Here is a 234,800-nt window from a genome sequence, read left to right as displayed (position 1 = left end):
ATGCAGGGCCCCTCACCTAGGAAAGTCTGATTCTCGGAACTTCAAGTGGTGGCTTTGGGCTACGAGCCAGGTTTTTCAGGGGTGTCCAGATCTTTTGGCTGTCTGCGCCACACTGGAGAAGAGTTGGGCCACATTAAATGCACTGCAACATGTAATCACAAAAAAATCTCAAATATTTCAAGCAAATTTAGTTTTCTGTTGGGCTGCATTCAGAGCCATCCCAGTCAGCCTGTGGAGGCCCATGTGAGATTAAGGTCTCAGCCAGACCCAGCCCGTGACTTGGCCCTGAGGAGGCCTAGGAAATGTAATTCCTTATTTAATAGTTACAGAATAGTTACATTTATACAGTCCAAAAATTTCATTTGGCCCTTTGAAGGCAACCCTGAGGCTGATGTGGCCCCTGGCCCAGGGAGAGGCGGACAGGGTCCAGCTGTGAACAGGAAGGAACAGAGCTTCAAGGAAACCTATTCCCAGTGATAAGCTGCCCAGGTGGGGACAGGTGAGGATAGGCCAAGGAAGGGGAAATCCAAGTGACCACACAGCAACTCCTCCCCTGCCCATTAATGGAGGGACATCAGTGAGTCAACCATCAATCCACAGCCCACCCTCCAAATCTCCACTCGTGGGACCCTGGTCGAGGAAGACTGCCCCATGCACCGAGACCTCACCTGTTACTACTGGGCTTTGGAGACACGTCACACAGTTGTCTATAAACAGTATTTTAATATTTGTATAAATAGACCACAGTATTACCAAAAGAAAACTGCAAGAACAGAGCATGGAAAAGAGCTTTTCAAACCCAAGCATACAGCCTCCCTACACATGACAACGGCCTCCCCGTCTCCCCCCTGGGCCAGGGTCAAATGCTCTGGGGAATGCTTGAAGAAAAGGAATAACCTGTGGGGCACTTGGAAGGTGAAGGGGTGAGCACAGCAGACTGTGGCTCCCCGTCCCTACTGCTGACCTGATGTGTTACAAAAATAACGCCAGTGTGGGGGTGGGTGGAGCTGTGGCTACTCGGGAGAAGGTGGTAGGAGGTGCTGGCTCCCAGAAGGGCCGGTCAGGCTGCTGTGCAAACTGGTGGACTGGCAGGCGGGCAGCACCACGCTGCCCTATCTCTGCACGTGCCGGACGAAGGCCTGCACTAGCTGGATCAAAGGCTCTTGACTCTCGGGGCTGGCCTTGGGGAGGGAGGTGGACTTGCCCTGAGGCGACAGGAGGATGCCAGCAGCAGGGGAGCTGGGGGCTCCCCTGCGGAAGTAGCGCGAGAGGCTGGAGAGCAGCGTGCTCTAGGAGAGAACAAGTAGCCTGGTGAGGCTCGGCGCCTGAGGCCCAGCACCTGTCCCCCGTGCCTGTCCCCCAGGCTGCCTCTTCTCCACTGGCCCCACCCGCTCTAGTCAGGGCCCTCTATCCCTTCATACCAACTCTGAGCTGAGTTCCTGCTTCATCCGCTGTTTATCCCGCGGGTGCACGGCTGGGTCCCTAAGGTAACGCATTGCCTGGGAGATGAGCAGGTAGAAGCAGTTCTCCATGGTAAACATCAGGAGGGACCTGGGACAGGTCAGGGTTGGCACTGTTGTAGAGCGTTAAGCTAATAGGGTGCCAGGTGGGCCACTGAGCTACGAGAACAGCCAGCCCGTGGCTGCCCCCACCCCAGACCGCACTCCAGGAAGGCTTTCTTACTTCAGTGTTTTGGTCCCTTCTGCCTGAGTGCTGAGCCCCACCGCCTGTGTAAGAGGCTCCTTTTTCTTATCCAGCTGGAGGAAGAGAAACAAGGAGTGAAAAAAACAACCCAGCGAACAATGACAGCTTCGACTCACTGAGAGCTTCCTACCTGGCAGGCCCCACACTAAGCAATTCAGTTACCTCACTTAATCCTCACCATAATTCTCAACAGAGGTAGGCTATCATACTCCTTTTATGATGAGAAACAAGCTCAGAAGGCTGGGTAAATGTGCCAAGGTCATGGTTAGGAACTGGTAGAATGGGAGGAAGATTTGAACACAGGGGTCAGACAGCACCCAACTCACCTCTCCAAGCATGTTTAGGGCCACATTCACTGTGGCCAGAAGGGTCCCAAAGGAAGGGGCCACTTCAGAGTCAAAGGTGGGAGTGGTGAAGCTCAGAGCAAACAGGAAGTTGTATTCAGCAAGGTCCAGGGACTGCAAGGCAAGACCAGAGCACTTCAGCGCCCAGCTAGGATCCTGGAGAGCTCTCAAGAGGCGAGCAGGACACAGCCAAGGCTTCAGGCCACTGTGGAAGGCTAGTGGCACAGCAAAGGTGGTGCTGTTACCTGGTCCAGCAGGATCTGGCAGACGTCTGGGGTGAAGTGGCGCAGGGCTGCCAAGGTCCTGCTGAGGATCTTGATGAGGCCGTACTGGACCACGTGTAAGGCTCGCTGCTCCGAAGCCTCTGTGTCAGCAGTGGGCTGCTTGGAGGAGGAGGAGGGGGCAGCAGAGGTAGCTGTGGATGGCCGCTGAACTCGGGGGGCAACAGCTGAGGGGACACCATCCCCATTTTTGTTCTGGAGGCGAGAGATGTGGAGGTGGCACACAGAGGAATGCCAGGGTGAAGCATTCCAGGCAGCAGTAAGGGGAAGGGGCTCGGGTACCTGCAGGTAGTGCTGCAGCATCTTCCGGCTGTGCAGGAGCGAGGTGCAGGCCTGGCACAGGTAACCCAGGTTGACCTTCAGCAAACACGGGAGGGTGAAGGGCTTTTTATGGCACAGCCCCAGCCAACCAACAAGCCCAACCACACAGGCCCCCACAGAGCGCCACCGCGCCCGACTCACCAAGCGCCTGCACGCGCTGGGCCAACAGATGCCTGGGTGGCTTCCCAGGGACCTAACTAAAGACCTATACAGTATCAGCCCGCAGTCAATAAATAAGGTAGGGAGTATTTTCCCATTTTACAGAAGAAAAAGGCTCAGAGTGGTGAAGTGACTTGGCCAAGGTCATGTATGAGCAAAGACAGAGGCCTGTCTGACTCCAGAGCCTGAGTCCTTTCCCTGCCCTGCTCTCTGGCTAGGGCCCAGCAGCAGACCTGTTCCTAAAGGAGTGAACCAAGGTCTGACCCATAAAGCCCAAGCTTCTAACTTGTGAGGCTGCCCGATGCTGGGGAGGGAAACATTTAGCTCCAGAGAAAGCAGTGTACAACCAAAACCTGTGCTCTCTGAGCAAAATTCACTGGAGGTGCCCCAGACAGCGTCCACCATGCCCTCCCCGAGCATTTCCCCAGAACCCTCTAAGAACCCGTGTCTGGGCCTCACCTGAACATCCCGCAGGAGCTGAGGCAAGTGGAAGTGCCACTCCTTCATGAAGCTGGAGAGCTGCAGAATGAAGCCCACGGTGTGGTCCGCCTCCTCCAGGCACGCCAGACTCTGCACCGTCCTCACTGCATTGAGGCACTGGGAAGGGAGAGGGATGGATGGGGTGACCCAGGGGCCTGACACACCTATCCCTGCCCTCCTGTGGGGAGGACAGGTCCTGGGCCCACAGATACTGAAGTGGCGGCACAACAGGTGGTCTGGTGTTCCAACCAAGGGGTTCTGCCTGAGCTGATCCCAGACTGTCTGCCTCACTCGGCAGAACAGCGACCCCTGCTTGGCCAGTCAGCCGGTAGTCCTCACAGTGCCTCAGAAATGGGGACACTGATAGCCCTCAACTACGAAGCCTCAAGCCCTAAATGACTCAGTCTCCCTATAACCCTCAAACCCCACCCCTGGCAGTTCCTTACCTGTAAGGTCCGCTCCTGGTGGACACCCACAAAGTCCAAGGCCTCAGTCAGGAAGTTGTAGCGCAGAGTTTTGAGGAGCCGCTCCATCAGAGATATGGACAGGCGGTAGACCCCTGGCCAAGAGGGGGCATCCAGGGACTTGCGAGAGGCGCTAGGTGTCTAAGACACAAATGGCAGACAAAATCAGGACACAGCGCCAAGGAACCTGACTGACAGATGAAGCAGGGCCTCTGTACAGTGTAGCAGCTAAGGCAGCTTGGCTGCTTAGCAGAGAAAGTCTCCTGGAATGGGCATGGTCACCACTGGACAACCAGGAAGACTAGAGAGGGTCCAAGGCCAGCAGTGACAAGGAACACGAGGCAGAGATAAAAGAATCCTGGGTTCTAGACACAGATCTGCCACTAACTAGCTGTGCAAGCTTCTCTTGCTAGAGGTCAGTGTTGGGCAGGGAAGATTCCATTCCATCAGTGTGGTATATAGACCACTAAGGAGAACAACTTCTGGAGCAAGTGAAGAGGCCTACAAGCACATTTCCCACTGGAAGTGCAGTCTGGGCAGTCCAGGCCACCTGGCAGGCCGCTGGCACTCACCTGCACTGTCCCATTAGTGCTGAGCTGGTACACACTCAGGAGGGGCAAACAAATGCTCTGGGTAATGCCGGCCCCAGCCACTGCTGTGGCTCCCTGGGAAGGAGGGACATGAAATGAGATGCAACCTGTCCCTGCAGCTGCCCACCCACCCACCCGGGGGCGAGGGGAGCTCCCAGGACAGATGAGAGCTTCTGAGAGAATCGGTGTCAGAACCCGCTCGGTACAAACAAGGAGTTTCCCTACTGCCCTCAAGCTTGCCTCCTACCTGCTGGGTGCGAGCCAGGGTGAGGAGCAGGTGAAACGCTGCCTCGGTGAAATGCAGGTTCTGCTTCATGCGCAGGCTCACCTCCAGGGTGGTGAACAGGGTCGGCAGGATGGGGAGCCTGCGGGTCACCTGCAGCCACGAGTCACCATCCTCATCCACCTCACACAGCTCCTTGGCCAGGTGCAGGCCCAGGACACACACCTGCTGGAACCCAGGGGCAAAGATCAGTAGAAGGGAAGAAGGCAAAGCAGGGGAAGAGGAGAAGGAAGAGTACAGCCTGCCCCGTACCCAGCTGCCCGAACCTTGGTCACACAGATCTCTAAGGGAGCCGAACTGGAACACAACTTGGAATCTCCCAACCCTGCTCTGCTCCCACACGCACCTCTCAGGGACCGGCAACTCCACCACGGTAACAAACCTACCCTACCCTGACAGGGCCACCGATGACTTCCCTCCCGCATCACGCACACAGCCATCAAGCTGCTCCCTGGCCCACATCTGCTCACTCCACCCAACTCTGCTATGGCCTGGAGACAAAGTGACCTCCCCTCTCTGCACCACTGCAGCCACCTCCTAAGTTGTCCTTCTTCATCTTCTCTGGACTCTAATCAATTCTTCTGCCAGTGGCTTTTCAAACCTTTCTGACCATGGCCCTCAGTAATAACTACCTTTACACTGTGCCCTGGTATTCACGTATTTGCATACTTTCATTGAATGGTACCTGTCCTTACACACTATAAAACATACTAATATTTTCTCTTACATTTAATTCTACATAATTTTTAAAAAGATTTTTATTTATTTATCTTTAGTGGGGAAGGGAAGGAGAGAGGGAGAGAAATATCAATGTATGGTTGTCTCTCCTGTGTCCCCTGCTGGGAACTGGCCCGCAACCCAGGCATGAGCCCTGACTGGGAATCGAACCGCGATCATGTGGTTCGCAGGCCCGCGCTCAACCCACTGAGCTACACCAGCCAGGGCAAATTCTATGTAATTTTTAAAACATGCTCATTTTTGCTGAATGAGCTCATTTCAAGAGCCAGCAATAGGCCATGACCGAGTATGAAAACCACAGTTTGCTACTCCACCCAAAGCAATCTTTGTAGAGCACAGTCTGATCACTGCTCACCATTGCTTAAATTGTTTCCCATTTCACTTACGAGCCAGATCAAAACCCTGACTCAGCCCCCACTCGTCTAGCCCGCAACTCTTCATCTTCACTCTCAACAGTCTGCTTTAGGGCACTGCTGACAGGGCGCCTTCTCACGGAGTCTCCAGATCAGGGAGAACTCCACCCTGTACATTCTCCCTGTACTGCTCTCCTGCAGGACTTGCCACAGTGGAATTCCAGCTCTTCCTTGCATAGCCTGAAATTTATTAACTCTCCCATCCAGTCTGTTGACTCTGTAAGCGCAGCGACTCTGTCTTGTTCACGAATCAACCATAGGTCCTGGCACAGAGCAGGCAGGCAGTCCATGTCTGTTGGGAGCATGTGGAAAGAACAGCTTCCCGGGTTTGCCCTCACCCCATCACGCTGGTCCTTGTGCCGGGGCCGCGAGCAGTCGTCAGTATCCATGCTGTCCTTGTCCTCCGTGGTGCTGCCTGAGGCCAGACTATGGCGGGTCTGGTCAAAGAGTGCAATCACCTCTTCTTGGAGGGTTTCACAGACATTAAGCACTAGTTGAGAGTACTGGGGGATGTCACACACTGTAGAGCAGACAGGGAGGAAACATGGTCACACTCATTGTCAGCTGTCACTGCACACCAAGGTTTCCTAAAGACCAGAGTTCCAAGACTGGAAACTCAACCACCACAAGAGGAACGTCTGGCTGTGCCAAAGGAAGCCCGGCCCGGCCCGGCCTGGCTGCCAGCAGGGACAGGAGGCCACTACTCCCGCCCCCTGGGCCCCTCACCTCTCATCTCCTTCAACTGCAACACAGTGATGAGTGCAGAGAACACTTTGGCCTTGGTCTTTTCCATGAGCTGCTGGTCGGCCTGCAGCACTCCCTCCAGGATCTCTGTCAAAGGCGCAAGGATCTCATCCACAGGACCTAACTCTCTAGAAATAATACGGGTTGAGAGAGGGGAGATCACAGCTCACAAAAAGGCCACAGGTGCCCTCATTCCAACTGAGGATGCCAACTGGGCCGTCGGCTCTTTCAGTCCCATTGCACAATGGAAAGCTAGTGCATTTCACACCCATTTTCTCCCCTTCAGGAAAGCAAAGGGTCAGTAGAGAGGATCGAGCAGGCCCCGCGGAGGCAGCCCTAGCTGCAGGCCGCCCCCCATGACAGCACGCACCTCTTCCACTGCCGCAGGAGGATGAGCAGCAGAGTGCACATCATGGAGCCGAGGCGGAGGCAGTTTACTGAGGCTGGGACCAGGAGCTGGGGTGAGACAGTAGACCAGTTAGTTGTCAGGCTTCCTGTGGGCTGGTCCGGCCGGAAGATCCCAGCTCCATCCACCGGGCACCTTTTGGCCTCGCCTTTGTTTCCTAGCAGTGAGCTAACAGGGGTGGGACTCAGGGAGAGGCCAAGGGCTGGCCAGCAGCAGCAGACCTCTGCCTCCCCGCTGCAACCTTAGGCCTCACAGGCCAGCGGAGCCCTCTGACCTGACCACTGGCACAACTGCAGACTTGTGAGCTGCTATTTGACTTCAGAGACCTTCTCCCGGGGAGAAATGTAAAATCTCCCAGACACACTTACTAACGCTTTGGTTCCATCAAGCACATCAAGAAAAAGCTGACGATGCACTGCAGAGTCGGTCAGATGCATTATCTCTGCCTGCAAAGGAACAGAAAAAATGGCAGTGGGAAAATTTCCCAGACTTTAGAGGGCAAAAAATGTGGGGTCCTCTGTCAGGCAATTAGTCATTGATAAGTCATTGCCCCCTTGATTAAAGTGGGGCTGGAGGGCACTACTGTTCCTTTGCCCTCAGATAAAGTCAGAATCCAGCCCAGGTTCACCTCCTCCTCCTGATAATATCCTTCCTTTGCTCAGACCCTCGGGCTTTTCTGTACTGGAAACACAAACTCCTCCACAAGGCTAGGGGCCCCCAGAGGACCTGCTCCAACTGATCATGGTATTGATCCACTGGTGTTCACGCTATCCCAGCCCTAAGGCCTCCTTCCTCTTCTCTGAACGTAACAAGCACTTTGCAACCCTTGTACTTGTGATTCTATCTGCCCAGACTACCCTTCCACAGGCTCTCCACCTGCAAGACGCCTTCACACATTCAGGTCTCAGTTTGGACATCTCCTCACAGAGGGCCTCCCTGCCTACTCCTATCCTACTTTAGGGTTTACTACTATAGCATCCCAATTAACGCCTCCACAGTGAATGATCACAATCTGAAACTGTATTCGTTGACAATTTTCTCCCTCTCAGCCCACTCACTCTCCACGCGTCTGCGATGACCTTATTTACCTGCCTGGTCCATTGCTGTTGCCCTGGTGCCTGGCATGTGGAAAGCATTCCATTAACACCCATTCAATGAATGAATGAATGATCAATATGCAAGACTTAACTGGATGGGTCTCCTAGCAGGGGGAAAGAGGGTGAGGGATTTTTCAATAACAACTCAAGAACTACTGCCTAACTAGGGCCTAAAAGGCAGTTGACACACACGTTATTTCTGAAGCAAAACGATGATCCCCTAAAGACGGCTAAGCCTTCGGTGTGTTTGCGACTGCTGTGCCGCAGCAAAGCCCCGAGGCTGTGGGCAGTCAGGCACCAGGGAAGCACGTCAGAGGGGATGCAAGAGCATGCCTGGAAAGGTGGTACCTATCAAGATGAGGTAATTAATGAAGTTAAGGAATTAACCTGGGTTCCTGGGAAGAACAGTTCTACACCAAGTCCTAACCATATAGCATGATAGTGTCAAGTCACTAAAAAATGCCAAGAGAAAATGCAAATGTTTCTCAACTGTTAACTCTCTGCTAAAAACCAACTCTCAGTAGACACAGAGTGAAGGGAGAATGCCCTCTAGTCTTTTTCTAAGACCAGAAAATGCAGTTTCTGGAACCAGTGAAAGCAAACAGCTCTGTAGAGAGGGTCCTGCGGCAGTTACAACTACCTGACTGGTCAACACTCACTCACCTCTAGACCACAGGGCACACAGCACAAGACAACACGTGTGCACGAGAAGCAGACAAGGAAGCCCCGAGACCTATCCAAGGCTTTTATGTACGTCTGAAGGGATTTCAAATTGCTTCTCTTAAATACCCCAGACTGGCCCCCATCCTTTGACACAGAACCTGTTACTCTTTAGCTCTCAGAGAAGCACACTGACTCATTCTTCATCCCAAAAGGCTGAAACTGCCAGGTACCCCGGCACATCATTGCTAGGAAACCAGAGTGGAAACTTGCCCCGGGAAGCTCTTACGTGACTGGTGGCAATGATGAGAAGCATCCTCCAGGCGGAGACCAGCATCTGATACTCGACCAAGCTGGTGCAGCTGCTGCCCTCCGTGTCGGCCATGTGAACCGCCAAAGACTTGATGTACCCTGACCAGTAGGCAAAGCGTTTCTCTCCAGAAAATTTCTTGAGTGTATCTTTTAGTGACTGGTCTAGTGAGCCCCTGGAGTGTTGAAAAAACACAGAATCTAATGTTAGGATATAAAAGCAGGTGGGCACGTGATGGGCGCAGACCCTTGCTGAGGCAGGGAAAGCAACCTCACGCGGGCTAAGGCAGATGGCTCCGGATCCCTCCAATGTGTGGGGTGCACAATTCTCGCTCAGCATAATAATTAGTCAGGCTGAGGCCTTTTCCAGGGTTCCTCCTCCATAAAATCCTGAGCACACGGAGTCTGCTTCACAGTAACGTTTGCTGATGATCATAAATGCCATCAGTGGACTGGCCAGGGACACAGCTCAGTGGCCCTCCACAGATGGCTCCAAACCAGCTCTCTCTGACCTGGCTCATATAGCCATACACCCAGTGGTAGGCCACCATGGTCCCCACTTCCAGACCTTTAATTAAAATTTTGCCCTGACTGGCGTGGCTCAGTGGGTTGGGCACAAACCAAAAAGTCACCAGTTCAATTCCTGGTCAGGGCACAGGCCTGGGTTGTACACCAGTGGATATTTTTCTTGCACTCTGATGTTTCTCTCATTCTCCTTCTCCCTCCTTTCCCCTCTCTCTAAAAATAAAATCTTTAAAATCTCAAAAGGGGAAAGGACTCACTTGACTACATAGTATATCTCCAAGCATATTATCTTCATGATTAGGGCGCAGGTCTCCAGGATGCTGGGCTGTGGAGGGAAGAGCAGAGCAGGCCCCAATCACAGGGAGAACCTCTCCCCAGGTGTACCCCTGCACGAGAACGCGTGCCCTATCGCGTGTGAGTGGATGCCTGGCTTGTAAGAGCGTAAGCGTCAGGTCCACAGTGTCTCCGAGCGAGGGGAGACAACCACGGAGCCATCAGCACAGAGCAGGGCATGCCATTGTCCTTCCCCGAGTAAGACATCGGAGGGAGGGGAAGCAAGGTCTCCTCTGAAGAAGAAGTCTGCAGAGAAGATAGCACCCTGGCTGCGCACTTTGGGGAGGTACCACTGGCCCCAGCTCCACCTCCCAGCCCAGCTGCGCCTCCCAGGGACTTTGGGTCACGGCCAGCCTGCTGTCACAGCTTACCTCAGAGGTCTCAGAGGGAGGGGAAAGGGTTCCAAACAGGGGACTGGTTAAATTCTCCCAGAACTTGGGTCTAAAAAGAAAACACATGTTGTAAATCACACTTCCTCTCACAGAGAGAGTCCTTTCTCCACCTCCTTCTGGCAGTCACCTCCTACTTTACCGTCCCACCCCTAACATGGTCTCAAAGGTCATTGGCTCCTATACTAAGGCAAAGGGTTCCACAGACTAAGTGTGTTTTTTGTGTTTCCTGTTAAGAAACACAACTGTATCTTACAGAGCTGCCCAATAAACGCCCTGGGAGCACCACCGCACATCTGAGACGGCCGCACACAGAGAGAGTGAGAAGAAACACAAGGCGCAGGCTCCACACTCTGCGGTTTCAAAGCCCCTTCCCGTTGTACAGCTAGAGTCCAGACAGTGAGATTCCAACACACTCGTGTGGCCTGCTGTTTCTCAAGAACGAGGGTTCTGGGGGCTGGCACAAGACAGACACTCAAAAGGTGGGAAGTCTAAGGTAAACACATCTTCACCTTAGAGTAAAGATGATGCCTGCCGGTCCAGCATTAAATAGAGATTCACTAAGAGTGACACTCCCGCTCGGCGAGCGACCCAGGCACTGGGCACTTTGTGTGCACATGCCCAGCAATGTGTCACAACAAACCGCTAGGACAGGAGCTGTTGCTACACCGTCTGACAGACGAGAACATGAGCTCTGGTGGAGCCAGACCTACTTGGTCCTGAGGACCAGCATGGCACTGTCCCGCCGGTCCTGCCACAGGGCGTGCAGAAAGGCGATGGCCGCACGGTGCAGCAGGGGTGGGCACCAGTAGCGATCCTGCTGCTGGGAGTCAATGAGATCCAGCACCACGTGGAGACAGCTCCACTCACCAAGGCTGAATTCCTGCAGGAGGGACAGGTGAGAGTTCAGGGCCACAGCCACTACCAGTAACTGCACCCGCAAAGCCTAGCACCCGCCTCCCAGGGAGCAGTTTCCCAGCTTCATCCCAGGGGCACGCTCACCTTGGAGCCATCACTGCCATCCTTCACCTCAAGATTCAGAAATAGTTCAATGAGGCCTGGCTGCGTCTCTACTGCAACGGTGAGGAATTCCAGGATCATGACTTTGATGCGCATGTCCTCAATCCTGCTCTGCAACCGGGTCAGGAAGGCATCGCGAATGGCAGCCGCGTCATTGCCCAAGCAGGCATACACTGACATTGGGGCCACCTGGTGAGACCGGGACACAGGCTCAGAGCTCTATTTCTAGAAAAACAGGCTTCTGCAGATGGGAGCCAGAAAACTGACAGACAGAAAATGGCCAGAAAGGGAAACATCGAGACATACAACTCTGGGTCAAAAGGGACATCACCGCAAACTACAGCACAAGATGACCAACAACTCACAGGAGAAGCAGTAATTAAGTGAAAAGATGCACAACCTCTCTCATGGTTAAATAATGCAAAGAAAAAATGAGGTAATACTGATTTACCTACTAGATTAGCAAAGATTAAGAAACCGATGAAGCCATGTAGCAAGGATACAAGACTCAGTGTTAGGAGTATGCACTGTTACACTCCTTTTTGGAGGGTAATTTAGAAATGTCTAATAAAAATTTAAATGTTCACAGACAACTAATTTTTAGGAACTGTCAACAAAAGTTCACAGAGTTCTTTAGATAATAATGCTTACTGCAGCACTGTTCATAACAATGAAAGATAGAAACTAGCCCAAATAAATTAGGATGCATCCACCCCATGGCATGCCAGGCGGGTATTAGGGAGAATGCAGTAGCTCCAAATGTGCCCACGTGGGAAAACTGCAAGACCGGTGTCAGGTGAAGGAAGACAGTCACGAAACAGTGTGTGCAGTGGAACTCCACTGCTGAAGGGAGAAAAGGCACACACCTACCCCCTTTACTACATAAGCACAGACAGAGACAAATCTGAGGCAGTGTGTACCAACCTGTCCATAGGCAATCTATAGCAAGGGGCCAGAGGTACCTTAATTTTCTATTACATTTATCTGTATCATTTACATAAATATTTCTAAATGAGTATGTAAGACTTGTAATCAGAATGAAAGTACCCTCATAAAACACAATTTGTGTGTGTGTGTGTGTGTGGCTATGCCACTTTAAAAGTCAGACAAGTCTAAGTTAGCCACTTCTCTCGGGAGAAGGCAAGAGTGGTGAAAGCACAAAGTCAGTTTTCTAGGCTTTGGTTGGTTGAGCAGGATCCTACCGTGGCCAGGCGTTTCAGCAGCTGGATGGCCAGACGTGGCAAGGCAGGGTCATGTTTGTGGTAAATGTATTTGGCAAGAACAGCAATGAGGTTGTTCCCATGGGCACCTGAAGAAGCACAGAAAACAGTTTAGACACCAAGTGTGCCTAATGCAAGCTCTTAAGAGAGGGTGCTGTTCAAAAAGGGTCATGTATGCCCTGACTGGTCTGGCCCAGTCGGCTGGGCTTCATCCCACAAAGCGAAAGGTTGCCAGTTCAATTCCTGGTCAGGGCACATGCCTGAGTCACTGGTTTGGTCCCAGGTTGGGGCATGTATGAGAGGCAACCGATCGATATTTCTCTCTCACATCGATGTTTCTCTCCCTTTTTCTCCATCCCTTCCCCTCTCTCTAAAAATAAATAACTAAAAATCTTTTTTAAAAAAAAAGTCTCATATACGAGGGAATTTACTCTCAAGCACTTGGAGGGCAGAGTGAATCCAAGTGGCCCTCTCATTCTCTGCTTTCAGGAGCGAAGTGGACTGGCAGGACTTGGGGAGAAGCAGCTCAATGCAATTTATTAATAGCAGAAAGAAATACATTTTCAAGAAAACAGGTAGTCATTTATCAAATAAGTTAGAAAAAGCTATCACACCAAAGCACTGCTCTGAAATGCAAAAAACTTAGTTCCGAACCGACAGAGCTAGAACGGGTCTGAGACATTATCCGAATAGGTCCTTGAGAATGAGGGGACTGGGTACCAAAGAGATCAAATGATTAGTTTAAGGTGGAAGAGCAGTAACAGTCGAAACTTAAATAGGAATTTCTCTCTGTGTTCTACAGATTGTAATTTAATCTTCATTATAATCTTACAAGGTAGATACCACTACTACCCCCTTTTTACAGATGAGAAACCTGAGGCAGAGATGTTTAGTAATGTGCCCAAGGTCACACAGCTGGCTGGAGCCACAATCGGAACCACAGTAGTCTGACTCTGAACATGTGTTCTAATTAGTCTGTCATCAGTAGGAGGCAGAAATGAAATAGGATCCAGTCCTCCTGTTTCTAAGTCCAGAATGGGAGTTGGTGATCATTCCCAAATTTCAAGGAGTTACGCAGAACTGTTGACCTCTAAAAACATGGACTGCCTAAGGAACGCACATATGGGCAGTTGCTAATTGGAAGAGAAATACATACCATGCTGTGTGAGAGCCTGTTCCAAGGGAGACACCACATTAGAAGGAGGTTTCAGCCGAATAACATTGTTGGTCACGGAGAATGCCAGTTTCACTGTCTTGATCAGCAGCTGGCCCTGCCCCTGGCCCTCTGCCCCATCACTAGGGTATCAAATAGAAACCAAAGTTGATTCAGACAACATGACTTCATTCACAACATAGGTGCTCTCATGAATTAGATTCCAACCATACCAACCATAATCCCAGAGTTCAACAGCTTCTGTTAGAGGCCCCAGTCCAAACTAGGAGAGAGGAGGGGCCACCTACTCCCTTTGCTATGTACCAGTCTACACAGCACCACCAGGTTCTATCAAGGCTGTGTCCAAGGAGGAACAAGGTTGTCTTTAAAGAGCTACTGCACGCTAATTTAAACTGCAATTCTTAGAACATGCAGGCACAGTAAGAATAAATGGGGAAAGCGGGGAGGAAGCCCTACCTGCGTGGCTGAGCAGCCATCACCATGTCGATGGTGTCCACGCCGATGCCCATGATATTGATAACAGTCTGTCCTGCTTCTGTATAGGCCAGGCTACAGATGCAGAGAGACTGCAGGCTGGGGGTGTTGCTGGAACACAGGCACATTCTGAGTTACTAGGGAACCGCCAAGCTTATTACTAGAAGGAAAAGCAATCGTCCAAATCTAACCAACTGGGCGTCAGTGATACAGATCAACTCTTGGCCAGATGAAGGCACTCTGGTCATTGCCTCTAAAGAGACTTCATCTTAAAGATCGCCCTGAGAAACAATCTAAACATCCAACAGTTAATAGATATGTTTGCTAAAATAAGTGATGATTAAGTCATACAATGGAATGCACAGAACCATTAAAACAAGACAGATCTACATGGAGTGTCATGGAAATAAAGTTACAGAGGAGTTAGCACAAGCAGAGAAAGAATACACACTAATAGTGATCGCTGGAAAACAGGTTTATGAAGGGCATTTTGCCCTACATACTTTCCAATAAATATGTGTAACTTTTGGAAAGATCATACAAGTGGGGTGTTAGTACACAAGTATCTCATTGGGAACCACCTCTCATTCCCACTTTGTTTGCTCTTCTCTCTATAGGGAACCTATCCGCATGGCATGGCGAATGTAGCCCAGCCTGATTCGGAAAACCAACGGGGAGCGAGTTGGCACACAGGACCGAGCCCACAGATTAGTTTTCCCATGAGGATTCAGTCCTGCATTGTACCTAGGCTGCTTTGAGGCTTGCTTTTCACTAAAACTCCCTCACTCTGAATTGAGGCAGCAAATGTTTACTGCACATCTTTGAAGTAACTTCCTAAATTCTGTGCTAAACCTCCCAAGTATGGTGTGTAACCAGTTCAACCACCTTTCCCCTTGCATTTGCAAATACCCTTTTCCTTTGAAGTAATTAGCAACATTCTTTCCTTTTTTATCTGTAAAAGGTAACCACCTAGCCTTGGCTGGTGTAGCTCAGTGAATTGAGCGCGGGCCTGCGAACCACACCATCGCAGTTCGATTCCCAGTCAGGGCACATGACTGGGTTGCAGGCCAGTTCCCAGCAGGGGACTCACGAGAGGCAACCATACGTTGATATTTCTCTCCTTCTCTCCTTCCCTTCCTCTCTAAAGATAAATAAATAAAATCTTAAAAAAAAAAAAAGGTAACCACCTAAAGCAAACCTGTGCCTAGTAAATGAGGACCATGTAACATACCCAGAAAAGCAATAAAAGCTTGTCCAGGCAGGCATCAGGGCCCTTTCTCGCTTAGAGAGTGGCCATGGAATCCCTTTTTCTCCACAGGACTTCTGTAGTCCATGCAAATTTGTTTGTCACAGCCACAACACACGGACCTGGCAGGCCAGAGTCTGCATCATCTCTCCCCACAGGAAGAAAAGGTAAAGTAGTCCAGTGAAGCAAATTAGAACCTCAAGAGATGGCTCTGGGCTCAACCTGGAAGGATGAGACGGCTCTGCTCAGCAGAAGCCTGTGCTCCCCTTGGTGAGCAGTGGCATTCAGGAGCACCAAGCTCTAGCAATCCCCCCTCATACCTGCTGTGCAGGTCTGTCTCATGGCACAGGTTCAGTATCGCGTGAATCAGCTCCAGGATCAGACAACCTGGACTCCGGAAAGACAGAGGAATGATGTGGCCTTGGATGATGGCTATTACCCCAAAAGGGAAGGAAAGATCTCCAGGGACCCAGAAACTCCCCAGACCTTCCCTGCCCATACCTTCCTTACCAATTTGTTCTCTTACACCGTGGGAGTTATAGCGCCACTTGTGGTAGCTGGGAAGCATCTCCTTTAGCACAAACATGATGCAGGGCACCAGCCCTTGGCTCTGTGTACTACCAAGCTGTCCCTACAAGAAACCATAGTGTGAGGGCTTATGCCACAGTTGAAAGTCACTTAGTTATTAGAGATTTAACTTCCAAACCACAGGTCCAAAGAAAATCTCAGCAAACCTCTTCAGTGAAAAACAGAAACAGAAACAGAAACATCAGAGCATTACAGTTCTATGAGTCCAAGTTGTAGGGTTCTATAAAGGACTAAAAGACAATGGGACACCATTGCAAAAGGCACCTACAAGAAGGAGAGAGATAAAGGCTAAAGCTGGTCAGAAAGGAGATACCTTAAACCTTAGGGTATGGGACCGTTGATAATGGAGAATACCCGGTTTAGTGTCACCACCCCGTGCCATGCCACCCCACTGCTGGAGTACCAGGAAGGAGATGTGATACTCAAAATTCTGTCCTAATGTTACTTGCTAACATCAGCTTCCTTACTTTAAAAATAGGAATTCTGCCCTTGCTGGTGTGGCTCAGTGGATTGAGCACTGATTGGCCTGTGAACCAAGGGATCACTGGTTCGATTCGCAGTCGGGGCACATGACTGGGGTGCAGGCCAGGTCCCCAGTAGGAGGTATATGAGATGCAATATGAATCAACCAATGAATGCATGAATGGATGGAAGAGCAAATCAATGTCTCTTTCTCTCTCCCTCTAAAATCAATAAACAAAAATTTTAAAAAATAAATAAAAATGGGGATCCTTTTTTTATAATAAACACCTATACCTACATCCCTATCTCTATAAAGGGCTGTTGCTCTCTTCTGGAGCATTCACTGACTACTTAATTCCTGCAGGCAGGACGCGTGCCAAGTGCTTTCCACGTATGGCCTCTCACAACTCCGAGTTGGAGATCACTGATCACTCCTGCTTCAGAGGCTGAGAAATTCTATACTTGCCCAAGGTCACGCAGCTAGTAAGCAGTCAACCTGAAATATAAACCTGACTCGTTCTGACTCTGAAATCCATGCTGTAGCAGTACTTTTTTAAAAAAATTTTAATTTATACTTAGAGAGAGAGGAAGGGAAGGAGAGAAACATCAAGGTGGGGTTGCCTCTCATGTGTCCCCTACTGGGAACTTGGCCTGCAACCCAGGCATGCATCCTGACTGGGAATTGAACCAGCGACACTTTGGTTCACAGCCTGCGCTCAATCCACTGAGCTACACCAGCCAGGGCTATAGCAGTATTTTTCAAACAGAGTTTTCATCCATTAGTACAGCAAGTTTCAGCCATTTTCATCTCGTGGCACCAATAAACTTATTACTAAAATTCTGCAACACACCAAAAAATGTATTTTATGCTGATATGACAGAAAATATGTATAATTTTTACTCATTCACACTGGACAACTATTGCTGTGTTGGCTGCTGTCATTTTTTAAAAATTTAAAAATCTAAGGCAAAACGCCCCTGACAAAATAGTCGGATATTGCACGTTTTAAAAATTTTTGTGGCACATGAGTTGAAAATCACCGCACTAGTGGATTTTAAGATCAGCTTCTTAGAAAATGCCAAAGTGAATCAATCTTGTGTATTAGAGTAGTGTCACATTGTGAAACTTTGCTTTAGGAATACACACACACACACACACACACACACACACACGGATATACTGGAACGTGACATAAAATGCATGTGTTGTCTTAGGCTAGAGTCAAACTCTCGTGACAGTCAGCATAGCGCAGACTGCCTCTGAGTTCTACATACATTAACAGAGAGAAAGCACCTACTACAGAGTCTGGCACACAGTAAATACGCAGTTCACACCAACTACAAAGGGCGGGGGACCAAAAACCCCTGCAATTTATATACGAAAAATTGTGTATTTATTCTTACATCTTTAAACTTTAGTCACCTTCAAAGTACTATATTTTGCTGTGTATAATGAGCATTTTTTGCCTAAATTATTGAGGGAAAAATAATGAGGCACATTATACACAGGCAGTAACAATTCCATATCTACATGAATGTTTTTAATTTATGCTTATGCATTAAAAGTGTAACTCTAGTACTGGCTGGTGTGTCTCAGTGGATTGAGCGCCAGCCTGCAAACCAAAGGGTCACTGGTTTGATTCCCAGTCAGGGCACATGCCTGGGTTGTGGGCCAGGTCCCCAGTAGGGGATGCACGAGAGGCAAGCACATGATGATGTTTTTCTCCCTCTTTCCTTCCCTTCCCCTCTAAAGATAAATAAATAAAATCTTTAAAAAAGTGTAACGTGGACTTCCGCCAAGATGGAGGCATAGGTGGAAACACTGTGCTGTGCCTTCTCCCACAACCAAGTTTGAACACAACAAAGATTTGGAAAAACAAAGACACAACCAAAGGACAGAAAATTGAATTATACAGAAGTCCGACTACGTCTAACCGTTCAACGGGGACGGTAAGAGGGGCGGAGCCAGCAGCAAGCAGGGTCGGGCAGGACAGGGCCCCCGACCCAGGCGCACAGGCAGACAGGAACCAGTTGGGGTGCGGGGCAGACCGCGGGCGCATATTCGCGCACAGTGAGACAGACCACGCAGGCCCCAGGGGGCGAGGGCTGACGGACTCGCGTGCAGTGGAACGAAACGCGTGGGCCCAGTGACGGCAGCAACTGTGGCACCGGTGAGGGCCGTGGCGGCAGGCGGCAGACAGGACGCCATAGTCCCTCTTTGACCCCGCCCCCACATACAGCGTCACAACCCAGCGACTTAGTTGCCCTGTTCTAGTGAACACTTTAGGGCTCTGATCCTGCTATGGAACAGGCACGAACAACCCGAAAGATGGCGTAAGAAGAACTCAAAGTCCCAGAGCCAATAACTCTAAGCGACCAAGAAATTGCCAGCCTCTCAGAAGCACAATTCAGGACACTATCAGGATGCTCACAGAACTGGTAGATTATAGTCACAAATTAGAGGAACAAAGTCACAAATTAGAGGAACATATGAAGGCTAAACTAATTGAAATGAAGGGAGATGCACAGGAAACCAATAGTGATGGAAAGGAAACTGGGACTCAAATCAATGGAATGGACCAGAAGGAAGAACAAAACATCCCACCAGAAAGGAATGAAGAAATGAGAATTCAAAAAAATGAGGAGAGGCTTAGGAACCTCCAGGACATCTTTAAACGTTCCAACATCCGGATTATAGGGGTACCAGAAGGGGGAAAGAAACAGCCACGAGTGGAAAACTTATTTGAACAAATAATAAAGGAGAACTTCCCCAGTCTGGCAAAGGAAATAGACTTCCAGGAAATCCAGGAAGCTCAGAGAGTCCCAAAGAAGTTGGACCCAAGAAGGAACACACCAAGGCACATCATAATTACATTAGCCAAGACCAAAATGAAGGAGAGAATCCTAGAAGCAGCAAGGGATAAGGGGACAGTCACCTACAAAGGAGTACCCATCAGACTGTCAGCGGATTTCTCAAAAGAGACCTTACAGGCAAGAAGGGGCTGGAAAGAAGTATTCCAAGTCATGAAATCCAAAGACCTACAGCCAAGATTGCTTTATCCAGCAAAACTTTCATTTAGAATGGAAGGACAGATAAAGTGCTTCTCAGATAAGGTCAAGTTCAAGGAGTTCATCATCACCAAGCCCTTATTATATGAAATGCTAACGGGACTTATATAAGAAAAAGAAGATGAAAAATATGAACAGTGAAAGGACAGCAAACACACAGTTATTAACAACCACACCTAAAACAAAAGCAAACCAAGAGGACAGCTAGATCAGGAGTGGAACCATAGAAATGAAGAACACATGGAGGGTTAGAAACAGGGGGGTGGGAGGGGGAGAAGGGGGGAGAAGGCACAGAAAATAGCATAGAGGGTAGGTAGAAAATAGATAGGGGAGAGGGCGAGAATAGTGGGGGAAATATAGAATCCAAAAAACTTGAGACACGTGGTTATAAACTAAGGGGGGGAGAAGGGTGGGGGAGGGAGGGTGCAGGTGGAGGGGAATGAAGGGGGGAATAAAACAACTGTAATGGTATAATCAATAAAATATATTTTTTAAAAAAAAGTGTAACGTTAGGCCCTGGCTGGTGTAGCTCGGTGGATTGAGCACAAGCCTGTAAACCAGAGGATCGCGGTTCGATTCCCAGTCAGGGCACGTGCCTGGGTTGCAGGCCAGTTCCCAGTAGGGGACACATGAGAAGCAACCATCCATTGATATTTCTCTCCCTCTCTCCTTTCCTTCCCCTCTAAAGATAAATAAATAAAATCTTTAAAAAAATTTTTAAAAGTGTAACTTTAGAAAATGTTGGTGGGCATTATACACAGCAAAATATGGTACTCTCCGTCTGATGTATTACACCTATCCAGCTGCTTTTTCCACTGCTAGAAATAGTTTTTGAACTTATCAATTTTGACGCCTTTTAGTACTTCTGCCATTTTTTGTTTCATCTCTTCCATACCAACAAAACATTTCCCTTTGAGTACTTTTTTCACCCAAGGAAACAAAAAAAGTCAATTAGGGCGAGATCGAATGAATAGGGAGGGTGTAGCATAGAGGTCATGCCGTTTTTCATCAAAAACTGCTGGAGAGTCAGTGTGGTGTGGGCAGGTGCACTCATATATAACCCATCATGAAATGGGCAAATGCATTGAAAGTCTTCAAAAAAAATTCACTGAAGCTCAACACAGCCTCTCACAACAACGCCAGTTGGTACACTACTACGGATGGGTTCCTATGAAAGTCACCTAGCAGGGGAAGCCTGTACTACAAGGGGTCCACCCTCCAGAAGATAATTCTGGTATTTTGGAGGTCCCCCCTTGTTCTATCACCATAATTCCAGGACAGTCATTCTGTCCGTTGACAAGATGACAACAGGAGTAGGCGCAGGCAATCTATTCCACATGTTTCCATCTGACCGGAATTTACCTTGACCAGAGTGGTGATCAACCGCAGAAAGGCAATAGTGACCCCGTACTCGCCCTGGGGCTGCTCACAATTCATCAAGAGGGTTCCATACCCTCCAGCATTCATTCCCTCCGCACTGGGGAAAGAGACGGGGAGAGACAGAGGCAGAGGGAAAAAGTGATGGGGTGATCTCATGGTTGCAAGAAACTAACCACTGAACATTCTTATTGTTAGATGGCTTAGGTACAAAGTGGGAAAAGTTTGCAAAGGAATTAATTAAATTTACACAATTTTATACCCAGGGTAAACATTAAGAACATGTTTTACTGGTACTGGGTTGGCCAAAAAACTCATTTGTTTTTTTTCTGTAAGATGGCTCTAGTAGCATTTACTTGTCTTTAACTTCATTTGAAACAATTTTGTTAGATTGTATAGTGACAGCTGTTATATCAGCATGCATTTAAAAAAGGTCAAAATTGGTGAATTTTTGTGTAGCCATTTTAACATCGAAGATGGAAGAAAATATGGAACATCTGCAGCACATTATGCTTTATTATTTTAAGAAAGACAAAAACACATAAAAAAGATTTGTGCAGTGCATGGAGAAGGTGCTATGACTGATCCAACAGGTCAAAGTGGTTTGCAAAGTTTTGTGCTAGAGATTTCTCAATGAATAATGCTCTAGTCAGGTAAACCAGTTGAACTTTAGATAGTGATCAAATCGAGATATTGAGAATAATCAACATTGTACCACACAGGAGATAGCTGACATTTTCAAAATATCCAAACCAATAAAGTTATTAGTGAAAATGAAAACTGTGTCTTTTATTTTAGAGAGAAAACCATACAAACTTTTTGGCCAACCCAATACATAACCTCAAGAGGTTTAAAGTGAAAAATCAAATAAACATCAAGGAAACATCATTGTCTTATGAGCAAGAGAGAGAGCAAGGAGAGAATGCTCCGGTAGCAAGATGGGTCGTGCGTTAATAACTGGTCTATCAGGAGCGCTGGAGTGGGCACACAACAAGGAAAAGAATAGAATGACTCCAGCTTAAGAAAAGGAAGCCAAGTCTCTGGATCCTGACACCTCTGGCTTCTCTAGGGGGAAAAGTTAATCTAATCAAGCACAGAGGCGGTTCTTTAAAACGAACAAAGCTGAAATGTCCACAGTGCTCCCAGGGCATAGAAATACTCTGCCCTGTCCAACACCTGGCTCACCTAATCATCTGACTCATGTTGGAGACCTGGTGGGCGACGAATGGTAAAAAGCCTGTGTGACGAAGATCAGTCCAGACCTGAGAAGGAAGAAGAGTCAAATGTCCCTGTGTCCTCAGGTATACACCAAGTGCAACATTTTGCGGCTGCTCTAAAGACTTGGTATCTCACCTTTGCTGGGTTCCGGGCAGCCAAAACAGTCAAGCAATTGACACAAGAAGCAATGACATCCACAGGGGGGGAGATCACTGTCGTTAACCTGGGTGGAGAACAGTGCACTATACTCAGTAAAATGAATAATGCAACTTGCTCCATTACAAATATTTTCCAGTTCTCTCTTCACAAGTCCCTCCTCTTATCAGGGAACAGTTATTACACCAGGGTTTCCCACAGATGAACGTATGTGGATTTGAATGCCATGGGTGTGTGACCAGACACTCACCGCTGCAGCAGCATGTAGATGCGAGACGTGATGGGCAGGAGACAGTCTGCTATCGACAGATCTGTACTGATGACCTTATGGACCAGATCAATGATGGGTTTGACCCGCTGGCAGTGCTGAATCACATCTAGGGGGAAAGGAAGCCTGTGACCTCATGGAAAACAATTCCTTTAAGATCACTGAATAGTCCCTGAGACCTGGATAAACAAATTACACTAATCATAACCTGGATGCTTCTGAATTTTATTTTGAAATTCTCTGTCTATTCTCCAAATCCTCTAAGAATGTCCATTTTTCTTCCCCACAGTGATGTCTCCCAAAGCTGCCCTCACCTGCAGTGGAAACGACATGAAGCAGCATTTCAATCTCACAGGTGAAGAGGGTCCAGCTGCTGTACGAGTATTCCCAGCGCACCAGGTAAGCCCTATCGTCCAGCATCACTTGGCCCACAGTGCCTTGAGGTATGCGAAGATTGGTCTGGCCCCCTAAGGAACGGAGGAAGAGAAATCAGTCTAATATCTGAGGACACAACAGGGAGGGTGACTCCTATACCAGACACCAATATTTAATCACACAGAGATGTGTGACACCTCTTCCTAGTATGTAACATTGCTACAACCTTTTCCATTAAAAAGCAAAAAACAAAAAACTCCAAGCCCTGACCAGTGTGACTCAGTTTGTTGGGCGTCACTCTGCAAAGTGAAAGGTTACCAGTCCAATTCCTGATCAGGGTTTGGAGTTGCAGGTTTGCAGGTTTAGTCCCCAGTTGTGGGGGGTGGGGGGTATGAGAGAGGGAACCCACTGATGTTTCTCTTCTTCTTTCTCCCTCCTTTTCCCCCCTCTCTAAAAATAAATAAAATCTTCTTTTAAAAATCCAGTAACAAAAACAAGCCTTTCTTTTCATTTGGGGAAGGGAGTCCATCCACGTGCCTGAAAACAGCCAAGTGCAGAGAATGATACCCTTCCCACTGACATGGTGACTATGGGTCACTGGGAAGTCGCTGGTGGTGCTGGGGTTAGAGAACAAGGCTGCTCCTTCTGTACTTTGTTCCATGAGCACCTGGACTACACGTAGGCTTACAGGTTTTAACTGGTCACTGTTACATACTGCCAGTATGAAAATAAATTGCTACAACTTTTTTCTACCAGTTGACACTATTCTAACTTTTAAATTATTTTCAAAATTGTAGCAAAACATACATCACACAAAATTTACCATTGTAACCATTTTAGGTGCACGGTCCGGTGGCATCAAGCACATTCCCATTGTGCCCAACCGTCACCACCATCTACCTCCAGAACTTCTCATTTTGCAAAGCCGAAATTGTCCCCATTACCTAGTAATGCCCCATTCCTCCACCCTCGGCCCCCGTCACCCACCACTCTACTCTGTCTCAATAAATGTGACTACTGTAAGTAGCTCATATGAATGGAATCATACCATATTTGTCCTTTTGTGACGTATTCACTTAGCATGTCTTCTAGACTCACCCATGTTATAGTGTGTGTCAGAATTCCCTTCCTTTCTAAGGCTGAATAATATTCCACTACACACTCACGCGTGCACACACATCTTTTGTTTACTCATTTCATATGTTGGTGGACATGTACTTAAGACTTTTATCACGTGTACCCTTTTACACAACAATTCACTCTGGGGATTCCATGTACCACAAATAAAAGCACCAGTGCATAAAGGTATGTGTACCAAACGTAGGACTGTTTGCAGGGGCAAGAAACAGACACAGCCTCTATGTCCTTTAGCCAGAAAAAGATAAAAAATAACCGAACATCAAGAATAATCATGTAGTTACTAAAAAGAACGAGTCAGACCCATCTGTCCTAAGAGCAGCTTCTGATGAGTTTGTGAAAGTAAGTAGAAACATGTAAATGGACACATAATAAACATTCAACACCGATTCTCTTAAGGAGACAGGTGTGGAGAAAGAGAAACTTTTTGTAATGTACCTCTGCACTGTTTCCCTTATTACACTGAAATGAATTATCTTTTTTCAATAAAGCAATCTAATGATGTAAAACAGTGAGAAACTGATTAATAATTTATCAACAAATCGACAAGAACAGCAGAGAGAAGAGAACTGCTTTAAAGGCTTGCATTAAAATAATTAAAACAGAAATGAGGTATAAAGAGATGAGGTCCAAATAGAAATCAGTGGAAAAGAGGCTACTGAACCAAGGTCTCCTTATTTATCTCACCAAGCGGGTAAAAGAGTTTGGGCGTCTGCCTCCGCCACAGAGTTCCATCTTCGTGGGAGATCACATCATGTGGCTTGTGCTTATAAAGCTCATTGTAGAAAGACATCTTATCCAAGAAGCTATACACCTGCCAACATGCAGAAAAAAACCCAGCCACACCTTTACCTTGGGGACGTGCTAAAGGTCCCCCCACCCGCCGCTCTGCTCTTCAGCCAGACTATGCATGTGCAGGCTCTCAAACTTCTCATGCGCCCACCTCTGTGACTCCTCTCAGAGCCACCTCTGTGCTCCTTGCCAAACCCTCACCGCTAACTCCCAACTCCAGCCCACCCCCCTCCACAGACAACTGCCTTTCCTGAACCGCATGGTCTTTACTATTCACATGGCATTGACTTACACTGCCTGGCCTCACTAGTTATTTATTTCTTATTTCTATTCTCCTCCAATTAGATATTAAGGAACTTTATATTTTGTCTTATTCTGACATTATCTACAGTAGATACTTAATGAAAACATTTGTATTTCATTTCATAGAACTGAGGCACTATCTTTAGCATTTTCATTAAACAAACTTCAGACTAACTCTTATCATGGCTGTGGGATTTCAATATGGAAAGCCAAAAGGAACGCTAAAACTATCTCCCACTCTCTTTAGACATCCGGCGGAACCACCTACCTTTTTGGCAGTAGACTTCCCTGACACGAGGGCTCGTAGCAGTTGCAGGAGCGGGGAGAGGAGATGGGGAAACATTCCACATACACTATCCAGAACGATCCCCAGACCAGAGGTTGGCTCCTATCGTGGAAGAGGAGAAATCACTGACACTCACTGTGTCTACAAATTAACATGTCTCCAAACTGTCTGGCCATCATGAGAAAATCTAAAATTAACCCTTTCCTTTAGGCAGACTACCTAATAATTTAAGACTACCTTTTTCCACTGAAAAAGGCTACTGATAAACCATTTGATTAGGACACATAAAAAGACTGCTTACTGCTCCCTGTGGGTTGGGACCTCTTCTGGCCTTCCTCTCTACAGGAAGACCGCCTTGTCCACCTTGCATGATGTGTTTTCACTGGAGTAAAGAGCACCCAACCGGTTAAAATGTACTCTGACATCTCATTGGGATTACAACCTCCAATAGTCATAACTGTCAAGAGTTATAGCAATGGGAGCATTTGAGATCTTGTTCCTCGGCATATGTCTTAATTTACCTCAAATAAACTCACAAAAGTTCTAAAAAAAAAAAAAAAGAGTTACAGCAATACTGCTGCCTGAAATGCCCAATGTGAAAAAAGACTTAGCAGGCAGAACAGATAACACACTGGTTATCACGGTGGGCTACGGAATCAGGTCAGACGGAACTGGACCCCAGGCCTGGCTATCTATGTGGGTAAATATAGTCACTTCACATTGCTCAGCATCACCTTTCCTTATATGCAAACTGGTGAAGATAAGACTATCTATTTTACAGATTTTCTGTAAAGATTAAATAAAAAATGGACATAAAATGCTTAGCACAAGACCTTTCACAAAGTAAGTGCTTGATAAATACTTTTGCTAGAGCCCTCCGGCATACTCACCGTTCCCCAGAATAACTCTGGGAGAGAAGGGTCTGCCAGGACTTCACATGCTGTGTCGATCACATCCTGTCGAGGGAGGGGGAAACAATGGCTTACTTCCCTTAGCTGAACCATCCTTTTTTTTTTTTTAACCTTATTCTGTTGAAATAAAAACACCGATAATACCTCATACAGTATGTCAGAAAGAATGCTGGGTTTAAAAAATAATAATACAGTCCATCTAGGATATGTGTTCTATATGTTGTATGATGTCAGGCAAATTAAACTCTCTGATTTCAAATTCTTTACCTGTAAAATTATGACAATATTATTTGCTTCACAGTATTATTGTAAGTATGAAATGCAAAAATGTGCAGGGAAGTGAACCATAAATTTTCAAATGCCATGTAAGTGGACCTATTACGAGGATCAGCTAAACTGTTATAGATGACAAGAATAATGCCTCTTAAACTTTTTAATCCTCAGTGTCTAGTCTAGAACTAAGCACACACTGGCAATCTAATAAAGTCCTACAAAATAATTTTTAAAAAAATCCAAATACTAGAACTTCTGAAACCCCAGCATGTTAATGCCAGTCCTCCAGGGGTACAGCGGGGTCCAGGTGTGGCAAAGGATGCAAAACGTGGTCTAAGCCTCTAGTCTTTCAATTAACACCAATCCTTTTCTCTACAATGACAAAAAATTTCCATCAGTTTCATCAATTCCTCAATTTCCAAAACAAGTTCCTAATTATTAAAAATGAATACAATGATTTACTTATAAGAAACTCCTTAAACACCATTTCTGACTGAAAGAAACCAGGGCTTCTTGGGGAGATGGCAGATTCCAGACATGGAGCAAGAGTCATATACGATAACCCTGGAATAGCGTCCTATCAGAAAGCAACAGAGCTACCAAAATATGCGAGGGCAGTGTTACACGGATTCCGAAACTCATCTAAATAAGCTCTTAAGGACCAAAGAGGGGGCAATCTGAGCATAAGAATAATTGATAAGTGCAATGGATTAAATTAAAACAAAGCTAATGGGTTTAAATCATGAGTTCACAATGATATGTCAAAAATTTTAAATCCTTACTAGCCACTTTGGAGAATAATAGGGAAAACTGAGAAATAGAGGATAAGAAACAGAGTATCGAATAGTTAATGAGAACAAATTTCCTTTTTTAAATTTGAGGTATAATTGCCATACATTATATTAGTTTCAGATGTACACAATGATTTGCCATTTGTGTACATTATGAAACAAATTTCTTTTTTTACAGCAGTGTTTTGACCACCGAACATAAGAGGAAAGACAGACCATCGCCACTCTGTAACTTCCAAGGAATTAATGTATCTAGACGACAATGTGACTTGTGGCCTCCATGGTGGACAGGATGGTAAAGACTAAAAGAAACTTGACAGACCTACTAACCAGTAATGTATAGACCTCACTTATTTAGTCCCTGATCCAAAGAAATAAACTTACAACAAATTTACAACATTCATAACTAAAAATCTGAATCTTGATTTGATGTATAAAGATACTGTTTTTAAGATATAACAATGATAGCCCTGGCTGGTTTAGCTCAGTGCATTGAGCACGGGCCTACAGACCAAATAACCGCAGTTCCATTCCCAGTCAGGGCACATGCCTGGGTTGCAGGCCAGGTCCCAGCAGGGGACCCACGAGAAGCAACCATACATTGATATTTCTCTCTCTCTCTCTCTCCTTCCCTTCCCCTCTAAAAATAAATAAATAAAATCTTTAAAAAATACATTAAAAAAAGATATAACAATGATTATGAAGTCTTACTAAAATATGCACACATGAGATGAAATAATAGCTGGAATTTGATTCAAAATAATCAAAGAGAGGGAGGCCCTGGCTGGTGTAGCTCAGTGGATTGAGCACGGGCCTGTGAACCACAAAATGATCAATGAGGGGATGGGGCAAAAATGTGTAAGATCAACTCTGACTGTAGTGATGAGATCATGAAGATTCATTACATAATTTTTAAAAAGATTTTATTTATTTATTTTTAGACAGAAGGGAAGAGATGGAGAGAGGGAAAGAAACATCACTGTGTAGTTGCCTCTTGTGTGGCCCCCACTGGGGACCTGGCCTGCAACCCAGGCATGTGCCCTGACTGGGAATCAAACTTGCAACCCTTTGGTTTGCAGGGTTGATTCACTGAGCTACACCAGCCAGGGCTTCATTATATAATTTTGTCTACTTTGATATAAGTTTGAAATATTTCATTTAAAAAAAATACTACAAAAAAATTTACTAGCACTCACAGATTTTAGGATAGATGCACTACAGAATAAAAAAATGAGGTTACAAAATAGTATCTACGTTGTGATTACATTTCTAGAGAACTTAAATAATAATTTTGTATATATATGCAGAAAATATTTGGAAGGGAACCCATGAAAACATTAACAGATTATCTTGTGTGGTGCGATTATACTTTTTCTTTTTATCAGCACTTTCTGATTTTTGTGCCTTTAGTCTGTATCGCCTGTATAATACAAAGAATGAAAACAAACAGCAATAAACAAATTACACCTGAGGGGCACGGTGTGCGTTTATCAGCCCCACAGCAGTACCTTGGGTCTGACTGCAAAGCTGGGCCGTGTAGCTACCAGCCTCACAAAAGCCAGGCACTGACCTGCTGATTGCCCAGTGTGTGCAGCTCCAGCGAGGTCAGAGCGAAAGACAGGAGCCCGTAGACACACATGCACGCGGTGCTGGTGGTGCACTGTAACGGCAAAGGGGTCAGTGAACTATGCTGAACAGCACAACTCTTCCCCAGGTTCGGCATAACCCTATCACATTAACACAGTCACTGCATACATGGGAAGGGAATCAAAGGCTTCATAATTTAGTCTCAAGATCAGGAAGACAAAGGGAGAAGAAAAAGCAGGAACCAAAAATATTGCAAGATAAGAATAAAATCAAAAGGGGATCATTTTCAAAATGGCCCAAGTTTTAATGAGAAAAAACCCACACCCAGCCTACAGAAAGAAAAGAATCTCTACGTGCTAATATGAACTGTTCAGCTGCCTGAACTGTCACTGAGATAAATCAACCAGTGCCAACAAGTGGGGCCTGCGGGCTGAGGTTTCATATTAGCACGTCAAAACAAGCTGACTAAACGGTGCCCTTCAAATTAAGTGCTGATCACAAAACTCAAGAGAATTTCTAGTTCATCCTGTTACAGCTGAATGAGTAGGCACCCCCAAAAGATTTCTCTAGTCAGTATCACCAGAGCTATCTTCTAGGAGATATATATTGGCAAAGAGAAGACACAGATAGTGGGTACAAACTGTAGCCACCACTAAATGGCAATTATTGTTCCTGTGAGCAAATTTCATCTCCCTGAATTTCAATTTCCTAATGCTTTTTGCATTAGGAAGCAGGAGGATAAAAAACAGGGTGATAATCCATAGTGCAAAGCAGTGGTACAAGAATGAAGATAATATACAGAAGGTGCTGAGCGCAGTGTCTATAAAGGTCAGTGATAACTACTATCATCACCCACATCAAGATGAAAAGCATTACTATTATCATCATCATTCATTAATGAGTTTCTTCCCTGCTCTTTGTCCATTCTCATGCTCAAACACCAACAGCCTGAGCCTCACATCATTTCCTCCAATGGCCAGTGAGCGGAGCAGTCGGGTCAAGTACTGAAATACATTCAGCTGGATGGCTGTGCCACCAATTTTCCGGACAACACTGCTGGTCTCTTCTGGACTCAGGGTATGGCGGAGCAGAGCCCAGGCCAAAAGCACTGGGGCATGATGTGGAATGTCCCCCAAGGTCAACATCAAATGGTCCATATCCTAATGAGAAAAAGAAAACATCTGTGTCACTAAACAGAGAGGATCAGGACCCCTCCACAAGAACCTGCATCATGCTGCAAGTCTTCCAACTCGTCTGCCGTGGCCCCTCTCTCCCACTGTGGTATTTTATTCTTCCCAAACCCCCATCCACTTCACTAATAAACCCCTCAGTACTCTCCCCTTTATCCACACATTTTTTCTTTTAAGTAGTCTTAATCTAAGATTATAAAGTACACATTCCAATGGAGACTCCTTGGAAAATTTCCCCTGATCCTTGCACTTTCTCTGCTTTCTCATTTTCTTTTTTTTTTTTTTTTGAGACTTTCCCAGTAAAACCAGCACTGTACGGCTATATGCTTATTAGCATCTTTTTTTTTTAGATTTTATTTATTTATTTATCTTTAGAGGGGAAGGAGAGAGGGAGAGAAACATCAATGTATGGTTGCCTTTTGTGCATCCCCTGCTGGGAACTGGCCTGCAACCCAGGCATGTGCCCTGACTGGGAATCAAACCAAGATCCTCTAGTTTGCAGGCCTGTGCTCTATCCACTGAGCTATACCAGCCAGGGCTTTCTCCTCATTTTCTTTCTAATCATCCCATCTCAAAGTTCCTCCCCTTTCCTCTTCCTTCACAGGCTCCATAAATACATCCCCCAAAGTTCTGTCCCTGGGCCTCTTTTTGTCATTATATCCTCCCCCTGAGTGACTCGACTCACTCTCACGGATTCCACTACCACTTCTGTGCAGACAACCGACAAATCTGAGATTTCTCCCCAGGTCCAATGAACTTCATAACAATGTAGAACCTCAAATTCCACAACAAGGGAAATTTTACGCAGCAGTATAGTTGAGTGGCTAAAAACACATGACTAACTATGAAAGGTCTGAAAAAAGAAAAGAGGCTGCTTCCTGTTCACCTGACAAATAAGCCCGTCCTGGGCAAACTGGTGCAGTTCTCTCCTGTCATCCAACGCGCACTTGTGCAAGGACTCGATGTCCATGCCTTCCACCAGGATAAGGGCACTGAAGTAGCTGGAAAGAAAAACACTGTGATGGAGTCATGGGTGCTACGCTGGCCTCACTGGAAATAGGTGAAATGTAAGACACAATATCTGAAAAATTATCATTGAGTTATTTTACGTTCTTTTTCACGCTGAGTATTCTAAATCCTGTCTGTATTTTAAACTTCCAGCACATCCCGATTTGACCAGCTGTTATGTATTTTTTTATCCTCACTTGAGGATATGTTTATTGATTCTAAGGAGCGAGAAAGGGGGGAGATAGGGGAGGTGAGGGAGGAGAGGGGGGAGAGGGGAGAGACAGAGAGACAGACAGACAGACACTCTCATACATACCCAAACCAGGCAGGGATCAAACTCGCAACCTAGGTATGTAGCCTGACTGGTAATCTAACCCACGACAACCTTTTGGTATATGGGAGGATGCTCCAACCTAGCCACTCGGCCAGGGCTTGACCAGGGCTTGACCAGGGCTTGACCAGAGACAGTCACGTGTGGCTTGTGCCTACCAAAGCACAGATCAAGTCCTGAAGGTTTCTACAGCCACCAATTACTTCTGACACTGATTAACTGTCTCACTGCTTAAGTGTGCATCTTTGTCTACAGAGAGAACAGGACTCAAATGCAAATATATCCATTGCCATAAAATTCAAAGTCTATAAAATGATTTCAAAGACAGCAGGGAACGAATCTGTCTTATTTATCATAGTCTTAGTGACTGGACAGTGCCTGGCCTGCAACAGGTGCTCAACAAGTACTTTGTTGAATGAATGGAGAAACCTCTCAGATAAGAGTCAAGAACAGAAGAGAATGCAATACTTCTTTTGAAAGATGTCCTCGCAATCCCAGTCTTTATTCCCTGTGTGACCTGGAACTTGGTAGCACACCCATCTATTTCCTCCTGCACTGAGTGAAAAGTACGCCTCCCCGCACCCATTCATAGGACTGTAATATCAACATAACATAACACTGTATAAGTTCTATGACCTCAATTCATTCCACTGACTTACCCAATCCGATCCACAAAAGGATCCATGGTCTCATCCACCAGGTGCCTGTTGGTCTGCCTGCTACCAAATCCTTGCTCTTTAAACATCTTGGTTAATACCAACAGATCACTTGGTGCCATTTCAAAATATGCATAATAAAGGAAAATAATTTCTAGCAGCATAGACTGTTCCCGAAGGCACTGGACGAACCAGCGAGACACCTGGCGCTCAGTCTTCACAACCAATGAAGAAAAAATGGGAGAGAAACAAAATCAGATTTTAAAACATATTTAAAATTTTAAAGTTATTTTTACTAGGTAATACATGTGCAGTAGTCCACCTTACCCACAGAGAACGCATTCCAAGACTCTCAGTGGATGCCTAAAACCATGGATGGTACTGAACCCTATAAATACTACATTTTTCCCTTTGCATAATTAACCTTTGAGAAAATTTAATTGATGAATTAGGCACAGTAAGAGATTAACAATAACTGACACTAAAATAGAACAATTATAATATTACACATAATAAGAGCAATGTGAGCATGGTGTCATTCTAAAGTAAGGGCTCCTTCCACAAAGCACTGCGATACCGTGTTGGCTGCCTGGTAACAGGCCACCATGAGGCTGACTGGACGAGGATGATCCACTCTTTGGTGGGACAGAGCAGAACAGCTGGACATTGCGCATCACTCCACTAAGAATGGGGTGCAGTTTAAAACTCATGAATTGTTTATTTCTGGAATTCCCTTTCACATCTTTGGACCATGGTTGACCATGGGTAACTGATAGGTTACTATGGAGCTTTCAAATGGAATGAAAAATAAGGGAATTGTTAATACACTAAAGGGGAGAAAGCAAAACCACAGATAAGGGGAAGCTACTATATAAGAACAGGGTAAAAAAAGCTTTCCTCCCTACAATTCCTATTGGCCACCCAAATCTCTCCCCAGAGGCAGCCACCACCAGAGGTTTCTGTCTCTCCTTCCAGTAATATTCCATACCCTTAAATTCATTCATTCTAGTGTGTCTGTATGTCTATCTATTAATGTATGTATCCATCCATCCCTCAATCTCTAAGTCAAATAATGTATTATACAAACTATTCTGCACTCTATTTATTCGCTGAACAATGTATCTTACAGATGATTTGCTCCAACGGTATATTAACAATTCCCTTATTTTTCATTCCATTTTAGAGCTGCATAGTAATCTATCAACCTGTCCCTCCACTATTTTTAATGAATGTCGCACATTACTCCACTACATGGAAATGCCATAATTTATTTAACCAGCCCACTTGGAAGGTTACTAGCAATCTTTTACTATTAAAATCAATGGCCATGTGACTGACAGAACAACTACACAAAAATCAGCAAACACACAGGGGAGCTAAACAATCTTGACCTAATATTTACAGACCACCACATCTACTACTGTCAAATACACATTCTTTTCATGTGTACAAGGGAAATTCATGAAGACAGATCATGTGATGGGCCATACATCATTGGGTAGTAAATTCAAAACATGGCAATAATACAGATTATGTTCTTCAATCATAAAGAAATCAAAGTTTGATAATTAAACAACACAATTCTAAATAATACAAGGATCAAAGAAAGCTAAAACAGAAATTAGGAACTATTTTTAACTGAATGATAATGAAAACAAAACATCAAAATTTGTAGATGGAAGATGGAGGCACATAAACACAGCTCACCTCTTTGCACAATCACAGCAAAATTACAAATAAAATATAGAACCACCATCACTCAGAACTGTCAGAAAATCGAGTTGAATGAAAGTCTGACAACTACAAAATTAAAGAATCCACACCTATCCAGACTAGTACGAGAGGCACAGATGCGGAACAAGCTGGTCCCACATCCACGTGTGATGGAAAAAAGTTTGGAAGCACAAAGAGTCCCAAACAAGATGATGCAAAGAGGCCGACTCTAAGATACATCATAATGACAATGCCAAAGGTTAAAGATAAAGAAAGAATCTTAAAAGAAGCAAGAGAAAATAACTTAGTTACCTACAGGGGAATTCCCATGAGACTGTCAGCTGATTTCTCAAAAGAATGTAGGCTAGAAGGGATTGGCAAAAAATATTCAAAGTCATAAAAAGCAAAAAGCTAGAGCCAAGACTGCTCTACCCGGCAAAGCTATCATTTAGAATCAAAGGGCAGATAAAGAGCTTCCCAGACAAGAAAAAACTAAAGGAGTCCATCATCACCAAACCTTTATTATATGAAGTGTTAAAGGTTAAAGGGACTTATTAAGAAAAAGATCAAAACTATGACTAATAAAATGGCAATAAATACATACGTATCAACAACTGAACCTAAAAAACTGAGCAAACAAGAAGAACAGACAGAATCATGGATACGGAGAGCGTTTTGATGGTTGCCAGATGAGGGGAGGATGTGGGGGGTCAGTGAAGAGATGAGGTAATTAGGAAGTACAAACAGGCAGTTATAGAACAGCCATGGAAATGTAAAGTACAGTATAGGAAATGGAGTATTCAAAGAACCTACACACACATAAACAATAGTGTGGGGATTGCCTGAGGGAGTGTGGGGTACTAGGTAGAGGAGGAGAAGGGAGAAAATTGGTACAACTATAATAGCATAATCAATAAAATATAATATTACCCTGGCTGGCATAGCTCAGTGGATTGAGCACAGGCCTATGAACCAGAGGATCGTGGTTCAATTCCCAGTCAGGGCACATGCCTGGGTTGCAGGCCAGTTCCCTGAAGGCCAACTCCCAGCAGGGGACGCACGAAAGGCAACCATACATTGATGTTTCTCTCCCTCTCTCCTTCCCCTCTAAAGATAAATAAATAAATAAATAAATAAATAAATAAATAAAATTTTTAAAATTTGTGGACTGAACCTAAAAGTCATGCTTAATGCAATAGTTATAGTAATTTATTGAAAAAGATCTATAATCTATTATCTAAGCTTTTACAATAAAAAATGAGAAAAAGAACAAACTTAACTCCAAAGTGAATAAAGAGAAATAATGAAGAGACCAATGAAATATGAAATGAAAAACCAACAGAGAAAACTGGTGACAACATTACCATTATCAGAAATGAGTTAGGAGATACCACTACAGATCCTACAGACAGTAAAAGAATAACAAAGTATTAATAGCTTTATACAAGTAAATTTTTCTACTTAGATGAATTGTCCAATAAAATGAAAATGGACAATTTCCTTTAAAGACACAAATTACCAAAACTGACCCAAGAACAAACAGGAAACTTGAATAGCTATAATCAACTACAGAAAACTGAATCCAGAATTTAAAGCTTTCCCACAAAGAAAACTGTAGGCTAAGATGATTTCACTGTAACTTCTATCACACACACAGAACAAAATAATGCCAACACTATAGAAATTCAGAAAACAGAGAAGAATAAATACTGTCCAACTTATTTTTTAAGACCAATATTACCTTAATACTGAAACCAGAAAAAGACATTACAGGAAAACTACATACAAATATCCCCGATGAACATAGGCACAAAATTCCTTAACAAAATGTTAACAAGTCAAATCTAACAATGTGTAAAAAGCAAAATATATTATGGCTAAGTGCAGTTTATTGTGGGAATTCAAGATTGGTTTCACATCCCAAAACTCAATATATTTCACTGTATTAACAAAGTAAAAGAGAAAAACAATACAATAATTTCAAGAGATGCAAAAGAAAATGGACAGAATTTAACATTCATTCCTAACAAAAAGTAAAAACAGCAATCTAAGACTAGGAGTCTATTTCCTCATTTGATAAAGGACAACTATACAAATAATTCACAACAAGAACATAATGGTAAAAGACTGAATGCTTTCTACCTAAGATGAAGAACAAGGGAATGTCAGCACTCTTCCCACTTCTAGTCAGCTCTACTGGAGGTCCTCACCAGGTAATACCACAAGTAGAAGAATTAAAAGACACACAGATTTGTAAAGTCAAACTGTTCTTATTTACAGATGACATTATTATGTATATTAGAAAATCTTATCAGAATAAATGAATTTATCAAGGTCACAAGATATAAGATCAATATACAGAAATCAATTGGCATTTCTAAATACTAACAATGGATAACTGGAAAATAATTTTTTTAAAAATATATATTTACAGCCCTTTCCAGTGTGGGTCAGCGGGTTGGGCGTCTTCCTGCAACACAAGAGGTTGTCAGTTCAATTCCCCATCAGGGCACCTGCCTGGGTGGAGGACCAGGCCCCCAGCTGGCAGAACTCAAAAGGCAATGACTGACGTTTCTCTCACACACTGATGTTTCTCTTCCTCTCTTTCTCCCACCCTTCCCCTTTAAAAATAAGTGAAATCTTTAAAAATAATTTTACAATAGCATCAAAAAATAAGTATTTAAGGCTAAATTTAACAGAAGACATATACTGCTTGGATACTGAAAACAATAAAAACTTATTTAAGAAAATTAAAAAGACATACATACATGGAAAGACACACTAGAGGTTCATGGATTAGAAGACTTAATAACATTAGTAAGATGGCAATTCTTCCCATATGGATCTACAGAGTCAATAAAATTCTAACAAAAATTCTGGTGAGTATTTACTTATTTATGGAAAAAGCAAACCGATTCTAAAGTTGATATGAAGAAGCAAAGAACCTAGAATAACCAAAACTTTTTGAAAAAGAACAGGGTTGAAAGCCTTACACTACCATTTTAAGTCTTACTATATAGCACCCTGTCTGGTATGGCTCAGTGGAGTGAACACTGGTCTGCAAACTGAAAGGCCACTGCTTTGATTCCCAGTCAGGGCACATGCCTGGGTTGCAGGCCAGGTCCCCAGTGGGGGACGTGTGAGCGGCCACACATATTGATGTTTCTGTCCGTCTCTTTCTCCCTTTCCCTCTGTCTAAAAATAAATAAACAAAATCTTTAAAAAAAAGACTTACTATAAAGCTATAATAATCAAGATAGTGTGATTTTAGCATAAAGACAGTGGACCAGAGACAGATCCACACTTACAGGTTCAACAGATATTATACAAAGATGCCAAGATAATTCAATGGGAAAAGACAGTCTTTTCATTAAATGGTACTAGAAGAAAATACCTGTATGAGAAGAAAGTGATTCTTGTCCCTTACCTCACACTATGCATAATAATTAACACAGAATTAATTATAAATCTAAATATAACAGCTAAAACTATAAAACTTGTAGAAGAAAACAAAATCTTTGTGAGATTGAGTTAGGCAAATAAAGATCTTTTAAACAAGGCCCAAAGAGAAGAGTCAGAATACAAAAAACTGATAAAACAGACCTTGTCAAATTTAAAATTTTTGCTCTTAAAATACAGTTGAGAAAAAAAACAAAACACCTATTTGTCAAATGGCTTGTTTCCAGAACACAAAAAACTCTTAAAATTCAGCAGTAAGACAAATATCCCAATAAAAACAAATGGACCAAAGATCTGAATAAACACTTCACCAAAAAAGGTACAAGCAAAAAAGCATGTGAAAAGATGCTCAACATCACTAGTCATCAGGGAAACACAAATTAAAACCACACTGAGATACCACTACACACCTACTAGAATGTCTAAAATTTTACATGGTGACCATATAAAGTGTTGGTAAGGATATGAAGCAAAAAGAATTAAATGGTATAGCCACCACAAAAAAAAAAACACAGATTGCCAATGCCTTATAAAAATAAAAATACACCTTCATGAAATGACCCAACAATATGACTCCCAGGTATTTATTTATCCAAGAGAAATAAAAACCTATGTGCACACAAAGACCTGTATGTTAATGTTCATAGCACACTTTTCATGGCAGCCAAAACACAGAAGCAGTTCAACTGATGAACAGACAAACAAAATGTGGTATAACCATACAATGGAATGTCATTCACCCACAAATATGAGTACAGTCTGTTACGGTACATAACATGGATCTCAAAGAGAGAAAAGCTAAACACAAAAAACCTACACACAAAAAGCTAAGTGAGAAAAGCTAAACATGAAAGACTACATTTTGTATGGTTCTATTTATGTGAAATTCTAGAAAAGACAAAATTATAGTAATAATTACACTTACGAATGGCTAAAATGATCAATTTTAAGTTATATATATTTTATCAGAATTTAAAAAACAGCACCAGTGCCTTTCCTCACGCCCTTCTCTCCTCCGTGTGCGATCTCCCAGGCACGCTTAAACCTCCCCTCTCTCTCCCCCGCACGTGTATCCTCGCTTTTTTCTTCCTAAGCTCCAAGGGCCCCTCTTTGTCCTCTTTAACTTGCCTCCTGAGCACATGGAGGCCAGCTGGGCCACTTCTTCCACAGCTCACTTAATTCTACCTCTGTGACTTTCTAAATAAATTCTTGCTTGTAAACAAACAAACCAAAAAAAACCCCCACTAAAACCAATAACAGCCCTGGCTGGTGTAGCTCAGTGGATTGAGCACAGGCCTGTGAAGCAAAGAGTCGCCGGTTCCATTCCCAGTCAGGGCGCATGCCTGGGTTGCAGGCCAGGTCCCCAGTAGGGGACATGTGAGAGGCAACCACATATTGGTGTTTCTCTTTCACTCTTTCTCCTTCTCTTCCCCTCTCTCTAAAAATAAAAAATAAAAAATAAAAAACCCAATAATAATAGTAACCTTCATAATGGAAAGCAGGTAAGTGGTTGCTTGGGGCTAAGGGGTCACAGATTGACAGCAAACTTTCTGGGGAGACAGAAATGGTCTATGTGTTGATCACGCAGGTGGTTACTGCATATAACTGTACACAACCACCAAAACTCACACTGTACACTTAAAATGACTGAATGTTATTAGATGGTAATTATACCTGAATGCAGCTGGGGATGGGGGTGACACTTGTCATTTACACAAGTCATTACATGAAAGTATGAATGTATTCATAGGATACTCTTAAAATAGAACTGCTAGGTCAAGTAATATGTGCTTTTCAATTTTTAGATACTGTCATCATGCTTTCATTAAAAAAAAAAAAACAAGTTACATAATAAAATACAAGTGGGTAACTTTTCCCATCCCTTAGACAAGAGTGTTGCCATGTCAATATGTCTGAGTTTTCCCTGTTACTTATTGGGTTTTACATAATGATTTATAGGAGTTCTTTCTATTTCAAGAACCCTTTCTGCCCTGGCTGATGTGGCTCAGTGGATTGAGCACCAGTCTCTGAACTGAAGAGTCACTGGTTCAATTCCCAGTCAGGGCACATTATAAACCTGGCCTAAGTTGCAGGCCAGGTCCCCAGTTGGGGAGCACAAGAAGCAACCACACATTGACGTTTCTCTTCCTCTGTTTCTCCCTCCTTCCCCCTATCTAAACAACAACAAGAAAAAAGTAAATAAAATATTTAAAGTATAGTTGTGTAAGTTGTTTCTTTAAAAAAAAAAGAGAGAACCCTTTCTCAGGTGAGGTTTGTCTTTGTTTATCTCACTCTTTTTGTTTTTTTTTTTCTTGCAAAAGATTTTGATTTGATATGGCTAAGTTTATAATTTTCTCTTTTATGGCTTCTGAGTTTTACTTTAAAGTCTTCTCCACTCCAAAAAAATAAATAATAAAAACAAAACTACCTGCCATGTTTTTCTTTTAGTACTTTTATAGTTGAAATTTTTAAAATTATTAGCCCTGGCTGGTGTAGCTCAGTGGATTGAGCACAGGCCTTCGAACCAGAGGATCGCGGTTCGATTCCCAGTCAGGGCACATGCCTGGGTTGCAGGCTGGTTCCCTGCAGGCCAACTCCCAGCAGGGGATGCACAAAAAGGCAACCATACATTGATGTTTCTCTCCCTCTCTCCTTCCCCTCTAAAGATACATAAATAAATAAAATCTTAAAAAAAAAATTCCACACATTTAAAAAATAAATAAATAAAATTATTAATCTATTTGATTTTCTTTTGATAGTGTGAGATAGAGAAACAGTTTAATTTTTCTCCCGATGGCTGCCCAGTAGTTCCAGGATCATGTTGTTTTAAATGAGGAGAAGGTTAGGAACTTCTGGGATTTTTTAAAATTAATTTATTTTTAGAGAAAGGGAAAGAGAAGGAGAGAAACATCAATGTGTGGTTGCCTCTCAAGTGCTCCCTACTAGGGACCTGGCTCACAACCCAGGCACATGCCCTGACTGGCAATTGAACCAGCGACCCTTTGGTTTGCAGGCTGGCGCTCAATCCACTGAGTCGCACCAACCAGGGCAAGGATCACTTGCTGAATGAGCCAGTGTTTCCTCACTGATCTGAAATGCTGCCTTTCTCTATCAGACACTAATTCCCTATCAGTATTTTGGTCTATGGCTAAACTTTCTCCCATGCTGTATCACCAGTCTATTTATTCATGTACTGATACCATACTTTAAGTTACTGTAGTCTTACTATCTAACAAGCCTAATTTTCCTTATTTTCCCTTTTCAAAAATTTCCTGGCTGTTCTTAACTTATGTTTCACATGAATTTTAGAATCAGCTTGTCCAGTTCCAAAATAAAAAGCAGAACACCTGTTAGTATTTTGTCTGGGAATGCACTAAATTTATGGGTACTGGCACTTTTATGGTACTAAGTCTTTATACTCAAGAATGTGGCATCCTTCCATTTGGTTATGACTTCTTTTATACCCTTTACAGAATTTTTTTTTGTGGTCATTCAAGAGGAAGCATGGAAAAATGTTTACTATTAAGTGAAAACAATATACAAAACAATATTTGCATATCATAATTATATATCATATATATTTTAAAAACTTGAATGCTAATACACCCAAATACTAACAGTGGATACATCTGAGTGGTTTTTACAATTTTTCTTAGTTTTTATTTTCTTTTCTAAATTTTCTACAATAAATGTGCATTTCTTTTGTGAAAAAATATGGTAATATATGTATCAACTTTAACTTATTTAATAATGTTATTACGGAAGGTCATCTTTACTAGCAGTCCCGCCCTTCCCATCCTTCTCTCTTGACTTGATTCTTGATCATTCCCAGTAAACATGGGCTCTTCATGCTACTAACATTTATTAACCTCAGAGTATCCTCCTATAGAGAGTGACGTAAAGATGAATATTCACATTCTCCAGGTGACTTGCATGAACGCCAAATTTTGAGGTGCATTAAACAGGGAGTTCCTTACCTGCCTCCATTTACTCATTCTCTTTTAATTCATTTCCTCTTTTCATTCCTACTTTGGGAGCGTTTATTTACTTCACGTGCATATGCACATGCCTCCCTTTACAGAATTTTAAAGGGCTCATCATTTTCCTTCTTTCCTTCCTTCCCCTTCCCTTTTATTATTGTTCAAGTACAGTTGTCTCCATTTTCCCCCCACAACCCACCCTAGCTCTCTTCACTTAGACTTCGGACTGTGGTAACCTTATTTATGCTTCTGATGCTATTGTAAATGGGCCCTTTTCTTCTAGTAAATATGATAAGTAGCTATTGTCTGTTTTGGTTGAATTATTTTAATAAACATATTTTTTTATTTCTTTAATTTATCTATTTTTAGACAGGGGAAGGGAGGGAGAAAGAGAGGAAGAGGAACATCAGTGTGTGGTTGCCTCTTGCACACCCCCAACTGGGAACCCAGCCTGCAACCCAGGCATGTGCCCTGACTGGGAATTGAACCAGCGACCCTTTGGTTCTCAGGCCAGCACTCAATCCACTGAGCCACACCAGTCAGGGCTAATAAACATATATTTTTAAATAAAAGTTTATAATAATATTAATCTATAAATTGGTTTTGGATTTAGGATAAAATAATCAGACTAATGTCACACACTAAATAGATAATGATAATAAAGAACATAAAATCTTGGGCTTAAGAGTTCCTTTAACCACTGAGAATACTTTAGATAAGAACAGAAAGTAAATTAACTGGATAGACCAAGTCAAGGAAAAAGGTCCAGAATTAAGCACCAGTAGTTAAAGTCATAAATGTTTTGATCCATATGACACGTTTAAATTGTTCTGAAGAATAATAACCTATACATGTTTAAGTTAATAAATGAATAAATAATTTAACTTCAAGCTCTATGAGAAAGGGTACACAATTCCCCTGAGAACTATAAGAGGGTCCAGTAACCACATACCATGAGGTTTCCATGGGTCTCCCATGTTGGTGCTTCAGTTTTATAAAGCTCTTCAAACTGCTGTCTGTATTTTACAATCAACTCCTTCTCCAATTTATCAACACAGTCTGCATATTCAACCTTAAAAAAATCCAAAACATGTAAATATTCAAGTGAATATAAATATGAGTAATATAAAATGATTTAAAAGAGCTGAATTTTACAGAGTAACGAGAACAAAGAGGACTAAATGGGCTTACCTTATAGGGATGTCTTTCATCTTGAAAATAAGTGAGAAGGTGTAAGACACAACGAAGAATACACGTTCTTTCTTCATAGTAATAATCTGCAATCTAGGAAGAACCCAAAGATTCAAATCAGTTACTCACTCTTGCACAGGATACTCAATTGTAAATTTACTGAGAAAGAGATCATGTAAGGATGAGAATGGAAAAGTTCAATTTGTATAACCAATCACAGAACTGGAAACATAGTAGTAGGCCAAAAGAAAGCAAAAAACCTAATAAACTGGAATATAGGTAAAGTCACGCAAGATAAAAGCAAGTATTTTTTAATACAAACAAGTGTTTCTAACTGTTAGAGCACTGAAATAACAGACAATAGTATAAACTGACAGCCAAATACTTGAAAGCAAATATAAAAACACCACTGATATATGTTCTAATTCCTTATAACTAATGTACTTAATTTTCGCTAAATATCAAATACGAAACTACTTCAGAAGCCAAAGTCAAATTCCATTTTAAAATGAGATCCCAACCGAGAAGATTGCTTTGGGAAGTGATGGAAGATAAAGAAATATAAATTAATTCTGTTGCATTTAGATTTAGAGAAAAAATATCCATGAACCAGTTCTCACCCCCAATGGCTAAAGAATCTCCTTTGGGAAAAGCACTGGACTGCAAATCAAAAGGTAGCTGGTTCGATTCCTAGTCAGGGCACATGCCTGGGTTGCAGACCGGGTCCCCAGTTGGGGGCATGTGAAAGGCAATCAGTCAATGTTTCTCTCACACACTAATATTTCCTTCTGTTTCTCCCCCTCTTCCCTTCCCTCTAAAATAAATAAAATCTTTTTTAAAAAAGAAAGCACTTCTTGTTTCACAAGTTAATAGGCTTCTTCATTAAGACCTCAATACTTACCCAAAATAGTCAAAAGCCAGCGATGCTTAGGAGAATGAGGTCAAGAAGCCAACACCCAATTTTACATCAAAGAATGGAAACGGAGCCCTGGCTGGTGTGGCTCAGTGGATTGAGTGCTGGCCTGTGAACCAAAGGGTCACTGGTTTGATTCCTAGTCAGGGCACATGCCTGGGTTTCGGGCCAGGTCCCCAGTAGAGGGAGCGCTCAAGTGGCAACCACACATTGATGTTTCTCTCCCTCTCTTTCTACCCCCCTTCCCCTCTGTCTAAAAAAATAAAATCTTAAAAAAAAAAAAAGAAGAATGGAAATGGTGACTACCACTGACCTTTAGGATTAAGGCCTGGCTCTGTCTCTCATCTTGCAGTACTGTCTGAAGCAAAAGGGAAAAAGTCAGGAAGCCATCTTATTAGCAAAACTCAATTCATGAAGAAAAAGGTAAACATCCTGCCCCTACTGATGTGGCTGAGTGGCATGAGTGTCAGCCTGCAAACCACAGGGTCACCAATTCAATTCCCAATAGGACACATGCCTGGGTTGCGGGCCAGATTCCCAGCAAGGAGTGTGCAAGAGGCAACCACACATTATGTTTCTTTCCCTCTCTTTCTCCATCCCTTCTCCTCTCTCTAAAAATAAATAAGATCTTTGAAAAAAGAAAAAGGTACACATCCTCATCTCACCTTTCAAGGTTATAATTGCCCATTCATTTCTTTAAACATTTCCTACCTAAGTATATCTAAGTCTGTGCTCAAATCTTTGCCCCCTCCTCTGGCCCCAATTTCCTCCTATATAACATGAGGAACTGGACAGGCTAGATGATGTCTAAGGTCCTTTCAGCTCTGATATCCTGACACTCAGTGATGAAGGTGTCAATCTCTGATCTCTCCTCATCTCCAAGTCTGAGGACAGACCTCAGCTTAAGCGTATGTTTTTTTAGGCCTTTATAAAGTCTTTCCTGAAAGTTGTTTTATCTGATCACCTACCTCTGTTACAAGGAAGGGTACCACACCCTAAATTATCCAAAATCAACACGGATAAAGGCAAGAAAAGGCAACTGGACATAAGCACGAACCTTTATCGAGTCCCGAGTACCTCTGTAATCCTCTTGAAGGTAACAATGGAGTAACTGCACACTCTGCTCTTCGTCAAGACCCTGAAATACAGAGATCGTAAGTGGGAAACAGGCACCACAGCTCCGAAACCACACATAGGATGCAAAGCATTCTAAAGATTTATCCTCTGGAATGAACAGAGAACGTGAATAAACAAAAATTCTTCTATAGATTTCATACAACATAACAATTTTAACCCAAATAGGAGAAAATAGGAGCAAGTCGCTGACACGTAACTTACATGACAAATTGTACTGTGCCAGAAACAGCTGTGCTTATTCATTAAGCACATTAATACAGCAACAGACATGATGTGGGGTTCCAAATTTAAAAGAAAAGAACTACATATTTAAACAGTCAATTTACAGAACGCCACATGTGTGCTGAAGAAAACCCTACGATACGTAGTAAACAGGCCAGGCAGCTTGACCTGTGGCCCTCGAAACGCTGCGGGTTGGGTATTCTTGGAACACAACATGCTCAATTTAATCTCCCAAACTGAAGTGAACTGAATTTTCACTAACAATCAGTAACAGTAACAGCAGGCACATCCACATTCCAGTTAAGAAACTGAACCAGTGCTCATTTTTACTCACCAAAAACTTGCTGATTCTTAAACCCAGTTCTTTCAGTGGTGAAACTACATCTTTATTAGCTTTCACTTTTTCAGCTGAATTTGGACTATGAAAAGAACAATGAATCATTTCCTCATTCACAATGACCCTCTGGGGGTTTAAAATAAAAATATTTTTACTACAGACCTTTTATCGCCCTTTAGATGACTACAAAATACACACACACACACACACACACACACACACACACGTTCATTTCTATAGACTTTGTAACACAGAACTATTTATGCCTAAGTAATACAGATAGTATATGCTTGTTACAAACAATAGTTCCAGTAATATTATTTATAAATAAGAGTTACATCAATTATTTGGCTCCTTACAACTATCCTTAAAGGTAAATATTACTATCCCCATTTTACAAATGGAATTACCAACACTTAGAAAATAACTTACCAAAAATCCCACAGCTAATAAAAAGTTGAGGTAAAATTTAAAACCAGGTCTGTTAGTATACATACATATATTTTATCTAGCTCTGCCCACTGAGAAGGCCGAGACGCTATGACAACCCCTTGAAGCAGTGAACACAGCTAGCACCCAGATCTTGGTTTCTAATATCATTCTCTAATAAAAGGTACCAGGAAATCCTTTAAAAAAAAAAGGTTGATCTAGAGCTGAGGTAGAGAAAAGACTAGATGAGCCTGGAACATCTTGTAGTGCCACAAAGCAAAGAAAACACTCAGAAATTAAAAGGAGGGGACATCTCAAAAGGTCATGGAAGCCAACCTAAAAAAACTCCCAATGGTCAAAGCTCTGACAGATATAAAATAAATATACACAATACCCTGGCCAGATGGCTCAGTTGGTTAGAGCGTCATCCTGTAAACAAAAAATATTTGGCTTCGCCCTGGCTGGTGTAGCTCAGTGGATTGAGTGCAGGCCTGTGAACCAAAGGACCACGGTTCGATTCCCAGTCAAGGCACATGCCTGGGTTGCAGGCCAGTTCCCAGCAGGGGACTCATGAGAGGCAACCACACACTGATATATCCCTCCTTCTCTCTTTCCCTTCCCCTCTAAAGATAAATAAATACAATTTTTTAAAAATTTGGCTTCAATCACCAGTCAGGGCACATACCTACACTGTGGGCTCAATTCTCAGTCAAGGCAAGTACCAGAGACAACTGACGGACATTTTTCTCTCACACTGATGTTTCTCTCTCTTTCTCTCTCTCTTCTCCAAATAAAACACATACCATATATCCTCAGGTGAGGATTAAAAATAAATACACACACATCCATACACGAGTCTCTAGATACATAAATGAATAAACAAATAAATAAATAAATAGAGGAGAAGGGGACAAATCTTCCCTACAGAAAAAGTCCAAATAATACACATAGGTACTATCCCCTTTAGAAGGTGAACTTTAATTCCATTACACACCTACTTTCAGAGTAGGCTATACTTAGTGATCACTTCCAAAAAAATAGAAGACGAAAAGAGAAAAAAGTGACTTTACAGAGGAGAAACTTGGCAAACGCTACCTTACCCAAGGAAGCAAGGTTAGCACCACCAGTGACTTCATGTGGCTAACCCTTTCAATGTGTATTCTCTGTTACGATGGGGTAAGAACGGTACTCTACCTCTCTGAACTCTTCCCCAAAAGCCACAACCCCAATCTACTGTAATGAGAAAACATCAAACCAATCCAAATTGAGGGCATTCTAGAAAATATTTCACCGGTCCTCTTCAAACCTACTCAAGATCAGGAAAATCAAGGGAAGACTAAGATACTGTCATGGCAAAGAGCTAAGGAGACATGACAACTAGATGCAGTGTGGTACCCTGGAATGGATTCTAGAACAAAAAGAAGACATTAAAGAAAAAAAATGTTTTTTTGTTAAACTCAAATAAAGGCTGCAATTTAAATAAATAAATAGATAGATAGATAAATGGCTGCCAGCCTTCAAATCCCATACTATTACAAAAGGAACTGATTCTTTAAAAAGAAACAAATGCCCCCAAAGTCTGTTCTGTAATTAAAGCATGTTGCTGTTGTTGGATTTTTACAGACTGCCACATCTCACAGAAAATCCACAACACAAAGGCCAGTACAAGGTTAAATGGTAAGTTCCAAAAGAGGCAACACAGAATGATGGTTAAAAACATAAGACACTGGAGTAAGACTGCCAGGTTTGAATCCTGGTTCTACCACTTACTAGCTGTGTGACCTTGGGCAAGTTACTTAACCTCTTTGTGCCTCAGTTTCCCCATCTGTAAAATGGAAACAATAATAAAAGTACCTAAATGTGATAGTATAGGGATTATTTTTTTAAGTCCATATATTTTAGATACATAGTAAAGTATTGCAGCTAAAATAACTGTAATAATAGCTGGGAGTTACTTCAAAGAAATTATGGGGGAAGGGTTAATAGGTGAACAAAAAAAGAAATTCTTCACTAACCTAAGAGAATGAAGATGAAAACTAACGATGTAATGAAATCAACAGGCACTCGGAAGCAGGAGGGAGATAAGGGTGGCTTGGGAACTAAGATGCATGACAGATGAGATCTGGACTGGGAATTAAGATGAGAGTCTAGTCCTACGAGGTGTATGCTTTTCCTTTTTTAACTACTTCATGTTTCTTTCTTTTCATTGCCCAGTGAAAAAAAACAAACCACACATTCACCCCCAAAATACAAATTGTTCACTGCTATGTCCAAGGATTTGGTGCTGGCAGTGCCTCACAAAATGTGGACCAAAATAAGGATTAGAATAATTAAATATTTAACAAATTCTCATCCCCAGACACTAAAGTTATATAATTGGATTCACAATATTGTAGTCCTAGCAGTTTTCTCCCTCCATTTAAAAAGACAAGGTTCCACCAATTTCCTTTAAAGAGACAATTTGGCCCTGGCTGGTGTAGCTCAGTGGATTGAGCGTGGGCCTGCGAACCACACAATTGTGGTTCGATTCCCAATCAGGGCACATGCCTGGGTTGCAGGCCAGTTCCCAGCAGGGGACACAGGAGAGGCAACCATACACTGATATTTCTCTCCTTCTCTCTCCTTCCCTTCCCCTCTAAAGATAAATAAATAAAATCTTTTTTAAAAAAAAAGACAATTTGGTTTCCACTGGTAAGCCAATTATATTCCCTCTGATCTGCCTATCCCAGCAATACCACAAAATCATACATGAAAATGGCTTTATCTATGCCAGCTTCCTCGGGGGAATTACTCTTAACAGGACGCACAGGACAGCCATACCTGGGAGGTTTATAGTAAGAAAGCCCTTCCAAAAGCCGCTGCCAATGTTTATTCAGTTCCGTTTCAATATGATTCTAGAAAAGAACAAGAAAATTATACCAATGCAATTTTAATTAGACTCCAAGGTCACACTGATGATTACATATTCCTTTGAGTCTTTTTAATATGCATCTTCCCCACAGCTGAAATTATTTTGAATAGAGAATTCTGTACTCGATTTTTCTTTGCTTAACATTCTAACATAATGATTTAACCCTATTATGAAAATCTTGATAAACACCTTTTAGTGACTGCATATTTTATCAAGTGGCTAGATCATAATTTACTTGCCATTCTTCTGTTAAATGCACTAAATGCACTAAGCTGACTGTAATGCCTTATTAACATAAATAATGCTACAGTTAATAGCTTTGTGCACAAAACTTTTTGAAGATTTCTTCCTTTTAAAAGATACAGTCCCAAAAAAGACAAAATACATAAATGAATAAAAGGTACAGTCTTAGAAGTAAAATTATTAGATGAAGACATATCAAAAAAGTGTAAGGCTCTAAAAAAGGTGTGACATTCCTTATACTGATTACAACTACAACAGTAGTGACTAAATGTCATCCTAACACTACCCCAACAGGGTCAGAACACCCAAGGGTCAACATGAAGGACTGCCCTGTATTGACTAGATAGATACTGGAAAATGTCCTAGCAAAGACAGCCTCTGTGCCCTACAGAGCTAGCTACACAGAAAAGGGAGAAAAAGTAAGTTAAGTAGAAACAGAGAAAAGGCCTGAGAATCTCCCTGCTGGCCTGAGGTAGCAGAAAGGTATTTGTACCCCAACCCTCAGCAGCTAATCAAGCAGCACCAGGATCTTTTCAGAAAAGGAATCACTAAGGAACAAAGAAAGGTAGAGATTTAGAAAATTTCAGCAGCTAGGCTGCAAGATACACCACATTTCAGCAAAAAGAAAGAAAGAAATGTATAATGTTTACATAAAGTTTTGGAATGAAAAAAATGTGCCCTGGCTAGTGTGGCTCAGGGGATTGAGCACCAGACTGCAAACCAAAGGGTCCTCGGTTCAATTCCCCGTCAAGGGCACTTGCCTGGGTTATAGGCCCAGGTCCCCAGTATGGGGCGCACAAGAGACAACTACGCATTGATGTTTCTCTCCCTCTCTTTCTCCCTCCTTCCCCCTCTCTAAAAATTAATAAATAAAATCTTTTTTATGTGTTTATTTTCTATTCCAAAGAGAAGGTAGTTTATATTATTTTCGAAAATAATATAAACTACCCAGGGTACCACAGAATCCACCCAAGAACACCACAGCCCTGTGGTGTGGCTCAGTGGGTTGGGTGTCAGCCCACAAAACAAAGGGTCACCAGCTCAATTCCTAGTCAGGGCAAGTGCCTGGGTTGCAGTTCGATCCCCATTTGGGATATGTACAAGAGCCACTGATGATGATTGATGATTTTTCTCTTATCAATTTTTATCTTTTCTTACTCCCTTCCTTCCTCTCTCTATTAAAAAAAAAAGGAAAGACCACCACCACTTACCAGTTCTCTCAGAGCTGACCTTCCAAGCAGAATTGTCCACAGTTCTCTACTGCTCCTGGAAAATCACAGAAAGCAAACTTGACTAAGCAATCTCACATCTATTCTGTCTCTCTCTAAAGCAAAAGCTCTGTGTGCAGAAAAATTTGGTAAAATTTTGGACAGTAATTCTATTCTTAGAAGCTTGATGTTCAAAATAAAAAGAAAGAAACTAAAATAGAGCTTTTTCATGCTGATACAGCGCTACAAACACGGTGAATGTTCCTAAAAACTGCTGCACCTCCCATAAGTGTGGGAAGCACCAGCCCCACAAAGTAGTACAGAACCAGAAAAGCAAGGGTTCTCTGTATGCACAGGGAAAGCAGTGTTCCGACAGGAAGCAGAGTGGCTACGGAGGGCAGACTAAGCTGATTTCCCACAAAAAGGCTCAAACTACAATGAAGACCGCCGAGGCCTGAATGCATCGGCCCAACTGCAGATCCAAGAGAATGCTAGCTATTCAGAGATGCAAGCATTTTGAAGTACGAGGAAATAAGAAGAGAAAGGGTCAAGTGATCTGGTTCTAAGCATCCTATTTTGTTTTATTATGTGATAATAAAACTCTAAGGACGTGTTTGCTTTAAAAAAAAAAACTAAAATATAAGATTTCAATCTAAACCAATAGGTAATATGTTGAAATGAGAATAGCCAACATATTTCAATGCATTTAAGATGCCATTAATGCAAGGCACATGATTATTTATGTTCTACAATTCATCAATAATAAAACACACGCTGATTTTAGAGGTATTAAAAGTGTGAAAAATGTATATTTTAGAATTAATGAAATATAGTACATCCATTATGCTAAGAAGATGCCTCAATTTAGAATTTCTATCCCCTCCTTTCTTATTAAAATGAAGTGACTGATAAGGAAGAAAACTCCAGAAAAGAACTATGTATATTTCAGCCCTGACTGATGTGACTCAGTGGACTGAGCACTGGCCTGTGAACCGAAGGGTTGCTGGTTCAATTACCAGTCAGGGCACATGCCTGGGCTGCGGGGCCAGGTCCCCAGTTAGAGGAGTGCGGGAGGCAACCGATTGATGTGTCTCTCACACATCGATGTTTCTCCCCCATTTCTCCTTCCCTTCCTGTCTCTAAAAATAAATAAATAAAATCTTTTAAAAAAGGAAGAACTATGTGTATTTCAGGACCCCTATCACCTCCAGAACATTTTCTAAATGCATGATATAATTCACTTTCTCAATCATAATAGTCATTCCCAATGGTACTATGTTCATTCATTTATTAATAAATTCCTATTAGATGTCACATGCTGTGCTAGACACATGATATCAAAAAATACACATTAGCCCTGGCTGGTGTGGCTCAGTGGATTAAACATGGGCCTGCGGATTAAAAGGTTGACAGTTCAATTCTCCATCAGGGCTCATGCCTGGGTTTCAGGCCAGGTTCCCCGTTGGAGGTGTGAGAGGCAACAGATGAATGCTTCTCTCCCTCACTTTCTCCCTCCTTTCCCCTACCTCCCAAAATAAATAAATAAATAAAGTCTATTTTTTTAAAAATACACATTAGCACTGGCTGGTGTAGCTCAGTGCAGTGAGCACAGGCCTGCGAACCACACGATCGTGGTTCCATTCCCAGTCAGGGCACAAGCCCGGGTTGCAGGCCAGTTCCCAGCAGGGGACTCACGAGAGGCAACCATACACTAACTAATGTTTCTCTCCTTCTCTCCTTCCCTTCCCCTCTAAAATAAATAAATTTAGACTTCCGCCAAGATGGAGGCATAGGTGGAAATACTGTGCCTTCTCCCACAACCAAGTTTGAATACAACAAAAGTTTAGTAAACAAAGACACAGTCAAAGAACAGAAAATTGAACTGTGCAGAAGTCTAAGAACAACGAACCGTTCAACCGGGGCAGGAAGGAGGGGCGGAGGCAGCAACAGAGCAGGGTCAGGCAGGAGGGATCCCCCGACCCAGGCACACAGGCGGCCGGGGTTCGGGGCAGACTGATCAAGGTTGTGCGTTCACGCACAGTGGGACAGACCGCGCAGGCCACAGAGGGCGAACCCAGTGGTGGAGGGCTGACAGCGGTTGCACATTCGAGTGCAGTGGGACAGAAAGCGAGGGCCCCGGTGGCGGTGGCAGCTACGGCGGCCGGCGGCAGCGACAGTGGACAAGACTGCGATTGCTCCTCTCTGACCCCGCCCCCACATACAGCCTCACAACCCAGTGACTGAGTTGCCCTGCTCTGGTGAACACCTAGGGTTCCGATCCTGATACGTAACAGGCACGAACAGTCCAAAAGATGGCTCAAGAAGAACTCAAAGTCCCAGAGCCGATAACTCTAAGTGACCAGGAAATAGCCAGCCTCTCAGATGCATAGTTCAAAACACTGGTCATCAGGATGCTCACAAAACTGGTTGATTATAGTCACAAATTAGAGGAACATATGAAGGCTAAACTAATTGAAATGGAAGGGAAATGCAAAGGAAACCAATAGTGATGGAAAGGAAACTGGGACTCAAATCTATGGAATGGACCAGAAGGAAGAACAAAACATCCAACCAGAAAACAATGAAGAAATGAGAATTCCAAAAAATGAGGAGAGGCTTAGGAACCTCCAGGACATCTTTAAACGTTCCAACATCTGAATTATAGGGGTACCAGAAGGGGGAGAGAAACAGCCATGAGTGGAAAACTTATTTGAACAAATAATAAAGGAGAACTTCCCCAGTCTGGCAAAGGAAATAGACTTCCAGGAAATCCAGGAAGCTCAGAGAGTCCCAAAGAAGTTGGACCCAAGAAAGAACACACCAAGGCACACCATCATTACATTAGCCAAGACGAAAATGAAGAAGAGAATCCTAGAAGCAGCAAGAGATAAGGGGACAGTCACCTACCAAGGAGTACCCATCAGACTGTCAGTGGATTTCTCAAAAGAGACCTTACAGGCAAGAAGGGGCTGGAAAGAAGTATTCCAAGTCATGAAATCCAAAGACCTACAGCCAAGATTGCTCTATCCAGCAAAGCTTTCATTTAGAATGGAAGGACAGATAAAGTGCTTCTCAGATAAGGTCAAGTTCAAGGAGTTCATCATCACCAAGCCCTTATTATATGAAATGCTAACGGGACTTATATAAGAAAAAGTAGATGAAAAATATGAACAGTGAAAGGACAGCAAACACACAGTTATTAACAACCACACCTAAAACAAAAGCAAACCAAGAGGACAGCTAGATCAGGAGTGGAACCATAGAAATGAAGAACACATGGAGGGTTAGAAACAAGGGGGTGGGAGAAGGAGAAGGGGGGAGAAGGCACAGAAAATAGCATAGATAGTAGGTAGAAAATAGAGGGGAAGGCAAGAATAGTAGGAGAAATACAGAATGTAAAGAACTTGAGACACGTGGTTATAAACTAAGGGGGGGAGAATGGGGGGGGTGTGCAGGTGGAGGGGAATGAAGGGTAGAACTGTAATGGTATAATCAATAAAATATATATATTGAAATAAATAAATAAATAAATTTTTAAAAATTTTAAAGAGTATTAGTCCAGTTTTGGCTGGTGCCAACTCATAGTAACGTACACCACGCCTCTCCTACACGCCTCAGAGCCACCTCAACACTGCTCCGAAAAAAATTCACATCTGGAGTCACCAACTCCAGTGACTCAAGGTGGCCTGTCTGAAGTCATTTGCATGTCCGCGGGCACTGGGAACAGAAATAAAGTTTTCTTAGTCCAGGCCTCCAGGTATTTCAAACAAAAGGGCGCTGCTCAGCGAGATCCCAGTCGTTACAAAGACCGTTCTCCTAACGTGGGTTACCAGCAAAGCCGTGTCTAGAAATCCTTGTCGCTTCCTCCATCTTCAAGTTCGAGTTTGAGAGGTGTCCCAGGATGGTCAAAGCGCCTTTCACGCCACCCAACACTTTTCCTCCCTCGCTCTCTTTCGTGGAAGGGCACGCCTTACCCTACACCAGCTCAGCTCCACCCAAGCTCCGCAGTGGTTGGGACATAATCCCAAGAAAAAGAGGGCGCAGTGACCACACCGCTGCGTGCGACAAGAGCAGCCAGGGGACCGCAGAGGAGGGGCAAACAGACGGCCGCCCCGGCTCCCTCCGGGACGGGGGATGGAGACTCCAAAGAGCATCTCAACACGAGGGCTAAGGGCGCGGTGTCGGAGAAGATGGCCAGTGTGTGTCGCCTTCCCCGAGAGCCTATCGCAGACTCCTGGGGGTTCAGGATGGGGCGGCGGCAAGACGAGAAAGCGGGGAGACGCTGCTGGCCGGGGAACAGCGAGTGACAAGGACGTTGGGCTTGAGGAGGGGCCGGGGGGAGAATGAGAGGCACTTGAGGCTGCCACACGGAGGACGGACGTTCAGGCTCCGGGCCGGGCAGAGCCGGCTTTGCACCCCGGTTTCGCGGGTTGGCTAGTGCCGAGCCGGGTTTGTGAGTCATCGGCCAAACAGCAAGTGCCTCCGGGGTCACGACAACTCCGACGCGACCACAGAAAGCGCTTCCCCCGCGGCCGGCGCCGGGCAGCGCTCGCCAGTAAGGCCGTCTCTCGCTCTGCGACGTTTCGGGGCCTCGGCCCCGGAGCCCGGGGCGGCGCCGGGGCCTCCGGGAGGGTCCGGGCTCGCCGGCCCACGCGGCCGTCGCCTGAGAACGTGACTGGCGGATGAATGAAAGGCTGCGAGGAGGAAGAGGGCACCAGCTGCGGAGAGGTAGCGCGTCGCCCCACGAAACACATTCTAACGAGGACACCTGGGCAGCCGCCAGGGTCAGGGGTGCGGGGGTCCCCCGGGCCACCGCGAAGCGCCCCGTCGCGCCTCGAAGGAGCGTCACGCCGGACAAGGAAGCGCGGCCCGGGGGGAGGCGGGGAACTGAAGGAAGCGCCCAGGGGACAGGGAAGGAAGGAAAAGAGCCTGGGTGAGGACACCGGAGGCCGGCGCTGACAGGGAGGCAGAGGCACCGGCCCCCTTCCTGGAGAAGTCGCCTCGGATCCCCGCGTGCGAGGACCGTTTGGATGTAACCGCCTCCCGTCTCGGCGGCCGTTCACCTAACCTGGCTTCGCCCCGCCACTGCCGCCACATCTCGCCGCCACATCTCACCACCACCTCCCGCCCCGTTTCCACTCGGCTTCCACCCAACGCCTCACAGCCACCCCGGCTGACTCGGCCCGCTCCGCACCTCACACACGGCTCGCCGGTGGCAGCCGCCATCTTCGCGCGCGCGCGCGCGCCCCCAGCCCCGCCCCCAAGCGCGGTGCCCACGTGACAGCTCGCCTCTAAACGGGCGCGTGGACAGGGCTTTTTCATCACGTGACGGAGGGGCGGGGCCAAGATGGCGACCCCCAGAGAGGTTAGGATCCCGAGTCTAGGGCAATCGAGGGTGTGATGAAGGCGGAAGGGCGGCGACTTCTGTGCCTTACGTGGGAGATGGTGGACCGGGCACCAGCTATCAAGAGTCAGAGAGTGCCCCGCAGTGCAGCTTGCGGCCTCGCCGCTGAAGAACGGAGAGAGAAGGTGCTGGCTGGGTGAAGCTGTGGCTCTCTGCCTGGCGGGGGCTTCAGGGGCCTAGCGTCTACGGCCTCCCTAGTCACCCCGGTGTGCCCGGGGTCCCAGATCTAGAGACATGACCCGAGAGCGCGCTTCCCCGGCCCCGGGGACCGGAGCTCCGCTGAGCGGGTCGGTGCTGGCAGAGGCGGCAGTGGTGTTTGCAGTGGTGCTGAGCATTCACGCATCCGTGTTGGACCGATACTCGTGGTGCGCCGTGGCCCTCGCAGTGCAGGCCTTCTATGTTCAATACAAGTGGGACCGGCTGCTGCAGCAGGGAAGCGCCGTCTTCCAATTCCGGCTGTCCGCAAACAGTGGCCTCCTGCCCGCTTCGATGGTCATGCCTTTGCTCGGACTGGTTATGAAGGAGCGCTGCCAGGCTGCTGGAAACCCGTACTTCGAGCGCTTTGGAATTGTGGTGGCAGCCACTGGCATGGCGGTGGCCCTCTTCTCATCAGTGTTGGCACTGGGCATCACGCGCCCAGTGCCCACCAACACTTGTGTCATCTCAGGCTTAGCTGGCTGTGTCATCATTTATATCATGAAGCACTCCCTGAGTGTGGGTGAGGTCATCGAGGTCCTGGAGGTCCTGCTGATCTTCGTCTACCTCAACATGATCCTGCTCTACCTGCTGCCCCGTTGCTTCACTCCTGGGGAGGCACTGCTGGTGTTGGGCGGCATCAGCTTCATGCTTAACCAGCTCATCAAGCGCTCTCTTACTGTGGTGGAAAGCCAGGGGGATCCAGTGGACTTCCTCCTGCTGGTGGTAGTGATAGTGATGGTACTCATGGGCGTCTTCTTCAGCACCCTCTTTGTCTTCATGGACTCAGGTACCTGGGCCTCCTCCATCTTCTTCCACCTTATGACCTGTGTGCTGGGCCTTGGCGTGGTTTTGCCCTGGCTGCACCGGCTCATCCGCAGGAATCCCCTGCTCTGGCTTCTTCAATTCCTCTTCCAGACAGAAACCCGCATCTACCTCCTAGCTTACTGGTCTCTGCTGGCCACCTTTGCCTGCCTAGTGGTGCTGTACCAGAATGCCAGACGGTCATCTTCGGAATCCAAGAAGCACCAGGCCCCCACCATTGCCCGGAAGTATTTCCACTTCATTGTGGTAGCCACCTACGTCCCAGGTATCATCTTTGACCGACCACTGCTCTACGTCGCCGCCACCGTATGTCTGGCTGTCTTCATCTTCCTAGAATATGTGCGCTATTTCCGCATTAAACCCCTGGGCCACACTCTGCGGAGCCTCCTGTCCCTCTTCCTGGATGAACGGGACAGCGGACCGCTCATCCTGACACACATCTACCTGCTCCTGGGCATGTCTCTTCCCATTTGGCTAATACCCAGGCCCTGTACACAGAAGGGCAGTCTGGGGGGAGCAAGGGCCCTAGTCCCCTATGCCGGAGTCCTGTCCGTGGGTGTGGGCGACACTGTGGCGTCCATCTTTGGAAGCACCATGGGGGAGATCCGCTGGCCTGGAACCAAAAAGACTTTCGAGGGGACCATGACATCTATATTTGCCCAGATCATTTCTGTAGCTCTGATCTTAATCTTTGACAGTGAAGTGGACCTAAACCACAGTTACGCTTGGATTTTGGGGTCCATCAGCGTGGTGTCCCTACTGGAAGCATACACTACACAGATAGACAATCTCCTTTTGCCTCTCTACCTCCTGATATTGCTGATGGCCTAGCTGTTGTGCAGCAGGAATGGAGGAAACAGGGACCTGGGGAGGACGGATGGTCCCCACAGCAGCCAGCTCCTTGGGCATGAAGAGCCAAGGGGTGAGAAGCAGATTTGATTTTCCAGTTGATTCATAATCAAAATAAAAATTAAAGCTCTCGGCTCATTTTGCTGATATTAAAAAGCAAAAAGGGTTAAAAGGTAGTGCAACAGCTCAAAGAACTTCAGTGTGCTACAGGGCCCCCCCCCGCCCCCACCCCATGCACACACTTTGCAATCCTCAGAGGGGCTGGAGCAGACACTGGAGGCCATATTGCATAACGGTTAACACTCCAGGTTCTGTGTCAAATAAACTGGCTGTACCACTTCTTAACTGTGTCAGTGGCTTAACCACTCTGAGCCTCCATTCTCCTGCCTGCAAGATGAGAATAAAAAAGAGCCCATACCTCACAGAGTGCTGTGAGGATCTGGTGAGGTGAGGTGTGTACAGCGTCCAGCCCAGGGCCCAGACACCATGACTGGCCAGTAAGGGAAAGTGTCATTATTGCCCAAGGCCACTCCTCCTATGAGCAAGCCAACCATTGTACTTTTATGGGTTGCACTTGGAGACCAGAGTGACCTTGGCTTTATTTGGAGGCAAACCCAAGAAGAAAATAGCCAGATGCATTCTCCCAGTTGGGTGAGGAAGTGCCAAAGGGTAGCTGTGGGATTGACTTACTGTGTGGGAGAACGGGCTGGGGAAGAGGAGCAGGTTGCTCCCCACTTCTCACCCAGCCTGGCAGGGAGGGGCCTAGCAGGAAGAGGTGAGAACCTTTGCCCACTAAGATCAGAAGCCAGGACTGGAACTCGGGGAGCTCGTGGAACCACTGCCACCTCTCCCTCAGAGGAAAGGACTGAGACATTCCTTTGGGGATCCCAGGAGAGATGACAGACCCTTCCCTTTTCCCAGACTCCCTCCTGCCGGCTGAAGGAGGTGGCGAAAGAGCAGCAGAGCGGCACGTCCGGGAGAGGCCACAGCAGCTTTGCCTCAACTCACTCTGGCCTTAGAAAGGGCTCTGTCCTCTGGGGCTTGGCTTGTCCGTGCATACAGTGGGGACTGGAGGTCAAGGTCACCAACTCATGGCCACTGAGGCCAGACAGATGACGCAGTGGAGGAAGACAGGAGCAGTGAGACACAGAGCACACGTGCCTCCGGAGGCAGCTGCAGCTGGCCATCAGAGGGCTAGACCACAGGCCTGTGCTGTTGGCCTGTTCTTTCCCGGAAGTTGAGAAATCTGACAGGTGACTCTCCCGATTGTAAAAAGTCCTTATACCCCTGGCTGGTGTGGCACAGTTGTTTGAGCACTTGACCTGCGAACTGAAAGGTCACCAGTTCAGTTACCAGTCAGGGTACATGCCTGGGTTGTGGGCCAGATCCCCAGTAGGGAGCATGCAAGAGGCAACTGGTTGGTCAATGTTTCTCTCCCGCCCTTCCCCTCTCTCTAAAAATAAAGAAATAAAATCTCTAAAAAGTTTTTATAAAAGCACCAAGGCCCAGACAGAACACATCGGTGGTCTGGAATCAGCAAGTAGCCCCTGATTGCAACCTTGGGGCCAGACCCAGGCCAAATAGGCTATGGATTTGGTAGTTGTTCCTTTCTTTTTTTTTTCATTGATTCCTTGCAATGACACTGGTTAACAAAATCACACAGGTCTCAAGTGCTCAATCCCACAACACATCATCTGTATGCACTGTGTGTTTACCCCCCCTCCAACCCAAGGATTTGGTAGTTCTTTTTTTTTTCTTTAAGATTTTATTTATTTATCTTTAGAGGGGAAGGAGAGAGGGAGAGAAATATCAATGTATGTTTTGCATCCTTTCATGCATCCCCTGCTGGGAACTGGCCTTCAGGGAACCTGGCCTACAGCCCACACATGTGCCCTGACTGGGAATTGAACTGCGATCCTCTGGTTCGCAGGCCTGTCCTCAATCCACTGAGCCACACCAGCCAGGGCAGGATTTGGTAGTTCTTGCAAAACATCTGGGTGCCTACCAAGCATGCCCAAGCAGGAGGGAACCTATGGAGGCCCTCGTCAGGCCCAGAGAGAGGAAGAGCCTGGCCTGAGACCTGGAAGCTGTTTGGTCACAGAGCCAGGACAAGAATCGGTGACTGGATTCCCAGCCCCGGTCATATTTCCCCATCCCCAAAGTCAGAAGCACAGGCTCTATTCCAGGCTGAGCTCGCCAAACAACCAAACAGCTATGTGACCTGGTCAGGTCACTTGTAAACATGGATGGTAAGAGCGCCTACTGCAGAGGTCCACTGGTGTGAGGACTCCATGAGACATACATGCCAAGCTCCTGACACAGTGAGCAAGTGCCCGCTAACGGTGACCTGCTGTTAGGGAAACCGCAGGCCTCACCAGGCAGGGCCCTCGTGTTGAGAACAAGTGTGCGTGGGACAGAAGGACCAAGAAGCTGCATTTAGAAGCCATCTTTATTCAATGTCTTGCACTGTAGTAGAGTTCTGTCTGGGAGGAGACAAGAGTAAGAAACTGCCAGAGAAGTAGCCAGGACTCTGCTGCAGCCAAGAGGCTGCCTCTAAGAGCAGCGGTTTTCAACCCATTTTGCGGCACCATGATGTGCAGTGAGGATTTTTAAAACATGCAGTACGTGACTATTTGGTCAGGGGCACCGACCTCTTTTCCCTCAGACTGTCAAATTTAAAACAATGACAACAGCTGATACAACAATAGCAGTCCAGTATGATGAATCAAAATTATAGCTATTTTTTGTCAGATCCTCAAAAAAATGTTTTTGACATGCCTCAGAATTTTCATAACCAGTCTGTTTGTGCCATGAGATGAAAAAAGTTGGAGATCACTGGTCCAGAGGGAGATTGTATTTGGGGTGGGAGACACATACTGGGAAAGGCACCCAGCCGGGCCCCTGCTGCCTGGCCGCCACCTCTTCCCTGCCTTTCTGCAGGACCAAGGGGCACAGACACTGGCAGAAGGAAAGCCCGGGAGGAGAGATGTGACTTCCCCGTTGCCACTGGGTGGTCAGGTGAGGCGCTGGTGTGTGCAGCCCACAGCTACCTGGGAGGGGACAGTGCCCGCAGGCCCTGCAGGAGCCCTCAGATGTACAGTGCAGGAAAGGGCAGCTCAGCTGTTGGCTGGAGCCTGCGGAGGACAGAGAAGATGACCTTGAAGTGTCACAAGATGACCTCGAGGTGGCTCTCCCCAGCCTCCAGGGCCTCTTCAGGATACTGGGACACACCCTGCCTGCCACCTACCAGTTCTCCGGGCTCCACGTGGTGCCAGAGGCCTCCATGAGGTGGAAAGTGTAGGCGTGGCGTGAGCGGTCAGAGAGGTTTTGCTCACTCTTGTGCACCACTTCTCCGTGGATCAGGACAAGGGCCCCTGGCAGGGGGTACAGCAGGTCAGGAAGGGCCACAGGACCCTCCAAGGCTCAAGCACTCTTGGGGTCTACTCATCCCCTTTCCCACCCCTGAAAGCCCTGGGGACTGTGGCCTGCCCCGGGACAGGAGAGGCTGTGCTGTAGGGCGCGGGTTCCCTAGGATCTGGTCCCTCCTGCTGTGCCCTTGGCAAGCCTCAGCAAGGGCGTCGCCTTCTGTGGTGTTTACAGAACCAGGCGGAAGCTGTGCCAGTCGGCTGGGACCTTGCCATTAAATGCTAACTTGGGCCTCAGTTTTCCCTTTTCCGAGAGGAAGAGGAGGCGCTGATAGTTGGCATGTGCCTCCCAGCTTCTATGGAAACATCTTAGATACAACATCTCACTGACTTCCCACTTTCCGTTTGGGGAAACTGAGGCTCAGAGAGAGTCAGTCATTTGCCCAAAGAGCCCAGAAGCAGCCAAGTCTGGAGTCTAGCCTGATTGGGATACCTTGCCCTCGACCCCACTGCTGCCTAACTTCCCCAGGTGCATTGACTGTCTCTCATCCTGTCCCTCTCAGCCCTCAGGTGAGCGGGGTGGTGGGAGCAAGCAGAGACCTGCAGGCATGGCCGCAGGGCCCTACCTCTCTGCACTGGTGTGGGCACGAAGAGGCTGTTGTCCCAGGCTGGGTCTGACCCCAGGAAGCAGATGCCAGAGACTGAGCCAGCAGGAGCCCGGACCATCCTTCTTGATACTCCACCTGCAGGCCAAGATGGAGCATTCAGCCTCTCTTTTTTTTTTTTCTGGGTCCCTCTCCCATGGCCGGTGGGGTATATGTGGGCAGGGAGAAACAGGTGTCCTCACTGGTGTGGGAGCCAGGGATGAACCAGAGGCAGCTGTTCTCCAGCGTGGCGTCCTCCAGTGCAATCCACACACCCAGCACCCGGCCCAGGGGCTCCGTGTACAGGAAGGTGGCATCCTGGTGAGGGGTGACTGCCACAGGCATACCTGGGCGTGAGGAACCTGGGCCCCGTCTCTCCGGGGCCCTTTTCCCTCACCCTCCAGGCCCAGACCTCCTGTGATCAGTTAGGATCCGCCAGGTCCTGGCCCAGAGACTCAGAACCAGAGATTTCACTCCTCAGAGGTTCAGTTTCCTAAACGGTAAAGCGGCCCCAACGGTCATCAACCTCACGAGGTTCCGTGAGGCATGAAAAGTGCCAGGACAGGACCGACATTATAATTACTTGCTAAAAAGCAGCTGCTATTGTTTAATTCCAGCCAGGTAACAAGGCCACCGTCCTTACTCAGGGACGAGCACCTCCCATCACTGCAGGTTTCACCCAGTGGTGTAAGACTGGGGAGCTGAGTGCAGAGCGGGGGGCACTGCTGACCAAGGGACTTTGTCTGCAGCAACCCAGGAAAGGGGCTGCTGCCGTCACATCCTTCCTTCCTGGGGCACTGTGTGTTTTCTAGGCACCAGACTTTAAAAGGGACCCTGCCAATCCGGAGAGCGTCCAGAGGAAGGTGCTCTGATGGTGGGCGTTTCTAAACATTTGGAGGAGGAATGGCTGAAGGAAGCGGGGGTGCTGGACTTGGGGAGGGGATGGCCATCCCTTCAGGGACTGTCCTGTGGCTAAGTGGGGCGAGGAGGAGGAGGTCACAAGGAAGCCAGCCTGGGCTCATGTAAGGAAGGAAAAGCTGCCTGTGAGGGTAAGCTCCCGCCACTGGAGGTATTTGAGCAGGAGTGGAGTCGCCCAGGAGGGAGGCCATAAAGGGTATCGGTGTACCCAGTGGGGTCTGGAACTAGATCAGTTTCCATCCTGAATCAGTCCTCCAAGGACTGATCGGCTGCTAAAATACAGATTCCCAGGCCCTGGCAGCCTCACTGACTTATGAGCTTGCCGGGGGGAGACCCAGGAATCTGTGTTTTTACAGATTTAAACCACTCCAGCTAGGAATGGTGACCAGGTTCAGGAACCCCTGGGCTAAGGGCTCCAGGAAGCCCTCCCAGTCCACTGGTCCAGGAAGGCACGAAAGGCGACTTCCTCCGCCCGGGCTCCGGACAGTGTGGTGGGCACCATCCCTCCCGCCAAAGACCCAACGATCACTGATGTCCCAGATCTCCTGCCACGGCCTTTGCTGGGCCTGCAGTCCGCTCCGGGCTCACCTTCGCCGCCCAAGTGGGGTTGCTGCAAGAGAGCGGAAGGGCCGGATGAGACGAGAGGAGGGCAGGGCCCACTCCGAGTCTGTGGGAGCTCTTCCCTGGCCACAGGTGTTTATCTACAAGGATTTCACATCGGCACCCATCTACAAGCACCTACTGTGTGCCAGGCCCAGGAGGGCTGCAAAGAGAAAAACCACCCTGCCCTCTAGGGCACTCCCAGTCTGATCACACACATGCCTGCGGAAGCATAAGGCAGAAGTGAAGGGCAGCAGGATAGGCTGAGACCCAGGCCAGTCCCTCTCTTTCCAAGGGAGCTGGAAGGCTTCCCGGAAGAGGTGGCACTGAGCTGGGCCTCGAAAGCTAGAAGCAGAGCATTTCAATAGCCAGTGAAGGGAAGACGTCACCCTTCTCTCCTCCCACCCAGTTTTGACCGAGTGCCAACTGGGTGCCAGGTGCACCAGCAAGAGAAGACCAGCTTTACGTGTTCCTCCCCCAATGCAGAAACTCCTCTGAGAAGCAGCTTTCAGCTCATTGTAGGGAAGGGCGAGGTCTGAGCACTCTGCCCATTTTGCAGAGGGTAAACTGAGGCGGGGAAGGCCAAGGAGCTCACCTTGAAGATGTACATGCTCTGCACCACCACAGGCATTTGGAGGCCCAGGCTTCTGGCCAAGGCCTGGAAGGGGACAGAGGTCACACTGCCAGCCTAGCCACGCTCACGTATGGCCCATCTATCCCTCTCGCCTCCACCTCTGCTCACCTGCATCTTAGGGGAGTGTGTGACACGTTTGAAGACAGGGTCATGGGCGTGCAGAGCTGCGGGACAAAGGTGGGCTGATGGGCTGGCCCCCACACATCCCCGCCGTGTCTATCCCAGGACATCCCAGACTCAGGCCTCTGTAGTGCTGGTTTCATGCGCATTAAGCTCTCTGCTCATTTATAACGAAGGAGTGGGCCCCACAAACACCTTCACCCCATCCAAGGCCCCATCCCACCTGTGACCTTGATCTTTCCAGCCATCTGAGAGCCTCACTCCAGCCCTGATTCCCCACTCCTCAGAGGACAAAGCGCTCCAAGGGGCCTGTCACTTGGTAGCAATCTCAACACTGCCACTTACTCTCTAGGACGCCTCCCAGACTGCCAAGGACTCACAGGGCCCACTCACGTGCAGCCAAAGCCCAGGGCCTACACTGGAGAGTTGCTCTTCTCATTATTTGCTATGTCATTACTGCAGAAAGTGGGAAGGGGGTGGGGAGGGCAGGTGGACACGTCACATGTCACTTATACCTCAGAAAGAGTGAGGGGTGAATGTACCTAACACCACTCCAAAATGGTTACGGTGGTAACTTTTATATGTATTTTACAACAAAACATTCACAAAGCTATATAATATAACTTCAAGCTTAAAAATAAGCAGTTTACAAAATAAATTATAATGTATATCATCCTGGGGGAAAAAAGAATTTCCTCAGAGCAGGGACCATGTCAACACGTTAGGTGCTCCTTAGGGAGGCTCCAGGAAGCACCCCCATGCCTGGGTCACCCCCAGGCCGAGGGAGGGAGCTGAGGCGTCTGCCGTGCCCACCTGTGGGGGTGGGGGGCTCTGTGGACCCCCCTTCCTGCTGCCATGTGATTAGCTCCGTGAGATGCAGAACAGCAGGGCCAGAGAGGATGCTGCAGTCAGAAGTACCGCTTGCTGGGCCACTAACTTACTGCTTTGGGTAACGCCCCTAAACTCTTCAGGCCTCGGTTCACCCAATTCCTTTCCCCAACTGTGCTTGCTTACCGTGGCCAATTTTGTTGACGGATTTCTCTGGAGGGACCAGGAAATTTCCTGCAGCACAAGGAACAGGTAAAGGCTGACATCTGGAGCCCAGCCTCTCCTGGGGAGCTGACCTCACAGCCCCCACCACAGCTCTGGGGGCCGACACCCCTGTCCAGGGCACCCCCACCCCTGGGGCCCAGGCTCCAAACCTTTCTCATCGAAAACTCCTTTCTCAAAGAAGAATCGAATCTTGTCACCACTGCTCAAGAAATAGTCTGTACTGCCCTGTGGAGGGGACAACAGAGGGACTGAGAGCGTGTCATAGAGTCAGAGATGGGCCTGGCCAGGAGGGAAGAGGACTCAGGAGCGTCCCACCCACAGAGCTACAGACCCTGCTGGTACTTCCCAAACCTGCCCACCAAGACAGGTGGGAACGGAAACCCCAAGGGCCCAGAAGCACAGCTGGAAGCTACAAGCAAGGTTTTTGTAAAAGCCTCTCTGTAAGTCATATGGCTCGCCCTTGACAGGGTGTGTGGTTCAAACCCAGGTGCAGTGCCCCGAGCCTTGGCCCCTTGTCACCTCTCAGGCCTCAGTTTCCTCCTCTGCAAAGGGGACTAACATCAGACCCGACCTCCCCGGGACTTCTGGAGGCTTTAAGTAGCAGCTGAGAGCACAGACCCCAGAGCTAGGGTAACGGGGTTTGAATCCCAGCTCTGCTACTGACGGGGCTGTGTGGCCACACCACACTACTGATCTTCTCTGGGCTCCATTCCCTCCTAAAACACGGAGGCTATGAACGGCACCTGTCTCACAGGGTGTTGCAGGGATCACAAGCAGGCATGTGGAAAGCACTAGAACAGTCTTCCGAACGAGGTCAAGCAACATGTGAACATCTGCTTTTATCCTCATCACTAGTACTGCCACCAGACAGAAAGCACTCGGCAAGGGCACGGCAGAACGCCTGATAGATATTGGGGTTGGTCAAAAAGGTTGGTTTTTTTTTTCCCTGTAAGATGGCTCCAGTAGCGCTTAGTTGTCTTTAACTTCATTTGAATCAGTTTTGTTAGATTGTATTGTGACAGCAGCTGTCATATCAGCATGCATTTAAAAAAACATCAAAACTGGTGAATTTTTGTGCAGCCACTTTAACATTGAGGATGGAAGAAAATGCGCAACATTTTTGGTGTATTCTGCTTTACCATTTCAAGAAAGGTAAAAACACAACTGAAATGCAAAAAACGATTTGTGCAGTGTATGGAGAAGGTTCTGTGACTGATCAAACGTGTCAAAACTGGCTTATGAAGTTTCATGCTGGGGATTTCTCTCTGGACGATGCTCCACGGTCGGGCAGACCAGCTGAAGTTGACGGCGATCAAATCGAGACATTAATCGAGATCAACGTCATACCATGTGGGGGATGGCCAACATGCTCAAAATATCCAAATCAATAAAGTTATTAGTGAAAATGAAAAACATGTCTTTTATTTTATGAAAAAACCCCACAAACATACAGACTTTTTGGCCAACCCAATAGAAGCTATTACTAACGTTTTTCTGTTTTCTGAATGACCTCTTTGTTAATATTGTGCTTTAGATTCCTTTGCATCATATAAAAATGATACTTTTCCCACCCACGCATTCCCGTGGCTTTAGCCACCCTCAACCACCTTCACATACATCTCCCCATCTTCCTGCGCGGCTCCAGTGCAGTTGGGTGGCACCGACCCCCGACCTGGGTTTCCGGGGACACAGCCCTGCCACACCCTCGCTTGTGTCTCTGCTGGCCCCTTCAAAGGCCTTCTCACTGAAAACTAAAAGTTTATTTTTACAATGTTCTCAGCCCTGCCCTCCAGGATCAGGAGGAGGGAAAACGAGTCAGGGAAGCATAACTGATAATAATATGGAATAGAACGATGCTCAAAGTGCCAAAGGTTTTACTTAATTCATTAATGCACCAGGGAACCAGTAAGATGTTCCAAGGAGAAGTCCCTGAACCACGCCCATGTGGGCAGCAAGGAATGCCGAAACAATTTACAAACTGGTGGGAAACTCATCTCTCTGCAGTGCAGTAACAATAATTGCGCTCTGCGTCCCTGGAACCAGTGCAGGGCCCGGAAGGACAGCTGTGGTCTGCTGGCCCCAGTCCTCACCACGTCGGCGGTCAGACGGGTGCGTGCCGTCAGTACAGTGCGACGTAACCACACACTCAAGTTGTGAATAACTCAAAGATGAGGGGAGGTGGAGGGCGGTGAGCAGGGCAAACGGGACAGGGCACTCCCTCATCTTTTCTTTCTTTTAATGTTCAAGTCTTTCCTGGGACCAGTAGTGACCATTGAGGATTGACTGTTATCAAGCCCTCTGCTGAGCCCTTCTCAATCATTACACAGGGTGGGACGGAGGTAGGTTTATGGTTGTTTTATGCAAAACAATACAATGATTAGTCAATAACAGGAGTAACCTCTGTGTTTTGCATACTCACAACTGTCAACACTTGCCTCATCTGTGCACCAAGACACATACTCTTGTTTCTCCCAACCTCTCCCCACCCCCTCACTGGTCCCTGGAGCTTCTCAGAAGGCAGCGCGGACAGCACAGGAGCCTTTGAGTGCCACTGGACACAGGATCCCCACCTCTGCTATACCCGCCTAGAAGCCTGGAGTGCCGACAAATAAAACCGACTGTTGAGAGGAAATTTTGATTCTCTATCCCTTTTTCCCTCTCAAGTCCTGTCTTGTGGGTTGCTCGGCTTCAGCCATTGTGACTCCCTTTACCTCCACCAGGTGGCAGGAGGCCCTCAGCGTGAGGGTGAGGCCCATTAGGGGGATGGGAGCTGGCCGAGAAAACTGGGAGAATCCCCAAGTCTCCAGTTCGCAGTTTCGAACTGCACCGCCTATCCGGTCAGAGGAGGGAAGTGAGCAGAGTTTACAGTCTCATTAGGGGACAAGCCCCACATGGGTAGCCCCATCGGATTCCCCTGCCTCATTCTGGGTCACTGGCCACCAGGGGGCCCTTTTGTTTTTGTTTTTTTTTAATATTTTTATTTATCTTTAGAGGGGAAGGGAAGGAGAGAGGGAGAGAAATATCAATATATGGTTGCCTCTTGTGCGTCCCCCTGTTGAGAACTGGTCTGCAACGCAGGCATGTGCCCTGACTGGGAATCGAACTGCGAGCCTCTGGTTCGCAGGCCCGTGCTCAATCCACTGAGCTACACCAGCCAGGGCCCAGGGGGCCCTTTTGTGACGGGAGCATGACTGAGGAAGTACGGAAGAGCAGGGGACAGCATGGACCTGGCGTCACCTCTGGGTGACCAGAACACCTCTGGGTTCTGATCCTTGCCCTGTCCATGATTAACCCCCTGGTTTGGGGCAAGTGAGCAGAGCCCCATCGTCCCCCCTATCAAATGGGGACAATAACGCTGACCACACACCCTCACAGTGGGGAGTGCAGGAAATACGCACCTAAAGCATTCGGCCTGAAGCCTGGCTGAGCTGCAGGCCTCCGGGCTGCTGCTCTGGCTGAGGAATGCACCCCCCATCAAAGACCAGAGAGCACCCTCACCTGCCCCAGGCACCTACCTGGGCTCGCACCTGCTCCTCCTGCTGGGTGGAAAACTCTGTGCGGCAGTGTGGGGGGACATCCATCCCGGCCACGATCTCACCGACCCTCTGCTGCAGGGCCACACACTCGTCGGCGGACAGGAACCCTTCCAGCACCAGGAATCCATCCTCCTGGAACTGCAGGCAGGACGGAGACTCAGGCTCCCCCGCCCCGCCCTCACTCTCCATGAAAACTGATCGGACCCCGTCCTCCAAACCATGTGAAGGCAGGACCAAGTGTCCTGCTCATGGCTCTGTGCCACCCCCCGCCCCCCCCCGCCCCCCCGGCCAGTGTCTGGCGTCCAGTGATGAGCGATCAGTACTGGATGAAAGGAGGAAGGGGGAGGCAAGGGGTCCTTCCCTTCCCCTCCAGAGGGCTTGGGTCACACGGGAATACAACCCCGTTCATTTATTCAACTAAAATTGATCGAGCATTTACTATGTACCAGATGTGGTTTTAGAAGCTGATTAGTAATGAGCGATCCAGCCAGATGCCTGCCCTCCACGAGCTGATGGTCTAGCAAAGGAGCACAACAGGGAACAACCAGCCCACAGGGCAGCAAACTGTCACACACTGCTGAGTGCAAGGTGGCAGAGGGCAGTGCTGGAGCTGAAGGCAGAAGAGGGTAATGCGAACCAGATGAGGAGGATGGGGCCCTGAGGAGGTAACATTTAAAGGGGACTAGCAGGGTATGTGAAGCCCCTGAGCTCAGGAGAAACACAGGAATTGGGACCCGATGGAGCAGGGTGAGGGAGAGTGTGCAAGGAAGGTGGGAGGGGGCAGGGGCCAGGGGCCAGGCTGTGCAAAGACCTGGGCTTTGTCCTGTGCACACACAGTGGGGAGTTAAGGCTTACTCTGAGTGTGTCCAGTCCTCTTACCTCCGAGGCGGTTTAGGGAAGAATAGTTGCATGTTTGCATGTAGATATAAATGAAGTCTTAACTTGAACATGGGCATTGAAAGTCACCCCCCGAACCCACTGCGAAGGCCCGACTTCCCGTTACTGAGCCCCACGCACACACAGATGCTGGGACACTCATGACCACGCACCATAGCTGCTTCAGCCTCTGGGCAGCGCTGTAGGATAGAAAACTCAGTAGCAAGCCGAAACTGCCCCCTTGGGAGGTGGGTCACCCACAGCCAACCGTGCATAGCCACGATCCTGTAAACACGCTGCTGCAATTCTTGAGATAAGACTTTGGAGGATTAGCAATTTAGGGGAGCAAAGATGAGTGTATGGGCGTGTTTACTGAGGCCTGTTTAACGACTGCCGTAAGTCAGAAATGACCTAAACACTCAGCACAGGGGATTTGTCCAACAAAGTACGGTCTGTCCAGAACACAAAGCAGCTGAACAACACCATGTGGCAGGAAAACATTTACTGACATGGGAATATGTTCCTGATGAAAAAAAAAAGCCAAATGCAAATTAGTATCCTAGCCAAGCACTCATTAAGCAGAGAGCTATAGAAAGATTCTACAGCTGTATACCAAAATATTGTCAGAGCAAGAATTTATGGGTGCTTTTAAATTTTATTCTTTGAGCTTTTCTGTATTTTTCTCTTGTCATCAGGAAGAAACAACAAGGGTCACATTATTTAAAAGATTTTGTTCCTCTGATTCCCCGGAGTACGGCTGTTGTGTTGCAAAGCACGCAGGACCCTAGCGCCAGGGCCGGGCTCCGGAGAAGATAGGCCCTGGCTGGCCCCACCCCTGGCTGCCCTCACGGGACTTTACTGTGGGTTCTGGTCACAGAAGCACACATTCCCATCCCACTTGGTCCTGTGGTCTGGATGCCCCAGGCTGTGTGTGCAAAGTTAGAGGTCCTGGTTGGGAACCAACTGCTCTGGCTTCCGTTTCTTTTTCTGAAAAACGGCAGGGGGTACTTCCAGCCCCGCCAGAGGGTCCTCCTGCTCTCCCCTGACCCTCCCTGCTCCCTACCTTCTGCAGCTGCTCAGGGCTCAGGCCGGCCATGAGGAGGAAGCTGTGCAGTCGGGCGGCTCTCGGGGCTGTGCTCAGGCCGGAGCGGAACAAAGTCAGGAGGGCAGAGCGCAACAGCGCCTGGGAGGCCGGAAGAACTTAACCGTTCCCTACTCAGAGCAAACCCAATCACCATCCCCGTCCCCGTCCCCGCCCTAGCCCAGCCTGGGCTCCCTCCAGGCTGAGCGAATGTTTTTCAGGCCCCCTCTGACTTCCCTGCCTTGGGGGCCTCTGCCCCAGCCCCACGCCCGGGCTCAACCTTCCCAGCTAACCCAGGCTGAGCCCTCCCTGACCTTCTTCATGCTTTTCACTGCTCCTCCCTGGGGGCAGGGGCTGGCTGCTTCCTGGGGGATCCAGGAGTTGAATTACTGAACTATCTGGGCAAAGAGGCTGGGCAGACAAGAGGATACCTGAGCACCAGCCTGCATGCCACCACGAATTGTGACCAGTCCCGGGTCACCAGCATCATTTGGGTGGGGGAAAACTGCAGGGGCTTCTGGGGGACAGGCACACCAGACCAGCCCTCCCGGGCTTTGCACTGACAAAGTAAAGGAAGTCTTCAGGGAACTGTCTGGGCCCCTCCTGGTTCTGAAACTCCAGGTCCTGGCAGGGTTATGGAAGGGAGTGTGCCGATCAGAAGGCAGGAAATAGGGGGATCTTAGGAGGAAGGGGCTAGAGAGTGGGTGCCTGGGTCTTCAGCATGAGGGAGGGCAAGCCATGGTTCCTGTTCCCCACCCCCAGGCCCAAGAGGTTCGGTGTCTGGAGTTAGGGGGTGCAGCGAGGGGCAGGGGGGAAGAGCACATGCACACACACGTGCCCACCCACCCTTCTAGCCAGCCCTGCACAGCTGCCGATGAGCCCTTCTGGCGCTTCCATTTCTGGAAATTGGCCACTGGCCTTCCTTGAAATGACGTTATCTGAATGGCAAAGGGACAGTGTGTCTCAGGAGTGCAGGGACACAGCTGGCTCAGCCCTCTGGAGCCTTGGCCCAGAGTCAAACTGTTGTTTGGGCTACTTCTCTGGGAGTGGCTGCTTGGTCCCCGGAGGGTTAAGGGACAAGAGGTTCACAGGGTTAGGCTAGGAGAGGCGGGCAGGCCTAAGACAGAACCACGCGAGAAACAGCCGAGAATCGTTTGCTCGCCGCCCGCTGTCCTGGGCCTTCTGGTGCAGCCGCCGGGCACAGTCACGTACCAGCAGCAGGGTGAGGGCCCATCACGCTGGACGGACAGCCCCCTTGGGAACTGCACCTCGGGCTTGACGTGGAGGCTCAGGGAGAGAATGGGTTCTGTCCACACCCAGCCTCACTTGCCCCTTCTGTAATTTGGGGATAACAGAAGTATCTCTTATGAGGAAGGCGGATACTTGTAAACAAGAGCTTGGCACAGGGCCTGGCACTTGGTGACTGCCTTACCCACTCTTCACCGAAAACTACCAGAAGCTGTTCTGGGTAGAATGTGAGGGTATTTTATTTTTTGAACTTCCCCAAGTTTTCCAAACTGCTGTTACAATCAGAGAAAAGACCACCACTGTGGTTTTTGTGGAGAATACTGGGGGAAGGGGAGGGGGGAGAGGCTGGGCCTTCTACAATTTGTCCATTTATTTTGCTCCTGCTTTGAGAAGTGGGTGGGTGGTTTATTCTTTCCAAAAGCTAACCAGGTCCAGGTCCAAATCAAACACTCCTGCGCTGGACGCTGGGCAGCCCCAAGGCTGGGGTGGGGGCAGGCGTGGGAGGTGGTAGGGAGCAACCAGACCAGATCAGGGGGGATGTTAGAGGGGGTCCAGGCCCAGCTGCTCCCCGCCAGGAAGCCCATGTCAGAGGCAGAAAGGAAAAAGGTCCTGGCTTAGTCCTGAGGGCACCTAGAGGGGTCAGAGTCCCTGGAGCAAGGACAGGCTCTGGCCTGTCCCAGAGGTGCCCAAGCAGCAGATGACGCCTCATCACTGACGCCAAGATCAGACACGACGCCCTTTCTTCCTTATCAAAAGACGGCTGCCTCCTGCCCCAGTGCCAGCCCTGCATGAGCCTCACTGGTCCAGGAGGAAGACATCCTTCACTGTTATCACAGGGACCCAGGCCCTCTGCTGAAAACCCTGCCCGCCCGCAGAGTCATCACGAGTGAGCCTCAGGATAACCCTGCAAGGCTGCCAGCACTGTCCTGACTCTTAAAAATGAGGAAACCGAGGCCACTGAGGCCACACATCAAAACAGGATAGCTAGGATCTGAGGGTAGTTCTGCCCATCTCCCTGAGCCTCTGTCCTTGACCCCAGCACCTTCAGTAGACCCCCAAAGGGGCTGGGAGCAGGTCAGGCCCTCCCAGGGTCACTCCAGCCCCACCTGTGCAGAGCCCTGGGACTGGCTGCTGGAATTACAAGAACCAAGGAGAGCAGAGAAAGGACGTCCCCACTGTACAGATGGGGCTATGGAGGCCACGGGAGGGAAAGGGTCTGCCCTGCTCCATGCAGGGATGACTGAGCTGGGACAGCGACCTGGGAACACGGGCTCCCACTGCAGTGCCCCCCACCCCATCCCCTCCCAGCTCGCAAGGGCCCAAACCACAGGCGCGCAGGCCGGCGGGGTGCTGGCCATGGAACCCCTGGCCACGCCTGACACATAGCAGGTGCTCCTTCCAGCTCCGTCCACGGGGCGCTGAGACGTGCGGCTCACTATCATCTAGGTGCCCAATAAATGACCACTCCACAAACTAGTCCACAGGGCCCGCGGGCTGCAGAGAGCCGAGGGAAGGCTCCCCGCCCCATGGAGACCCCCAAAGACAACTTTCTGTGGTAGGTTTATTTGATACTTGAGTCTACAAGTTCAGACCCACACGTAACGGATTGCTTCGTGGCTGCCAGAGGCTAGTGTGCGTTATTTCTGAGGATCACATCCGATGATATGCCGCAGAAAACACAAATGGACAAATGGACAGAATCATTAAGACAAGAGACGCTAAAACGTGCCTTAGTGTCCAAGTGGTTGCTCTAAGGCGGGGACCCAGGTGACTGATTGAAAGTGAAGTGGCTTCTCACCACCAGGCGCCTGGGACAGAAACTGGAACCCAAGCCCGGACAGCCTGCTTTTCCAGGGCCGCCCTCCCCACCAGTGGCCCTGCCTCCCATGGCAGCTTCTGAGGGACCTGGTAGTGACACGGCTGACGAGAGCAGCTGAGGCCGGCGGTGGCACTGGGCAGACTTGGGACACAGGGGGTGGAAAAGCAGAGTCCAGGCGAGGCAGCTCCTCTCGGCTCCTTAACACTGTGATGTGGGACAGGGAGGACGGGGCACCGCTCATCGGGACCGGCCAGCCCAAGTCTCCTCCCCTCTTGGCAGCTCCAGAACATTCCCTCTGGCCAGCAGCCACAGAAATGAGCGCCTGCCAAGACACATGGAGGGGAAGGAAAACAAGACACCAAAAACAAAACAGAAGTCCCCACCCGTGGGGAGGAGAGGGACCAACGGAACCCCAAGGGCCGCACCAGGCCCGGAAGGCGCCCCGGGGGAAGGACATGCAGCTCAGGGTCCCGCCACCTGCGCCCACCCTGAGACTCCAGCTCACTGGCCGTTAGTGTCTTTGGGCTTTTTAAAAAAGTTTTTTCTTTTTAATACCCAAACCTTCAATTTTCAAAGCTTAAAAAAAGTTCTTACTTAAAAAAAAATCTAAAACCGATGAGGCGAGCCCCAGGCCCAGCCTTTCCATCCGGCGGCCTGCTCTCCCACAGGCCGGGCCAACACAGCCCAGGCCCTGGCACCACTGGGGCCGCTGACTGCAGCTGGTCTGCCCGGCCCTCTGCTCCAGTCCGTGTGGGCACTAACTTCGGGCAGCATCGCCACAAAAGGAAAAGCAGAACAGCCCACCCTTCCTTAAACACCCCCACCGGAGCTGAACTTTCTGGGGAATGTGTCAGTTATCAGGAAGGAGGGGGCGGGAGGTGGAGAGAAATAAATACCAAGAGCTATGGAGACTTCCCGAACTCTGGCACCGCTCAGCCTGGGGGCAGAGCGGGCCTCTGGGGAGGGGCTGTCCCAATACTGCGCTCCCTCAGAGACAGATTACAGGTCTCTGATTGCCCCAGCAGGCGCCGGCCCCCAGGGCCGAGTCTCAGAGGGAGAAAGGGGCCAGCCCCTCAGGCACTGTCCTGCCACCCTGGCCCCGCTCACAACCAAGCCCAGGCTCACATCCAAGCCCAGGCCAGGAGGCTGAGGTGGCTGTCCCGGGTTTCTGGGTTCCTGGGCCTGAGGCCCCCATGGCGGTCCCACCGCTGGCCACTGCAGCCCGGGCCTGTGCTCGCAGCCCGCCATGCCTCAGGCCTGCTCCTTGTCGGCCCTCCACAGCCGCTCCTTCACCTCGGGCGGCAGCGTGTTGAACAGGTCCTCCTCCACCACCAGGCCGCTGCGCTTGAGCAGCGGGCACTCGCCCAGCTCCACGGGCAGGCACTCGAGCCGGTTGCCCCGCAGCTCGATCTGGGTCAGGTTGGTCAGCTCGCCCACCCGTGAGGGCAGCGACTGCAGCACGTTGTTGCCCAGGTGCAGGGCCCGCAGCTTCCGGCACTGGAAGAGCTCTGGGGGCAGAGCCTCGATCTAGAGTGGGAGGAGCAGGGGGGAGAGTGAGGTGGGCAGGCTCAGGCCTGGAGGTCTCTGGGTCCAAGCCCTCCCTCCCCCCTTCCCTCCCCCTCCCTCCCTCCCTCCCTCCCTCCCTCCCTCCCTCCGAGGGCCACAGGCACCTTCTCTGAGGCCCAATTCAGCTCCCTGGGTCCCGGCACCAGCATAATCTGGCCCAGAGTCGGGCTTATTCCCAGCGGTACTTTAGGTCTCAGCTCTGCAGTCACATCCTCAGAAAGCCTCCCCTCACCTCCTGGACGATCCATGGCACCCATGGGCCCCTAACAGCCCTGATCTCCCGATGGTAAACTTGCTCCATCACCTGTCACCTGGGATTGTGGGCTCTCAGAGGGCAGGCCTGGGTCCACCTAATTCCCCACCATCCCCCACACCTGATACCCTAAGAAACCCATCACGCTAGCCAGCCACTACCAACCATGCCCACTCCTCCACTGCCCGGGCTCCCCAGGACCCAGGTCCTCTCTGGTTTAAGAACAATTTACGAGCACTGGCTGGAGTAGCTTACTGGACTGAGCGCTGGCCTACGAACCAAAGGGTTCCTGGTTCGATTCCCAATCAGGGCACATGCCTGGGTTTTGGACTGGGTTCCCAGTGGGGGGCATGCAAGAGGCAACTATACATTAATGTTTCTCTCCCTCTCTTTCTCCCTCCTTTCCCCCCTCTCTAAAAATAAATAAATATAACCTAAAAAGAGAGAGAGAGAGAGAACAGTGTATGGAAATAGAGCAGCATGCTGAGAAAATTCCAACCCTACATTCCAACCCCTCGGCTAAGGACTGAGAAGCCCAGCTCTGTCGCTTCCCCTTCCTGGGGCCTCAGTTTCCTCATCTGTCAAGTCCAGAGCCCAGTAGTGGCCACTTGGAGTCCCCTTCCAGTCTTGCAAAGTTGGAATACCGGGCAACACCCACTGGCAGCTTAGTCCACAGGCAGGCTTGTTCTGAGCACTGAGACGATGAACTCTTTTAACCCTGGGAACTACCTGTAAATGTTCTATAACCACTCGCCCCGTTTTTCAGATGGGGTCACTGAGGCCCTGGAGAAGCTAACTTGCCAGTGGTTCACAGCTTGAAACGGAAGAGCCAAGAGGGAACCTGGCTCAACACATGCCCTCTAAGCGTCTGCACCTTGGGGGGAACGAGGAGGGAACGAGGAGCGAACCGGGGGCCCGAGGGGGACCGCTGTCTCCTGGCACGTGGGAAGAGCCCCACAGTGCCAGCTCCTTCCCTGCCTGTCTGCAAGTTTCGGCTGTGAGCTCTTACTGGGCCAATCTGCCCTGAAACAACCTGCTTCAGATGTGATGGGCAGGAGGGATCCTGCCAGCTCTGAGGTCACTCTGTCACTGTCCCCATTTTCCTGCTGAGGAGGCCGAAGCCTGGAGAACTGAAACGGGATGCTGCGGAACCAGAAAGGGCCGAGGGGGCTGTGGGCCCAGCCTCCTCCAACTCGGAGCCTGCTGGGGTCCCAGTCTGCCACCTGCGGTGTGGTGGGCTGTGCAGCCCCGGGCAAGGCCCTCTCCCCACCTGGACCTCGGTCTGCCCATCTGTGGAATAAAAAGGTCAGACTAGAGAGGCCTCTCATCTAGGATCTTCTGGCAGACTCGGACCTGTGCCTAACAGGCTCTTGCTCTCTCCTGCCATTTTTGGAAGGGGACACTCATTTCAGGTCAGGAACTTGTCCTTCCCAACAGGAAAATCAGTGATGCTATGGCTGGGCAGAGGCCACACTATGAGGGACACTGTGGCTATTTTAAAGGAGACTCCTGGGAAGTGGCTCTCCGCCCCAGAGAGTGGGCCATGGAGTCACTGGCACAGTAACGTCTGAGGTGTAAGGATTGTGGGGCCAGCGGCTATGGAGGCCGTGCTAAACGAGCTGGTGTCTGTGGAGGACCTGCTGAAGTTTGAAAAGAAATTTCAGTCTGAAAAGCAGCAGGCTCGGTGTCCAAGAGCACGCAGTTTGAGTATGCCTGGTGCTTGGTGCGAAGCAAGTACAACGATGACATCCGTAAAGGCATTGTACTGCTGGAGGAGCTAGTGCCCAAAGGCAGCAAAGAGGAGCAGCGAGATTATGTCTCCTGTCTGGCTGGGGGGAACTACCGGCTCGAGGAGCATGAAAGGGCCCTGAAGTATGTACGAGGGCTGCTGCAGACAGAGCCCCAGAACAACCAGGCCAAGGAACTGGGACGGCTCATTGACAAGGCTATGGAGAAAGACGGACTGGTGGGCCTGGCCGCTGTTGGAGGCATGGCCCTGGGGGTGGCGGGGCCGGCTGGACTCATCGGGTTTGCTGTATCCAAGTCCAAATCCTGAATGAGACGGCACCTTTGCCTCTGCCCAGGGATACGTGGGAGCCCATGGAGGACACTCAGGGAGGGCCCATCCATCTTCGCTGTCCCTTTCTTCTCCTGCACCCTGTCACTGTCCTCTACTGCCTCAACCTCTGCCCCCCTGAGACCTGTCCGCTAGCTCCAAATCATGTGCTTTAGGATGAGTGTAAATAAAATTGTGCTTTGACTTGGGGAAAAAATAAATAAAAAAAAATAAAGGAGACTCCTGACACGGCTTCCAAAATTGCCACCACTGTATCCACGATCAGGAGTGGAGCCGAGGTGGCTCCAGGCCAGCAGGGCCAAGTTCAGGGACGTAAAGGTGAGAGGGCAGAGGGGACACGGGCTCCAGCAGTACTGAGGGGCACAAAGCCTTCCAGAGACCCCCACCCCCAGTGAGGCCCTCTGATGACGAAGACAGGGTTAGAGCAGCAGGAAAGGCTCGGCCCAGGGAGGCAGAGCTGGGGTCCACAGGCAGAGACCCACCCTGCCACGCCTCCCTGGAGCAGCTCCTGCCCCAGCTCTCTCCAGAGAACAAGAAGGTGCCTTCAGTGGCTCTGGGCCCTGCCATGGCCACACCTGTCCTTTGGGCCTGTCCTTCTTCCCGAGGTATCACTTGTCTGCTGAAGGCTTGAAGTTCACATCACCCAGTCCCGTTCTGTCCCACCTCCCCAGGGACCCCAGTGGCTCCCTGAGCACTACCGAAGCAGCCTCAGGGCTACCTGGTCTCTGCAGAAAACAACCTCCCAGGAGCCTCTGCGGCTGCCCCATCATTCTCCAACCTCCCCAACAAATACCTGGAACGAGGCCATCTCTCTTCAGCCCACTGTGATCCGGCCTCCGCCCCCATCCACTCTTGAAACTCTGGCCAAAGTTCCCAACTGCCGGACTCCTAATCCACTGGACCCTAACCCGTTCTCCTTTCAGCTGACTCCTTCGTGTGCCAGGAGCTCTGCCTGGCCTTGCTCTTCCGCTGTCCACCCTGAAGGCTCCAGCCAGACTTCCTTCCTCTCCAGCCCATCCTCTCTCCCTGGCGATCTTGCCAAGGATCCCTTTCACCCATAAGCCCTGGGGTGATGACACCTTCAGCTTCAGGCTGATTCAACATGGCCTCCTGGATATCCCAGGGCCCCAGACACCCAACACGGGACACCCAATCTCCCCTCTGAAAATCTGTGGCTCCTGCTGTGTCCTGTCCCCATGACCATCCACCTACCCAGGCAGCCAGGTGAGAAACCTTGTGCCATCCAAGACCACTCCGTCCTCCCCACTTCCCACCCAGCCCCCATCTTGAGGGTTCTACCTCCAAAGTCCCATGGAAATCTGTGTCAACCTGTCCCTGGCGGCTCTGCCAGTGTGGACATGCCCCCTCCCCAGGGGCTGCACATGGGTTTCTATCAGCTGCTGCCTGCTCACCTGGCCCCCCCACCCCCCACACTGTAGTGAGAGCAATCTCTACCCTGCAAGGCAGCTTGCCCCTCTATCCACTCAATCAGCAAGAGTTTGGTGAACACCGGCAATGAACAAAAAGAACCGAGGTCCCTGTCTTGAGAGTTTATGGCCTGGTAAGAGGAATGGACATGAAATAAACAAAGCTTCGGTCACTGAGAGGGAACTGGGAAGAACAGGATGCTCCTTCCAGCCCTTCGGGGGAAAGTCCAGATTCCAGGGGTGGCTCACTGATTTCTCCCTCGCCACTTTCGGTCACAGCAGAGACAGAACCTACTAAACTCCTCCTTGCCTCTCGCCTAACTCCTCCTCATCCTGCAGGGCCAGTGAGGCGTCCTTCCTCCGGGAGGCCGGCCAGCCCTGCCTTAGTCTGGGGTGAGGCTACTCTTGTGTTCCAGGAGCCTTATGCCCCAGCATAGCTCTTACCACACCATGCTTACTGTCTTTTCCCACTCGTCAGTGAGCTCAGCGTGGGCAGCCGTGAGCATGCTGTCCCTTGTTTGTCCCTGTGTCCCCAGTACCTCCATGCTTTCGAGTACCAGGAGTACTTGAAAAACATTTGCCAAGTCAATGAACGAACAAATGAATGGGTGGACAAAGAATGCGTGCTTTATCAAGGTACTCCTTAACATGAATTTAAACCTGGGAGAATGAGAGTCAAGGGCCTGGGCTAGGCCACACCCAGCCCTGCCCTGCCCTTTGACCTGCAGGCCAAGGTGGCCCACAAGGAACCATCGGGCCTCTGAGGATGGAGGAACGTCCAGCTTAGGAGGACGAGCCTGACTAAGACGGACCCACGGGCACTGTTTTCCCTAGAAGGCCTCTGGCATTCCGGGGCGGGGCGCGGGACAGGACGTGATTAAGCTGTGCAATAAACAGGGTGTCAGAGGGTCTCCTCCTGGGGACAGCATGCCTGCCTGCCGCACTCCTTTCCTGAGGGGTGACCTCAGCCTACAGACATGACCTAACAGGCATACCTGGGGTGTGCAACTGGGGGTGGGGGACAGGATGGGGAGCCAGGCTGGCTGCTGGCTGCACCTTCCACCAGGTAGGAGGGCACGCCAAGCCGCAGTGCCCGCACAGCCCCTGGACAGCGCAGGCGTCCCAAAGGGTCGTGGGATGACCACGGCTGACCCAACTCCAGGAGCATTCTGGCCCCGGGCTATACTCCGGGGGAGCCACCTGGTCCCCCACACATATTAGAGAAGGGGCTGGGTTTTGGGGCTCTCCAAATATGGCTTCTCAGCAGCAACCCAATTTTCCGGATCACTGAGCCTGTCCCAGGCTCTGCCGGCAGACTCTCCAGGGCAGGGCAGCCTGGCATCTGACCTTCTCCCTTGTTCATTCCCACAGGCACGCACAGTCCTGACTTGGGGGAGGGAAACGGGATTTGTTACCATCTCTGACATATGCAGACAGGCTGGTTTGCAGTCAGAGAGGCTTGGGCAAGGGGAGGGGCGCTTCTCAGTGGCATGCCTGGGCTCTCCAATCTGAGTGACACTGGAGAAGGCAGGGGCACTTCAGGGTCTGCGGTTGCTGGGACCCTGGGGGTCCCAGGAACACTATGTGCTGCACAGGGCTGACACACAGCAAGTGCACGCTGACCAGCAGTGCTGCTCTAGGCCACCGCCTTCCATGGGGCCACAGAGGTGGTGGCTGAATGGACCCCTTCCTGGATGTCCCAGCCCTGGCCAACTCCATCACCACCCACCTCAGTGCGAGTCTCCACCCTGAAAGCAGGGACCCAGAAGAGACCTGTTCTTTCCACTGTCAATCTCCCTGCAGGTCTCCAGGAGGGGTAGGCAGAGGGAGGTCCCCCCAGCACTGTGGGTTCTCTCCTATGGCAGAGGCCAGACCACAAAGCCACAGGGGCACCCTGCCCTCCGCCTCACCCACCTACCTCTGTGGAGGGGCCTTGGGCGGGGGACTTCCTGGGCCAGGCAGGGGACTGATGCACAGAGGCCACGGCACAAGGACTGCCAACTGTCTTCTGGGTGTGGCCTCCCACACTCCTGGCCCCAGACTGTTTGCACAATTTCCTCTCCAGAGGCAGGTGGTGACAAGTCAGCCCCAACCAAGCCCAACTCTGCCCCCCACCAAACAAAGAGGGGAGAGGGGTGAGGGCCGTGTGCCAGCAGTTGTGGAGGCAGTCTGGCTTCCCCTCGGTGGGCCACTGCCACCACCACATAATTTCGTTCTTGGTGGACCCAGACTGGAGCTGCGGCCCCAAATCTGGTCCAGGACAATCCTGCTAGCTCCTGGCTGAGTACCGCCTCCCCTGACCCTGCTGACAGAGACAGAAGGAGAAAATCACAGGCCTTGGGTCTCCTGCCCACGCACACTCATGCCTACGAGAAACCCACACGAGGGCACCTTGGGGACAGACCCCGCCTGACCACACAATCCCTCCTGGGAGGAGAACTCTGTCCTGTTCTGTGGTGGAGACAGGCTCTCAACCCCAGACATCTGATCTGGCAGGTCTGGAGTGGGGGTGGGGAAGCCTGAAATTTTAAACGCTCCTCCCAGGCAGTTTTGGGAAGCACAGGTGAGGGTCTGAGACACGGGACCTCCCAAGCACCCCACCAGGGGCCACGACTAGCCCGCCCGCCAGCCCCCATATGGAGCTAGGGCGGGGCCACTCACCCGGTTGGCCGTGACGGCCAGGTTCTGGAGGTTCTGCAGGAGGCCAATGTCGGCGGGGAGGAAGGTCAGGTTGTTGTGGCTGAGGTCCAGGTAACGCAGCTTGCGGCAGTAGAAGAGCTGTGGGGGGATCTTCTCAATCTTGTTGCGGTTCAGGTAGAGGCGCTCGAGGTTGGTGAGGTTGCCAATCTGGATGGGGATGTAGGCGATGTGGTTGTACCACAGCTTAAGGCAGGTGAGGCGGTGCAGGTGCTGGAAGCTGATGATCTCCTCGATGGTCTTTAGGTTGTTGTCCTTCAGGTCGATCTCCTGCAGGTTGTGGAGGCTGAAGATGGAGTGGGGGATGCGCTCCAGGTCGCAGCGGATCAGCTCCAGCTCCGTCAGGTTCACCATCTTCTTGAGGCTGTTGAGGACGATGAGCTTGGTGCCCTCGTTGTTGATGGACAGCTTCTGCAGGTGCACGCCCACGTCCGTGACCACCTGCGGCAGCTTGCTCAGGTTGCTCTTGAGCCGCAGCACCTTGAGGCGCTTGAGCTCGCGCAGCCCATCGATGACAATGTAGCGATTGTTCTCCGCACTCAGGTTGCCCGTCAGGTGCAGCTCCTCCAGCGTCTTCAGGCTGTAGATCCACAGCGGGATCTCTTTGATGTCCGTGAACTTGATGTGCAGGGCCCTCAGGTTCTCACGCAGGAAGGCCAGGGCCGGTGCCTCGATCTTGGCCGCCGTGTGGTACAGCCACAGCTCCTGGAGGCCCGTGAGCTGGGCGATGCTGGGCGGGATGGTCACGTCCGGGATGAGCTCCAGCTTCAGCACCTCCAGCTCCACCAGGTCAAACACGGTGTCGGGGATGCCGCTGAGCATGAACAGGTGCAGCTCCAGCTTGTCCTGCGCGTTCTTGGTGAGCCGCTGCCTCAGCTTGTCCAGCGTCCACTCGTTGTTGAGGTTCAGCTGCCGCAGCTTGTTCTCACTCACCTCTGACAGAAAGACAGCAAAGCGCTTCGAGTAGAGTGGGTCGTACTGGTCGATGAGGTGGAGCATGAAGGCGAAGTCATTCTTGACGTCGGGGATGTCGCTGTAGCTGCTCTCCTCGCGGATGGACTCGAAGGAGTACTTCTTGAGGGAGCGGCGCAGCATCCACCACAGCGTGTACATGCAGATGAGGCCGTAGAAGATGACCAGGCTGATGTAAAAGGACGCCAGGATCTTGAAAAGCGTGGCCAGGGGGTGGGCACACCGGTAAGTGCGGTAGCCCGTCAAGCTCTCGATGTCCACGGTGCAGTCCACGTCGAACTTGATGTTGTGCACGTAGTAGACGGTGTAGCAGATGATGAGGATGAACTTGATCACCTTGATAATGGTCTGCCGCATGTAGAGGCGGTACACGATGTCCCCCTCCTCCACGTGGGTCCGGAACTTCTTCACCTTCTCAAACAGTGCCTTGGCCTGCTCCCCCTCCTTCTTGTCCAGCACGCCTGTCTCTGAGCGGTCCACAATGCCCTGCTCAATCCGAGACTTGGTCCTCTGCAGCATGGGCACAGTGGCCTCCACATCCTCGCTGACGGTTGACGACTTCTTGTCCATGGAGCCGTTCATCTTGCTAAAGGCTGGCTTGGGGTCGCTCTCCTCCACCACCGTCTCCGACAGGGCCCGCGTGGTCCACGGCGAGTCGAAGCACTTGAGCAGTATAGACACAAAGTGCTCCAGCTTCGAGCTGGTGCGCGGGAACTTGAACCAGAAGTTGCTGCAGGCCAGGAAGATGAGTGTGTGCAGCAGCACCAGGTAGGGGAAGTACTTGGCAAACCAGTGCAGGCGGTTCTCATAGCACACGGCGTCCACGTAGTTGTACTGGTGCCGGTCCAAGTCATACCTGATGCCGGTGGGGCCCGTGTCAGGGATCGGCAGGAGAGTCGAGTTGGGGTAGGAGGGCTCCGGGCCAGAGGCCACCCAGCCCCGAAAAGAGTCGTTGCAGGAGTCCTTGGTGACCCACTTGCAAGGCAGGCAGATCATCTTGTCCTGGGTGACCTGCAGCGTGCCCCCAAAGACCGCAATCATCAGCATGACGATGGAGATGTAGTCGGTGAACACGTCCCACCACGGCTTCAGGATCCGGTACGCCGGCTGCGTGTCCGCAAAGTAGCGGAGCTCTGTCACTGGAATCATGGTTCCACCTAAAAGGGTCCATGTGAGGGAGTTACTGCAGGTGGCCTGGCTCCCTGGGACCCCGGGGTCAGGGGAGGGAGATGATGGGCCTGTTGTCCAGAATCCCACCTCGAGTTAGCTGGGGGTCAGAGCCTTGCCGTTCACAGGGCGGCCCGCGGATGAGCCTTTCTCCAGAAGCCATTCGGTCACCAGACGGCTGGGAAACCACCGTGGGGAAGGCAGGCAGCCCCCCACAGCACCCCCCCAGTAAACAGCAAGGAAGACCGAACACTGAGACCAGGACCCGCGCTGGCAGATGGCTAATTGGCCCTCACAGGAGCCCCCCTGCATTCCAGTAAGAACATTGTGGAATTCCCAGCTGGATCCCATCCTCTTACTGATCAGACTGACTAGAGGGCCTTGTTGAAAACCCCCAGTTCACTAGGAACCAGCTGCCATGAGCCAGCAACCTGAAGAGATTTCTGCAAAGCACAAGAAAAGCCAAACGGAGAAAAGAGGCTCAAGGTGAACTCCTTTCTGTAAACCAAACAAGGACGTTAGAAAACTCCTCTGTGTGCGTGTGGTTATGTCCATACAGGATCCTGGGAGTCCTGGGGGACCAGAGGACACACACCCAGTAGGTGCACCCAAAGAAGAGCTTCTGGGGGGTGGGGACAAGAGAACTGGAGCGTGCTCTGCCGGAAGCAGGACGAAACAAGTGCAACTGTGCATTTGTGTAAGGTTATCTCTGGCTGTGTCCATCCACGTGAGTATATAAAGAAAGCAGAAGCAGCCGCAGCAGGATCTCGCCCTGAAGAGTCCAACTCGACAGGTCTCAGGTAAAGCCAGGAATCTGCTTTTGTAATACGAGACTTCGGTGACAGCAATGATTGGCCAAATTTGGGAAACACTAGATGAGAAGCCACATTCAGGAAACCCAGCCAGTGGCGCGTAGGAGGTGTGCTCCACAACACGCACGGGTAAGGAACCTCACCCGTGGTCGCTCTGCCAAGGTACGTGGCTCCTGTAACGGGCAGTAAAGGCTAACAGGACAAAAAGGGGCCGGGTGCTCGCAGGAGAACGCCTGGGAGGAATAAACAGTGTAAGGACAGAAATGAAACTTCCTGTAAAAAGACCATCCAGGGTTACCCACTGTTAGCTTTTCTTTTCTTTAAAACTGATTTCAGAGGGGGAGAGGAAGAGAGACAGAGACAGAAACATCGATTTCTTGTTCTACTTATTTACACACTCATTGGTTGCTTCTTGGACGCGCCCTGACCAGCGATCGAACCCACAACTTTGGCGTATCAGGATGGTGCTGTAGCCAACTGAGCTACCTGGCCAGGGCCTGTTACCTTTTTAATGAGTAATAACCTTGTCCTCTCTATGTGTATTTAAAAAAATAAAATTGATTTTATGTTATACCCTATTTTTAAATCTACACTTTAAACCAAAGTTTAAATACCCATTTTTTTATTTTAGTATTTTATTTATTTTTAGAGAGGGAGAGAAACATCCATGTGTAAGAGAAACATCACTATGTGGTTGCTTCTCACACACTCCCAACTAGGACCTGGCCCACAAGCCAGGCATGTGCCTTTACTGGGAATAGAACTGGCGACCTCAGTGGATAAGGCCAGAGCCCAATCCACTGAGCCACACTAGCCAGGGCTAAATACCTGTGTTTTAACAAACGGGTCTAGCCCTGCATGGTGAACCAAAGGGCAGCTGGTTTGATTCCTGGCTGGGACACGTACCTGGGTTGCGAGCCAGGTCCCCAGTAGGGGGTATGTGAGAAGCAACCACACATTGATGTTTCTCTCCTTCTCTTTCTGCCTCCATTCCCCTCACTCCAAAAATAAATGAATAAAATCTTTAAAAAAATACAAATGGGTCTGTTTCTCTCGGGAGAAGAACAAGGGTGCCCAGCTTATGGAATGAGGCCATCTTATTTTGACTACTGATAATATAAATAATGACAACAGTAATGGATGCTTCGTAAGACTGGGCCTCCTGTCCTAGGGTGCACTGGGATGGGTGGGGAGGACAGGAGGGACCCAAACCAGGACCCTGTGAAGGAATCAGGGCACTGAGATGGCTGTGCGCCAGGCGCTGAGCGGGCCTTACCACGGGGTCCCTCTCACGGAACCCCTTCGATGTCCGAATGTGGGGCCTACCTTCAGCCCCGCTCCACAGGTGGGGGACTCAGGTCCAGAGAGGTAGAGTCCCTCTCACAACCCACAACCCTGCCTGGGTCCTCACCGCTGCGTGGCCTCTTCCCCACCTGCCTGCTCAGAGGCCCCGACACCAGGGGTAGAGACTAAGCGCAGCAGTGCAGCCTCCCCGCCCCCGGGGTGCCCGGGGCTCAGGTCGCCACAAGGCCAGCAGCCGCCAGCACTGCCCTGGTGAGGCTAGCAGGCCCAGGGCGGGGCAGGGGGCAGAGGGTGCCCCACAGGAAAGGAAGGCCCAGGCCCTCTAACAACCTGGCTCTCACGCCACCCACACTCCCAGGAAAGTAGCACTCCAGGGGAGCCTGCTGGATCAAGCAGCAGGCCTCCAGCTGAGAGACCCCTGAACGTTCAAGACACGGGGACATTCATCCCTCCCTTCCTGGCTCCCTGAGTCCACAGTTGCTGGGGATGGGCAGGAAGAAGAGACCAAGAAGAGAGCGCCTGAGAGCCTGCAACAGCCTGCCCTGGAAAACCCAGAATGAGTGGGTCATGGCAGGTTGCCAGGTGTCGGGGGTGGAGGCCGTTTATGACCAGGCAGGATGTGGTTGCAGCCTCACTGTTTCAGAGGGAGAATGGGCGTGTCAGGAGCCCAGAGAACACCCAGCCGCACACCGTGAGGAGGTGTCTCTGGGCCCCCACACCCCGGGCTCTGCACATGCAGCCTTCCTGACTCCTGGTTCTGAGCTGCGAACTGGTCACAGCTCTGTTCGAGGTAAGGGAGCCTGAGGCTCAGAGAGGCAGGAAACAGCCCAGGCTATTCTGCCCCAGCACACGGCCTCTGACCGGCTCACATACACACCCGACACCCGGTCTCAAAGCACACCCTGCACTCTGCCCAGCCTTTGGTTCGGGCCTGTGGGGGCAATTAAGGTGACGAAGGTGTGTCCCCCACTTCAGGGGCCTCTCCACCCCGTGTGAGTGTGTAGAAAAGGTGGGACAGACAGCAGAGTGCCCAAACGACTGAGCCCGGTGTGCGGAGAGGGGCGGCTATGGCTACAGCAGGAGATGGGTGCCAACTTCGTGCTGGAAAGGGCTTCAAGGAGGTGGGGCTCAGACAAGCTCCCCACCGGCCCGCAGCCTCAGGTCCTACACAAGGGGCAGGACACCTCACGGAGCTACTGGGAAGAGACCATGGAATGTCATGCATTTACAGAGCTGAGTGCAGAATGGGGCGGGCGGGCAGTCAGTTTTGGCTGGTATCAACTCTCTTAGACCTTCTCCTCACCTGGGAGACGACCAGAAGCTCCTTGAGGACAGGAGTTTTCAGCCGGAGTAGGTGCTCTGTAAATTCAGAGGGTCTCGAGAGATCCCCTGAGAGGGGGATAGGGCCAGAGTGGGTGCAGAGAACGGCACAGGCTTTGAAGTGTGGCAGGGAGAGGCGGCCTCAGTCCCAGGCAGACTGGGGCTGGCTAGCTGGGCTGCAGGACGGGGGAGGAAGCAGCCTGCCCCGAGGGCCATGGATCCCTCACAGGCAGGGAGCTCAGGGCAGCCACCTGCCCCAGGAGCTGGGCCACTCGAGGCCTCCACACCCAGTCAGAGCAGCTCCACACACCCAGACTGACGGCTGAGGCCAAGGCCAGGAGCTTCCCGAGCCCAGGAGGGGCATGCTGTTTCGGTGCCCCTTCTTTTCTCAAAAACGTTATTATAGTAAAATGCATTACAACATAGAATTTACCACCTTCAACATTTTTAGGTGCACAATCTGGGGGCATCAAGCACACCCCTGCTGCTGTGCGACGCCCCCCACCCTCCGCTCCAGCATGCTCGTCATCTTGCAGAACCAAGACTCTGTCCCCATTTGACACTAACCCCTGTCCCCTAGCCCCTGGCAACCACCATCCCACTTTCTGTTTCTGTCAACGCGACAACTCTAGAGACCGCATGTCCATGGGATGGCACACTCTTTGTCCTTTCGTGTCTGGTGCATTTCACTTAACACAACACCCTCGGCTTCATTCGTGCTGGAGCGTGCACCAGCACTGCCTTCCTGTTCGGGCTGAATAGCATTCCTCATGACCACTTTATAGACAGGGAGACTGAAGCGCAGGGAGAGAACTGACATGCCAACTTCACACGCCTGTGAGTGACACCGGATCAGTGACACCGGATCTCCTCTCGGGGCCCTTCAGACGGGGCAGACCCCACCTGACAGCTGCCCCAGGGGTACATGGGGCCATTCATTCCCTGCCTGCACTTAGCCTCCTAGCAGCAGTGTGGAAATGGCGCCCGTGCCAGGGCCTCAGCTTCCCTGTCTGGACGGGAGCAGAGAATCTGTCACGGACGGGTCCATATTTTGTAAAAGACGGTCAAGGTACTAAGGGGTGTGTGATCACAGAACACAGAACTCCTAGAAATGTAAGAGGAAGACAATCCAACAGGAGAAAAAGCGGCCAAATATATGAACAGACAACTCAAAGGGAAAAAATGCAAGCGGAAATTAATGTATGAAATAGTTTTTTAGAAAGGATGTATTGATTTTTTATATATGTATTTTATTGATTATGCCATTACAGCTGTCCCATTTCCCCCACTTCATTCCCCTCCACCCTGCACCCCCATCCACACTCTCCTTTAGTTCATGTCCATGTGTCATAAGTTCTTTAGTTTCTATATTTGCTATACTATTCTTGCCCTCCCTCTATTTTCTCCCTACTGTCTATGCTACTTATTCTCTGTACCTTTTCCCCCTCTCTCCTCCTCCCACTCCCCTGTTGCTATCCCTCCATATGATTTCCATTTCTGTGGTTCTGTTCCTGTTCTAGTTGTTTGCTTAATTTGCTTTTGTTTTAGGTGTGTGAGTTGCTGTCTTTTTACTGTTCACATTTTTTATCTTCTTTTTCTTAGATAAGTCCCTTTAACATTTCATATAATAAGGGCTTGGTGATGATGAACTCCTTGAATTTGACCTTATATGAGAAGCATTTTATCTGCCCTTCCATTCTATTTTTTTAATATATTTTATTGATTATACCATTACAGTTGTTCTATTCCCCCCCTTCATTCCCCTCCACCCGCACACTCCCTCCCCCACCATTCTCCCCCTTTTAGTTTATAACCACGTGTCTCAAGTTCTTTAGATTCTATATTTCCCCCACTATTCTCGCCCTCCCCCCTATCTATTTTCTACCTACTATCTATGCTATTTTCTGTGCCTTCTCCCCCCTTCTCCTCCTCCCACTCCCCTGTTTCTAACCCTCCATGTGTTCTTCATTTCTATGGTTCCACTCCTGATCTAGCTGTCCTCTTGGTTTGCTTTTGTTTTAGGTGTGGTTGTTAATAACTGTGTGTTTGCTGTCCTTTCACTGTTCATATTTTTCATCTTCTTTTTCTTATATAAGTCCCTTTAGCATTTCATATAATAAGGGCTTGGTGATGATGAACTCCTTGAACTTGACCTTATCTGAGAAGCACTTTATCTGTCCTTCCATTCTAAATGAAAGTTTTGCTGGATAAAGCAATCTTGGCTGTAGGTCTTTGGATTTCATGACTTGGAATACTTCTTTCCAGCCCCTTCTTGCCTGTAAGGTCTCTTTTGAGAAATCCGCTGACAGTCTGATGGGTACTCCTTTGTAGGTGACTGTCCCCTTATCCCTTGCTGCTTCTAGGATTCTCTCCTTCATTTTAGTCTTGGCTAATGTAATTATGATGTGCCTTGGTGTGTTCCTTCTTGGGTCCAACTTCTTTGGGACTCTCTGAGCTTCCTGGATTTCCTGGAAGTCTATTTCCTTTGCCAGACTGGGGAAGTTCTCCTTTATTATTTGTTCAAATAAGTTTTCCACTCGTGGCTGTTTCTTTCCCCCTTCTGGTACCCCTATAATCCGGATGTTGGAATGTTTAAAGATGTCCTGGAGGTTCCTAAGCCTCTCCTCATTGTTTTGAATTCTCATTTCTTCATTCCTTTCTGGTCGGATGTTTCGTTCTTCCTTCTGGTCCATTCCATTGATTTGAGTCCCAGTTTCCTTTCCATCGCTATTGGTTTCCTGGACATCTCCCTTCATTTCAATTAGTTTAGCCTTCATATGTTCCTCTAATTTGTGACTGTACTCTACCAATTCTGTGAGCATCCTGATAAATAGTGTCTTAAATTGGGCTTCTGAGAGGCTGGCAATCTGTTGGTCCCTTAGAGTTATTGGCTCTGGGACTTTGAGTTCTTCTTGTACCATCTTTTGGGCTGTTCGTGCCTGTTAAGTAGCAGGATCGGAGCCCTAGGTTTTCACCAGAGCAGGGCAACTGAGTCGCTGGGTTGTGACGTTGAATGTGGGGGCGGGGTCAAAAAGGGACAATGGCTTCCCTCCGCCGCCTGCTGCCGCGACCCCCACCAGCACCGCAGCCACCACCGTCACCAGGCCCACGCGCCTCGCTCCATTGCACGCGAGTGTGTCACCGCTGTCAGCCCTCCACCACTGGGTTTGCCCCCTGGGGCCTGCGTGGTCCATCTCACTGCGCACGAATGTGCGACCTTGGTCAGTCTGCCCCGCACCCCGACTAGTTCCGGGCTGCCTGCGCTCCGAGGTCTGTCCTGCCCGACCCAGCTCCGCTGCTGGCTCCACCTCTCTTACCGTCCTCGTTGAACGGTTCGTAGCTGTCGGACTTCCGTATAATTCCGTTTTCTGGCCTCTGGGTGTGTCTAAGTTCTCCAAAACTTTTGTTGTATCCAAACTTGGTTGTGGGAGAAGGCACAGTGTTTCCACCTATGCCTCCATCTTGGCGGAAGTCCTGCCCTTCCATTCTAAATGAAAGCTTTGCTGGATAAAGCAATCTTGGATGTAGGTCCTTGCATTTCATGACTTGGAATACTTCTTTCCAGCCCCTTCTTGCCTGTAAGGTCTCTTTTGAGAAATCCGCTGACTGATGAGAACTCCTCTGTAGGTGACTGTCCCCTCATCTCTTGCTGCTTCTAGAATTTTCTCCTTCGTTTTAATCTTGGATAATGTAATTATGATGTGCCTTGGTGTGTTCCTCCTTGGGTCCAACTTCTTTGGAATTCTCTGAGCTTCCTGGAAGTCTATTTGCTTTGCCAGATTGGGGAAATTCTCTTTTATTATTTGTTCAAATAAATGTTCCACTTGGTGCTCTTCTTCTTCCCCTTCTGGTACCCCTATAATTTGGATGTTGGAACATTTAAAGACATCCTGGAGGTTCCTAAGCCTCTCCTGATTTTTTTGAATTCTTGTTTCTTCATTCTTTTTTGTTTGGTTGTTTCTTTATTCCTTCTGGTCCACTCCATGGATTTGAGTCCCAGTTTTCTTCCCATCACTCTTGGATCCATGTGCATTTTCCATCATTTCACTTAGTGTAGCCTTCATTTTTTCATCTAATTTGCAACCAAAATCAACCAATTCTGTGAGCATCCGGATCATCAGTGTTCTGTTTCATTGCCAGTTTTTTGCCTGGTTTATCTGTGCGCAAATGTGTGTCGGCAGTCAGCTGGCTGCCTCGTGCGCCTCAGTGGGTCTGCTCGTTGCCTCCCTGCGCCTAGGGTCTATCAGCCACCACTTTTTCCTGCCGTGACCCCTCTCCACCAGCTGCCGACTTCACCCCTCTTACTGGTCTGGATGAATGGCTGTCGGACTTCTGTACGGTTCAATTTTCTGTCTGTTCTGGTTGGGGTTTTTTTTTGTTTCTAAATTTTTGTTGTCCCTAATTTTGGTTGCGCGAGGAGGCACAGTGTGTCCACCTATGCCTCCATCTTGGCCAGAAGTCCTGTATGAAGTAATTCTTAATCTCATTACTACTCAGGGAAGGCAAAGTAAAACAATCAGATGCCGTTTCACGCCCCTGCCATTGGCAACAATGCTGAATTCCCAGGAACGGGTCAGGGTGCACACACCCTACAATCCAGCAGTTTCTCTGAGTCACAGACCTGAGAGCGTCACTACACACACACGCACACACACGTGAAGCCATGGGCAGGGACACTCACTTAAGAGTCGTTCCTAACAGCAAAAATTCAGCTAAACGTCATCGAGGGGAGGGATAAACTGCTCTCATCATACAGTGAAAGAGGACAGCAAAGACAGTGGATGAACTACAGGTACGTGGATAGACCTCAAAAACGATGCTGAACTCCACCGCGGCCGGTGGCTCGGTTGGTGAGAGCACCACCCCCATAGACTAAGGCTGCAGATTTGACACCCAGTCAGGGCACATACAACAACTGCATAAATAAGGGGGACAACAAACCAACGTTTCTCTTTCTCTCACGCAAATCAATAAATTAAAAACAAAACAAAACAAAAAAACCCCAGCCCTGGCCAGTGTGGCTTAGGGGACTGAGGGCTGGCCTAGGAACCAAAGGGTCGCCAGTTTGATTCCCAGTTGTGACACATGCCTGGGTTGCAGGCCAGGTCCCGGGTGAGGGGTGCGGGAGAGGCAACCATACATTGACATTTCTCTCTCTCACTTGCTTTCCCTCTCTAAAATAAATAAATAAAATCTTTTTAAAAATGTTAAGAACAAGTATAGAGTAATACACTGATTATGTAAGGTTTTCTATAACACATATGAGGGGGGATTCAATAATGAGGCTTATGGCCTGGAGGGCAGGCCCCCTGAATTCAGGCTTCCCCTACTGGGTGGGTGTTCCAGGAACCTGTCTGTATCAGTGTACCAGCTGGCGTTGTTGTGGGAGGCTGTGTTCTGCTTCAGCGAATTTTTCTTTGTAGTCTCTTTCAATGCATTTGCCAGTTTCACAGCGGGTGTTACAGGCGCACCTGCCCACACCAGGCTGAATGTTCAGCAGCTTTTGACCAAAAACATCATGACCCCCATGCCCCACCCTAATCTTGCTCTCAAGCAACTTTTTTCTGTTTCCTTGGATGTAAAAAGGCCTTAAAGGGAAACATTTCACTGATGTGGAAAAGGTGAAACAGAAAATGGCAGAAGCACTAAAAGACATCAAAATCTACAAGTTCAAAAACTGCTTGAGCAGTGGAAAAATGTCTCAATAGGTGTACTCTATCAGGTGAAGAGTATTTTGAAGGTGACTGAAGTTTAAATATGTAAGAATAAATACACAATTTTTACAAGTAAATCCCAGGTTTTTTGGTCCCCTTCATGTGTGCTCGTGTGTGCAAGTATACAAACACGCATGAAGGCCCTAGAATCAAGGTGATAATTTCACTTTGTGGGGGTTGAAAGCAAATAGGATTGAAAAAAGAGACTTCATTGTGCCTGAAATAATTTGAGAGGAAATCAGGAGCAATTACTGCAAAAACTAAGGTTTGACAAAGCGAAGTCCTGGATACTAAGATATTTGCTTGATTTTATACTTTCCTGTGTGTTTAAACTATTTCATACAAAATTTACCGGAACAATGACCCTGGCTGGCCGTCTGGTCCTCACACCTGCCAGGCTCAGCTGGAGGCAGCAGCAACTGGACCCCGTTGCCAGGGCAGCAGATTCAGCTCCTTCTTCCGACTGGCCTGCTACTCACTGGCACAGCAGCACCTGTGGTCTCTGAGGATCCTACAGGTGCAGTGTCACCCCTTCCTGATCCTGCCCTGCCCCCAGGGAGATGTGGAAGTGGGTAGGGTGCAGCCAGACCCTTCCCACAGTGCTGCTGACACAGGTGGGGGGAAGTGGGCCCTGGCTCCTGTGGCAAGGCTGGAGCATCCCTATTCCTGGGAGCCGGATAAGCAACCCAGAGGTCCCAATCCTCCCCTTGGTGGCAGACAGATCTCAGGGAGTGCAAAGGACACAAACTTCAGAGTCGGGAGACACAGATTCAAATTCAGCTCTACCGTGAAATGATTCCATGGCCCCAGGCAAAGTATTTAGCTCAAGCCCTTCTTTTTGCAACTTTAAAATAAGCGGTCCCACAGACCGCTGCCCTGCCGGGTGGCTCAGTTGGTTGGATGGTGTTCCGTACACCAAAAGGTTGCATGTTCAATCCCCAATCAGGGCACACACCTGGGTTGAGGGTTCTATACCTGGTCGGGGCATGTACAGGAGGCAACTGATCAATGCTTTTCTCTCATATCAGTATTTTTCTCTTTCTCTAAAACTGGGTGAAGATTAAAAAAGAATACGACCTACCTCTGAGATCTGTATGCACTGACCCAAAAGATGTCCAAGTGATAATAAACTAATAAAGTAATAAAAAGGAAATGCTGATGAGAACAAAAATTTATGATCAGTGAGAGAAGCCAGTGACGAAAGGACAAACCCTGTACAATGCCACCGCCATGAGGGCTCCAGAGCAGTCGGAGTCGTAGGGACAGAGAGTGAAACAGGGGTGTGGCGGGGGGGGGGTGCTGCTGGGGGTGCTGCTGCAGGGGGAGGGGTGCGGGGGAGCGGGTCTTCAACAGGGACCGAGTTTCAGTTTGGGAAGGTGGAAAGAGTTCTGGAGGCGGACAGTGGTGATGGTTGTGTGATGCAAATGTGACAATGCCACTGAACTGTATACTTAAAAATGGTTAAGATGAGCCCTGGCTGGTGTAGCTCAGTGGATTGAGCTCGGGCCTGTGAACCAGAGGATCGAAGTTCGATTCCCAGTCAGGGCACATGCCTGGGTTGCAGGCCAGTTCCCAGCAGGGGACGCATGAGAGGCAACCATACATTGATATTTCTCTCCCTCTCTCTTTCCCTTCCCTTCTAAAGATAAATAAAATCTAAAAAATAAAAAATAAAATTATTTTAAAAAATGGTTAAGATGATAAATTTCATGATTTACACACACACGTACGTGTGTGGTGTGTGTGCTTCTTAAATCCCGACCTGAGGATACATTTTTCTCCCGTTGGCAGTAAAGGGAGGAGGGGACAGAGAGCGAGAAACATCGATGGGCAGCCTTCCTCATGCCCCCGACTGGGGTTTGAACCCGTGATCTGGGTGTGTGCCCTGACTGGGAATCAAACCTGCAGCCCTGCAGGGTGTGGGACGACACTCCAACCAACTGATGCACCCAACCAAGGCATGTGCTACACATATTTTACCGCAATAAAATAGAATTAGGAAAAAGTGTAAAATCCCATTCTTGTCTTAAAATATTGTATCAGTAACAGATTCATTACTGTATGCATAGAAAAGCCTAGAAATTATACACAGAACTATATGCAGTTAAATTTAGAGGGATGGATTTAGAGGGTGGTTCTTCTATTATTTAATTTTGGTCCTTTCATAAGCCGGAAAAAATATTTGGGAAAAACGCCGCAGGTCTCCCTCACTGTGTGGATTCTGAGGATCGTCGGAGCTTATAAGAAGCGCCTGCCGTCCACTACGTCAGAGGAAGGCCAGCTCGCTCCCACCTGCCTGCCAGGATAGCAAGGCACTTCAGAGGCGCAGCCTGCACTGCAGGGAAGCGGTGGCTCAGGGCGGGCGAGCTCAGACCCACAGCTTTTTCTCTTTGCACCTCAGTTTCCTCACCTGTCAAAGGGGAGTATCACAGTAGCTGTCTCAGAGGCTTCCTGTGAGAATTAAAAAGGAGACCATGTATATGGTGGCAGCCTGGTCTGGCACAGAGGAAGGCACGCCACAGTCACAGCCCAGCTGCCACGGCACAGAACCCTCCCGGAATTCAGTGGGGGGACACCCAGGTGAGGGCTGAGCTGAAAGCACAAACTCCTACAGCCCAGACCAGACACCCAGAGGGCCCCAGAATCTCCAGGACTCATAGAGCCATGAACTTCTGGAGCCCCTCCTGGCTCAGGACTCCTGGAAAGGATGGGGGTCCAGCATTCTGCCCCCATGGCTTTCAAGCCTGGTCCCTGTCATTGACTCCCTCCCGAAGCTTCTTACAAAGAAATGACGCGCTGCCTGCCTAGTCCCAGAGGAAGACCACCCAACAAGCTCCAGCCCCATTGCAGCCTACAGAGATTTGGCTGCCACACCTGAGCCGTGGTGGCAGGCAAGGCAGCCGGTAAACAGGGCATAGAGAGCCTTTTTGTTGAAGCCCAAACAGAGAGGCTGGGAAACCTTCCCAGGCAGGAGGGAAGGGGATTGGCTGGCATCAACACTCTCCCAGGAAAGGGGGCAGGGCCATTCCAGCAAAGCCCCAGGAAGACACTGGGTCGCTGGCCTTGTCCCAGGAGGCTCTGAGCCTGTGAATCTGCTCCTCGGTCAGCACCCCCAGGTTTCCTTTGGTCCCAGAACCGGGAGGGAGAGGATATGACCAGATACGGCCAAGTCCCACAGTGCACACAGCCCCCGCCCCAGTGCAGGGCACTGCCCTCCAGGCCCCCACACCCAGTTGGGATGAGTCAGCGGCTGAGGGCTGGGGGCACTGCCTGGCCTGGCACTCTTCCCTCAGAGAAGGGCACACCCTCACTTCCCAGGGAAAGGAAAAGGGGAGGCGGTCTGGGCCAGAGTGGGGAGGGGAATGAGTTTCAGTTCCAAACTGCTTTCACATTTGGGAGGGCCTCCCAAACAGGCCTGTCTTTCTACAAACTTGTAAGGGCAGGGCCTGCCTTTGAGGTAAAGGGTGACAGGTAAGGGGCGCCCACCTCGGACCTGCCCCACTGTGAGCCCAGCACACAGAAGCAGGAGGCCAGGCTGGAGGTGAGGGCTTCCCCTACCCCCCCCCCCCCCCCCCCCCGTTACTATCATCCCACCCAGCACTTCCTGCGCCTCACTTCCCAATCTCCAAGCAAACCACTAAGATGGCTCTGGTGTGTGACCTCAGGAAAGTCACTTCGTCCCCCGGGGCTCTGGTTTCCTCATCTGTAAAATGGGCTGATGAGTCCATTCCTTGCAGGGTGGTGAGGAGGACTAAAGGAGGCAGGCCACAGAAACTCTTGGCCCAGTGCCTACCACACAGTGAGACTCCGTGACGTCAGCTTCTGTTACCACTGTGGTAAGTTTCAGCAGTCCCTTTAAAGGTCCGAAGTCTGAGGCCCAGAGAGGTTAAGTGACCTGCCCAGGGCCACAGAGTGAGATGGTGGGGAAGTCCACGCCAGGTCTGACTTTCCATTGTGCTAGTCTGCCTCAAAGGCAAGTTGGTCTCCTGGCCCAACCAGGCTCCCAGGCCCCTGAGATGCTTCCTGGGACAAGAGCCCCTTCTCCTGAGGGCCATGCAAATGTCTCTGCCGGGAACCCTAGCAGGCCACCGGCAGACGCGGCTGGGCCTCTCAGGTACAGCTCTACAGAAACCGTGGAGGGAAGCCCGGCTCTAGATTTAGGTCCAGAAGCCAGGTGTTGGGTCTGGGCCTCGGGGCAGAGAGGCCTTGGAGACAGGCTCTGAGCCGCTATAAATGCCAGCACTGCCTTCCAGACAGATTCTAAAACGAGAGCAGGAACACCCAAGGGTGGCTGAGATCTCTGGGAAATGGGACTGCGGGGGGCCCGGCCATAGGTGAGATGCCAGCGGCCTGGCTCTCCCGGCTAGAGGGGCTGCTGAGCCGGGGCGCCAGCTGGGAGACATGAAGGACAGGATTCCCTCAAGGCCCCGCCCCTGGGCACACCGACTCCATCAGAGGGCCGGAGTTTGGCAGTGGTGCCTCTGAGAATGTCCAGGTGGCACGTGAGAGCTGTGGAATTTTACAGCCGCCTTTACTGTGGTGCAACGTTACCCCAGGCATGAGGCACTGCAGGCATCTACTTAGTCGTAAGGTGTTTAGCCCTCAAGAGATGCTTAAATGTAGAACTTGTTACAAATGCAGTAGAAACGCATCGGGGGACACAGCATGGGATGTCGTGACTGGGAGTAAAAGTTATTCTAGAAACCTGAACCCCATGCATCCTTGATGAAAGGTTCAATGCACCCCCACCCCCACCCCCAGCTACTGGCAGGTCACTAAAACCCCCGGTACCAAGGGGAACTCAGCTGGCTTCTACAGCAAGGGTGTCAGTTCTGGTAGCAGAGAGACTCGTCACCAGAGATGGGGACCAGAGCTGAAAGAGTCACCCCAGCCAGTGCTTCCTGGCGTGGCCTGCACACCACCGGCTTCACAATGGGCTGGGGAGTCTTCAAAGTGCAGAGTCCTGGGCCCAGCCCCAGACTCTCACTGGGCATCTGTGGTGGTGGGCTCAGGAAAAACAGCATTTCCGACAAGCCCCCAGGTGACTCTGAAGCACCCCCAAGCCCCAGCACCTAGAGAAAAAGAAAAGTGGAAGGTGGGGAGAAAGCACAGGCTGCCAAGGCAAAGAGAACCGGTTTGAATACTGACTTTTCCACTAAGCCGAGTTTGGGCAAGAGCCCTCATCCCTCCAAGTCTTGGTCTGCTGGCCTGTGAATGGTGAAACCACCTCGCACAGGTGCTTGCAGCAGGTAAGGTAGCTGATGTATGCAATGACCTAGCACAGTGCCCAGCACTCAGCCCACGGCCCCTGAGGATGACCACTGGACCCGAAGGCCCTGCTGCTGGAAGGAGGGAGCGGGCAGAGAGGCCAGCTCCGGGGGCTCTCTGCCAGGAGCGTCTCCAAAAGGACAGAGACTCCAGGGAAAGAACGAGAGGGAGAGACAGGGGAGGGGGAGAGGGTCAGGCCAGGGAGCCTGAGAGCCCCGCCAGGTGAGGGAGACTTCTCGGCTCAGACCTCACCCCCAGCACCATCCTGCCAAACCACTCTCCCATTTCCACAAAACCAGGCTGCCACAAGGGAGACCCTGAGACCCTGGAACCCACCCTGAGGTCGTTTGTGTCCTGACAGAGCATCTTTGGACCCAGGCCACAGGGCGGCCCCTCCACCTTCTTGCCTGACTGCCCACCCTGGAGACTAAAACCCAAAGGAAGCGTTGCAAGGGAATGAGGGCTGAGGTTTCTGCCAGGGACCACCAGGGCAAACCGAGTCAGGACCAGACTCAGGCACACGTAACAACTCGTGTGTGTCACCTCAACCTCCCAACTGTCCCCTGCCTCAGGCAGACAGGGAGGCCGGAACCTGGAGGCCAAACCTCCCAGGCCTGCCCGCGCCATTCCCTCCACGCCGTCCCTGGCACGGAGGAGGAATTCTGATCCCAGATAAGTAGGACCTGCTGCTTCCTGCTCGTCTCGTAGGCCAGAGACTTCAGCTAGGGCCTCCCCTCTCTCTGTAGGACAGAGTTGCTCAGAGCCAACAGGAAACTCCTGCAGGGCAGGGCCCAGAGTTGCTACCCTTGTCCCAATAAACAGGAGAGTCAACGAAATCACACACCAGGCATTTCCCACCCCCTCCGCTGCTGCAAAAGCCCCAACTCACTGCTTGAAACCCCTACAGTGAGGGAAGGGAGCACTGAGGGGGAGACCAGAGTGCAGACATTCCCATGGGAACGCATGCTCAGACTCCCCCTGCCTGGGAGAGAGGTCCAGGAGTGACCACTAAAGAAGAGCGAGTGAGCTGGGGCCAGCAGCTGTACAGACTTGCTTTCGGACGAAGGAGCAAACAGTAACAATACGTACGTGAGGAAGAATACACCCCACCCGACTCACATGGCTGGAGGGGGGTTACAGGGGACTTTCACTTTCTACGTGAGGTTAAAACCAAAACATCATACAAACATAATGAACATGCAAGTGTGCTGGTAATTACAAAAAAATAGTAAGGTTACTACTTCTTTTCAAACCCAGGCTAGGAGGGGCCAGGCCTTCCTTAACAAAAAGCTGAGATGGGAGGTGAAGGCAGGGAGGCCTCAGGCACAAAGCAAAGGACCTTGGCCCAGGACTCCAGGCTCAGGTCCCGGTCCCATGTCCCAGGCTTCCTTCCTTATGAGTCTGGGTAAACTGCCTTCTCCCCTCAGCCTCGGTCTCCACATCGGTAAACGGGAGGAGGGCCATGGCCTGAGCTTCCCCAAATGACCAAGCGGGATCATCGATGAGGGTGTTTCCCAAATCACAGAGCTGCTACCANCAGGGAGGCCTCAGGCACAAAGCAAAGGACCTTGGCCCAGGACTCCAGGCTCAGGTCCCGGTCCCATGTCCCAGGCTTCCTTCCTTATGAGTCTGGGTAAACTGCCTTCTCCCCTCAGCCTCGGTCTCCACATCGGTAAACGGGAGGAGGGCCATGGCCTGAGCTTCCCCAAATGACCAGGCGGGATCATCAATGAGGGTGTTTCCCAAATCACAGAGCTGCTACCATTGGGGCTGCATTCTGGAAAACGACTCAGCCAGTGCCCCTCCCCACAACCAACTCGGGGGATGAGGTATGGATGTTGCCCTCTTTGGGCGACGAGGAAACCGAGGCTCACAGAGGTACAGTGACCAGTCCACAGTCACTCACGGGGAACGAGAGAACAAAGTGCCGGTCCTCACCAGCGCACCTCCTGCCTTTGGGGACTGTTTTCCAAAGTGTAGGCTGAGAAACCCCGTCCCCAAAGAGGCCCATCCGTGTGGGCCAGGAAGTGCGGGAAACGCGACTCTCCAGTCCCCCCAGAGGCTCGTCACTCTCGCCGCGAGGCACTCAAGGCCCTGAGAAGTCCTGCAGCAAGGACAAGGAGCTGCCGTTTCCCACTGGGGACACACCTGGGAAATGTGGCCACGAGACAGCATCCGCCACAACCCAGCCTGGCAGATCTGGACCGAAGGAGGAAAAGCAGAAGGTGGCAATGGACGTAACATTGGCATTTGAAGAGCACAGCAAACAGATGCTACTCAGCTGGCCACCGAGTTGGGAGGAGCAGGAAGAATTCTGTCCCCTCTGTCATCTGCCACCTCTGCCCTAGATGTCCTGGGGCCTATGGGCAGAAGAGCAAGGACTGCAGAGACGGCGGAGACACTGCCCTTTGCTCCCTGGGCTGGGGAGGGCACCTGGGCAGAGGCCGTGGCTGGCCTGGAGGGAGAGGGACCCAGTCCTTACCCCGGGGACGGCTCTGCTATCTGCGTGCTGGCTGCCGGTGCTGAGGCTGGCCCGCTTCTGCCTGGGCAGGGTCCTGGCATTTCCTTCGTTCCATGAAGCTGCCTCCCTACGAGGAAGCGAGAGCTGCTGTCAGCAGGGATGTAAGTGACAATCAGAGTTACCTGCTGTGCCGCCAACGTTTTCGGAGTGCCTGCTTGGTGCCAGGCCCTCAGCTGGGTTCTGGGGTGACAACAGAGAATCAGGCAGTCTACTGGGGAGATGCCAAGTCAACAGTAACAACTGGCTCTTGAGAGCTCAGGGCTCCACTGCGGGGAACCCAGAAGCCATGGGACCATGGAAGAAACACTAGACCCACACTGCTGGCTGGAGTCAAGGAAGGCTCCCTAGAAAAGGTGTTACCTGAGTCGACTACTGAGGAAGAGTAGGAGTTGAAGAAAGAGCATTCCAGGCAGGGAGGGAAAACACATGTTTGCGTGGAGGGGAAAAAACGTGGCATCTAGAGAATGCTGCATGATTCAACCTGGCTAGATCCAGGGCTGGAGGTGGGCCGTGCATGGAGGGAGATGAGCTATTGTGGGGTGAGCCAGATCCAGGCAGAGATAAATCCTCAGCCCAGACACATAACTTTGACTCCAACACAAACCCCAACTATCATCTATTAGTCAAGAAGCATTTGGTGAGCATCTACTACCTGCCAGCACTCTGCTCAGAAATATCCACACGAGTGAGCAAGACAGGTTAGTCAGGTGGGGACAGAAGTGTACGCAGGCTACAACAAGGGTATGGGGAGCACCTAAATCAGCCAGGAGCTGGGCACGGCCCAGCCATCAGGGAAGGTCAGAGGATGAAGAGGAGTTAGCAGGAAGGAGGGGGAGGTGGGGAGGTGGGGAGGTGTGGAGTACAGGGGGACAAAAGAACTTGAAAGACTCTAGGAGGGCTCATGGAGGCTTTCAACCATTCATGCCACAAGCATCATTGCACCTGCTTGGAGCTCGGCGCTGTCCTGGAAGGAAGGAAGCAGAAGACGGTCTCCAGCTTCACAGGGAGACAGCAACCCAGGAATCCCACCCAGGGTGATGGCAACTAGGCAGAAAAGCACCCAGAGCTGTGAGGCCACAGGGGCCATCTAAGTCGGCCTCTACCCTGACCGCCCTCCTCTGCGAGGATGGGGACACCCAATAGTCAGTCCGGTCACCTGCCTGTGGCAGTTCCAGGACCAGAACTCTGGCCTCTGGACTCCTAGTGACTCTTCTCTCCTTCCTCTCCTAGGAAACACACAGTGACCAACCCCTACATGTTCACCTGGAGCTGATGCCTCTTTTCTCGGGGCTGCCTCTGTAATATTTCTATTATTAAGCTGTACAATGTCTTCCTGTCTGCCTCTCCTCCCAGACTGCAGCTCAGGAGGCCAGGAACTGTGTTCTCCCAGCACCATTCCCGAACCCGGCCAGGCACTTACTAAAGGAGGCCAAGTGAACAAATGAATGAGTCGGGGACAGAGAGAGTGCGCTGGGCTCTAGGGTTCCACATCCATCCCACCCAGCCCCTCATGAGGTCTTAGACTACTTGCCTGTGCCTCAGTGTCCCCATGTAAAAACGTGGAATCATCTGCACTCTCAGGAGTCAGGAATCAGGCTGATTCCTTCCCTCCTACAAGCAAGGGCCAGGCAAGGCCAGGCCAGGCCAAGAGCAACCAATGTCCAGCCATAACCCTGACTTCTGACCTACTTGGGGTAGCCCTCACGAGCCCCTCCGTGCAGCAAGGCCACACCAAGTCTGCGAAGGAAACCGTTTCCTCCTGGGCGTGCCCAAGGAGTGGAGTACAAAAGCATCTGGGTGAGTTCTGGCGGGGCCCTGCTCCATGTCCCATAGTCCCTGGAAGGCAGAGGGGCACTAGACCCAAACCCAGAGTCTCTGCACCTGGGAAGACAGGGAGGCAGAGGCCATGTTACTCATGCCCAGCACTTCTCCAAAAGCCAGTCCTCCAGTGTAAGGCATCTGCCCTTGCCCCTCCCTGGTGAGCCAGAGGAAGACTTGACCTTCATGAAGGCAACGCCAATGTGAATGAGCCACGGGCACTGCCCAGTCCCTCTGAACCAACTCCCACTCCTCCATGTTCTTCACAGGAAGGATCACCAACAGCACACCTCCCCTCTCTGCCTCCAGTCTGTCTGCTCCAGATACAGTCGGGCAGGGGTTACATGGACTCCTAGTGGAAAAGGTGGAACAGGCCCTCGGGAGGCTTCCAGCTTCTCCACGAATCCTTCTTCCACAATTTAGGCCCAAATCCCCTTTCCCTCCCCAAGCTCTCTCTCCCTCCTCATCCTCACACCTCATCCTCCACAGGCCTCCTGGGGTAAGGCAGGGAAGAGGAAGGTCAGGAGAATGTGGTCACCAAGGGACGGCCCCACCCTTTCAGTCAGGTCCCCACCAGGGGGAGGCTGTGGACATCCCCCAACCACCTCTGCTACTTTCCAAAAAAGGCAGCAGTTGCATCAGCTGAGAACTAGCCGGATCTTGGTCCACTCCCCTCCAGATCAAGGGGGAAGAAGGATTCAACTAAAGGAGCAGAATCATCATGAACCACAAGGATCCGGGGCTGTGTTCCTTCAGCCTGGGAGCCAACTCTGCCGGATCTCCAGTTCACCCATAGCGGTACCAGCCCAGCCCGGACCTAATCAGATCTGGCTCGAGGCCCCAGACCTAGTACCAGTCTTCTCGGGGACCCCAATCCTGATAGGCCCCAAGCGCCTAGCCAGGGACCCTACCCCCAAGTCAGGCACTTCTCCCGCCAGATCATTGGGGGGGGCGGGGGGGGCAAAGGGAAAAGGAAGGGTCAGGAGCCTAGAAGAAGGGAGCACGGGGAACCTTTGAAAATGAAAACGAGCTGGTAAAAAGAGAGCCCAGAGGTGGAAACTCTACGAAGGGGCAAGTGTGTGCAGAAGTGAGGATCTGGGGGAACCCTGGGGATGACAAGGAGACCTGGGGGAGCCGAGGCGGAAACTCCCAGTAGTAGAGCGCAGGGAGGCACGGGGTGCCAGGGAGGGGGCTCGCGCGCCGCGGCGCTGGAAGAGGGTGCGGTCCCAGAGACCCGAGGGAAGGGGGAGACCGGGCACAGGCAGAACTGAATTGCCGCGGGAGATCCCAGGGGGCCGGCCCTAGCGGGCTGGGCCAGAGCTGCCGGGACGCGCGGAGCTGGACAGCTGGACGGGGGCGTGCAGGAGTGGGTTTTGAGAGGTGACAGCTCGCGCCCCTTTCCCCACCCCACCCACTCACCTGGGCCCGCCGCGTCCGGCCGCCCAGCGGGCAGCCCCCGGGCCCCTGCCGCACAGTCCCGCCACCGGCCACTGCGCCCCTCCGGCGCCTCCTTTTGTTTGTCCCTCACTGCACCACTCAACCTTCTCCGCCCCGGAAGTGACGTCACCCCAAGGCGCGAAGGCGGTAGCCTGGGCGTCGCCATCTTTTTGAGGGAATCTGTTTCGCCGCCCTCAACCCCTTCTCTCCATGCCGACGCCATGTTGTTTGGGGGCGGAAGTAGCGGAGCCGGGGCTTGGCACCTTTAAAGGGGCAAGGCCGGCTCTTAACCTTCCGGGAGTCCTTGGTGACAGGTTGAAGCCTCAGAGGCGGAGGTGAGTAGCTGGTGTTGTTGAGCTTTGTTGCCCCGAGGTTAAGTGCCGGGGACGGAGGGTCTGGTAACCGGTTCCGAGCTGGATTGTGCCAAAGTACTAGCACCGTTTGGTGCTGCTGTGATAGCAGAGGGGCTTCCCCCAACCATAAGCCTCCCGCGGAAATAAATTGCGCGCGCTTTTCGCTGATCCGCACTCTGACACTGGATCCCGCCTGGCTTGCCCTGCCTGCACCCACATTGCCCCCATTCCCCCGAATCCCGCTATAATACACATAGGAGAGATGGAGTCTAAGGTAATTGGGTAAATTCTGGGCAGAGCCGGGGCTGGAACCAGATCCCCGATTCCATCTCCGCAGCTGTGTGGATCTCTAGTCCTCGCCTTTACCTCGCCTTTATCAATACCTCGTATTGATCATGGTAACGGCAACCACACCCAACAGTAATCTATACAGTGGCATAAAGTGCAGCCACTAAAACGAGACATGTTCACTGTGCACTAACGTAGAACGACGCGTGAGATACCTTAAATGAAAAGCTGGAGGGGCAAAGAGAACAGCGTTGATCTGTGCTACAGTTTGTGTGAGAAGAAAGTGTGTGGGGCTGAGTTTGTCTGCGGATGTGTGCGCCGGTCGTCTGGTGAGCTGCACAAGAAGGTGGTGACTGGTGGCCTCGGACAGAAGAACTGGGCCCCTGGGTACCTGAACAAGGGGCCAGAACTTACTACCATGTTCATCGCTTGGTTTTTTAAAAAATTAGTTGGTGAAGACCCAGCGATTCCACTTCTGGGAATATATCCAAAGTGCCACGGTCCGGCCGCAGCTTATCTAAGGGTCCCTCAGGTGAGAGTAGGCGTCGGCGCTGGGTAACAGGCAGCTACACAGCTCAAAGGCAGGTGAAGCACTGTTCCACTTATTGCAAGTACAAACTGATTTTTTATATTTTCATTTTTGGCATAGATTAACATTTTGCAGGTGTTTTGTTTGATTAGTTAAGTAGAAACAATACAAAGGTAACCAGGAAAAGTATGAAAGTTCCCATAGTTTCACTTATGTTAAACAAAAGTTATTTTGACCAGGAGAACCATTAATCAGACAATTTGAAATAGTTCTATGTACACAGTTTGAATGTCTTACTGTTTATTAAAGTTCTCAGAATTTGTCATGGGCAACAGGTACGCTTAGACCGAGCAGAGGTTAGGAAATTCATTATAAGCCTTTGTAATGTCTCACTTAGCTATATATCTTGCTGTCTAAAATGTTTTTGGTATACTGTGGACTCTAACTCCTTTGTAATTATTTCTAAGTGCTTAGTTTGTAATAGCTAGCCAGCTTCTTCTGTTTTTATGCCTGTCTAATTCTAACTGATATATATTCCTATTCAAGGTAAAGGAGGGGCTGTTACTCTAACAACTCTTTGACAATCAGAGGCTATTTTCTTAAAGGGGTTTTTGCTATTCTATGAGGCAGTTCTGTGGGAATATATATTTTTCCCTGAACTGTTCTTTCTTGGGTGGCTTTCACAGGAACAAATAAGTAAAGTACGATGCCTTAATTCAGCCAGGGTGATATTGCTTAGGACTTGAGCCAACTGTTGTTTTTTCTCTGAGAGTGGTCATTAATTCTAGGAGATTCCAAATTATCAGAAGTGCAAAGGTTAGAATACTAAGAAACAGTAAGAATAAAAGCAACACCATAATCCACTAATGCCACGTCCGTCCTGCTGGAAAACGCTTCTGTGAAACCGTCATCTCCAAGTCGTGACTGTGTCAACCGACATGGTTAGAAAATGCTTCTGTGAAGCCTTTGTCCCCAAGCCGTGACTGTGTCAGCCAACCTGGTTAGCATTGGACGTGGCACCAAAGAAACTGGAAACACTAATTACAATGAACATATGCGTCCTTATGTTCATTGCAGTGTTATTTACAATTGCCAAGGTTAAAATGCAGCCCAAGTGCCCATCAGTAGATGGATGAATAAAAAAAGCTCTGGTACATTTACACAATGGAATATTACTCAGTGGTAAAAAAAAAAAAAAGGAAGGAAATCTTACCTGTCACAGCATGGATGGACCTGGAGAGCATTACGCTAAATGAAATAAGCCAGTCAGAGAAAGACAAGTACCATATGATTTCACTTATATGTGGAATTTTTTTATTTTTTTATTTAGAGAGAAAGGGAAAGAGAAACATTGGTTTGTTGTTCCACTCATTTAAGCACTCATTGGTTGATTCTTTTGTGCGCCCTGACCTCGGACTGAACTGGAAACCTTGGCGTATCCAGAGGACGCTCCAACCAACTGAGCTGCCTGGCCAAGGCCTATATGTATTGAACAAAATAAACTAACACACAAAATAAAAACAGACAGAAAAATACAGAGAACAGACCGCAGCTGTCAGAGGGGAGGTGGGGTTGGGGAGCTGGGTGAGAAAGGTGAAGGGATTGAGAAAAAGAAAGAAAAGTCAGACACAACAGTATGGTGATTACCGGAGGGAAAGCGAGGGGAGTTGGAAGACAGTATTGGGGGGCTAAGTAGTGATGGAAGGAGATTTGACTTGGGGTGGTGAACACACAATACAATGTACAGGCAATGCGTTATAGAATCGTACACCTGAAACCTACATAATTGTGTTAACACAAGTCTCCCCAGTAAATTCAATACAAACTTAAAAAAGAAAGGTTTTAAAAAACAAAAAAATAAATAGCCCTGGCTGGTGTAGCTCAGTGGGTTGATCACAGGCCTGCGAACCAAATGATCGTAGTTCGATTCCCAGTCAGGGCACATGCCTGGGTTGCAGACCAGTTCTCAACAGGGGGACGCACAAGAGGCAACCATATATTGATATTTCTCTCCCTCTCTCCTTCCCTTCCCCTCTAAAGATAAATAAATAAAATCTTTTAAATAAATAAATAAATGAGTAAAAATAGGATAGTGAAGATAATAATAGCCCTCATGGGTCAGATGCTGAGTCAGTGCTTGGTTTCAGCTCTCCTGCTGGGAGGTCTTCCTCTTTTTTCCTTGTTAATAAGGGAGGAAGGGAGGAGGAAAGGCTGGGGGCCTGAGCTGTATCTCACAGCTGGAAAGTGGAGAGGCTGAAATTTGAGCCCAGGAGGATTTAACGTTAATGCCCCCAGCTCTAGCTTATCCACCCCCACCTCAAGTTCTGTTCATTATTAACCATGCAATAGCCAGTGTGGGACCTGGCACACAGTAGGTGTCCAGTACCTTTCTGCTGCTTACCTATTAACTGAACAAGTGGGACAGGGTGGGATGCAAACCCTGGAGTGCAGATTCCAGACTGGAGATTCCAGGGCTTGCCCCTTTCCAGCCTTGACACTGTGGACCTGGCAGGTCCCATCCTGAGCCTCCATGCCCCCACCTATAAAAATGACAAACATGGAGTGGTCCCACCTGCCCTGCTTCATGTTTAACATGCAGATTAGCCCCATTTTACAGATGAGTAAGTAAAGCACAGAGACATTAAGAAAGTTGCCTCCCAAGGGTCGCCACAAGGTCTACTTGGTCTAGAGAGGGTGACAGAAACCCAGCAGTTAGCATTTGTGACAGGTGTTGTAGCAGGTCAGGCCTTGGGAGCACCTGGCTCAACCCTGGGTGGTCAAAGAGGGCTTCTCAAAGGAGGTCACTTTTAATCTGTGACTGAACGATGCGCAGGTATCTGAAAGGAGAAGTGATGAGGCCAGAGTAGGCATTTCCAACTGGCATCTTGCAAGAGGTGTGGTGGTACAACAGGAATTTTTAAAACACACAGTATCTGACTATTTACTCAGGGGTACTGACCTCTCTTTCCTTAGATTGTCACATTAAAAAAAAAAAGCAAAACAGCCAACACAATAGCCATTTGGTGTAAATAAGTTGAAATTATACCTATTTTTGTCGAATTAGCAAATAATATTTTTTCCGCTGTGCTGCAGAATTTTAGTAATTAGTTTATTTGTGCCACGAGATGAAAAAGGTTCAAAATTGCCAGGCTAGAGGCTCAAGCAGAGACTCCCTCATACCTGCAGGTAAATCAATGGTGGATAGGAGACCATGCAGGTTAGAGACAGTCCGCTTCTGTGTGCGTTGCTCTTTCCTCCTGGAGAATTCCTTTGCATGGCAACATCTGTGGTCCCACCCTGCACCCCACACCTAACCTTCCATGTCTCAAGGAGTCAAATGCCCTGATTTTATAGTCCAGGTGGGGCTGACAAAGAAACACAGGAAAGCTGAGAGCAATGAGGAAGTCCTTCACACTGATCCCCGCCCCCGTTCATTTGGTCCCCAGAATGGCAGTCAAATTGCTGACACTCTGCCCATGTGAATGAAGGTGTCCACACAGGAGGCCACCGGCTGTCTGTCCTCAGCTGGGTTCTTAGGTTGCCATTGTGCTTGGACACTCGGCTGGATGTGGCCCTTCTCTTCTGTAGCCAGCGGGCCAGAGTCACGCCAGCTGCAGTGGGACAGGGACCACACCACCCTGAACACACCTCATCTCATCTGGTCTTGGAAGCCAAGCAGGGTTGGCCTGATTAGCACTTAGATGGGAGGGGTCACAGTGCGTAACAAGACGTGGGGCACATCCCACTTCCCCATCCTGGGACAGCAGTTCGAGTGTTGACCTCACCAATGGGGCTTTTGTGTGCTCTTCTAGGACTCTGGCTTTGCAAGTCATTTCCCTGCTTTGGGCCCAAGTTTCTCCATCTGTAAAGTGGGGATGACTTGCTCTAATGTTCCAGGCACTATGTAGATATACACACATGTTGTCTCTTATGGGTAAAGCTGTCCCAAAGAGTGAGATTTCCGTTTTGGATCTGGGTTCCATGCCAGGAGTCACAAGGAGTTGAGGTGCTTACTGTGTGTCTCACTCAGAGTCCCCACCCACGAACCCCTCTGCCTGGGACAAACCTGGGAACCTGCAGTCTGGGCTCCGGAAGTCATTTCCCCGTTGCCAGTTCCAAACCCAGGGAGACCCGAGTGTAAGTCAGCCCTCTTGTGGCTCCCAGGCAGGCTGCCTCCGCCTCCCTCTGGACAGAACCATCGGCTCCACGAGTTTGCACCAAACACATGTCTTTTAGGGACTCTGGTTTTAGATCCTCCCAACCCCCCATCCCCACCCCCCCAAAAACCAGGATTCATTATCTGACAAGAGATTTTGTTGTCCTGCTTGGTGTACTGATTTTTACGGAAAGCCTTACGGGTTTAACTCTTCCCGTCATATTGCTACTGCAGGTCACTGTAGGCCAGGACCTACACTCAGTGCTTTCCGTGGGTGATTGCCTTGTCATTGTCCCCTCTGGACAAATGAGGAAGCTGAGCTGAGGTCCAATAGCTGCTGCAGTTGAAGTCCCATGGCTCCTTCACAGTGAAGCTAGGATCGTTTCGTCCAAGTCCAAGTCTGAGTCCAGGCTTTCCTCTTCTGTGATTGTTTGAGTAGCAGACTGGCCTTGCCTAGATGGGGTGACCCCTCCCCAGGGGTGTCGTGGTTGCTGTTTTCTCAGTCACTGGGGAACTCCTGGCATTTGGGGGCCCCGGGAGCACTGTACAGCTTTCTAGGCACCGGCCAGAGCGGCCTGACACAGAACTGACTCGCCGGAAATGCCCAGGGCGCTTCTGTCGCACGGAAATACTAGAACCAGATGTCCTCATTGCATCGAGTGGACTTTGGGATGTGGGGCCAGCCTGCAAAGCCAACTCACCTTGCCTGGCCTTGCAAACTGCCATGCAGGAAGGAGGCTGGACGAGACATGGCTGCTGTCCCCAAGGGCTGATGGTCTCCTGCAGGCAGAGGAGCAGACAGAGGCAGCAGCACCCACCTCCTGAAACAGGGATTTTGGGGGAAAGAGTTTGGACTTTGGAAACAGGTGGACCAGGGTTTGAATCCCAGCTCAGCTCTTGGAGCTAGCTGAGTGAGCTTTGTTCATTCGCCTCTTGAGAGACAACAGGGACAATAATTTCTTCCTAGTAGACTGTTGTGAAGATTAGAGAATTTGGCACAGAGGTCAGGCACATAGTAGGTGCTCTCTGAGTTTAGAGAAGGGCACGGGTGGATACAGAAGACCTCAGAGAGCCGGCAGAGCTGGGGCTGGAGCCTGCCAGGGAAGCGGATTGGAGGGCATGGCTGGACTTGAAGCACGGTGGGCGACATCTGTTCAAAAGCAAAAGACTTACATGTTCAGATGAGGTGGGAACATGGAAACTGCAGAATCTGGACTCAGGCCTGCTCCAAAGGCCAGGTGGAGGCGGCCATCACGGTTATCTGGTATCAGTGCAGGTATGTGGCCAGTCCAATGGGAGGTGCAGCTCATGTCATAGTATTCATCACTGAGGCATTTGCCTAGGGGTCATGCACCTCTTAGTCACCAGTTGTGCCTCTGGCTGAGAAGGTGGCAACTAACTGCTCGGGCTGATGGAGGCATATGTTGGGGGAGGACGCTGACCACTGGCCACCAGCCCCTGGCCTGACAGCAGGTGGCCTGGGCCCTTAGGTGCCTGGGAAGCTGCCCTCGAAGGGGGCCAAAGGGTCATCTGCTGCCCCCCGGGAGGTTTGGCCTCCTGAGTGCTGCCGCAGCCCCTAAGCCACCTGCGTGGCAGCCCTTCTCCAGGGACAGACGTTTAAGTGACAGTAATGATGAGAACACGTGTCAAATACCGACCCTGCGAGGCGCCACGCTAAGTGATTTTGTGTGTTATCTCACTGAGTTCTCGATGAGGCACACTCTCATTATTCACATTTCAGAAATTACTCTCAGAAAGGTTCAGTGATGTGCCATTGACATGAGAGAGAAACATAGATTGGTTGCCTTCTGCATGCACCCCAACCTGGGACCGAACCTGCAACCCTGGCATGTGCAGAATAAAATGGGCAACTTTTTGCTTTGTGGAACCACGCTCAACCCACTGAGCCACATCGGTCAGGGCCCTTGTAGTGTTAACTATGAGTAGTTGATGCAGTGTGGGTTTTGCTGCTAGCGCTTCAGTCCACAGACTGCTGCGGAATAACGTGAGTATAACAGTCCCATTGCTGCTTTTGAAATCGGCCGTCGATTGCCCACCGTGCATATTATTTAGTTCCTATCCAGACAGCAAGTGACATTTCACAAAAATGGATCATCGAAAGAGGGGATTGGCCAGCAGAGACGAAAGCGTGCAGAGAAATGCACGGTGGCAGTCCCGAGAGTGAAGTTTGAGTCGAACGTGAAGGCAGCGATAAAGACGTAGCCGGCAGTGGGCATGTGGGGGCTGCGGCTATTCACTCACTCCTCTAGGGACTGCAACTGTGCAGCAAGAGAAACTCGGTGATGGCACATTTATTGACAGAAATGACAAACGTGGTTCTGACAGAAAGGATAATTAATGCAAACCAGTGGCGTGCAGTGTATTCACAGTGCTGCGTGACCACCGCCTCTCGCCAGTTTCAAAACTTTGTCATAACCCTGGAAAAACAGCCCGCACTCATTAAGCATTCCACGTCCCCCCCTCCTAGCCCCTGGTAGCTACTAATCTGCTTTGTGACTCCCTGGACTTGCCTGTCCTGGGTACACCATAGGAAGGGGGGGCTTCTTTCTCTTAGTGCAACATTCTCGAGGTTCATCCAAGCGGTAGCAAGGACGGGAGTAGCACACTCCGTGTTACGGTTGAGTAAGGTTGCACCGTACGGCCATACTTCACCCATCCATCTGCTGGAGGGTGTTGGGTTGCTCTCGCCTTTTCACTACTGTGGATAATATAAGTACTGAGTTTCCACGTGAACACACACCTTCATTCTTTCCCCAGTATATACCTAGGAGTGGAATTGCAAGGTTATAAGGTAAATTCTGTGTTTGGACTTCATAGAGATTAAAAACCGTTGTGCATCAAGTACATTATTGAGAACGTAATCGAGGCTGTTGACTCATTTTTTAAAAACTTATTTATTTCGGGTGGAGGGAGAAAGAGAGGGAGAAAAACATTGATGTGACAGAGAAACATCAATTAGTTGCCTCTTGTATGTGCCCCGCCTAGGGACCAAACCTGCCACCCAGGCACGTGCCCTGAGTAGGAATCAAACCTGCGACCTTTCGCTTTGCAGGGCGATGCCCAACGAACTGAGCCACACTGGTCAGGGATGTTGATTTCTTTTGAATTAATTTTTGTAAATGGATTGAGGTAGAGGTCTCACTTCATTCTTTCGCATGAGACTGTGCAGTTTCCTGGCACCATTTGTTGAAGAGATTATTTTTCCCCCATGGAATAATCTTGCCACCCTTGTCAAAAATCAGCTGGCCAGAGATGCCTGGGTTTATTTCTGGGCTCTCAATTTTACTACATTGCTCTACACATTTGTCCTTATGCTAGTGCCACACTGTTTTGATTACTGTAGCTTTGCAGTAAGTTTTGAAATCATGCATTTTTCATGTAACTCAAATATCTTCCTGTGAGGGGCAATCCCAAAATCTAGACAGGGCTGGTTCTGCATGCCCCCTGCTGGCAGCTTCAGGAACAACCAGCCCACAGCAATAACAGGTCCCTTGCCTGTGAACGCAGGTGTCCAGGACCCGGTGGTGTGGCTGGGTGAGGGCAGCCCGCATGGCCACCTGGGCCCATCCTGCTCTTTGTTGGGACTCCCGTGGTTTCTTCCTGCTCCTTGAATTCCTGGGAACTGCCCCCACTGTATCCACCTGTTCACAGACAGGTGTGTGCACATGGTCAGGTGCAAACGCTCATACTTATACATGAAGTCCCAACTGCACGTGGATTTACTCATGTCCAAGGTCACAGTAAGGCTTTCATGGGCCCCTTTCTCCATTAGAAAATAAAGATTCTATTATAGCCCTGGCTGGTGTGGCTCAGTGGATTGAGCGCCAGCCTGTGAACCAAAGGGTCACCATTTCCATTCCCAGTCAGGGCACATGCCTGGGTTGTGGGCCAGGTGCCCAGGTGGGGGTGTGTGACAGGCAACCACACATTGTTTTCTCTCTCCCTTTCTCTAAAAATAAATAAATAAGTAAACTATTTTTTAAACAATTCTATTTTACAACTCTGTTGGAATATAAAAAAATGAATATCACCCAAGCTAAATTCACTATGATTATGTAGTTATTATTATTGTATCCTCTACTATTTTCTTATTTCAAAATAAATGAAGATTCAGACATTTCTGTGGGCCCCTCAAAGAGTCACAGGCCTTGGCACTGTGCCTTCTGAGAGTCTGATAGAGAAGCCAGCCTGCCAGGCAGCTTCGGGGAGTCCCCACCCCCTGGCCCCACAGGCCTCACTGCACTAACTCCGCGAGCACTCATGAAGGACCCACCCTGCTTTTATCAGCAGTCGTGTCGTTGACACCTTTTCTGTGTCACACACTAAGTGAAGTGCTTTCCATGAATCATCCTATGTTTACTGATTTATAGATAGGGAAAGTGACTTCCCTCTGTCAGACAGCCAAGGTCCGTGTGACACCGAAGCCTGTGTTCCAGCTGTCTCCCCAGGGGTCTGCTTGGGGCCTGGTCCTGGGTGGGCACCACTCCTTCAGCTTGACGCTCACTCCAGGGCCCACAGACCCGCCTGGGCACACGCTCCCCCCACCGCCCTGGCAGTTTCCTGCGGCAAAAGCCTGACCCCGTTTCCGTCCCCAGCTCTGGGGCAGTCCCCAGAGCTGGCGAGCTCTGGACCAGGCTAAGCAAGCCTATCCTTGTCCGGCACAGGCTGTCCTGGCCCGCCGTGGAGCCAGGTGGCCCAGGCCACCTCCAGCCCCAAGGGCTGACAGTGCCCAAAGAGGGTGAGGGGCTGAGGCTGTGGCAGAGGAGGGGGAGGGCCATGAGCAGGGACTTGTCTGGTCGGAGTGTGTCTGCCCTGTGCTGGGCACTGCGTGGTGCAGGCCCCCCTCCCACCTCCAGGAGCTCGGTATGAAGCTAGTGGTTATTTTATCGTTGTTCCGTTACAGTGGGTGAGGGTAGCACCTGCTGGCCTGGGCTGTTGAAAGGGCCCAAAGACGTGTGCGAAGCGCTTACCACAGGGCCTGGTGCAGAGTGAATGCCCAGCAAATTAGAGCCGAGTGTATTCAAACGATTCCCACACTGTAATCCAGAGAGACGGGAAAGGCGAGAACTGGGGCAGAGGAGGTGTAGTTGCTTCAGGAGAAAGGACAGAGGGTGGATGTAGAGTGGTGTCGGCGAGGGTGTCAGAGAGGATCAGCCCCTACCAGGCACGCGCAGATTTTTTTTAAGCCTTTCTTTATTTTTTTATATTTTATTTTATTTTATTTTAGAGAGAGGGGAAGAGAAGGAGGAGGAGAGAACTATCAATGTGTGGTTGCTTCTTGCATGACGCATGCTGGGAACCCAGCCCACAACCCAGGCATGTGCCCTGACGGGGAATTGAACTGGCAACCCTCTGGTCTGCAGCCCATGCTCAATCCACTGAGCTACACCAGCCAGGGCCATGTGCAGGTTTTGAACCTGGTGGTTAGGAGGCAGCCAAGAGGGCCCCCATGGGATTGATAACAGCAGGACACGAGGCCTGGGACAGGAGCTGCCAACCCTGCACTCTCCCAGCCTAGGGGAACCAGCCAGCCCCGTTTGCCCAGGATGGCCCCCACTTTAGCACTGCAAATATCATGTCTCGAGAAACCCCTCCGTTCTGGGCAAGCAGGCCCGCTGGACTACACAGCGGGCACAGGGCACTAACTGGGCTCGGACCTGGCCTTGGACCCTGAGTCCTTGCCTGAGTGAGGCTGAAGGACACCAACACCACCCCCTGACATGACACATTGTGGAGTGTCCCTCCTCTGGTAATCACCACATGACCCTTGGTTGCTCCCAGCTCTGGTGCTTAGCTGAAGGGATCAGGGAGTGTTTTCTGCCGGATGTCCCTGAGAACTGACGCAATTCTGAGATATGACAGGGTGAACTCTGGCCCGACCGACTGCCAGCCTCTGGAGTCTCCTGGCTGCCTTCCACCCCGGGGTCTCTGCAACATCCTCTCCGCCTGACACGCCTTTCCCACCCGGAACTCAGCTACAAGACAGTGTCCTCCTAATCTTGCTTGTACAAGCGGGTTCTTTTCATGGGATCACAAGGAAAGCCCCGCGTAGGGGAGACCCACGTAGGGGAGATTACTGCGTACTAAAATTTATTTGGGTAAAAATAGAAGGCTGCCCCCATGTTCTCAATGTCTCAGCCCCATCCGTCCCACTGTGGAAAAAGCCCAACTTTGTCTTCATGTGGCCCAGAAATAGGGTCAGTGTCCAGAGATTCTGTGCCATGTCCAAGTTCAGTCCATATCAAAGTTCATTCCAGCTCCCGGCTATGCTCCATCAGCTGGCCACTGCTGTGTCCTTTACCAGGCTTGGCTGATGCCCCCTTAGAGTCGGTGTGGCTACTGGAGGAGCAGAGCAGCTTCTAGGGCTGCATGGTTGCTCTGGAGAGAAAAGCGCACAAAGGAATTGGGCGATTGCGTGTTACGGAGCACGAGACGGGGCAGCGGGAGCGTCTTCGTTCGGCTGATACTCTCTCTGGCTTGGGACTGACCAGGTGCTTCTTTAAACTAACCAGTCCACTTCCCAAGGTTTCCGGCCTTGTGTTGGGTCCTCCCCAGATCAGTCTATTTCCTAGATCTTCCAAGGTTCTGTGTCTCTTATCCAATCAGGTCCTTTTTCTAGACTAGACTGACAGGCCTCTGTGGTTGCTGTCTTGGCTCCTATTGCACACGTGCTCATCTCCCCCCACAGGGGCAGCAAAGGCAGTCCTTCCTCCCTATTCGGGGGTGGGAGGGGAGTTGATCCCCTTTGGGGGCAATGCTGCGATCCCTTGGGGTACCTACAAGTGCTGCAGCTTCCTAGCAAAGCAGGGTTATGATTCGCAGTTGATTATGATTAATAATGCCTGATTTCCTTTGCTCCCTTCCTTTATTCATATTTAGCTACTGATGCTAACCCTTGGACTGGGCAGGTGCCCACGGTGTCCTCTAGAGCAACCCCCAACCCTGTACACCCACTGCTTTTTCGAGGCTTGTTCTGACCCCCTAGGAGGAAAGACGAAGGAAGGAAAGCTGAAGGAAGTCTCAGACTGCACTGCAGGTCTCAGAAGGTCCCAGCAAAGCCAAGGGGAATACTTGAGAGTGCATATCTCCCAGCCCACTTCCAGTCCACGGCAGTCATGGGTTGCCTCTCTGTCTCTGCAGATTTGGTTCTTCCTTAGACATGGAACCATATAATTTGTGGCCTTTTGTGACCGGCTTCTTGGAAGATCAGTTGCTCAGCATAATGCTTCACAGTCCATCCATGTTGTAACACGTATGCCGTTCCCTCTTCTTGCCGATCGATATTCCGGCATATGGATTTGTCCCATTCTGGGCATCAGTTGATGGATATTTCGGCTTTCCCCACCTTTTGGCTATTATGAATAATGCTGCTTATGGATATACCTGTACACGTTGTTGCGAGGACACGTGTTCATTTCTCACAGGGAGAAACCTGGGAGCGGAATTGCTGGGCCTAGGGCAAACTCCACATCTGACATTTGGAGGAACTTCTAGGGTATTTTCCATTTCCCATGCCTAGGGGCAGGGAAGTACAAGGGTCCCAGTATGTCAGCATCTTCAACATGCTTATAATTACTCATCTTCTCCGTGTAGCAGCCGTCTTAGTGGGTTTGCAGTTGCATCTCAGTGCGACTTTTCCCCAATGACTGCTCGTGTTGAGCGTATTTTCATGTGCTTATTGGCCATTGCTATGCCCATGAAGAAGTTCAAGTTTATGATTTGCAAATGTTTTCTCCCATACTGTGGTGGGTTGCCTTTTCACTTTTTCGATGGTTTCCTCTGAAGCACGAGCTTTTCATTTTGATGAAGTCCAAGTTCTCTATTTCTTCTTCTGTTGCCTGTGCTTTCGGTGTTGGAGATGAGACCCTCTTTTAACTCAAGGTCGCAAAGGTGTGTTCCTGTTTTCTTCTTATAGTTATATAATTTTGGTTTTTACGTTTAGGCTTATCATCCACGCTGAGTTAATTTTTGTGTATGGTGTTAGTTAGGGATCCAAATTTATACTTTTACACGTGGGTATACAGTCGTCCTGACACAAATGGTCAACAAGACCATTCTTTTCTTATGGAACTTTCTGGACATCTTATTGAACAGCAGTTGGCTGTGAATGTGAGAGCCTATATTCTGGACTCTCAGTTCTGTTCTACTGATTCTATGCCTGTCCCTGCGCCGGTGCCACACGTTCTTAGTTCCCGTAGCTTCTTTAGTCAGTTGGGTACAATGAGTCCTCCACAGTTTTTCAAGACATTTGTCTTTTAATTGTATGTCTGTTTGGTCTCTTTCAGTCTATGATGCCCCAGACATTTTCCCCCCTTGCATTTTATTTGTTTGAAGGAACAGGGTCATTTGTTCTGCAGAGGTTCCATCAGTCCGCATCTGGGGACTGCATCCCTGTGGTGTCTCTTGTCCCTTGCTACTTAGTGCTCAGAGGCCTTACTTGGTTTAGATTTCATTTTGGCAGGTGGCGTGTGTGTTTCCAGAGCCAGAATGTAATGTAGGGTTGACTCTGTGATGTTAGGGGCTATTCGTGGTCTTTACCTAGATCATTTTTTCCTCCATTAAAGGTGATTTACATTTTAAAAGGGTCACTCCTGGTTGCTGGGGTGGGAAGGTGTCACCAGGTAGTTCTGAGGCCTGGGGGACACCCCTGCAACAAAGCACCTACCGCCGTGCCTGACACACGGTGGCCACCCAGTGAAGATCAGCCCTTGTTGCTATTACTGTTATCAGAGCCGTGTGTGGAGGACTTAAGTGCTGGGCTCAGAGCCCTTTCCTGGCCAGGGTGCTCTGGGACCAAGAGGTCGTCAATGCCCCACGGCTCTGGGACGCATGTTCAGGAATTCAGCAGCCATCTGCTTGCATTTGCTGGGGTCCCTCCGGAGAAAGAAGGCTGGAGCTTCACTCAGCCGGCACTTGCACCAAACCGTAAGTGCATTCTGCCGCTTCCATGACCCAGGGCCTCTGGGATCTGGCTTGGTTCTGACTTTAAACCTTCTCATGGGCCCCGTCTTTCAGGAAGCCTTCCCTGATTGCACCCTGAATACATTCCCCACCCCCCCTTTGCCCTTGACTCTAATTTAGAACTTGTAGCTCTGCCTCTGAATGGTTGCTTGGTGCTGGTGCCTCCCCATCACGCCCTGTGTCCAGCCCACGTTTGTTTGGTGCACAGTCAGTACTCAGCAAATGTTGGCTGAATGAGTACATTACACATAAGCCCAAAAGCGGGCATCTAACTGCTATGTGACATATTGAAGGCTATTCCTTTGAATGTCACGTTTCTGGGGTACCCTCATTGTTTTCACCTCCTTCCTAAACTCTTTTGCCTCTTTTTTCTCTCTCTGTGCCCCTGTACCCCTTTACTCTTTCCTATCCCAACCCCCCACATATTTAATTATAAGAATAAAACATTTAGTCCTGGTTGGTGTGGCTCAGTGGTTGAGTGTCAGCTTGTGAATCAAAGGGCTGTAGGTTCAATTCCCAGTCAGGGCACTTGCCTAGGTTGCGGCCAGGTCCCCAGCTGGGGGTGCACAAGAGGCAACCACACACATTGATGTTTCTCTCCCTCTCTCATCCCCTCTCTAAAAAGTAAATAAATAAAATAGTTTTTTAAAATAAAATGAAACATTTATTTTAGAAAATTTGGCCCTGGCTTGGTAGCTCAGTTGGTTGGAGTGCCGTCTGGATATACCAAGGTTGCTGGTAGTTCCCGGTCAGGGCACACACAGCAGTAACCAGTGAGTGCGTGGATGGGCGGGACAGTGAATCAGTGTTTCTCTCTCTCTCTCAAATCAATAAATAAAGTTTTTTAGAAAAAGAAAATTTGGAAAATAAGAAAATTGTAAGGAAGAGAGGAAAAAAACATCTGTTAACCAAAAGTAATCACTGATGGTTGACATTTTGGTAGTAACATAGTTTTCCCTGGCAGGGATCCCCTCATTTTAGACTTTTTTTAAAAAAGATTCTATTTATTTATTTTTAGAGGGAGGGGGAAGGAGGGAAAAAGAGGGAGAGAAATATCGATGTGTGGGAGAAACATCAATTGGTCGCTTCTCACACGTCCCTGACCCGAGACATGACCCGGAACCCAGGCACGTACCCTGACCAGGCAGCCTGGTTGAACCGGCAGCCTTCCTGTTTACAGGACGACGCCAAGCCCACTGAGCCACACCAGTCAGGACTCATTTTATTTTTGGCCTGGCCAGGTAGCTCAGCTGGTTAGAGCATCATCCCGGTACTCCAAATTTGCAGGTTTGATATCCAGTCAGAGCATATACAAGAATCAGCCATTTTCACCCTCGCTGGTGTAGCTCAGTGGATTGAGCACGGGCCTGTGGACCAAACCACGGTTGGATTCTCAGTCAGGGCACATGCCTGGGTTGCAGGCCAGTTCCCAGCAGGGGACGCATGAGAGGCAACCATACATTGATATTTCTCTCCTTCTCTCCTTCCCTTCCCCTCTGAAGATAAGTAAATTTAAAAAAAGAGAATCAGCCATTGAACGCATCATCAATAAGGAGAACAACAAATCAATGTCTCTCTATATATCCCCCTTTCTCTAAAATCAATACATTTTTTTAAAATTAAACTTTAAAAAGATTATTTATTTATTTATTTATTTATTTCTAGAGCAGGGAAGAGAGGAAGCGAAACATCAATGTGTGGTTGTGTCTCACTTACCCGCTACTGGCGACCTGGCCCACAACCCAGGCGTGTGCCCTCACTGGGAGGTGAACCGGTGACCCTTTGGTTCACAGGCTGGTGCTCAGTCCACTGAGCCACACCAGCCAGGGCTCAAAATTAAATTCTTTTGATATACACTGAGTGCCTGGCCTGGCGATGCTCATCGGGGATTCAGTGAAGGGAGAGAATGTCAGCAAAGCTCCCACGAGGTGCCAGTCCCCATGTGGGGCTCTCTTTGAACTGCTTGCATTGGCAGGATCCCCAGGCTCTGGAAAAACCTGGCCCATATACACATAGTCCCCCAGCCGCTGGTGCTGGCAACCCTGCTGTTGCTGCCACCCTGGCCAGGGTCCTGGCTGTCTCCTCCTCTGACCTTGGGCAGGTCCCTGAACCTCTCTGGACCCCATGTCTTCATCCTCAGATGGAGATTATCAGAGTCACCTCTGATAGGGATGTTGTGGGAACAGAGACTGTGAGAACCAGGGCCCACTGTCAGCCACAGCAGGTGGCCGAGGAAATCAGAACTTTAGAGACCGGCCAGCCACAAGACTTATCAAAGCTGCCGAGGGACCCCAAAATCCCTGCTCCTGTTATATAACGATGGGGAGACTGAGACCAGGAGCAGCTAAATCACCTGTCCAGGGTCACCCAGCATGAATGGAAGAGCCAGCCAGTCCTCTGCACACTGAAGCTGCTGCTGCCACTGCCCCTCGACCTTTTCCCTGCTCCCTGCCTCCCCCAGCCTCTGCCCTGCCTCTTCAGCTGCAAGCCTTCCCCTAGTTGGATGGAAACTTGATAGGACTGGGGCTGTACCTTGGAACCTGGAGAACCAGGCTGGGGGAGGGGGCTGGAACCCTGCTCTCTGGGATCTCGGCCTCTTCCCGGGGCTGTGTTAGAGTGAGGGAGGTTGCTGCCTCTCTTTCTCGGACCCAGACCATGGCAGTTCCTCCACTCTGACCTTCCATTTGCTCTGTCTCCAGCCCACCATGGCCAAACAGCTGCAGGCTCGAAGGCTGGACAGTATCGCTTACAACCCATGGTGAGCTGGGCAGGGCTGGGGAGGTGTGGGGGGGTGTCGCCTCAGGTATGGGAAGGACACGGCTGGTGGTCCCCAGGTTTGTAGGAACTCAGTGGTACCCAGGGTGGTCAGATGGGCAGCCACAGCCCACGAGAGGCAAGACCCAAAGCAGCAGGCTTGGGTTCAATCTCAGCTTCACCCTGCTTGGCACCGGCCCTGGGGCCACTGACCCCTGCCCAGAGCCCCAGCTCACCAGCTGCAAAATGGAGATAATCATCTCTCCATCTAACGGCCTTTGAGGGGACGAGACAAAATACAGTGAGTGTGACAGCAACAGCCATTACCCAGGCACCGGCCTCCGGGGACTCTGTTTCACGTGCACTGAGGAGCAAGACAAGCCAAACCAAGAAGGTAAGGTGCAGGCGGCTCTTCACCGGGCCTTTGCTGAAGTGAATTTCGTCCCTTCACCAGCTTGTTCTCAGTACGGAAGGGCAGGTGCCCTTGCTCCCAGTGACAGGACGGGTGCCGCGGAAGGGCATGCAAGGGAGGTCCTATAACCTTCTGGTCCACATCTGACCTTGGCCTGGGCCAAGTGGATAAAACAGCTGTGGTACAGTCACACAACAGACTACTCCTTGGCTGTAAAAATGACAAAAATCTTATCCTATGTGACAGCCTGGATGGATCTGGAGAACATTATGCTGAGTGGAATAAGCCAGTCAGAGGAAGACAAGTACCATATGATCTCACTCACATGTGGATTCTAATGAACACACTGAACTAACAAGCAAAACAGAGACAGATGCATAGAGAGCAGGCTGACAGCTGTTGGGGGTGGGGAGCTGAGGGGGAGCGATTGAACAAGAAAGAAAGAAAGAATTCGTGGACACGGACAGCAGTGTGGTGAGTGCAGGGGCTGAGGAGTGAGGGGGGGGTACTGTAGGGGGATAAATGGTGCTAGAAAAAACGAAATAACATACATTGTTGGCTGTTGTTTTTATAAAACATGGGCAATTGTTTCTTTTAAGCTCCCCTCACGGACAGTACTTTGTGTTTTGCGAATATGTGCCCCCCCGCATCCTCTTCGATGCTCTGTGGTGTTTAGGATGGGGGACCCAGGCCCAAATGCCCCGTAGAGACTGGCTGAGGTCCACGTTGGGGCTCCAGGGCCCTGATCCTCAGGCCGCCACCCTCTGTCCTTCCAGGACGCAGGCTGGGCAGCCTGGTGACCCGTTTTGCAGACAAAGTGAAGTGCAACTCAGAACGGGGAATGATGAGGACGGTGGGCTGGGAAAGGCAGCAAGAATATGTCTTGACTCACAGACCTGGCAGGCTCTGGAACCCAGCCACCCTCAATGTACAGAGGGGACAGAGGCCAAGAGAGGAAAGTCTCAGGCACAGGCACGGCAGAGTGGCAGTGGGCCTGGGGAGCATGCATGGGACTGGGGGGCAATGTAGGGACCAAGGCCACAAGAGTCAGAGGGAAAGAGGCTCCAGGTTCCTGCTGACCCCAGGGTGGTGTGGCCTGAGGACCAGGACCCTACAGGCCCAGGCCGGGGGGCAGCCGGTCTCTGCGGTGTTTGAGTGGGGCCCCTGTCCCCCTGTCCCGGTCACCGCTGTGGACTAACCACCAGCGGACTTTGCACCTCGATACTGTCAGGAGCTGCTATGTGACTCTGGACAGGTCACTGGCCTCTCTAGGAGTGGCCAGGAGCTTCAGCAGTTCCCTGTGGAGCTCTGGGGAGAAAGTGACTGACTCTGGACGTAACGATAGTTAATCATGAAAGCGTAACTTGGCCAAGCCTGAGTCCTCTGCCCCCAGCCAACCTGGAGCCCCACACCAGCCTCCTCATCCAGCTTCTCACCCTCTCGCCCAGTTTCCCTGAAGAGGCAGACACCAGGCAGGCCCAGAAGAAAGGTTGTCAAGGGCCAGAGAAGGCAGATGGCTGGGCTGGTGGGGCCCCAGTCTCTCCAGGGCAATGACCAACAGCATCAGCTTTGCTCCAGAAGACAGCTGTGGAATGACAGGCTGATCGTGCTGGGCACTAGCTGGACAGGTCCCTCCAACCCCAGCTTCTCCATTCCCACTGCGACTCTGGAATAGGATGTACCTTGTAGACATCAGGAAGGTTACGGGAGCAAGCATTTCAAACTGGAGGTGACAGGTGCATGCATGGGTCATGAAATCCACTGCGGGGCATTGCTCAACGAGTACTTCTAAAGAATTGAATAGGATAGGAACAGACCGGAATGGAACTAGATCACGCAGAAGGATCCTGTGACGCACGTCTGCTCTGCAGGCTTTCTGCCGTAAAGATGGTTGCTTACTGTGGGTCACGGTTGAAACATCTGAAAGCCCCTGGGCTGAGACATGCATTTGGCGCAGTGCCTGGCCTACCTAATTGAAAAGCATGGGGCCAGTTATGAGCCTGACTCAGATCTTCAGGCCAGGGCAGATTCTCATCGTCCAGTTTTTCTAGAAGGAGCCCAGAGCATTGTTCGCCTGCCCTGGACACAGGCAGAAGTCCGAGGTGGGGAAGAGGGCTGGGCTGGTGCCAACTCTCCATTCATTGCATCCCACAGGGTGGAGCTGTCCCAGTTGACCTCTCAGTATAAAGAAGCTGTGAATTTGGGACAAGGCTTCCCTGACTTCCCGCCTCCAGACTTTGCCGTGGAAGCCTTTCGGCAAGCTGTCACTGGTGACTTCATGCTCAACCAGTATACCAGGGGATTTGTGAGTCTCCCAGCTGCACTTGGGCCCCTGGACACAGGCCTCTGAGGAGGCCCTGGGGGAGGGAGGGGCAGAGCCCAGGGAATTCAGTCTAGCTGTAGTTCAGTGATCACTGAGTCTGTCCTGTTTCAGGCTCTGGGGAAAGGAAGACAAAAATGTAAACAGACAAAAACAAAACAAAAAGCAAAGTCAGCAGATATGCTGTGAGGGAGAAGAATGGGGCAGGAAGAAGGGAAGATCAGGGAAGACTTCCTGGGGGAGGTGACACTTATGCCAAGCCATGAAAGACAGGCTACTGATGGAGACATGCAATTATTGTGATTTGACTCTCAAAGCAAACTCTTTCTGTAAAGGCTCACACTGTAAACATTTGCCAACCCTTGGAGTAGACCAGCGGTTCTTAAACATTGGTATGCATGAGAATTGTCAGGAACGATGCTCCCTCCAATTCCATCATCCATTACATAACCCTGCTGACAGTCTGCTACTTTTCTTAGAGTGTTCAGACTTAAACTTTTAACTTTTAAAAATGCTTACATAAAAAACACACATGCATGCCTATATACTTACCCAAGAGTTGGGTTTAACACAAATGGACTCATACCATAAATAACATTCTGTAACTTGTTTATGGCACTAAACAACAGGTCAGGGACAACTTTCCAGGTCACAATAGCCTCACTCTTTTTAATGGCTGCATAGTATTCCATTGCCTGGCTATGCTGTGGTTTACTTAACCAGCCTTGCTCTGCTGGACTGGCTTGGATACCTTATTATTATAAGCAGTGTCGCAACAAACAGCTCTGTGAGCACATCTCTGTACATGTATGTGAGTGCTCCTCTCAGATAAATCCCTAGAAGCAAAACTAGATGATCAAAGCTGGGGTGTATTTAAGCATGTGATAGGTATTGTCGCATCACCTCCACTAAGGTCTTCACATTGCTACGGACAGACCGGCCTCCGAGCTGGCAGGAACGTCCATTCTTTGGGTGAAAGAGAGGAATCATTTGTCTCACTCTTGCCAACCATGGGCCGTGTCAGTCTTTTTAATACCTGCTAATAGTGACATTACTTTCTCATAAAATGGCAATATTTCAATGTTACTTTGCTATTCTTCGATTGTTATTCTCTTGTATGCACATCAGGTGTCAGCACTTTCTCTTTCGTGACCTACGTCATTTTTTCATTTGGGTGGGTATCTGTATCTTGTTGCTTTGTAAGAGCTCTTTATATATTAAATACCTTACCTGCTTTTCTTACATTGCAGCATTTTTTCTCTTTGTCTTTTAACTTTGCTCATGGTCTGTTTCTCTGTACAGATACTTTTCGTTTTTATGTGGTCACATCTGGCTTAGTGAATTATTTAGTTCAACTCTCGAGCTTCAGTTTCAGTCACCAGGCTTTGCCTTGAGTGTTTTCTAAGCTTCCTCAGCAAACAAGGTGCAGATCCAATCTTCCTCTCCAAGCCCGAGGGGCCTTTCCAAAGCTGCGGCATAAAACCCTATTCCTGCACCTGTACTGTGTATGACCTGGAGCAAGTCACTTCCTTCCCGCGGGGGCCTCTGCGGTTCTGCCTGCCAAGTGATGGGGATGAAATGGTGCCTTCCTTGCAAGGCTGCTGGGATGACCCGATGGCGTGAATGTGTTCCTTTAACCTAAAAGGTGTTCGAGGTGTCAAGTCGCCCCGCTCTGCAGCTTTGTTGGGCTGTGTTGGGCTCTGCCCCGTGAAGGCATGCACTCTCTGGCTACCCAGCCCTGGGCACAGGGCCTGGCACTGCAGCACAGGCCCTGTGACAAGTGTTGTGGGGGACCTGGAGGGACCACCCTGCAGGAGCTGGCTCTGCCCCAGGCCTGCCACTGGTGCTGGAATTGCCTGGGTGCTGCTGAGCAGGAGGGTGGGCCCAGGCTGAGCCGGGGGGCTGACCCCAGCTGTCCCGGCAGGGTTACCCACCACTGACAAAGATCTTGGCAAGTTTCTTTGGGAAGCTGCTGGGACAGGAGATAGACCCTTTCAAGGACGTGCTGGTGACTGTGGGTGCGTATGGGGCCCTGCACACAGTCTTCCAGGCCCTGGTGGACGAAGGAGATGAGGTGAGTGGGGCAAGGCTTGGGCTGGGTGGGGGCGAGGGGTCAGCATGATACCAACCCAGCTAATCTGACCCTTGTACCAGGTCATCATCCTCGAGCCCTTTTTTGACTGTTACAAGACCATGACATTGATGGCGGGGGGTCGCCCTGTGTTTGTGCCCCTGAAGCCGGTGAGAATGCTGGATGGGTGCAGGTGGAGGGAGGGGTCCGAGGAGTGTGCTCCCGTGGGGCCTGGGAGGTGGGGAAGGAGGACGGGAAGGAGGCCAGTTTCTCCAGGATGGGGACAGATGCCTGGTGGGGGTGCGGAGGGGCGGAGGGCCCCATCCCTAGCCCTGAATAGCAGGTGAGTAAGTTCTGCCCTGCTTCTTGCAGACCCCTACCCAGAATGGGGAGCTGGGTTCCAGCAACTGGCAGCTGGACCCCACGGAGCTGGCCAGCAAGTTTACATCTCGCACCAAAATGCTAATCCTCAACACGCCCAACAACCCCCTGGGAAAGGTACCTGGCAAACCTCCTTCTGGGGACCCCTCCGAAATGGGTTCAGGTCCCCACTCTGCCACTGATTTGCTGCCTGGGGGCCTTGGTTTCTTTCTCGGTGAAGTGGGAGGGCTACCTGTGATGAGCTGTGAGGACCAGGCTCCCAGAGGCCTCTGGGGCAGGGGCAGCAGTCCCCAGGAGAAGTATGAGGGGAAGCGGTGGAGCAGCCAGGTGCCTCCATACTTACTTCCCCATGACCATGACCCTGAGACAGTGACTTCACCTCTTGGAGTGTTTTCTCATCTGTAAAGTGGGAACGTGACAAACCCATGGGAAGGACAACCTAGTCTCCCCCTGTGTGTCTCCCACACTGTCACACAAGCCTTCTGACACCAGCTGCGTAGGCTTTCTCCCCACACCAGGCGATTCTGTAACACCAACTGGCGGTCCGACAATCCAACTCAGTTTAATTCACTTCTGACCCTGTCTTCCTGGGAATAGCATCTAATCTCACAGGTCAAGGGCTCAGTTCCACAAGACTGTCCCCAGCTCACTTCAGATGCCAGTCTCCAGTCCAGGTTGTCACCAATGCACCTGTGCTTCTGGCCAATGAGCTGCGAATCTCGGCTCCCCGCAACCCCCTCCTTGGGTGCAATAAGTTGGCTAGAGCGGCTTACATGCCTGGGAAACACCCAAGGTTCCCACTTTACTGAAGAGTGTGACGAAGGAGCAGATGGAAACCCACAGGGCCAGGTCTGGGAGGAGCTCAAGCACAAGAGCCTGTCCCAGGGAGTCAGGGTGCATCACCCTCCCAGGTGGGTGTGCTCGCTGACCAGCAGCTCCCTGAACCCCATAGTGCTGAGATTTTACAGAGGCTTCATTGTATAGGCATGACCAATCATTAAGTCCATTTCCAGTCCCTCTCCCCTTCCTAGAAGAGTCAGGCTGGAAACCCCAAGCTTCTAATTCCAGCTTGGTCTCTGGTGACCAGCCCATCCAGGAGCCCACCCAGAGGTGCCTCATTAGAGCAAAAGGCATCTCTAGTGCTCTCGAGCCTTAGGGACTCCCACAGGTTCCAGGACCTCCATGCCGCCTGGAGCCAGGGGCAGGGTCCAAAGTGTATGTATTTCTATCACCTCACAACCAACTTCATGAGGCCAGCGTGGAGGGCATACAACAGGAGGTGGCAGAAAAGCCCTTAGCACTGGGCTTATCTGAGCAGGCCTCTCTGGGGACGGTCCCTGCAGGTGTTCTCCAGGGCAGAAGTAGAGCTGGTGGCCCGCCTGTGCCAGGAGCATGACGTGCTGTGCATCAGCGACGAGGTCTACCAGTGGCTGGTCTTCGATGGGTGCCAACACATCAGCATTGGTGAGCCCAGCTGGCCCGGGCACCCTGCTCCCCGCCCCATCTGGGAGTCAGTGCAGGCCGAGGGGTACGGAGCCACACAGGTCAGGTGACCCGGAGCAGCAGCTTACCCTCTCTGAAAAGAGGGGGGCACAGGGCACCTGCCCCCAGGGTTGTCATGAGGCCAATGTGGAATAAGTCCTGTGAATAGCTTAGCAGGAGTCAGAGTTCCCAGTGCCCACTGGGGCTTAGTGCCCCCTTGCCCCCATCTCAGCAGCTGCTCTCTTTGGCCCTGGGCAGCCAGCCTCCCTGGCATGTGGGAACGCACCCTGACCATTGGCAGCGCTGGCAAGACCTTTAGTGCCACCGGCTGGAAGGTGAGTCGACAAGGTTGGGGGGACCACCCCTACCCGCTGTGACCCTTGGCAGGAAAGGTGGCCTGGCAATAGGGGCGGCCTCCAGCCAGGCCCTAAAAGGCCTCACCTGCTACCTGTGTTTCTGGTGTAGGTGGGCTGGGTCCTAGGCCCAGATACTCTCTTGAGGCACCTGCGCACAGTGCACCAGAACTCTGTCTATCACTGTCCCACGCAGGCGCAGGTGAGGGGGTCCCCCGAACCGTAGCGAGGGGGAAGGGGAGGGCCAGGGGCCGGCTCCAGGGGCAGGTTAGCCCGACCTGCTGGTCCCTCCCCTGCCCCGCAGGCCGCAGTAGCCCAGAGCTTTGAGCGGGAGCAGCAGCACTTCGGCCAGCCCAGCAGCTACTTCGTGCAGTTCCCACGGGACATGGAGCGCCGCCGCAACCACATGGTGCGGAGCGTGCAGTTGGTGGGCCTGCGGCCCATGAACCCGCAGGGCAGCTACTTCTTCTTGGCAGACATCTCAGACTTCAGTGCGTGGGACTGGCTGGTCAGGGCAGGGTGTGGGGGTGTGGGGGGGGGGGGCTGCCCCAGGCTTAGCATGGCCTCTGCCCCCCAGGGAACAAGATTCCTGACTTGCCTGGTGCTGCGGACGAGCCCTTCGACAAGTGCTTCATCAAGTGGATGATCAAGGAAAAGGTGGCTGGGCCTGGGCCAGGGCCCGTGCATGTGGTTTCTCAGGTTTCGCGCTGCTCCTGGGTGCTGATGGGCCAAAACGCAGCCCAGCTCCTGCCACCGGCCTGCTACAGGGTTGCACCCATTTCGAGGAATGGGGAGCCTGTGTAATTTGCACAGAGGTGCTGAGTGGGCTGGCAGGAAAGAATTCCTGGCTTCTCGGGGCCTCGATCTTGCCATCCATACAGTGGAGTTGGCCTAGTCACTGCGAGGTCATCCGGGTTGGAGATACGATTCTAAGGCTTATTGCTTCTCTGGCTCTGCCCTGACCCCTCCCTCCCTTGGCCTCCATGTGCTGTCTATACACAGGAGGGACTTGGGATGACATCCTGGGAGTCCTTCCCTCTGATCTTGACAGAACCCTGGGAGGTGCCACATTGAAGCAACTCTCCTCCCCCTGCACCATCTCGGAACCTCTGTGCCCCCAGGAGCCGAGGCCTGCTGGGCCGTGAGGCCCTGCTGAGGCTTGGGCTTCCTCTTCCCCAGGGCTTGGTGGCCCTCCCGGTCTCCGTCTTCTACAGCGCGCAGCATCAGCAGCAGTTCGACCACTACATCCGCTTCTGTTTTGTGAAGGTAAAGGACAGGGCTGGGGGTGGGAAGGCCTCCCCCAGCTTCCCAAGGCCCGCTGGCGGAGCAGGGAGAAACGGGGACCGGTCTGTGTTGGCACAGAACGAATCCACCCTCCAGGCCATGGACAAGAAGCTGCAGGAGTGGAAGGATGAGCTCGGGGCCTGACATCACCCCCTCAGCCGAGCCGAGCCTGGTTGGTCCCTGCGTGCTCTGCAGAGCTCCTGGTCCAAGATTTAGTCATTCCCAGGTTAAGGATAGATGGCACTGGTGAACCCCTCCTCTGTGACACAGAATGTCCCCAGGGAAGAGCCCTTCTGAGTCCTGGAGGAGTCAGGGGCACGCCTCCATGGTGCCTACCATTCTGTTGGTGCCTACCATTCTGTTGACCTGACCTAGGCCTTTCCTTTGCTCCTCCCTCGGTCAGGCTGTAGGCTATTGGGTCCCTTCTGGCCTCACCAGACTTGGCCGGGACTCACTGGGCAGAGCCCAACAGTGTACTGGCCTGGAGTCCCAGCTCTGACCCCAGCCCTGCACTGGCCCCAGCCAAGGCTCTGGCAACCCCCCCCCTCCTTATCTAAACTTGACCTTGGGATGCAGCCAGTACTTTCTGCCCATAATAAAATTTGAAGTTATTTAAACTTCTGTTGGCTTCACTGTGCTTCACACGGGTGCTGACCGCTGATGGGAACTTAGCCCAATGGGAAGGCCCTCCGTGAACCTCAGATCCAAGCCCCTGTTCGTACAAGTGTGTTTCGGGGAGTAGAGTGAAACGGAGGCCCAGAGGAGGGCAGGGGCGTGGGGCTGGTTCGGAGTCACAGTTTGTCAATGGCAGTACCTAGAAGCAAGGTTCAGATGGTATGTGTTACTGGTTGGGGGGGGCAGTGTGTTTAGAAGACGGGGGCTCACTGGAGTATCCGGGGGGAAGACACAGATAGTCCCATCCCACGGGGGTCAGAGTCCAGGACAGGAAGGCCAGGCCTCACCCAGTTAGACAGGAGAGGGAAGTAGCCAGTCTTCATTGTGTGCCCTCATGTGCCAGGCACTGGGGTGCCCAGCATCTCACTAAACAGCCCACTGAGACAGGGATTGCTCCTCTGCTTTATCACTTTGGAACCCACTTTGGAGGTGAGGCGACTCACCCACGGCCATCCAGCTGGCAAAGGTTGAGTGGGATTTGATCTGGGGGGTGGGCACTACCAGTGGGAAGCGACCACAGCTCCCCACTGGTTTGGAAGGTGGTGCCTGAGACTTGTCTTGAAGTTGCATTTGCATTGAAAGCCCATGGGTTTTGTTATGTATCTAATGAGGTAGGCTGATCGGCATACGTTGTCCTATAAAATAATATACACTAGGGCTTTGTTACTGGTTCCACTAGTTCCTAATAACATACATTTGGGCTTTGCAACTGGTTTAGGAGCACAGAGCTCCTAAACCCCTTGGAAATTACTGGGTGATAGGAATGTCTTTTGTTATTCATAACAAGTCCATCTAAACAGAGGATGAGGGGTCAGAACTTTGAGTCCCAACCCCAGGCCCCCCAGGAGGGGAGAGGGACTGGACATTGAGTTCGGTCACATGGCCAATGATTTAACTGACCGTGCATCTGTAACAAAACCCCACATAACCCATGAGTTCTAAGGAGCTTCTGCGTCCGTGAGCACACCAGTGTGTGGGGAGGTGGCGCACCCAGAGAGGGTGTGAAGGCCCTGTGCACCCCCGGGCCCCCAAGACCTCACTGTCTATGTTACCAGCTGGAGTCCTTGTGCCCAATGCTCCAAAATGCAAAAACTCAAAACCTCAGGATCCACAGTAAGGAAATGCTTATTGATTGAGGAGGTACAATTCAAGAAGATGGGGGCCCCAGGAGTTCCCCAAATCCATCTTAAGAAAGTAAAGTTCAGCCCTGGATGGTGTAGCTCAGTAGACTGAGTGCTGGCCTGCAAACCAAAGGGCTGCCAGTTTGATTCCTGGTCAGGGCACATGCCTGGGTTGTGGGCCAGGTCTCCAGTTGGGGACATATGAGAGGCAACCACACATTGATGTTTCTGTCCCTCTCTTTCTCCTTCCCTTCCCCTCTCTCTAAAAATAAATAAATAAAATCTTTAGAAAAAATAAAGTAGAGTTCAGGCTTCTTTTATGTCAGGGGAAGGAAAATGGGAGGGGCTATTTTTTGTGAAAACTCAAGCTCCCTCCCCCAGTTCCTCTGATGCTCAGCTGGTCTAACTGAAGGAGCTCTTAGCCTAAGGCCACAGGAACAACAGAGGCCAGAACTAGATGGAGTCAGAGAGACCCAGCTTTGACTCTGTTACAGTCCCTCCCCCTTTGGTCCATCCCTCAGTCTCTAGGGAAACAGGGCCACTGGGCCCAGGTTCAATCTTAAGAGGGAGGATTAGCCCTGGTGGGCAGCTCTGCTGGTTAGAGCTTTGTCCCAATATACCAAGGTGTCAGGTTCGGTCCCTGGTCAAGGCATATGTAAGAGTTAACCAATGACTGCACAAATAAGTGGAACCACCAATTGATGCTTCTCCCTCTAAGAATCAATACATTTTTTAAAAACTTAAAGAGGGAAGATTAGCTTATAAGATGCAGATTGGTCTGCTCAACTGTGCCTCTCATAGTCACACACCCGCCTCTTCCGCAGTGCGTCCTGAACCTCAGAAAGGGCGTTCTGGGTGTTCAGTTTACAGGCAGAGACTGTAGCAACTATAGAAGCAGCAAGAGGTCAGGATCCCTGCTCCCTAACATGAGACCGGAAAAAAGAATAAAGAGTAACTTCTGTTATTATGTCCCCCAGGACCCAAACCATGATGAGCTGGCCCCAGTACAAACATTTCCCTGTCCATCTAACAAGCTAGAACAGTCCTATCGTCTCAGAACCTACATGCCAGGGACTCTAAGGTGGTCTGCTGGAGTCTTAGAACTCGAGCAGTAGAATGGGCAGGACTAACTATACAGCTTCCATTCCGCAACGTCGGTAGTTGATGAGATTTATGAAAACAAAGGTCAATGATCAGAGCAAACCACAAACCAGGCTGCCAGCTGGGAACACCTCCAGATGCAAGGCTCAAAGCTTAACTTGTCATAGTGAAAGTAGGCAGGGACCGTGTGGCAAATTCTCCTGGTCTGCGGCTCCCAGGTCCCTAATGATACCATCAGGCACTCAGGCAAACTCAGTGTGGCTTACACAGCACCAGTCACCAAGACCCCCCAAGCATGAACTATGGCGACAATTTCTCCAAAGTTTACATCATGTCATCTAGCTGAAGTCCACAAGTGCAAGGCCCAGGAAAAAAAGTTTTTGTTCTCAATAAGGCAAAGGATAGTAGAAAAATTAAACGCCAGTTCAGTGGATTATAACCAGACACTTTCCCTGGGAAAATTCAGGATCCAATCCAGTCCACAGTGAACGTGGAACTTTACGGACAATCTAAAATCTGCCCAGAACTCAAGTCTGTGACTCTACATGGGTTCCGACTCTTGGACGGAGTAACCTCAACCAGCCTGAGATGTTCGATCTTCCCTAGATCTTCTCTTAAGGGCCAATGGGGAAATAACACAACCCCCGTAATGGACACTGCCGTGGTCCGGCCGCAGCAGGGTCCAGGGATTCCTGAAGGGTGGGTAAGGCGTCGGCTATGGGTAACAGACGACAACATGCCTCAAAGGACAGTGAGGCTCTGTTCCATTTATTGCAAGTACAAGCAGGTTTTTATATTTTCATTTTTGGTAGTGATTAACATTTACAGGTGCATAGCATGATCAGTTAAGCAGAAAAAATCAATACAAAGGTAACCAGAAAAAGTACGAAAGTTCCCATAGTTTCAGTTATGTTAAACAAAAGTTATTTTGACCAGGAGAACCATTAATCAGACAATTTGAAATAGCTCTATGTACAGAGTTTGAATATCTTACTGTTTAGTAAAGGTCTTAGAATTTGACATGGGGCAAAAGGATACGCTAGACTGAGCAGAGGTTAGGAAACTCCTAAGCCTTTGTGATGTCTAACTTAGCTATCTATCTTTCTGTCTAAAATGTTTCTCTGTGTACTATAAACTCCGTCTCCCTAGTAACTGTTTTCTACATGCTTAATAGCTAAATAGCTTCTCCTGTTTCTTTGCCTGTCTAATTCTAATAGATACATATCCCTATTCAAGGTAAAGGAGGGGCTGTTATTCCAACAACTTTAGACATTCAGGGGCTGTTTCACTAGAGGGGATTTGCCTCGGGACTTACTTAAGGGGCTGCCCTGGGTGTTCCAGGCCCCCTACCAGCTGATATCATCATATCCTACAGCTGCTTAATCAGGTCAGGGAGGGAGGTGTTATTTCCCCTGAATTCACTGGACATCATGGGCCCTTTCTCCTTTGGGGTCTCAGAGGAGGTGTTATTCTGGGGAAAGGCCAAGGTGATACTGTTCTCAGCCTGACCTAGTTGCTGTTCAGCTCTGAGAATGGTCAGCATTTCTAGGAGATTCCAAATTATCAGAAAGGTAAAGGTTAGAACACCAAGATTAAAATCAACACCACATATCCATTCATATCACGTCTGCCAGGCCGGAACACGCTTCTTTGAAGACATCCTCCCCATTCTCAGACTTTGTCAGACAGCATGGTTGGCGGAGCTGGTGTTACAGAATCGCCTGGCGTGGGGAGAAAGCCTACGCAGCTGGTGTCAGAAGGCTTGTGTGACAGTGTGGGAGACACACAGGGGGAGACTAGGTTGTCCTTCCCATGGGTTTGTCACCTTCCCACTTTACAGATGGGAAAACACTCCAAGAGGTGGAGTCACTGTCTCAGGGTCATGTGTGGGAGCCCGCCAGGCCGCAGGGGACCAAGGACAGAGTCCCCCACTGTGAAAATGGTGGAGGGACTTGGTTTCTGGTCCCTGGAGCCGGCGGGTATCTTGACATCTTCCGGACCTTCTCCTTCTCAGCCTTGAAGGAAAGAACAAGATCTTGGCATATGCGTCATGTTCCAAGAAAGTGATAGTCATGAGGACACTGTTATCTTTGGGCTAATGTTCTCAGGATATGAGAACATCTTGCCCTCTTGATAGCTTTCGGGAGTGTACAAACTTTTGTAAAACAACATTGTTCTCAGGCCACTGCAGTTCTGCATATAAGCCAGCAGTTCCTTGAATAAAGTTGCCATTTGCCAGCAGAGCTTATGGTCCTCTCCATTCTTTTAAGTCCCTCACCTCACCTCGCGACCACCCTTGCTGCTGCGGGCAGCGGCAGTCATGGTCATGGGGAAGTAAGTATGGAGGCACCTGGCTGCTCCACCGCTTCCCCTCATACTTCTCCTGGGGACTGCTGCCCCTGGGAGGAGGTAGGTAGAGCACAAAGGGTTTTCGGGCAGTGAAACCATTCTTTACGCTACTGCAATGGCAGGTTTACGACATTACGCATTTGTCAAAACCCATGGATTGCACAACACAAAGTGAACCCTAACGTGAACAGTGAACTTAATAATAATGCATCAATATTTGGTCATTGACCCTAACAAATGCACACACTAAGGCAAGATGTTAACCAGGGGATAAAGGTAAATGGGAACTCTGTACTATGTGCTCGACTTTCAGTAAAACTAAATTTCTAAAAAATAAAGTCTATTAGTTAAAAGAGAGTAAATGGCCCTAGCTGATGTGGATCAGTGGATTGAGTGCAGGCCTGCAAACCAAAAGGTCGCTGGTTTGATTCCCAGTCAGGGCACATGCCTGGGTTGTGGGCCAGGGCTCCAGTAAGGGGCATGCAAGAGGCAACCATACACTGATGTTTCTCTCCCTCTCTCCCTCGTTTCCCCTCTCTAAAAATAAAATCTTTTTAAAAATGAGTAAATGAATGAATCTATAAAAGACTTGGATTAAATGATCTCCCAGGTAATTTCCAGCTTTGAATCACACTCAAGTTCTAGGCCAGAGAGTCCCCACGTATAAAACTAAGCTGAGGTTTCAGTGTCGCGCTCGACCGGAGCGCCGGAGGGCGGCTCGAGTGATCCAGGGGCCCAGGACAGCACACGAACTGCCTACCTGGACAGCGGCGGGCGGCGAGGACCTCCAACCTTTACGCGAGCGCTTCCCCAATTGGAAGTAAGACCCTGGGCTTCTTTCCGGCTCTCTCGGAGCCTAGGACACACCCCCTCGCGCCATTGCCTCTCCGATTGGACGACTAGGGGGAGGTGTGGCCGGAAGGAATGAGTATGATTGGCAGGGCGTGACCGACAGCGTGTGGCGAACATGGCGGAGCGCGGGAGGAAGCGGCCCTGCGGCCCGGTAGGTGGCTGGAGGTAGGACTCCTGGGGCAGAACATGGGGTGGGGGCCCGCGGCTGGGCCGGGATGTGTCTCCCGCTGCCTGCTTGTCGCTGATCCGAGGCCGGAAGTCCTAAGGTGTAGCAGGCGTGTGGCTGCGCGCGCCTCTGCCAGGATAAGAACTAGAGGTGGGAGCCCGGGCCTGAGTCAGAGCCGGGACACCGTCCGGTGACCCATTGTCCAACCCCCCCTTGTGGGGGGCCTGGACTCAGGAGATGGGACTCTCCTCTCAATCCCGAGCATTTTGGTGGCATATTTCTTCTAACTACTACCTGAGCTTCAGTCTCCTCTTCTCTCCAGTGGGAACTCATTCAGCAATTTATTGAGTGCTTACTGTGTGCCAGGCCTGGTCCCAGGCACTGGGATACAGCGAGTCCCTGACCTCCTGATACTCTCTTGGGGCAGCATTGTGTGTGGATTCTCAGCAGCAAGTGGGGCCGCCTCTCGAATGTGACCATTCGGCCTCACTCCTATGCCTCTTCCTGTTCCTCTAGGGTGAACACGGCCAAAGGGTCGAGTGGCGAAAATGGAAGCAACAGAGTAAGTAAGAGGCTAGGGGTTACGAGAAGTGTCTCTGCTCACCCTTCCTCGGGCCACTGCAGCAGCGCACAATTAAACTTTGGGGAAAGCCACCAGATTTGCCCCCTGTGGGTCTCATAGCACCAGGATGGAAGGAAGGGCTCAGAAACCCCGGGAGGCTCCCGGGCTGGCCTGACCTGAGTGGGAACCCTGACCTTACTGAGAGGGCATTGCCTCCCAGACTGCGCCAAGACCCTCTCCCTCCAAGTCCCTCTCATCTCCGCCACTTGGGATGTCTTCTTACCCAGAGAAAGAGGAGAAGAAGAAGTGGAAGGATCTTAAGCTGACGAAAAAACTGGAGCGGCAACGGGTGCAGGAGGAAGAAGCAAAGCGCCAGCAGGAGGAGGAGGCAGCTACTCAGAGGGAGGACCAGGGTGAGCAGAGGGAGGACCAGGGTGAGCAGACGGGGTCCTGGGTGGGGCAGAGCGCATGGTATCTGGAAGGAACCTTAGAGACCAGTGGGCCTAGACATCTTGTCTAGATGAAAAAACTGAGGCCCAGAGAAGCAGAGAGGCCCAGAAAACTGAGCCCTAACTTCCTACTCAGGTGGGTTCAAGCCTGAGGATGGTAAGCATCACATATAACTTTATGCCTCCAGAACCTCATCATTGTAATGATAGTTAATTTTTTTATTGAGCACTTTCTGTGTTTTAATTGCATTTTAATTTAATTACTTTGAGTTCTCTTTTTAAAAAAAGATTTTATTTATTTATCCTTAGAGAAAGGGGAAGGGAGAAAGAGGGAGAGAAGCATCAATGTGCAGTGGCCTCTCAGGCGCCCCCTTCTGGGGACCTGGCCTGCAACCCAGGCGTGTGCCCTGACTGGGAATCGGACCTTCCACCCTGTGGTTCACAGCCTGCGCTCAGTCCACTGAGCTACACCAGCCAGGGTTGAGTGCTCTTGTTTTCTCATTAAATTATCCGTGCTTAAAACAAAAACACCCAAACAATACAGAAAACTATAAAGAGAGTAAAGGAAAAAGCCAGCAAACACTGCAGCGAAAGTTTCTCTACGCTATGTTATGTATACGCACTTAAATACACGTGGAAAGATGTAGAGACACAGTTTTTTAAAAGTGAGATCACTTTATCCATGTGCTTCTGAACTTGGTTTTTCCCACCTCGCACTGTGTTCTCAATTCATGCATGTGGATCTGCCCTAACAAACTAGCTTTTCCTCCAGCCAGACCTGAAGCGCGGAGTGTCGGGCGGCCCTGTCATACCCTGTATGCCTAGTGGTTACCAGTAATGATGGTGACAGTGGGGACAGCAACTAAGCATGTCGCGGTTTCAGGCACCAGGGAAGCCCTTTACGGGTGTTGTCTCCTGTGGCTCCCTCTGGACGACTCAGAGAGGGGGTGTGGTTGTCCTTCTGGAGCCAGATGGCCTGAGTCCACATCTCAGCTGTTCTGCCTTTGGTGTGACCTTGGGCCACGTATTTGACCCCTGGGCTGCAGGTTCCCCACCTCTTGGTGACTGTAGTTTCCTAGGGTTATTGGGTAGATGTAAAAGACATGTAAAAGACACTAATAATAGATAATAGCTGTCATTATTATCCCCATCTGGACAGCTGGAGAACTGAGACAGTAATGGGTGAAGGCAGAATGGAAACTGAGGCTAGTGCCTCTAACCACTCTCCAGCCTTGCCCAGTGGTCCACCCTGCTCATGGGAGCCTTACAGAACACTGAGTCTGTTTTCCTCTTGAGGAGATTGAGGCCTGGCAAGGGAGTTGGATCTATTTTAGTAAACTCAAAATGCCTCCCCGTTGGAAGATTTTCTAACCCTGGGCCTTGGGGACAGAGGAAGGAGGGGAGAGCATGGGCCTGGCTGCTCAGACTGACCAGGAACACCCCTTCCTTGCCCAGGACGGCCCTACACTCTGAGCGTGGCCTTGCCTGGCTCCATTCTTGACAACGCACAGTCGCCCGAGCTTCGCACCTACCTGGCTGGCCAGATTGCCAGAGCTTGTGCCATCTTCCGTGTGGATGAGATCGTGGTGTTTGATGAAAAGGGCCAAGATGCCAAGTGAGGGGTGCCCGGGGGGTGCTGGGGCTCGGAGAAGGGGGGGCCTGGGCTTGCGTGGGCTGAAAACTCTGCCTGAAATGCCCCCATGGTAACCCTGATGGGTGGAGTTGCAAAGCAGGGCCCACTCAGAGGTCAGATTGGGTAGGCGAGCTCTGGAAGGGAACACAGTAGGCCCCTGAGCCCTATCTTTCTCTCTCTAGGACTGTGGAAGGGGAATTCCGGGGAGTAGGCAAGAAGGGGCAGGCATGTGTGCAGCTGGCCCGGATTCTGCAGTACCTGGAGTGTCCACAGTAAGAGGGTGAAGGACAGACTTCCTGAGCATGAGGGCGGGGAGGTCGAGGGGCAGGTCAGGCAGGAGGTGGCCTCCCTGGGAACTTCCTGAGATCCGTGTCCTTTACTAGGTACCTAAGAAAGGCATTCTTTCCCAAGCACCAGGATCTACAGTTTGCAGGTAAGACTTGGGGGGGGGTCTTACCCCCGTTTCCCATAGATCATCCCCAGACCCTGAGAAATTGCTGCACTGTGGGGAAAACAGGCCCAGGCACAGCAGGCCTGTGACAGAGCTTAACCTTGGGCCAGGGCTCCCTGCTACACTACCATGTGCTTTTGCACTGCCCAGACTCCCGGCCCCTCCCCCCCACAGGGCTGCTGAACCCCTTGGACAGCCCACACCACGTGCGCCAGGATGAGGAGTCTGAGTTCCGAGAGGGCGTCGTGGTGGACCGGCCCACCCGGCCAGGCCGAGGCTCCTTTGTGAACTGTGGCATGCGGAAGGTGGGAATTGGAGTGGGGGTCAAACCACGCTTCCCAGACGCAGCCTGGGGATGGAGGGCAGGCAGGGCGTAGGAGTGGGGGGCCTGGGACCCAAGCATCTCTGCCCACCAGCGCCCCACTGATGCTCATCTGGGCCAGAGAAGTACTTAAATTGGGGCTCAGTGGATAAAGCCAGGAGTGAATTTACTTTTGTTGTTTTCTTAAAAAAAAAGCAGATCAACGGAAACTGGTCCTTGTACTACAAGCAAAACAAAACTCTGCAGACACAAGTTCAGAGTCACCCTGGGGCTGCCCCATGTGACGCAGAGCGTTCGTTTGCTGCCTGTTTGCTCTCAAGTCTTAGTCAGAGGTGGAGACATGTAAATATGTGGGGCCTCTCCCCTCAAAAGAGCAGACCAGAAATAACTGGTTAAAGGCAGACCAGGACGACCCAGAAACGGATGAACAGAGAAAAGCATTAGAACCCTACGAAAGAGAAAGGGCCCGCCCTACCGAGTTCAGAATTGGCACGGGCAGACTTCGCCGGGTGTCCATCGCCGCTCCCACGCAGTTAGCATTTACTGCACACCAGGCCCTGTGCCGTGTAACAACAGCTGCTGTTCATGGCATGTTTTCATTTGAAAGATGAGGAAACTGAGCCTCAGAGAGGCTGAGATCCACTCCACTTCCTATGGCTAGAAGTGGCACAGGCACCAAAGTGTAGAAAACTGGATTTTGTCTACTCACGACATTTACTTCCAACTCTGCTAGGCCCAGAGCAGTCATTGATGACCAGTGTCTGGGACAGCCACTTTGCAGGAATGTTGTCTTGTGAGCAAGTCTGGCCCAGGTGTGGGGGCAAAGGTTGACCTGCCTGGATCCCTTAAATCTCTTGCCAGCCACAGATTCCCCCACCACTGGGAGAGTAGTGACCTCTGCTGGTCCTGTGGGGGAATGGCACCCACTTCTGGCTTCCCCCTAGGAGGTGCAGATCGACAAGAACTTGGAACCTGGACTTCGGGTGACTGTGCGGCTGACCCAGAAGCAGCTCCCAGGTATCTGAGGGCTCAGAGCCACCTCCTTCCACCTCCTTGTCCCTTCACCCCATCTTCACAGCCTCTCTACTCCCCCTCCAGAAAGCAAGACCTACCGTGGAAAAGTCGTGTCATCTCAAGACCCTCGCACCAAAGCTGGTCTCTACTGGGGCTACACAGTTCGACTGGCCTCCTGCCTTAGTAAGGACAGAGCTTCCTCCTCTGAACCCCCTTCCTCCCGTGTGGCAGGCTGCACAGAGCCCTGCTGGACCCAAGTCAGACCAGAGCCCTTGCTCTGTGTCCTTGGGCAGCTGCCTTTGCTGCTCCAGGCTGTGGTCTCCTTGAGTGCTTGGCCTGGATGCCCTTAAAGACTTCTGAGGGAAAGTATTGTATCACGATCGATTAGTATCTGCTGTGGGAATGGGGGCAAAAGGGCTGGGTAAGTCAGAAGTACAGTATATGTTCTTGAAGCTCCTTCCCACCCGTCCCCAGTCTAGCACGGGTGTGGCCTCCCCCTGATCAGTGCCTGCCTCTCCAGAAACAGAGGAGGGCCTAGGGGCTCCCTTCCTGAGCTCCCTTCCGCTCCACACCCCGCCCCACACAGTATACACATAAACAGCCAAGCAGCTGGGGTGGCCTGTGGAAAGCAGGACCCCTACCGAGCTGGCTTCACCCCCAGGTGCGGTGTTTGCTGAAGCCCCCTTCCAGGATGGGTATGACCTGACTATCGGGACATCAGAGCGAGGCTCGGATGCGGCCTCTGCCCAGCTTCCCAGCTTCAGGTGGGTGCAAGCTGGGGCAGAGGCTATGGGAGGAGGAACAGAGCAGAGGGCCAGTCTGGTGGGGAGCAGAACTGGAGACTGGTCCCCACTGTGTGAGGAGGGTTGCTCTCAGTGTGGCCTGGATGAGCAGCCAGTGGTCCCCCCCTGTGGGTGCCAGGCACGCTCTTGTGGTGTTCGGGGGCCTCCAGGGGCTGGAAGCTGGAGTGGATGCTGATCCCAACCTGGAGGTGGCTGAGCCCAGTGTTCTCTTCGATCTGTATTTGAACACCTGCCCCAACCAGGGGAGCCGCACCATCCGCACAGAGGTGAGCCAGCCTGCCTTCCCTGCCTCCGTCCCCAGGCCATTCTCAAGGTTCAGCCACCAGCCAGGACCGGGGTCTGTCCAAGGTGGGGTTGCAACTCTCTATGGCCTGCCTTCCCTGGAGATGGTTGTCTCACCCCTGGGCCTCTCTCACCACAGACTTGTGGTCGGGACAGGGTACAAGTGAGCCGGGAGTCAAGAGTCCTGGGTGCTGGTGCCCGTCCAGCTGTTCCCAAGCTGGATGACGCAGGAGACTCCCCCACCTCTGCTCTGGGCCTCCATTTCCTTCGCTGTGTGATCAGTGTTCCACTTTCCCAAGTGTGACCCTGGTGGACAGGGCAGCCTCCCTGCAGGGGACAGGGTGCGGCTACCTGAGAGCCATAGCCCTACACACCCACAGAACCTGCGGCCCTGCTTCTGAGCCGAGCACAGATCACCATGCCTGTGGACTCTGTGCTGGGGACCAGTCTTTAAGTATGGTGACTAAACAGGTGGCCTGCCTCAGTCTACTTGTCCCCAAGGGTCGTGCTGGGGCCAGGTGCTGCAAGCCTGCTAGCTACACCCTCCCAGCAAAAACCCCAGCTCCCACCCTTCCAATAGCTATACCAAGTGCTGAGAATTTCCTATCCCTGACTCTGACGATAGAAGACAGATATTACTATGATCATCCCCATTTTACAGAAAGGGAGACGGAGGAGCAGGGAGGTGAGACCCTTCCATGGCAGGGCATTCTGCCAGCCAATGACAAATCAGCAGGGTGACACTGGGCCTGTCCTTGACCTCCTCAGGGCCCTGCTGAGGGCAGCAGACCCCAAGGGGCTGGGTGCTGGGCAGTCGGGCATGGAAGACAGATCAGGGGCCAGGGTACCTGCCAGCCTCCCTGGCCCCAGCTCATTGCTGTCCTTTTCTTCCAGGAAGCCATTCTCATCTCCCTGGCAGCCCTGCAGCCGGGTCTCACCCAGGCAGGCGCCCAGCAAAGCTGAAGGTTCTGTCAAACACAAGACTAGGAAGAAGCAGTGGGAGAGCCAAGGGTTCCTGAGGGTCACCCGGGACAGACATAGACAAGACTTTCTCCAAAAATAGCCACCTTTAATGTGACCCAGCCCCACACCCTCACAGTCTGGCTGGGCTGCTGCCCTCACTTGCTGCCTGCAGTGATGGCCTTCAGGCTGCTGGCCCGCGCCAGGATATTCGGCACAAAGAGCAGCCCCGAGGCCCGCTCAATGCTCTCGATGGGCACCAGGAAGCGCTCCAGCGGGATGGCCTCGTCCACAGGCGCATTGGGCATCACGTAGGAGCGGAGTTCGATTTGCCCGCCTGCTGCCTCCAGGATCAACACCTTGAAGAAGTGTGTGGGCACTGCCACATGGTTCTTGCCAATCACCTGGTACTTCACATAGGACTTCCCATCAGCCTCTGTCCTGCAGGCAAATCCAGGCACACCTGGCCTTTCAGGGCTCCCAAGGTTGCCACCTCCAGGAAGCATTCCTTGACCTGACCCCCAACTTGTGTCAGTCACAAGGCACACTCACTCTGACCCTGTTGTCCTCATACCCAACACTGGGTGTCAAGCAGAGCGAGTGTTGGTGACAATAAATGCTGCTGAAAGAATCCTGCCTTCTAAACACCCGAATCTGTCTGTGCAGACACCTAGTGACTACCTGGCTCTCCCTGTGGAGGGCCAGCACCAGGGCTCCACTCTGGTGGCTGGATTTCCAGCACCAGCTCAGGGGCCAGGTGAGTAGCAGGTGCCCGAGACACTGCCCCGTGGGGTAGCTTCCAGGCTAACCCTCAGCAGGGTGTGCTCCACTAAAGCAGGCCTTAGGAGGCACCTGCTCATTCAAGTTTACCAGTGTCTTGAGCCCTTATTATGGTGACATTCACCATCCTACTTCGTCACTCAACAACCACGAACTAGGTAACAGGCACTACCCCATTTCGTGGGGGGTGTGGAGGAATGTGCCCACGGCACACACACACCAGGTGGTAGGGCCAGGTCCCTTCCAGCCCGGGGACTCCAGAGCCAGCTGCTGCACCACAACCTGTCATCACTCATCCAGTCCTCAGTGGGCGAGAAAACACGAGGATGCCCTGTCCCTTGTGCCTGAGAGTGAAGTCTCAGGGGCAGGGGCAGGGTGCAGAAGGGTTGCTCCAGAGGAGATGGGGGCAGGGGGTGAGCCTGGTAAAAGGGTTTCTGTTTGGGCAGGACAGGCTGGGTGGGTGGGTGTGGCCTAGGCCACGCAGGAGAGGGGAACAAGGGCAGGTGCAGGGCCTGGTGCGCGTGGGCAAAGGAGAGCGGTCTAGGTGGGTGCCCTCAAGGTCTCTGGCTGCAGGAGTGAACTCAGGAGTCTGAGGCAGGGAGTGACAGGGTTGTTAAGAAACCAGATGATCACACCTGGCAGTGTTGACCCAGAGCCTGGGACGAGCCTGGATGGCATGAGTAGGAAGTGCCAGTGTGCCCAGTTCTAACCTTACCTGGGCAGGAAGAGTGGCCCTGTGCAGACATAGACGTTTTGGTAGGTGCGGGTCAAGCTCCGGCTGTACTTCTCCAGGTTGTTCCAGGCGTTCTGGTTAAGGTGCGGCACCTAGTAGGAGACAGGACTGAGAAACTGCTGGGACCTTTGCTCCTCTGTTAGAGGGGCTACCCAGGGCTCCAAGACTGGAGATTCCAGCAGGGTTGGGGAGACAAACATGCAGTAGAAACTGGCTCAAGGGATGAAAGTAGTCATTCGTTCAGATCACTGGCTGTAGGGTGGAGCTCAAGAGGGTGCCAGCCACCAACCACCCCTAGCCCCCACCACACAGAATGGAAGGACTAGCATCCCGACTCTGAAAGCCCTTTCTTTGTGCTGAAGAGCCACAATGAAGAGAGCCAGCTCTCCCAATCTGCCCTTTGCCCCTTTAACCACATGCCGAGCCCAGCTTGGACCATGAATTTGCTCCCAATTTCACACTGGAGTGCCCCAGTCCTCAGTACAATGTCTAGTCAAACAGGTAGGGGACTGACTTCCGCTGGGAGAGAAGTCAGGCCAGAGGCTCAGACCCCATCGGGTTCATCCTGGGCCCCCCAACAGTCTTCGCCCAGTGGGTGCCAGGCCCTTGTGGGATCAGGACCAGACGTAGGGCAGCTTGCTACTAACAGCGGACTGCCAGCAGGTATCTTTCCATACAATCCAGGAAGGCAGGTGGGGTAGGACAATGGCTGAAAGCTCAGGGTCCTCTAGACAGACTGCCGGAGTCTTCCCGAATGTGTGACACTGGGCCAGTTACTTTGTCTCTCTGAACCTCAGTTCCCTCATTATACCTAATATTTATCGAATGCTTGCCATGAGCCAGACAGTGCATTCAGTACTATTATATGCATCGGGTCTACTACAAAAAGTACGTGAGTAACATTAATATCCCCATTTCACAAACGAAGAAACGTAGCCCAGGGGCCCTCAGGGTCAGATCGCACAGCGGGGACCCAGAGTTCCATTCCTCCAGCTTACGGCGGTGCGGGGTGTGATCAGTAAGCACCTGACCAGCTCGCGCACTGGGCAGCCTCCCCATTCTGCAGAGAAGCAAACCGAGGCTCCGAGAGGCGAGGGGCTGGCCTCGCCTTCCGCCGCCTAGCCGAGGGCGCTACCTGGGGTGCAACGTTGGTCAGGTAGAACGTGTCGTCCATGGCTTTCTGGCTCCAGCGGTGGTTGGCGGCAGCGGCCAAGTGGCCACGGTCGAAGCCGCTGCCGCGGTAGTCAGCGTTGGTGGCGCGGTGGTACACATGCACCGACTCATCCTCGCGGAAGTCACACGAGCGGCGGTCGCCATCGCCACGAAGCCGCTCGGGCCGCAGCTGTTCCACCACCCAGAGCGCGCCACGAGTGCGCGGGTCGTAGCACAGCACGTACGACTCGCGGCTCTTGAGCTGCGCCAGCCCGGGCAGACCGTACTTAGCCAGTTCGCCCGGGCCACCGCTCGCCAAGGCTCCAGGTACGGCAGGTACGGCGGGCACCTCGGCTGCCGCCGCCACAGGCAGAACGGGCAGCCGGCCCAGCAGCCCCGGGGCCGGCCGCGCATCTGCTCGCCGTCGCCGCCAGTCCTCGGCAGCTACGCCCAGCCCCGCGCCCAACGCCAGGGTCAGGCCAGCCCGCAGAGCCTGCATGGCTCGGGAGCGCGACATCTACGCAAATGGAAGGCGACCCACAGCGCCGAGGAAATGCTGCGACCTCCTTCTGACCAGTGAAGCTTTTAAAGAGGCCGCGCCCGCCTGCTGAGCGTGGGGTTTGGGGTTAGGTGCTGGCTGGAAGAGCGGGCAGGTACAACGTAAATCCCTTCCCCTCCCAAAGACTCAGAAGCGATTAAGCCTCTAAGAAGCGGACCCAGGACCAGCCAGAACTGGACGCCCTTTCTTTGTCCTTTAAAATGCGGGTGAGGGGCGTGACACTAGCGTTTTGACTTGTGATTGGCTGCTGCCAGGCCTAGCTCCACCCCGCCCCGCCTCCTTTCGGATCCCCGCTGTCCGGCTCTCTACTGCGCCTGTGTAAAGAGCTCCCACTTTAAGAGCACTAAGCGTCTGTGGTCAAGTGCTTCCATCACTACTTCATTTAATCAAGGGCCTAGCGAAGGAGCTCCTCATTGGCGGAACAAGGACAAGACACCGGAGAATCCTAACCATTACACAATAAGCCGAAAGTTACAGAAGATTGGCCAAGATTTTCCTAACACCCTGAGTGAGAACTAGGATGCAGGCGGCAGATCGGCAGATCGTAACTGCTGGTTGGAACAGAAACTGGTACCGCTCCACTTGGTAGTGCATATGAAAAGCCTTAGAAAGGTTTATCTTTAAACCCACTTAGAGGACTGAGCTGGGGAAGTAAATCGGGAATGCAAGTATTTCAAACAGCAACTTCCTCACAATATTACAAAAAATACTCAGAAAAAGGGTCCTGGTTGGTGTGGCTCAGTGGATTGAGTGACAGCCTGCCAACTGAAGGTTGCTGGTTCCATTCCCAGGGCACATGCCAGGTGGCTGGACAGATGCCGGGCTGGGGGCATGTGAGGCAACCCATCCATGTATCTCTGGCACACTGATTTTTTCTCCCTCTTTCTCCCTCCCTTCCCCTCACTCTATAAATAAATAAAATCTTTAATAGACTGGTTTCCCACATTGTCAGCATATTAGAGAGAATAGTATATATCATATAAATATTTTTAAAGTCAAACAGCAACTTGCTGCTCACCGATAGTGAGGGGGTGTGACAATACTCAAAACTGTGTACCAAGAAGACAATTACACATTTCCTGAGATTCGGGGCATGGACTGGACTATCCGCAGTGGACCCTAACTAAAATGGAGAGGTGCTATCTTTAAGGTTCATAAATTGTCCAGCTGTAACTTCATTTGAATAGCAGACCTGATCTCCGGTATTTGAGGTAAAAAAAAAAAATCCTACAATGCCTTAAAAAATTAACACAATAAAAGCAACCATTTGAAAAAAATAAACAATTATGTAATGAATATCGCATCTGCAAAGACTAAAACCAATGATTTTCTCTGCTTTGTGGAGTATGAATGGCTGGCTTTATTTACATGTCTTTGAATTCTCACAGTGTTTCAATCTAAAAAATAACCTGTCATGAAACCATGATGTAACACCTCTCTCCTGGGCTGCACTCCCTCCCCCACCCAGCTGCAAACTGCATGGCTGGAGGAGAGTCAAACGCATCCTTCCACCTAGAATAGCCTGACTCCTCCTGACTCCATCCCTGCTCAAACTTCTTTTCCTGGTCTGAGGTCCCAAAGGTTTCAGCCCATCACAGCACCAATGCCCACTGTAGAGAACACATTATTTATTAAAGACAACTTGTCATCAACAGCATTGACTCAAGAAACCAAACTGATTTAAAAAACAAAACGAAAACAAAGGCAGACAACATTCTGACCCTATGGAGTGAGACCTGCTGAGCTCATCCAGCCCGATCTGCAAATGTTCAAATTCCGGGGGGGCTCTGGCTTCCCAGGCAGGAGGCTTGGGCACTCTGGTCTTCTGGGAACCTCCTGAGAGTTTGGGGAAGGGGAATTGCCAAGGGCAGGTCCTTTCCTCAGCCAAACCCGGACACGGTCCCTGTGCTCCTGACCCAAAGTCAAGGAGAGGGCACCGGTCTTAGGCCTGCCACTGAGACCAATTAGATGCAGTGATTCAAGTAGTACGGCCCCAGAACGGAAGGCAAGGGGACAGCAAGAGGGAATGCATCAGTGTCCTGGGCAGTGTCTGCTGGGTCCCAGGCTGTGGTCCGAGCCTCAGACTGTGACGAGGTCAAGGCTGGAACTCAACAACCAGCCGACAAGTTCTGGGAAGGTGGGTCGGGCTGGTGGGAAGCAGCGAATCCCTGCCCCAAGCAGGGTCTCCAAGCCTCCCTTCTACTCATTTCCAGTACAGAGCTCAGAGCACTCCCAGCCAGGTTGTGCTGGGGAACCAGGGAGGTTCCAAAGGCGAGGAGAGGATGCTGAGCCTGACCTCAGAAAGGCAGGAAGCCCCATGCTTCCAAACCCTTTTGACCTTCCCAGCCCCAACCCTCACCCCAAACCAAGCACTTGACAATCTACAATAAATAACCTGGAGTCTGAATAAATAGCAAAGTCTCCCAAAAACTGTTATGAGAGGAGGTGGCAAAAAGGCAAGTGCAGAGAAGTCCCAGCAGCATCCAAGGGACAGCCTGGTAGAGGAGCCGTCTGGGGGAAGCTGTTCAGCCTGGCCCATAGCCTGGCCCCTGCAGGCAGCAGAAGTCCTGGCTGCCGACTCAGGAAGGCTTCAGGGGCAAGCGAGCACCTGCCAGCAGGTCTGAAGAGAGGATGAAGACCCTTGCTACATTACCCAGCCTTCCAGACACAAACTCCCTGCCTCCTTACAAAAGGAGGGTGGGGACTTTATCAGAACTAGCCGCTCCTCCCACTGCCCGGCAGTGGGAGGAGCCTACAGCTGCTGCTCTAGGAGCACCTGCCCCAAATCCTGGGAACAGCCCAAGCAGGTGACCAGAGAAGGGCCAGCACCTTCCTCGGCCTGTTTGGGAGCCGCAGGGCTGCCTCGGCCCTGACGGGATCCAGGGCCTCTGAGCTCAGCTCTCCCTGGCCTGGCCAGGTTCCCTTTGGTCCCACTTTTCCTTCAGGGACCCACCCTCCCAGGGATGGGCCCTGGAAGCCATGGGAATGACTGCTCTTCTGAAGCACTTCGACTCCAATCCCTAGTACAGGATCCCCTGGATGTCCTGCTCCTTTGGGAAAATCTTGGGAAGGTCAGCCCTCCTCCCTGCTCCGTCTAGGGCAGAAAGGAGGGTAAGAGGCTCAGAGCTCCACAGGCCACCATTTCTCAGCAGCTTTTGGTTTCCAAGATTTGTCGGTGTGGGCAGGGCCAGGGCCCTCCAATGAGGCCCTTCGGACTCCCTCCCAGTCTCAGGGGCCTGGGAGCCTGGGGCTGGGGTTGGGAACAGGGCACAAAGGCCACAGTTGACTTCTAGGGGCTTTGCTGAGCCCGACTCCTCATTCTGTCTCTGGGCTTCACAGACAGGGAAGGGAGGAGTGAGGGGAAGAGGCTGGGGATAAGGCACCCCAAGAGAGAAGGGCAGGGGGAGAGCAAGGAAAGGAAGAGACAGAGACTCACAGAGCCTCCACGAAGGTGGAGGGAGAAGTGAGAGAAGTAGGCGGGGAGACGGAGGAGGAGCAGAGACCTAGAGGGGAAGACACTCTCGCCTCCTTCACATCCACACTGACACACACACACACCTGGAGGATGAAGAGCCGCACGCACGCACGCACGCACGCACTCAGTGAGAGAGGGACAGAGGGTGTGACCTGGGCCTGGCAGCTCCTTAGCTCCCTCACAGCGTCACTTTCCCCATGGCGAACCCTAAGCACCAACCCCCAGAAGTGGTTTCTGGCTCACTGGCCAAGCACCTGCCCCCAAGCCCAGAGCAGGAGAGGGAGCAGCAGAGCAGAGGCTGGGAGGGACCCATGGCAGCTCCCAGTACCCCCAATCTGCCCCACCTCCAGGCAACAACTTCAGGAACTCCAGCCTTGCTCAGCAGCCTGGGAAAATGGTCCCAGGGTTTAAGAGCGAAGAGAGAGCCAGGGCTTGGTGGTCAGGAAGGAGCATGGCACGGTATGTCCCCAGTGGGAATGGCCTAGGGGGACACAGCCAGGTGAGGAGGCCTGGAGTAGGCCAGTCCTGTGGCTTTCCCTCGGGGAGGGGGGATCCCACAGGCTTCTTCGTGTCCCAGAAGCCAGGGCACAGGGACCGTCTCTCCCAAACCTGGGCCTCTTGCTGTCGGGCTACTTGGAGTCTTGGAGTTCCTTGGCTTTCTGTAGGATCTGGCAGACATCTGTGATGGGGTAATCCTGGGCACGAGAAAGGCCAACAAGATGCCTCTGAAGTCAGCCCACCCTTTGCCACCTCTGCCTCACCTGTGCCCTTCCCATTGGGACCTGTCGCCAGGCTGGACCACAGATGACCAGCACCCCCATTCTGCCCTAACCCCCACATGCAGCATGAACACAACCAACCCAACCAGCACCACCCACAGGGCTCAGAGCCCTTCCTTAGACCAGGCCCACGCTACCTCACCTCTCCCCATCCGGCACGGGGCCAAGGGGCACACACTGGCTCCCTGGGGCGCCCGAGCAGCTCAATGAGGAGGCTGTTGTGATTATGCCTATTTTACAGATCTACTCTGTGAGCCACCGAAAACCGACCCCAGGCCAGGTGTGAGTGAAAAAACTGGGGCCTGGAGAGCTTGTCACTTGGCGCAGGTCCCACGGCCAGCACGGCAGAACGAGGGTGTGAACCTGGTGCTGTCTGACCCTGGAGCCCTCGTTCTCCACCACCGGCCCTGCACCCTGCCGCTCTAGTCTGAGCGTGACTCCCAACGAGCACTGCCCCCTACTGGGCACCGCTGCATCCCAGTGCCGTTTACTTGGGTACAACACTCGGTCGTTCAAAGGGGCAAAGCCCTGCCCTCACGGCCACACCACACTCAAGGTCAGTGGCAAAGCCGGGATTCAAAACCATCCAAACCCAGATCTGCCTCAGGGGACTTGACTCTTAAACTCTGCTACCCTCCACTGCCCCTGCACCAGCCTGTCGCAGCAGCTGACACAGGGTGGCTGTTGGGTAAGTGTCTGCCTCCTGGCCAAGACTGAGCTTGCCGTTCCAAACCCCGTTACCTGGAGGAGCCGCATGTTTACAGTGAAGTCCCCTTCCAGCAGCTGCTCCCGGATCAGTCTGAGGAAAATAGCAGCGAGGCGCTAAGACTCTGCGCTGCCCTGAGTGCAGGCCGAGCGGGGCCCCTTCCTGACCTGCCCCCCCCCCCCGCCACCGCAAGTTTGGTTTGACACTCGCCAAGGACCCCAGAGGCTCCCTCCAGCCTGGTGAGAGCTGGCCCGCCCACCCCAGGCCACACTCACATGAGCATGGCGCAGCAGACCAGGAGGAGGAAGTCAAAGCGGCTGTCATCAGCGAAGAGGGAGTCCCAGATACGGATGACATCAGGCAGCAAGAACTCCTGGGACAGCAGCAGCATCAGCCAGCGGAAGGCGAAGAACTGGGGCTTGATGTTCTGCTCTTGCTGGGGAGAGAGAGGCGCGGGGTGGGTGCGAAATCCATGCAGGCTGGATGCCCTGTGACACCACGCGGTCTCTAGTGCGGATTCAGACACACAGTGGGGCCCAGGACCTAACCAAGGACGCGGCGGGCCAGGGGTGCGCACCAGGCACACTGTTTTCTGAAATAAACATGGAATACCACTACGATAATTTTTTTAAATTATTCTTAATTTTGCACTGGCCGTGTTCAGCTGGTTAGAGCACTGCCCCACACGCCAAGGTTGCGGGTTCGACCCCATCAGGGCACACAGAAGAATCAACCAATGAACGCATAAGTAGACCAACAAATCCATGTTTCTCCCTCTCTCCCTTCAATCAATTTTTAAAAATTACCCTTAACTTTTAAAAGTGAAGTTTACCCTTCTTTTCTCAGAGGACAACAGGCTGAACTCAGGAAGCACGTGGTAAATGCCTGTGCCTGGCATACGCTGGGCACCGTACCCACTCCCCGCCGGCCTGCCTGGACTCCCAGCGCCTGCCGCCCGGTCTCTCAGCAGTGGGTCAGCGCTCCCTAAGCAGCAGCGGCCCCTTTCCACCCCAGGCTCAAACCAGAGCTCACCCTGGACCTGTGCCCCTCTTCGTCTGCCTGCCCCGGCCCTGTGGCCCTGGGGGTCCTCACCAGTTTCAGGTAGAGTTCCACATCCTTATCCTTCAAGGTGGAGTACACCTTCTCCATCTTGTAGGTGATGCCGCACTGCGAGTCGTCCAGGCTCTTGATGAAGTTGTCCCGGATCTCAGCCATGAGGTTGGTGAAGCAAAAGAAGGTGTCTGCCTCCGCGTGCTCTGCACGAGACGGGCAGGGTGAGGGCAGCCGAGAGCCCCCCCCAAATCTCACCGGTGAGACCCTCCTTTGGCTCAGAGGCTCACCCCACCACCGCCCACCGTGGTCAGGCTCCACACCTTCTCTGCCCCCGACCTCCCCCACCCCCAGACTAAGGACATCACTTCCTCCTCACACCTTCTGGCGGCTGCCCACTCCTTGTCAATTCACTGGGTGCTCTTTGATGATATTTTTCAAAGCGTCACTCAAATTCTTTCTCCCACTCAGTTTCCTGTATATATATATCATCTCCTCCATCAGAAAGTCAGTCAAAACATCAAGAGCTCAGTAAACGTCCAACACTCTGCAAAGTCTGAGCCAGACTGGCTTTCAGGGAGGGTCGAGGCCAACCCCCTATGTGACAGAGGGGAAATGGAGGCCCACAGAGGGGGTGTGAGCTGCACAGCCTGGCTTCCCTTGGTCCACCTCTCTAGGGAGCCGGCAACAAGAGATGAAGGCGGCCAAGAGCCCTTCTACCTTTCCACTCGTTGTTGGGGTCGGTGGCGAAGGTGTAGTACAGGGGCCCCACGATCTCGTTCATGCCCTGCACGTAAGCGATGCCTGGGTTGAGCTTGGCGTAGATGAACAGGATCCGCTCCACCACCTCCCAGTGGGCCTCACAGCCATTGGGCAGCACCTGGTACTCATTCAGGGATGTGGGCGCCGAGGTCTTGTGCGGGGAGCTCATCTGGGAGAGGACAGAGGGTCGTGAAGACGATGGGCGGCATTGTGAACAGTGTGTTCCACCAGCAACATCTACCATGAAGCCTACGCCTAACTTCCAGCTTATGGGAAATTCAGGGTGTAGATGCATGTGGCCGAGGCCACCAGGAGGAAACAGGCCAACAAACCAGGATGTGGAACACGCTACACAATAGCTGGACTAACACCTAATTTACGTGATAGAAGAAAGAACAGTGCTTCCCTCTGCGGAGAAGGGCACTGACTGCGCAGGGTGCTCTCTGGACGAGAAAAACACGACACCCCAGTGCAACACATAAACCTGGGCTGGTCCTGGTTTGGAAGAAAAAAATCAAAAATATTCTTAGCACAACCACCCTGGCTGGTGTGGCTCCGTGGATTGAGTGCCAGCCTGAGAACCAAAAGGTCACTGGTTTGATTCTCAGTCAGGTCACAGGCCTGGGTTGTGGGCCAGGTCTCCAGTTAGGAGTGCACCAGAGGCAACCAGCAACCGATTAACATATCTCTCACACATTGATGTTTCTCTCCCTCTCTTTCCCTCTCCCTTCCCTTCTCTCTAAAAGTGAATAAAATCTTTTTAAAAAATATATTCTTAGCATGAATGAGGACACACAATCGTGGATTGGATGTCAGGTATTATTATGCAATTATTGTTAATTTCCTAGAGGTGTTGGTGGTAAGAGGATGTCCTTATTCTCAGGAGATGCCTGCGGAAGTACTTGGGGGTGAAGGGTCAGAACACCTGCAACCCACTCTCTGTAATACACAAACAAATTTGGCAAAAGGTTAACAACTTAAATTTAAATGGAAAGTATATGGTTGTGCACTATACTCTCAACTTTTCTGAATGTTTCAAAGTTTTCATACGAAAAAGCTGGGAGATAAACAGAGATGATACGTCTGCTACAGAACACAGGCTCCCACCACCGTCTGCGCAGCAGGACCCCCAGGAACTTTGTAAAGACGTGGGTGCCAGGGGTGACCTGTTTGAGCGAGCCCCAGGCAAGCCCAGGTGGGGACAGTGTGGGAAACCACCCGGGACATGAAGGGCCAAGGACATTCAACTCCCTTTCTTATTATACACATATGTTCATGCACACACTTGCACATACCTGTGCAGACATGCGCGCCGCTAACATTTACCCAGAGCTCTATGTGCAAGACAGTGCTCTGTAAGCATGTAATGCTCTAACAACTTAGAATATTCTCTCAACATCGCTTTCAAGATGAGGAAACTGAGGCTCAGAAATGTTAGGTCACTCATCGGGTCTCACATTAAGCGGCAGTAAAGGGTTCGACCCTGGACTAACTGACTCCAGTGCCTGAAGCCCAGGCCTCAGAGAGCGCTGCCTTCTAACTTCCCAACAATCTGCGCAGCTGTGACCTCATGACCTCATTTCACCTTCCTGGCAAATCTAAAGGCAGACAGGGCAGAAATGGCTATGGCCCATTTACAGAAGAGCCAATGGAGGCCTGGGAAGGGAAGCCCGATGTCACCTGCCCAGAGTCAAACAGATGGTCGGCTTTAACTCACATCGCCCCACCACAGGTCCACAAGTCTGGCCATGAACCTTCTGGTTAGGTGCTCTGCCCCCAGGACAAGGTCCAAACCTAAAATGGGCAAGAGCTCAGCTCTCAGTCTCCAATGACTTGAGCGCAATGAAGGACAGAAGCCAGGGCCTGCAGCCAGGACATCAGCGGCCGAGTAAGAGGGTCGCCCACACAGCAGGCCCTGCATTCTGCACCTCCTGGCATGCCTAGCTCTCTCGGAGGCACGTGGGGTACTGGGACTGGCTGCGACTGCCCGCCTCCCCCGAGATACAGAGCCTCGGCGGGTCATCCCTCTCATCTGTCTCTAGCTCTTTGCAGGCTACGAAGAAGGACTGTTCCACTGTTGGAGGACAGCAGAAAGGTTTCAGCAACTCAGAGCTCCAGGTACCAAAGCAGTAGTAGGCTCGAGTTCAGTGATAAGATCATACACTTGTTTGGCTACCGTTACAGGAACCTGGGGAAGACTGGGACTCAAACACTCGGCACGACCTGGCCAGCGCAAGCCCTCCTACCCCATCCTACCCCCTAAGTCTCTCAAATTTACCCCCGCTCTAGCAGCCCCACCTCCACTCCTGCCCCTTCCGATCAACACCCACCCAGCGCCAACGGAGGTCTTTTACGAGAGCATTCCTGAGTCACATCACCACCCTGCTTAGAAGGCTGCAAGGGCCCCCCCGTAGCCTCACCACCACCCACCTCTCCAGCATCTTCCAGCAACCCTCCCCATTTCCCTCTGCCTCTAGCCACACTAAATCCTCTACCCTGTGAACACACCACGCTCTCTCCTGCCTGAGGACCTCCACACGTGCCCTCCTCCCCACCTGGAACGGTCTGTCCTCCCAGCTCTTTGAGCCTTAGCTTAAATGTCACTTCCTCAGGGAAGTCTTCCCTGATAGCCAGGTCAGGTCAGCTCCCTACCCATCAGGCTCCCACGGCACCTGTCCTTACTTTTGAAAGAGCCACCTCCAGCACTGCAGGGCCCTCCCGCAGCAGCCCTCACACCCAGCCTCAACCTGGATCCCTGACCTTCCCACAGAGCTCGGGTAGAATCAAAGGTGCCTTGAATAACTGTCAGCGCAGATGGTCGTGGGCCCAGTGGACAGTGGCCAAGGGAAGCAAAAGGAAAAGGCTGTCATGAGGAGTCCCTGGGGCCCCAGAGTGCTGCTCACATTTGTGACCCCACTCCGGTTCCGGGCCACTGTCTGGGATTTCAGCGTCGTCTGCTCCACCCGCTTGCGAAGGGTCTCAAACTCATTCTGGGGGTCCAGGATGAGGAGGCACGGGTACTCAGTGGCCCTCTGGAAGAAGGAGATGTCTGGGCACAGCCTCCTGAGAGAGGGGACAGGAGAGGACGCCGTGACTCAGGGTAGAGGCTTCAGATGCTCCAGCATCCCAAAGACCGCTTTAAAACAGTAACAACATGGCCCTGCCTGGTGTGGCTCAGGGAACTGAGCACTGGCCTGTGAACCGAAAGGTCACCAGTTCAACTAACTGTCAGGGCACATGCCTGGGTCGTGGGGTGGGTCCTCTTCCACGTCGATGTTTCTCCCCTTCTCTTTCTCCCTCCCTTCCCCACTCTCTAAATAGATTCTTAATAAAATAATAAAAACAGTGTATTTAAAAACAATATAGTCTTTAAGAGACAATATAGTCATAATATATATACCCATCTTATGTGTATTTGCAGATACATGGGCGCATATATATGTGTGTGTCTTGTACATATATATCCTTATGATCTTACAATCCAACTCCCTTAAACCACTGACATCTTTCCATATTAAAAATACCTAGTATGTACAAGAGCGTTAACTGCACTGTGGTTTAAAGTAGTAAAAGAGATTTGGTTAAGTGACACATTGTACAGTAGAATATTACACCGCTGACATGGAAAATAAGTGTCCAAGACTAAGCGAGAAGAAAAAAATTGAGCCCTGGCCAAGTAGCTCAGTTGGTTAGAGCACTGTCCCAATACACCAAGGTTGCAGGTTCAATCCCCAGTCAGGACACATACAAGAAGCAACCAATGAACACATGAATAAGTAGAACAACAAATTAATGTCTATCTCTCCCCCTTCCTCTCTTTCTCCTTCTCTCTAAAAAAAAAAAAAAAAGCAGTTGAGGACCGTCTCGAGAGCGTGACCAAGAGTTTAAATGCATGCATTGCAGCACACACACTTTTTTCAGACTGCTTACACACAGCACACCGCGAACGCACCCTCTGGAAGCACCGAACGCCACGCCACAATCACCACCAGTGAAAGCAGAGCCTGTTTCTCCAGAACGGGGTTCCAGACATGGCTCTTGATTTAAGGGGGCCATTAAAACCCCTCGTGAATAGAGGCTGCGCCAGCACCAGCCCACAAACGGACGCAAGAGCTCCCTCCTGCATCCTGGCTGGGCCGCCTAACAGTGGACCTGGGCACAACGAGCACCCGCCAAGGAGCAGCACCCAGGGTGGGCAGTGGCTGGAAACACAGCTGACAACCGGGAAGGTGGGACCGTGAGCAGGGGAAGGACTAGGCCCCACTGTAGCCGAGGCCTTCCTCCCAGCTCCTCCCCAGCCTGTGGGAGGGTCCACCCACTGCCACTGAGCAACCCAACAGGACAGCACAGACACCGTTTCCTCAGCTCCATACTGAGTAGGAAAGCACACTCATGCCTCACAATTGAAAAAAAAAAACTTATCTGACCCTGCCATTCCTGTGCTTAAAACCTTTGTATGACTGCCCCACGTGCTTAGAATCAAGTCCAAGGTCCAACCTGCGTCTCCCTCCAGGGTGGTGTCAACCATACCACCTCCACACTGTGTTTGGGACATGCCAAGCTCCATGGGCTCTCAGGGCCCCCCACAGGTGGACCCCACCCACCACGGCCTTTCCCTCCCTCTGTGCCCAGGGCAGCTCCCCAGGCCTCCCCACGAACACCACTTCCTCAGGCAGGGAGAGCGCCCCGAACTCCTGGGACACCCTGAACACTTCCTTCAGTGCGTCTACCAGAGATGCACATTCCGCAGGGACCGAACTTGCTCAACGCCTGTCTTCCCACCCTCCCCCTAAGGTTCTAGGTCCCTCGGGGAGAGGGGCCGTGTCTGTGTTCAGTGCTCAACCCTGAGCCAGGCCCTGGGGCTGCCACAGAGCAGAGGGTCAATAGCCATCTGATGAAGGAATGATGAGACAAACCCATAAATGCCATGGACAACTGACACTGAGGCAGGGAGGAGAACCAGGCACAGGCATGCACAGGGCCACACAGCCACACACACACACACATACACACCCACACTCACTGCGCTCACCAGCCCCGTGCTCAGGGCCCCCACCACTGGAGCCTGCACCTGACTACCCAGACCTCCCACCAACGGCCTTCTCATACCCCTACCCAACCCCAGGGGCTCAGGCTGGACAGGCAAAGGGCAGGACCAGGAAACACCGCAGAAGTCCCGGGGCCCGCGCCCAGCCCGGCGTACCGGACGTCTTTGTCGATCTGCAGCAGCACCTCGTTGTCCTTGAAGTACGTGTTCCACCGGCTGTCGGGGTTGGGGTTGAGTGGCTGTGGGGAGAAAACCAGCTGCTGTCCTGGGCACACGTGGGCCCCAGAGGCAGGCACCAGTCTGCAGGCCTGAGCAGTGGCCTCACACCGACAATCCCATTAGCAGCCCCGCTGCGGCCCCAAGACAGCCTTCGAAGAGCAGCCTCCGCCTCCTGTGGCCGCCTAAATCCCACTCAAACCCCACAGCCAAACGCCACGCCCCGCTCTCTGCTCTGAGTGCATCCTGCCAGGCAGGACTCAACTCCGTCTGCCTGCTGCTCGGGCTCTGGAATGCGGCGTACAGCAGGTGCTCACTAAGGGCTTGTTGACGGAATGAATGAGTGAGCGAATGTCGTGTCACAGAGTCTCCTCGAGTCTAACTCATCAGTGCTTTGAGTCACCAGGGGCAGTCCTCCGAGGACAGGACCGGGCCTCATGCACCTCCCCATCCTGCACTGCAAAGTGCACAGGGTGAAGCTCAGTGCTGGCGGGCCAAACAAGGCTCCCTGTAGGCCGCAGGAAGGCAGTGTATCCTCGCTGCCGCCCTGATCTGACCCTGTTCAACTGTCAAAGGAGACCAGGCGTGCAGAGGGCCTGGCTCCGTCCACGCTGCTCACACAGCACACCCTGAGCCCCAGCTACCACTTATGCTCCTGGCGGAGCCAGGTGGAAAGGGAGGGACAGCGGCCTTTGGGGGTGAGCAACCAAATGAAGAAAGGAGGTCCTAGAAGGGCCAGATGGGACCAAGACCAGCTGCACCCATCCTCTGAGATGGGGGGCCTTCCCCACTCCAGAGCCCACGCTCCTTCCCACTCTGTAGCCTCAGTTCCCACTGATGACCCCTACTCACATGGTCCTCAAAGGTCACATCCTCCCTGGACACTCCCATGTTGGCCTTGGCAATGCCAGGCTGGATAATCATTTCCCTCAAGAACTGAGAATACAGCTCCCTGCAGGAGACAAGAGGGGGGCGTGGTTCGCAAAGGGCGTGCTCAGGGAGCCCAGAAGTGAGAAGCACCAACAGGAGGCAGGGCAGATTCAGCACCACCTGTTCTGATACAGGACCCTCCCATCAGCCCCCCTGCCCTGGGTCTCACCTCTGCTTGGCCAGGATGGAGGTCCATGAGGCTCTCTCCACAGGGAGGTAGTTCAAGAGAATCTGCAGAGAGAGAGAAGCAGAGCTCTGGGGACTTGCCCAGCCCAACCCTGGACAGTAGGTGGAGGCTGACAGACCCCCAGGAAAACGCCCGATAACGCCCAGAGAAGACAGGATGGGCTGAAGCCTAGGCACGGAGGCATGTGCCGGGGAAGCCTCCCCTTTCCTCCCCTGTATCCCAAAGCAGGCCTTCCCTCTTCTCTTCCTCACACAGACTCTTCCAAAGGATAGTAAGACCTCAAAGGGGTCTGGGACTCAAGTGCCGGGCCTCCACTCCCACGCTAGCTAACAGCTTTGGACGAAGCACAGCCTTTCCTGTCCCAAAATGCGACACTGCTACTGCTCTGTCTGGACAAGGAAGCAAAGGGCTTCGCCTGCATTACAAAGTGTTCCATCCCCGAAGGGATCCTGGAGGGGAACTGAGAGGGGCTGAAAACCCAGGACTTCCCAGGAAAGTTTCCCCAGACAAAGTAAGTAAAGGCTCAGAACAGAAAGAAAGGGGTGGTGGGTAGGGACAACCCATGCAGGAATCCAGGGACTTTCAGCGGAGCAGGAGCCCCACCCCAGGCACACCCACCTTCCAGCAGAGGCACCGCAGTCCGCCCTCACAGGGGATGCCTGTGGACACAGCAGGCAAAGGTCACGCCCTTAGGCCGGCGCCCCAGAATCCCCCAGCCCCCCACCTGGGAGCCAGTTGTCGGGGAGTACAGTGAGCAAGAAGTACTCCTTCAAGAATCATTCTCTGCCACAAAGGCCACTAGACGAGATGCTAGTCCTGTGTGCATCTCTCTCCATGACCCCTGCTCCCTCTGTCTGGAATGCTCTTTTGAGGATAACACCTTCTTATCCTGTGTATTTCTTCCTCAGAGCAGCCTGTACCAACCACCATCTCTTCCCAGTCAGGTCACCCATTCGTTATAAACAGTGACTCCGTGACTTCTTCACAGCATCCATCACCACTTGGATTGCGTAACATAATTTGTGTACTTATTTAACACCTATAACCCCTACTACCAGGGAAGTCCCACGAAGACAAGAACCACATTTGTCCTACACTCCCAGCAGCTAGCACAGGGCGTGGCACACAGACGGTATTCCGTAAGTACCTGTGGAGAATAAAGCTACAAATGCTAAGTGCATTGTGGTTCATGGACCTAACTGTACTGAATCCTCATTATAACCCTAGTAAGTAGGGAAGAACAGCATGATTGTCCCCACCTCACAGTAAAGAAACTCATCTGCCCTGGCTGCTGTGGCTCAGTGGATGGAGTGCCGTCTGCAAACCTAAAGGTCACCGGTTTGATTCCCAGTCAGCGCACATGTCTGGGTTGTGGGCCAGCCCCCACTGGGGGCGTGGAAGCAGCAAGCGATCTATGTATCTCTCGCACATTAATGTTTCTCTCCCTTTCTCCTTCCCTTCCCCTCTCTCTAAAAATAAGTAAATAAATAAATAAAATCTAAAGGAAAGGAAAGAAAGGAAAAGAAACTCATCTGTAAACAAAGAGCAACCAAGGACTCATACAGGCCTGCCTGACTCCAGAGCCCAAGTTCACCCCGCCGCAGACGGCCTCCCGAGGCCTGGCAGATGTTCGACTCCCCGCACTGCCGGGACCCCTCCAGATCCAGGGGCCTGCCTGTCACCCCAGAACAGGAAGACGAACTTCCGCAATACCGCCAGACACCTTGAGAAGCAGTGGTTGTGCCGTGACCAGCAGGCAATGCCCCCACCTCGGAATCTGCGTGGGGATGCGGGGAGCTACTCAAGAATTCCTCACTGACAAAGTTACAAAGGCAGAGTGGTGACAAGAAGCTATACAGAATACCCTGGGGGTTTAAAGATGAGCCAAAATCTCTTGGAGGAAGGCTGACCACGCCAGCGAGGGCAAAGTCAAACACCGCTGAGGTGCCGCTCCTTCAAGCCAGAGTCTCAAGGCTGGAATCTCACCATGAACCAAAGTTCATTGTCACCGAGTAGGCTTTAATCCCAAGCCAGGAAGACAACCAGGAACGACCCCGCAGCTCACCCAACTCTACCACACAGGAAGCTCGCCGCAAGGAGGGAAGGCCCGGCCTGCGCTCAGGAAGTCTCCTCCCCACTCCCTCCCTGCTATCTTCTGTCCTCGCCAGCTATTCAAGGAAGCAACCGGCATCATTCAGATGCCGATTAAACACCCCAAGGCCCACAGCCAAGCTAACTGTGGTCACTAAGGGTGGCTGCCGCTTCTCTGGGAACACCCTGCAAGCTCAGGGGAGTCACTGTTTGTTCAGCTCACAGGACCTGGAGAGGCCTGGAGAGGCAGGCTGGTCCCCAGAACGGAGCAGGTATGGTCTGGGGCAGGTCCCCCTCCATCCTAGCCACACCACCACTCTTGGAAAACCCTGCAAAGGAAGAGCTGTCTCTTACCACTAAAACTGAGTTCCCGAAGCTTTTCCAAGGCGATCGTGGGCTCCTTCAGGACATCCTGGAAATCTGCAATCCTTAGAAGACGGAAGGAGGAGGCAAATGAAATGCACCCAAAACGAAAGACAAAGGGCTTAGTAACCATTCCTCTATCCACAGCGCCCTCACATTACCAATCTCCAATCTGTTCCTCGCTCTCCTTCAGGACATAACAGAAGGCAAAGTCAGCCAAGGTCCTAATCAAAGTCAGCTTTGGGGAGTTATAGAAGTATAAATCACGTCTCCTCCAAGCCCAGAAACAGAAATATTCTTGTCTAGAGGTTCACAAACAAGCCCCATGAAGTCAGACACGTTCTATTATTTAGTGAGCTGGCATGTATTGGGCACTTCCTGCTGGCCAGGCCCAGCCCGCAGCTCACAACCTGAACTCCACGAACCCTAGGAACCATGAGTAATTTGATCCGCAGTCAACGGACCTGTGTAACCTGCACGCAGCTCTCCAGGCTCAAAAATACAACTCTGGGCCTGCCTGCAGGCAAGGACAAAAGGGTTTTAAAAATGAGTCCTGGAAGAAAACTGAAGACAGCAAAATTTAGCCAACACAGCAAGATTTGGCCTGAGAGAGAGGTCGGACGGGAGAATCCCGGTTTTCTAAAATTTCTAGTGAAAAACGGGCAAGGGGGACGGGGAGCATTTGGAAAGAGGAGGGTCCTCCGTCAGAGAGTTCACAAGGGAGACAAGGACGGGATGGGGGGCGTGGGGAACTGGTCATTGAGGCCCTGAATCAGCCAGACGCCGGGGGAAGAGGGAAACCAGGGGTCCTAAGTGAGGGCGAAATAGAAAAGGGGGGACACTGGGGGGAAGGGAGGCAGAAATGCCTCCACTCCGAGCTCTCTCAGGCCCACAGGCAATGAGAAGTAGGAGCCCGAGCCCTGCTGCCCGCAGACGGCTGGTGCCTGGCCGAGGCTGCGCGCCCCCGCAGGGCAGAAGTGGCGGACTGGCCAGGAGTGGCCTCGCCGGCTAGGCCCAGCGGCCCCTTACCGGCTCTTGTGCAGACTCGACATGGTGTTGACTTCCGGATCCCCCTGCGGCCTCGGTCGCCTCCGCCGCCGCCCCCCAGGGACGCGGGGAGCTCAGCACAGGCCTCCGACCGGAAACGCAGCTGCCCGCGTGCGCGTTCCGACCCGTCCCGCTCTAGTGCCGCCCCCTTTCCCAGTGGCCGGCAGGGTGGGCGGGATAGGGGGGCAAGACCACGCCCCCACCCCGCCTCTGCCCAGCCCGCGGGGCCTGTGACCGAGCTTAAGAAAGCACTAGCAACGGTGCAGAAGGCGTGGAAGGGCTGGCTCTTCCTTGCGCTTCCCTGGGCCTCACTTTCTATCCACCTGTCACCCTGTCCACTTCCTTGCACGTTCCTCACCCGCAATAAACTATTTAGTCACGGTTTCAGGAATGTCCTTTCTCTGCTTAACTATACAGGTTTTTTCACTGCGAAATCCTCGACCCCTGTAGCAGTGATCGCTGGGAAGGTGGTTCGGTAAACATAGGGTGGAAAGCTGGACTACAATTCAGTGCTTCCGTTACTTTCGGATTTTATTAACAGGAAATTTACTACAACGAAAGCCCTGGCTAACGGTAGCTCGGTTAGACAGTCATCCCCACCCGCCAAGGTTGCTGGTTGGATTCCGGTGAGGGCACATACAAGAAGCAACCAAGGAATGCATAAATGAGTAGAACAACAAACTGATGTTTTCCTCTTTTTCCCTCTCTCTCTCTCTCTAAAAATCAAATATTTTTAAAAAGGAATTGATTATAATATAGAAAAGGAAAGCCAAGATTTCAGGATCCCTTCCAAGAAAAGACAGTTGGCAGCCATACAAAGATTTTATCTACACAGATGTGCTTGTGTGCTTGCTTGTCCTTATTTTTTAAATTTCTTGAAACCCCCTCCAGCGCTCACGTGCATTCCCAGCAAGGACGTCCCTGGCCCCTGGGACAGGCAGGCAGATCTCTGTCCCCTGCTCACTCATCCCACAACTTCTGCTCCCGCTGTGTGCTAGGCACTGTGCTAAATGTTTCCGTGCAATACAAAGGTTAAGTTCCTTTATATTAACTACAAGAAATGAATAAATGTTGGGTTAATTCACAATAGAAAAGGATTTTTTCCCAGAAAAAAAGAATACCAGCCGGGCCTTGAATTTGTTGGTTAGGAATACAGGGAAACATTCGAATGGTATGTTAGGAAAAATACACTATCACTTGGAAAAAAATAAAGTTCTATTCCTACATTACATCTGACAAAAATTAATTCTAGATGAATTCAATCTCTACAAGAGAAAAATCTATGGGGCTAGGGGAAAATATACAGAAAAATATTTATAATCTTGGAGAAGAAAGACACAGGCCCAAAAGACATGAAAGAGAAGACATATAAATACATAAAAATTAAAATTTTAGATGATAAAGTAAAAGACAAATATCCATAGGGGGAAATATGCACATCCTTATGATAAAAGGTAAATATTCCTAACATACAGCGTCCTTAAATCAAAAGCAAAGACAAATACCCTAAAAAAAATTAACATTCACTGAAGAAAGTTACTGAATGCCTATGATGCGCCACTAAATGTGCTCCCTAGTATGTTCTAGATTTGGGGAATTCAGTAACGAACAAAACAGACAAAACTCCCTGCCCTGGAAGCATTGACATTTTAGGGTGGGGAGACACGTTACATAAGATCAATCAGTAAACTACACAGCGAGCCAGACGGTGATAAATCCTACAGAAGAAAACAGAACAGGAGCAGGTGCCCCCTGGCGCCGCGATCTCAACCAGCAAGGCCCGGGAAGCTGCCTGGAGGTGGCGTCTCAGTCAGCATCTGAAGGAGGCAAGACAGAGAAGAAATAAAAATGTCCCACTGGAACCTGGAGGGACATTAAATGGGACTAATACTCCAGGAGTATCAATTGACCAATGTCTTGGATTGGTAAAGGTAATTTTTTAAATTTGTTTTTAGAGAGAGGGAAAGGGAGGGTGAAAGAGAGGGAGAGGAACACGAACCTGGGAGCCTGCGCCCCGACCAGGGCAGAAACCTCATCCCAGGCACGTGCCCTGACCGGACCGGAAATCCAACCACTGACCTCCTTTCACTGCGGAATGACACCCAAGCAACTGAGCCACACCGGTCAAGTGGATAAGAGTAATTTTTGTGGAGAGACAGACCTCTAGTTTGTGGAGAGACAGACCTCTCTCAAATAATTTTAAAGAGAGTTTAACTGGTACAGCTTTTTATTTGACAAGCACTAATACATTTTTTAATTTGTATATCTTTGCTTTTCTTTTTTTACTTTTTAAGCTTTTTTATTTTGAAATATTATGGGCTCACAGGAAATTTCAAAGGTAGTGCACAAGTCCCTTATACTCTTCACCCACTTTCCCTCAGTGGTTTTATTTTATTTCTATTTTATTTTTAAGATTTTATTTATTTACTTTAGGTGGGGAAGGGAGGAAGAAAGAGAGGGAGAGAAACGTCACTGTGAGAGATACATCAACCAGTCGTCTCTCACACACCCACAACTGGGGACCTGGCCCACAACCCAGGAATGTGCCCTGACTGGGCATCGAACTGGCAACGTCTCAGGCCAGCGCTCAGTCCCCTGAGCTATACCAGCCAGGGCTCAGTGGTTTTATTTTAACACCGTTTTTTAAAAAATTTTATTTATTTATTCATCTTTAGAGGGGAAGAAGAGAGGGAGAGAAACATCAATGTATGGTTGCCTTTCGTGCGTCCCCTGCTGGGAGTTGGCCTGCAGGGAACCGGCCTGCAACCCAGGCATGTGCCCTGACTGGGAATCGAACTGCGATCCTCTGGTTCGCAGGCCCACGCTCAACCCACTGAGCTACACCAGCCAGGGCCTTTAATACCGTTTTAACTGCTTCAGGATATACCTGATGTTCCATAAACCTCACGTTTAAAGTGCACCCTGAGATGAGTTTAGACACATACACACAAACCTGTGCAGCCAGCAGCACAATTAAAATAACAAACACACCCAGGGCCCCCAAAACATTCCTTCTGCCCTTTTGTATTCCCTCCCCTCTTATTCATTTTGTTCACACAGCTGCCCCCACCCCAGATAACTGCTGATCCGCTTTCTGTCACTAAGTGAAGGGGATCCTAAAAAAACAGAATTCATGTATAAAAAATTGTGTATGTATTCTTACATGCTTAAACTTCCGTCTCCTTCAAAGTGCTCTCCATTTGATGCAATACACCTATCGAGACGTCTTTCCCACCGCTCAAAACGGTTTTTAACTCATCGATTTGGGTGCCTTTTAGTGCTTCTGCCGTTGTTTCACCTCTTCCACATCAGTAAAACGTTTTCCTTTGACGAGTGTTTTAATCCAGGGAAACAAAAAAAGTTGCTTGGGGTGAGATCTGGTGAATAGGGAGGGTGGGACACGGAGGTCATGCCTTTTTTGGTCAAAAACTGCTGAACAGTCAGCCTGGTGTGGGCAGGTGTTCTGGTAAATCATCCATCATGAAATGGGCAAATGGGTTGAAAGAGTCTTCCAAAAAAAATTCACTGAAGTTACTAAACACAGCCTCTCACAACAACACCAGCTGGCACGCTGATACAGATGGGTTCCTAGAACACTCACCTAGCAGGGGAAGCCTATACTACAAGGGGCCCACCCACCGGAAGAAAACTCCAGATTCTGGGGGGTCCCCCTTATAGATTATTGTACATCTTCACGAACTGTACATAAAGGGAAACATACACTGTGTACTGGGCTTTTATCTGGCTTCCCTGACTCAGCCTAATTATTTTGAGATCCGTGCATGTAGCACATTATTCCTTTTTGTTGCCCTGTAGATCCCATTATCTGAATGTCCCACAGTCTACCCATTGCGCCTGTTGATGGCCATTTGGGTTGTCTCCAGAGTGGGGCTATTACAGTCAAGTTGCTATGAACACTTGTGAACAGTCTTCCTATGGAGACATGCTTTCATTTCTCTCCGAGTAGAATGGCAGGATGAATTTTTTTTAAGATTTTATTTATTTATCTTAGAGGGGAAGGGAAGGAGAGAGAGAGAGAGAAATATCAATGTATGGTTGCCTCTCATGCATCCCCTGCCGGGAACCAGGAACTGGCAACTGGCAACTGGCAACTGGCCTGCAACCCAGGCATGTGCCCTGACTGGGAATCGAACCGCAATCATGTGGTTCGCAGGCCCGCGCTCAATCCACTGAGCTACACCAGACAGGGCAATTTTTAAAAAATGTTAAACATCTAAACCGTCTTCGTATCGTTTTACATCCACATCAGAAGTGTGTGAGAGTTTCTGCTGTACCATATCCTCACCAGCACTTAGCATGGTCAGTCTTTTTAATTTAGACATCCTGGTGAGTGAATAGAGGCATCTTGTTACCCTTCTAACGTGCATTTCCTTACAGACTAATGACGCTGAGCACGTTTTCATGCGTTTGCCATCTATATATCTTCTCTGGGGAAGTTATCTGTTCAAAGCCATTTCCCAGTCTTAACCGAATTGCTTGTTTTCTCACTGAAATTGACTTTTGAGAATCTAGATTTTCTGGTTACACACCTTTTATATTTTAATTTTTAAATTATATTTTATTGATTATGCTATTACAGTTGTCCTGATTTCTCCCCCTTTGCTCCCCTCCACCCCCAAACCCCCACTCCCTCAGGCAATCCCCCACCCTTGTTCATGTCCACAGGTCATGCAGGTAAGTTCTTTAGGTACTTCCTTCCCTATACTGTACATCCCCAGGGCTATTCTGTAACTGCCTGTTTGTACTTCTTAATCCCCTCACCTCTCACCCATTCTCCCATCTCTTTACCTTTAACCTTTGGCATTTAATGATGATGTGTGTTGGAGTGGGTCTCTTTGCGTCCCTCTTGTTTGGAACTCTCTGTGCTTCCTGAACTTGCATGTCTATTTCCTTCACCAAATTAGTGAAGTTTTATTTCATTATTTTTCTTTTTTTTAAAGATTTTATTTATTCATTTCTAGAGAGGAGAAAGAGAAAGAGAGAAACATCACTGTGTGGTCGCCTCTCACATGCCCCCCACGGGGGACTCAGCCCACAACCCAGGCTTGTGCCCTAAACTGGGAATTGAACTGGCAACCCTTTGGTTCTCAGGCCAGCACCCAATGCACTGAGCCACACCAGCCAGGGCTCTTTCATTATTTTTTCACATAGATTTCCAATTTCTTGCTCTTTCTCTTCGCCTTCTGGCACCCCTGTGAAGTGAAGGTTGGGGTGCTTGAAATGGACCCACAGGCTGCTTACGTTATCCTCGCATTTTTGGAACCTCTTTTCTTCTTCTTGTTCTGATTAGTTGGGGGGTTTTTTTCTTCCTTATGTTCCAAATTACTGATTTGATTCTCAGCTTCATCCACTCTGCTGTTGTTTCCCTGTAAATTGTTCTTTATTTCAATTAGTGTATGCTTCATTTCTGGCTGGATCTTTTCTATTCTATTAAGGTCCTCACTAAGTTCCTTGAGCATCCTTATAACCAGTGTTTCCAACTCTGCATCTGATAGATTGCTTATCTCCACTTCATTTAGCTCATTTTCTGGAGTTTGATCTGTCCTTTCATTTGGGCAATGTTTCTTTGTCTCCTCATTTTGGCAGCCTCCCTGTGTTTATTTCTATTTATTAGGTAGGGCTGCTTTGATTCTGTGTCTGGGCAGTGTGTCCTAACGTAGTAGGTGTCCTGTAGGGTCCAGTGGCACAGCCTCCCTTATCTCGCATGCTGAATACCCAAGGTGCAACCTTCAGGTGCACCCTAACCCAACCTCCACCTTCCTTGGAGGACCAGTTGTGCAGGGGCAGGGTGGTGGTGCTCCAGTGTGGTCTGTAGCTGTCCCCTGGGTGCACTGGCCCTGGGGTTTCCCCAGTGGTGCAGGCCAAAGTCAGCCTCCATCTGTATTTTGCCCAGGGCCACCCTGCCTGAGCTATAAAGCAATCTGAGATGGGTGCTACTTGTGCTGGGCTGGAGATTCCCAGAAGAAGGCAAGCTGCAAATCGAGGCAGCTAGCTCTGGGCTTGAAGCTCACTGAGGGTAGCTGCTGCTTGTTTGAGAGGATTTAGGAAGTCATGAAGCATAAGCCAACATCACCCATTCACGAGGAAAAGAAGCTGGGTGGAACCCTGAGTTGGATAGGGTGAGCCCCTGGGGATCTCTAAGGCTGATCAGCTGGCGTTAGCCAGGTTGATGGAATCTTGGATACAATGCTGGTCTGCTGGCTCTGTGGAGGGACGGCTCAGAAAAGGGACAATGGCCTCTGCTCACCATGATGCCAGACACCTCAGCTTCTCCCTACACGCCACTGGTGCCCCGCAAGCCACCTCCCTGGCACAGGAGCCCAGAGGGAGTGAGTCCGAGTACGTGAGTCCATGTGTGGGTTCTTTAAGAGGAACCACCAGGGGCTCCAACAGTTTCTTCCACTGACTCAACTCCTGCTGGTGTTTGCAGCCAGAAGTTGTGGGCACTTACCTTCCTGGCACTGGAACCCTGGGCTGAGGCACTTGGTGTGGGGCTGGGACTCCTCACTCCCGGGATACCCTTCCTAAATTTTTACCCACCACCTGTAGGTGAGGGACCAGCCTGTTTCACACCTGCGCCCTTCCTACCAGTCTGGATGGATGTGGTTTCTTTAATTCCATTGTTGTCAGACTTTCATTCAATTTGATTTCTGATGGTTCTGATGATGGCTGCTCTCTATTTTAGTTGTAATTTTGATGTGGTTGTGTGAGGAGAACCATGTGTGCCTACGCCTCCATCTGGACCAGAAGTATTAAATAAGGTTTTTAAAAGTGAAACAGCCCTGGAAGGTGTGGTTCAGTGGATTTAGTACCAGCCTGTGAACCAAAAGGGTCGCTGGTTTGATTCCCAGTCAGGGCACATGCCTAGGTTGCCGGCCAGATCCCCAGTGGGGGCCATGTGAGAGGCAACCACACATTGATGTTTCTCTCCTTCTCCCTCCCTTCTCCTCTAAGAATAAACAAATAAAATTTGTTTAAAAAGTGGAACAACATGGATGCTAGAGATGAATGAACATACGTGTAGGTATGAAAATACATGACATCAGCCCTGGCTGGTGTAGCTCGATGGATTGAGTGCAGGCCTGTGAACCACACGATCGCAGTTCGATTCCTAGTCAGGGCTCATACCTGGGTTGCAGGCCAGTTCCCAGCAGGCGACTCACGAGAGGCAACCATACATTGATGTTTCTCTCCTTCTCTCCTTCCCTTCCCCTCTAAAGATAAATAAATAAAATCTTTTTAAAAAAAAGAAAAAGAAAATACATGGCATCACTCATCATGGTTATTTCTGAGTTGTAGGGTTATCGAGCGAGTTTCTTTCTTTTACTTTTTTTCCTGTAGTCTCCAAATGTTCCAAAATGGGTAAATGTCTCTGTTAACCCAGAAAAAAATAACATTTAACTTTAAAAAAATATATATCATCAGAAATGTTTACTGATCCATTTTTAAGAGGTGAAATATGAAGTACGAATTTTTTACTTTTAATTGTGGTAAAATATACATAACATGAAAGTTACCGTCTTAATCACTAAGTGGACAGTGCAGCAGTGCTAAGCGCCTCTACATTATACTGCAACCTCCAGAACCCTTCATCCAGCAAGACTGCAAGTCTGGGCCACTGAACACAGTCCCCCGCCCCAGCCCCTGGTGACCGTCACTCCACTCTCCGTTTCTGTGCATTTGATGCATTGACTACTCCGGTGCTCCGCACAAGTGGAGTCACTCTTAGTAACGGCATTTATCTTTTCGTGACTGGTTTACCTCACTTCGTAGAACGTCCTCACGTTCATCCACGTTATAGCATGAGTCAGAACTCCCTTCCCTTCCAAGGCTGAATGACAGCTCACGTTCTGCGTAGCCGGTCAACCATCCATACACACAGCTGCGTCCACTTCTTGGTTATTGCTCATCGTGCTCCTCCGAACATGGGTACGAACATCTCTCTGAGACCCTATTTTCCGAAGGTGAATTGCTGGACCTTGTAGTAATTTTGTTTGTACTTTTTTGAGGAACAGCCACGCTGTTTTCCATAACGGCTACAGCCATTTCCATTTTCACCAACGGTACACAAGGTTCCACACCCGTGCCAACACTTGTTATTTCCTGGATTTTGTGGTGGTGGTTATTATTTTTCTGTTTTTATGGTCATAGCCACAACAATGGGTATGAGGTGGTACAAGTGTTTTTATTATATGTGGTCTGTAGATATTTTCTTCCAGTCTGTGACTTCCCTTTATATGCTCTGAACAGTGTTTGAGTAGAAGTTCTCCATTTTCATGAAGTCTGCCATTTTTTTATGTCGTATCCAACAAATTTTTGTATAACCAATATCACAGCAAGATTTTCTCCCATGGTTTTTTTAAAGTTTAGGTTATACATTTAGGTCTATGATCCATTTTTTAAACTTTACAACTCATTTTGAGTTAATTTTTGTAAATGACGTGAGATATGGATCCAAGTTAACTCATTTCCATATGAACATCCAAAGTGCCCGGCACCACTGTGGAAAAGAAAACTACCCTCCCTCCAACTGAATTGCCTTTGCACCTTTGGCAAAAATCAGTGAACCACGTATGTGCAGGATCTCTTTCTGGATTCTGTGCATTTCATTAATCTCCTTGCCTATCTTTTTGGCTTCACAACAGTGTATTAGCAGCTCTGTCAAAAGCCCTGAAGCGCCATACTGTAGCTCTGTAGTTATGGAGCTCTAAAATAAGTCTTAAAGTTACGGAGTGTAAGCCCATGCCCTCTGTTACTCTGCTTCAAAGTTGTTTTGGCCTTTGCATTGTCTACAAACTTTAGAACCGGCTTGTCAATGCCTGGAAGGAAGGTTGCTGGAGCCCTGGCTGCTGTGGCTCACTCAGCCGGAGCAACCTCCCACACTTGGAAGGGTCACAGGTTCGATGGCCAGTCCGGGCACATGCCTGGGTTGTAGGTTCGGTCCCCAGTTGGGGCGTGTAGGAGAGGTCCTCCAGTCCAGAGGTACCCGGTCGGGTGTGTAAGGAATGCAACCAATTCGTTTCTCTCCTGCATCGATGTTTCCACCGCTCCCTCCCTCCCCCTCTATAAGGACGTCCTCCTGTGAGGATGAAAAAAAGTAGTTGCTGGGATTTGGGTTGGGACTGTACAGAATCTATAGGTCAATCTGAAAGTTAATTACTAGTTTAACATTATTGATCCATCCGATCTATGGATTTAATACAGCTCTCCATTTGTTTAGGTCTTTACTTTCTCTTAGAAAAAATTTTGTACTTTCCAGTATATATTTATCTCTAAGTATCTCATATATATATTTTTAAAGTATTTATTTATTTTTAGAGATGGGAAGGGAGAGAGGGAAATATCAATGTGTGGTTGCCTCTGGAGTGCCCCCTAATGGGGACCTGGCCTGCAACCCAGGCACGTGCCCTGACTGGGATTTGAAAAACCCTTTGGTTCCCAGCCTGGCACTCACTCCCCTGAACCATGACAGCCAGGGCAGGATCTCATATTTTTTTGATAATATCATAAATGGTATTTTTTTACATTTCATTTGCCAAGTGTTTATTCCTAGAATACAGAAAAAAATTGCTTACTTGCTTTTATTATTTATAATAAAATTAACATATAATAATAATTTATTTTAATAAAACTTGTTTTACTAATCATTATTTTATAATAAAATTTATTATAAATCTTTACTAATTTTAAATTGCTTTTATTGATCTCATATCCTGAAATCTTGCTAAACTCACTCATTAGATTGAGGGACTTTTTTGTAGATTCCATAGAACTTTTAAAATTACATTTTAATGATCACGCTATTACAGTTGTCACAATTTTCCCCCTTTGCCCCCGCCCAGCATACTCCACTCCCTCAGGCAATCCCCACACCACTGTTCATGTCCACGGGTCATGGTAAAAATTCTTTGGCTACTTCATTTCCTATACTGTACTTTACTTCACCAGGGCTATTCTGTAACTACCTGTTTGTACTTCTTAATCCCCTCACCTCTCACCCATCCCCCCACACTCCTGCTCCCATCTGGCAACCATCAACCTGCTCTCTGTATCCATGATTCTGTCTCTGTTCTTGTTTAATTAGTTTGTTTTTTAGATTTAATTGGTGATAGATATGTTTATTACCATTTTATTATTCATCATTTTGTTCTTCTTTTCCTTAAATAAGTCCCTTTAATGCTTCATATAATAATGGTTTGGTGGTGATTAACTCCTTTAGTTGTTTCTTGTCTGGGAAGCTCTTTATCTGCTCTGCAACTCATTAGATTGAGAAGCTTTTTAATAGATTCCACACACACAAACACATTTTTCAAAAGATTTTATTTATTTTTTAGAGAGAGGAGAAGGGAGGGAGAAAGAGGGAGAGAAACAACTATCAGTTGCCTCTTGCAGGCCTCCAGCTGGGGACCTGGTCCACAATCCAAGCATGTGCCCTGACTGGGAATTGAACCTTCAACCCTTTGGTTTGCAGGCAGGTGCTCATTCCACTGAACCATACCAGCCAGGGCTGAATTTTTTTTTCAACCAAATTCCACCAATGAGAAAATCGAGCAATTTTCAAGAGAATTAGACAGACTATATGATCTAACACAAAAAGTGGTAGAAATGTCACAGAATAATTTGTATATTGTGATTCTATTTATATTTTTAAATCCATTTTTCATTATGAGTTTGTGTGTACACATGTGTTTATAAGGGCATTTTAACAGATTTATTGGGATATAATTGAATATTGTACATTTAGAGCATATATTTAAAGTTGTACAACTATCACCCATGCCAACACCATGACTATCAAATTCTGACCATTTTCATCACTCACCCCAAAACCTTGCATGCATCCTTTTCTCCACCCCTTCCGCCATAGGGAACCACTAACCTACTTTCTGTCTCTATAGATTTGCCATTTCTGAACATAAGAATAGAATCATACAATGTATGGTCTTTGTGACTGGTTTCTTTCATTCACCATAAGTGTTCAAGGTCATTCCATGTTGTAGCATCAATATTTCTGAATAATATTAGTATCAATATTGCTGAATAATATTGATATTAGTGTGTCGTATGTAGTATATAGTATCAATATTGCTGAATAATATTCCATTTTATGAATATACTGTTCTATATCACATCCATTCACCAGCTGATGAACTCTGGGTTATTTCCCTTCTTGAGTGTTATGAATAATGCCGTTACAAACGTTTTCTCTTGGGTATATACCTAGGAGTAGAATTTCTAGGTCCTCTGGTGACCTTTCCAAGGCAGTTGCACCATTTTATATTCCCACAAGTAACGCAGGAGTGTCCCCATCTCTCCACTTCCTTGACAATACTCGTTGTTGCCTATGTTTGATCATATCCACGCTAAGCACAGGAAGGTGTACCTCGTTGTGGTTCAAATGAAGGTGTACCTCATTTGCATTTCCCTGATGAGTAATGATGCTGAGTATCTTTTCACGTGTGTCTTGGCCATTTGAATATCGTCTTTGGAGAAATGTCTAGTCAGCTCTTTTGCCTACTTTACATTAGGTTATTTGCCTTTTTATTATTCAGTTCTATATATATCCTGGATTATCATTCTTTATCAGATATCTGATTTGCAAATACCTCCTCCAATTCTGTGGGTTGTCTTTTCACTTTCTTGATAGTGCCCTTTGAAGCTCAAAAGTTTTAATTTTGATGAAATCCAATTTGTCTATATATTTTTCCTGTGCTTGGTGTCATATTAAAGACACCATTGCCATGCTGGCTGAGTAGATCAGCAGGTTAGAGCACTAGCCCCACATAACAAGATTGCAGGTTCAATCCCCAGTCAGGACACATACAAGACTCAACCAATGAATGCATAAGTATGTGGAACAACACAAATTGATACTTCTCTCTCTCTCTTCCTTTCTCCTCCCCCCCTCTTTCTCCAAAATCAATAAATTAAAAAAAGAAACACTACCTAACCCGAAGTCACAAAGACTTACTCCTATGTATTGTCCTAAGAGTTTTATAGTTTTAGTTCTTACATATACGTGCATATTTTTAAAGGGCTAAGAAATACTCACCAAGTGGTTTAGAGTGATCACCTCTGAGGAAGAGCATAAAATTGGGGTTAGGCTGGGTTTTGATGGGGATTTTCATTTTTTCTGCCATATATTTCTGTATTGTTTGGATTTTTTTTTTTAACAAGCATGGCTAACTGGTAGTTTAAAATCTACCCTGGCTGATGTGGCTCAGTGGATTGAGCACGTGACTGCAAAGCAAAAGGTTGCCAGTTTGATTCCCAGTAAGGGCACATGCCTGAGTCACAGGCCAGGTCCCCAGTAGGGGGTGCCCAAGAGGCAACCACACATTGATATTTCTCTCCTTCTTTCTCCCTCCTTTCCCCTCTCTCTAAAAATAAGTAAAAATCTTTTTTTTAAATATATATATTTTAAGATTTTATTTATTTATTTTTTAGAAAGAGGAGAAGGAAAGGAGAAAGAGAGGGAGAGAAACATCAATGTGTGGTTGTTTCTTGCGTGCTCCCCACTGGGGACCTGGCCTGCAACCCAGGCATGTGCCCTGACCGGGAATCGAACCAGCGACCCTTTGGTTTGCAGCCCGCACTCAATCCACTGAGCTACACCAGCCAGGGCTAAATAAAATCTTTTAAAAAATAAATTCAATAGACTTCTGAAACAATTCAAAGTTGTATTGATACATAGTTGCACAGTCAGAAAGCTAAAATATACTATGCAGAAGGGAAAAAACACACAAATCTAGTTATTAGAACTGGGGTGAGGGTTTTGTCAAGATAAAATTCTGAGAGGAAGTAACGTCTAAACTGAGACCAGAGGTGGAGTAGATGCATGGGAGCAAGAAAAGTGTTTACTTGGGAAGATACTGTTTGAGCCTATGGGAGAAAAAAGGTTCACTAAAGAAAAAAAACAAAACAATGCTTTAAACTCTCTACATTGGAGAGTGGAAGTGGGGAAGTAAGGGGAGGGAACAGGAGGCTGGTGGGGGGAGGCAGGGGACAATATTCTTGTCCACAGTGAGGGCTGTAAGCAGGGGAGTGCCCAGATCAGATTTAAGTTTTGGAAAAATCACCCTGGGACTGTGGAGTGAATGACGGGAAGGAGCAGGGAGTTCCATGAGGAGGCTGCCTCGGAACCCCAGAGAAGAAATGATGGTGGACGGAGTCCGGCCCTGCTGGGTTAGCAGAGGTCCTGGGTTTGAGAGATCCTTAGGACTTGGCCACTGCGCCAGGAACTGAGGAAAACGCAGAGGCCCAGGCCCACTACCAACTTCCCACCTGACAACCGCGTTGCCTGGTGGCTCATTAACTAGCTGGCAAAGTAGCAGGGCGTTGGGGAGGAAGGTGATGACTGCGTTCGGTCGCGTGGGCGTGAGTTACCTGTGGAACCAGAGATGTTCAACAGGGCGCTGGGTGTGGGGGCTGGCGCTCCGAGAGAGGTCGGTGCTGACGGGGAAGGTGGAGTCAGTACCGCCCTGAAGCCCTGCCTGGGATCTGGTGAGCTGCAGGACGCAGCGGGCCGAACCCAGGGGTCACACGGCCGGCCACCCATAGGCCAGCGACAGCCGCCGAGACACGCGCGCACTGCCCAGGTGCGCGCCCCACCTGCTCCCTCCTTCTGCGGCAACCGGCTCCGGGTCCGAAGAGGAGCCCCCTGCAGGGCTCCGGAACCTTCTGCCACCACCGCCCGCGTTCGCCGCGGGACCCTTCCGGGACACCGATCCGCTGTTGCTATGGGGCGGCCCCGGAAGTGACGCGCTCGTGGTTTGTTGACAGCGGAGGCGGCGGCTGCAGGCTCCGAGCCGTAGGAGCCGAATCGGGGGAGGGGCCGGGCCCCGGAGCCAGCAGTGGGCGGCCTGCAGCCCTAAGGGCAAGGTAAAGGCCAAGGGTCCCCGCGGCGCGACCCCCTCCTGCCCGGGGCTCCAGCCCCCGGGACCCCAAGCTCTGCCTCGTCAACCCCGGTCTCCCCCAGACCCCAGCCCTAGCCTGACGACATCCCCTGCCGGCCCGGGCCGCATCCTCCGCTCCTCCTCCGCCGGGGAAGCATCCTGTCCGTTCCCGGAGCCAAGGGATGCACCTGCGTTCTGCCCCTTCCCCTCCTGCCTCCGGCGCTTCAGCATCGCCTCAGCATCGCCGCCGCGAACGCGACCACTTGCACAGGTCCATCTCAGCCAGTGGTGGGAGGGCTTCCTCTACCCCTGCTACCAGGTCTGAGAAATGTGTGTTTGAAACTGAGTTCCCTTCCTCCAGAGAGAAAATGACTCCTTGTTGGATGACCCTACAACCTGGAGGGGTCGGTGTGGGACCGCCAGGGCTAGCCCCTGCCCCCATACCTGTTGGATGAGCTTAATTAAGTTCCCCCAAAGCAGTGCTTACACGCTCAGGGACAGCTTCAAGCCCGGGTCAGCTGCTAAAAGGGATGGGAAGGTGCAGGAAATCCAACAGCCCAACAGGGGGGAAAGGGATGGGGCGGGGTTGCAAACCTGAGGAGCAGGAGCCAGGCAGGTGAGTTGAAACTGAAACTGACTGCGCTGGCCACTGTAGCTCTGTGGGTGGAATTGGACTTGGCTGCTCTGTGCCTGAGGCTCTGCCTGCACCTGCCAGCACACTTGTTTTTTCAGGGGCAGAGGGCTGCCTGGTGCCTCTGTGGGAACATCATCCTGTATGATCTTTCCCTCAGAATATTTCTTTTCAGGGTTCAAGCTGGTTGGAATGAGCATTGAAGGCAGCTTTGAAAAGGGTCCCAGGAGGCTACCCTCTGCAGGAGGTGGTAGCCAGGAATGAGCAGCCTCTCTGTTTTGTTTCATTTGTTCATCCAGCAAATAATAACCATAGTATGTAGGGTGGCTGGGGGTGGGGGTGGAAGCAGGAGGGGCCATGGAAAGAGTCAGGGCGTGCAGGCCCAGTTTTATAGACGGCGGTCAAAGAACATGTCTGATGAGCAGATATCTGATCAGAGACCTGAAGGGAGTGAGGGCGCAAGCCATACAGTTTTCTAAAGGCAGAGCATTCAACAGCAAGTGCAAAGGTCCTGAGGTCACATGCCCGATGATTTTAAGAAACAGTATGAGGAGTGTAGGGCCGAGGCGGAATGAAGGAGAGGAGGAGCAGTTGATGGAGTCAGAAAAGAATGGGGACCAGCTCATGGTGGGGACGATAGCAGGGACTGTCTGCATGATTGCCAATTCATGGGGTGTCCACTGGGGCACCCTTTCAGAACTGTGCTAACTGAAGTGTCTGGTGCTTGGAGAAAATACAGATTTGTTTTAGATGACAAATGGCCATTGTGCCCTGGCCTCAAGTTGCAAGTACCCTTCTTCCATCTGTGTAATGGCCATGGATAGAATGGACACAAAAGGGCAGCTAGAGAGTGCTGTGGTTAGATCAGGTCATGCCACTGCTTCCTGGTTGAGGACTTGGGCAAGGGACCTTTTGGTCACCTCAGCTTCCTCATCGGTAAAATAGTTCTTGGGTTAAAGGAGAGATCACCCTGAAGTGCTTAGCACACTGATCGGCGCCTGTTAAGTGCGTGGCTGTTGTGATGACGAGGACAACAATGGGGGACTGTTCACGTCTGCCTGGAAGCCTTTCTTTTCAGCACCAGCGGGTGGTGTCATCCCTGAGTTAATGGAATTTGGGGGAGCAGTGGGAGAGAGAAGGTGGAAACTTCCTGTCGCCCACTGGTGGGCACAATGGCTACAGATCCTCCGAGGAGAATGGTAGCTTGATCCTGGCTTTTCAGGAGCAGTGGTAGGTGACAGGGACTTTTTAAAAGAGCTCGGCAAAACCCCGTTCTGTTACATAAAACAGGCAAAATGACAGTGTTGAAGTAAGTATGACATGAAGATAGGCTGAAGAGGGCAGTGTGTGTTAGGTCAACATACACTGGGGTGTCGGGTGGTGTGGGTGGTCTGGTGATGGAGACCATCCATCCCAAAAGTGCCCGGCAGAGGCTGAGATTTCGGCAGGGTGGTGCGTTACGCCGAGTGGGCAGCTGGGCCAGAGGGTCTGAGAACGAAAACTCGGGGCACATAGATGCCAAAAGCCAGCGTGTTGGAGCGGGCTGTTGTGACTGGGCCATCGAACTGGCGACTTGTGCACCTGGGTCTGGCCTCAGCTTTCCTGTCTGTGCACTGACTCTGAAGGCTGTTGGGAGGATGAACTGAACAAGGTTCTGAGTGAGTCTGGTGCCCTTGAAAGCTCTCTGCAAAGGTAAAGAGCCATTCTTGCTGGGCCACCTGGATTCTGCAGCCCTGTTTTGCACACCACTGCCCCCACCCCAGGCAGAGGACTTCAGTACCTCAGCTGTTCTTGACTTCTGAAATGCAAGTTCAAAGTCTCCCCTTCGGTCATCTATTTGGGGATCACAAAGGTTCAGAAATGCACAGATTTCCCTGATTCAAAAAGGAGCAGAAAGATCTCTCCAAACATCGCTCTTAGGAAATGTCTCCATGATTGTTGGCTACCACCTTCTCGCCATCATTGGATGGCTTGTCCTCAGCAACCCCATGAGGCGGGTGCACTGACAGGGAGGGGCCCTGGTGAATATTGGGCTGTAAATATTGCCTGGGCTGTATTTGTGGAGCTATGTCTCCTTCACCCGTAACCAACCTCTCTCTCGCCGTGTCCTGGAGACCCCAAAGGATCATGCAGGGTCCCTGCCTCAGGAAGCTTCCAGTCCTGTGGCAGACAAATGCTGTCTGTCTGCAGGACGGTTACCAGTGACATCTGGCCATCTGTGCTCAGTGCCCAAGGACGCTCAGAGCTGCAAGGAGGCAGTGAAGGCTCAGGCCACAGAAGGGAAAGCTGAGGCTTGGAGAACCCATACCTGCCCTTGGCATAATGGTAGAGAGAGGCAGGCACTTACTGAGAGGCCTTGGGCAAGTCGTTGCATTTCCTTGAACCACAGTTCTTCATCTGAAAAACAATATTATTAGTATATATGTACCTCACGTTATTTGTGGCTTCAGCTGGAACATGCATGGGAAGCTCAGACCCCTGGGTCTTGGGCCAGTGAATACGTCGTGTACACGTATCCGCATGTACCTCTGCGTCGTCCGCAGTGGATCACCTCACCACTCGGAGCCTCAGCTGCCTCTTCATGAGTCGTTAGATGACAAGAACTCCTGCCTCGCGTGGTTGTTGGGTTCACAGAGCTCAGTGTGTATGTGATCGTTCAGTTGCAGTAGAACTCGGGTATCCCCCAAGGCCCCTCTGCCTCCAGGTAGCTCCAGCCAGCCGTGATGCTCACTCCTCCCTCACTCCACTTCCACACCTTCCTAACACAACCCGCCCTACGGAGGAGACTCGGCAGGCTGGCTGCTAGCTGGGGCGCTTTCTGGTCCTCGCCTGTAGTACCCCTGTTCCCCGGAGCCCCCTGACACTCACCCCGACTCCTCCCATCGGGCCTGGGGTCTCTTCCCTCCTGAAAAGCTTCCAGCCTCTGTAAAGAGGGCATTTGTTTGGGTTCCTCCCCACCCCCAAGTTCTGGGTTAATATTTCATGGGGTAGGTGCTGCTCCGAGGCTCAGACCTTCTGACTCCCCCTGCCCCTGTCAGCTGGGCATCAGGACGCTGATGGGGCTCCAGGCACCCTCCTCTGGACCTTAGTTTCTCGTCTCTCTGTTGGGTGGGTGGAAGACTGAATGGATTAGTGAGAAGCTGCCTCGGTGCAGTCTGCCTCGCGGTGCCTTGGTGAGGTAACTCGGGCCAAAGCAACCCTTTACCCTGTGGGTAGCAGGCACTGGCCAAGCACCCAGGGTCCAGGAGCGTGCCAGTGAGCAGGGTTCCTGCCCTCCCAGAACTCGCAGGCCGGGGGACGGGTCGTTAGACAAACTGTTACACAAATGACAAATTAGCTACAAGTACAAATCCTAAGGCATGCAGTTCTGTTAGTTAACTAGGAGATCGTGTGAAATAAGCCCATAAGGAGCTCAGTGCCGTGCCTGGAAGCCACCAGTGTGGAGGCGGTGGCTGCTGCTGACCTCTCCCCGCAGCCCTAGTACCCCTGGGGCATCATAGGCTTGTGACTGGCCCAATTTTGGAGAGTCTGCAAGAGAAGGGATGGAGAAAGGCACAGAGCTGTTCTCGCTGTGCAGTGTTCCCTCACGGCCAGTGTTCCTCTGTCCCCAGTAGCCAGAACCCTGTGTGACCAGTGCCTGCCTCAAGAATGAGGAGCTCCAGGGAGCGGGGTGGGGAGGGGGTGCTGTCTCTGGCAGGTGTCAGGCCTGCAGCCGGATGCCGCGCAGGGGCCGGGTGCTCCAGCCTCCAGGCCTCTCAGCCTCGGTGCCAGCGTGAGGCCTGCCCCTTCCTCCTCCGGCTCAGCCAGCTCCAAACAGCAGCGTGGGCACTGCCCAGGGCAGTTAGCAGATGGTGCCCTCTGCCTGGTTTATCTTTTGGTGACTTTGGTGGCCAACAGGATGATATGTCTTCCTGCTGAGGAGCAGAGTTAGGGCAGAGCAGCTACCTGGGTGACTGGGCTCAGACCTGTAGGAATGGCAAAGCTCTCTCTCAGTTAGAGTCACAAGGCTCCCTCTGGGGCCCTGGATGCCCAGCACTGTCCTGGGCACAGTAGGCAGGGAGCATACGAGAGCATGCCTTGCCCCCATGCTGCGGGGCGTCCACGTGTGGCACAGCCTCGTCGTCCCTTCCACAGGCATATGTGGACAGGTTGCTGCCTGTCAGGCCCTCACCGTGTTCAGCCCTCCATTGTCCAGCAAATAGTCATGGTGCTGAGCCGTGGTGCCAGCGCCCCACACTGCCTGTCCCCGCAGCCCGTGCACAGCTTCCCCTCCTCTGGGGTGCCTTTTCCTTCTCTGTCCACGACTGGAGTTAGTTGTGACTCATCTTTCGGGTTGCAGCTGAAATGTCACTTTCAGCGAAGCCTGCCCAGTCCAGAGCTCCTTACGTGGCTGTCCCCCTAGTGTGCTCCATGGGACAGAGCCCTTGTCTGGTTTCGCTCCATGGGATGCCCAGTGCTCACCAGACAGGCACTGAGTGGACAGATAAACAGCCTGGGCTACACCCAGGAAGGCAATGCCAGGCAAGACGGTCTGCTTCCTGCCCTCACGGAGCCAGCCACCGGGCAGGGGAGCCAGAGGAGTAAACCAGCATCGGCATGAGGTGTGAAGTGGTGCGGTCGGCCCTCCTTGGGGCCCAAGCAGGTGCACCTTGGTGGGCCTGAAGGTCCCCACAGGAAGTGTTGTGGACACTAGGACCCAAGGGTGCTTAGGTGTCAGTTAAGCAACGAGAGTTCACACGTGATGTGGCCCTGGAGTGGTCAGGGACACTTCCTGGAGGAGGGACATGAATGTGTGTTTGGGCGCGGGAACAGTATTTGGTGGAAAGTGGAATACTTGGTTGAATTTGGATGTTCCCAGATCCCAGGGAACCGACTGAGCAAAGGTCTGAAGGTGACCCTGTGCTCTGGCAGTGCAGTGACAGAGGCCAGGCCAGCTAGCGTAGGGGTCCGCGGGCGCAGCGTTGGCCGGAAAGCTGGTTCTGATTCTGGAGGCCTTGAGTGGCTGGCTGCTTTAGGAGATCGGACTGGTGCGTCTCCAGCGGGGACTGTCTCCCCGCCGCCAGCGCGCCTTCTGGTTCCCGTCTCCCAGGCCAGAGAGGCCGCTGGGCCCTTGAAGATCTGAAAGTGAATGAAGGCAAAGATAGGCCAAGCCCCGGACCTGGGCAGCCTGTTTGTTGTGCTTTCCCTAAAGGGTGTCACATAGCCAGTGAGACGGCTGGCACAGTGGCCTTGTGGCAGGAGACTCAGGCCTGGGGAAGCTGGCCGGGGGCAGACCCTGCTCAGCGTAGGGACCGGGGCAGGTGAGACAGAAGGTGGTGGTGATGGCGATGATGATAACAGTGCAGTTGCTGCTACTGCGCGCCAGGCACCGTCCTGAGCCCGTTCGGTATCACTGCATGTTGTCTTCACAAAGCGCTCCCTAGTTTAGAATAGAAACTGAGGCACAGAGAGGGGAAGACACTTGCCCAAGTTCACCTGTTCTCAGGTAGCAGGGCTAGGACTTGAAACTGAGCTCCTACAGCCAGCTCGCCAGTAAGTGGCAGGACCACAACTTAGAGCTGGCGGTTCCAGAGGGCACCGCGCTCTGTGGCCACCCCCTGCATCTGCTGAGCCGCCTGTCAGAATCGAATATAGATGCAGACGCTCTAAGAAGCCAGGGGCAGTGCTGGGCCCTGCACTGCAAACCCTCCCAGAGATGAGGTGACGGAGTCCAAGAGGCCAGGTTCAAGTCCCAGTTTGGTCTGAGCAGCCTCTCCCTCTGAGCACGAGAGGTCCCTCATCCGTAAGGCGGGGTCATAACCACCTTTGGTCATACACTCAGTCAAGCCAGACCCAAAACTAAGCATTTTCCTGACATCTCACTTACTCCAGCAGCCCCGGGAAGTGGGGGTTATTAGCCCATTTTGCAGGTGAAGAAACTGAGGTCCACAAAGTCTGAGTAACTTATCAGCGAATCGTGCATTTGGGTTGAAACCCACATCAGTCTGACCACAGAGCCTGCGCTTTTTTCCCCAATCCTCACCTGAGGATATTTTCTATCACCGATTTTAGAGAAAGGAAGGGAGAGAGAGACATCAGTCGGTTACCTCCCATGTGCATCCCAACCAGGGATCGAACCCACAACCCAAGTGTGTGCCCTGACCTGGAATCAATCCCGCAACGTTCCAGTGTATGGGATGACACCCCAGCCACCTGAGGCCCCCAGCTAGGGTCACACTGCTATCTTTTTCTTTAATTATCACATGAGAATATGTTTATTGATTTTAGAAAGAGACAGAGAGAGAGATCGACTTGTTCTGTTTGTTTATGCATGCATTGGTTGTCTCCTACATGTGCCCCACAGAGAACAACCCTGGCACATGGCACCAATGCTCCAACCGAGTACCCAGCCAGCAGCCCCTCCCCCCACCCTCCACCCCTGTCACTTTCTAATTACTGCCTCCCTGCAAAGGTAATCACTACCCTGACTTTTAACATCATAGGTTAGTTTTGCCTATTCCACCCCCACCGTGCCCTTTCTGCTGTAGACTCTGGTAAGAAAATGGTTTAGAATTAATTCCTGTCTTCAGCTCTATAAACGGTTGATTGTTTTCTTTTTCTTTTTCTCTTTTTTTTTAGAGAGAGACATTGATTTTTGTTGTTCCAGTTATTTATGCATTCATTGGTTGACTCTTATATGTCCCCTGACCAGGGATCGAACCTGCAACCTTGGCATATCAAGATATCACTCTGACCAAGTGAGCTACCTGGCCAGGGCCTGATTGCTTCTGTCACACTCACATTTGGGTACGAGGGTTCCGTTTTCATTCCTCGTTGGTCTCTCATCGGAGCTGCCAGTGCACTTTCAGGCCATCACTTAACTGGACCCGAATCCCCCCGAAACACGGACCTCATGGGTGTCCGGGCCATTTTTTAAACTTTGTAATGAGTTATATGCAACATACCTTTTCAGAAGTACACACATCACGATAAAGCTCCCCGAATGGTCACAAAGTGAGCCCACCTGTGTGTCCACCCCTCAGATGAGGGCTGAGAAGCTTCGCAACACACAGCCAAGCCCCCAGGGCAGCTGCTGGCCTGACCACTGATGCCGAGTTGGCTTTCCTGGCCGTTGGTCCTTAACGTAATGGAGTCATGCGTCAATGGACCCGCACAGGGTGTGACTGTGCGCTCCTCTGTGTCTGGCTCCCCACTGAACCGCGAGTTTCTTCCAAGCTGTTGTGTTGGCAGCGGCTCGTGCGTCCTCACTGCTGCGTAGTGTTTCCTCGGTGAGCGTGTCCTTGTTATTTGAGTGTCAGTGGACATTCTGGTTCTCCGCTCTTCGGGGCTCTTATGAATAGTGCTGCTGTGGACCTTCTGAGGGTGTGTGTGTGTGTATTCTAGTGAACATTCGTACGTGTGTTTCTTAAGGTGCATACCCAGGTGTAGGATCAAACGTTGTCACATATGTGTCTTCACCTCCAGTAGATAGTGTCACACAGGATTCCAGTCACCCCGCAGTGCATCCCAGGTCACAGCCCACAGCGGTTGGTGGCGCCCGTCGTCCCATGTCTTCGCTGCAACACGGGCTTGGTCAGCCTGGCGTTGCCCGTTTCTGCTGCTGTTCGCAGGAGGGCCGTGCTGGTGGGCGGCCAGTGGTGTCTCGCTGGGGTTTCGCCGGTACGGATGGAGCTGAGCTCCCCGCCGCGTGCCACCGTCCAATTCCCTGTCCTTCAGGAAGTGCCGCTCATGTCTCTTGTCCATTTTTTCTTTGGTGCTATGTCCTTTTTTAGAAAACTGCTTTGTCGGAATTGTTTATACATTCTGAATATAAGCCTTTGGTTGAAAATATCTTTTACTCTGTGGTTTGCCCTTTCTCTTCCTTTTTTAAAAATTTTTTATTTATTGATTTGAGAGAGAGAGAAGGAGGGAAAGAAGGAGAGAGACATGGATTTGTTGTACCACTTTTGTATGTGTTCATTTTTTGCTTCTCATATGTGCTCGGACCTGGGATCGAACCTGCAAGCTTTGTGTATCAGGACAACATTCTAACCAACCTAGCTGCCGGGCAGGGGCTCTCTCTCTTTTTCTTTTCTTTTTAGATTTTATTTATTTATTTTTAAGAGAGGGACAGGGAGGGTAGTAAGAGAGGGAGAGAACATCATCAGTATGTGATTGCCCCTCACACGCCCCCTACTGGGGACCTGGCCCACAACCCAGGCATGTCCCCTGACTGGGAATTGAACCAGAGACCCTTTGGCTCCCAGGCTAGCACTCAATCCACACCAGCCAGGGCTCTCTTCCTTTTCATTTTCATTATTATTATTATTACTGTTATTATTATTTTATCCTCGCCTGAGGACATTTTTCATTGCTTTTAGAGAGAAAGGACAGGAGAAGGGAAACGAGAGAGAGAAACAGCGATTGCTTGCCTCCCGCATGCACCCTGGCTGGGGACCGTATGCCGGGACCAGAGATGCAGCCCACAGCCTAGGTGTGTGCCCACAACCCTCTGGCTACAGGACGTCACTCCAACCACCTGAGCCATACCAGCCGGGGCCGGACCCGGGGCTCCCTTTCTTAATGACATCTTTTGATGAAAACAGTCTTAAATTTTGAGGCAGTTTAGTTTTTTAGTTTTTCTTTATGATTTGTGTTTTTTATGACCTGTTTAAGAAAATCATTGCCTATGTAAAATCATAAAGATATTCTATATTTTCTTCTAGAAACATTATTGTTTTACCTTCACATATAGGTTGTGGGTCCATCTCCTAAAAATTTGGGGGTATGTGCAAACGGAAGTTTCTTCACTTCAGTGCAGACCGACTTACTGTTTTCCCCTTATAAATCCTACGTAAGAGTTTCTTACCTACCTCAGTGCCGTGAGGACAGGCGGAGACCTCACTTCCTTAATAACTGTGGTGCTGAGCCGTAGTTCCTGCGCCGTACAGCCTGCCTACTTAAAGGGGGTAGCGCAGTGGGTTTTAGCGTGTGCACAGGGCTGTGCAGTCCTCACCGCAGTCAGCTTGAGAACGTTTCCTCACCCCCAAAAGCAAACCGCAAGCCCGCTAGCCATACCTCCTCATTCCCCCGGCCCTGGCCAACCACTCACCTCCCCTATCCCCATAGGTGTCCCTAGGCCGGCTGGACATTCCATGGAAGAGGACTCAGAGTCACATGTGTGCATGGCGCCTTTTGTGACTGGTTTCTTTCACTCCGTATAATGTTTTCAAGGTCCAGTGTTTTGGTATCTCTCTGTACTTCGTTCCTGCTCTGGCTGGGTAACACGCCGTTGTATGAACAGGCCATTTCTGCTCGTCCGTTCCTCAGCCGTCGGACACTGTGTCGTCTCCACTTGGGGCTGTTGTGACTGATTCCGCTGTGAGCCTTGATGTACAGCTTTTCACGTGGACGTGTGTTTTCATTGCAGTTAGGTGGAGCCCGGATTCTTAGTCATGTATGATGAGAGTGAGTGAGAACATGTCTCTAAAGCCCTGGCACATGCTAAGTGTTCGAACAGTGACACCTACACGCCCGTTAGTTTACACAACCAGGGCCCATGCCAGTTGGAGAGTGGCCCGATGCGCCAGGTTTGGGGGTTCAGTCCTCAGTCAGGGCACATACAAGAACCAACCAATGAGTGCGTGGATGGGCGGAGCAACAAATCAATGTTCTCTCTCTCCCGCCCTCCCTCCCCCTTCTTTCCTCTTGAAAATCAATACATTTTTAAAAAATTTAAAGATCACATAGCAAGGAACCCCCAGTGTTCTGTTAATGAAAGCCCCCCGCTACCCACCCAAGCACCAGGCCCCAACACACAGCTGTCCACAGACATTGTCAGGCACAGAGACGCTCAGACAAGGCCCCTGCTCTTCGCAGGCCGGGTCAGGCAGTGATACCGGCCCAGCAGAGGGGGGCTGAGAGGGGTGTGGAATGCTGGGGCCTGCCCGCCCAGCTGCTGATCCGAGCGTGACGTCCGGGGTCTGTTTGTCTGCTCTCCGTGCAGGAACCGAGGACAGCTGGTGGTCCCGGCTCATGTGCACCTCACTGTGCTGCTTTCCCACTCCCTAGGCTGTCGCCCTGCCAATGACCCTGTGAGTGCTGAGACGTCGCCCCTGCCCTGCCCTGCCCTGCCCTGCCCTGGAGTGGCCCACCTTCCTACCCCAGCATGGCGTCCGATACTCCTGAGTCCCTGATGGCCCTCTGCACCGACTTCTGCCTGCGCAACCTGGATGGCACCTTGGGCTACCTCCTGGATAAGGAGACTCTGAGGCTGCATCCAGACATCTTCCTGCCCAGCGAGATCTGTGACCGGCTTGTCAATGAGTGAGCAGGCCCGGAGCTGGGGCAGGGGCCAAAGTCTTAGAATGTGCATATGTGTGCCTTGGAGTGGGACCACTGTGCGTGCGCCAAGTGCTGGGCAACTGTAGATGTGTATGTGTGAGGGGTGTGTGCGTGTGCAGGGGTGTGCACGTGGGCTCCTGAAACGCAGGGCATGTTTGACTGTGAAGCTGCAGTTGTGCGTTTCACCTGTGGGAAGGTCCAGAAACCTGCACACAGATGAAGGAGTTACTTGGTGTCCTGTGTGTGTGCACACCTGTGCCTGTGAACACGCGTGTATGTGTGAACATACAAGTTTACACACCAATGCCAAAATAAGGGATCCATGACCAGTGATAGAATCTTCCAGAAAACCCGTATGTGGCCCCTCCAAGGGACCTCCTGCTGGTGGAGGCCCCTAGAAGCATGATGTGTGATCACTGACCTGTGGGATCTTAGCGGAGACGCCCAGAAGGGAAATTGTGGGATGGGACAGCTTCAGGTAGAAGTGGGGACCTGTGTGTCCCCAGCATTTCATGTGGGGCCAGCAGCACCGGGTTGGACACGCTGTAGGCCAGAGTTAGGGTCACTTCACAGATGAGGAGACCGAGGCTCGGGGGAGTGCAGTCACTTGAGTGAAGGGGCCCACAGAGGGAATAGCCAGGCAGCATTCGGATGCCAGAGCGCTCGCCTCCGAAGCCTTGCCCACCAAGACCAGGGCTTTGGTATCTCGCCTGAGCCCGTGTCTCAGCCACGTTTTATTGCCTGTACCCAGCTGGGAACACCAAACACCTCGACCGAATCTTGCTGTCGGAAGGGGTCCTGGGAGGGGCTGCCTGATGGGCCGGCTTTGAGAGGACGAGGAGTGGGGACACGCGTGTCTGTCGTAGAGGTGTCTGCGGTTTGGGAGGAAGAGCCGGGGGTTCGCTACTGATGGGAGGCCCTCTGCCACCAGGGGGTCTGCCTTTGGACTCCTGGTTCCTAGTGCCACCCTTAATCTCAGCAGTGGGCTGGGGTGGTCGAGACCCAGCCAGGCACTGTGAGGAGGCGGGGACAGAGGCTGCGGCCAGGTGTTCAGAGAAGGCTTCAGCTGGAGGGATGAGGGTCACCATGCCACTCCCCTGAGCCAGGTCGCCCCCGACTCCCTCTCAGGTATGTGGAGCTGGTCAACGCCGCCTGCAACTTTGAGCCGCACGAGAGCTTCTTTAGCCTCTTCTCTGATCCACGCAGCACCCGCCTCACCCGCATCCACCTCCGTGAGGACCTGGTGCAGGACCAGGACCTGGAAGCCATCCGCAAGCAGGTGGGACCTGCCTCGCTGGGCACGCGGTGGCCAGGGGAGGCAGTCAGATGGCGGGATGGGGCTGGGCAGCCCCAGGGCGAGGAGCCCGCAGCCCCTGCGGTACTCTTCCCCCTGGTCAGCCCCTGCCCGAGCCCACCTGTAGCGCCGGGCCAGGCCGAGGGCCGGGGCTGCAGTGCTGATGGAGCCGCGCCCCCCAGGACCTGGTGGAGCTCTACCTGACCAACTGCGAGAAGCTGTCCGCCAAGAGCCTGCAAACCCTGAGGAGCTTTAGCCACACCCTGGTGTCCTTGAGCCTCTTCGGCTGCGCCAACATTTTCTACGAGGAGGAGAACCCGGGGGGCTGTGAGGACGAGTGCCTCGTCAACCCCACCTGCCAGGTGCTGGTCAAGGACTTCACGTTCGAGGGCTTTGGCCGCCTGCGCTTCCTCAACCTGGGCCGCATGACTGACGGGGTCCCGGTGGAGGCCCTGCTGCGGCCGCTCAGTTCGCTGGCCGCCTTAGACCTCTCGGGCGTCCAGACCAGCGACGCGGCCTTCCTGACCCAGTGGAGAGACAGCCTCGTGTCCCTTGTGCTCTACAACATGGACCTGTCCGACGACCACACCCGGGTCATCGTCCAGCTGCACAAGCTGCGGTGAGCAGCCGGCACTGAGCCGGCTGGGGTGGGAGCGGGGGCGTTCATGTTGTCAGTCCCAGAAGGTTCACGAGCCCCTGGCTTGGTAGAAGGTGGGCGTGGAAGGGACAGTGCCATTCCTTAAACGCACTGCGTCCCCTGGTGGACCAGGGTTCTTCAGGGCACTGAGGTCCTGGCAGGATTTTTCCCAGAATGCCCTGCAGCAGTTCTGGGCCCTCCTCTGCCACCGACTGAAGGAGCAGGGGTCACGAGGCAGCCCCGGCCTGCGTCCAGCTCCTGACCTGTGCCCCCCAATCTCCAGACACTTGGACATCTCCCGAGACCGCCTCTCCAGCTACTACAAGTTCAAGCTGACCCGCAAGGTGCTGAGCCTCTTCGTGCAGAAGCTGGGGAACCTCATGTCCCTGGACATCTCTGGCCACATGGTCCTGGAGAACTGCAGCGTCTCCAAGATGGATGAGGAGGCAGGGCAGACCAGGTGTGGACCCACCCATGCCGCCCTCGGGTGCCGCCCTCGGGTGCTGTGGGGCGTCATTCAACAAGCACTTACCATGAGTCCCTCTGGGCACTAGAGATAAAGACACGGATGAGGCCCTGCCCTTGCCAGCCTGTATGACGGGTCACTGGGAGGACTGCGGAAGGGGGACCACAGGGTTGTCCTGAGGACTGGGAATGGCATCCAAGCTGGATATTTTTTCTTTTTAAGATTTTTATTCATTTATTTTTAGAGAGATAGGAAGGGGATGGGAAGGGAGGGAGAAAGAAGGGGAGGGAAACATCAATGTGCAAGAGATATATCTACCAGTTGCCTCTCTTACACCCCCAAATGGGGACCTGGCCTACAGCCCAGGCGTGTGCCCTGACTGGGAATCGAACCAGCAACCATTCTGTTCGCAGGCCAGAGCTCAGTCCACTGCACCGCACCAGCCAGGGCCATCCGAGCTGCCTTGAAAGTTCATTCTGGGTTTGCCAGAGGGAAGGTGTTTTAGCAGAGGGAATAGCGTGTACAAAGGCTAGGTGGCGCAGCCCCAGGGGCGACTGGGAAATTGGCATGTGCAGACTAGCCACTGTGCCCCCAGTGTGGTGGGGGCACAGCGAGCCTGGCAGCATCTGCCACTTGTTCGGTGCCGCAGCAGGCAGGGCGGTTTCCGGGCTGCCTGGCTGAGAGGTCTGATGCAAACCCACCTGGCTGTACTTGGCCAAAGCCCTGTCTACCCCCCGCCAGACCTTGGTGGGGTTCAGTTGATGGGCGTGTCCCTTCATGATTGCTGGTGGGACCCAAAGGTGACACGTCCTCATTAAAACGGCAGATGCTCTTTCCCAAGGTGGCTACAACCCTTCCTCCCATCCCACCTGTTCTTTTGCCCTGCGACCTTGCCACCCTTCCATCCAGAAGCAGGGTCTGTGTCCCCTGACCTTAAAAAGAAAAAAAAAGATGAGCTGAAGGGCCTAGAAGTGAGTCTCCGGGAAATCCCGGCCACCCCCATGGAGAAGCTCCCCTTTGCGCCGAACCCGGGTCCGCCCTGGCCCCAGGCCGCTGACGCCGGCGCCCTCCCCCCTCAGCATCGAGCCTTCCAAGAGCAGCATCATGCCTTTCCGGGCTCTGAAGAGGCCACTGCAGTTCCTTGGGCTCTTCGAGACCTCCCTGTGCCGCCTCACCCACATTCCGGCCTACAAAGTGAGCGTGGGGGTGGAGGCGGGGCGGGCGCCCGGCAAGAGGGGAAGGGGGTGGGTGGGGGCCCAAGGCGTCCACCCCGGGGCTAGAGACGGCGCTGAGGACCCCAGCACTTGGCCTCTCTGGGGTTGTCCTGAGCATGCTCCGTCTGCAGGTGAGTGGCGACAAGAACGAGGAGCAGGTGCTGAACGCCATCGAGGCCTACACGGAGCACAGGCCCGAGATCACCTCACGGGCCATCAACCTGCTCTTTGACATCGCACGCATCGAGCGCTGCAACCAGCTTCTGCGAGCTCTGAAGGTCAGCCCCAGTCCCCGAAGCAGGAGGGGACTCTCGGGTCCCGATCCATCTGTCTCCACTGGGAGGATGCTGGACTTGGCTGGGCCGTGTGCCCAAAGTCCCTGGCCCTCCTCTACATGCCCTCACCCCCAGGACCCTGGTGGTCCTACCCCCAGCCCCGCCCCACATGTGCCTCACGTGCCCCAGCACTGGCCTTGTCCCAGAACCACAGCCCTGCCCTACTTTCTGCTCCCAGCCCCCATGTCTGCCCTTGGAGAGCAGGACCAGAGGGCCCGGCCTGGCCCCCTCAAAGAGCCCCAGGCCTGTCCCTGCACAGCTTTAGCAGGACTGGCCAACCTGGACCCCGTGCCCTGTCTTCATACAGCTGGTCATCACCGCCCTCAAGTGCCACAAGTATGACAAGAACATTCAAGTGACGGGCAGCGCTGCCCTCTTCTACCTGACAAATTCCGAGTACCGCTCAGAGCAGAGCGTCAAGCTGCGCCGGCAGGTCATCCAGGTGGTGCTGAATGGCATGGAATCCTACCAGGAGGTGACGGTGAGCCCCTTCCCGCCACGGCCCTGCATGCTCTGGCCCAGCCCTGCCTGCCGCTCGTAGACCCCGCAGGCTGCCATGCTTGCTCCCACCCCTTCCCGCCTGGCTCTGCACTGCCCCCCTTCCTGCACCCTTCCTGACGGTGCCACGCCCAGACCCCACTAACCTGGCCCCACCCCCCACTGCCACCCACCACCCCGGCCTCTGCTTAAGCGGACTCCTCCGCCCTTCCGCCCAGGAACGTCCTGCTGGGGGCTGTTTTCTTCAGTAGCTGCTTTTCTTATAAAAGTAATAAAGACTTTAAAACCCACCCATAACCCCACCACTGGAGATAGCCACCACTGACACTGGCTACCCACGCCCCGGATTTTAGTCTCTGTGTGTGGGCTCAGTCTGTGCATAATGCGTGTGTGCCGGGGGTCTTCATTTCAGCAGTGTCTTAGGGGTGTGAACCTCTTCCCTAGCAACAAACATTTGGCAACAAAATTTTTAAAATAATATTTGTTTCCTGTAAGACACTGAATGCTTGGGAAACAAAGTCAAGAAATAGGAACATGTACTAACTAGAAGGTAAAGGCTGCACATGGTCCTGCCTCTCCCCTCCGGCCAGCCGGATGGAATGGCTCATGTCACACTTGTGGGTGTCAGCACAGTGTCAGCCTCCTCATCCAAGCACAGGCTGAGGGGACCAGAGCATTTGTCCCCGGAGGGCAAGGGCTGCAGTAGAAGTGCCAGGCAGCGGGTATGTGCATTTTTAAAGCAGTTGGTAGGTGTTGGAGAAGTGCCCTCCAGCAAGGCCTCACGCGGTGGGGACTCGGCCTGGGCAGGAAGGCGAGGCCCGCTGCCTGCCGGCTCCAGACGTTCGAACTGCTGTTTTTCCACACTGAGGTCCATGTTAGAACCAGGTAAAGGGGCTTCTTCTTTTTAATGGAAAAAATGCTACTCGAAGATTCTCAAACGAATTAGTAAACTCGATCAAAGAAGTGAAAATTCAAATAATCAGATGTCATATCTCACTGCAGGAGACTGACGAGGCCCGGCCATAGGCAGGGTTAGGGACCGGCACTTGCGTGCTGCCCGCCGCAGTGGAGGTCAGACCGCTTTTCTGCAGGGCAGCTGTCGGAGCCTGCCGAGAGGATTCGTGCCCTTTCCGGGCGGCCTCCGTGTTCCTCAGTTAGGGGTATTCTTGGAGGGAGGGATGTGCACACATCCGCCCCTTTTCATTCCATAGAAATCAGAGGCAACCCAAAGGTTTTAGTAATTGGGGGACTGGAAAAGTAACACAGGGTCCACCCACCCACTGGGACACAGGGGTGCATCAGCACACCCTTACGTCAGGCAGTAGAGGGGTCCACTGCGTGTTGGCAGGCGAAGGGGAGTCTTAAAAGATTTTATTTATTTATTTTTAGACAGGAAGGGAGAGAAACATCAATGTGTGGTTGCCTCCCACGTGCCCCCTACTGGGGACCTGGCTCACAACCCAGGCATGTGCCCTAACTGGGAATCGAACCAGCGACCCTTTGGTTCACAGGCCAGTGCTCAATCCACTGAGCTACACCAGCCAGGGTTTTTTTTTTCTCTCTCTTTTTTTTCTGGGGAGAGAACAAATGCACGTTTAGTTTTCACTGCTCAGTGCGTTTACATCCTCGAGGGTACAGCATTACATGGACTCCGTGCTCGGTGGCCTTCGCAGGAGGCTGCTCTGGGGCTCAGCGCGAACCACCCGCTGTGCCCACGGGCCCCAGTTCCCTCTCCCCAGATGACTCTGGTTTTGTTCGGCTTTGCCACCAGGCGTCACTGTACAGTTCTTTGCTTTGCACACAAGCATGTCTCTTGCCACAAGAGAAGTTAGTTACATCTTGAGCATAAACACCTTTGACTTTAAGAGGAACTGTGTGCTCCCTCTCGTTCCGGAAACCCTGCTTATAGCCAGCGAAACAGCCTCGGCTCCTAGGCTCCTAGGCTCCCAGAGGGCAGAACGAGGAAGGCCTGTACGCCAACATTGTAACAGTGATTAATTTCTGGGGGACTTGAACTTTCTGCTCAGGCAGTGTTATTTGAACTTTTTACAGTAAGTATTCCTTTTATAATTTAAATTTGTTCTCAAATTGAAAAACTATATGTATATTGTGGGGAGGAGGCCAGTGGTTAACCAAGAGTGATAGCCTCTCGTTTACATAATTGATAAAGTAGGGTGAACCTCTGGTATCTAACAAGCAGGGATGGAACGAAATCAAATTACAAGGAAAGTGCACTGAGAACACTAAAATAATAAGCCTGCGGACAACACACAGAGAGAGGGGTGTTGGCGCCACCAGAGTTGTCCTACACAGCTGGGGGTCGGGGGTGGCGACTGGAGAAAGCAGTCCGGGGTTACCTGGTGAAGCGAAGACACGCACGCCTTGTGACCCAGATGCATGGGCACCCTCGAGGGGCTTGTGGGTGGGGACACCAGAATGCGTGTACCAGCCATCTTTCGAAGCAGTCAGACACTGAAATCCACCGACAGTGGAATGGGTGACTAAATTGGAATACTATACTGCGATGAAAAGGGACTGCATTTTGGCTACTTCTAAAAACATGGCTGACCTTGCAAACCTATGGTTGAACAAAAAGAAGCAAGATGCTGGAAACCTTTTCAAATAAACGGGCAGTGAGAGTCTAGTGGGGACAGGGCTCGAGATCAGGAAGGGGAGTGTGGGGACCTGTGGGTGCCGGTAGTGTTCTAGTTCTTCACCCAGGCGGTGGCTGCAGTGTCGTTGAAACACTCGTTTGTTTTATAATTGTTTCTGAAACTATGCATTTGTGATTTTATACACTCTTCTGTATGAAAATGTCGCAATTTTTAAAAAACGCTTTTTAAGAAAGTCTTGTAGCCTCCTCTTCCAGAAAGTCTCCCTTGACCGCCACAGCTCTGAATTATCTCGCCGCTAGAGAGCCTCGCAGTCCAGCTCCCGGGCCTGCCCCTCACTGTGCCCTGCTTGTCCCCGCCCCGGCCCAGGTGCAGCGGAACTGCTGCCTGACCCTCTGCAACTTCAGCATCCCCGAGGAGCTGGAGTTCCAGTACCGCCGGGTCAACGAGCTCCTGCTCAGCATCCTCAACCCCACCCGGCAGGACGAGTCGATCCAGCGCATCGCCGTGCACCTGTGCAACGCCCTGGTCTGCCAGGTGGACAACGACCACAAGGAGGCCGTGGGCAAGATGGGCTTCGTCGTGGTACGTGCGGCGGGCTGCTCCGCCCTCCCTCCATCCATCCCTCATCCGTAGCCCCGCTGCCGTGTGAGGTCAGGCTGGACCAACATTCCTAGCAGTGAATGTTGCCCAGGACCCCCGTAGACTTTCTCCACCTAGAACACTCCGTCATCCTCTCCCAGCCCCTCCATTCGCCCATTGGGTTGCAGCGCACAAGTAGCTGCTGCCTCCTCAGACCAGGTGCCTTGACGTGTCTTCCCTGCTGGGACTGAATAAGTATGTGAGGGGCTGTCTGTGAGCTCCGGCGGGGAAGGACGTCATACTTGCTCCTTCCCTCATAGTGTCCCCAGCTCTTCCCAGCGTAGAGCCTGGTGCATGGTAGGGACATGATAAATACGGGGCCCGGCACAAATAATGCCCTTTTTTATTACAAAATCTTTTATTACAAAACCATAAGCATGTGACTCTGTAATGTAACAATATCACACTCAAGACCCTATGGCATTTTAGGTGAAATGCTCAAATTGCTGTCTATCTTGTGTGACCCAGTCATGTACCCACCAACCAGTCAAGCAGGCGTTACTTCTGCCGGACCCTGGAGTTGCTGAAGGAAGGAAACACTGAATGAGGAAGGGACATCAGTCTCCTTTCACTTCTCCCTGAGGAGGCTGAATTCCTCAGAGGGGCAGCCCATGTCCAAAGCCGCACAGACCGTTAGGGCCGAGCAGGGGCCGGCACCCTGGCCCCAAGTCTGTGGCCTGCCCTTCTTCAAACAGCCTTCCAAGCAGAGGGGCAGTTTGGTCTCGTCAGGGTATATTAGCCAGGAATAGAATTGCTGTCGCCCTGGGGGGTGACATGGGAGGGTGACATGGGGGACACAGGAGCTCTCGAGGCCCGGCCCCCTGCATGTCCTCCTCTCTGCCCACAGACCATGCTGAAGTTGATTCAGAAGAAGCTGCTGGACAAGATAGTAAGTCATGTCCCCACGGAACCACTCCACCCTTCCACAGCCCAGGAGGGGCCTGGTGTGTCCTGGGGATGCCCATGTTTGGCCTGGGGACCCCTCCCTGGGTGCTGGGAGCGTGAGGGCCCGCCTGGGGGAGCCTGCGCTGAGCCCCGCCTGCCCCCAGTGCGACCAGGTCATGGAGTTCTCCTGGAGCGCACTGTGGAACATCACGGACGAGACGCCGGGCAACTGCGAGATGTTCCTCAGCTTCAATGGCATGAAGCTCTTCCTGGATTGCCTGAAGGTAGCGCCTCCCGCCAGTGCCACCCCCCCCGCCCCCGGCCACGTACATGGCCACCTTCTGTCCTCAGGCTCCCCACTGGCCACACCCCTCCACACCCCCACTCCCTGCGGTTTCCGCAAAAGGGCATTGGGGGGTCTCCTCAGGCCCATCTGCCCAGGACTTGCTGCAAACAGAAACTCCAGAGACCCCCAGGGCCTGGCTGGGCTCTCCCTGAGAGCCCTCCCTTCTCCTCCGCAGTGTCTTCTCAGATGGTCCCGTCCGACTGCTCCGTCGGGACAGCAGCTGGACAGGATTCTGTCCAGTGGGACGGTCTGTTCATCCTGAAATTCACCCTTTGTCTTCTTGCTCTAGTTTCCCAGGGGAGCCCGGTAAACTAGCGTTTTGAGCTTTGGTGAACAGAGCTATGTCTGTCGCAGGCACAGTTTCTAGGTCCTGTCCCCACTCGGCCTCTGACTTTGTGACAAGGAGCCCTCTCCGTTCTAACCCCTGACAGTCCATACCCAGCACTGTCCTAGGAGCACGAGAAGGTCGGAGGGCAGCATATTACACCCCCTCTTTGTCCAGTCGGAGTAGCCAGGCAGACACTCACAAAGCATCTAGGTTAAGAATACTAGACGGCAATTAAGTGCGGACTGATAAGGCCCCGGTGGCTGTCATTTGGCCAGGAGTTCCCAGAGAAGCAGGAACTGCATCGGAATATGCTGGGACTCTTGGGGAACGTGGCAGAGGTGAAGGCGCTGCGGCCCCAGCTCATGACTTCCCAGTTCATCAGTGTCTTCAGGTTGGTCCTTCTCACCTTTGCCTCTTTGCCTTGGCTGCCAGGAAGCTCAGAGCTCCAGTCTGTGCTTAGTAGCAGCCATTGCTCTTGGACTCGGTTCGTTATAAATGTCACCTTCCCCCGATAGTGTGGATTCCTATTCTTTCAGCCCTCCATAAATGGTCTTCTCGTGACTGTGTTAGCGGCCCCACATTCCTTTCAAAAGTCATTGGGTATGAATAATAAGCCATAAAGAAATCAGTAGGCCCTCTAGCATCTGGTTTGTAAGTTGGGGCCCAACATGTGGCTTCCGAAGAGGGACTTGGGGGGTCAGACTCCACTCTTCTCCTTTCTGGCAGCAACCTGCTGGAGAGCAAGGCCGACGGGATCGAGGTGTCCTACAATGCCTGCGGGGTCCTCTCCCACGTCATGTTTGACGGGCCCGAGGCCTGGGGCATCTGCGAACCCCAGAGGGAGGAGGTGGAAGAGCGCATGTGGGCGGCCATCCAGAGCTGGGACATCAACTCACGGAGAAATATCAATTACAGGTGCGAGGGGGCGGGGGCGGGAGCGCTGTGGCGGGGGCGCCACCAACAGGCAGCACAGGGCAGAGAGGCGCACAGCTCAGCCACACCGCTCGGTGGACGTTCATGCACAGCAGTGCCTCCCACACTAAGCCTCCTGTTTATAGGCCCCCGATACGTTCTTATTTGTCAGGGGACATACCCACCTGCACTAGGGAACAGGACAAACCAGTGACAACCTCGCTCCCTGGAAGAGAGCCCGCTAACCTGCCTGCGTCTCCCCACCTCCTCACTGAGGTGCCCGTGCCCCCTCCTGCGGTTCTGTGTGCAGATTTAGTTACTTGTGGTCCAGCGGATGCTCTCGTGACTCGGTTTCCAGCCACAGGCTGGGTGTCCCTCATCACTCTATGACTGGGTCACGTTCTGCGTGCTGACGGCCCATCTGATCGGCGCTGAATTGAAAACCTGTGTCGGGAGGAAGGGGCTCGTGCTCGCGGCTTTGCCGAGTTCCACCTCTGTCGTTCCCGAGGAGAGATGCAGTGGGGTCGCTGCCCAGGGGGTTTGCACAGATGCTGTGGGGCTTTGGGACACGGCGGCAGGTGGCCCGTGGAAGGCCGTTAGAGGAAGTGCAGTCACACTTCTCCCCAGGGTGCACCCGCCCCCGCAGGCCAGTCTCTCCTCCTTGCCGAGGCCCCAGTTTCCGTACCACCCAGTCTGTGTCCTCCTCCCTCCCTCCTGTGTCTGTGCTCTCGACCTCTCATGCAAGGGAGCTGCCTTCGCTAGCCCGAACCACATGGAGGGCCAGACGCCTCGTGTCCCCTGTATCCTGGCCTGCTCACAGTTTGTCCGTGGGACCCTTCAGAGAGGAGGAACTCCAAGGTGCGCTCTCCGGAGCCCTGGCACCAGAAGTGACCTTGATTTCTCTTCCAACAGGTCGTTCGAGCCAATACTTCGCCTCCTTCCCCAGGGAATCTCCCCCGTCAGCCAGCACTGGGCCACCTGGGCCCTGTACAACCTTGTGTCTGTCTACCGTGAGTACCCACACGCCCTTTGTTCAGACACAGGGACACACCCGGCTGACTTGCCCTCAGGAAGCTTATGACCTGGGTGGGGAGCACTGAGGGGCTAACACCAGGGCCTGCCTCAGGCACAGCCCTCCGCCCTCCAGCACTCGTGGGGCGCATGGCCTAGTGGTGGTCCCCGCCCTGTCGGCAGGACACGCCTGGCAGGTGAGACAGCCAGGGCCATCCGTGCGGAGTTCCCAGACAGCTTTCTCAGTGCTTCCTGCTTCCATGTGAGTGAGCAGTCCAAACTCTCCGTGCCTTCCGTGGCACAGGCAGGACCCACCCCCACAGAGACCTGACCCCTGAGGGAATGACGTCCGAGAGAACAGGAGAGAACGTTAAAACAACTCTAACTTATTTCCGCAAAGAGAGCCCACCTGCCCCACCCACAGGAGTCTCTCTGGTCCCATGCTTGGTGGTTGTGGGGGAGAGCAGAAACAGGGTACCACGCAGATCATATGTGGCCCCTAGTCCCCTCCCTGACTGGCTATGTGGCCTCACGTGGGTTCTCGAAACTCTCTGAGTCTCAGTTTCCTCCACTGTGAAATGGGGATAATGGTAACACCCACCTTGTGAGATTGATGTGACCAGAGAACCCACAGAAGATGCAGAGCCCAGGGCCCGGTACCACTCCGTCCTGTTAACCCAAAGAGTGGATAAGCCCATGGGCGCTGGGAGCAGACGCCCTGGGTTTGCAGCCTGGCTCTCCTACTGGCTGTGTTACTTTGGGCAGGTTTCTCAACCGCTCTGTGCCTCAAATTCCTCATCTTTAAGATGGGGTAATAACAGCACTTACTCCGTAAGACTGCGAAGTGGGGCATGTAGTGTGCTGAGAAGGTTCCGCATACGGACTTGGTGCCCATGGAGGCTGTGCGGTACAGGAGCCTTTCTCGTTACTACTTGAGCTTAGTCTTGTTAAGAAACAGCACCTTTCTCAGGGAGGCAGCACAGTCCGGAGGGAAGCCTTGAGCCTCCAGAGCGACTTCGGATGAATTACTGCAACTCCAAACCTCAGTCCTTTCGTCTGCAGAATGGAGACAATAAAAGTAGCTCCGACTGCATAGGCCCGCGGAAGGGCCACTGGAATGGCCGTGTTCTCCGTGGGGTGGCAGCCCTGGATCCCAGGCCCCGGAACACTCTTTGTCGGAGCGAACCATGAAACCGCCCAGCAGAAAGGCATGGGGTTCACCCTGGCTGGTCACCAGAATCTCCTGGTGGTATTTTGTTACAAGCCCAATTAAATACAGGTTCCTGGATCTGTGGAACTAGAGTACCCAAGGGCAGGGCTTAGGAATCTGTATTTTTACAGAACTCCTCAGAGAACAGAAACCACCAGTTTGGCTGATATTTTCCATAGGATGAGCTCTGGGGGAAAGGCTGTTGCATACTGAAGCGGGGAAGAGCTTTCCCACGGACGCACCCCCTGCTGCTTCTTCCCTGAGGTGGACTCGGGCTGGGCAGACTCACCCGGCCCAGATTACAGCAGTGCCCACAGCCAGGCCTGCCCCTTCGCCCCACCCGTCGGGAAGGGCAGTCCTGGCAGCAGGGCGGGCGGTCAGGGCCCTGGGCTGAGAGAAGGCCCACCCTGACCCCCCGCTGTCTACCCGTGCCTGCCCCGCAGCCGACAAGTACTGCCCCCTGCTGATCAAAGAAGGTGGGATGCCCCTTCTGAAGGACACGATCAAGATGGCCACGGCGCGGCAGGAAACCAAGGAGATGGCGCGGTGAGCGGCGGGCAGTGTTACTGCTGGGGGTCCCTGATTTGGGGACTGAGGGATGCAGAGGACCCCAGGGCAACCCCAAGTTGGGTGTGGAGGTGGACGGCATGCTGATGTCCAGGTGGGGCCTCCTTGAGTGTCATTCTGGCCACAGTGTGGCCAGAAACCGGATAACCATGCCCTGGATGGAGTGTCACTGCCTTCGTTTGTCAGCTTCGGTTTTTTTCCCCAACAAATTCCACCCTGTCATCGCGGGGCATCAACACATCAGGTCAGAGTTTTTCATTATTTCTGGCTAAAAACGTTCCAACTAGAGAGGAAACAGTGTAGAAAAATACATTCCAGAGGTGAGGCAGGGCAGAGGGCGCACGGGTGTCTGAGTGTGCGGGTCCCAGGCCCAGCCCGCAGGCCTGTCGCTGCCCCTGGTGGTGGTGTCCACCACGGAGGCTGGAACATCACCGGTTCTGATCTCATAGCGATCAGTTCGCAAGAGAGTCGGGGTGCTGCCCGTCGTGGTCGGCAGTGACCACCTTGCTTTCCCTAGGACCCGTCCTGGGAGGGAGCACACTTGAGTGTGCCCCAGTTCCACACCGGGTGTGCAGTCCTGTCGTGGAGGAGGGGCCCGGAGCACAGAGGCTCCCAAGATGCCGCTGGGCTGGGGAGCGTCAGCTGCTTCTGAGGTCATTTCAGGCAAAAGGCCCTGCTTAAACATTAAGGGGCAGATTTGTCTGAGTTTGAGAATGGTAAAGTGAGTGGCTGTCACACTCAGTCTCCCTAAAGAATCATCTGGAAGGACTGTGAAAATTGTGTAGCCCACACTGTAGATTTCCTGTCCCAGCAGGTGTGGGGGGAGGGGGGCTGGGAACATTCATGGTCAACAGGGGTCCCAGGAGGTTTGAGAAGCAGAGGGTTAAGATGGGCCCATAACCTGCCCCGGTTACTGTGAGCCTCTCAGTAAAGACCTGAGGCGTGTCTCTGAGCCGGCCCGCGCGGCAGCAGGTGAACGACACCGGGCGCTTGGGAGCAGTCACTCCGGCTGTTCAACTGCTGTCCTGCACCAGGGTCCCTTCTGGAAATGCCGTAGGGCACCTGCTCAGCACACAGAGCCCGCAGGGACCACTGGCACCTACCCCCTCAACGAACACAGGGGCTTAGTGTTGAGTCAGAGGGCATGTGGGGTCGGGGGTGGCACCCGACAGCAGTTCACAAGGGCCAAACTGCAGTGGGTGAAGAGACACCCGGCCCAATGGTGGTCCCCAGACACTGCGGGACATCCGCAGCCCTGTGCAGTCTGGGGTGGGGTCAGTTTGGGGTCATCAGTAGACTTTGGGGAAGGAAAAGGCGTGGGTGTGCAGGGAGAGGAGGAAGGAAGAAGTGCTGAAGAAAAGCGGTCAGAGGGTCTCGGAGGCCAGGCCTGAACAGATTCGGGGGAGCCGCTAACTACAGACGCCCGAGGCCCAGGGGTGGGGAGGGCAGGGCGTGGGGAGGAAGGCAGGGGTGACAGGGTGCTGATGGGACACACGGCCGCAGGCACCATTTCCTGGGGGCTGATGCTGGCACCCTGCCCGCCACTCGACGCTGGTCATCGCCGTCAACACCACCGTTAACGTCTGCTGACAGGCTCAGCAGCCCCAGCAGCTGGGAGGGACATGGCCCACCCAAGCCCACCTTCCAACTCTCGCTCTCCCGTTGTCTCCAGAAAGGTGATCGAGCATTGCGGGAACTTTAAAGAGGAGAACATGGACACGTCCAGATAGAGGCCTCCGCCCCGGGGCCGCCACACTCTGGACCACTCGGCCGGCAGGCGGCGCTCTGCGGCAGCCCGGCCTGCAGACCCCCACCTCCGGGAGCCGCCCACCGGATGAAGGGACACAGGGGAACTTTTGCACAACTGACGCTTTTCCTTAATTAGTGAGATATATATATTATATATATATTATTTTTTTTTGGTTAGGAAGTGTGAAGTTTTGTGTATATGATTTCTGTACAAAAGCAAAACACTCCCCGAGTCCTTGCCGCTTCCTGGGCCATCCCCAAGCCTCACTCGAAGCCTGCATTGCCGCCGTGCTCCTGCTCCCAGCGACCGAATGCCTCCAGCGTGTGAGTGTCGGTCCTTTCCCAGTGGTCTCAGACCCTGGCCTCGCTTCCTAGTAGGAGAGGCGGCAGGCTTCGCACAGCCCACTTCAGCACCGGAATCCCCCACCAGGCCGGAGAGCCCCATCCCGGTTCCTGGGGGCGGCTGATGGGGTTTAGGGATTAAAACTAACCCCAGAGTCTCCTAAATGCCTTGGTGCTCCCAGCAGTGGGCCATCGGGGGCAAAGAAGTGAGCCGTGCCCAGACCTAGGCAGCCCGGGTCCCAGAGGACCCTCACTGAGTAGGGCTCACAGTGGCCCTCTGCTCTTTGGCCAGGCCTGCCTGAGGCCACGCTGCTATGGAGGCTGCCTCCTGTCTCCGACCAGGCCCCAGGCTGTTGAGGGCCCCAGTCCAGGGCTCATCCACTGCCCCTTCTGCCAAACATACCAGAACCTGCCCCAGCCCTGGAAGCCAGCACCTTCTGGGACTGGGGGCTTGTTCACTCCCCAGCCCTTCATCTGCCCGCAGCACCCAAGGTGCTCAGGTGCCCCACCAGCAGAACTGAGCCTGCCTGCCCCCCGCCCCCAGGACCTCACGGCTCTCAGACCAGAGCTGCCCACCTTGGCCTTTCCGGCAGCAACAGGCAGATGCCTCCAGGCCAGTATTTGGCACCACCTGCCCTGTACACCCTCCTGCCCTGCCCCAGGGCTTTACCTTGGACACCTGAGCTGAGTTTCAGAGAAGTTGGAGCCCCAGGTGTATCAGCGCCCCCGTGCTCCCTCGCCATCACTCCGGACTGCTGCTGTGGTGGGACAGGCCGAGGGAGGAGGCCCCTCTGGAACAAGGGGCCTGGGGGCAGGCCTGGCTCTGCAGGCCAGCCTTGGACATGGCTCTTCTTCCCTCCTCCCGCCCTGGGCCTGTTCTGGGCTTCTCCCAGCATTTCTGCCTGCACGCAGAACAGGCTGGAGGAGTGGCCCAAGGAACAGGCCCCTGACCTTTTTCTCCTGGAGTCTTTCCCTCCCAGCCCTGGGAAGAGACAGCTGCCCTGTATTCCCCAGCTCGGCAGATGGGCTGCAGCTGGCCCTCCCTCGTGCTCAGGTGGCCTGAGCCAGCCACCCCCACCCCCACAGGCCGAGCTCACATTGCATTGCTTTACCACCTGGGGTCTGGGTAAATGTCTGTACTTCAGGATATCACAGAAATACATTTTTGTGCAAAGTGGAGAAGAGCAAAGTGTCTTTTTTTGTGGACGGGGTGGGATCAGGAGAATGGCCACATTCTCTCTGCACCCGTGTGCCCAGACTGAGTACAGCTGCCACCAGGCCCATCGGGCCGCTGCCCAGGCTTGCTCGGTCTGGTGGTAGAACAATGGCGGGTGCAAGGTTATGACCCAGCGTGCCACGGGCAGGGGGAAGGGAGCTCAGAGAGGCACCTCCTGTGACTGGAGGAAGTATGTACGGGGTCAGGGAGAGGAAGAGTCTTCGTGGAGGTCACAGACGGCGAGGCATTCCTGACGTAGCGAGCCAGGCTCCTCCCAGAGTAGAGGCGGCTTGGGAGCCGAGTCCAGTGAACAGGGGAGGCCGCTAGGCGGCGCTGTGCGGGGCCCACGGAAAGAGCTTCCTAGACAGAGGGCCCCGCTAGAAGGGCCTCGCAGGGAGGACAGTGAAGCGGCTGGTGTGGCTGCAGCTGAGTGAAGGAATGAGGGTGTGCAGGAAAGTCTCTGGGGCCAGACCACGAGGTGACCAGACTTTGGCTGTGCCTGGGGCAGTCCTGGTTGTCCTGGCGTGGCCATCGACGCCCCTGAGATATCCCCGAGGCTGCACCAAACATGGGAGGACCCTTCCCCAAAGACAGAACAGTCGGGGTGCGGGTGTGTGCCCAGTGCCCCGAGAAAAAGATGCTCTCCCCGCCCTGGCTGGTGTGGCTCGGTGGGGTGGGTCTGTCCCACCAAAGTCACCAGTTCATTCCCGGTCAGGGCACAGGCCTGGGTGGTGGGCCAGACCCCCTGCTGGGGTGTGTGCAAGGGACAACCACACATGGATGTTTCTCTCCCCCTCTTTCTCCATCCCTTCTCTTCTCTCTGAGAAGGAAATAAAATCTTTTTTAAAAAAATATGCTCTCCTTGACCAAATTTTAGCCACGCTCCTCTGAGCCCTCTTCTCAACCAGACCTCATCCTTGACCTGTAAAAACTGCAGCAGGCTCTCAGCTCCTACTGAAAGAGTCTGACAAACACTAACATATTCCTGAGAGCTCAAGGTGGCATCCCCGGGATGACCCCAGACCCTCTCCAAGCACCCAAGAAAGCTCAAGGCTGCTAAAAGACTGTTTTGGCCACCACCTGAGGACAGGCCCCACACACCACCCTGTCACAGAGCATTTACTAAAAAGGGCTTACAATCCTGACTCCTTCCTCTGTCCCTTTGAGCCCTTTCGGTGTCTTTTGCTACCGAGGAGTGTCTTCCTGGAGGACCTGAAAGCCATTCCTTTGAAATGCAACCCTCAGGGAGGAGGGGCCTGTCACCCAGGCTCTCTGGGAGGACAGAAGCCTACCCTCACTCTGCCAGCTCCAGACACAGCGGGTCTGAGGGGGCTGCCACTCCCCAGCCCTTTGTGACGTCCCACTTCCCGGAGTCTGTGGGGGGCGGCGCCAGTTCCCTCTTTAAAATGCCAGTCACCAATTGCTTCTGGCCTTTTGGCTAATATCAAACCTAGTGTCTGCTCTTTTTACTTTTATTGTTAATTGTGTGCCCACCTCCTATAGTCAGATCATCTTCTGTCACCACATATTTGGCCCCTTTTCCCTTTACTGCCCCCCCCGCCCCCAGTGTCTGGGCTTGTCAGTGAATAATGCCCAGTCACCTCTGTACACACCAAAGTGGCACTTGGTTCACGCTGCGCTCTCTGCCCTACCTACCACCACAGTATATTACTGATCAAAATCTGCCCGAACCCCTATAACTAGTGTCTGGCTTTGTTTCTCTGTGACACCCCCCCGCCCCCTGCACAGGCACTGAGTCACTGGAGCTTCAGGGTTTTTTAAGTGGACCATGAGCTAGAGTTTCCCCAAACTCGGCTAAGCCACACCCCGTGGCAGTAATCAAGGCTGAGTTGAGTCGCATGCTGACTGCTGACTGCTGGCCGGTGGGGCTCATTTGTTCAGGTTTCATCTTGCAAAGCAAAAGTTTGCTGGTCTGATTCCCAGTCAGGGCACACGCCTGCGGTGTAGGTTTGGTCCCCAGGTTGGGGTGCATACAAGAGGCAACTGATCAGTGTTTCTCTTCTGCATCGATGTTTCTTTCTCCTCTCCCCCTCCTCTCTCTAAAAATAAATAAAATCTTTAAAAAAAAAGACTGAGTAGTAAGTGACAGACATCCAACTCAAAGACCCACCCAGGTTACTCAAAAGTGGGAGGGAATTCATCAACTAATGCAGCTGGGGAACCTAGCGTTAATACCAGCTTCAGGTATAGCTGGATCTAGGGGCCCAGACAATGTTAAGGCTACGTCTCATACCCCCTTTCAGTGCTGCTTACCTCTGTCTCTTTATAAAATGTCCTCATCCTCTCCTGCCAGTCTCTTTCTGCATTGCCCTTATACCCTATTCCTGCTTGAAATCCAAAAGCGTGCCCCATTCTCTCTCAGCAGCCATGCCCCATTTCTCTTTTATGAAATTTTGGCTCTGCCAAGTCACATGACCACCTGCGAGGACCAATCCTTGGGGACAATGATATAGAGAACTGGTTTGGCCTTCTAGAGCAGGGGTGTCAGACTTATTTTCACCGGGGGCCATATCAGCCTCATGGTTGCCTTCAAAGGGCCCAATGTAATTTCAACTCCTTAACAGTTAAGGCGTAGTTACAGTTACATGGTCCTAAAGTTATTTCTGCCCTTTGAAGGTGACTGCAAGGCTGATGTGGCCTCCGGTGAAAGTGAGTCTGACTCCCCTGTTCCAGAGTCACATGCCCACAGTGACTGCCCACCACCCTGTGGAGTGAGGAACCAGGCCGTTCACAATCACATGCACTGGGGAAGAGTCAGTTCCCCAACACAAAAAGGAACAGAACCTGACAAAAATAACATGCCCGAAGAGGATTACTGGAGGAGCTGGGGTGGGGGGCAGTCTGACGGGAAAAGAAGGTGGGCATTGTGTAGGTGGGGATTCGGGTGAAAGGCAGAGCTGAGGAAGGAAGGCTCTGGGGGCACAGTTGGAGTTGGAACCTTGCATGGCGAAGGCCCCAGTCCGGCAAGTCCGCCTGGCAGGGGCTAGGTGTTGGCTTAGACAGTCCTGTGCCGGACGGCGCATTTCCACTATCCAGTCTTCCCAGCTCCCTTAGGAGGCGGTACTATTATCATCTCTGCTACATAAAAAGAAAACAGGGCTCAGAGGAGTTCAGTGATCTGCCCAGGCTCACACAGGCTGGAAGGGGCAGCGCTGGCACTTCTGACCCTGACCCAAGTTGGGCGCCTCATAGCCAGAATCTACACCACAGACCTCCACTTTGCTCTCATCCCGTTTACAGTATCTGACCATGAATAATAGCAAGGAGCTAAGAATGTCACCATGGAGCAATCTTGGGCGAGTGCTGTTCCTCTCAGACATCACATCCTTGAACCGCGCACAATTCTGCAACATGGAGTCAAAACAAACACCTGGATATTTGAAGCGCCCACAGAGCGGCACGCATGCGCGAGGCTGTGGCCTGGCCGTGAGGGGCGTGGCCGCGAGGGGGTGGAAGCTCAGTGGGGCGGGGTCGAGACTCACCAATGATCTAGCTTCCGAAAGTTACCTGGCTGGTGAGGACTGGGGGTGGGGGAGTTACCGGCTACGCACGCGCGCCGGCCACGCCCTCGGCCTCTTCAGGCACCTGTTGGTTCGAGGGCCTACTTGGCCGCAGCTGCCACCCAATAGGCGGCCTCTCTGGCCCAATGTGGTCCCTCCCACCTCCAGGATTCGCCAATCCTCGGGCAGCCGCGGCCCGTCTCCTGGGAGGGCCCTCCCCTCTAGGCGCGTCTTCCGAGTGGGGCCCCAGGCGGAGGCTATGGCGCCCTGGGCGCTCCTTAGCCCTGGGGTCCTGGTACGGACCGGGCACACTGTGCTGACCTGGGGGATCACGCTGGTGCTCTTCCTGCACGATACCGGTGAGCCGGACCCCGCGCCACCCGGGACCCATCCGATCCCCCGTGGTTCCCCAGACGTTTGAGTCTCACTGGGTCCCCTGCCGAAGCTCCAGAGACCCTGGAATTCAACCCATCTCCGCCAGCCCCTGAGGCCCTTTCCCCGTTTGTCATTCCAAGAATTTTCCACCTAATACCCAGCGAATCCCTAATTAATCCTAGCATCTTCCTGATCCCGGCCAGAGGCCCTGTCCTTCCCAGGACCCACGCGATGGACACCAGATCTGATGACCAACTCAGCCCCCTTTCTCCCCTGATCCCAGGACCCATCCGATCCTTCCCAGGAATTGACTCCCAACCTTCCCTCCGTGAGATCAACTAGATCAAAGACTGGCATCACGCCCAGCCCTGTGGCCACTAGCTGCCCAAGCCCAGGCTCCCCACCCTCAGGCAAGAGAACACCTAACAGGGGAGTGGCCTGTCCATGTCCCCATCCTTGCTTCTTGCCCTAGCAGTCCCCTTTCACCCCACCAACCCTCCCCGACTTCCATCACCTCTTTAGTCGCCACAGGCTGCCTCCAGCACAAGTTGTCACCCTCCCTTGCTCACTCCCATTCACGGCATCCCCCACACCTCCCTCCGTGCTTCAGCCTCAGACTTTGGACTGGGAGTGTTCTCACTTTCCTCCTAAGACTTTCTCAAGTCTCCTCCCTGGTCTTCGCTCTTTAGCCTAAAACCCTTTTCAGTCTCCCCATCAGAAAGGATCCCCCAACCCCCCATCTCTGCCCGCTTTGGCAGTCAATGGGCACCACCGTTGTTCACTCTGCTCTGGCTGCCTCACACCTTAGCCTCCGCACCCCTGCCCCACCCCCACCAGTCCTCAGTCACCTCTGTGGACTGGACGCTTCCTGGCCTGGGCCGCCTTCGTGGCCCTCCTTGCAGCATCCAAGAATCCAAGCCTGCCGGCCCCGCCGGCCTCTGTCTCTGTCCCATGTGCATCTCAGACCTGGTGGAGCCAGAGGCAAGGACCCCTCCTTCCTCTCCCCCACATCCAGTCAGGCCTGGTCCCTTCACCCCCCTACCCTCATTGGTCCATGCCCTCTCCACTTGTCCTACCTGTGCCCTGGCCCAGCCATCTTCCTATCCCTCCTGGGGAGCCCTCTGTGCCTCAAGACTTCCGCTCCGATCCGCCTACCCTCCACTGGGAAGGTTTCCAGAAACAGGTCTGACCCTGTAACCTTCCATGATTCCCTGCTGCCCCCCAGAGAGCACTGACGAACTCCTGAACCTCTGCACCTTACACAGCAGATACGTCTGACCACTCACCAAAACCTATCTCCAGGCCTTTGCTCAATCAGGGACATACTCCCCACCTCCAGCCAGACCCATCCCCAAATGCACCTTCCCCCACACACCCTCCTGTTCACCGGGCCGGGCCTTACCCTCCTCCTCTGGCCTCTCCAGCACTGCGGCAGTGGGAAGAACAGGGGGAACTGCTCCTGCCCCTCACCTTCCTGCTCCTCGTGCTGGGCTCCCTGCTGCTCTACCTGGCTGTGTCACTCATGGACCCAGGCTATGTGAACGTCCAGCCCCAGCCCCAGGTAACTAGGGGGCCCCTGGGGACCTGAACCTCTCCTCCTACCAACATGGGATCCAAGGACCAGTAACAGTCTCATTCCGGGCTCCGTGTGGAGGGCTTTTGGGGGGCATCTCAGTGCACCCTCTTGCCAGCCCTAGAACCCCATCCTACAGTGAGGAAATTGCCAAGGCCCAGAGAGGGTAGCAACTGGCAAAGGTCACACAGCCTGGCTTGGTCCAGGGCATTGTGCTTTACTCTACCACCTCCATTATACACAGGATGGGTCCCAAGATGTGCCTACCAGTGCCATCTGCCTCCCAAGGGGCCCTATCGTATGCTCTGTCCCCCATTTTCAGGAGGAGGCCAAGGAGGAGCAGACAGCCATGGTTCCACAGTCCATCCCCCTTCGGCGCTGCAGATACTGCATGGTGCTGGTGGGTGATGCAGGGACTTCCTGGGATGGGTCACGGGCAAGGCTGAGACTGTCGGACCTCCTCCTACCCCTGTGCCTTGGCCTCACGTGTCCAGGAAGCCCCACCCCCCCAGATTCAGGCCCCAGCCTCCTGCCCTCATCCCTTCCCTCACTGTTGGGCCCAGAGGGGAGCTATCGTTGAGCTCGCCTCCCTTCCTGCCCACAGCAGCCCCTGAGGGCCCGACACTGCAGGGAGTGCCGTCGCTGCGTCCGCCGCTACGACCACCACTGCCCCTGGATGGAGAACTGCGTGGGGGAGCGCAACCACCCACTCTTCGTGGCCTACCTGGCGCTGCAGCTGGTGGTGCTTCTCTGGGGCCTGTGCCTGGCATGGTGGGTCCCACCACTGCCCTGCTGGGGCGGGCGGGCAGGCTGCATGTGCCCACAGGTGTGTGCAGCCAGGGCTCCCTCTTCAGGGGCCTCAGACCCTCTCCCAAGTGGCCTGCCCCACTGGGCTCCCCGAGCTCTGGGCCCCCATCCCTTTGCCGCCCTGCAGGTCTGGCCTCCGATTCTTCCAGCCCTGGGGACTGTGGCTGCGGTCCAGTGGGCTCCTGTTCGCCACCTTCCTGCTGCTCTCCCTCCTCTCTGTGGTGGCCGGCCTGCTCCTGGTCTCGCACCTCTACCTGGTGGCCACCAACACCACCACCTGGGAGTTCGTCTCCTCGCACCGCATTGCCTACCTCCGCCAGCGCCCCAGCAACCCCTTTGACCATGGCCTGACCCGCAACCTGGCCCACTTCTTCTGTGGATGGCCCTCAGGGTCCTGGGAGGCCCTCTGGGCTGAAGAGGAGGAGGAGGGTGAGGGCAGCAGCCAGGCTGTTTAGGGTCGCAGGAGGCGAGCCACCATCTTGTGCCTGAGAACCAGAGGGCTGACCCCAAGCACGTGGGGCCCCTCACTTCCGCCCAGGCCTCCAGCTTCAGAACAGAGTGAACAGCAAACCCCTGCCTGTGCGGGGTGTTCTGCCTCCCGAGGGGGAAGGGGCGGAGGAGGGCCTGTGTGGGGCCAGGGCACCAAGGCTGGGCTTCTGAGAGCTGCCCCACCCCTAAGCCAGAATGTCTCCAGTGTGCAGTTTTATAAATTTAATAATCCATTAAACAAGTCAAGTATTAAAAAACCAAACCAAACCACTCCTCACTGTGCCACCCTTTCTGGCCCAGGTCTGGCTGGGAGGCAGAGGAGGGGCAGGCGGCAGGGAGGGGGAGTACTCTGCCCAGCACCACACAGCTCGAGCCCTGAGGGCAAGGCCTGGGCCTCCCGGGCAGGGCGTGCAGCTGGGCAGACGGGGTGGGGGTTGGGGGGCCACTGAGGCTCTAACAGTCTGGGTGGTAGGGGGCAGGGCCTCAGGAGAGGCCCTCAGGGCGCCAGGAACCGCTCGGACACGAAGTCGAAGTCCCGGAAGGCAGCCTGTTGGCGGGCGGTGAGGGGGCTGCGGGGATCGGGTGGGGTGAGGGCAGGCGGCAACCCCGTGAACTCGCCCTCGAAGTACCGCAGGTCCGTGGGGCCACGGAGCGTGGGTGCAAAGGGCGGCTGGACGGCGCGGGCGAGCAGAGCCTGCCAGTCTGTGGTCTGGGGACAAGGGCAGAGGTGCCTGCGGCCACACAAAGGCTGCCCAGTGCTCCCTGGACACCTCCCGCCAGGCCAGGCCGCTGGGACCACGGCACCACGGCCACTCACCCCGAAGAAAGGCTGTGTCTTGATCTCCTCGGCATCCTGCTCACCCGCCCCCAGGCGCTTCTCCGGGCACTTCTGGAGAAGCTGGCCAGGACAGGTGCTCACCGAGGGTGCTCAGCCCCGGCTCCGCCGCCTCCCCAGCCGCCCCCATGAGCCATGGGGCCCCAAAGGTGACGGGTGACCACCAGCCTGTGCGCCGAGAGCAGCCGTCCAGCCCAGCCCTGGCCCCTGCAGTGATTACCTCCTTCTTTTTATAAATAAAGTTTAAAAAAATCCTCATCAAAGGATATGTTCGATGATTTTCAGAGAGAGAGGAGGGGAGAGAGAAATATTGACCTGTCCCCTCCCATACATGTCCTGACCAGGAACCGAACCCACAGCCTTTTGGTGTAGGGACAGCGTTCCAACCCACTGAGTAGCCTGGCCGGGAACAGGGATTACCTTCTGAATGAGCTCAAGCCCTTGCGAGGACAAGAATCGCGGGCACGGTGCATCCGCATTGACGATGCAGTCAAACACCTCCTCCTCGGTGTCCCCCGGGAACGGGCACTGTGGGACGGGGGCTCAGCAGGGTGTGTGGGCCACCCCTTCCCCACCCCCCCGGCCCGGAGGACCCAGCAGCCCAGGTCCGGCTCTCACCTCGCCCACCAGCATCTCGTACAGCAGCACACCCAGCCCCCACCAGTCCACGGCCCGTGTGTAGGCCTCCTGGGTCAGCACCTCAGGGGCCAGGAACTCTGGGGTGCCGCAGAAGGTGCTGGTCCGATCCCCAAAGCCAATCCCTGCAAACCAACAGCCACGCCAACGCTGGCTCAGTAACCTCTGTGGTTGTGAGAACTGACAGCCAACCCTTAGGTCCCCGTGTACGGACTCTGTGCCAAACCCTGCCCCCTACTCTTGGAGGTGGGGATGGTTTTTATGCCATCTGAGGGAGGAGGGAGCTGAGTCTCAGCCAAGCTCACATGTCAAGGTCACAAAGAAAGCAGAACCAACCGAGTGCCTTCTCCCAGCTCTGAGCACAGGCTCCCCCTTGGGCCAAGGGCAAGCTAGGGCTCTTTAAGAGCTTGTAGGGCGGGAAGGAAGCACCTCATTCGTCCCTGGCATGAGGGTGGCCGTGGGGAGATTTCCCAGGAGACGCCTGCTGGCCTGGACCGGAGGAGGAAGGCCAGGGGACACAGGGTCCCGGACTGGAGACACCCACCTTCCTTACACAGCCCGAAGTCTGCGATCTTCAGGAAACCCTGGGCATCCAGCAGCAGGTTATCCAGCTTCAGGTCCCTGCGGGGGAGGGGGGCAGGTCGAGGGGACCCCTGGGACAGCTGCCCAGGAGGAGGGCAGCACCTGCCCCCTCGCCGCTCCCCCCGCATCTCAGGGCCAGGTTACCTGTAAATGATCTTCTTCTCATGTAAGAACTGCAGCCCCAGGACCACACAGGCCAGGTAGAACCTGGAGGGGGTGTAGGGGGAGCTCAGGCCCAGGTCTTGGGGGGAGGGCAGGGAACCACAAGGATGGCCACTGCCAGGGGACCCTCAGCTTTCCCCGCCACAGTCAGATGGGGGACGAGCCCCACGCCGGGGCTGGGTGTCTTGCAGGGAATAGCCCCAAGATTGTCCTAAGGTTGCTGGTGGCCAACAGCACACCCTTCCTGGGAACTCAGATTGTGCCAGGGACGATGCCGAGCTCTCCCGCCTTTTTCTCCCTCCCTGCTCCCAGCAGCCTGAATGCCTGTCTTTCACTTGAGGACCTGAGACTCCAGGTAAGTGACGTGCCCAGGGTCACACAGCTAGTGGCAGAGCTGATGAGCCCAGACACCCGTCTGCTCTCTGACCGACAAGAAGTAACTCCAGGGGCAGGCCACTGACTGTTGCCTGGCCGCTGGGCTCCGTAATTCATAAACATTGTGCTCGTGTATGCAACAAGCTTCCAGGACTGTTATTATAAAGCCAATTCATAGCTACATGAACTGAGGCTCAGAGTGACAAATGCTGTGAGAGTCGATAAAAAGACTTTGAACCAAGGCCTTCCCGACTCCCTGCTCTTCTGCTGATGGGTGCCTGGAGGCAGCAGGGTGAGGGGCCCGGGGAACAAGGGAAGGCTTGTTGGAAGAGGCAGGCAAGGGGGATGGAAACCCACCGGGCCTGGGGCTCTGGGAAAACATCCTCATGGATCTGCATCATGAGGTCACCGCCCGGCGCAAACTCCGTCACGAAGCAGGCGTGGCTGGCGGTCTGGAAGCAGGCAAGGAGCGACAGCAGAAAGGGGTGCCCCGTGCGGCCCACAGCCTCCAGGATCCGCTTCTCGCAGTACAGGCTACAGGGGGTGTGGGTTTCAGAAGGCAGGGAAACCTCCCCCGCTGTCCCCTGCCACCCCCAGGACACCCCAAGCTCAGTGTGTCTTCCGTTGGAATGCCAGGCAGCTACGCAGAGTGAAGGTCTCTGTGTGTCGGGGGCTCACGTGGGTCATTTAACCTGCACACCCACCACTGTCCCATTTTACAGATGAGGAAACTGAGGTGCAGAGATGCGAGGGGACCTGCCCAAGGGCACCCCATTGACTGCAGGTGCTAGGAAGAGAACCTAGGCCTGGCTGGCCCCAGAGAGTCGCCACTGCGAAGCCCCAGGAACCTCCTGGTGCCAAGAGCCCAGGCCAGCCACCCGCCCCCCCCCCCGCCCCCCAGCCAGGTGCTCCACGGTGTCACTGCACACCTCTCCATCTCGTCCCGGCTCAGCACCTCCTGCTTCTTCAGTGCTTTGATGGCGTAGTACTGCCCCGTCCCCTTGAACTGCACCAGGAGGACCTGGGGACCAGAGAGAGGCTGGGCTCCAGGTGGGCGGTGCCGGGGAGCCTTTACACCCCCCACCCACTACCTAACGACCACAGTGTCCTCCCAGCTCGTGTGCTGAGGGCTGCCCGCCCTCTCCACTGCACCCTCCTCAGTCCACTACCTTCCCGAAGTGGCCCCGACCCAGCACGGCCAAGCAGCGGAAGTCCTGAAGCCGGGGTGGTTTCCTGCAAGAGAGAGGGCACAGGAAGCCCCCTGGGACAAGGGCTGAGCCTCCACCAAGAGCTGCTCCGAGCCCTCTCTGGCCAGTCCGGCCTGTCCCCACAAGCAGGCCTGGAGAGCCCGGGTGGGGCTCCTAGGACAGCAGTTGCCTGGAGTCTGGCGTACAGCCGGAGCGCAGTCATGTTGCTTCAGCCCTGGCTGGGTAGCTCAGCTGGCTACAGCGTCACCCTGATATGACCAAGTTGTGGGTTTGATCCCCGGTCAGGGCACATACAAGAATTAACCCTGAGTGCGTAAATAAGTGGAACAACAAATCAGTGTTTCCCTCTCTCTCAAATCAATAAATAAAAATCTTCAATGATAATAATAATGATAATGTTGGTTCAGAGAGTCAGAACCTGAGAGCAAGCCAGTGAGTCTGCCCAGCAGCCACGGGATGATGTTTGAATGAGTGCGCAAACTGTCAAGCCAGCAGATGATGTCTCAGACGGGAAGGCAAGCCTGGCCAGGGTACCTGGCAGCTGAGGCTGGTGGAGACGGCCGGAGTCGAGTCCTGGGCTCCACGTGGGGGCGTTTGGTGCGCTGTGAGGGCAGAGGGGCTCAGGGCAGAACAGGGCTTCCTTCCTCTCTCCCTCCGGCTCAGCCACCCCCGGCCCAGCACCCCCAAGGCCGCCAGCCCCCTTACCGGTGTCTCCTCGAGGGTTGGCTCCCGGGGCAGGTAGAGGCGTGGGGGCTTGGGTGGGGGCTTCATCTCATCTCCCAAGGGGGTCTTCTTGAGTGGGACATTACTGCGGGGAGGAAGCAGACACAGGGTGGGACACAGGCAGATGGAGTAGCTGTGGAGGAAAGGACACATAGCCACGTGGACAGATAGACAGGGTGAGAAGGTGAGCCACAGGGACAGACAGACAGACACTGACAGTCCCCAGAGAGGTGGACCGCAGAGCCGCAGGCAGTCTGGGGTGCGGTGGCTCCTCACCTGGGCGAGGCAGGGGCGGCGGCCCCCCGAGGTGTGGCCGGGGTCTGGGGGCACCCTTTGGGAGGGCTGACCGTGCTTGGGGAGCTGCAGGGGGGCAGCAGGTTCATGACCAAGCGCCCCCAGGCTGCCACGCTGAGGTTCATCTGGGAAGCCCTCAGGAAGTCCTGACCTGGAACAAAGAGGGGTTCAGTCCCAGGGCCCCCGACACCCCGACCTCTTCCCTACACGCACAGTCCTCTCCTGCTCATACCCCTGCGTTTAGAGAAAATGCGTTTCTGCCTCTGCAGCCGGGGCCTCCTCTCAATGACGGGGTCACAGAAGGTTACCTGTGGGAGCAGAGGGTGGTGCTGAAGGCCAGTCCCCTCCCATCCCGCCTGCCATGGGCACCTCCCCCAGCTCCAGGGTCGCAGCCTGAGCTCCCAGTGTCAACAGTGCAAGAGCCAGAGGGCCCAGATAGATTCAATGTCTTCATTGGAACCAGTGGGGAAACTGAGGCCCAGAGAAGCAAGACACTTGCCCAGGGTCACACATGAAGCAGAACAGTCAGGACAAAGACTCAGGCTTCTAGATCCCCATGAGGTTTGCAGAGGTGGCCTGGGAATCTGTTCTTGGAGACCCCTCCCTCTGGGTCCCCATCTCTGCTCCTCTGCTCAGGGCAGGGGGTGGGGTCATACTGTCTCCAAGGTCCCCTAGCTCTAATGGAGCCAACAGCCCACGAGGTCAGAAGGCAGGGGTCAGTGGGCACCTGGGCAAAGAGCAGCCCCTGTGGCACCAAGTTGAGGGTCAGCTGGTGACAGGCATTGTCCAGGAAGTCCTCCAGCCGCAGGAAGGCCACGCCACACAGCTGTCGCCAGTCTCGCCAGTGCACCCCGACCTCCAGCTCTCGGGCCTGTATCAGAAAGGTCAGGCTAGAGACGGAGGCACGATGCCAGCCTCTACCCAGCTGGCCTTCCACCACACATCCTGAGGTCACCCCTGGCCTCACAAGGGCCAGCCTCACCCGCTCCAGGGGGATGACAAAGGTCTGATCCCAGGACTGCCTGGTCACCGGGCCCCAACCGGTCTGGCCCACAACACGATTGTCCACCTTCAGCACGGCCAGCACCTCATCTGCAGGGCCAGAACCTGGGCTCAGGGCAGGCTGGGACCGGGGGTCCTTTGCTTCCCCCCACAACTCCCTGCAGACCCCTACTCACTGGCCAGCTCGCCTCTAGCACGCTGCTGCCTGGCCCTTCCCCGAAGCCAGCCCTGCGAGGGGCTCCCAGCCAGTGCAGCCACAGGGGATCGGCCGGGCACAGCTGTCAGCAGCTGCTCACAGCCCAGGAGGCGGACCTGCAGCGTCCCTGTGGGAGCACGGCGGGAGGGGGAGATGTTGTCAGGTGCCATCCTCCCGGGGCCACTGCCAGCAGGCCCCTGGAGCCTGAGAAAGGCTTCCTTCTCCAGGAGATGGCTGAGCCCCAGCTGCCCACGAGAGGCCTTCGCAGCCCCTGCCACCCTCTGTGCGGACCGGCCCGCCCGCCCCCGCCGAGCCCCAGCCATGAGGTGGGGGCAGCAGGGACCCACAGACAAAGGAGTGAGACTCAGACCTCAGCCAGGCCGCGTGGAGCCACAGTGCGTGACGCCATGCTGCCCCGGGCGCAGGATCTGGGGGGCCGGTGGCACAGGTGAGAGCTTGGGGAGCAGGAAGCCTGGCTGCCTGTCCTACTTGCCCCTCCTCCTTGGGCCTCAGTTTCCCCATCTGTACAGAGGAAATGAGTCCCAGCCCTGTCCAACCTCCCACAAGAGGTACAAAGAGTGTTTTGCCAACCAAGTGGACTCGGTTTTAGGGTCACTAGACTTTGTCCCTCAAAGGAGAGAAGAGGCGGCAGGACACTAGCCATTTTTGAGGAAACAAACTGGGCCAAAGAGCACCATCGAGAGTCCAGGCCTGCGGGTCACGCTCTGAGGGACCTTATCAAAAAGGCAGGTGCCAGGGTTGGAAGGTTCCCTTGGGAAGAACGGAACTAAGGTGTTGCCAGGACACAGGATCTGCAGTGGCCCCAAGCAGCTCACTTCGAGGCCTTCAACGAACCATCTCCCCTGCCCTTCCCAACTCGTCCAAACCCCACACGCTCTTCGAGTCCAAGCTCAGACACCGTCTCCTCCAGCAGGCATTCCTGATTCCCCAAGGCCAGGTGAGGGGGCCCGTCTGGCCCCTGAACTTCCCCTTCTCAGCTCTGATCTCGATGGGATGGGCCCGTGTGCCCCTGCACCATGTCTGAGCAGAAAGGCGTGGAGCCCTCTCACGGGTGCTGTGTCCCAAGTGGGAAGCTCAGGGCTTCCAAAGTCGGCCCTCCAAGAGTATTTACTGATTGCAGTTCAGCTGCCACTATAAGGAGACAGGTCCAGCTTGGGAGAAGAAAGGACTCTGTACTAGTCCCTGCTGCCCAGGGCTGTGAGCTCCCTACCACTGACACTTTCAGCATTACCATGGTTACTCATCGAAATAATCGCTTCACTGACAGAGCGCTAACTGTGCCCGCAGAGTGCACACTGCACGCGGCAAACAGCCACTGCACTTTCACAGCAACCCCATGCTGTAGGTGTTGGCATCACCCCCACTTTACAGATGGATAAACTGAGGTTCACAGAAAGGATGTCAACTGCCCAAGGCCACAGAGAGGGGGCAGTGGGGCCAGGATTGGAACCCTTCTCCAGCGCTCTTCCCCACCGTATCTCCGAGTCCTTTCTGGAAGGGAAGGAGAGCTCTGAGGTGGGAGGACCCCTGGCTACCTGTCATGGCGGTGGGCTTTACAAGCGTCCCTGAAGGCGGAGGGTTCCCAGACACAGCGGTCCGAAGCTCCCGGGCCACTCTGCCACGCAGAGGGTGGGCAGGAGGCAGCCCTTCCAGCAGTTGCTCCAAGGCCAGCCGCAGGAGGTCCAGTTTCTGGGAGGACTCCTGTAGCTGGGCCTGAGCCTGCAGAAGGGACACAGGCCCATGGGGTTTGGGGACATGGGAGCAGTGCCCCAGGCCACTTCTAGACACCCCCATGAGGTCTAGACAGAATGAGCCTCCTGTTTCCCCACTGCCACCCCACACGGCCACGTCCATGGGGCCTCCTGCCATTACAGAGGGAGAACGGGAACAAGGAGACACTCAGAGGAGTGACCGCGGGAGGGGACGGTGGTCTGACCTCAGCCAGCGCCTTGCGGTCCTGCGTTCGCCGGCTACCCAGCAGCTTGACCACATTCTTGGCACCCTTGGCCACGGCAGCCTCAACGCGCAGTCGGTGCCTCAGCTCCTCTGCCAGCAGCTCGGGACCTGGGAAGAGGGTCAGCCCTCAGGCCTGTGCCCCACTCTGCCCTGCCCGTCCCCGCTTCTCAAGGCCTCACCTGGCTCGGGGGCCCCACTGGCCTCCAGACTGCTAATCTTCATTCGCAGCAGGGCCACCTTCAGCTGGCTGTCCCGCAGCATCTGCTGGGCAGCTGCCAGGAGTTTCCTCCCCTAGGGGGTCGTGACATACACTAGCCCAGAGCCTCCCAGGTCAGACCAGGGACTGCAGCCAAGCCCCCCCCACCCCCCATCAGGCCAGGAGGGAAGCCAAGTCTCCCTCAGTAGGCCAGACGAAGAGCCAAGCCTCCCTGGTGAGATGAGGTCTGGGGCAGAGCCTCCCCATGAGACCAAGATAAGGGCTGAGGTCAAGCCTCCTCCAACCTATCAGGACTGAGCTCCCCACCTCACGCTGGGGCTGGGGCTGGGTCTGGGGCCGGGCCTTCCCCCCTAGACTGGGAGCTTGTGTTGTGGCTTTTCTGTTAGCCTGGAGGTGCGAGCCATGCCTTTCCCCACCAAGCTGGAATCTGGGACTATGCCTCTCCCATCAGACTGAGGTTTAGGACTGTGCCTGCCTTACAGGGTCAATGCCTGGGGGACATTTCCTTTCCAGATCAGAGGCTGGAACAGCCCCTCCCTGAATAATCTTAGGGCCAAATCTCTCCACCTCAGAGCCCAGGAGCCTTACCTTGGGCGTGCCGCTGGCATAGGTGTGGGTCATGTTCTCCGCCCCCTGCTTTACCTTCAGCTCCACCTGCAGCTGTCTCTGTAGAGCCTCCAGGTGCCGGGCCCTTGGCTGCTCTGCCACAGGCTGGGGTCCTGGGGCCATGGGTTCTGCAGGCACAAAATGTGGGGCCCATGAACCCCTCCCCCACAGCCCAGCTCTCTCCTCCCTCCTGCCCTGGAGGGGGGCTGCCCAAGGAGGCTCTGGGAGTGGTCAGGCCGAGGAGCTAGACTCTCCCGGGGCCTCCCGTGCCCAGGGGTCTGCCCAGACTGCACACACACCAGCCGCGGGGCCCGGCAGCAGGATGCGGGTGTGGAGCTCCTGCAGCTCCCCGTGCAGCTGCTCCAGACGGCGGTTGGAGGACCTGAGCAGCTGCTGCACGTGGCCCAGGTGGCGGCGGTCCGTGGCCACCCGCCGCAGGTTCTCCACACCCTCCTTGATTTTTAGCTCCTTCTGGATGGCCCGGCGGATCACCTCTTTCTCGTCCTCTGGCGGCTGCTGGCCAGCCCCAGGCTGTGGAATGGCAGAGGAGTATGCCACTCAGTGCCCACTGCGGCCAGCCTCAACTCACCAGACAGTGGGGGAGGATGGTGCGACAGCACCCAGGACCCACACACAGGGTTTGGGAAGAGCCTGGGGCTGCAGAGCTAGCCCCCTGGGCCAGGTGGAAACCCCAGGCTCTGTATGCATCCAGCCTAGGCTTCTTTCCTCTGCATTAGAGAGAAGGGTGAGGGGAAAACCCATCACAAGTACGTGGTGCTACTGGGCATCAGGGTCTAACAGCTGTGCATACATGAACTTGTCTATCCCGACAGCAACCCCAGGGGGTGGGCGCAGTCATCATCCTCACTGTAAAGGTGAGGAAACAGACACAGAGCAAGGTTGCGTGAGATGCTCAAGGTCACGACACAGAGGAAATGCCACCCCCTGTGGGGCCCCAGCCCCTCCCTGCCAGCCACGCTTCATCAGGCTGCTGCTGGAAGGATGGGGGGTTCGGGTGAAGATTTGGGGCCAGGAAAGAGGCTAGGGGTTCACTCAAGGTCAGAGGCAGCTGGAGGCCTGAGCAGGGATTAGGACTGTTCCCCTGATGCCTCAGGTGGCAAAGCAGAGACACACAGAAGGACTGGGAAGGTCTCCGGGGACCCACGGCCAGCTCAGCTCCCAGGAGGAAGTAGGCTTTCTCATGACTTCACCCCAGGTTGGGGCAAGGAAGAGGCCCTTGCAAACCTGAGGCGCCGAAGCTGACCTCAGCCCAGGGTAACCGGTGACAACTCCCAGGGACTCTCACACCTTACCTCTCGGCTCGCCATCTCCTGAGCCTACTGGAAGGGTAGCCACCCCAGCCTCAGGGACCCCCCACCCCCACCCCAGGCCTCTGTGCCCTGCTGGCCAGGCAGTCAGAGGGGAGGGGTGGGGCTCAGGAAATCCTTTGCCGGCTCTAGGCAAGAAGGCCAGAGCCAAAAGCCTGAGCAAACAAAGATCCCATGGAGCTGGGGGCCCGGCCACCGGGGTCCTGAGTCACCCAGACGGCCACTGCTGGGCGGAGGTTCACAGGAAATAGGAAAATGTGTACAAGTCACCGCTGGAACAGGCGGAGGGACCTCCGGAGGAAAGGGGTGGGAGGGAGAAGTGAGCCCTGAAGGCTGCCTAAACACATGGGGGTGGGGGGCAGCGGCACTCAAGGAGCCTAGTGGGGGCCACCTCACCCTTGAGCATGGCCCAGCCTCTGTCTGCTCTGGGCTGGACTCCTGCCCTGTGAGCACACACCTCCCCCATTTGCTCTGGACCAGAACACCATCTCTTCCTCCACAAAAACAGATATTCACACAGCCTTGGCCGCTGTACCCACACGCCTATTGCCCAGGTCTGGAAGGAACCCAATCCCCTTACCTTAGGGCTGGAACCCTCTAGGTACTCGCAGGTTCGCGCCCAGGCGCTGAGCTGGGCGCCTCCGCCTGGAGACAACACTCCTCGCGGGCTGTATTCTCTGGGAGGGACCCCCACCCACCCAAGTGCGCCCAGAGGCCCCTTCTCCCGGCCCACATGCATTCTTCTCCCGCTAGGTCGCTCCAGAATGTGTCCGCACGGACCTCCCTTTTGCTTTTCCTCACTGATTCCTACTGGCCTTAGAGTCCTACCTGAAAGGAGCTATTTTAGGAAATTTTGGGGCCCACCCTGGTGGCTCTGACTGAGGATTGAGACGAGCTCAAAGGCTGGCCTGGCTGGAAGTTGTGAGTCACTTGGAGTGATTTGGGGACATTTCCAGGGCATGAACGACTCACCCCCAGTGCTGCGGGTGCGAAGGGGTAGGGGGACACAGGACAGGAGCTGGTAAGGGACACAGGGCGAGGCAGGGGACACCGCCGGAGCCTCCCCCCGCCCCCCTCGGCCGCACCCGCAGCCCGGCCTCTCCCGGAGCCGTTCACCTGCCGCGGGGCCCCCTCCTCCATGGCGCCTCTCCGACCGCTGGGCCCCTCCTTCCACAAGCCGGGTTCCGGAAGCCCCGGCCCCTCCGCGGAGACTTTCAAAACTTGAAACTTCCCGGGGAAGCAGCGCCGGAGTGGCGGGATCGGGCGCCCCCTCCCGAGGTCCGCTGGCCTTTCAGGTACCTGGGATCAGCGCCGCCACTCGGCCGCGCCAGGTTGGCTCTCGGGACTCCATCCCGAACCCGAGGCCACAGCGCCTCCCCCGGGTCCGACGTCCCCTGGGATTTCGGACCCCGCGCCCCTTCTCCTGAGGCTGTAGTTCCCTCTCGGTGGTACCGACCCCCATCCGGGATAGAAGGGCAAGAAGGGGCATTTCCCGGCTGGGGTTCTCTGGTTGCCCCGCCGCGTGCTTAGAGGGGCGGGTCCGAGTGGAGACAGCGCCGCCTGGCGGCCGCGGCTCTGCCTCTGTGATCTGTCCACTCCAGGACGGGTCTGCCCCCTCTTCCTCGGAACCCGTCTGTGACCTGGCTCCGCCCCTAAAGGTTTTTTCCTTTCAGATGTCGTTGGTGTAAGAAAGGCTAATCCCCATCCTGTCGCTCGCACGACAGCTTGGTCCTTGTCTAGAGTCACTGTAAAAACGTATGCTTCTGAAAAACACAAAGCCTCACCCAAGTCAAGCCAAATTACAAATCGCTGGTGGATAAACTGGGACTCGCAAGCTCCCACCACTTGACCCAACCGGAGCTTTCTGGTTCAGGTCGAGCCACTGTCCCACCTCCGCCTTGAAGAGACCTTCTAAAGGGAAACCCAACCCCAGCTGGTGTGGTTCAGTGGTTTGGGGAGTCGTCCCTGAAACGCCAAGGCCATGGATGCAGTTCCCGGTCGCGGCTCAGGCCAGGGTTACTGGGCTAAGTCCCCAACTGATCGATGTTTCTCTCCCTCTCTCACCCTCCCTTCCCCTCTCTTTAAATGTTTTTTAAAAAGTGAAGACATATTCACACCCTGTGAAATAATCACCAGCTCAGGAAACTAACCACCCGCACTCGACTCCGGGCAATGCTCACCCGAGTAGGAAATCCTGCCCGAACCATCTCTTGTGACCCTGTGCTCACTAGCATCTTGTGCCAGGGCTTCACTGAGAGTAGCCATGTCCCAGGGGCCAGAAGGGTCCAATATTGAAGGTGGCCTATTGGCGGACTTGTAATAGGCGCCCCCTCTGCCCCCACCCCCACCAGTGCTTTTTATTGAGGCAAACCTGTGTGTTCTGTTCCACTTCGCTCTGACCACCTCCCTCACCACAAGCTGGGAACAGTGAAACTGGCACGCCCCCGGCAACCCTGGGTCATTGCCTTTGGGGACACGCCTGCGCTTCACGACAGGAGGTTTGTGGATATACATATCAGCGTTGCTGAGGGGTAAAGACGAACACATAGTAGGCTCTTAATTTAAAAAATTTGATTGAAACATTTGTCGTTCCACTTATTCATGCATTCAGTGGTCGTTTCTTTTTTTTTTAAGATTTTATTTATTTATTTATCTTTAGAGGGGAAAGGAGAGAGGGAGAGAAACATCAATGTATGGTTGCCTTTTGTGCGTCCCCTGCTGGGAGTTGGCCTGCAGGGAACTGGCCTGCAACCCAGGCATGTGCCCTGACTGGGAACCGAACCGTGATCCTCTGGTTCAAAGGCCTGTGCTCAATCCACTGAGCTACGCCAGCCAGGGCCAGTGGTCGTTTCTTGTATGCCCTCTGACCAAAGGTCAAACCCACAATCTCCATGCGCTGGGACAGGCTGGCACAGCTGCACCAGGGCACACAGTAGGCTTTCAACTGGGAGTTATCATCAGGGTGCCCGGAGCGAGACGTGATCAGCCGTAATTTAGAGGTATAGAGGATCGGTTTCTGACTGCGGGCCATCACAGGCTGCGGGGGAAACTCGCAAGGCTCCTCCACTCGGGAGGTGGTGTTTCCCGTCCGGAGGATCACTTATCCACTCCTGCATCCAGAAAGCCAAACTATGTCAAGAACTCAGTTTTCCAAATTCACTGAGAAGCATCTCACTGCCTCACTTGTCCTGGAGGGAAAATTCAGAAGTAGAATCCATCTACCTTTTTTAATGAACCCCGGGCTGGACGTACCCACAGAGAAACGAGGTGGGAGTCTGGCCAGGTAGCCATGCTGCATGTCTCAACGGTGATGTCAAGTAATGAAATTTTAACTCTTAGCAAAACTGAAGTTTCCATTCAACACACATCGGATGGTGAACAGTACGAACCACCTCTCCAGGCAACTAGCTGTTAACCTGTACAACCATCAGACTCAGAGGAACCTCCATTTCCCAGCAGGGTACACAAGGAAACACTTTCCCCTCTCTATACTCATTATTCTTGCTATTACAAACATCAATCCATCTACATTTAGATTTGCCTCCCTTGGGTTAGGAACACGTAATGTCACCAACTAATCAAGTTGGCACACACCTCTTTTAGATTCAAGTTCCAACCTGGTTGGTGTGGCTCAGCAGACTGAGTGCCGGCCTGCGAACCTTAGGGTCTCGGTTGGACTCCCAGTGAGGGCACACACCTGAGTTGGGGGTGCAGCAACCAATTGATGTATTTCTTACACATTGATGTTCTTCTCCTTCTCCCTCCCTTCCCCTCTAAAAGTAAGTAACATCCTTTTTTAAAAAATCCTTTTAAAAAAGCTTTTTAGAGAGGGCAGGAAACATCAATGTGTGGTTGCCTCTCACACAGCCCCTGCTAGAGACCCATCCTGCAACCCAGGCATTCGATTCCCAACCCTGGGAATCGAACTGGCAGCCCTTTGGTTCACAGGTGGGCACTCGATCCACTGAGCCACACCAGCCAGGGCAAGTCCCTGCTATTCTTGTTCTAATCACGAAACTGTAGCCCTTTCCTTCAGACCTGTTAAAGAGTAAATTCATGTCTTTCATAAGTCATATAAATACCAGACAGGGAATGGCCACTGCCCTGGTTGGGGACAGTTTTCAAAAGATGTCCTCTCTAAATGATTAGAAAGGCTCTCATACGTCTCCTTAAGGACTTGCCTTAATCTTCAGGAAACAGTCTCCCTCCACCATTCGCATTAGAATTCCATTCTTGCAAAAGCCACAAGGGGTTCACAGAAAAATTGAACAGAAGTCAGAAAACCCAAATCTTTTCCTGAGACCAAGTGAAACTGTGAAACCACTCATTACCCAGAAGTAATGATGAGAACTGCCAGGTCAGATCTGTCCTGGAACCCAACTGTCCAGGAATCCTCTGAAACCCCAGTGGTCCCCCAGATTGAGTCAAGAACTGATGACCTCTACAGCCAAGCAGCCAACCCAAATGCAGGCCAGATGTAAAGCAATTAGTCAGCTCTTCAGGACACCCAGATACTGCGCGCATGTGCGCCATTTACACACTACCTTTCAGAGCCAGGGCCGGGCAAGAGCAGTAAGGGCCTGTTAGGAAGGTCAGAGTAGTTACATCTTCAGAAACCAGGACATCATTGGAGAACACAACGTTAACCTCAACTGCAGGGGTGAACTAAAATAGAATACTCCGTAAGGTTTCGAAGTGACCGTAAAGACACGTTAGGAGGTTCTGTCTTCTATGCCCCAGTTCATTAAAGCTGCCCTCACAAGCTCAGCATAGCGCAGCTCGGAAGATGTCCTCTTCCCCGAGAAAATGAAAAAAGCTATTTGCTCTTTCTCTTTAAATGTCCTTGTACCCAAGGAGCTTTGTCATTTGTCTAGCACTTCCCAATTTGCCTAAGGGCCACCCTAAGAACTCCCCTTGCAACTGGAACAAAGCACATGGCTCCTCTGCTTCCCAGTGCCCTGAGGTTGCCACGTCTTCGCAGGGCCTAGCAGCCCTCCCTGCAGCCCCAGCCCTCCCGGGGGTCTAAGGGGCGACTTCAACGGCTGATAAGAAATTACCTTTGGTGCCTTTTCCCCTTGTTCCCACATTCTCATAGTGGGATGGAAGCATAAAATTCAACTCCACGTAGCCTACCACCTAACAGTTCGAGTTCCCCAGCATATATAAACATCTTGGTAAGCGGCAACTTTGTTCCCAGAAACACAGGCTTCCTTTGCGCACGCGTGTATTCATTTGACTTCTGCTCAGAACTTACTAGATTCAGATTAACACAGTGTATATCATGTCTCGTACATACCTTTCTGTGTAGAGGTTACCTGTGCTATACTTACTGCTTAAACTTTTTGAGAATTTCCCCACTCCCATCGCTATGAACACAAATGACGACAAAAACTTGCTTACCAACTAAATCCAAAAGCAAGAAACATTTGTCTACAAAACAAGGAGAATGACCCCAGTCAAAAAAAATCTTTATGTTCCTTTATTGGAGCAAGATTCCTGACCAGTACACAGCGATGTGTTCACCAACAGAGACCTGTGCAGAAATTACATACTATCCATCTAGACAGGTTTTCATTTCACTTTGCCTATTGATGGGATAGTTCCATTTATAAAGTTTTATACACCAAAAAGCTTTGAATTTGACCAGGCTGTCCATTAATTAATCTCTGAAAAAGTTAAGTGGCATTTAATTTTAGCTATATTTTACAGCATTAAAAAGCATAGGCATTAGGTAGCTTCTCAAAATGTTGGTCTTTGCACAACAGCATTTAGCAGACAGAGCGGAGTCCATCTCACCCAGACTCACGGAGACAGACGGGTCTCACTTGAGAACGATACGCTAAAATAGCTGGTACTTAGAGACACAGGAGTCCTGACCTGAGTTTAACCACCAATTTCGGACTTCTTACTGAGCGAGCGCCTGTCTTCTCGGCCACACTTTATAGTCCCAATCAAGACACGCCAGCAATAGCCCCATGTGTATGTAACTCAGCTTTACGAGCACCAGGTCTGGCGGTGGTGGCAGGCACTGTTATTATATCCAAGTAAATATAGATCCTTTTTTAAAAATGCCAATCTGAAATACAAAATTAAGTGTACAGCACACTCAGAACTGAGTTTTGAGCAATCTGGTATATCCCAAATGATTTGAAGATTTTCAAAAACTGATAGCAAATTGTACTCATGATGTTTCCCGACTATGGAGACATTAATACTTCAATTCAAATCCCTCTACTCAGACCACGTCGCCCTGGAGTCAGCCTGCGACGCACGTATCAAAAAATATGGTTAGGTTGACAGAATTTGACAGTATGTTATACAAGTCAATCTTAAAATCTGTACTGAGAGAAAAGCATCAAATTCTTTGTGTACACATTTAGTTTTATTGTAACAAAGCAACTGGTACACTTTTAACGTTTAAAACTGAGCATCATCTTCCTTTCCAGTGAAACAAAAAGAAAATTTAAAAATAAACAGGAACAAAATTACAATAGAGAAATGTCAATTCTGAATAAGATCCTACAAGGTTCTGCTGATTCTCCCATTGAGTGGCAGGGCTCAAGTCATCATTAGGAGAGAATTTTATTTTAAAAGTGTCATCTTAAATTGCAAGGATGTCCGTTAACATCACGATTAAACATGCCAAAGGAGAAGCCGTGTTGTCCAAATGCCCACTTACCCACCCAAACATCTCAAACCCACCCTTTGCTGACCTTCTATAACCCCCTTTTTTTTAAAGGTTTTTTTTTCTTTTTTTAAACAAGAGAAAGTAGACAGATACATGTTGGTAAATGCTAACTGTCCATATTCACATAGAGACACAGTGTAATCTCTGAGCCCAATATACAGAGAAAGGAGGAAAAAAGCTAGAATTCTATGCACGACTACACAGGGGCCTAGCACCTTCCAGCTTCCAGCAGAGCTAAGGAGGCGGAAGGTTTTTCTTTTTTCCCACAGAGCACGGTGGTGTTGATTCCATAAAGTTTTTGTCAAGATAGGAAGGGATAAAAATGAATTTGGAACAGAAAGGGGCAGAGATTCTTTTCCCACTGTATTCTGCTCAAGGTACATCCCCCCCAAATCAGGTGAGAACCATGGTGTAGAAGAGAGAAAAGAGACCTCAAAAACAGGGAGACTGAGCACAAAAGGAGGGGGGGGGGAAGGGGGGAAAAAAAAAGACGGCAACTTGCTCCCAGGGACTGGAGAAAATTAAAAAAGGCTGGAATCCATCAGTGTTCCATTAGTCATCTTCTCCTTCATCTTCCTGTAAGGGGAAAAAGCGGGCAGTTAATCTTCAGGGTTAATTCTGGAGTCATTCCCCACCACTCACAGGGACCGTGGACCCCAGACCGTAACACATACAAGGGCATCTAACTTTGTGAACCACCCATCACACCCCACGCCTTGATCTTGGCTCCAAGACCCCGGCATGTTATTTCAAATACACGCAAATTTGTCATTTGGAAGATTCCTCAGTCTGCCCAGTTGCACTCTCCCTACCACTTGTAGTAAGTACTGGTGAGGGAAGGACAGGACTGAGCAGTCATACAAACTAACCACGAAAGCAGAACTGATTCAATCAGATACAATTAGCTCGTCAAAATTTCTTCCAACCTTGGGACAACAAAATAGTTTTATCTTTTCTACATTCTCCCATGATGAGTCCAGCCAGTTTCACTTTGCAACATTACCTACCTACCTACCTAACTACATACACGTATCTTCCAAAGTAACAGCGTGAATAAATAAAGGTTATCTTTTGGGACTTATCCAAAGTTTCTTTTACCTCTCCTTCCTCCCCCTCATCATCATCTTCGTCTTCTTCACCTTCATCCTCATCCCCTTCTTCATCAATATCTTCCAACCCTTCCTCCTCTTCATCGTCATCATCATCTTCTTCTCCTTCCCCTTCTTCGTCATCCATATCAGGGACCTTAGGGAAAAAAACAAGAGTTGTATCAAAAACTCACTTTCAAACAAATGAGACGAATGCAACCTTGAATGTACCCTGGCTGGTGTGGCTCAGTAGATTGAGCGCGGGCCTGAGAACCACACGATCACGGTTCGATTCCCAGTCAGGGCACATGCCTGGGTTGCAGGCCAGTTCCAGCTTCCCAGCAGGGGACGCAGGAGAAGCAACCATACATTGCTATTTCTCTCTCTCTCCTTCCCTTCCCCTCTAAGATGAATAAATAAAATCTTAAAAGAAAAGAAAAAAAAAGCAACCTTGAATGAATAAAAAGTTCTCAACTCACCAAGTAGTACTGTAATGGATTTGGCCAAATATCATCTTTGATGACTTCTCCTAACTCATCTGCACCTGCATCAGAGTGGTCAGTAAACCAGGTAAAAAAGCTCTCTGGTTCCTCATGCTGCCTCTTCCTGCTGGCTTTGTTCTGCGTTTGACTTGAACGTTTCGTCAAATCCTAAAGGAAGATGAAGAACTTTGATACAGGCTCTCTACAAGACCTATATAGTCCCTATAATTTAAACAGTAACATTTATAACCCAAAGAACAAAAAATGAACTTCAGTATATTATCAACACTATTATTCTAATCCAGAAAAAATTACAATATAAAGAGAATTTTATGTCTACAAAGTCTATTGTTGAATTTGTATGACTTCTTGAAAAGATACCATCTAAATTTGGCTTTTTCATAAAATTAGTTCCACAACCAGTCTAACAGTGTAATAATCTAAATATTTTTCTGGGGCCTCGGGAGTGGGCGGAGGTGAAAGAGGGTATGGGGAGATAAATGGTAATGGAAAAAAATACAATTAAAAATGAACTATGAATTATATATCTCAAAAATAAAGCACATTTACTAATTAAATGCAGGCATAGATGGATCCCGGGAAGTGGCCTGCCATTTGAAGAGCTAGGTCACCAATTAAGAAACCAAACACCCTAGCCTCTTTCTTTAAACACTTGTTCTATGGTTTATGAGAAATCCAAACTATTACATTTAAGTTTTTTTAGAAAATATTTTAAGGATTTGCATTAACACATTATCAGAGCACCAAGTATTGATAAACGAATCAGCCAAACCAAAACACACAAACACTTCTGCCCAACAAACTCTTCAAATACCTTTCCCGATTTCCATTTGATTTCAGTGGACTTCGAAGATGGATCGCCACTCTCGTTCAGATGAAATTCTTTGGAGAGAACTTTATTTTCGAAGTAAGGATTTTCATCAAAATACTATAATAAATGATCAGAGGATTAAAAACCAATACAAACAGCTCTTCTAACCAATTTCCACAGTGGCAAACGAAAATTGCAACACTTACAAAATCTATTCTGTAACCTGATTTAATATCTTCAAACTCTGTCACTTCGACTCTTGTCAAATAATGCAGCGCCTCTTCATCCTCTTCCCCAAGCAGTGCAGACACTAGACCAGCAAATTACGGGTCAGATGAATATTGGGCAAGCATTGAAAAGCAACTGAGGTGTTTGTTAAAGCACTGTAAAACTCCCCAAATTTAGTGAGCATCTTTGCTTTCATAAATCCATTAACTAATAACCAAATGGCTCAGCATGTTTGGGCTATCACTACCATTTTATCAGGAAACCAAAAGAAACCCTCAGTTAGAACACACTCTTCTAAACAGACAGAAAACATTAATTACAAGCCTCTCCTAAGTGTTTCAACCTCTGCATGTAACCAACGTGCTGGACCAAGTCCTCATTCTGCCTAACAAGGGGACACCCCACACTCCATAATGCTCTGCCGTGACATACCTTGTGGATGGTTGACAAAAGTTGTTACCCAAAAATTTGGGATTTTGGCGATCAATTCTGACCTCTTCTGAAAAAATGGTTGGCGGAGTTTGTTATATTTCTGTTCTACTTTCAAAATCTCCTCACTGGCTTGTTCATTAAGTCTGAAGCAAATGAAAAGACATGTTGACAGCGATGGTATTTAATAAATACAGAAATTGTTGAAACTACAAAATATTTTTTGTTAGCTTTAGAACAGCACAAAGTATCTACTTACAATAACCAAATCACCTTGAGTTTTCTACCTGTAAACTCAAGTCAAAACTAAGATGGCAAGTTAGTCTGCGTTAGGCACTCAACAATCGGCAGTTCTTAAACTGAAGTGCCTGAGCCAAGCACTTTGGTAACATTGTATATCTACTGCAAGTGCTCCGACACCAGGCTAGCTCCAACTCTCTCCCTGCGGATCAAGGGGAAGGCAGAGTGCTAGTCAAGTAACAAAGTTACAGGGCAAGGCAGAGCAACACTGACGCCACAGCGCTGTCAGAAGTCCATGCACTGCAATTCGGAAAGTTTGTAGCCTTTGAAAAGCAAACCCAATCTTTTACAAGGTCAATGTACTTTCATTAAAAGCTTTTTGGTGACTACAAATATTTTAGAGAATTACCACTGAATCTTCATATTTCCAACTAAGTTGTAACTATCTACACTTAGCCAGTGGATACAGATTTAACCATACTTTCAAAAATCACCAGACCTTAAGCTGCATTTCAGAAAACTTCTAGAAAGTAAATTAAGAAAAACCTTACCTGTCTATTTCATTCTGTACTTCATCAATGTGTTCAATTGCTTCTTGCTGTTCTTTTTCTGCAAGAAAAAGGTACATAAACTCAGTACTAGAAGATACACTGAACTAGCTTTCCTGATGGTAACACCGTCTTCCACGAGTTGTATCTACAAGGTTGTTTGCAAAGAGAAACTGCCTACAAGGCAAGCCCTCCACGTGTTCATGCAGGTAGTTGACAGATTACTTTTTAATTCAAAGACCATTCACAAACCACGCTACACGCTATCTACTAGGCTATTCACAATGACTCTAGCACTTTTTAAAGAGTCACATTACAAAAAAAGGACGGATTGTTAAAGATTCTATTATGAAAGATACAGAACAAACCTTAGAAACTCACTGTTGTTACACTGTATACCTGCAACACACTAGCACCAGCTGTTAACCAGAACAGAGTAAGTAACCCACGACAAGAACAGAAATCAGGACACCACCTATCTCGGTGGAAGAACCACACTTTATGGGAAGCTGAAAATAACTTCCCAGTACCTACAATTAAAACACCAGACACGCGTACAAAGACAGGGAAGGGTCGCAGAACTACCCTACCATCGTCAACACTCAACTTCCCTTGTTAGAACCCCAACCCAAAGATTCCTATCCAACCTTTCTCCCCCTCCAACCCAATTTCAGGCGGGCTGATCTCAAACGTGGCCCAACACCTTGGAGCACACCTACAGGGAGCCAATCGTGAAGTGGGAAAACTAGGAGCCACAGCAGGGAGAGGCAAAAGAGGTGCGCTCGGAAACGGTGCCCCTTTGTCCGGTAAAGGCCGCGAAACCTACACGCTAAGTGGGCGTGAAGGGGCCTGGGCGCGCGGCCCATTTCCGGTAACCACCCCGGGGGCCGCAGCCCCCTGCCGGGAAAGCCTTCGCGGAAAAGGCAGGCAGTTCCCCGAGAGCCATCGTAAAGATCCTCGGACACCCTGGTCTCCACGCCAGGGTTCTCGGCGCCCGGCCGCGACGGGGCGGCCGCCCCACGTGGGGAGAGCCCGGGCCGACCCGAGCATCCTCCGGGGCGCCCCGGGCCCGACGCGCCGCTGGCCGCGTGCTTCCCCGCGCCCCCACCCTGACCCAGCTCCAGGCGGAGGGACGCGCGGGCGCCGGTCTCCGGGTGGGGATGCGGGGGTGCGGCCCGCGGGCCGGGCGCAAAGGGGGAGCCGCGTGGAGGCCCCGGCGCGGGGCCGCGTCCGGCCGCACCATGTGGCGGCGGCGGCGGCTGATGGGAGCGAGGCATCATGGCGGAGCACAATAAAGAGAGGCTTCTCGGGAGGGAGGGAGGGGGAGGAGAGCGAGGGAGGGGGGAGAGGAAGGGGGGGGCTCCTCCGCCCGCGCCGAACAGGCCGCAGCGCCCCCGCCTCGCGGCGCCGTCCGCCGCCGCGGCGCCAGCCCGGCCCCGGCCCCGCGCGCACAAAACGGGCGCCGAGACGCGCGCCGGCCCGTCCGCCGGGCGCCCCCAGCACGCCTCGGGCCCCGCCGGCGGCCTGCGGGCCGGGCGGGCGGCGAAGATGGCGGCGCGGGCCGGCCCCCGCCTCGCCTGCTCCTCACCTGAGGTCTCGTCGGCCCCGTCGTGGTTGGAGTTGAGCTCCTTTTTACTGACTTTGGCCGCCGGCGCCGACATGGTGCTGCTCCGCGGTCGGGGGGGGGAGCGGGGAGGGGGAGAGGAGAGATGGGAAGGCGAAGGGGGCGGGCAGCGGCTTCCCCTCACGCCACACGCGCGGGCGCTCGCTCGGTCCGGCCGCCTCCTCCCGGCGCCCGCTCGCTCTCTCTCCCCCTGGCTCGCGCGCGCTGCCCTCGCGCCCTGACGAGGAGGGAGGGGCTGGGGCAACGTGCCGGGCCCCGGCCCGTGTCTCCTGCTTACGAAGGGGAGGCGGCGGCGGGAGGGAAGCGGCTGGGCTCCTTCACTCACGCTCCCCGCTCCAGCTCGCTGCTCGTTCTCCCTGAGCCGCCTCCTCCTCCTCCACCTCCTCTCGGCTAGGGGCGGGCGGTAGGGCGCAGGCGCGCCAGGCCCGGCGCTCAGGCCCCGCCCCAGGCCGGAGAGGCTCGCGCCGCCTGGCCATTGGCTGGAGCCCCGGGACGAGGGGGAGGAGCCTCGGCGAGGAGACACAGGGCCTGGCGAAGAGGCGGGAGGAAGGAACGCGGCGACGTACGGGGCCGCCCCCCGCGCGGCGTTCCCCCTCCCCCGCTTTCCCCTTCTCCAGCCCGACCCGGGACATTTGCGCGCTAGGCGCGCGGCGGTCGGAGAGGCGGGGCCTCTCCGGGCCGCGCACAGGCCCCCCAGAGGGCGCATCACGTGGTGTCGGAGCTGCTCCCCCTCCTCTGTGAGAGAGGGGTGTCCGCAGCCCCCTGTAAGTGCAGACCTCCTAGTAACATTGGAACCCAGAAATCCATTCACTCCCCCCTCCCGGGACACTGCTGGGACATCCCTCTTAGACTGGGGAGGAAGGCGACACTTCCATCCTGTTTTCCAGATGGGGAGGCTGCTACCCCGACTCACTGGGGCTTGTTTGCAAAAGCCTGAAGCTGTCCAATCCACTCACAGGGCCTTTGTCTGGCTTTCAGTCCAAGTTCTGCCCAGTAGTCTGTGTGCCCTTGGGCAAGTCACTTTTCCACTCTACCTATTTATGGTATAAAGTTATAAAATGCGAAAAAGGCCGACAAATGCAAAATTATAAAATGCAAGAGAAGGCTGTACTGAAGTGGAAGTCCTCTGAAGGCAGGGCGGCCGGTCCTTTTGGCCCAACCCAGTGCCTAACACTTTCAAGAAACCGTACCTAGTGCGATTGCGCAGCATGCAGGACGCAGCTGATGAAAGGGTACAAAAGTGTTAGATTCATTTTGCCTTAAGAAATGATAGGCCTGCTTTTAGAGACCATGTCTTCAACCATTAGGTAAGGCCAAGGCACTTGTTTAAAATAACGCTTTCCAGGTAATACAACGTACCTCACTCTACTCCTGACTCCAGGGCCCCAGGACATGGACCCCAAAAAGCTTCCCTGAGTGTGTGCAATTGACAGTGTCTTTATTGTTCAAAATGATCCATGGTGAATGATCGATAAATGTTAAATAGTTTGCATCCAGTCCACGAGTATAAAATACAAATACCTTCTTGGGACTCCCCGCAAAAATAAACAGAATTTCACCTAATCCTCCCCCCTCCAAACCTGATTCTCTACTGAGTCCAGCTCAATCCATACCTGTCCCAACTGCACAGGCTTAAAGGAAGAATTGTTAGTATACATTTGACAACTGGCTCCCAGAAGAGCAAAAAAACCACCAAAAACCCTGATATGTAGCATTTGCTGATTTCAGTGATGTAGAAATACTGTCACCACAGCCAGTTTCCTGCTAGCACAGAGATGTCACTGAACAGAGTTGGGGGGAAATACCAAGTTCCAGGGCACTGCTGAAGCCAGTACCATGGGCCACAGGCTGGGATGAGTGCAGGCATTTCCTCATTCAATCCTCATGAAATACCAGGTAGGGATTAATAGCCTCATTTCACAGATAAGCTTCAGTTGTTTTTTTTTTTTTTTTAATACAAGTGGCAGAGACAAGATTCTAAACCAGGTGAGTGGACAGTGAAGCCCCTGGCCTAAGACAGATTTCCTCATTTTTTGAGATGACCTACAGTAGAGTCACATTTGACATCAGGACCCGGCTCACCATATGCACAGAACGACCAGGTGTGATGTGACCCTTCATTTTCTATTTTCTTTAAGTGTGGGGTACACTTCACTAAAATTACCTGGTGACACAAATGTGGTGAACGATTCTGGAAAACACTGTGCTGAGGGCTGCTGCTGTACAAACCCACTGCATCCCTCAAGTGCCTGATCTACCCGTATTTCCCAGCCATCTGCAGAGGCTCCAGAGCGCCCTCCCACAATCCCAGCCCTAAGGACTGTCCTGCTCCTCCTCTTCCCGACCTTTCCCACAGCCCTCAAGACAAATGCAAGGAGCACACACTAGGAAGTAGAAGAGAAAGAGAAAGCAAAAGGGCGCGAGTTTCGGCAAACAAGGGAGGGGCATGGGTACACCAGGAGATAATTCATCCACGGAGCCAGTGTTCACTGCGGTCTCTCCTCGGCCTCACACCTCACTCAGAATTCACCCCTCCTGCCTCTCCTCCCCAGCGTCCTTTTGAAGAAGCCCACAGCTTAGCTAATGGGTAAGCGATGCCGGTACTGCCTGCAGTGCAGCAGTGTCCCGGGATGACCAAAGGGTCTTAGCTAGGGTGGCCTTCAGTACAGAGACACACCCCACCTCGGCCAGCCTCCTCTTTCTATTCTGTACGATGGGCTCTTTGTCCACAGCATGTGTTGCGAGGGATGACGGAGAGAGAGGCGCTCAGCACAGGTGCCTAGCAGATCAGTGCCCAGTGAATGGCAGGAGCTGTTATCTGGGTTTGGACGAACCACTTCGGAAGGACTGTGGGGCCCCTTCTCGTCCTGTTCATCCTCCCAGGAAGCTCAATGGAAGGAGACCGGGAACATTCACCCACATTTTGCTGCTCACAAGTGGGAATGACCTTACTACCCATCTCAAGAACACGGATTATGTGCCGGTCATTACCTTAAGTGTCTGACTGATGAGCCCATTTTACAGAAGAGGGTAAAAACACAGGTTATGCCACTTGCCCAGCAAGGTTACATAGTCAGGGCCGAGTTGGAGCTTTACCCCAGTGGGCCATCAGTGGGGCAGGTCCATGCAGCCCCCTGGACCAAGGCTCTGTGGGGTCAAACTTGCCATGTCAGCCAGCACATCCCTGGGGTCACTGACATGAGGAC

The 234,800-nt window shown here is 51.8% G+C and overlaps 12 protein-coding genes and 1 pseudogene across 31 annotated transcripts; 6 read left to right on the top strand and 7 right to left on the bottom strand.

Annotated features, from left to right (window-relative positions):
• Nucleotides 1-703: 703 nt before the first annotated feature.
• NUP188 (nucleoporin 188) lies at nucleotides 704-55,159 on the bottom strand. 4 transcript variants are annotated; one of them, XM_037036775.1, is made up of 44 exons: nucleotides 55,090-55,159; nucleotides 49,899-49,953; nucleotides 48,354-48,427; nucleotides 45,102-45,186; nucleotides 44,466-44,546; nucleotides 43,722-43,766; nucleotides 42,496-42,588; nucleotides 42,257-42,376; nucleotides 32,156-32,367; nucleotides 31,044-31,158; nucleotides 29,927-30,127; nucleotides 28,951-29,040; nucleotides 26,296-26,361; nucleotides 25,388-25,507; nucleotides 24,712-24,838; nucleotides 22,827-22,979; nucleotides 22,495-22,621; nucleotides 22,224-22,311; nucleotides 22,056-22,132; nucleotides 20,856-20,970; nucleotides 15,885-16,005; nucleotides 15,695-15,761; nucleotides 14,111-14,239; nucleotides 13,637-13,776; nucleotides 12,463-12,569; nucleotides 11,243-11,449; nucleotides 10,954-11,123; nucleotides 10,223-10,292; nucleotides 9,776-9,843; nucleotides 8,974-9,169; nucleotides 7,296-7,373; nucleotides 6,892-6,977; nucleotides 6,504-6,649; nucleotides 6,116-6,297; nucleotides 4,591-4,791; nucleotides 4,326-4,418; nucleotides 3,736-3,894; nucleotides 3,269-3,406; nucleotides 2,612-2,686; nucleotides 2,294-2,524; nucleotides 2,031-2,162; nucleotides 1,684-1,757; nucleotides 1,422-1,551; nucleotides 704-1,289 (listed from the first exon to the last, which is right to left on the bottom strand). In XM_037036775.1, the coding sequence occupies exons 1-44, from the start codon at nucleotides 55,119-55,121 to the stop codon at nucleotides 1,113-1,115; spliced, it is 5,253 nt and encodes a 1,750-aa protein (XP_036892670.1). In that variant the 5' UTR covers nucleotides 55,122-55,159; the 3' UTR covers nucleotides 704-1,112. The 4 variants fall into 4 exon arrangements, with proteins under 4 accessions (XP_036892670.1, XP_036892671.1, XP_036892672.1 ...); XM_037036776.1 differs by having other exon boundaries at nucleotides 14,111-14,236; XM_037036777.1 differs by lacking the exon at nucleotides 42,257-42,376.
• DOLK (dolichol kinase) lies at nucleotides 54,454-57,300 on the top strand. The gene has a single exon (XM_037036779.1). The coding sequence runs from the start codon at nucleotides 55,534-55,536 to the stop codon at nucleotides 57,148-57,150; it is 1,617 nt and encodes a 538-aa protein (XP_036892674.1). The 5' UTR covers nucleotides 54,454-55,533; the 3' UTR covers nucleotides 57,151-57,300.
• Nucleotides 57,301-60,126: 2,826 nt separating this feature from the next.
• Nucleotides 60,127-70,512, bottom strand: PHYHD1 (phytanoyl-CoA dioxygenase domain containing 1). Of its 2 annotated transcripts, none has more exons than XM_037037018.1 (11): nucleotides 70,310-70,512; nucleotides 68,018-68,176; nucleotides 64,652-64,727; nucleotides 64,464-64,511; nucleotides 63,438-63,493; nucleotides 63,291-63,353; nucleotides 62,684-62,705; nucleotides 61,381-61,509; nucleotides 61,160-61,276; nucleotides 60,416-60,542; nucleotides 60,127-60,302 (listed from the first exon to the last, which is right to left on the bottom strand). In XM_037037018.1, the coding sequence occupies exons 1-11, from the start codon at nucleotides 70,316-70,318 to the stop codon at nucleotides 60,257-60,259; spliced, it is 852 nt and encodes a 283-aa protein (XP_036892913.1). In that variant the 5' UTR covers nucleotides 70,319-70,512; the 3' UTR covers nucleotides 60,127-60,256. The 2 variants fall into 2 exon arrangements, with proteins under 2 accessions (XP_036892913.1, XP_036892912.1); XM_037037017.1 differs by lacking the exon at nucleotides 70,310-70,512 and adding an exon at nucleotides 69,978-70,097 and having other exon boundaries at nucleotides 60,128-60,302.
• A 2,279-nt stretch (nucleotides 70,513-72,791) lies between these two features.
• Nucleotides 72,792-103,899, bottom strand: LRRC8A (leucine rich repeat containing 8 VRAC subunit A). 3 transcript variants are annotated; one of them, XM_037037008.1, is made up of 4 exons: nucleotides 103,705-103,899; nucleotides 100,120-100,225; nucleotides 81,047-83,211; nucleotides 72,792-74,589 (listed from the first exon to the last, which is right to left on the bottom strand). In XM_037037008.1, exons 3-4 carry the CDS (start codon nucleotides 83,201-83,203, stop codon nucleotides 74,314-74,316), a joined length of 2,433 nt encoding a protein of 810 aa, XP_036892903.1. In that variant the 5' UTR covers nucleotides 83,204-83,211; nucleotides 100,120-100,225; nucleotides 103,705-103,899; the 3' UTR covers nucleotides 72,792-74,313. The 3 variants fall into 3 exon arrangements, with proteins under 3 accessions (XP_036892903.1, XP_036892902.1, XP_036892904.1); XM_037037007.1 differs by lacking the exon at nucleotides 103,705-103,899 and adding an exon at nucleotides 103,396-103,522; XM_037037009.1 differs by lacking the exons at nucleotides 100,120-100,225; nucleotides 103,705-103,899 and adding an exon at nucleotides 99,786-99,949.
• LOC118980388 (mitochondrial fission 1 protein-like) lies at nucleotides 76,399-77,147 on the top strand (annotated as a pseudogene).
• On the top strand, nucleotides 103,621-129,399 carry KYAT1 (kynurenine aminotransferase 1). 5 transcript variants are annotated; one of them, XM_037037010.1, is made up of 14 exons: nucleotides 103,659-103,748; nucleotides 117,491-117,685; nucleotides 120,421-120,479; nucleotides 123,042-123,192; nucleotides 125,132-125,281; nucleotides 125,362-125,448; nucleotides 125,651-125,776; nucleotides 127,003-127,123; nucleotides 127,400-127,476; nucleotides 127,607-127,696; nucleotides 127,799-127,985; nucleotides 128,072-128,151; nucleotides 128,674-128,760; nucleotides 128,857-129,399. In XM_037037010.1, the coding sequence occupies exons 2-14, from the start codon at nucleotides 117,590-117,592 to the stop codon at nucleotides 128,920-128,922; spliced, it is 1,377 nt and encodes a 458-aa protein (XP_036892905.1). In that variant the 5' UTR covers nucleotides 103,659-103,748; nucleotides 117,491-117,589; the 3' UTR covers nucleotides 128,923-129,399. The 5 variants fall into 5 exon arrangements, with proteins under 5 accessions (XP_036892906.1, XP_036892905.1, XP_036892908.1 ...); XM_037037013.1 differs by lacking the exon at nucleotides 123,042-123,192; XM_037037014.1 differs by lacking the exon at nucleotides 128,857-129,399 and having other exon boundaries at nucleotides 127,799-127,921.
• Nucleotides 129,400-134,942: 5,543 nt separating this feature from the next.
• SPOUT1 (SPOUT domain containing methyltransferase 1) lies at nucleotides 134,943-142,149 on the top strand. 2 transcript variants are annotated; one of them, XM_037037016.1, is made up of 12 exons: nucleotides 134,943-135,027; nucleotides 135,559-135,604; nucleotides 135,892-136,017; nucleotides 137,509-137,668; nucleotides 137,869-137,958; nucleotides 138,070-138,119; nucleotides 138,312-138,442; nucleotides 139,404-139,476; nucleotides 139,558-139,656; nucleotides 140,135-140,237; nucleotides 140,395-140,542; nucleotides 141,453-142,149. In XM_037037016.1, exons 1-12 carry the CDS (start codon nucleotides 134,992-134,994, stop codon nucleotides 141,519-141,521), a joined length of 1,131 nt encoding a protein of 376 aa, XP_036892911.1. In that variant the 5' UTR covers nucleotides 134,943-134,991; the 3' UTR covers nucleotides 141,522-142,149. The 2 variants fall into 2 exon arrangements, with proteins under 2 accessions (XP_036892911.1, XP_036892910.1); XM_037037015.1 differs by lacking the exon at nucleotides 141,453-142,149 and having other exon boundaries at nucleotides 140,395-141,414.
• On the bottom strand, nucleotides 141,611-144,979 carry ENDOG (endonuclease G). Its single transcript, XM_037037019.1, has 3 exons — nucleotides 144,167-144,979; nucleotides 143,014-143,123; nucleotides 141,611-141,959 (listed from the first exon to the last, which is right to left on the bottom strand). The coding sequence occupies exons 1-3, from the start codon at nucleotides 144,698-144,700 to the stop codon at nucleotides 141,677-141,679; spliced, it is 927 nt and encodes a 308-aa protein (XP_036892914.1). The 5' UTR covers nucleotides 144,701-144,979; the 3' UTR covers nucleotides 141,611-141,676.
• A 1,336-nt stretch (nucleotides 144,980-146,315) lies between these two features.
• TBC1D13 (TBC1 domain family member 13) lies at nucleotides 146,316-161,535 on the bottom strand. Of its 3 annotated transcripts, XM_037036502.1 has the most exons (13): nucleotides 161,378-161,535; nucleotides 160,340-160,413; nucleotides 158,513-158,553; nucleotides 157,877-157,938; nucleotides 157,630-157,729; nucleotides 156,718-156,800; nucleotides 154,418-154,577; nucleotides 151,473-151,683; nucleotides 150,795-150,958; nucleotides 149,978-150,138; nucleotides 149,738-149,795; nucleotides 148,827-148,912; nucleotides 146,316-147,362 (listed from the first exon to the last, which is right to left on the bottom strand). In XM_037036502.1, exons 1-12 carry the CDS (start codon nucleotides 161,398-161,400, stop codon nucleotides 148,847-148,849), a joined length of 1,203 nt encoding a protein of 400 aa, XP_036892397.1. In that variant the 5' UTR covers nucleotides 161,401-161,535; the 3' UTR covers nucleotides 146,316-147,362; nucleotides 148,827-148,846. The 3 variants fall into 3 exon arrangements, with proteins under 3 accessions (XP_036892397.1, XP_036892398.1, XP_036892399.1); XM_037036503.1 differs by having other exon boundaries at nucleotides 146,316-148,912; nucleotides 151,473-151,539; XM_037036504.1 differs by lacking the exon at nucleotides 158,513-158,553 and having other exon boundaries at nucleotides 146,316-148,912; nucleotides 161,378-161,395.
• A 13,666-nt stretch (nucleotides 161,536-175,201) lies between these two features.
• ZER1 (zyg-11 related cell cycle regulator) lies at nucleotides 175,202-202,490 on the top strand. Of its 3 annotated transcripts, none has more exons than XM_037036936.1 (16): nucleotides 175,202-175,297; nucleotides 185,993-186,247; nucleotides 187,394-187,544; nucleotides 187,742-188,178; nucleotides 188,480-188,656; nucleotides 189,742-189,856; nucleotides 190,008-190,154; nucleotides 190,519-190,692; nucleotides 193,691-193,906; nucleotides 194,811-194,852; nucleotides 195,013-195,132; nucleotides 195,798-195,913; nucleotides 196,249-196,437; nucleotides 197,347-197,444; nucleotides 199,099-199,201; nucleotides 200,895-202,490. In XM_037036936.1, exons 2-16 carry the CDS (start codon nucleotides 186,090-186,092, stop codon nucleotides 200,950-200,952), a joined length of 2,301 nt encoding a protein of 766 aa, XP_036892831.1. In that variant the 5' UTR covers nucleotides 175,202-175,297; nucleotides 185,993-186,089; the 3' UTR covers nucleotides 200,953-202,490. The 3 variants fall into 3 exon arrangements, with proteins under 3 accessions (XP_036892831.1, XP_036892832.1, XP_036892830.1); XM_037036937.1 differs by having other exon boundaries at nucleotides 175,208-175,582; nucleotides 190,519-190,686; XM_037036935.1 differs by having other exon boundaries at nucleotides 175,208-175,582.
• A 3,777-nt stretch (nucleotides 202,491-206,267) lies between these two features.
• On the top strand, nucleotides 206,268-209,551 carry ZDHHC12 (zDHHC palmitoyltransferase 12). Of its 5 annotated transcripts, none has more exons than XM_037036941.1 (5): nucleotides 206,270-206,409; nucleotides 207,850-207,986; nucleotides 208,321-208,398; nucleotides 208,606-208,769; nucleotides 208,933-209,551. In XM_037036941.1, exons 1-5 carry the CDS (start codon nucleotides 206,310-206,312, stop codon nucleotides 209,258-209,260), a joined length of 807 nt encoding a protein of 268 aa, XP_036892836.1. In that variant the 5' UTR covers nucleotides 206,270-206,309; the 3' UTR covers nucleotides 209,261-209,551. The 5 variants fall into 5 exon arrangements, with proteins under 5 accessions (XP_036892834.1, XP_036892836.1, XP_036892835.1 ...); XM_037036940.1 differs by having other exon boundaries at nucleotides 208,603-208,769; XM_037036943.1 differs by having other exon boundaries at nucleotides 208,603-208,769; nucleotides 208,955-209,251.
• PKN3 (protein kinase N3) lies at nucleotides 209,502-220,936 on the bottom strand. Its single transcript, XM_037036934.1, has 22 exons — nucleotides 220,552-220,936; nucleotides 218,407-218,638; nucleotides 218,090-218,235; nucleotides 217,464-217,575; nucleotides 217,265-217,392; nucleotides 216,864-217,047; nucleotides 215,288-215,434; nucleotides 215,092-215,201; nucleotides 214,837-214,980; nucleotides 214,342-214,417; nucleotides 214,092-214,260; nucleotides 213,798-213,900; nucleotides 213,627-213,694; nucleotides 213,054-213,117; nucleotides 212,814-212,905; nucleotides 212,242-212,418; nucleotides 211,492-211,554; nucleotides 211,310-211,386; nucleotides 210,748-210,890; nucleotides 210,550-210,657; nucleotides 210,112-210,192; nucleotides 209,502-210,003 (listed from the first exon to the last, which is right to left on the bottom strand). Exons 1-22 carry the CDS (start codon nucleotides 220,573-220,575, stop codon nucleotides 209,791-209,793), a joined length of 2,661 nt encoding a protein of 886 aa, XP_036892829.1. The 5' UTR covers nucleotides 220,576-220,936; the 3' UTR covers nucleotides 209,502-209,790.
• Nucleotides 220,937-224,898: 3,962 nt separating this feature from the next.
• SET (SET nuclear proto-oncogene) lies at nucleotides 224,899-231,998 on the bottom strand. The gene is made up of 9 exons (XM_037036556.1): nucleotides 231,872-231,998; nucleotides 231,559-231,635; nucleotides 229,974-230,031; nucleotides 229,186-229,328; nucleotides 228,732-228,835; nucleotides 228,529-228,642; nucleotides 227,691-227,861; nucleotides 227,222-227,368; nucleotides 224,899-226,699 (listed from the first exon to the last, which is right to left on the bottom strand). The coding sequence occupies exons 2-9, from the start codon at nucleotides 231,629-231,631 to the stop codon at nucleotides 226,676-226,678; spliced, it is 834 nt and encodes a 277-aa protein (XP_036892451.1). The 5' UTR covers nucleotides 231,632-231,635; nucleotides 231,872-231,998; the 3' UTR covers nucleotides 224,899-226,675.
• Between the last annotated feature and the right edge of the window lie 2,802 nt (nucleotides 231,999-234,800).

Source organism: Sturnira hondurensis, unplaced genomic scaffold (assembly GCF_014824575.4).
Source record: "Sturnira hondurensis isolate 20B ecotype Veracruz unplaced genomic scaffold, ASM1482457v3 Scaffold0022908, whole genome shotgun sequence".
Lineage (NCBI taxonomy): Eukaryota > Metazoa > Chordata > Mammalia > Chiroptera > Phyllostomidae > Sturnira > Sturnira hondurensis.
The sequence above is the reverse complement of the archived record's forward strand: the minus strand, read 5'-3'. Positions and strand labels throughout refer to the sequence as shown.

What these genes read in the sequence shown, in the direction of transcription:
- NUP188 (XM_037036775.1), bottom strand. Translation starts at nt 55,121, where the DNA reads ATGGCGGCTGCCACCGGCGAGCCGTGTGTGAG. An exon ending in CAAACTCTTTTACCCGCTTG is followed by an intron (nt 22,980 to 24,711) that starts GTGAGATAAATA and finishes TCCGTTCCTTAG; the next exon opens with GGGGCCAGACCAATCTTCGC. An exon ending in GAGATATACTATGTAGTCAA is followed by an intron (nt 9,170 to 9,775) that starts GTGAGTCCTTTC and finishes TCAACACTCCAG; the next exon opens with GGGCTCACTAGACCAGTCAC.
- DOLK (XM_037036779.1), top strand. Translation starts at nt 55,534, where the DNA reads ATGACCCGAGAGCGCGCTTCCCCGGCCCCGGGGACCGGAGCTCCGCTG.
- PHYHD1 (XM_037037017.1), bottom strand. Translation starts at nt 70,010, where the DNA reads ATGGCCGGCCTGAGCCCTGAGCAGCTGCAGAAG. An exon ending in GCCCTGAGCAGCTGCAGAAG is followed by an intron (nt 68,177 to 69,977) that starts GTAGGGAGCAGG and finishes TCCTGCCTGCAG; the next exon opens with TTCCAGGAGGATGGATTCCT. An exon ending in CGTCAACAAAATTGGCCACG is followed by an intron (nt 63,494 to 64,463) that starts GTAAGCAAGCAC and finishes TTTGTCCCGCAG; the next exon opens with CTCTGCACGCCCATGACCCT.
- LRRC8A (XM_037037008.1), bottom strand. Translation starts at nt 83,203, where the DNA reads ATGATTCCAGTGACAGAGCTCCGCTACTTTGCGGACACGCAGCCGGCG. An exon ending in TGGCCGTCACGGCCAACCGG is followed by an intron (nt 74,590 to 81,046) that starts GTGAGTGGCCCC and finishes CTCCCACTCTAG; the next exon opens with ATCGAGGCTCTGCCCCCAGA.
- KYAT1 (XM_037037010.1), top strand. Translation starts at nt 117,590, where the DNA reads ATGTTCAGGAATTCAGCAGCCATCTGCTTGCATTTGCTGGGGTCCCTC. An exon ending in ACCAGTATACCAGGGGATTT is followed by an intron (nt 123,193 to 125,131) that starts GTGAGTCTCCCA and finishes CTGTCCCGGCAG; the next exon opens with GGTTACCCACCACTGACAAA. An exon ending in AGTGGATGATCAAGGAAAAG is followed by an intron (nt 128,152 to 128,673) that starts GTGGCTGGGCCT and finishes CCTCTTCCCCAG; the next exon opens with GGCTTGGTGGCCCTCCCGGT.
- SPOUT1 (XM_037037015.1), top strand. Translation starts at nt 134,992, where the DNA reads ATGGCGGAGCGCGGGAGGAAGCGGCCCTGCGGCCCG. An exon ending in GGAAGCGGCCCTGCGGCCCG is followed by an intron (nt 135,028 to 135,558) that starts GTAGGTGGCTGG and finishes CTGTTCCTCTAG; the next exon opens with GGTGAACACGGCCAAAGGGT. An exon ending in GAAAAGGGCCAAGATGCCAA is followed by an intron (nt 137,669 to 137,868) that starts GTGAGGGGTGCC and finishes TTCTCTCTCTAG; the next exon opens with GACTGTGGAAGGGGAATTCC.
- ENDOG (XM_037037019.1), bottom strand. Translation starts at nt 144,700, where the DNA reads ATGTCGCGCTCCCGAGCCATGCAGGCTCTGCGGGCTGGCCTGACCCTG. An exon ending in TGACCAACGTTGCACCCCAG is followed by an intron (nt 143,124 to 144,166) that starts GTAGCGCCCTCG and finishes GTCTCCTACTAG; the next exon opens with GTGCCGCACCTTAACCAGAA. An exon ending in GGGCCACTCTTCCTGCCCAG is followed by an intron (nt 141,960 to 143,013) that starts GTAAGGTTAGAA and finishes ATTTGCCTGCAG; the next exon opens with GACAGAGGCTGATGGGAAGT.
- TBC1D13 (XM_037036502.1), bottom strand. Translation starts at nt 161,400, where the DNA reads ATGTCGAGTCTGCACAAGAGCCG. An exon ending in TCGGGAACTCAGTTTTAGTG is followed by an intron (nt 158,554 to 160,339) that starts GTAAGAGACAGC and finishes CTGTGTCCACAG; the next exon opens with GCATCCCCTGTGAGGGCGGA. An exon ending in CCCCAACAACGAGTGGAAAG is followed by an intron (nt 150,959 to 151,472) that starts GTAGAAGGGCTC and finishes CGTCTCGTGCAG; the next exon opens with AGCACGCGGAGGCAGACACC.
- ZER1 (XM_037036936.1), top strand. Translation starts at nt 186,090, where the DNA reads ATGGCGTCCGATACTCCTGAGTCCCTGATGGCCCTCTGCACCGACTTC. An exon ending in CAGTTCATCAGTGTCTTCAG is followed by an intron (nt 195,914 to 196,248) that starts GTTGGTCCTTCT and finishes CCTTTCTGGCAG; the next exon opens with CAACCTGCTGGAGAGCAAGG. An exon ending in CGGAGAAATATCAATTACAG is followed by an intron (nt 196,438 to 197,346) that starts GTGCGAGGGGGC and finishes CTCTTCCAACAG; the next exon opens with GTCGTTCGAGCCAATACTTC.
- ZDHHC12 (XM_037036938.1), top strand. Translation starts at nt 206,310, where the DNA reads ATGGCGCCCTGGGCGCTCCTTAGCCCTGGGGTCCTGGTACGGACCGGG. An exon ending in GCTCTTCCTGCACGATACCG is followed by an intron (nt 206,410 to 207,849) that starts GTGAGCCGGACC and finishes TGGCCTCTCCAG; the next exon opens with CACTGCGGCAGTGGGAAGAA. An exon ending in GCAGATACTGCATGGTGCTG is followed by an intron (nt 208,399 to 208,602) that starts GTGGGTGATGCA and finishes TCCTGCCCACAG; the next exon opens with CAGCCCCTGAGGGCCCGACA.
- PKN3 (XM_037036934.1), bottom strand. Translation starts at nt 220,575, where the DNA reads ATGGAGGAGGGGGCCCCGCGGCAG. An exon ending in AGGGGCTGCTCTTTGCCCAG is followed by an intron (nt 214,418 to 214,836) that starts GTGCCCACTGAC and finishes CTGCTCCCACAG; the next exon opens with GTAACCTTCTGTGACCCCGT. An exon ending in GAGAAGAAGATCATTTACAG is followed by an intron (nt 211,387 to 211,491) that starts GTAACCTGGCCC and finishes CCTCCCCCGCAG; the next exon opens with GGACCTGAAGCTGGATAACC.
- SET (XM_037036556.1), bottom strand. Translation starts at nt 231,631, where the DNA reads ATGTCGGCGCCGGCGGCCAAAGTCAGTAAAAAGGAGCTCAACTCCAAC. An exon ending in CGGGGCCGACGAGACCTCAG is followed by an intron (nt 230,032 to 231,558) that starts GTGAGGAGCAGG and finishes TTTTTCTTGCAG; the next exon opens with AAAAAGAACAGCAAGAAGCA. An exon ending in TCAAATGGAAATCGGGAAAG is followed by an intron (nt 227,862 to 228,528) that starts GTATTTGAAGAG and finishes ATCTTCCTTTAG; the next exon opens with GATTTGACGAAACGTTCAAG.